The sequence below is a fragment of the Pezoporus occidentalis genome, unplaced genomic scaffold, assembly GCF_034315485.1.
Source record: "Pezoporus occidentalis ecotype Australia unplaced genomic scaffold, CSIRO_AGI_Poc_V1 ctg28, whole genome shotgun sequence".
NCBI classification, from domain to species: domain Eukaryota; kingdom Metazoa; phylum Chordata; class Aves; order Psittaciformes; family Psittacidae; genus Pezoporus; species Pezoporus occidentalis.
This window is the reverse complement of record NW_026914718.1, coordinates 6357977-6637929: the sequence shown is the minus strand read 5'-3', so window position 1 is coordinate 6637929 and position 279953 is coordinate 6357977. Positions and strand designations below refer to the sequence as shown.

Genomic DNA, 279953 nt, shown 5'->3' with positions numbered 1-279953 from the left:
GTATGAATTGCAAAACGAAACCAATCTTCTCACCATTCATCCTAGCTTTTGGAGAGTCTGGAATCCCCATTTTAGAGGGGAGAAAATGAATGTTAGTATAGCTCACAGAAAAAGGGACTATAAATGGCAGAACTGGAAGTTCAATGGATTTGTAGATCAGAATGTTTTTATAAGAAGTTTGAAATTGCGTGTTGCCAATAAAAAACAGTCTAAGCACTGAAATGGGAATAAAAAATCTGGCATTTTTAATCTAAATTAACACTGTTTAATCCTTAGGACATCAGAGGACACCTGATAAACATTAACGTTCATCTTTATAAATAGACACATTTTTTTCTATGCACATACGTATGGGTCTATCAGATGTATATCGCATGCAAGACTAGGGGCAAGGTCAACATAAGACAACCCAAGTACACTCTTACAGCAGCATCTTTTACCAGCCCAGTCTGAACGAGCTTGGGTGCCTCTAACCTTTGCTACAAAGGCAGCCAAAACTTTGATACAGCCTTTGGCTTTAGCTACGTGTGTCTAAACAAGGGCATTTTATAATCACAAGTATTTGTGGCCTGGAATATATTAGGTTATAGTCACACTGGCACTACTAGCAGTATTTCATAACACTCCAACCTAAAAACCCTACTTGAAGTGAAGCTCTCACTAACGTGTTTTCACTCTAACTCATTTCCTTTATTTAAACGCTAAAGCAATGCCTTATTTACATATTCTCTTAGAAAAATAAACCTAGAAGCAGTTAAAACTTCAGTCTGACAAAACTCTTGTGCTTAACACACTTCCCCATTATGTGATTGCTTACAGCTTATATAGAGAAGGAAAAAAAACAACCTACTTTCAAAATTGAAAGTTTGGGCACTGTTTGTCTGATTTTAGTTAAAAAAAGAAACCAAAGGATAAGTCTATAATCTCCTTTGTGTACTTTAATCAGGTTACTTAAGGGAAAAAATATTATTTATTCCATCCAATGTTGTATGAATATAATACAGACTGTTTCAGTTGGCTCCACTGCACTTCAGTCATGCTTGACAAAGTACAGTCCATAACAAGTGTCTATCATGGAAAGGGAAAAGAACAAACTCAGAAAACGTGAAAAACAGCCCTTTTGTGAGGACAAGAGAACTGAAAGTGATCATAGTGATACTCACTGTCAAAGTAACAGATCCCTGCATTTAATTTCCCGAAGCCCAAGACAACATATACCTTACATGGAAACCTGAAACTCAAAGCTATAATTTAGGTTGCTGTAATGATAGTGATAGCAAAATCCTACAAATCCTAAGCCAGCTATGAGAGGAACATATGTTTTTCAGGGCCAGAAGTATCCAAGTGGAGTCTGGTCCAAGCTGCTGCTGTGTCAGGCAGTGCACTGGAGGATGTTGCTCTGCTACCCAACAGAAGCATAGAGGAGATCTTCTAACTGAAAACACTACAAAGAATATTGGGGGTTTTAAACCCAGTTTAATACATTTGATGTCTGGTAAAAGGGAAAAGCTCACACCACTTCCCCTAAAAGACTGAGAACCTACAAATAATCAAAGCAGCATAAAAATTTCTAGCATTAAACAAAAAGTATTATGACTGAATTTATATCATAAAACTATTGAGCACCTCTGCTCTGGAGACAGGCTGAGAGAGCTGGGCTGGTTCAGCCTGGAGAAGAGAAGGCTCCCAAAACCAAACCAACAGAAACCCAAACCAAACAAAGCCCCAACTGTATCAAACCTCCTACATGTCATTGGCTTGTACTTATTTTCTGGAGTCATGTACAAATATTAGGCTTTTACTGTGCTCTGGCCTGAGGATAAGCCAACTAAATGGAACATGGAAAACCACTGGATATAGCAAGAGAAATCACAGAATCATAAAATAGTTAGGGTTGGAAAGGATCATCTAGTTCAACCCCCCTGCCATGGGCAGGGACAGCTCACACAAAATCATACTACCCAATGCTTCGTCCAACCTGGCCTTGAATGGCTGAACTTGACTGATAACATGGGGGAATTATGCAAGAAAAGGCTGAACTTCATCATCAGAGGCAAGTAGTAGGGATACAGCCTTGAAATGCCAACAATGCCAAAGTAATGGCAACCCAACTGCCACATGAAGCTGAGATTATCTAGATAATGTATGAGAAACTATGTATGGAACTAGATGATCTTAAGGTCCTTTCCAACCCTAACTATTCTATGAGTCTATAATTGAAATACAACATTTTGAGTAGTGCCGTTGACAGCTGGAACAGAACAACGAATTGCATCTGTCAGTTTGGACCACAGCACACCAGCCAAACCTGTTTCTGCTGTGAGGAGAATCCACTGTTATCCTTGGCTAACAGGAGAGCACCCAGGGGAACAGACAGACCATCCCCGTAGCAGGATACATGTTCCAGGCCTGACAGAACCAGCAAGTGACCATTGCTTCCTAGCAGTCTTTAGAAGTGTCTTTCAAATGGGTTGTGTATTTAGAAGGCCTGCTTATGTTCAGATTAGCTATTTAGAGGACTGCTTTTCCTATAAACACTTGTTAACAGCTGTATTCACAGAGAACCTTGAATCATCTTGACAAGCTAGCATACACAGTACAGATGACAGTTATTGATACAGAAAGTATCAAAGTAGCTGGAGAACAAGTTCAATTTATCCACACTTGCATATTTTGCTTCAGAAGATCAGAACCTACATGCCAAAATGACCAGAGAGGCATTATTTAAAAGAACAAAAATACATGATCTTAAACTTCTACAAAGTAAAATTCCCTGTTGTTTATATTCCTATGCCAGCTCTTCAGCTCAGCACGTCTGTTTCACAGGTTGTGAACCCTGAAAACCTGAAGGTCTCCATTGACCGCTCACGCCTCAAGGTACTCGAATAGCTCTTCTCACTTCAGCCTGGAATTCATCCTTTCAGCTAAGGATGGCTGAAGCAGGAATAAGAATTGGTGCATCCTTTCAAAAGAAAATCATACTAAAGAGGTTCCAAAATTATACAGTAAATAAATTTTATTCCATCTCAGCTCTTGTCAGATTAGTGCTGTCAACAGTCACAGATCAGCATATGATACAGTTATGTATTAACTATTTACAATTTACAGGAACATACTTTTTTTCTCCAGAAAATATAAGTACAAAAGCTAGGAGTAAACAAATGAGGTACTGCAAGTTGGATTTATTGTAGGCAAAAGCATATAGAAGTGATCCTTAGCTAACAATCATAAGATCAAATTGGGAGAGAGTAGTCATCAAGTGTGCCTAGTTCATCAGGAAAATCACCTCAACCACTACCTATCCAAAATGTATTGCACAGTTCATTCAAAAATTAAAAAAATAAATAGAAGAAACAAACCATTTATTTCAACTCTTAAAAAACACCCAGTAAAGCCTGTATAGAGATACAGTAGTGGGCAGCTCCTTCCTAGGATAAAGTCTTTTCTCTCCTTTAAAAAAATAACTTTTAACACAAAATAGAAGACAGTGTTTAATAGAAGAGAAAAAAAGAGTCATCACCAGATAACCCCTGATTAGCCTTTCTCTTCAAGGCAGTTTTAACCATATTCATGGTCCAAAGGTGGTGCTGAGTTTTGGTTCTTGCTATTCCACTTGTGACCTTGAATAACAGCTTTTCTTCTTGTCCCTTCTCAAGGGATGATAACAGAGATATGAACATATTTCTAAGCAGCAGTGTCATGAGAGAGTCTCATCACAACTTCTTCAATATGGTCGTCGCCATGACTAGAAGAACGGAAAGTTAAAACAAGTGTTACATTATTGAGAGCAACTTAGAAGCACTTAATACTAAAATAATAATGACATTGTTTATTGATAGGAATAGGAGATGGAAGTACTTCAGGTAAGTCAAACTGCCAGATTAACTGATTTCAAGTAATTCCATTCCAGTAGCTGCAAAACAGTTGAGAAACTGTGATGAAACCAAAACAACCCGCAGCAAAACACTCAAGAATCTCACTGGAAACAGTCTACCACATCGCTGCAACTTACTCCAATCCAAGCTGTCCTGTCTGCATAAGGGCTATCATCAAAATGATGAAATAAAATTCAGGGGCCAGCAAAAAGGCCTCTCTATTAGGAAAAGAATGATTGCTTTCATAATGAAGTCAGTATCACCTTAACCTCTAAGTTTTATACATGCAAGAATATCATCCCATTTGCTGGCCATCTACTGACATAAGACAAAAATACTTGAGATAAAGTAATAAACTACAATACAATTATGAGGTCTGCAGTTTCAATACACATCAGTATTAACAGATAACTGCTGACATTGAGGTCTGTGATATACTTCAAATATGGCTGAGAATGCCTCAACTTTTTATATACCAGTATTATGAACAGCACGATGAGAATTAAAGTTTCAAACATGCTTTCTGCAACAGTGCTGTAAATAGCTTCATCCTATCATTACCAACAATTCAATTATGTTCAGTAGAGGGCTAGAAAAAACACTTGATTTTGTCAAGAAGTTATCAAGTCCAGGAGGAGGCAGACAGTCAGAACTCTATAGCAATTAAAGTGCAATAAAGTGCATTTGCTATCAGATTGAAAGCTTTAAAAGAATGCAAACTGAAGTGGAAACCATGACTGTCTGCTAAGATGAATAGATTTTTCCCTTTCAAAAAGATATTTTGTACTGAAGGCTCTATTTGCATGACCGCAATGGAGGGATATAGCCTGTCAACTGCATTGTGGTAACTGGCATGGAAACAGGCAGAGTTAATCCACTTTGCTCCGCTGCAGTCCAAGCTCTGTGTTTCAGCTGACAGATAGTGATAGCTTTACATGCACTGAATCAATCCCTGGCAACTGTGCAAAGCTTTCCTGTTGCAAAGGAGGGAAAAGAAAGTTGGGCTGACTGTATGGAATCCATCTGAAAAGTTTATTATTAAATTATTATTAAATTATTATTTCTGCAGTGCAGAAAGTTTTACCTGTGTACTTCCATTTCCTCTCCACTCCTCTCTCAACTGCTAATGCTCTGTGATTTTTTGGCTTGGCTAGTTTGATACAACCTGCATTTTAGGCCTAAATCAGCTGTTGTTTTCCTGTAACATTACAATCAGCTTAATAAAACCTGAAGAAATGCACAATAAACTGAGAGCATAAAGCTCCCCAAATTGTGCTCCCTAATCTCTCTGCTCTAGCTTCTCTTGATACTAAGCCAAAGCTCCAATTCAGAAAGGTACTGATGTTTAAATGAAATCACACAGGAATTCCTCCAGAGAGCGTATTTCATCACTCTTTAAAATAAGTGATACATTGTCATGTCTGTAAGATATAATAATTCATTTCAAGCAGTACAGTGTATGTTTCCCATAAATCTGACTTACTTGCCTATCCAAAAAAGGAGTTCAGAAAGTGAATAAAGACAAAACAAAGCCAAGTGCAATAAAATTCAATATTACATATTAATTGATTTAAAATCTGATTTTTCTTCTACAACTGAGATTTCTGTAGCTCAATCAGCATTTGAAGTTACGCTTATAACTCAGATTAGTTTTGAATCAATATTTACCATTTTCAAACTTGGTTTCATAAAGCAAAACGTGATTAAGAGTGGAACAAAGTTTATCATACGCATACAGAACAGAGAGTTTGATTTTTTTAAACAAAAGCAGGCATGAAACAAAAGCAGAAGAATGAGTCATCTCATGCTACAGGTTTCATCTTTAACTAAAACAAGTATGTATTAATTAGGCTTCACTCACCCACATGCTAACTAAGCACAGACTGATGGGATTTTCAGAAGATACCACTGCGAGGTGAGGCAAACTACAAAGCCAGGAAGAAAACAGCTTATTGACTACTTTGTTAATAGTGTAGATAAGAAGTCTGTGGACATCTGCTGCTTAGGATGAGATTGCTGCAGTTAGATCACAATAACCACGCAGTAAAAGCTAGATCAGGTAAGGAGACACATTGAGCTAACGTATGTTTATTGACCTAGGAGTTTGTTAGTTTTCAGAAACCTGTTAATTATATGCCCACTAAGAGGGCAAATAATTACTCACAGATACTTAGTACTACACACACTTACTGTTTTCCAGTAATACATTTAACTAGCAATTAGATATTAAAATAGTTTATACACAAAACATCTGTAAGCAAAGATACAGAAACAACCAAGCTTTATGTAAGCACATGTAAGTTGTAGTTCAGAACACTTCTGCTCATGAGATATAAATACTGGATATTTGCAAATACCAATATTAAGTGTATTTGTTCTGTTGTACCCACAGCTATCAGAAACATAGTTTAACCAATTATGAGAAATACTAGTTAAGAAAAATACGCTTTTTCCTCACTTTTACTATAAACTCAAACCTACAGCTGTAATTTGACATCCACTGAGGAAGAGGGAAGGAGAGAGAAAAGGAGTTCTCCTGAATGAGGACACAGGGAAAAGGAGACTTAAAAGAAAGTTTCTAATTCCTTATTCTTGCCACTTAATCTCTTGCATAAACTTGGTTTCCGTCTATAACTTACCAATGGCCGAGCATCTTCTCGTTCTAGGATCTTCTGAGTCTGATCTGCTGGGAACTTCAGCACTGTTGTTATAACCTTGGCCATTGTCTAAAAACAAATAGGTCATCTATAAGCAATTTCACATGCATTACAATGCTTTGTGATATTTTAAAATGCATTTCATTTAAGAATACTGAATTCTATTTTGAGTAATGTCAGTGGAAAACATGGTGAAATGAGTAAGATATAACATATTCTGCATTTGTGTATGCATGACATGTTAACTATGTGAAAACAGTGAAAAGTCTTTCACTTGTCACAAACTCCAGCCACTGTAAGAGGTAAACTCTGGTATCTAAGCTCAAATAATATAGTGCATTAATAAGACAGTGTACTGATACAAATACTGCTCCTACCACATTTGTTCTTACTGTGGCCTTTCTGAAAAGCACATTTCAGGTGAGCGGCACCCAGGAGAGTCCTTATGGATTCAGCTACAATCACATCACCCAAATATTTTGTAAAGAAATGAAACCCTGAGAAAGCAGATTCAAATGTCACATGTGGATTGAACTCCAGTTGAGTGAATATTTTTTGAGTATACAGTGAGTATACAGTAGCCCCTTACTTAAATAGCAAACCATTTAGACATCCTCAGTCAGAAGATGCGAGAACAACAAAGCTCTGGTGCAAAGGAGACAACAATTATTTCCATTTTATAAACAGATGAGTGGAAAACTCCAAAAGGCACAAAACAAAGTCCAGGTGACTTCTTTCAATAAAGGTCAATAAGAGCGGGAGTGCAGCTCAAGCAGAAGGTGACTGATACAGAAACAGTAACTGCTGCTCTTGAGGAATGTGGATGAGATAAGATTGTTACTTTCAATGTCTACTGTTTATTACCAGTCTCACGTGTGGAATGAAAAAGGAGGCTGAAGCAACAAAGCAGTTGCAGGACAAGAATTACTGCAGCTAGAAGTGACAGGTAAAGCTCTAATTTGCAGCAACTGTTTTAGTATATAACTTAACTACTGATGTAAATCAAAGGAAAGCAAAACAAACAGGGCCCAGTTGAGCACTTTCAGCTAAAAAGGCTCAATATTAACACATTAATAGTTCCTGTAATTAAGAAGTAAGTGCTTCTACTGAAATTCCCAGATACACAAAGGAATGTGCTCAACATCACAAACTAACATCACACTTTTCTGATTTCTTTTGCCAAAATCCTCATCAGTTATTTAGGACTAAAAGCTAAGCAAGCACCGAGCTTGCAATCTATTCAAACTCATTGTAACAGTGCTATCAAGAAAGCCCTCTCAACAATATTCTACAGGACCAATGGCATGCAAATTTTAAAGAAAAATCTACAAACATTTCAAATACTCCATGAAAGCAGAGATATTTATGTGCCAACTTAAATGTGGGCTAAAACCTTCTTTTCTGAAAACATCCATTTTGTATTTTATCACTAGCAATGACTTGAAATTCTCCAGATTTCTGATGCCACAAGGGACATTTTGAAGCAGAATTATTCAACATTACTCACAGTTGCATAATTAGAAAACAAAGTTAGAAGGATTGCAGAACTTAGGATAGTATGTTAAATATAGGCTCACCTTATCGCTCTAACACCCTATTCTACTGTAAACCCCCTAATAACTCTTAGCATATGAGCACACACACACAAGTTCCTGAGTGCCTGTAATGACCTATAGAAAGACCATCAGCTTCCCCATCCACAACAGCTATTTCTGCTGTAAGAAATGAGTTTGCATTCCCATTTCTTTCTATGAGGCTGATAAATGTCATCTCTGAAAATAGTATTTTACAGTGATACCGATCAGTCCCTTCAATGATTCAAGAACTGCTGGTCAAAGGCAGAACCTTCATTATCAAAGTTTTACCCTTTGTTTTATACCCCTTGCTCTTCTGCAATGTGCTAGAGCATGTCGTGGTACCAGAAAAAGATCTGCATATAAAGATGCATTCCATTACATTCTTCCACTCTTGTAGTTGATATGAACATACACATCTGTTACAGGCAAACAAAACTCAGTTTGATTTTCTGGCTTCAGAACAGACTCCAAACAAGTAGAATGTAGGACTTCTGCAAGACTTAAGGCGTAGTGTGCACTACAGCTGGACTGGACAACTGTACACATGTCAGTAGACATTCAAATTTAAAAACTCCCATCATTCTCCCTTACCTTTCTACATCTAAATACCCAAAGGAAAAAAAAATGTAGTGCTTTGAAAACTATTTCTGTGGGCTGTTTCTTTAAATACTCTTCCCTTTTCAATATCAACATTCAAACAATGCCTTCTCAAGTTATTGTAGGAACCAGATGTCTATCTTTTCTGATTTTCATCTTTTATTTGGGAGCCAGCATGCAGGCAATGTTGTAATGGCATCTTCTGATTTAAATACAATATAATCTCCAGGAAATACATACACATAAATGCATACATACATGCATGAATGTATTACAGATACTTGTTCATATAGCTTTTAATCAAAACGAAAGAAAGGTAAGAGAGAGACAAAGTCAATTTACTTTAGCACTAATTGTTGCTGCTATTGAAGAAATCAAGTGTGAATTTTAGAACATCACCATTAAAAAGAAGGAAAAACCTCATGATTTGTCATCCAAAGTTTTGAGACATGTATAATAATGTTTTGAAGATCAGCAAGAAAGAGCCTTAATGAGTGCAAAAGAGGTTTCAAATCAGGTTTTCTGGAATGCAAATGTGCTACATGCACCAGCTATCAGCAACAGGCATCAGCAGCTGTCTCAAGGTTTGTTTGAAGCCGAAACATTGCTGCCATTTTTAGTATTTGTGCTTGTCTAAGTCCCTCACAATTCAGAATCATAAAATCCAGTAATAGACATTTTTTTCTTTCATGATTTCAGTTGTTTGTTATTAGAGAGCCATCCAATGAGCCACAGGCTTGTGAGCAGAAGGCAATGTGATTCTGGGGCATTTGGATCAGGGATTTGTATTTTTAATAAAAAAGGAATCCATATCAAAGTGAAAAATCGGATAAAAAGAGAAAGGAATCCCTCCCGTAAGGAGAAGATGTCCTGCACAGACCAAGTTTTATTCTGTGCAGAGCACAAAGAGAACAGAGCTACTTAACATAGAAAACCTACATAAAACCTTTCTGCTTAATAGCAGTCTCAGTTGAAAGCAGGGCAACAAAGAACGGAAGAACTCTAGGGAGTAGAGAAAAGAAAACAAACAACCCAACAACAACCCCCAACAAAACAAACAGAAAGCCAATCATCCGTATAGCATTTATCATCCAAGAAAAATGTTTGTGTTATGAAATACCTCTTTTGAACCTGGTCAATCTCTAAGCATCAGTATTGTTACAAGCTAGTAAAATTCCAACAATTTCACAAGATTGCAGCATATCACAAGAAGCCTACTGTGCAGTTTTTCAGTACTGTTAAGAGTAAATTAGTACTATCTAGAGAAGGTATAGAGATTTGGATAGCCTATAAAGCATCTTTAAGCAACAATTAAAGATGTATTTCACCATCTTCAGAGCTACTAACAAACTTACTTAATCCAACTGTTACTTACTATGTTTGTGTCCAGATGACACCAAAAGAGCACTTTTGCTAACACTGTGCATACCAGCTTTCACAATACGTTAAACTTGACTGACAACAGCCCTTTTGCTAATAAAACCATACATAAAGGGTTTTGTCTTCATAAGTACACTGGTGAGAGATGTGACAACCCTCCTATCAAATCCCGCATCGCTAATAAACAGCATGTAATGAACCACAAACACATGGTGCTTCAAACCTATACAAGGATGTTAAACTGTATTCTAACCTAAATCACATGTCACTATATACAACTTTGCATACCTTTGTCTCTCGACCCATCATATATTCGAAGAGCACTTTCCTCAAGTATTCAAACTCAGTAGGCTCCCCAAAGAGGGAAACATCAGTATGGTGAAGGCTTCCATCTGTATAAACAAAAATAAGAGAATATTTATAGCGAGTCATTCGTATGAATCTAAGTTTCACCAGTGGCATGAAACTGAACAAGAACAAATGCCAGATTCTGCAGCTGGGATGGAGTAACACTGGTTGCAATTCTGAACTGCGAGGAGTGGCTGGAAAGCAGCCCTGCAGAAAGGGGTCTGGGAGTGCTGGTTGGCTCAGCAGGAGGCTCAGCAGGAGTCAGCAGTGTGTGCTCTGGCAGTCAGAGCGCAAACCACATCCTGCGGTGCATCACAGACAGCATGACCAGCCAGTCAAAAGAGGTGATCATCCCACTGTATTTAGCACTAGTGCAGCCTCACCTCCAGTACTGCATGCAGTTCTAGTCCCCACAATTTAAAAAGGATGTGAAGGTCCTTGAATGCATCCCAAGGCAGGCACCAAAACTGGTGATGGGGCTGTCCTATGAGGAGTGGCTGAGGACACTGGATTTGTCTGGGGAGGAGGAGGCTGAGGGACAACCTCATTGCTCCCTACAGCTTCCTGAGGAGCAGAAGTGGAGAAGCTGTTGCTGAACTCTTTGCCCTGGTGCCAAGATGTGTGGGAAGGGGTCAAAGCTAAATCTGTCAGGGGAGGTTTGCACCTGACATGAGGAAACATTTAAAAGAAAGATGGTCTGACCCTAGAAGAGGATTCCTGGAGAGGTGCTTGACCAACCAGCTAAAGGGTTGCAAATCTTTTGAAGGTGATCCACTACCCATGGATATTTTTTTGCTCCTTGTACTCATTTTTAGAAATGCCTGAGCTGTCTCCCATGGAAAAACATGCTAAATCAGAACAGTCTAAGAACAACAGTACTCCATCAGAGAGAAAGTCAATCTGGCCCAAAGCTCTTGTCCCATAGAGGCCAAACATCAATGTCTAAAGGAGAGCATATGAGCAGTGCAAGTATACTTCTGCCAGTGTCCTGGGGTTGCGTATAGGCCTCAATGGTTGGGACTGGCCCCCTATGGGACCTCCAACCCCACCAAGTCCTGTCAAGGGACATGTGTATTTAATTAGCCAAGACAAATGGGTAATTCCTCCTCAGCCACTTTTGAGCACCACAGCCTATACCACTCACCCTGGGGATACAGAAAGCTTAAGAACTCTGATACAGAGCTCTTTTAACTGTATGTCATAAAACCAAATACCAAACAAAATGATGTGTGATTTGCTCATCTGAAATCACACACCAGCTGTATTATAACAGACAAGACAAAACAAGGCTGTCATAAAAATATCATAGGAGTATTTTAAGGAGACTGGCATTTTCACAAATTGTCATAGCAAAGCATATCTTTCAAACAAACAACTTACTTGTGATGAGAACTCTCTACTTACCTCTGTATGGTGTTCCAACTGACGTGACATACATATTCTTCTCATAATTTCTCAACCTGTCTTCTAGTACATTAATCTAAACAGAGAATGGTTAAAATGATAAAAGGCGTTCACAAGGAGCTAGAATAAGCATAACTGAAATAATTCGCAGCTAAACATCATCTCTTTTATGAAAGCAAAATACATTTGCTTTTTAAGGAAGGAAAACATTAAAAAACTGTTATTAAAAACTCCTAAACTATTTAAGGAAATGTGTGTACATGTATATATATACGTAAGAATATACAAAATGTTATGCATATATATGCATTTATATACATACACATAAAACATATATACATATATCCACACATATAAACATACACAAAGAAAACATGACAAAAAAAGGTACTTATCAAAAAGATTTAGTTTAGAAAAAGAGAAGATCCGTAATTCCTTACAATCATGGAACCCACTAGGTTGGAAAAGACCTTTAAAATCATCAAGTCTAACCGTTACCCAGCACTGTCAAGTCCAACACTAAACTGTGTCACTAATTTCATGAAGTGCAGTGCTCCATTCTTTACTGTGCATATGTTCTGCAAACTTGTATTATCACAAGCATGTAATGTTTTCATTCTCAGGGGACAAAGTACTTTGAAAAGTGCACAGATCTCCTGAGAGCAAGTACGAGTCAAAACCATTTTACGTGCATATTGCTTACATAGTACCTGCATGGAGATGTGCTACATGATCACCTGAACAAACCTTTTATTGCTGCAAACACAAAGCATCAAAGAAGAATATTTTTCACTTGTTCAAACAGCACCCTTACCTGCTCTTTGAACTCCTGCTCCTTCAGTTTTGAATCATTGACTAAGGTGGTTTTCTGTGCAAGCTGGGCCTGAAAGAACAGACATACGGAAATCAGCAAGAAACTGATGAAGATACATCTTGGGTACTTTTTCAATAAACGTTTTTCTCCTTTTAACACACACACACACACACACACACACACACACACACACATTTATAAGCAGTATTTCTGCTTTCAAACTGCTGTGACACAGAATTATCTAGGGAGCAAAGTCAATACAATTTAAGACATACCTGAAGCTCTGTTATTGTGACCTAGAAAACAACAAAAAAATTTAGATTAAAATGTATGAAAAATACTGAGTGCATCAAGCACTGGACATGAGTGAAATAAAAAGAAAGAAATATCAATCACCAGGTTCTGATACAATATGTCACTTGAGAATGATAAAAATTGAAGTGACCAAATCACACATATAAAGATAACTAGTCCCATAAATCAAGTTTAACTTATCGATATTGACAGTATATAAAGCTCATATTTAAATTCTCTCATTTGATTGTGTAAGACAATTATCATAAATATAACTTCAAGAACTTCGTATTTCCAAATCTTTACAAAAAACATACTGGAGATGAATGATAACTGAATGAGTGTGAAGCACATGCCACAAAACCCTACCTACTATCAACGCTATTCACAATATTGTATCTTTTTCCTTAGCTCTCCACGTTGCATTTGGAAATGTGAACATTTATCTGAAAACAGCTTCAGCTTAAGAGCTTCATGAACTCCGTATCTTGCAAAGACAGCAATGTTTATGAAGCACAGAAACAATTCTATGCTGAAACTTTAATCTTTCAATGTTGCAACTCTAACGAAAATAATGCTTCAGTAGTCATGGCTATAACCCAAAGCTGTAATTTTGCACTGTAAGTCTGTAGTGTCCAATAAGCATACTAATATTCCCATTGCTGCATGTTGTCAAAATGAAAAATTTTGAAGTAAGATTAATATGAATTCTTATCAATGACTCAACACCTCAGATACTTTCCCTCCTCTCAGTATAACAATAACTAGCATCATTTCCATCAAAGAATTCCTCAAACTAACATGTGGTTTCAGAAAGACAAAGGCATGCACTTGGCCTTCTTTCAATGAAGGCCCCTCTGTCCATAATTGATATATTAAAGGCACTATTTCAGAGTCTTGTTGAATTTGAATTTAAAAAAATTACTCTAAAAATGACCCAATGTGGTTTCCTTTCCTTCTAAGGATCTTCCAGTAAAATCATCATAAAACACACATGTAGAGGGCAACAAAACCCCACCTTAATAATCTCGACATAACTGGGCTTTTTAACATGCCATAACAACACTGCAAGTTCCTAAGAGATTCACTTTTGAAGTTAACATTAAACCAATATAAATATGTGGAAAAGTGAAGGCTAGATAGATAAATTAAATCCAATTAAGAGCAAACTACAGAATTTTATAAACATTTCACATCTAAAGATATAAAAATGAATAGTGCCAGCTCACTTTTTCATTGCTCCAATGTTCCTCTTCTGCCATCCTTTCTTTGTGTTCCTTTTGCAAGTCTTCTAGCTGTGCCTGCAACTCATGGACTTTTGCTGTCATCTCTTCTTCACGAGCCTTCAAAATACAGGAAAAGAAAATCGTTTACACAATGAATCATCTAACCACTCCAATCCTTAACTGCGGGGGACAGAAAGCACTCAAAAAAGGGGCTATGCTATACCCAGAAAGAATATGCTTGAAATTCTGGATATAGTCTAATTACACTACAGGACTACAGGAAAGATAAAGAAACAAACATAGGATCTTAACAGGATTTTACCTTTGACAATTAAGATTAAATAGTTAAGATTACACTTAGTTTTTTTGAATATTACAAAAAAAGAGCTATTTCTACCTGGCACTGAACCAGCATTTGAGTATCAGCCAGCAAGTGTATTACTAGAGAGACTGTGCTTGCTTGTATGACCTTCATGAAAGGAATACATGATGATGCAGAGTTACTTCCTATACTCTGAACATGACAAGGACTCACAAAGATGTTCCTAAAGCAGTTTCAAGCACGGTTTCGGAAACAACTTCCTATTCACAAGTGTGGAGGAGGAAAGAAGCAGTGGCAAGAACAGTAGGAAAGAAATTAACTTTTCCTATATGTTTTATGACAGTGTAAAGAGTACATTTATAGGAGAAAAATATGATGACATAAATCCTAGCAAGTCAATCCACCTATGTGGCACTTGGCAAAACCTAGTATATTTTAGGACAGTCTCCCCTCTAGCCTTTTCTGTGAGAAAACATGTTAGGATGCTTATAAAACAGCATTCTAATTCAAAGTGCATGTCTCCACTGCTGAACCAAACTCAAACTCTAGTTTCCTGCTCAAGGACATAAGGACGTAACCACATAATTTTTACTGAATTATCAGAACTGGGACTTATGTTCATAAACTTTCATGTTCATAAAACACAGAAGCAAACATCTGAATTGCAAGCTAGGTCACCACATGTATCACATGTAATTCAAGAGGTAAGCTCCTTACTAGAAAGGATTACAGTTTTTCTGTCTAATTGTGCAATGAAACAAAGGGAAGAGTTATTCTGAAGTAGATGCAGTCATATCATTTTTCAGATAGATACCTCAAGGATTTCTTCATATTTTTTCACAGTCCTTTTTAGATCATCATCTTTTTCAGCAATTTTTTTATGCAACTGTGTTGTCTCTATGTGATGATTTTCTATCAATTCATTTTCTACATCCTGGGCTTTGCCTATAGAATACAAAAGGCAATACAAAAAAAAAAAGTATATTAATTTGTTAAATCATGTCACAACAGTATTAAAGAAAACTTACAAGACAACCTATAAGGAAAACCTGCCAAGCAAATTTGTTTTTCCACATTCAGCCATAATTATGCCACTTGATCCTAGTATGAAATTTGTTGCCTGTAGTTTGGTACCCAGAGCAGTTCTTTCTCTCTGATGCTGGAACTTCTCTCTAAAAGTTAACAGGACAACCAATATTTAACAACTAATTCTATTTCCTGCTCTGTCTAGAGAAGTGATTGAACCATCTGCAAATCTTCAGAAATTCCTCACTTATAGGTGTACTTCAAGTAACTGTGGTGTCAAAAGATACTTCCTGCTCACCGCAACCTCTCAGTGTGATGGCAAAAGATGACAGAGAAGAGGACCTGAAATATGCTGCACTCTGGTTCTAGCAACATGGTATAGCAATCAGACCTCATATATAACATCAGTGTTTACAGTGAATGAAGTCTGCAAGACACAGCTAAGAAAATGCAATTCTGATTCTCAGGTGGATCCAAGCTTCTCTAAAAGGCACCTTTTGGTGTCATATGTTCCACAACGGAGTGTTGAAGGTTTGTACTTCTGAAACCAAAGTAATATTATAATGAAAATTTACCAACGTGCTTTCAACTCTAAAACCTTACTCTCCTTTTTTTTCCTTTGTACATATGATAAAAAGATAGGTACCTATGGCTTTCATGGGTAACCCTTTTGCCACGACAGATGCAAACAGAGGTAGTGCTAGATCAAAGATTCATCCTGCAGGGTAAGGAAGAACAGCTACATATTCATTTTCCTAAATGTGCTACAATTAACATTTATATGTTATTTCCTCAGCAAGAGAAGTTCCTTCTCTGAGCTCTTTAGGCAGCCATAAACCATGTGCTGTCTTTATCAGAGTCCCAGATAAAGCCCTTTCCCCAAAGCACCTGAAGATTTGGTTTTCTGGCTATTCTACTGATTACAGTTATATTAGTATTCCACTTACTGATAGTCTCTTTTACTGCTGTTTCCAATTCTCTCTCTTTCTGAGCCAGCTGAGTGTTGAACTCTCTCATTAACTGCTTTATGGTGGAGTTGTGCTTTAACTCTATGTCTTCTTGTTCACATCTGTAAAAAACGTCAAAGAAATACAGTGAGGAAATAAAATGTTCAAAGAGAGTATGAGACTCGTATATAAACTACAGTTTAAGCAAGGTAGGAGATCTGGGAATTTCTCCAAAGCAATTTTAGAAAGGGATGATTTTTAATGATCTCTCTGTGGGATTCACTGAGGCTTTTTGTTCCCCTCCAATTGAATTCACCCAGAGACACAGGTGTTTCACTTAAAAAACAACCCAGAACTGAACCCTTCCAAAAAATACGGAGTTTTTGCTGAGGAAGATGAACTGAAAGTAAAGACTGTGCCATGTAAAAGCAGCATTTTTAGGGAATTCCTTCCTTGAGAAACCATTAGTGCTGAGCAGTTTAGCAAATTTTTGTGCAGTACCTATGAACAATTCTTGACATCATTTGAACATGAAGCTCTCAGTACTGAGTTTTAATAAACTTTCTTTCTTGTTTGAGGAAAATAGAACTGACCATCACCAAAAAAAAATCAAAAGCAGTATTGCTTTGCCAAAAGACAAACAGCTTTTTAAACCGATGACTCAGTGTTTTGTGTGTTCATGAAGTGCTAATTTCAAGTAGCTCTTTTCTTGGTGTTTCTCCAAGTCTATTTAGAGAAATGACAGAAAAATACCGGTTGTTATTTCAGTGTTATAAATTGAGTTTTAAAAAAGTATTCTTCAGGTTTTAGTGGTTAAAGCAGAGAAATGATAACAAGACCAGGAACAAAGAATTTACCTGATTTTCTGCTCCATTTCTTCTAAGGACTCTTTCTTCACTATTTCAAGCTCCTGCTGATGTTCTTTCCGCAGAGCACGTAAGTCTTTTTGCAGATTATTCACTTCCTTGTGTAGTTTCTGTTTCTCCCTTTCAGTCTCTTCCAGTTTAGTCTGCAAGTCCTTCTGCTGGTTCTGCATATCATCTAATACCTTCTGCAGCTCCAAACCTGACTTTGCTTTCTCTGCATCATTTTCCTCAAAAGCTTTCAGACTATCATTTCTTTCATCCAACTGCTGCTGTAAACTTTTTAGCTTTTCTTCATATCTCAAACTCACATCTTCCACCTCAATCTTATGCACTTCGTTTTCCTTCACTAGGTTATGTTCCAGCTCTTTGATCTTCTGTTCCAAAGACTGACTGACCGCCTCCTTTTCCTGCATTTTTTTCTGGAAATCTCCAACTACTTTCTCCATATCAAGACATTTCTGTTCTTTAGCTTTTAACTCTTCTCTACTGCTTGCTAAATCGCCACCACAATGAGCATACTCATCTGCTAACAATGAGTATTTCTTGGTCTGCTCCTCAAGTTCTTTCTTGAGGCTTTCCGTCCTACTCTGCTCCTCCTGATGGCTCTTCTCAATGCATTCTAGTCTTTTAAGGAGTTCTTCCTGTTTGTTTTGCAGTTCTAGGTAAGAGTCAATACTCTTTTGTTGTTCCTTTTCATACTTCTCCAACAATCCATCTTTTTCAGTTAAGTCCTTGTGTAATATGTGAATTTTCTCTTCATATGTCTGTTTGACACTCTCAAGCATGTTGTTTTTATCTTGTTCTACAGCAGCTTTTACACTCTCTACTTTTTGCAGCATTTCTTTCTCTAACGCTGTGGGATCTCTCGTTGACTTAACTGTTAATTCTAAGGACTCAATTTTGGCATCTCTCTCCTGCACTTTTTGCTCCAATTCTCTTAATTGATTTTCTTTATCCTGATTGAATTGCTGTTCTTTTTCTTCCATCTGAGATATCAATTGCCTTTTAATAGAACCAATTTTTTGCTCTGCCTTCTTTTTCAGATCTGCCAGCTTAGTGCTGTTCTCTGCATTCAGTTTCTCTTCTAATTCTTTCAGTTCTTCCTCTTTGCTTTTAAGTATTGCTGACTTCATTTGATCAAACTCCCTCTCCTTTGATTCAAATTCAGCTTTCAGCAAACCTATTTGCTTCTCAAGATGAAGCACCTTTTCTTCAGCCTCCTTAAATCTATTGTCCTTTTCAAAAGCCACCTTCTCTGCCTGCTGGAGTTGCCAAGCTATCTCTTGTTGCTCCGTGTCTTTTTGTTCATTATACTTTTCAAGTTCCTCCCTCAAGGAATCATTTTCTGAAGTCTTCTGAGCAATGTGTTCTTCTAGCTCAGCAATTCTTGCTGCTTGGTGTTTTATCTCTGCAGTTAATTCACTTTCTTGCTTTCCCCTTCTGTTTTGCTTTTGTTCCAATTCACTTCTTAAACTATCGATATTCTTGCTTTGTTTAGCTAGCTGTTCCTTCAATTTATTGAGCTCTTCATCTTTTTTATTGGCTTCAATATTGCTTAATTCAAGTTTGCTCTGCAAATCTTTAATAGTGTCATGATTTTGTGTAAACTTGGTTTGTGCTTTCGTTTTCCACTCTGACAGCTTGGCTGTGCACTGATCTACCTGGTCAAGAGCCAAGGCTTTTTCTTGACCAAGCATCTCAACTCTGGATGATAACTCCTGTACCTGGTTTAACAACTGCAACTGATCCTCTTGATGTTGCTTGCTTAACAGAGACATGGCTGCTTCCTTCTCTGTTAAACTTATAGTGCTTTCCAGTCTAACATTAAGGTCATTAATTGTTTTGTTGAGAGCAGAGATCTCAGATTCTTTTTCCTGGAGTTCCTCCCTCATTGAGGTGACAGCATTGATATTTTCAGACAACTCTTTCTTCAGCTGTGTTATGCAAGTTTCTTTTTCTGATGCTGCTTGCTGCTGATGCCCTCCCTCTTTCTGCAATTGTTCCTTTTCTGTCAAAAGTCCCTCAATGTCAGTTCTCAGGGACATAATTAAACTGTCCTTCTCTTGCAGCTGTTGCATTGACTTCTGCAATGAAGTATTTGCAGCAGAATGATGCTCTGATACTTCTCTAAGTTGAGCTTCTAGTTGAGAAATCTTATTCATTTTAATTAACACTGCTTCTTTAACTTTTGCCACTCGGCGCTCACAATCTGCAAGTTTGCATTTTACCAGGCCAATTTTTTCACTACATTTATCAATTAATTCACTGCTTTTTGTTTGTAATAAAGCTTCAGCATTCTTCCAATAAGCATCTAACTGGGCTGCAAGTTCTCCTGTCTGCCTCTTAAGCTCAGTTTCTTTTAGGTGAATTGCCTCTATCTTTTTCTCATAATTTTCATGATCTTTATACAGAGAAGACTGCATTGTTTGGAGTTTCTCTTCAAGGGTTTTCAGGGTATCAGCCAGCTCGGTAATTCTGGCTTTATCCTGTTCTTCAACTGCTTTCTGTTTATTGAGCTGTTCCTCAAGTCCTGACCGCTCTTTCAAGGACTGATTAAGATCACTCTCCAGTTTTTTCAACTGTGTTTTCAGGTCACTTTCCTTATCTGACAAAGCACTCACCTTAGACACTGACTGCCTTAGTTGTTCTTGCAATTCCTTCAGGGACTCTTCCTTTTTCACCTGTTCTTCCTTCAGTTGGGTTATTTCTGTTCTGGAGCTCTCCTCCTCAGCACTGAAGGTTGCAAGCTTCTGTTTTAGGTCTCCAACTTCCTGCTCTTTCTCTTGCAGTTCCATATCATGTTTTTCCTGGAGCTCTTCAACCTGCTGATTGAGTTTTTTTTCCCAACTCTGGGCAATTTCTTCCAGCTCCCTCCTATGAGCCTCAGTGAGAGTCTCCAGTTGCTCTTTCTGATTAGATTCCAGTTTTGACACAGCATCATTGATTCCAGCTGAGCTGGCATGTGCCATTTCCAACATTTTAGCATTGAACTCACTCTCTTTCTGACTGAACTCCAACAGCTTGTTTTCAAGCTCCTTTTTTAGTTTAGCCTCTTGTTCAGCAAGTTTATTTTTGAAAGTTTCCTGCATATCTTTGGATTTCTGTTTAATTTTCTCCATTTTATTCTCCTGACGTTTCAGTTTACTTTCATATTCTCCTTTTAAAGCACCAATTCTATTCTCTGTGGCTAACAGTTTCTGTTTAAGCTCTTCCACTTGCTTGTCCTGTAACTTCTTCATGTGTTCAATTTCATTTTCCTTCTCAGTTAGACTTCTCTTCATCTCATCAGCCTCTCTTTGTAGATCCTTCAGTTGACATTCATACTGCTGTGTTAGAGAGGTTAACTTTTGTGTGTTTTCATTGCTTTGCTCTTGCAAATTCTGCTTCAGGTCATGTACCTGAGAGATGTATGCCTCTAACTCATTCTTGACTTCATTCGACTGAGATTGATTTTTTCCTAGCTGCTCACTAAGTTGCAATTTTTCACCTTCAAGATCTGCCAGCTTCTGCTGCAGCTTTGCTAATTCCTCTTCATAAGTCTTTGCTTGCTCATTAGAAGTCCTCTGATGAGACTCTGAAAGCTCCTTTAGCCTTGCAGACACTCGAACAAGTTCAGCTTCAGATCTTTCTGCAGATTCCTTTAGTTTCTGTTCATGTGCTTTTAGTTCCTCCAGATGTCTGTCTTTCTCCTCCAATGATTGCTTGAGTTTGTTGAGTTCCTCTTTGAGTACCTTCTCAACACCTTGAATAGACATTTCATGCTCTTTTAACATCACTTCCACCTCTTCATTGTGCCGTTTCCTCTCTTCTTCCAACTTCCCTTCCAATTCTTGCTTTGCTTCACACACTTTACTATTCAATTCTGAGAGCTCTTGTTCTAAATCATGACGTATTTTTAGTGCTTCTGACAGCTCAGAAGACAGTGCTTCTAGTTCTGTTTGTTTCACATCAAGTTTTTCCAATGTCTTCTCATTCATCTCTTCTATGTGTGCACAGAAAACAGTTTCTTTCTCTTTCAAAATTGTATCTATCTCTTGTTCTTGCTTCTCTCTCATTTTTTCTATTTCAGCTACTTGTTGTTGTTTTAAGATTTGAAGCTTTTCAGTCCAAATTTTTTCCTGCTGCTGTTTCATGTTCTCCATTTCTTTCTTGTGTTTTTCAACCATTTCATTAATTTCCTTACTGTGCTGCTCTTTTTCAGACTCCATCAGAGTACTTAATTCCTCTGATTGCTTTCTGTCATCTTGAGAATACTTTGCAAGTGAGCTTTCCAGTTCAAGAATCCTCTGTTAGAGAACACAGTTTTAAAATAATATGAATATTCAAAAAGTAACACGTTGATTACATTTTTAATAATAACTCACTAGGTTCACATAACTACAAGTCACTTATTTCATTATTTTTGGTGAATGTCAACTTTTAATATAAGGCTTTCATTCAATTTTGTTCTCAACTTTGCTTCATTATGGTGAGTTAGTTATTCAGTAAAAGGTTTTTCTATTTCACTGCAGTGAAAATACATAAAATAGAAAATTGGAAAGAATTTAACTCCTTCCAATAAATAATTCACATTATATTTATGACAGATGTGTTCATATTTTCATATTAAAATACCAATACATTGGATGAAAGACATTGGGAGACTACACAAGTATTATGGAGCTTTGCACATGGTACGTATCTTAATTCTACCTCTTATGGAAATGCTGCTGTAAAGTTAAAATACTTACACAGGCAAAACTTCCAAACTAATATTTGGAAGTGCTGGAACACAGTGCAAACTTGCATTAGCAGATAATACAATCTCACCCATTACAGAAAGCAAAGCACCCTTCAAAAATATAAGCAAATTTTTTACTTACTCAAGTACACTTATAAGTGTTTGTATGGTAGCAATATACAGAAGTTATGAAGTTTAACTGTCTTGTATAACATACATAAAGATTATGTACGGATACAAACTCATATCCCAAGGCAGGATACAAACTGAATATATTTCTATACTTTGCCATCTGATCTTGTAAAAGATTAGGGCCTGCAGCATACCATGGCAATACATTAAATTTCTGTCACTACCAGAAGCCCAGTGAAATTAAACCAACCCAATCACAATAAATCCACAGTATTTGTAAACCTGTCACAGTTAAATATATATTGAAGGGCATTTTTGTGAACATTTACCCTTTTGGAATGTTTACTCACAGTTCTACAAGTCTCTACTTCTTGATGCATCATCTGAACCTTCTTGTCACACTCTGACTGTATTGCTTTCTTCTGCAGCTCTAATTCTTCCAAGGCTAAGGATTCTTGCTGCTCTTGTTCTTGAAGGGTTTTCAAACACTCACTTTGATTTTTTTCCTGTATCAAAAATTATGATTAAATCAATAAACCCTCAAAACCAGTATAACGTGATATTTACAAACCAGTTAATAGTTTTACACTAATAGTTAATGGTCATACACTAATAACCTGTAATTTCTCTGCACACACAGAGTTTCTACTTCATCTGTGAGAACAAAATTGTTATAAATCATTTCCATTTCCTCTTCTTTGGAACCATTTTTTTCCCACTTTTTTTGTGTGAAAAATGTAATGCAATCCATCCTTTCACTTTGGTTTGACACGACTGAGATTAACACCTCAGAGAAAAAAGGCCTGTCCTCACTTGATTCCACTGTTAATATATTTTTAAGCTTCTATTTCTCATAATTAAAAAAATAACCTGAGAAACACGAAGAAAAATATAGTCAGAAAGGGACTGTCAAAGTCCCTCAGTCCCAGTCACACACCATTGTGGAGGAGCACAAAAGAGAATCCACTATTTCTCAGGTAAAATTACATGATGCTCCAAAGTGGATTACAGCTTATGAAAAAGAGCAAAGAATGCAAACAATTTCTCCCAGCCTGACCTAGAAGAAAATTCTTTTCCAAGGTCAAACACTGTAAATAGTCAATTCTGTTCATGTAACACAACACAACCTGACACAGTGATACTGACAGTTTTCAAAGAACAGCCTCATTCTTTGTACCTCTTACTCTAGCTGCTGTGGCTAATTGCCAGTGATCCAGAGGAAGAAATGAAAAAAACCAAAGTAACAAAAAGAGTTTTCAAAATAAGAAGTCTTTCCCACAAGATACAGCTGTTAGTGAGAAGTGACAGTGATTCATTATCATTATTCAGTCTGGATCACTGCAGCTGCTTCCCTTTCATTGGATGTCTCTGAGCTCTTTGACCTCTGGAGAACACTTGTATCTTTGAGTGCAGAAGAACTCTTACTGCTGAACAAGGTCAGATTAAGACTTCTAGTCCCACCTCACACTTGCAGAGATGTCTTTCTATGTATTTTAGGAATACTTACAAGAGCTGCCTTCATCCTCTCCTGGAATGCCTTTTCTTGGGCCTGTAATCTCTCATTTAGCTCCTGATCTTTGGTAGCCAGCTCTTTTTTATGGAAGTTTTCTAGTTCAGCAACACGCTCCTCTGAAGACTTCTGTGAATCAAAGTCGGAAATAATTTTTTCAAAATTTATTTTGAAAATACATAAATTTCTTTGTATTTATTCTTGATTTGAACCACTTTGTATTATTACTTAATTAAAAAAAGCAGTGCAATAGAGAGAGGAAACCAGAACCACCTCTTTGCTCCCTTTAAATAAGTAACAATCATCTAAAGTGCTTAATATTAAGCCCCAACAGTTGTTATTTTCAAGCTTGAAATTATCCCTCTTCCTTCTCAAGTCCTTCACAGTTCTGTAAGAAACACATTTTCTAAAGACTCTCCTACCAAGATGAACTTAGTGGTTTTGATTTCAGCTCAAATATGATAATAAATTGGAAAAAGAACTTCAATCCATAGCTTTTCCTCTATTCTTGTTATTTCATGAGCCAGAACAGTAAGTGGTGACAGCTATCTACAACCTACATAACACGCTTTAAGGATTATGCGATGCATTCCCCTAAAGCATCAGTGCATTCTCTCAGAGAAACTAATAACACAAATGTCAAGACAAGAACTGCAATTTAAAGGTGTTCAAATTTACAGGTTGGCAAGGCATGCACACTACTCCTGTGATTCCTACCTGAATACTCCAGATGACGCAAATATAAGCAACTCTGAACTAGCAAACAGTTTAGCAACACATTCTTAAACATTTAAGCATATGGGGTTAGGATAATAATGGTGAGTTTTCTATTTTGCTTAAAGTAAATCTTTAATCCCACAAATTATTTTTATAGAATTTATTAAATATAAATATACATTAAATATATATTAATAATAATATAACTTATAACTAAGTATATACTAATATATTTTATGATAGTTTAATTGTAATTGAATTATTAGATTAAGAACCAATAATTCAAGGTGAGTTTCAGATTTTACCTTCATAATCTCAACCACCTCTTGTTTCACTCTGGTTAACTCCCGTTGAAGATTTACCCTCTCTTCCTCACTTGCCTTTTCTACAGCTTTGATTTTTTCATCCATTTCTGCCTGCAATTTTTTCCGGGCTTCCTCTGTCTTTTGGGCAATACTCAGAGCCCTCTCAAGTTCTTCAAAAGCTGCAAAGAAAATGAAAAAAGCATATGATAGCTGAGAGATACATGTCCCTTGACAGAAGAACAGAGTACTCCATAACTGTAAATTATACAAGTAACAGAGGAACGAACTTAAGAATCCATCAAGAATTTGCATGGGTTTATTATCTAGAAAGGAAAGTGAACTGACAAATGGCTGTCAATGTCTTCCAATACATTCTGTAGCTTCTATTTCTTCCCTAAAATCACTGTAAAATACATAAACCACATAAATAAACTATAGCTCCTCTTCCATCTATATGTGCTGAATAACTTGGAAGAAGAAGAAATAAGCTGCATGAAGAAAAGGCAATTCACAATTTGCTCTTACACTAAAACAGCAGACATAAGCACAAACCAAGAATGACTGCTATGCAAGTCAGTTTTTATTGAATCATGAAAGAGTTCTTCCTGAGCAGAAGACTGAAGTATAATACCAGGCACTTTATTTACCTCAGAGCTGTTCATTTCAAACTGTACAACCCAGATAATCGCCTCTAAACTACGGGTTTGGTGAAGTCCCTACAGATGGCTTTGCTAATGTCATTATTTCACGATTTACTTTTAATGTAAACTACTATCAAAGCAATTCAGAGACACTGGAAAAATGCCTGTGCATTATGAGTGCTTCTAAACTTTGCAGATAAAATTGAAAAATAAAAATACTAAGATTTCCTCTCAGAAGACTCGAATACCTAGAAGATGTTTCAAAAGAACTCTCAGGGTGCAGTGATGGAATTCATTTACATCTGCATAAGGTGCACAAATCTGCTGAAACATTTTAATATACAAATTGGAAGCAATAATTCCACAGCTTCTTCCCATGCTAAGGAGTATTCTAACATACTTATACTCTTCATAGATGATCATTTAGATATGAAAGGGAAGCAATCAATTCTGGTGCTCTGAACTGTATTATTATTATTCAATACCAGTATCTGAGTTTCTCACTCAAATGCTGCCAGAATCAGTACAGAATTACACAAGACCAGAATTTGATCACTCTTATGGAAAACTCTTCTCCTGAATAGGGAAGTGGAAAAACCCTGCTGCGTATCAAAGGAAAATTCAGACTTGGAGCAGTCTACCATAGGGTTAATTTTCTTGCATAAAAGAACTTTGGCAAAACACCTCTGTAAAATACACAATCGTGGTGCCAATATCAAGACTGTAATTTATCAGAGGACCAAAAACCTACAAGTATATTCTTCTATTATGCCCTGGACTACTTGAATACTGTTCTGGGAGCAGACAGAACAAAACAATCTTTGAAGTGTAATTTAGTATGCTAAGCTTTCTTCCACTTAATTCTACCCCCAGAAGAAAATCATAGACATACATAATTAGTTTCCTTGATTCACCACCACTTAGCAGTAACTATCTATAATAACATTCAGGCATGAATCTGGGAAGTGAAGAATAATTTCCATTCCACATTTTCTGATAACATTTAAAACTGAAGCTTTTAACCACAATCTGTATTTTTGAGGCAATGCTGCAAATATGTTTTCAAGTTTTTCAATTTACAGAATTGCATCCACCCAAATTCCGACCTCATCCACACTTTTCTTCTGCTTTCCGAGGAAGCCTTTCTCTGACTACTCACAGCAACAATCATAGTTTCGGACAAAACAGGGTTGTTATTGACTCTGGCAATAGGAAAGCACATCACAGTATCCACTTTTTCACTCCTGGTTGTACATAAATACTAAATATGAAGAGCACTAGAGATTATTTCAAGCAGGAAAACAGTCTAAAACAATGCAAGCATGCACAAGGCTTATAGCTCCTTACTTTCCAAGCACAGTTCTTCACAGCCCCCATCAAGGCACTTGCCACCTGGGACTCACACGACTTGAGTCCTCCCCTCCTGCCAACAGGGACAACTCTGTTATGAACACAGCCTGTGCAACTGCATTTGGAGAGTGGCACTGACTTCCCTGATGCTCCTCTCAGCCCTAATAAAAGCCCACTCAGCCAGCAAAACTGGCTAAGTCCTTCAGTACTACAGCACCATAAATGGATTAAAAACCCAAACAACCCTACAGACAAGGTACAGCTTGGAAAGAAAGCCTGTGAGTAAAAGATTAAGTTACTTCACTTTTCCATGTTTTCCAATTCTTGTTCTGAGCAACATATACTTAGTTTTTATTCAAGAATCCCGTTACTTCTGCAAAAGGAAACAGAATGCATTTGGCATAGCCCAGGAATCCACCAAAGAAAGATCCAGGTTCACACTAGGATTGACTACTGATATGTAATAGCTGAGCAACATGCAGTACGAGAGCTGCACCACTATAATCGCAAGCAGGATGCCAATACAAAAGCTACACAAAAGCTGATGGATAAAACGCCAAGGGGGTATGAAAGCACAGAGAAGCAACACTTCACAGAAACACACTTAGCTCTCTAAAAGTTAAATTATATGCATCTCAGGCACTTCTAGCACTTAAGCAAAACAGAACTTTTTTTTCAAAGTAGTTCATTCTAGTGTAGCATGACACAACTGAGTTTCAAAGCAGCAGAAGGTCAATATCATTATGTAGGCACAACATGGTCTAAATTATCATGATTCTTCTTATTATTTTTAATCTATGGGAGATTTTAATCCTACTGTGGATAAAAACCTGGAATAAAAGTCCATGGCTTTACCCAAATGCATCTATTTTGAATGAAAAGAGTAAAGGCACTGCCTGTGTTCCTCCCAACCAGCAAAGCTACTGTTGAAGGAAAATATTTAACCAAGGTACTGGTTCAGTGAAGTCCCACAACGGCAAATCGGAACCAGTAACAAGCACACCAACAGAGAGTCTCAGGAGAGTCTTGCAAAGTCCCATTCATGTGACCAAACTAGAAACCTTCCTGTGTAGGATATAAATTACACAAAAAGAGCCTGAGCAGAGTTTAAGAATCACAGAACCACAGAATCAGTGAGACTGGAGAAGACCTTTAAGATCACCAAGTCCAACCATTCCCCAGCACTGCCAAGGCCACCACTAACCCATGAACATCTACACAGTGTGTGAACACTTCCAGGGACGGTGACTCCACCACTGCCCTGGGAAGCTTGTTCCAATGACAAAGCACCCTTTGGGGAAGGAACTGTTGCTCATCTCCATTCAAATCTCTCCTGGTGCAGTTTGAGCCTGTTTCCTCTTGTCCCATCCCTTGTTCCTTGGGAGCAGAGACCAGCCCCCTCCTGGCTCCATCCTCCTGTCAGGCAGTTGTAGAGAGCAGGAAGGTCCCCCTGAGCCTTCTCTTCTCCAGACTAACCTCCCCCACCCCGGCCCCCCAGGTCCCTCAGCCCTTCCCCATCACACCTGTGCTCCAGGCCCCGCACCAACTCTGTTGCCCTTCTCTGGCCCTGCTCCAGCACCTCAAAGTCTCTTTGGTAGTGAGGGACCCAAAACTGAACACAGGACTCAAGGTGTGGCCTCACCAGCACCCAGTACAGGGGGATTAGACTGCCCCAGTAAGGTTGCAGAACTGATATTTGTAAAACATGTGCTGCTTTACATGCACTACTCTGAAGTGCCGGTCTCAGTTCCCTTCATCTTGCCTCTCCTACTCAGTGTAACACCAGTCGTCATTGCAAAGACTTCTTGCTTACTCTCTGGAGCAGCAAAACGTTATCTTCAACTATGGTGCCATCTACTGCTAAAAATTGTGAGGAAAGCACTAAACAGGATGGCAAAGGAGGGATTTGTACATTGCACTACTGAAAGCTGGGAGCAGGCATCTTGTCAGTAGTTTGAGAAAGAAAGGTTGAAATTCATTCCCTATAGTTGATTTGTGCATCTAGGCAGGCTTTTAAATGCACAGTCCATGCTTTTTGTTTCTCTGTAGAAAGGTGCCCAGCATATGTTAATTAGCTTGCAAAAGAAACATTGCCTACAAACAGGAAAGTAAAGCAAGATGAATTTGCTTTCTAAGGACTTTTTTGTTTCCTCTATAGAATACACGTCAATAATCTGCATTCTGAGAAGTTAGAAAGCACTTATGCCAAATAGCCTTAGGAGAAACCAACTTCAGTTTATCAGTAAATTTACAAATACTATAAATAGCTTTGTTAAAGTCAAATGTAAATAATCTATGTACACTGCACAGCATTAAAAATCAGTTGCAGTTACTTCAACTGAAAGTGCCTGAGAAGCAAACAATTTACTTTTTAGAGCCCAGTTCAAGCACCCAATGTGTGATGTAAAAAAAGAGAGCCCTTACCCCAGTCCTGTTCATACAAGGCTTGGGAAAGGCACCATGATTCACTTATTGGCATGTGTGGATGCACAAAAACAAGATGCTCTGTGAGATTTCAACATAATGTACCTCTAACTACAAAGAAAATGAATTTCAACTGGGGAGACCAAGTTACAGTTTACACAACACACACAAAATAAGCGTAAGTATCTTTCCACTATTTCAGTGCACATAGATGCAGTAACATTGAATCAAACACTGCAACATTTCACTAAAGTCACTCAGTTACAAAGAAAAAAAGCCACACATGTAACTATAGGCAAGTTAAAAACATGAAACGGAAAAAAATACACCACTTTTTAGCCTACAATATAGCACTATGAAAATAAATGAAGCAGACTATTTTTCCATAACTTAAATGAAAATAACATCTCTACAAATACAATATTCCATGAAGCCAATTCCTCACTAAATCATGACAGAAAAAGAGAAGTCTAGAATTTAAAGGCAACTCACATTAACTGCCCAAGAAACAGAACTTTAAACACACTGACCTCAAATAGATTAAACTGAATTCTTAAAACTGGTACAACTCAAAGGTTGTGACCTAGAGGAAATTCCAGGCTCTCCCAGTATTGACAGCGGTCTTCTCAAATGCCTGAACAATTTACTTCAAGTGTATTGAACTACACTTCCATTACACATCACAACATTTTTGGCACATGTAAAGCCAAGGAAGTAATAGGAAAATCTAACAAAGGCCACCTCAAAATTCTGCTTATCTTTGAGGTAGTATTAGCTAATTTTCCAAGGATTCTAACATTTATAAATGCATGCTTAATAGAGTACACAAATACACCTGAAAGTAAAGTGGATGCTTATGCACCATAAAAATTAACAGAATTACTTTAAATTTTTACTTATGAGAGAGCATATTTAACACACAAATCTCTCTCTAGGAAAGTGCAGTGTACTCAACACATTAGTTGTAAGTGAAATTACTTCTCACTACCACAGTTAAGTTTTCCAGGTATTCAGAGCACCATCTGTTACCTATTTTCAGCTTCTGGGTATGCAAACCTGAAGAAATTACTGTATTAACCAGAGCATGTAGATATTAGTTCACAATTAAGAGGTTTCCACTGCATAAAAAAATGCAGTGTTTCAAACAACTATAACAATAACTTTGTATCTACAAATTTATTAAAATATTCTTCAGCTTTTTTTCTTTTATTATGAATAGAAGCTTCCTAGTCTCCAAGAATTGAACAAAATCCAACTCTTTCAGGACCGACTTACTGTTGAAATATGAATTTCCAGAGTTAAAAGATACATGTACCCTGAAAAAGGTAGAAGAGGACACCTAATCAAAATGTTTGTTACTTTCACAAGATGGATGTTCAAGCTGCTTTTCTGTATTACAGCAGAATGATCTACCCAATCTTTAAAACTGGAAGGCTTGATCTAAATCCTGTGAAGTGTATTGTTTGACTTTCTCATCACTTTTTAGAGAAAGAAAATATGCATAATGTTTTATATCAACTAACTGCATCTGAGCTTCTGCCAAAAGAGTGAACGCCTTGATACACCTATGAGAGGAAACCGAATTTTCTTTATTAATTTTGAAACAGTGCAAAATGATTTCACTGTTTAAAAAACAAAGGTGGAGTGGATTGATCTTTCAACTTCATTTCAAGCAAAAGGAGAACTCCAAGCCCACATAATTAATGTTACCTAATTTCCATCGAAAGCAAACTACAGCATGTAATAGTTACAAAGCCACTGGGTTCTAAGCCTGAAGAGAAAGGAACCATCACTGCTGTTTCACTAAAGAGAAATCAGAAATGCTTCTGCTACAATTATTGAAAGAAAATGCTTATTATGGCCATAGCACATCCTCTTCTTTCTACGCCTTCCCAAGCTCTTACACACTCACTGCTGTTTTCTATGTAAAATTGTAATGCTACCACTATGATAACTTGGAGATAGTTGCAAATTTCCCTCCTGAAGTCATACCAGCAAAAATTCTCTCAATCTTTTCTCCTACAAACAGGAAGGTACAGCTGCCCTTCAGGAGATTCCTTCCTAACTCCATGTGAATAAGAGACAAACCAGCCAAAAACACCCCTAAACTCTGCTGACCAAAAGTGAAGTTAGTAATGATGCTAGCAGAGGTGCAATGTGGAACATGAGGAAGAAAATCATCTCTTAATATCCATGCCAAACAACTGTCCAAAGAGTGCAGAAAGACCACACTGAAGCTTTTTCATGTTTAAATGTGAAAGCTAATAATTCCCAGAATTTCTTACCAGCTTTTTCAGATTTTTCTTTCTGTTCTTTTAATTCCTCGCCTTTTGTAGTCATTTGTTTGATCCGAGCACGCAGTTGGGCTATCTCCTCCTCCTTCAATTCCAGTGTTTCATGCATTTGTCGCTTTGTCTCTGCAATTACCATGCCCTAAGGAAAAGGTCCTTGTGATAAAAAGCTAGCAAACAAATAAAACATATAGCTGAAACAATTTCAAGCCAGGACACAATCCTTGACAGGAATAGACTTTAGTCTATTACTATAAGACCAGAGATCACGACATTTTTCCATGTCAGGAAACAGAAAACGCTAACGAAGAAAAAAAGGTGAGAATACAGGATGATTTTGAAGAGTAGCCAAATTTTATCTAGTGGTGAAAAAAACTCATCCAGCCACTAAAGACCATGAGAAAACTTCCTAGTTCTGGTCCAGATACTTTTATTGGAAATATGCATAATGTTAACAAACCAAAACTAAAAGCACTGTAGAGTGCACGCTTCTCCTTAGATAACATGCACACACAAAATGAGCGTCAGTCTCGTTACTTATTACACCACCAAAAGTTACTTCAAGTACCAAGACTGTGATAAAAAAAAAATTAAGGAACAAAAAAACCCAAACCACTTCATATCCCTGAGAAACTACAGTTACTTTTCCTTCATTGGCAGCTTTTAAGTTAATTTATATTGTATCTCATCTTAGTCAGTGTTTGGGAGTGGTGGTGGAGTTCAACTAATTTTGTTGTTTGTTAAAGCTGGTATTAAGGAGTGTATTCACTGTAACTGCTCCATCCTGAATAACATAATCTTATAATATTTATACCCTAATAGACAAATACCCTATAGCATCTATACAATAAAATTCTCAGGTAGCTTATATTATTTGCTGGCTAAAACATAAACCAAGCCACATCAGATGACTAAGAAAAGCTTCTAAGACCAAGAAGACAAGAGTTTTACAAAATCTTCTTCAAAAACTACAGAGTTTAAGAAGCTTTTTTACCTTGTCTTGTTCTAGCTGCTCAATCAAATTCTTTGCATCACGCAGCTGAGTAATCAGTTTAGTCTTCTCAGCCATCTGAAGGTCCTAAAACACAAACCCCAGGCACAAATTTAAAGCACTGCCACAGGTAAGAAAACACCTTCTTCTGGCAATCAGGTTAGGTTTGGCTCTTAAACTTGCATTATGCATTGGAGGAAGAACACAGAACAGAACCCACGGAAAGTAGGTAGCTTTAACTTACTTTTAAGGCTGCCTCATGGTCTCCATAATAAATCAAGTATCTGAAGGCTTTGTTACAGCCTCCACAGTTCTCTCATGGATGTCAGAACAGCTACAGTAAAACTGGCAAGAAACACGGCTTAGGCACCTGCTCTATTACCTGCATCTCAGTAGGGTCTCAGCAATACAACATAATTGGTCATTACTGGTTCTGGAAAAGATCCTTAAAATACTCGAGTCTTTCAGAGCAATTTCAAACAGGGCTGGTGCTCAGAGACTGAGAAGGGAATCTGATCTCTAGAACTGAGGTTGAGCACAGCTATACTTACCACATTTTCACATCCCATTACTATCAGCAATTTAATTTTACTCCACACTTGGCATTAGTGGTCTTAAAAGGAAAAATAAGCAAAATACTAATTTAGCTTTGTGACTCCACTTATGCTATCTTCACTATATTGTGCTCTCCATTGTCCTGCCTTTCTGTGTTTTCTGTTCATTTACATAACTTACACCTCTTCAACTATGTCTTAAAGGTTTAGCTCTGCTCTACTGTTCTCACTTTACCTCTTGTCTTTTGTGCTTGCAGTCTTTTCCTCACCCCATTTTCCCACAGTTACTTTATTTCTGATACCTTTTTGAAGGATATTCAAAGAGTAAGGTTCCTTACCTTTCTCCAAGCAATTTAAGGGTCTTCTTTATTAACAGATTCTGGAAATACCGGAGTTCTTGCTCTGTTTTACTAGCTACCCATACAGTTCAGAGCATTTTCCATACCTTCATTTTCTCCAGTTCCTGAAGCCTCTCTTCTAACTGTTCCTGAAGTGCCTCTTTCTCATTGGTTAACTGGGCGCAGCGCTCCTTATGAGACCGAATCATCTCCTTACAACGCTGCAGCAAGTTCTCTTGGCGCTTCACCCTCTGATGAAGAGTTTCCAGTGTTTTAACAGAATCTCCACTACCCCCTATTAGACAACATACAAACATTATCACATGCACGTACTGTTTCCAAAATGTAGATCTGCATTCGTCATTCACATTGCAGGCAACCCACAGGGCTCTGAAGAAAGTTGCGCAAAGTCTGCAAAACTTCCTAGTGACTACTGTAACTACCAGAAACATGCTACACATACACAGAATAGTAAATACAGTCTTTCACCCAATATTAATTCACAAAGGTCAGATATCATACAAGCTTCGAAACCAAACTATTATTCAACAAAGTTTTCTACACAATTGAAAAACCATGATTTATAAATCTGTCTGCTGCTACTAACAGAAAATTCACTGGCAGGAAAAACATAAATCAAATCAAATCACACATCTCTCAAGTGCCCAGTACACTGATTCCTGCTTTCCCAGGGCTGGGTATGATGTTAACTCTAAAATATCCAGATTGACAATACTACGTTCTGCAGGTTAATGGTCATGTTTAGTGAGCTGTACTCCTCTCTGTATACCTAGCACACTGGATAATATTTTACTGTGTGTTCTGGAGGCTGTAAGAGTACTTGGCATGAAAATAGGGTCAAACAAATTTAAAGGTTTAATTCACAGCCATAAGTCTTACACATTATAGTCCTGAAGCAGACTCCAGTATAGGAAACATCTTGAATCTTGATTCTTAGGGACTGGTTACTTACTTTTTTCCTAAACACTACAAAAGGCATGATGCTAGATAAGAAAATCTCTGATCTTACCATTCATATCATCCTCATACACACAAAAATCTGGCAGATGCTGAAAAAAGATCATTTGGAGATGCATGTTCACCTCTGTCTGAACCCTACCTTTTATGAAAAATACCAACACATAACCCTTTCATTATATGTCACCATTAGAATATTGCTTACTCAGTAATCAAACAATATTGGAAGCATCTTAGAATCTCAGAAGAGTTATCCTGTCCTCTAGCTGCCATACTGCTATCAAAACAACTTTCTGCTAGAAAGTGCATCCTTCCTATGATATATTCAACCCTAAGTACTGTTACTCCACCCTAAGTAACAGCAGGCTTATTCCCCAAAATTGAAGATCTCTTAAAAAAGCTGCAACACCTACCGTTGCTTCCAGGATCCACAAAATTGTCTACACTGATTTCTCTTGTTGGACTTTCCCCTTGTGGTTCAGACTGAATATTTGGATCAGGCAATTCAGTACTTATCTGACCATTCTGTAACCTCTGCTTCAACAATGATACCTAAAAAGTAAAAATTAATGTTCTTTTTATTAAGACGTCTAAGCAGATCATGTTTTCACCTCCAAAACTAGAATTAAAGTGATATCAGTAAGCAAAGAAAGGAAAAAAATCTGTTTGATTTTTTTTAGCAATTTTTTTAGCAGAATCATATTTCTAATTAACAAAAATAGTACCATCAGAAGTGGGGAAAAAAAAAAAAAAAGACCAATTAAGCAAAATACACAGGTTTTGCCAAAGCAATTTTAGCTCAAGTATGTGCTAATATTATGTTCTTGGTAACAAAGACATAACAAAGACATCAAATGTAAATCAAACAATCATACTGAACATGAATGAGATTTTACAAAGGTATCCCCTTACCACAAAGATGAACATAATTTCTAGATAATCCTAAATTCTCAAGAAGCTTTACAATGTCAGAGCAATTATAATAAACTGTGGACATGCACTATAGGAAATACATTATTAAAAAAGTAGCAAGAGCAGTTTTAAAGAATATCTGTTGGGTAAGGTACCTTACCTGAGTTTGCAGGACACTAATAAGTTGGTCCTTTTCTTCTAAGGAAGCATCAAATTCCTCTTGGAGATGTTTCTTAGCTTGTTGATCCATCTGGAGCTCCTGAGAATCGTAAACACAGGCATCTCAAATGAAAACTTCAATGTGAATTTAAAAGGCTTCTCAAAATATTATGAAACAGCATTAAAAATATCTCTTCGCAGTTGTGACCCCAGAATGCAACCATGAAGTGGATGTTTCTTTTACTAAACAATATTCCACACAACATAATACCATTCTAATACTAACATTAAACTAGATTTGATGCAAAATTATCAAGGGTTTTTTCTTCCTAGAAGTAAGTTTCTGTAGTGATCACTTCAAGACTGCTCTTGAAAACTGTTTTCCATGCACACATTTCTCCTGGAAGTTGGAAGAATCTGAACCAGATTCTTCATTTAAGCACCAAATGAAGTCAACATAAACAAGCAGAAACTTAAATTTCTCTTATGCTCATTCAATATGCTAGCAGTCTAATATAATAAATGCCATTTATAACAGCAGAAAGTTGGCTTTTTTATTCCTGAAACATGTCTCAAATGAGAAAGCAAGAGAACACCCAAGAACTATGTGCCTTATTTGATACTTAATTGCAGTCATTTAGCTGAACACCTTTAGAAGCTTGTTGCTGTTCCCTAAATCCATTAGTAGGATCTACATGATCTTACAAAATACTGTCTAAGGGAGATTTATATACTTCCTAAGCTTTTAAAGTTGAAATATTTAAATTTCTTTAAATAATTACTGTTCTAATAGAAATCCATGTACTTAAAGTTAAATTAATTCGCAACTGCTTATTGTAAGAATCAGAACCATGCACATTTCATGCATGCAGTGCAAATAATTTCCCAAACTTGTATGTTAATTTTTATGTATTCACTTCATCTATACATATCTTCCTGGTGTTTTTCCCCAGGGAACTAATGCTTCTATGACCATTGTTCTGCAAAGATACGTGTATAAAAGCAAGCACCACCCATAAACATGGCAGAACCGTGCTGGAAGGTGTCACTGGGAAAACTATGCCTCTCTCTTTCATATATCCACTTTTTAACCCTGCACTGCCTCAGGTTGTCAACAACTCTGATCACACTTCTGCCTTGTGCTTCTGAGCTTTAGAAGCAACTCCTTCCAAGCAAACCAAAGCAGCTCAGTGCAAGAATAAGTGTCAAAGATTTACTGAAACCAACACAGGAATAGTCCTCTTTGGATTCCAAAGTCCCTTTTGATCCTTGTCTAAGAACACTGAAGACTGCTTGAAGACTGCTGTTGAGTAATTACTCTTAACAGAAGAAAACTAGCAAAAGACACATTGATTTCCACAGACTATGGCACACTGTCACCTTGGCTTCAAAGGAGATAGCTTGTATTTACATGACCATCTTAAAAGAAATTTGTCCAACTCAACATATTTATTGGGAAAAAGGGCCATATGATGAAGAAAAGGATTCTTTTACTTAATTTCTTATTACAAATTACATCAGTAAATGATCTACTTCGTAACATTTTAGCTTCTGCAATGCAGATGTACCGTTTTACTTGTAATTTCTCTTTTAAGTATGTTTTACCTAATGCCGTATAACACGTGGGCTTCTGAAAGACCAAAATAACCTGCATTTTGAAGTTTTTCAGTTAATAAAAAAAAAATTGAGTGTAAGATTTGAAGGAATCTTTAAATTTACAAGATCTGTAACAATGACATTAAATTTTACACCAAAGATAAATATATATAGATATAAATCGGAAATATGTGAATCACAAAGACTATGACGTTATGCATGCATCCAACTCTTTCATAATTGAAAGCTTTAAGTCTGGTGTATATATATATATATATGCCTTACAAACTTTACCAATAGGCACCAGTAAGCTGGAAAAATAAACATACTGGAACATGTGGATATAGACTTAACACAGAATGAGCTTCTTCCATTTGATCTTGTGGTGAACTGGGAAAATAAACCACATTGACAAGCCACTCCCACCAGTAATGCTGTTTGCTTTACCCTCCCATAGGCTGTTAGGTCAGCTTAGGAATACAGGCTGGGTGCAGGCTCTGGCTCAGATGAGCCTGGCACACCCAGCACTCTGCCCCACTGTTCTCAGCTACTGCAAAAGAAGCAGACCTCGCCATGGTCTGATGGTTCTTGCAACCTCCACACCAGCACTGCTGCTCAGCAGGGCACATGCCAAAACCAGAAGTGCAGCCACAAAGAAAGCCTGTGGCTTTGAGCAAGTTGGCACCCAGCTCCCAAGCGAGTCAAGAGCATGGACAGAGAAGCTCTCCCATGCCCATCTCCGAACCTGATGCTGCACTGCAAAATGGCTTCAGCTTCATAATCTGCTTTACCAGGGCTTGACAATACAGCTTTGGTGAAATTGCCTTATTAATTTTCTCTGCCCAATAATCTGTACATATCTTTAATTAAGACCAATGTGTTTATTATCAATACTTCTTTTATTTTCACTATAACCTAAGGAGACAATAATCATAACTATACTACATATCCATAAACCCAATGTCAACAGAGATCAAGATGAGTATCTTTTAATTTTATCCTAATTTTTTCATCCATACTCATTAAAATCTTTATTAAAAAGTGCCTATTACTTGGGATTGCCTAACATTAGTACTTCTCAATACTATAAAGAACAGCAAATTGCACAGGTACATCTATTGCTGGACCCAACAATACTTCAAGAACCACACACATTTCTACCTATTTCACAAGGAACAGAAAGCAGTTCAGTGCGTACAATGAACTGCTCTGTCTTAGAGCAAATAATAAGCTGCTGAATGGGAAACAAGCCAGAGAAATAACCCTATATAAACAAATGATGAAAGCAAGCAGTAAAAAACCCCTGCTGTGTGAAAGAAAATATTTTGTAAAGTGAACATAAACACCAAAAGCTAGACAGAGAAAGATCCTATGTATGGGTAGTATGAAGTAAATAATCAGTAAAGGAAATTACCTCTCTCAGTTCTCCAATTCTGCGAAGTGCTTTGTCCTGAGTTTGACTCAGGACACCCTTAAAAAAAGGAAGAACAAACATCAGGTGTATTAAATGTAACTTTCTATAAAGTATGTATAAATTCACAGAATCGTATTTCAGCAGAAGAATTAATAACTGTATTTCTCTTTCAAGTCAAGCTTGATGTGTAAGTATTATCCTAAACTGCCAACTGTGGGCTGGCAATCTATCACTTGAATGCAGCTGATGCAATAAGAAAGGCTGGGTACAATAGCTTCACAGTTGTTTACACAAATCAATATTAACTTTGCTTCCTTAGAAATCCCAACAAGAAAGTCTTGTTACACACAAACATATATACACAACCTATTGTGTAAACACACACAATGCACTGAAAATTAATTCTCTATTTGCACTACACATTTTAAGAGTCAGAAAAGCATTCAGGTAAGAGGATGAAAAGTAATGCTTACCTGTAGCTTCTTCTTCTCCCGCTGGATAACTTGATAAGCAGATACTAGCTAAAATATAGAAATCAGGTATAATGATGAATGCATCTGCTTAAGCTATCAAAATAATCGGCTATAGCCATCTGCATTTTCAAACTCTTGACCTGAGACAGCTCTTTTGACAGAAACCTATTTAGATGTTCTCAATGTTTTTTTTTTCCATTTATAAAATATCTCCTACATACAAACCCCTGAGGTTACTCACCATCCACGTACAGTTTTCCCTTCACTGAAAAGACCTGCAAGACCAACCATGCTTCAATACAGGCAGTTGAAACCCAACTGAATCACAAAGTTACATCCCAACCAGCCACCCCCCGGGGATGTACATTTGTAAGGGTACATGTCCCAGAGAGCTTAAGTAAAACTAATTTTACAATGAGTATGCATTAAAAAAATACACTTACAAATCTAGCAAAACAAGGTCCATGTAATACTGAATAGTCTCATCCCATGTGCTTTGCATAGACCCAGCAGACAAAAAAAGACTGGAAGCGGGCACCATTTCTCATTGTAAGCCGACAAAAGAGCTTCGTGAGTAACTGCACAATTTAGTTTAATTAAAAATTTGAACACAATTGCCTAAGCTGTCCAAAGCTGAAGTAGCAAACTGGCACTTGGAACTGGAATATTCCATTTTCTAATTGCTGAAAAATTAAAGGAAAACTAATCCAAAACAGCAAAACCAGAACTCTTTTAAGGCAAAAGATACCTTCGAATTCTTACTTAAATAGGCTTTTTCAAGAATTCAAAATTAGTTTTAATTTCAAAGTTGTACTTATTTTGCACTTAAAAGAAAACTATAACTACTCTGGATGATTTTCCTCACCAATTTTTTGAGACGCTAACTTTGTATCCTATTTCAAGAAAGGGAAAAAAATAATTGTGTCTTATCATTATATATTTAAGCTACTTTCTTCCAAGCTCCAGCAAAGCAATTCTTTCCGACTGAAGAAACTAACAAAAATAGAATGAAAACCCCAAGCCTTTTTGATGGAGAAAATTAAGAGTTGCTGGAGAGACTGCACAGAAAAAAAAAACCAAACACAATCAAAAACCCACCCCAAACCAAACCTATAAATTGATAAGTTTTCATTTTAGCAATGCTTTTTATGTAACCTTTTTAAAACTATATCTTATTATACTATCTGGAAACGAATGACAAATTAATGACAACAAGTACGGAATGACAAGTATGGAAGACAACTGCTTTTTTCAGGCACATGCTGAACACCGTACTTGCTGTATACATGGTTTAGGTTACAGGGATTTTGACACTAATAGCCAAATGTCTGTACAGGAATTACTGTATTTGAGGGCAGCAAACATTTGAAGAACTGTAAAAAACAGGGCAAAAGTCCAGTTTTAATTACAACACACATTTAAAACCAAAACAAAAATCCAGCACCACCACTTGGAAAACTTTTCCCAACAAGTTGTAAAATCAGTAGCAAAGCTACTTATATCATTGGTTTTCACTAAAATGGCAAAAGAAATAGTCCTTGAATTAATTCCTTCCAGGGAATACCTGGAAATTATAGTGAACAGAATGTATTCATTGTAAACAAAATGCTTGCCAATCGCATGTGCATGGAATATGTATTGTTCAAGTTTCAGCAGAAAAGTGCATTTGCTGTCATGCAAGTACAAGCCATGCTCACCTCTGCACTGAACTCTACCCCTTGCTATGGGCTTTCAGCAGAAACCTTCACAGGCCTACTTTGTGTGAGTAACCACTAACCAATCTCTATTGCTGACAACGTGACATTATTTACAAACAGAAAAGGATTTCCATCTTTTATTACCAGAAAAACATTTTGACCAATATAGACCAAAAATAACCAGACTTAGAATAATAATTTGATTTTTATGTTAGTTGTAAGTTGATCCATTTGCTCCACATAAGAAAACAGAAAGATTATCCACTACTGCAACATGTTAGTCTCATTTTTCCCCCTCTCTGCCCAGGTAAGCCAGTCATTGCCTACCTCTGAGTACTTTCCCCTGTAGTTGCCCAAGCTGCGTTCCATCCTGCGCAGTCGCTGAAGCAGCTGCTCTTTGCTGAGGCTGTCCATTTTTCCCAGAGGCTCCTCCGGCTCACTTTCAATGTCAGAAGGTGGATCAAAGGTGGGACCAGCTGCGTCCAAGTCCAGTCGATTCAAGAAGTCTCTTGAGGAAGTTCGTACCAGGGACTCCTTAGAAGAAGAGCGGAACAGGGACTCTTTTATTGGGCTTTGAAACAAAGACTCCATGGAGGGAACTCGGAGCTGAAGCCTCCGGGTGAAAGACTGAGTGTCACTTAGCTGCAAAAAATCAAAGCAAGTAATTCTGCACTGCTTTTAGGCAGACAAACACAGTAAAGTCCAGGAAACAGAGACCTGACCTGGGCAAAGGAACACATGCATGACACCAAATAACTACCACTCCCTTGGAAGAAGCATCAACTTCTGTAGAAAAATCAATCATGCAACTACCAGATATGGGCAATTTCAGAGAGCAACTAAAGCCAATAATTTACAGATCTGATTTAAATATGCATCTGCGTAACTCCTTTAAAAAGAAATGTAAACTCAAACAAATAGTTCCGTTTATTGTTGTCCCAAATTTATAAAAAATAGTTGTGACTCATTTATTGCCATGTTAAACAGAAGACTGTGTTTATCTCAAAGACACAAAAATATCTTCCTATGATTAAAAGAACAGATTTATTGTAAAAGTCCTTGTGTAACAGCTCTAGCATGCACTCTTACACCCTCCTTTTCTTATTTTATTTTAAATGGCTTTACAGTTTCTACATAAAATACAATTATTGATTCATGCAGCTACAGTACTTAATGCTGTTCTAAATCAAAAGGTTCTGTGCTATGGTACTGTATACTGCTAGTGCTACAGAAGTGATTTGAAAGCATTACTGCACAATGTCGCTTCCACAACCAAGTGTTGGGACACACGTGGTAGAAGCCACTGCTAATCCCACTCCAGCAAGCTGAATATTTACAAGAGATACTGAAGAATGACTTCTACCTTGATCACTAGTAATGATTCTTTCTTAAGCCTACCATTTATTTTCTTTCCCTTCAGCTAGAAATTAACTTTCTACTGATGCAATATGCCCCCCAGTTTGGAAAGTGAGATTAACACTCTGTATCCTGTGCTGGCTGGATTCATGAGCAGAGACACACTGTCAGATACCGCTAACCCTTCCCTGCAAGAAAAAAGCTCCGCACATCAACAACACTTAATACCAACTAACGGGATTACACACAAAAAAAAAACCCTTAGTATCCCTTTGTATATTATAATACTTGCCCTTAGTACCCTGACAGGCAAGTATTTATCATCCCTGCTCCAGCATGAACATATATACTGGGCACTTAAAGCAACATACCACAAAGACAACACGGCAGTGAAGAAGATAACCACCCCCCTATATCCTCCCCATACCTGCGGAGAGGCTGATCCACTTCCATTGTTTTCTTTGTACCCAAGAAGTGGATCTCTACTGGAGTTCTACAGGAGGAAAAACAACTGTTAAAAGGAAGAGACTACAAGGACTGTAATTCACGAATTCCTACAAACAGCATCTGCGCTTTTTCCTTGCCTGTGTTTTTAGTACTTTCTTTTGAACATTTATTAAAATGTCTTCATGCAAACAAGCTAGTTTGTTAAATTCAAAACAGATTGCTGCAATATACAGAACTACAAAGCAGCTATGTGTGCATGGATTAGTACGAGACATCTGCCAAGGCTGACATCTCCAATTAAATTATTCATAATGATTATTTATGTAACATTTAAGCACAAATCAAAGAAATACCCAAAAGACAAAATGATAGCAGGAAAAAAATCTAATTGATGACTAGTGTTGTTTATAGCCAACATGATTAACAGTGGAATCACATGTTTAAGTCCACTGGGGAGGATGGAGGGTACAAACTACCGGGAAAAAGGTGCTGGTAACAGGCTGTTTAAGACTTTAAATAAGCACAGGCAGAAAATTCAGACTTAAAGAAAAGAAATATCCTGTGCAACACTTCACATGTACATTCCTCTGCACTCCCAAAGAAGGAAAAAACAAAAAAATCCCACTCAAACCAACAAAACCAACACAATAGAAAACAATAGCTTTGGTTGGATTTTTTTAAAACAAAGTTCAGAGATTTCTGTTCCTAATCTGTCTCTCCTGCTTTTCCTATGTCCTGTGTTCAGGTGTTTTCTAACCTGTACAAATCCACATGGTCTTCTGGTGTTTAAACCAGGTTGACCTGAAATAGCAAAACATGCCAGAAAACATCTTGGATATGATTTTCTTCCAAGAGAAGCAAAGCACTGAGATATATCGAACAAAGCAGAGGAGGAATTCAGCTAAAAACAATGTAACTTATTTTTCAATCAATATGGAACCTGACAGTTATATGCAAAGGTGTATACACAAAATATGAATCGTAATTGTCCATGTATGTATCTGCTACACAATTACACCCACAGCTTCTGCTCTCCGTGGACACACAGGTAAGCATCCATAAGCATAAATGTGGAAGAGGAATGATTCAGTGTAAAAGGGCTTCAGAAAGGTGTGACATGGAGCACACTTCATGAAATCGCAGTAGAAAGAGAAATCCAGACAGTGAAGGCAGGCAGGGAAATAAGCAGTCACCCAGGCAAAAAGTAATAACCAGCCATACAAGAACTCTGTTTGGATTTGAAATCGTGCTTCAGCTGGCTTGAACAAAATCTGCATTCTGCTTCAGAGCACCATCCTGCCGAGTGGATTTATTCCTCCTGGATTAAGAGCTCTTACTAGGTTTTAGACTAAAGCCCTCCTACATTTTATTCTCAGTTCCAATACCTGTTCATTTCTCATTTCCTAACTGGAAGGTTAATAATAAGGATAATCCAAATAAAAATTTATCTTCTGCTTTATAGTTTACATAGCATCTACCATGCTAGTGCTGGACTGACAACAGAGGAAGAAAAATACCAAGACTTACAAACTAACTACACACACTTCTTTCAAAAATCATATATTCCGATACCCACAGAAAGTACTAAAGGAAACTATTGAAGGTTTATACCTCTAATTCAGAAGAATAATTTAATAATACTTAAGATATATTTTAAAATACAAGATTAAGTGGGTTTATTAAACCTAATAAGGTGTTTATGAAAACCATGGATGCTGTTCTTTTCTGTTAAGATCCTTATAAAGCTGCCATTTCAGGATCTATGAAGAACCCTAAAAAAAATACCATTTAAAAACTAAAACTAAAATCACCACTTTTAAAATTTTCCTATTCTTTGCATTCAATCTCTGTGAATAAAAATAGAGCCTATGTTGGGGATTAGACTTTCTATTGTCATAAATCATAAAAGGGATACACTGGTAATCTTTCATATAAAAACTGGACTAGTACAAGTATCTAGCTGCTACAATTCTAAATCACTGTGCTGCGACTTAGGGCCTTAAGGCAAAGGATCATATTCTGGTGTCCAAACTGTGAAGGGTAAGCACAAATGGAAGTTGCTACATGTAAGCATGGATTCAAGAGGCTTTGAAGAGCTTAAAACCTTTCATAAACCTTAAGAGCTGTTTCAGCAAAACTAGAATCTCAGAGCACAGGCTAGTGCTTTGAAAGTCTTAAACTCAGCAGAGTTACATCAGGGTTTCTGTAAACCAACAGAAGTCTGTTTTCCACAAACCCACAAAACATCCACCACTAATATCTTCATAGATGATCTGGAAGATGAGATCAAGTAAACTCTGATGGAGTTTGCCACCGGACTTCAAGAATGACACTAAACTGAGTGGGGAAGTGGACATTTTGGAAGGGAAAGCCACCGTGCAGGAAGACCTGGACAGGCTGGAAGAGTGGGCTAATAAGAACATTATAAAGCTCAACAAAGACAAGTGTAAGGTCTTGCACCTGGGTAAACACAGCCGAAGACTGCAGCGCATGTCAGAATATACTTAGCATCTCTGTGGAAAGGGACCTGGGGGTCCTGCTGGACAACAAGCTCAATGTAAGTGAACAGCATGCAGCTGTGGTAAAGCCAATAGGATGCCAGGTTACATCAACAAGGGCATGGCCAGCAGAGATAAAGTCATTATCCCACTCTTGCTTGGGCTTGTCAGGCCACGCCTGGAATACTGTGCTCAGTTTTGGACCCTGCTATGCAAAAAGATGAGGACAGGCTGGAGACAGTCCAGAGAAGGGCCACAAAGATGATCCAGGGAGTGAGAAGCTGTGTGAGGAAAGGCTGAGAGAAATGGTTTTGCTTGGCCTCGAGAAAAGAAGGCTCAGGGGAGACTTGATCACCATGTTCTCCTGAGAAGATTCCAACTGGATGCAAGAAGAAAACTCTTCACAATGAGAACACTCAGTCAGTGAAATAATCTCCCCAAGGAAGCAGTGGATTCTCCAATACTGGATACTTCTAATATTCAAATGGACAGGATGCTGGGACATCTTGTCTAGACTGTACTTTTGCCAAGAAAGGTTGGACCAGATGACCCTTCAGGTCCCTTCCAACCTGGCACTCCATGATTCTATGATCCTCACATTGCCAACATTTTATGTACATTTTAAGTACAAAAGTCCAAAACCACTTTTCAGCCCTCAGAACTGAACGTCCTTTGCTAAGATCACAAGATGGTACAGAAGATCAAGTATTATAATCCCATTTTTTCCCCAATCTTTCAGTCTGCATATTCTCTAAAAGCCCTTTAAGTAGGTTCGCTCAACTTGTGCTTCCTTAATTCCCTATTTCTGAAATGCAAGCTAATTCAACTTATTTATTTCTCAAAGGTATAAATAGATTCGTAAGTCTAAAGAGTGAAAGCTTAAAAGTCTGCATTTAAAAACAAAATGTTTAAAACTGCTCTCCTTCCTTCCTGGGTATTCCAAAACTGAGTAAATTACAAAGGAAGGATGAATAGCTTAGTACTTATTTTCTTTCCTCACTTTCCTTTCAAAAACCCTTCTGACCAAGACTATTCAAACTGTTTATTCATGCAACAAACCCCATGCAGCTTAGTTAGTGAAGAGGTTATACTAAATTCATCTATGCCAAAACCTCCACAATTACAGCCACTTCTCTATGCTGCTCATTCTTTTGGACTACACAGCATTTGCAGTGATGTGTGATCACTCACATACAGTTAAATTATTTGCTATGTATGGAGCCTTGTATCATAAATGTACAAGTCAGTAATTCCTGCCACTAAAGTATATACTAGAAGATAGCACATAGACAACACTTGAGCATTCACAGAAATATATTTTTCAGAATGTAAATGTACTAGCCATATTACGTAGTGAAAAACAACCCAAAAGTGCTTACTGCTCTAAGTGTAGAAAAGCTTAGCTGAATTAGCAGTGGAACTTTTAAGTAGTGATCACTACACCTGGAACATGGCCAAAATATCCAGAACTGAAGAAAGATAAAATAAAAAGATCTGGATACTATTTCAGAACTACAGGTTTTGGCACAGTCTGAAAGTCCACTTTGCTCCCCATCAAAAAGCTCAATCTTGAGAACACCACAACTGAGCTACTAATGACTTTGTGCTTAAGGACATGCTCTAAACAAGCACAACCCTTTACAATAAATGAAGACTTTCCACAGATCACCTTTTTAATCACTGTTTTAAGCCAATCTTGCTTAGCTTGAGAAGTCCAACACAGCATGGTGTGTTGTTCTGTGTCCATCTGCTTATCAAATTTCTCTCCTGTTACAGCTTCCAGTGACTTGTCATTTTCAGCCTCTGCACCAGCAGCAAAAAAAAAGCACTTAATAAACTGGAAAAGCAAAGTAATCATGAAGCATAAGGATGAGCTGGGACTGTAAAAAACACTGTGTTCCGAATGACTACAGACTCAGGAAGGGAAGGCCATGCCTCTGAAGTATGTGAAAGATGCCATCCCAGTCCTGTGACAATAAGGAGAATACAGCTCTGTATGTGTGTATGTTAGAAAGAAGGCTGCTTTCCTCTCCATGCTGGCTTTTTCTCCACTTGTTCTCACGGAGTTTCTTCACTTGTATACTATGAAAAGCAACCTGGTCTAGTGAAAGGCATCCCCGCTCGTGGCAGGGGGGTTGGAACTGGATGAGCTGTAAGGTCCTGTCAAACCCAAACCATTCTAGGAAAACAACATTACTAGGCAAAGAAATACATACTTAAAATCTAATTATTAAAAAAAGAGAATATTTATCCTCACAATAATAGATGCCACATCATGAACTAGGAGTAAATGAATTTCAGAGTCTATGTGAGATAATTATTTCCTGCTACCATTCGTAGTAAATGACATTGTGAGGCTTTCACAGAACACAGCAAAAAAAGACAGGTAATTTTCAAAGACAAATCAAAGAAAAGACAAATCAATCTCAGTATTTTTCATATCCATTTTCTTGAAATACATACAGACATATATAAAAACAAAAAGGAAGACTTTTTGTGGCATTAATGAATTCTATGCAACAAATGTACAAACTTGTGCAACAATTAAATTGTGTTGGTTACCTGTGTAACAGAAAACGTGTTAATTTTTTGATATTACAATAAATTCACATCATACAGCACACCAGCCAGGAGCTAATCAGGTACTACCTCTGTGAAATTTAGTGCAGGGTTAGCAACAGAGTAGTTAAGATGCCTTTGTGAGAACAAGCCACAAGCAATACTAGGTTTGCCATCTAGTACAGTATTCTCCTCCCCCTGCTAAAGGCATCACTAAGAGGGGTGGGAGGACTCACCACACTGTCACTCTGTGGCTTAGGCTGTTTGGTGGGATCCAAAGCAAAGATAGTATACTCAGAGAGAAAAGCAGGTTCTGCTATCATCCCGGCTAGCAGCTGTCATTCAATGCAAAAAGTAGGAAAACGAAAATAAATCAAGTAATAAGGTCATGAACGTTGCACGATTTCACTTGGTTTTTCCACACTGTTCAAAATATCACAATACAGCCATTTACAAGACAAGAGATATCGATAAAGGCAGAACATAACCAGAAAATATGCATTAGATCATTTCAGAACAGCCAAAATACACTGTATTAAAATGAAATTGCAAGATATTTCCTCCCCAGTAGCCAAGAAGTTTCATGCTTCAAATAGGTACCAACAGCAGAATCTACCCAGTCATGGTGCAAGAGCAGTATGGCTGCATCTTCTCATTAGTGAGTTCATCCTCATTCGCAGATGCTGGGTACCCAATGATTAAAATATTTAAGTACTTGCTCACAGTATTTTTGTTACACCAGCAGATCACTACCTGCTCCACCTTTACAGCTAGATTATAGGCACAGCTGTTTAATGAGTCCTATAATTACACTACCTAATGCTTTTCAAGACATACATGTGTTTTTATCTGCACTTTTTAATTTCTGTAATCACTTATTAAGTAAGGCTTTAAAACTAGCTAATCTAGTGAACTTGGGGGTGGGGAAAAGGGTATTAAACATCACTAAAAATTATTCACATATCCCTGGAAAAAAAGGCAAGGAACAATCTGTTAGTCTGCCAAAATAAAGCAGACTTAAATATTTCCACAATGGATTCTTGCACTTCAGGATGTGGCCTAAAACCACTTGGAATTACCTCAGTGGCTTCAGAAACATTAAACATATCTGGTGCTATGCTGTCTAACGTATCACTTGCACATTAGTGTTATGCCAGTGATGGGATCAATAAAACTAGACAAGCAGGGAATCCAACTGGACTGGAACATACTGGAAACAGCCACAATGTCTGAAGACATAAATAATCCTTTAAGTAACCTTCTCTAATCCTCAGAGTGCCATCAAAGCACACTTGATGCTTGCTATAGAAATCCTACTAAGATCTTCAAACATTCTGCTCCAAACATACTCCAGGGTAAAGGAACACCCTACAAACCTTCAGGTTAAGGCTATGGTATTACTGGTCACAGCATTTATCCAAAATTTACTAACCAGTTTTAAATAAAATCCAGGCTTTAGATACAAACTAGGTTATACGGTCTCCAAAATTTAGTTTTAAATTTGCACGTCAGAGAAAAAAAAACATATAGACATACCTGAACCACTACCAACTTTGTATGGCAATGCCTGTTTAGAAGTACTTTAAATTAAATATATGAATACAGGAAAGATGCAACATTAACAAAGGTACTGAAGGAATATTATTTAAATTAATTTAAAAACAGAGTCATTACATAGTACTAGAGTGAGACTGAAAAGTACCTTAGCTAGTTTATCTTTAGCTCTAAGGAGAGCTATATATATTGTGCTCTGCTGTCAATTCCATAACACTCATGAGGATGTGAGTGATATTTGATCTTCATGACTGGGAAGTCACCCACAGCAAGCTATCAGCTGCTTGCTCTCAGCTGATGGCTCCAAACTAGTTTTGTTATCTTCTGCAGATGGGTCTAACTTGTAAGTAAATATATATAATATAGAACAGAAACTTATTTGAACTCTAGGAACTATACTGAATATGATTGATATATTTCACCTCAAATTTTGTTTGAGAGTCAACGCAGTAACAGTTTGAAAACCAAACTTCTATTCTTCCTTAGAAAAGACCAGAAGCACTAAGTAAGCATGTTTTAATCATCCAGGGCTGTTTCAAACGACACCAAGACTAACTTAGAAAGTATCTGATATGCAAATTGTCTGAAGAGGTTCCACGCAACTACCAGTATATGCTTTTGCCTAACACTCTACTCATATTTTATGACCTACTTGCAAGAACAGAACACAGAACTAGACAGATTTCTGCTTCTTCCTTATACATGGTAAGATTATGAGTTTCTCTAACACTGCCTCTGGAGATCCACAGTTCCACTAAAATAGAAGGTAAGAAAAAAGTGGGCATGAAAAAGAAGCTTACCTAGTATTCCATGAATGGAGCACACAGGTTTGATGGTTATTTTTAAACACTGAGAATGTTTTGCAATCTTGAAAACTAAGAAAACCTTAGCATTGCAGAATGCAAAGCAAGAATGTTCACCTGCACTGTTTAGTCCGTTCTTTGAGTAGACTAATTCTGTCATTTACAACTGCAATTCACTCTGAAATTGATTTCGCTCTAAAAATATTGAGTTTAAGTTCAAGCTTTCACATGCAATACTTGCAACTTTGATATTACAGCACTAAAAAAAAATGAGAACATGATCTGTTAAAGACATACTAAGAGATAATATCCCAGAGGGAGGACAGAGGACATACAAGACAACTATGGAACACTGTAATTTTGCTTAGCTTTCAGTATCAAAAGGGTTAGCAATTATTTGTGTACTACAAGAGCATTTTAGCGTATGATACTCTTCAAACAAACATTTTCAATGTATTAAATGCTGTCCAACTTCAGACCATTGTAATGCCACTGCCCTCTGTACATGAAACATCTGCCTGGCCAAAAGAGAACACTGTAGAAAAACATGCCCCCCAAATGACGTAATGCATCCATATAATCAGGGTATATATTTTTAGAGATAGTATGCAGTACCTGCATCTTCTTAAAGCACAGTAACACTGCCCCTGAACTGAATTTTATGAAAATCTAATCCAACAAAGAGATTTCCAAGACAATTTGCTTTTAATCATTATCAGTATTTATAAGAAACAGTTGGAGAAAAGAGATTTCATGTCTTGATCATTTAAATTTGTCATTTTAGAAAAGTTTTCCGTTTGTTGTAAAACCAGTTCTTATTAAAAAAAAAAACAACAAAACAACCAGATTTTCCATCCCCTCAGCAGCTCCTCCACCTTCTGAATTCCTAATTACAGGATATGTTTCACAAATAAAATTCTCATAACAGCTCCCCAGGCCCAAGGATAACTGTAAACCTGAAGTCACTTTAGTACTCTGTTTCCATATTTCTCATTCTGCCTCTCTGATCAGCTCAGTGTAACCACTGTATTTAGAGCATATAGTTCTTCCAACATAACTCAGCAGGTACTGCGGGGAATCCTTTGCTTCTGCTGTTTGTCTGGAAAAGTAGTCTGAAAAAAGCAGTCTGCTGGGGGCAACATCTCTCTAATGAAGCACTACAAGACAACATGTAGCTCTACAGAAAGCACTGACATCAGTAGCACCCACCAATATCTGAACACATGAAATAATACTGATGGCAGATTATATCCTCTGTTAATGCTAGGATGCTAGTCAGGGTTACCTATCACCCTGATAGTGATTTTAATGATGTTTTATGGTGGATAATGTAACTTTTGTTGTTGTTTGTGGGTTTTTGCAGGGAGAGGTGTGGGTGGTGTTTAATTTTGGTAATTATTACTGGTACGACTACGAACACTCGCAAGGGCCCAGTTTAAGCCTTTAAGCTCACCTGCCTTAAGTTACTTGAGCACTTAACTGGATTCCCCCAACTTTTCAACCAAAGTTAGTCTCTCTGCATGTAACTTTTGTCTCACTACCCCAATGGGTTCAGTTCATGGGTAAGACTTTTAAAACCTGAGGATTTAAAAGGTTTCCTAATCTGGGGGTTAACTACTACAGCTTAAAGGTCTGGTTTACTTATCTGAAACACTTCAGTATTTAACCTAGACTATTTGTACCTACATTTAACCTAAAAATTAGACAATTTGTATCTATAAATGCACTGCAAATAGTGATACTGAAGAATCAAAGAAAAAATAAAAAAAGCCTGATCAAGGACACAAGTTAGATTGTTTTTTTTTAAGTTAAAAAAACAGAAAAACAATTCTCAACTGACCTCTTTGTCTGGTGGTAAAGAGTCTTCATCAGTCTGATCCGTAAACGAAGATGTGCTGCTGCTTCTACCAAGTGGTGGAGAGGATTTGGAAGGGACCTACATATATCAACAAGTAATAATATTAAAGTCCAGAACTAGTTATTCCGTATTATAATTTACTTCAACAATTACTAACTGTAGCATCTCTAATTTACTTCAACAACTACTAACTGTAGCATCTTAGTAAAGCCTCATCTAGATCTTCTTTTTAAAGAAAACAACCAGTTCCACATACTGTCTGTGATGAGTTCTACCTTACTACAAAGGCTCTAGAGCAGAAAATGTCATGAATCAGCTACAAGAGCATGAAACAAAATTGGTTATTTTGATTATTTGACCATGCTCCTCCTAGACCAGATTCGAAACTCAATCCTCCTAATACTTCAGCAACATAGTACAGCTGCTTGAGGTTTAAAAGTTTTACAAACTGAAAGGGATTCAAGCACTTACATATGGAATACCATCTGATTCCTTTAAGAGATTAACAACAACAACCAACAAAAGAAGGAAAAAAAATGACAACCTGCTTATAAAAATGAATCTAAACAAAGAGCAGAAGAAAATGACACATTTTATGGTATTTATATGAACCTGTTCTTCCTGAAATTTCACAACTTCACACTGAGTGAGACTGTAGCAAGCCACACCAGCCCATCCCAGATGTAGCTTGCCAGCCTCATACTTCAAAATTCAAGTATAAAACTTCAGTATAAATGCACTGAATATTAAAATATCAATAAGCTTCCATGTACAAAGAAACTAATTTGCAACATCTCTCATTAGGTATATACTACAGTATCATCAGAATGAACAAAGTGCTTAAAAAGAACCCCAACAAACCAAAAACAACCACCAAAAAGAATAGTAACTACCACAAATCCTTTAACACTTTGTTGCAGTGCCATCACTGAGGGTGCATACATAAATTCTGCCTTGCAAAATACGCTTGTCTCACATGACAGTTGGATGTAATAAAACATGATTGCCAGAGCAGCAGACCACTGAAAAGATATTGCCAAAAAAGACATTTTTTTTCAGAAAATTACACTGAATTTATAGCCTAAATCAGTAAGCACATTTTGTAGAGTTTGGATACTAATGAATTAACATCAACATCATACAAAACACAAGACTATTCCAAAATAAGTCACAGTTACAGGTCTGACCCAAGTGGGCACAGTGCTCCCACATGAAAATGCAACTCAAAAGTCAAACACCTCGCCTAGCACCAAATAAACCATTCACCATGAAAGCTCTATGTCCTGGTGCAAAATTTAAGACGAAAAATATTCACAGGGATTGAGGAACAACAATGATCTATTCATACCAACAACTCTCCTTCTCTTGTTCTTGCTCCCTAACCCAGTACCAGTGTGCCCTGGTTTCAACTGTGATAGTTTTCTTCCTAGGAGCTGCTGCAGTACTATCTTTTGGATTTAGTCTGAGAATCACGCTGATAACACACCAGTGTTTTAGTTGTTGCTCAGCAGCCTTTATCACGATCAAGAACTTTTCAGTCTCTCATGCTCTGCCAGTGAGGAGAGGCACAAAAAGCTGAGAGGGAGCAGAGACAGGACATCTGACCCAAACTAGCCAAAGGGGTATTCCATCCCATAGCACATCAGGCCCAGTGTATAAACTGTGGGGAATCTCCTGGAAGAAACTGATCGCTGCTCAGGTCAGGCTGGGTATTGGGTGGGTGGTGAGCAATTGTATTGTGCATCAATTGTGTTTGTTTTTTTCCTCTTCCCTTTCCCCTTTTAATTTTGTATCTTCTCCCCTTATTTCCCTTATCATTACTAGTAGTGGTAGTATTACACTATCCTTTAGTTACTAAACTGTTATCTCAACCTGTGGGTTTTACATTCTTTTGATCCTCCTCCCCATCCCACCCAGGGAGGGGAGAAGGAGGGAGGTGAGCGACCAGCTGCATAGTACTGAGTTGCTGGTTGGGCTTAAACCAAGACACAGTGATTTAAAGATCACTTCTGGCCCTCACCAAGCAGCAGAAAAACAGTTTCCATAAGTTCACCATCGCCACTTTGGTGCTGTTGAGAAGGACGAACACATTTCTTCGTCTCTTCACTCTGCCCTTAACGGTTCTACAGATTTCACTGCTCTAGAACAGAGATTATAATAGTTCAGTTGAAAGGGACCTACAACAATCTCCCAGTCCACCTACCTGACCACTTCAGGGCTGACCAAAAGTTCAAGCGTGGTATTACAGAATGTGGTAAAACGGGGGGAGGGAGAGTTGCAGAATTAGAGAAAACTGGAGCCTAGAAGCTGTAGTATTAAGGAACTGGTTAAGGGTGAAATACAGTTTGTACTTCCAGGACATTTGCTATGCATGGAATCTACTCCACCACGGCTCCCTATCCAACACAACCTGCCATCATACCACATGCTACTTTGTCCAGAAGGATGCTGGGAGGAGAGCATCAAACCCCTTACTAAACCCCAGAAGAACCACATTCACCACCTCCCCTTCACCCAGTAGGTAGGTGACCTTATCATAGAAGGACAGAAAATTAATTAAACAGGACTTTTCCTTTGAACCCATGCTGACTGTACCTGATGCTTGCATTGTTCTCTGAATGCCTTTCAACAGCACCAGTATGACCTTCTCTGTAATTTTTACAGGAACTGAGGTTGCACTAACAGGTCTGTTGCTTCCTGGGTCTTCCCTCACACCCCTCTTGTAATCTGGAATAACACTGCATAGCTTGCAGTCAGTAGGGACCTCCCCAGACTCCCAAAAGGACTGAGAGGGGTCCTGCTGTAACATCTGCTAGTTCCTTCAGTACTCTGATGAATCCCATCAGGTCCCATGGAGTTGTGAACATTCAGCCAATACAGCTGGTACCTTACAATTCCAGTGTCCACAAATGGGAAGTCACTGTTCCCACAGTTGTGGTCCTCCAACTCAGGGGACCTTGGGGTCTGTCAGTATTATTAAAGACTGATGCAAAACCGCACTGAATGTCTCTGCCTTTTCTTCATCCCTATTTGCCAGGTGACCATCTTCAGCAAGTATCAGTTCAGGAGACATGTGGAATTGCAACAGCATTTTTCCTTGCCAGAAGTTAGATACTGATGTGTTCTTCAGCCTGTGAGGGGCAGAGCACAGGTACTCTAAATCTGACAGACAACACCAGTCAGCTAAGCATTCAGATGAAAGAGGGAAGGATACAAGGGCCTCCTCAGAAAAAGTGTTACACTTGAGAAGTTCTACCTCTGGATTTAAGCAGTCTTAGGTCAAGCAAAGTTAATCTCAGGCACAAGAAACCAGAGTACAAATGACAAGTTCTAGTCTCAAAGCAGAAGGTAAGAATAGAGCAGAGAGGCCATGGTGAGTGAAGGCTCCCTACAACAGAGTATAGAAAAGTTCAAAAATGAAGACAAACAAAAGCCTCATGCAACTAAGAAATGTGATGTATTTGCAAAATTTGGGTTGTAAATGTCTTGACAGAAAGTAGATGGTAATCTACATGATGAGTACCCAATGAGTGTAATGCATTTTAAGGATCCAAATTACTAAAAGCAAGGTAACAAAAGTAAATTCCACACTCTTTTCAAGACTCCAGCACATTTTACACGCCTCAAAACCTTCTTGCTCCTTCCTAATTTACAGAACCTGTTTTCAAATCAGACATGAGGGGTGAGCAGAGCTGCCTATTTTCCTTTTAAAATTCAAATTTAACTCCAATTTCCCGCTGGTGTTCCTTGAGAGCAACCGAAGAATAAGCAATGCTGCAAGACAACTATTTGACACATTGAAAAGCTGTTCTCATTTTCTGCTTCATGTCAACCCTTGAGTGACATGATCCACTCTGTCCACAGTACAGCAGACTAGGTGAAAGCATTGTTTACTGTAAGCTCTTGTATTAGGTCTCACAGAACTTGTCCATGTTCATCTTCACAATCAAATCAACATTGCAGTATATTACACTTTTGGGTGCACATGTTCACTCAGGCCTAAATTTATTCACAAGGCTGATTTTCAGCAAGTACCAATCCGTTAACACATGCACTGAATATCCTGAACTAAGTGGGTCACAATATTGCATGCTGCTCATTGAATTTAGCTGCTGCTCACTGAAAATAGTAAGCTCTACAGCTCAATCTCTTCACACTGTACTCAAAGTTCATCACATATGCCACTGGCAAAAATGTACCTAACTCCACTAACTAAAGACTCAGGGTTAATAACTATGAAAAAGCTTAAAATAAAACTCAACAAAGCTTTACAGTAGATCCATTTCCAAAAATACTGTCCCCGTTTGACAAACGAGTCATTTAAATAAATACTACATAGCTCCATGTCAGCAGTTTCAAAACCATGGTCTAATACTGAGACTATGCAGTGTCAGATCTGCCCATGGTTCAAATTACATCCAGATCAAGCCAAGGCAACTGATGGCCTACTTGCAGAATTAACCAAATTATCTGCCTTAGCTTAACACTCCCATGATACAGAGCTTGTACCAGTTTTATTCTTTTAGACTCCAAGATGAGAAGGATACTTAACCCAGCAAAAAGCCAAAGAAGCACAAGCAGGTATCACCTTTTTCAGCACAGAGTTTAACAGTACAAAGTTAACTTGTGAAAGTCCTTCTACACAAATCTGAACTGATAGCATTTATTCTGCTTCAACACATGGATGAAATCATCACAACAGTTTTTTCATAGATACTCTGCACCCATGTCCCATGTCATATCTGATATGCATTATTATCATTTAAAACCAGTAGTTTCTAGAATTCAAGACTAATCATAACTTTGTGAAAATACATAAGAGAAAAATGACCAGTTAAATTATGACTAAAAACCCAAAAAGCCTCGCTCTCAGCTTTATCCTACATAGTCAGGTTTTCCACAGTTAAAAGAGTAAGAATAAGGTACACAGATTAGCCCCTTAAATGATGGAAACAGAAGGGACTTACAGGAACTGAAAGAACAAACATACAGATGAGATAAAAAGATAATTAGTCATCACAATACTGGATCATTATCCAGTGCACAGGAAAGCATCATACAGGCTGATAGAATTGGGCTTGTTTAGCCTGAAAAAGGGAGAGCTCTAGGGAGACCTTGTGACAGTTTTCCAATACGTAAAGGGGCCCTGAAAGAAATCTGAAGGACTTTTACAAGGGCCTGCAGGGACAGGACAAGGGGGAATGGCTTTAACCTGACAGAGGGCAGGTTGAGATTAGACATTAGGAAGAAACTCCTGGCACAGGCTGCCCAGAGAAGCTGTGGCTGCCCCATCCCTGGCAGTGTTCAAGGCTAGGTTGGACAGGGCTTGGAGCAACCTGCTCTAGTGGAAGGTGTCCCTGCCCGTGGCAGGGGGTTGGGACTGGATGATCTTTAAGGTCCCTTCCAATCCGAACCATTCTGTAACTCTTCAAATGCTGACGAAGAGTTCCACGTCTATTTCGCTCCGTTTGACGTTCAAGCAAGAAGTGGTTTTCACATTCCTCCAGAAGCCAGCCTTTACCTTAGCAGAGCGCCTAAAAAGAACACCCTGAGCAGTGCCTGGAGAGGCTCTCCCCTAACGACGCAGCTACTCTTCCAAGTTACAGCGAAGCCGCCCGGCACTGACAGCGCCGGCCCCACAGCCCTCGGCCGGCCGCCACACACGGGAGCCAATGCCTACGCTCCACCACCCTCCTGCCGCCAGCACCGGGACGCCGAGGCCTTCCCGGGCAAACCGCGGCCCTGCCCGGCCGGGCACTACGAGCCGCCCGGAGCTCCGTCCCATCCGCCCCCCCCCCGCCGCAGCGACCCTACGGTCAGTCCCGCAGCACCGCGGCCCCTCTGCGGTACCTGCGACGGCAGCGGGGCGGCTCGTCCTCTCGCCCCGCGCGGCGACTCCTGCTCCTCGCTGATCTTCTGCTTCAGCTTCTTGAACATGGTGGCGGGAGGGAAAGAAGGAGGGAGGGGGCCGGCGGCGAGGGCAGCGCGGTGCGCCCCGCCAGCGGTCAGGCAGGCAGCGCCTCCCGCGGCGCGGGTGAGGGGCGCGGCGGTGGGACTGAGCACGGCTCGCCCCGGCCCCCGGAGCCGCCGCCGCCCCTCCCTCTCCTTCCTGGGTTTCCCCCCTCCCACCCCAACGGCGGAGCAGGTGAACTCCGCGGTGCTGCGCCTGCGCGGCCAACGTGGAGCCGAGCTCCGCGGGCGGTACGGGGTGCGTCGAGGCACAAACTTCCCGGCGGGATGCCCGGCGCTATTCCTCCTCCTCCTCCCGCCCCGGGGAGGCGCGCCCGTGCGGGAGCAGCTCCGGCTGAGGGGAGGCACTGTCCGCCCGCGGCCCTGTCACCGCTGCTCAGTCAGCAGTGAGGGAGAAGGGAGCTGAGGCAGGATCTGAGCACTCCGCCGCCGCGAGGGTTTGTAAGCCCTTCCTTGTTACCACTGAGGTGATCGGTTCTTGGGCTTCTGAAAACTCCAGATTAAGAAGATAAGTAAAAGTTGCTTTTTGAAACTGCCTGAAAAGCTGTCCGCTAGTAACAGAACGATTAGGGTTGGAAAGGACCTTTAAAGATCACCTAGTTCCAGCCCCCTTGCCATGGCAGTGACACCTTCCACTAGGAGAAAGTCGCATTGATTTCATTTAGTACACCCCAAAACCTTATGAGTACTCCTCCATTTGTAAACATGAGGTATATTGCTTACAAATACAGTACCACTGCCTCAGAGTGTTTATCAGTATGGTGATAGGCACTTTATATATATAAATTTATATATCCACTCTATTTGTGGAAAGGTGGCATTTGCCACCATTGTTATTATCTCTTTGAAATTATGGGGGGGAATGTTCTTGGCAGCTTTAGGTTAAAGCCGATGGCTCTAGAGCCCTTGTTGACTGAGATCTGTGCGTATGTTCAGTGCTGTCCATGGAGATGCAGAGAGTTGTCAGCAGGAGCTGCCATTCATTCTCCAACAGTGGGACTGTTTTGAAATTTACTGTGTTGACAGTGATGTTGTATTAGGGTTAGAAATACATTATGCAATTTGCAAGAAATCATAGAATCCCAGGCTGGTTTGGGTTGGAAGGGACCTTAAAGCTCATCCAGTTCCAACCCCTGCCATAGGCAGGGACACCTTCCACTAGAGCAGGTTGCTCCAAGCCCTGTCCAACCTGGCCTTGAACACTGCCAGGGATGGGGCAGCCACAGCTTCTCTGGGCACCCTGTGCCAGCACTTCAGCACCCTCACAGGGAAGAACTTCTGCCTAATGTCTAATCTAAGTCTACCTTGCACCATGTGGTCTTCTATACAATGCCATACTAAGGAGACTGTACATGGTAATTTTTCTATGCTAAAGTCTTAGTTACTACATGTTAAGGTGATTAATTAATTGAATAATTGGAACTCTTGTTCATGGGTTGCAATAGTACTAACTCAATGTGGTAAACAGACTGCAGGTTGATATTTTTTACTGCAGCAAGGTCTTTTGTTGTGTAAATTCCAATGTACATAATCATTTCCTCTTTTCCAGGGGAGGTGCCTAACCTGGGTTTTAGGAAAAAGTGAAGTAATATTTGTATTACTTTACTTAATCATATAGATTGGTGGCATTTAAGAAACTCGGAGACAATGAGTGTGTTTTTGAAGTGGTACAAAACAGCAATATTATGTGCTATATGTCTAGTGGTGCTAAGACAATACAAAGTAGTATCCCACATTAAACAGTAGTATAAGAATTCTAAAGATATATGTGGTAACTCCATAAAATACTATCATTAACCTAAAAGGGTTTTAAATGTTTTAGCACCTGGGCAAGTTTGATGAAAACATTTTGTAATATACAAAGCATTTAATCTAATCCCCACAGAGGTCTTGGCAGAAATGTCTGGAACTATATTCCTGTACACACACACACGGTGTCAAAGTCCTCTACTTAACTGAATAGTACCTTATTTCTAGATGGTCAGTCTGATCTTAGTTGATTTCTTTGCGAAGTTAAAAGTAGTAGCTGAAGGTGAACATTTGCTCATTCTTTTTTGTCTTCCTTAAGTACACCAGTTATCGTAGGCTAGACAAGAGAAATATGACATTTTGGTACTGTCTGTGAAAGATAAATATATCTGCAAACAGCCCTTGTTATGGCAGGTAATTAAGAATAAAAGCCTGTTACAAATGAAATCTATAGCAGTCATTAAAGTATTTCCGTGGGAAAGGGAATAGAGCATAAATGTAAAAGACACTGTTTTCATAGCAGTCTAGACTTCTCTAATCATCAGCAACAGTGGCTCACACATCCCTGCAGTCCCATTCCTTGCCTTGTGCTAGCTCCAGTGCTTGTCAGACCTTCCCTTAGTCATTTTGGCATGTTGAGTCTGCAGAAAACTAGCCTGACAAAAGAGCAAATGATTTTCTGCTGACTTGCTGTGCTGAGTCCCCTGAGTACAGGAGCTGCTGCAAGAGAGACAGAGGCAGGCAGGAGCTGGATAGCTTTATGTTGCCAGAGCTGTTTCAGACTGCTCAGGATCTGAATTAATCCCACCTAGTCCTGCTTCAAGTTCATTTTACAAGCACTCTGTTACTTAAAGAATTGATAGTATCTCAATCAGTAACTATCTTAGTTGCTAATGATGCTTGAACTGTTCATGCATATAGCCTCCAGCCAATCTAATGTGATTTTAAAAATGCTGTCTTTAAATTCCTGCAGCTTTCTGAAGTCACAAAAAAAGCCATGGACATAAATTATGAAAATGGCTTTCAGTGCTCTTTTCCACACCTACAACTCCAATTACTCTGTGAGGAACGTATGAATTTGCTAGCAGTTAGTTCTTTCAATCCCATCATCCATCACAAGTATGAAAAGACTTAAAGGAAAGTGACACAATATATAGTGTTTCTGATAACCTTTTAATGTTGGTTCATTGGTTCATATTTTGTTTGGAAAGGAGGTTTGCCATGTTTGAATTCTTCCTTACATCATCATCCTGTTAAATGTCTACTACAAAATATTCCTATTATTCCTACTGGATAATATTTGACATTGAGGGAGTTAATTTAAAATTAAATGAACATGAACTGGTAATAGAGTAAATAAGCCTAAGCAGAAAGGAGCACTAATCATGTAACAGGAGTTACTGTCCAGAGCTTATGTGTACACACTACTGTTCTTTACAGTTTATGGAATGCTTCATTTCTTAGTAAATTCAGTTTTACTCCTGCTCAGCAAATTCAGAATACTAATGTTGATGTTAAAGCAGTCAGGGAGTGTACCATACATAAATGCACAGGTGATTAGTTTCAGTTAGGAAGTATTTTGATCTTTACTATGGCACAAAGGTTAGAAACAACAGCACGTTATCTGATAGTACAATGAAAACTGTGACACCTCGTTGTACCTACAAAACGAGGAGAAATAGTTGTGTAAAGTAAATCCTTTATAGTGCTGTGATCAGAACCCTGAAAGCTTTAATATTAATAAAATGGATAATCAGAGCATTTGTCTAGCCCAATTTGCCATTTTTGCTTTTGTATTTAAATGTTGTGACTTACAACGACCACCAGATGACAGTGTTCCAGAAGATTATAACTGCCTCTACAGAGTCATTGTCAGTATTATAAATTCAAAACTATACCAACAGTGAGATGGGCCTTTAAAAACATTCAGGTCAGGGAACTGAGGAAAAAAAAACAAAACAAGTATGGGCTGCTCTAAGTAACTTGCTGGGTATCAGTTAAAATCCCTTACCTGTGACTGACTTAATGGTTGCTTTGCAAACAGACTATTTGCTGTTCATTTGTATATTCATACACAAATATGAATATACCTCATAATATCTGTGGTGGCCAGATACTGGCCTAATCTCAGTGAAGGTATAACTGAGCAAAAAGGTTCATTAATAGCCATCTGAATAAACACAGTGAGTAATTTGAGGGAAAAGCCAGATTTGTGTTTTCAAAATGCTATGTATTCAAAAGGCTATGACGACAGCAAGGGCACTGTCTGAGGAAGCTGAAAGGTAGCTTAAAGGCTGCAGTTGCTCAAACTGACAAGACAAAAGGAACTGACTCACTTCAGAGTAAAGAAAAGCTGACAGGCATTGCTGCTCTGCACCTCTCTGCTCTACAGGGAAAGTTGTTCAGAGATCACATTTAATGTCATAACACCTCTCTTGACAGAAGTACAAAGTGCAAGCTCAAGAACTGAAGACCACTAAGAACTGCTCACTAGTTAGGACTGCAGGAGCAGGAAAATTACATGGATTTATTCAGCTGCAAGACCATGAGCCATCTTTGTATGAATGGAAATATAGGACATGGAGAGATTAAAAAAATTAGTGACAGGATTCAATCCTGCAAGAGTATTACTTTCCTAAAAAAAAAAAATAAAATCTTCATTTTTTCACTACCTTGTTAAGTTGCATTGCCTTTCTGCTCTATCTAGGGCATCAAAACCTTTCTTCTAACTTGCATTGCACTTGAATTGTACCTGAAAAGGTCTGGACACAGAAAGGGAGCCAATGATGCTATAAAACAGCAGATCCTTTATATCAACAGTGATGCTAGTTATGAGTTTGATTTTAAACTAGCTGGCAGGAGGCTCTGAGTGCTTTCGTTCTTATTTCTGTAATCAATATATACGTATATATATATATAAGAACCACCTAAAAAAATCCCAAACCAACCACCAAAACCAAACAAAACAAAACAAAAAAAATTAAACCAACCCAAATTCATATGGGCAGTGACGTTGTATCTAAAAAGAGACGGTAACTTGTTCCTGAAGACAAAGCTTCATCTTGCCAGAGGAGTGGTCTGGTTTCAAGGAGACCTGTGTTCTATTCCCAGATCTCTCAGTGCACTGGTCACCCACACTGGGCAAGTTACTTTGCATCTCAGTTCTTCTGTTGGTATTTTAAAATCAAGAATAGTGATGCTACCCTGTTTCCTGCAAACACATAGTTAGTTTTCCTCTTTGCTTGATAAAAAGGTCAAGGGAATGGCTGCTCCTTTAAGTACTTTTTAAGAATACTGAGATACACATTCATAAGTACCTCCCTGCTGGCATTTTTTTTTTCCTGATTCTATGGTAACATTTTCCCCTTAAGCACTTTTGTTAAGAAACATCAATTATTTTGCTTAGTTTCTAGTCATCAGGGCTAAGAGTACATGCAAAGACTTTGAGACTGAGGTTTTTCAGTTGGGAAGAGCTAAAAAACCTACTTTAATTTGTGTGATCCCTTTAGCTAAATGTAGAACATCTAAACCCACATCACAGGAGATGCTATATGCAGCAGAATTCACTGCTGAAGAAAGTCACTGATTCATAGCATGACAGATTCTTAAAGAAGTGTACTGAATAACACTTGCAATTATCAAGGTAAGCAACTATTTCATGGAGAATCAGGAAGTATTTTTTCCCCTGATTACAATACTGTATAATTTGACAGGTCATTAAGGAGAACATTCACTTTCTTCCTGTGGCTTTATGGAACCGATGGATGCAGAATACAGAAAGCAGTGCTTTAGGAGGAATTATACTACTTCACTGCATCACAGTTTCTAGAATCTACAAAACAGAACAAATGCACATTTTTGTTCTGTGATAACACAAGGCCATTACATAGAAAAGAACAAAGGTAATAGCTTTATATAGCTAGATCAATCAGTAGTGCTTGAATTCAGGACATTGAATGTAACAGATCTCTAAGAACACTAAATCAATTTCAAATTAGGAATTTGTCAGCATTTAGGATAATATCCTGATACTGCTATATCGTTCCTTGAGTATTGTAGTACTCCAAATTCCGACACTTTTACATTTCAAATGTTTAAGGGAAGTATTCCTCATCCTCCTCAACTTCTTTTTTCTAGCTCCCAGGATGTACAAGCTTTGCCACTGTGTAGGGTGGAATATCTGGTTGAAGAGACCCAGGGCTCCAAGCCTGAAATTCCTTTCATGTGTGACCGACTTCTCAATGACAAGCCCAGAGGGCATTTCTACATAAAGAAAAGTAACTTTCCTTTCAGCTGAAAATAGTGACTACATCATCACCTCTGCTGAACTACTACATAAGCAGAGTTATTATTCAGTATTGATCTGCATACATGATATCTGGCTTTCTTGAAGTGCTTTAGAAACAGAGGCATGGTTAATCTGGTGGTAAGCCCATAAAATAAATACAAGTCATTTTACAGGCTAGTCAAGTGAGTTCTGTAAAACTCCAGATACCGCAAAGCAACTTAGTGGTGGATTGAAACATGACCATTTGATAACTATTGCCAGATTTATAAAAGAAAATATTTTTAACCCTGTGGTCTAGAAGACAGCCTTACCTAACCACGTAAACACATAATGAAAAGAGATGCCCCCCTCCCTTGTATTCTCATGCTGTTTCATTGTCTGTAGGAGCTCACCTGTATGTAAGGATGACATGCTTCCTTTTTATTACTGCCCTTCTCTGCAAAGAAATATTGCCAATGCAGAATTTAGAGATGTGAAGCGCTTGTTTGACTTCAGAAACTGTAATTTAAAAGGAAGCAATTACCAAATTGCTTAGAATGCTCCAGCTATGTGATTTGCATCTTCATCTGTTAATACAACCTATTTCAAATTAAATTCTCATCATCAAATTGTTCTCAGACTTTGCTCATATAGTTTTATCACTTTGACTCCACACTCTTCTCTCACACACATGAAGTTTTCCCCTGCTTATTTTGAAAATGACAGAGACATTGGGTTTGGCTTAACAAATACCAGGTATGGCTCACAGCATAGTTATGCTTAATTATTAATATAAAATACACCTTCTTGATTTACTAATATAAAATATTTCTTATTGAATTTGTAATATAAAACCTCATCTATCAAAATGGATCACTTATCTCCCAGATGGCAAAACACCAGGTTTCCAACCACCCAAATTAAACTCCAGTGCCTGTAATTGAAGTATTACAATATTATGTTTACAGATTGGGGGGGGGGGGGGAATAAGCTTCAGGAAAACCCTATCACCACAAACCAATGTCAAGTCTTCACACAAGGACTTCCTCTGACAATCTGCTGCAAACCACCTGGACTTCCCTGTGGCTCTGAAAGGGGAGGTGGTGTTAACCTAAGGGTTGCAATTATACAGTTCAATTATTTAAAATGCAACATGAACTCAAGCCATTATATCAGGAAAAACTAAGCTGACCTCAAATTGTCCTCCAGCACCTGAAACTTCATTTAGAATAACACCTGTGGGAGATAAGACAAAAAAAATAATGCTGTATTGATGGGGACAACCTCAATATTAAACTGCATTTGGTGTCTTTGGGTCAGATGGAGGACAACCTGAACATTCAGCTCCAGAAAGATACTAGCAATTTTACAAGTTTGGTATTACAACATAAAGCAAACTAGCTTGGCATAAAAAGAGGAAGACAACCATGCCATTTATTACTCTGTCTAAATTAAAGGATTTCAGGCAATTTTATTATTTCCAACACTGCCAGGTCCTTCATATGAAACCAGGAGCCTTATTGTGAGCTTATTCTGATTTAACAGCAATTAGCATGCAACCAAAGAAGCTCAGTTATGATGCAAGACACTGTTTACTGAAGAATTTACAGTACAGTTTTTCCTCTGCGGCTCTTTTCTATTAAACACATTTGATACTACTTATTCACAGAAGTGTTACACCAAATTATTTACTGGAGATGAAGATCAGACCTTGTGCGTAAGCAAGGGGGGATGCTGTGGATACTTGGGTCAGAATAACCAGAAATCATGGAAACACTGAGATGTAGTTCTGTTTCCTGCCAGTAATGACTAGAACAGAGACATGTGATTTAGTCTTTTGATTTCCAAGTGTGAAGTGTCATGTATTGTTCTTCTAATATCCTACCTTACTCAGTTTGTCCCCAAAACTATCCAAAATAGCAAGAAACATTATTTCTCCATCATATAACTCCCTAGACCTAATTCAACTCATTCTTCAATATAAACTCCCACAATCCAAAGCACTAAGTTAATCTTGCAGTTAAGACAAGGAAGGAAGAGAAAAAGCCCATTATGGTCAGAGTGTTGTAAAGAGTTAATATTTCATAATTATACTATAAATATGCACACAAATACTTAAACGGAAGGCATAACTTCCTTTTGGCTTTGTCCAGATACTGTAAGAAACATACCTCTTCACTTGCTGTCATAATGCATTAACCACCATCATGCTATTATGTAATTCTTGTTCCAAGTGTACTCTAAATTTAATAGTTTGCACTGAAAATGTTTCATGCCGCATTTTCTCCTCTTCCTCCATGTACTAAAGACTGCTTGAAGTTAATTAAGCACAATTTGAAGGTTCATACATTCAATAAGTTAATTGTTCACAATATTTTTTTAGATCTTTAATTCTTTGTAGTCTAGTGGTGCAAACTTTTGCTAGTCCATTAGGGACAATGCTAAGCCAGTAACATACCACATGTAAGATTTAATTTAGCTCTTGCCAAACTCTTACAACCTTTTAACTTCTTATAGCTATAAGCAATGTCAGAAGGTCTCATTGGGCAATATACTGCCCACAAGCTGCATGGGTTTGGGGTCTTCTGGTGTAGCCCATTTAGTATGTGCTTAAGCAGGAGACACAGGAAGTTTAGATATAGGGAGGTAACTGTGGACTACTATGAAATAACAAACCACCATGACTGGGGTTGCTTTAGCGTCTATGGTGTTAGTATCTATAGAGCACACAGTGCATACTTACATAATCTTGTTGCCACCACCTTAGAGCCTGCAAACCAGCCACGCAGCTGTCGAGCAGTTCTGTAAGTGACTTTTCTTACCTAAGCAGCCTGAAATACTTCAGAATCAAAGTGGTACTTCTCTGGAGTTCAAAGGAGAAATTGCTGCTTCAGGAGGTTAAGTCTTCAAAACCAAAACTGGAAAAGCAGACATCATACACACAAACACAGTAGTTGCTCAACCACAAGCCTCAGAGCAAAGAGAACAGATGGGTGGTAGACTGCAAACACAGAACAGAGCAGAGAGGCAGGTACATGAACAGTCTTCAAATTACTCTTTATCCATAAGTGCATGAAATTTCTGAATTCTAAGTTCAAAGATTTGCACTTTTGGAATGCAGTTTTGTCTTTTTAGCATTGATTTACAAACAAGTCCAGTTGCATCATTCATGCAGAGGTGCCCTAAGAAGACAGAAGCAGAAAGGATCAAGTCTAAAGCTTTGTTATATGGTGCAAAAGAAATAATGATGGGGAGAGAGTTCCCTCATATTTATTTGAGAAGATTACCACTGCAGACAGGATATTTAACTCTTATGAAATAAACCCCATTAATGACAACTAGTAATTCTACTTCTAGTTGGTGAAACTAATTTTATTTCTGCTGTAATGGGATAATTTTGTTGTTTTGTTAATTTAGTCTAACATTAAGACTGCTCAAAGGCAAAGGTTGCTCAATGATAGAAATACTGAAAGCATAGAAATTTGAGACTTGTCTCCAGAAAATATGATTTTTAGGAGGGAAAGGGAGAAGAATGTAAATACTGAATATGCTTAGTAAGGCTTGCTGACTGAAATGAAACACTTCCTTTAAGAATGAGAAACCTAGTAAGTAAATCATTTAACAAAGAAAACATTTCTAACTTTAAATAAAAAATAAGATTTGCTTTTTAACATCTTCTGACTGTTGCATTGTAAGTACTTAAGAATATTTTTGCGTGTTGACATTTTTGAAATAGGGAAAAGTATCAACATTGAAAATACAAACTATTAACAGAATTTGAAACATAATTCAAAATCAGACTTTGCAGTGCAAACAGAGAAGAGGCAAAGGAACAGAAAATGGAATCACTGTAAAGATAACAGCACAGTACTGAGAAATGAGAGCAATGGTACTGCCTCACATTAGGGACACGAGTATCAGGTCTTTCAGTACACCAGCGTAAAAACCTTCACCTCACTGTGGTCCTGACCTGCCAAGCACTTTTATTATAGCAACCTGCAACAAGAGCCTGATCCCTACCAGCAAGAGGCTGCGAACAGCAGCAGCTTTCATCAGCTTCAGGGGTACCTAAAGCTGACCTTGTACATACTTAGCACTGTGCCAGACATGGGCTGGCCCCAGAGCAATTGAGTGAGCCACTGAGGTTAGTTTCCATGCTCTATGCTGGGCTTTAAACTTTTGCTATTATCAAGGGAATGATTTCATATTAAAAGGCTCTGGATTTTTTACAAGACCTCCAAGTGGAACTCACACTTCTCAACCTAACATGCTCAAAGGCAGATATAAAATAGGGCAGTTCAGTTTTGCCCTTTCATCTTATATTATGTTGCCCAAAAATAGAGCCAGTGAGTAAAATAACTGCATCCAAGAAAAGTTTAGATAAGCTTCAGTTCAATGTCTTCAACATTTTTCATGATCTCAATAATTTCTGGGGTAACATTTTACAAAACATCTTAATAGCCTTTCTGGGATGCTACTCTTTTAAATCTGACAAATATGAACAAGCACAAACCTCAAATAGCTAGTTTAAAACAAGCATATTTACCGTTTCTCCTCATCCAGCATGAAAGTTTTTTCCTTTGACAAAAAAGGTGTGACTATTTTAACAATAACAACATATAGATAGGAAGCTACTTACTTCTTGTTCTAGGTTATACTCCAGACACTTATTAATACTTTTACACTTATTTATGACAAATTATAAGGAATGCAACAACTATTACATAGTTTCAAGCAACTAAATTGTATTTGTATTAACCCATGTTTTTATGTTTAAATACCAGTTATTATCCTCCTGGTTCTGTTTGGTACCATCTTTTACAAGCAACCCAGCCAAATGTCTTCTCTATAACATACAAAAGTAGATAAATGCAGATGCAGAACTGGTTGCTCTAAAAAATGAATGTGGCTGTCTTGCTTACCTGGAATTGAGAACTGTGGTATTCACTCAGGAAACAGGCAAAGCTTGAAAAGTCAGCACGCATCTTACTTATGCTGGTCTGGTGACTATTTAAATTTCTTCTCAAAGGTTTTGAAGTGAAGCAGGCATGGAGAGTTAGCAGAATACTGTGGCATCTTTGGTAAAAGAGTAACCTAACAGCACAAAATGGTTATTTAAATAATTGCTTGTCTTTAGACACCACAACCTGTTTGAGATTCCATTTAGCCTAGGTTTAATACTTAATTCATTCATACATGATGTTCTGGTTTATACATATTGCATGTATGTGTATTTTATATATCTGCACAAAAATTACAGTTTCTGTTTGTGACTTGAAGGATTCTTAAATTGGTAGATTAACCTGTTCTATTTTCATTATATCCTAAAAGTATGTTTTCAGCCTTAAGTAATTAAAGAATCTGATGTCTGTAATAAAGTCGCAAAACTAAGTTTTTGCATAAAAGCTTAAGGTGTGGTTCAAAGTACAGGTTTGCTCTGAAAAATTACTGTAAAAGCTATGCAAAAAAAAAGAAAAAAACATGTTTGTTGCATCTTGGTTCTGACACACCAGATACACTTTTTGTAGTTGTTTTTAGTTTGGGTACCCCCTCCCAGGCCCACAACACAACCTTGGCTCCTGCTGTCACCCAGCATTATTTCTTGCTCACTGTCTCACTTCCTGTAACTAAAGTTCTCCCTGTGAAACTGTCCTCATTACAGTTGTGTAATCCCAGTTTTTAAAAGTGATGCCCTCAGTGACACCTGTGCAAGCTGAGCTGAGGTTGTGTAAGTAACCAACTGGCTCTCTTAAATGGGTGCTAATAAACAAGTCTGCACAAGAAGCTATAATCCAGTTTGCGTGTGCTCGTTCTCTTTTTTAGCTGAGCTGGTCAGAATAATTAATAAGTGTACAAAATATCCAGGCATGAATCATCACAAAAGTTACTGGATCTCCTCTTGAATGCTACAGAAATGTTGAGCAAGACTGTCACTCTTCAGAATTAAATCACGCCTGGAAGCAGAATTGGCCAGTGTATATTTGGAGTGACATCTTCTTGCTTTTATGCCACTTGTACCTTTACTCAGCCTAGACAAAGTAGAAGAGAGACTCTTTCCTTGCATTAACTATAGATTTGTTTACTCTATTTGAAACAGTTTGACTTTTGCTAATACAATTCAAGAAGTCTCATAGAGTTGCATAGGTATCACACATAGGTGTAATTTAGGACATCCTTTAACAATTATGATTATATATGCATGATCATCTTAAAACCCCCTAAAAAGGCAACCCAAAACCCTACAAATTGCAAATAATCTTTTCTTGTTCATACATCAAATCCAGAATTCTACAATATTAAAGGATTTTTTAGATCAGAACTGTGTATTACATACATAAATACTTGTTTTTTATTCCTTCTAGGTCTCAAAGCTTGAGGTGCCACAACCCTTGGAAGACACAGTATGAAGTCCACATAGAGACAAATTTGCTACGAAATCTAAGTAATTCTATGTTCAAGCTATAAAATGCAATGTACATTTAAAGCAATATTATAAATTTCACTTAGCTTAATTTGTTTAAATATTTTCAAATTATATATCCACTTTTCAGTTTGGCTGGTTCTAGTGCTACATCTGGACATACGGAGTCTTACAGTAGCTTACTCTCTAGCTCAATAAAAGTCTGAAGAGTGATATGCTCTACCAAAATCCTGTATACAGCAAGTTAAGGACAAACATCAACATTAGATTTGAAGACACATAAGACATGGTTTCAACTGTATTTTATTTAAATGAATTAAATATTACAAACATTTATGTAAAATTTTCACATTTTTCATCTTCCTCATTGTTTTCTAGTAGTTGAATTCCAGTAACGTAGTATTTCTGTAAAATATCACAAATAGAAACTCGCCTTATAAAACAACCAACTGCATTCGTAGAGTATAACAGTCCTACAATTTCAAGTGTTGGAGCTGTTACCTGCTCTAGTCACAACATGGCGAAGCTGGTTTTGCCCTAGATCTTTAGGTATATGTACCTTATAGAAAAACATTACTGGATTCCCAGGCTTCTGATTTTCCATTCAGTTAATAGAATTAAACCAAATCTGCTTAATTTGAACAGTTTGTTTCTCTCGCAGTGCTGAGCATCCATAGCTGCCATTGACTGAAGTGGCAGTGTCTGCTCATGAGCTGTAAAAATAAATTGACCAAAAGCAATGGTGATGAAGTCTACAAATAAGATACCATTGATTAGCTTCTCTGAGCAATATGCAGATTTGACACTCTCTTAAAGTAAAGCTCAGCCTGACATTTAAATTCCTGTGTCATTTGTTTCTCCCATTTAACTGCACTTGTATGAAGGAAAGTACGACCCTCATGAAACTGCATGGCCCTCAGCTTCAAATACTGATGCAAATTAACATCAGACATACACTAACAGGGAAGGAGCACACTTGAAGCAGCGAGCAGCACCAAGCAGCACCAAGCAGCATAGAGGCTTGATACTGCTGGAAAAGAAGCCTCTCTCTGACTTTCAGTTATCCCATTTGGTCCTTTTTCACAGAGGGTTAACTTTGTTGCTAGAGAAAATTAGAAAGTAGCTCAGAGAAAGCCATTTGTCTTACATGGAGAATGTGCACTTGAGAATTGTAAAGTAGTGGTTCCTTCAGTAGGAAGCAAAAATAAAAGAGTATTTTAATTATACTTTATAAAGAAGACAAAAAGATCAGAGTGAATGTCTTATTTATATGAATGTATGAATATGTTCAACTCTGTATACTGGTGGGAACACTGTAGTAGGTTAAGATAATTTGGGTGTGGGGATAGCAGGGATAAGAGAGTTCTGATAAACATCCATCAGATTTTAGTGTGTTAAAAAATCTATATCGAAAAGGCATATTTAAACTTTATATTCTATGACATTTCTACATAAAAAAAATGGACATCAGAAAACTAAGAAAACATGAGTACAAACTAAAAGATTCACATTTGCGCACTTGTGTTTAATATAGACACTGCTCCTTAGTTTTGCAAATTCAACACAAGTGCATAAAAGTGTGAAGTGATTTCCTCTACATGGCTTGTGTGTCATCAGTAAAATCCATCAGCATTTACACAATCCCTTTTGGGGGACATATAACACAGAAAAAATAGATCATGACATCAGGCTGAGTTATTCATGAATGATATTTAGCACAGGAAATTATCAGTATTTCCATATATATCAAATGGAACGTAAAGACATGTAGAAGTACATTTATCAGGTCTATAAGGTCTATAAGGACGATACTTGGATCTTGTTTCTACAAGAGAGTAACAATGAAAAGCTCTGTGAAAATTAAATACAGAATCATAGACAATAATGATAAATAATGACTGCTATGTTAAACCAATCAAGTCTCCATCACTAAACAAATCTACCAGTTAAACTAATATCTGGAAGTTATTCTTTGGAGGAGGGATGGAGGGTTGGGGGTATAGGGTTAAGAGAGATGGAGGGAGAAAACAGGGAGGACACAGAAGGGAAAACACATTGGATTAAGTTAGACTATAATCCCACATGTATGCCATTACTATTATGTTCTTAACCAGAGGCATCATGAAACAATCATGAAACAAAAGCTCCATGGGAAGATTTGAAATCCTAAGGAGAGGGACAAAGAAAGAGAAGGTATTCAAAACTGTACAAATAGCAAATATTACATGGGAAAACATTTTTCTCCCATCAAAATTGTTTCAGTGGCAAAATCTCTAAAACTATATACAAATCATTGCAGAAAGTTGACAATGTTGTGTTTCATACAGCTGACTTACCGATTCATCCTAGATATACTTACTTAAGTGACCATCACTGTAGAAAGAGCTAAGATTTCACCAATGGAATGCCCCAACTAAGCAAAAGAGTTTGAGACACACCTTTTCAGAGAAAAGGGAAAGGAGTGAGTAAATCAACAGGTTCTATTAGGTATGTCAAAGAATCTGTATTAACCTACTGTACACAAAAACAACAATGTACAGAAAAAATATTTAAAGGAAGATTCAATGATCATTCATTTATTTATTTTCAGCAGAAACTATTAAGGCAAGATTTAGAGTAGCTTCAGTAAGAATTTGTTCAAGGCAGACTCATTTAATCGCATATTTTGCGACTGCACCCATTTCACAGCAGAAGTTCAAACATAACCTTCATTTTCTGGCTTCTGATTAAAGGTTTATAATGGAATTGTATCTAACTTGACTGTTTAACTACTCAATGATGCTGAACTTGGAATTTCACTGTGACATCCAGTACCACTGTCTGTAGTAACTGCTAAGCACTGCTTTTCAGTCAAGTGAACAATTGTTCTTTCAAGGGGAAAAAAAAATGCCTGTCTGCTCTAAAGGAGATTGTGTCTTAAAGAAAATCGTGCAGCCTATGGTATCAAAAGACTGAACTTATGCAAATACCAACACTTCATCAGAGAATAACATACAAATGATTGAAAACATTTCCCCTTTATGTAACAGATAATCAATCATCCGACACAGACCTGTGTCATCCCAGATTTCAGAAGGTACCAAACAAACCATCCACTCAAGAGGGAACAAATGACCTCTCCTTCCAGCTAGACCAAACCAAAATGGCTCACGATGCTTTTAATGAAGACTTCTCATAAAGTCCAAAAAATCAGCAGATGGTTGCTTCTGTAAGAAAATACTTCAAATAAAGATGTAGGTTGTAGTACTTTTAGTTTTTTGGTCTTTCCTAATAATATTCTATGAGAAATTTCCTATTTCATCTCCCAGCAGTGAGAACATTATTTACAACACAGAAATTAACATGATGTTAAAAATAAGCATGGTGAGGCTATGCTGTATGATCAACTGAGGAAAGAGATTGAGACAGTACAGGATTTCTTAGACACAAAGTTATAAAATACTAACAAAACTAAGCAAAGTTGTTTTATAACAGAATTAATTCACTTGCATGTCCCTTTTTCTTTATGCACATCCACTTGAGCTTATTTTAGTAAAACATTTGACCTCTGCCAAGGGCTCTGGTGAATGCCCGTGAGTCCTACCACTGGGCTTGTAAATTTAACAGTGCTTTTTTTGTTCCAGTGTGAGTTCTACCATACAAAATGCAGTCTCTGGACCTCTTATCATCTTTATGTTCTTACAGTTCTTACTCAGTGACTGGGGTATCGAAAAGCAAATGACTACAGATCTGATCTGAAGCCTGCTTCACAGCAGTCTCACCAATACTTTCATGCCCATTAGAATCATAGAATCAACGAGGTTGGAAAAGACCTTTAAGATCATCAAGTCCAACCGTTCCCAAGCACTGCAAAGGCCACTGCTAAACAGTATCACTAAGTGCCTCATCTACAGTTCATGAACACTTGCAGGGACGGTGACCCCACCATTGCCCTGGAAAGCCTGTTTGAATGCCTGAGCACTCTCTCTGTGAAGAAATTTTTCCTAATAGCCAATCTAAACCTCCCCTGGCACAGTTTGAGGCTGTTTCCCATTGTCCCATCACTTGCTGCTTAACTTTTTACTTGTTGGCTCTTACATATAACTGGAATAAACTTACTGGTAATTTCTTCAGGTATGTTATCCTGAGGAATTAGGATACTAGGTTGCATTTGTATTTTAATAGTTCTTAAGTCGGGTCGCATTTGTACCAGATAAGGCGTTAATACTTGCGCGATATTTTCACATACACATCCAGCCTGGCACCCGTCCACGTAAGCTTCCAGTGCCAGGTGAACACGGCACTGGGGCCCTGCAGCGCGAAGTGCAGCCTGGCGGGGCTCGCAGGGTGCGCGGCGGTTTCCACTCCGGTTCTGTGAAGGCGGCTGCAGCCTCCGGCGGCTCTCGCTGCGCAACGCCACTCGATAAAATCAACCCCCACTTAAAACCAAGCAGCAAACGCAAAGGAGAAGGTCGCGGACCTACCTCGCCCCACCACAGCGGTGAGTCAGCCGGCCTACCCAGTGATAAGGCGGGCCGAGACGGAGATCTGGCCGCCGGCGGGCGCCATCACTCTTCTCCTCACCAAAAAGCACGACCCCCTCCCTGCACTGCCTACTGAGGAATACAGAACAGGGAAAACGAAGCACGTCTGTCCTCCGGCACCGCATTTAACGGGGTCCGCCGCGGCCGCACCTCTCCTCAGCAGTAAAGCCCTCTCAAGACACAACGCCCCCTTCCCCATACCACAGCCCGCCACCGCCCCGCGGCCGCACCCGCCCGCCCCGCGCATGCGCGCCCACCGCCCGCTCGCCCCTTCCTCCCTGGCGGCGAGCCCCGCGCCTGCGCAATGCGGCTCCCTGGCCTGCTTGAGGGCCGGTGCCGGTGTCCGTGCGCCTTTTCTCGCCGCCCGCTCTCCCTTTTCTCGGTGCCGACTCCGTTCTCCTCGGCTCCGAATTAACCACTGCTTCCAACCGCGTTTTCGGTGCAGCGGTAACCGCCCAGCGTTGAAGGGGAGGAGGCAAAAGCGCGGGGCGGGGGAGGAGGAGGGCGGCCTGGAGCGGTGCGGCTCATCTTTGCCAAAGCTCCGGTCCCTGCGGCCCCTGTCGGGGAAGGGGCGGGAGGGTGAAGAAAGGCAGCAGCTGCCTTGCTGCGGCCTCTGGATGGTCCGTGCCCGGCGGGCACCGCGCTCACCCTGGGGCGGCTTCTACCTCCTTTCCTTGGACTCTGGGCGTGGGGAGTGAGGGAAGGAAGGAGCCTGCGGCGGTTCCTGGACCCGCGAGTCCTTCGCACCCGTGTAAGGTGGGGAGGGGAGAAGGAAACGGTTCCCTTCTCTCTATAAAGGCGTTCTGGTGCTGCATCAGGCTGGCCCGCAGGTAAGGCTCCCCGGGGCCCGGAAAAGAAGAGGGCGAGAGCCGGGCAGGGGGGAGGGTGTCATGTACATCTAAACCCGGACGGGGTGGGGAAGCAGGGTGGGAACCCGGTTCTTCGGGTTTAGAGGAGCAGGGAGGGCACGGCGGCTCGGCGGGGACTCCCTCGCCAGGTAGGAGAACAGAAAGCGAAACGGTAACGGCGGCAGCAGCGATGTGCGGCCGCCTTCCCTGCGGCCGCTGTCAGGACCGGAGAGGCGAAGCCGGGACTGGCCGAGCCCTTCCGGCAAGGTTGTTCCCTCCCGCCTGCCGAGCTCGATTCATCGCCCCCGGCCCGCAGGCCTGTGGGAAGGTGCCATTCACCCTCCGGGACTAAGTGGAAAGGGCGGAATGAGGGGGAGAAAGAGAGGGAAGGAGAGAAAAGCAGATGACCTGAAATCACACCTGTGTGTATTTCGGTGTCTTTCGCACTTCCTTGAAGCGTGTTACCACAGCCTCACGGTTCCCCAGAGCAGCAAGCAGGGCGTGCCCATTCGGTGGAGTTTTGGTATGGTTCAGGCAGGCTTTCTGATGCTTAGTTGGGCTTTTCTGTTTCATTTTAGGCCATAGTTTCTTTTATTTTGTTTTCTTTGTATGCCCTGCTGCTATGATTGTAAAGAGTGTTAATGATGATAGAGAGATGGATACATTCATGAAAGAGCCTGGAAAGAGCACTGTGCTGTGATCTGCTCCACGTGTTTTAAGTGATTTCCAGTTTGAATCCTGGCATGATGCTTTGAAGTGTTATGTATTTCACCGATAATAAAAACGTTTTGTAGGTGAAGCAGTACTACATTGAATTTGATCTACTCGGTGACTCCCTCATTTTAGAGACACTTGCAGACATTTTTGGCTTGAAATGAGAAAAGTCCAGGATCAGTTTTGCCTCTTTAAAGTATCAGTGTTAGCATCAGACATGTTTGGAGGTGTATAGGGGTTTGGTCACAAATTACCTCTAAAATTAAATCAACGCTTCTGTTGTGAGTTCTTTGAGCATTTATTGTCTTGGCTGTAAAGTGCTGTAACTAAATGTATTGGGGCCCAGAAACAGTTATCCGAATATACGTCTGCTTCCACGCTTAATGTAATTGTTTAGTGATGATATAGGAACAGATGAAAAGCACTCTCACATTGCATAATATTTTGATGTATGTGACATGCTTTTTCCATTGTTTTGTGTTCCTTGGGTTTGGAGAAGTTTACCTTGGAGTGTCAATCCACTCACCTGAACTGAATTACTGGCTGTAGCTGAGAACTTGTGAATAGAAAAAGTGTGAGAAGGGCCATGAAAATGATCAGAGAGCTGGAACTCCTCTGCTATGGAGACAGGCTGAGAGAGCTGGGTTTATTCAGCCTGGAGAAGAGAAAGCTCTGGAGAGACCTTAATGCAGCTTCCAATGCCCAAAGGGAGCATACAAGAAATCTGGAGAGGGGCTTTTTACAAGGGCAGGACAAGGGAAAATGGCTTTTTAACCTGACAGAGGGGAGACTGAGATGTAAGGCAAAAAATTTTCCCTGTGAGGGTGCTGAGGCGCTGGCACAGGGTGCCCAGAGAAGCTGTGGCTGCCCCATCCCTGACAGTGTTCAAGGCCAGGTTGGACAGGGCTTGGTGCAACCTGCTCTAGTGGAAGGTGTCCCTGCCCGTGGCAGGGGGTTGGAACTGGATGAGCGTTAAGGTCCCTTCCAACCAAACTATTCTGTGTTTCTATGAAATTTGTCATGTGTAAGCTTGTTGCCCTAAATATCAGTACTTTGTGTGAATTGACTCCAAATGAGCTTTCTGTTTTTTCTTTAATGACTCTCATTGTCTCAGAAGATGGCATAATACTTCAACACATGTAAGCGGTAAGGAAGTGCTGTTGACATTGAGCTGCAAGTAGTGAGGATCTGTAGAACATGTTGACGTCTAGACTTACACATAGCGTTGAAGTCTGCATGTTCATGTAGCCAAAAAAGGAGAGTGGTGTATACAGTTGAATACTTCTGGTATATAATGGCAGCAGAGGGTTAGAAACCAGTAACGGATTTGATACTAAGTGATAGTTTGTAAGAACCTGATTTGAAGGTGCGTGGTGATGGTTATAGATCAGTACAGTCCAGTAGTGATTAAAAAAATTGTTAGAGATGCTTTCTGAGAAAGTAATGAAATTATTCTATGAACTTTCTGAGAAAGTAATCAAAATCTGTTATCTTGAACATCTGAAAAGTGAGTAACACGTTAAGTGTAATGGACACTGTGTTTACGCATTACATGTCATTGAAAAATAGTTTCTGTAAATAGTACTGCCTGCTTGTGAAGATGATAAAGTTACTATTTTTTTCTTGGGCATGTAGTTAAGAGGTGCTTCCAGGGAAGAGGTGGAGGGGCATCTCCCAAAGGGTCAGTGGGGCCAAGTGTTTCTATGTCTACCAGCCTGCTACTACACCAGAGAATAGTCAGCAGAAGTGGTGCCTGCTGATGGAAGAAACAGCAAGTGGAGAAAGCTCTAAGGGAGTACCCAGGAGAATTTGTCCTGCTCTCTTCAGTAGCTTTTCTTTGTTGTACTGTAGCTGTAGCAGTAGTAGAACAGGGTGTAGGAGTGTATTAAATTGGTAATGGAAAAATACCTTAAATAGTTGCAGCTTGTTACTGAACGTGGGTTGTTACCATGGGGTTCTCTGTTTGTTTCATTAAAAAATAAAAATGGAGCCTCAATATAGTAGCAGTGTTTTGTTGTGGTTTTTTTTTTTTAATAAGTACTGAATCATTCTTTTGCTAAATGATGGAAAGGATACTCATTTTGAAAAAAGTCAACAGTGCAAAAATGATGGTTCTTCCATTTCAGAATAAACACTTATTGAAGGTTCTTGTGGCTTTGCTTTTTATCCTGCATTCCATGGTGCTTGTTCTAGTACTGTTATTTCCTTGTATTTTTAAAATCACGTTTGATTTCTTGTTTTTTTTTGTGGGCCTTCAGCATTTGTGATTGATTCTAGAAAAGTCCCAACTGTTGCACTGCTTCTCTGAAACATACATATGCTTTACATTGTGCCCTGAGAGATCCTCTGTTGAGTGACCATTGTAAGAGCTCTGCAGATGCATCTTGCCACTGATGCTAATCTCCTGTATGTAATGTTTTATTTTGTGAGGTAATGGTATCTGCAAGTGCAGCTGTTAGCAACTGACTGGCAGAGAACTCATACTTCATAAAATAAGTACCACTGCTTGAAGCTGCATCACTGCATGATGTTGTCTTGGAACTTCAGTAGTTTGCAAAGACTGAGGTAGGTCACCAAAGATAGCTTGGTGTCTCTGGAGGCTACATTGATACAGTTACTGTTTTCCATTACTGTAAGTTTACCAGCCCTAACCAGGCACAGTTATACTTTACAAGCTCCATCAGGCAACACTTTTGTAGACTCCGTAATGGCTTTTTGGTTGTCTTAACTGGTGACTTTCTGTTAATCGCTAGCTTCGTAACACAAACTGAGGATTTCCACCTTCACTAGGGAACTGTCATTCTATAGTTAAATACCAGGAACTCATGAGAAGTTCTATTTCTCAGATTTTAAAATGGCAAACAAACTGCAAATATACTGCATTAAAGGGGAGATTGCGCACTTGTGAGCTGTCAGCTATCCAAAGAATAACTTTTTTCCTGAAGAAGCTGACACCAGCTTGTCTGTTCAGAGCAGAAACCTTGTGCCAACAGTTTCTGAAGTGGGCTGTGATTAGAGATGAACAGGTTTTTTAAAATGGAAACACTATTCATGAACTGGAATAACTTTGCCTCCATCATAGTGGTAAGCACTGTAATCTTTTGGCAGACAGTAATTACATGCTTTTCTCAGTCTTTGCTTTTTCCCTTTAATGTTAGGCACTGTTCCTCATATTAGCAGCTGTTTTTTGCAACAGCTCTGGTTTCAGTTAATCTTTTTCGGAACAAGGTTATTCTAAATGAAAATTCTAAGTGAGTCCTTAAAACTATTGCATTAAAACCCTGTTTATTTCCCTTTCCTGCTCCCCGCATGCTCCTTTGTTGGGTCATGATCGCACTGTGATCGTGCAACTCCTTTTCGTTCTCAGGTACTTTTGGGCACATGGACAGACACAGTAATTCCAAAGGGCATACCCTTCTTGTGGGGAAGACTCTTGTGTTAGTCTTGCTTAATTTTAACTGAATTAATGTATTCTTATTCTATGTCCATTTATTTCTGTTGTCTTTAGCATTTGCTTTGACAAATCACTGAAGGTTAAGCAAACAAGATTCTGATTTCCAATGTGAGTCTTTCTGCTCTTTCTCAAATATGAATGCTCCTTCTGCTGTTTCACAGTAATAATACCTCTGGGTTGTTTGTAGTTTTGTGTTGCTATAGCTGTAGTTTCATGAGACAGTTCTTTAAAATTGCTGGGTTGGGTTTTCCACTGTTCTTCCAAGCACATAAACTTTTAGAACTTTGCTTTAATTGTAGGTATGGTACTTTTCATACCTTCATTCAGCAGCTGCATTCATGTGAAGTAAAGAGCAAGTGTTCAGTTATGAAGTATATTTAGTTTCTTTAATTTAAACTCCAACATTGTGGCATAGCACTCCTGCTTCTTAGATATTTCTTTTTAGTTAGCTGTTTGAAAAAGCTTTTGCTCTTTTTACTGTACTTCAAGCATATTTTGAACTATATTTAACATTTGTGGAACTGCCAAAAATCAAAATGAATGACCACTGTTTGTGCTTTATTAGCAAGCTGTGGTTGGTTTGCTGGTGATAAATGTTTTATTTTTTACTCCTGCTTCTTACATTCATCTTCCTTATCTGTTAATGTTTTTCTGAACTTGTTTGTTCAAGTAACTTTCACTGAGCTTTCTGTTTCAAGTTTTTAGACTCTGATTTCAAGAAATTCCTGTCTTCCTCTGCTTTACTGTTCCTCTCTCCTGCTGGCTTCACTGCCTTTCTGTACTTATGAAATAAAAAGTATTTAGCCACTAATTTAAATTGAATCAATTTGAAACTGAAATCGATCACACAGATTATTACTATATGTTCTGTAATATCTTTAAGGTTTGTTCAGAAAATGTTTACTGCTATGTCGTGTTTCTTAAGAGACACATAAAACTCTAACAAACGTAGGTGTTTATGTACTCATACTGTAGAATTAATCAGATTATATTTCATAATGAACAACTTCCCAGTAGTGTTTCTCTGTTTTATCATGTGTCAAAGATAATTACCAGCAGTAGGGTCAGTTACCCCCATTGCAGTATTCTGTAGAACTTCTTTTGTGGTCCACTCAATTCAGATATTTAAAGGTCTGTAGCAGATAAAAACTAACTTTGCAAGCGGACAACTGGGAATGCAATAAACTTTGGATGGATATTATGGATAGAAGGTGCAATTCCTTCTCAGGATTGAAAGAATTTTATTTCCTTAAAGATTAAACTGCTGTTTGTGGCTATGGACTTGAAATGCAGGGCTGCTGGCTTTTATTCCAATATTAATTAGTAAACTGAGGCTGAGTGGTTCTAGGGCAGGGCTCTTTTCTATGTTGGGTCAAATATACAGAGATTGCTTGTTCGTAGGTAAATTTCAATTACCTCTTAGTTTTATTTGAAACAGAAAAGGGAACTTTCAGTCTGTCTATTTATAGCCTGCTCACACTGTAGTATCTGAATGCCTTGCATGTATGTGATGCCAAATACACTGGCATAGACCCAGGCATCAGAACAGGTGGTGCCATTGAAGGTGGTGAGTGATAGGACCTGAAATTGTAGTGTAGCTTCTGTTTTGTGTAAGATGGGTCACACTTTTTTCCTAGAGAGAAAGAAACAAAGAGAACATTTAGTTAGAAGGTAATAGGAAGAAGAGTAGACAGCAGAGAGTTGTGGGAGAGATAAAACATACGTATGCCTGAAGTAAAGACAAATGAGAGGGAATTTAAGGGATTTCCTCCCTGGTCTTCTTGTTTATTTGGTGACTTCATATACTTGTTTGGAATGAAATACAACAGGATGTCACTTTATCAGTCATGTAATACAATATGTGACCCAGCCTGCAGTAAGAAATAAACATGTCATAGGTGTGACTCAGGAATTCTGAACTGTAAATTCTGAAGATTGTAACATACTTTGCTTTTATCATCTTTTATAGTTTAGAAAGGTGTAATGAAATGAGTAGTTACTCAAAGAATAACCCTCAAAGGTATTAGCAAGAGCTATTTCAATATGATTTATAAAGGCACAACTTAGCAGGATTTGATGGCAGGGTTCACCCTATTGCATATTACATGGATGAAGCATGCAAATCAAAATCGAGGTAAAATTCAGCTAAAGACAACTGAACAGAGACCAAAGGCACAAAGGGTAAGGGAGACACGTGTTGACTCATGAGGTTCAGATTGGACCCCCTTGCTTTCTAAATTCCTGATGGAGCTTAGATTCAGCTGGTGTCAAGGATGGGATGGATTGTGGTGGTCCATCCTCCCCCATCCTCTGGGCTGCTTCAGGATCTCAGGAATTTCTGACAGGCCTTTGCCTTTGTGTAATGTATTGGGTGTTGAAGTGTCCCTTAACCGTACCAGGAGCTTTTGTGAGGCTAAGGAGGGAAGCACTGATTGTACCAGGGGCTCCTGTTGTCTGGCTAAGGTGGAAAGAAAGAGCAGGGGTAATCAGTCATCCCCTGACAGCCCTGGAACACTCCTTCCCTTGATCATAGCCTGAGTGGAATGGTGCCATTGTTACTGGAGTTTTGAAAAATTCCTAGCAATTACTGACTTGGGTCTTGAGTTTGCCTTAGAGGTCTCCAAACTGCTTTCTGCATATTTTTATATACACATTTATATATATATATATATATATATATATATATATATATATATATATATATATATATATATATATATATATATATATATATATATATATATATGTATGTATGTATAAGTCAGTCTGAGTACAAAAGATAAGTTTGCTTGCTTGTTTTTGAGACTAAACAGAGAGACTTTTACCAAATGGATTAACAGTGGGAATACTTGTCTTGGGCCTTATCTCAGAGTCTCTCTTCACCCTGGTTTTCAGCTCTGCTGTCCTACTTCCAAGACCCATCCCAACCACTGATAAGAGTGGGGCTGGAATCTTGTGTTTCTTCCTGAAAGTATGCTGCTAACACCAGAATAAAGGAAAAACAACAGTAGCAAAAAAACCTCATGTTGTGGGGGAGTAACAAATAAATTGAACCATTAGCTGCAGGCAGATGGCAGAAACACTCCCTGGCTGGTGAGTCCTGTGTGTTGGTCCAAATGCCTCTATTTTATCCAAACACTCTGCACTGCAAAATGAACGAGCAGCCTGTGGAGGAATGGATGGAATCCAGCAGGGGTACTTACGTCCACTCTTCCCCATCAGGAGTGTGTTCATTAATGGATGATAGAAGTGCATCTGTGTTGCTTTCAGATACTGCAGTTTTATTCTGCTACTGATCTACAAACACTGTAAGGTCATCTTTATGGTATTTACACAATGAAGGAGTTGTGCACCTGCAATACTGAGTATGTTCAGCTTTGGTCTCAGAATAGCAACTTGGAAATGAATAAGATTATTGCATAATTGTATCTTTGCTATGCAGGAGCTTTTAAGAAGGAGGGGGACGCATCTAGTTTCACATGTTTGTTGTCATTTGTCTCATCAGCAAATACCTGTTTCTTCTTGTCTGAGCACATTAAGAACAGTAAAATACCTGCAGAATTTGAAGCAGGATAAAAGGTGTCCTGCCTGCAAGGAGAAGAGAGGACTAGTGACATAAAGTTATAAAGGGGGAAGAAGTATGGAAGCTAAAATACAAAAAAAGCCATGGTGCTACTTGGTATCTTTGTGTGCCAGAAAGTACCCCAATATATTTTGGCTTTGTGATTGCTGTGTAAAAAAAAAAAATAAACTTAAAGCTTTGCTTGCACAAAAATACCCAATCATGTTTCTCCCCCACACACACTTCCTCTCCCCGATTAAACCGTAAGGAATTTGTGAACATTTGATGATTAGACCTAGTATGAAAGATAGTTCTTGCACTAGTTAGTTTTAAAGGGTAGCAGTTCCCTTTTAGACCTCTTATTTTTGTGAAGAAAATCTTGTTCAAAATAAGGTGTATACCTAAGCCTTATGTGGGATACTTATCTTGTTTATATCAAATAGCTGGACTATCACCAAATTCTGATCTGACTTTTGGAAGGAACTGGATGTCTGGAAGTAGGGCTTCTTTAGGGTATTTGAAAACACTAATTTAGATTATTTGAGTAATATGCTGTTGTCTGTGGCTGTATGCACAATATTTTGCTTTGGTGGTGAATTTTATATCTTTGCCATTAGTAACAGAGGTTTCTGGAAGAAGAGTAAGAGGGCCTTTTATGTATTATAGTGGGTATATGATACTAGCATGTTTCTCTTATTTCCCAGATTATGAATCTTGTTGGGCAAAAGAATGTTTGTCTAGAAACATCTTTACTTCTACTATAGTAAATCTTCTATGTTAGTAGAAGACTGCATATCTCATTCAGTTGCAGGTGAATTAGAACAGCTTCATTACAATGTCAATAAACCACAGCTACCTGCTTGGATGCTTTGAAGTTTGTCTACTGAATCTCTCTTTTTTTGGTTTTGAGAGCTATAGTGACTGATTTTGTAAGTTTAGTTCTTGAACCTGTTGTTACCTTTAGGTTTTCTTCACAGCCATAAATTTAAATGGATACTTATTTTTTTTTTTAGGAGTTGTGAAAAGCAACAGCATATATAGGTATTATCACTGAGCAAGGAGCAGTTGACAGCTGTGCATAACTTTGAACCTGTAGGTAAACTGATGAGTTCTGTCTAGCAGAAAAATGTTGAGTATGTACCTTGTGGGATGCAGTGGTGTTCTGTAAAGCTGCCACAAGGCTTTGTGATAAAGTTTTCCTAGAAATACAGCAGCTGGATAACTTTATGCCAATGTCATGTAGGTTTTTGAGGTATTACATAGCTAAAGAATGGGAAAGCTTATTACAGTTTGTGGTGTGAATTGTTTGTTTTTAATTCTGTATCTGAAAACTGATCTTTTTCCTGTCTGTTTTTGCAAATACAGAACCAGAGAATAAAAATGGGAACTCCTGGGTCAGGACGGAAGAGAACTCCTGTGAAAGACAGGTTTTCTGCAGAAGATGAAGCTCTGAGTAACATTGCCAGAGAGGTTGGTTCATTTCCAATTTCTTAAATTCAGATGAAAGCAGTCTCATTATCCAGAAAAAGTACTTTTTAACATGAGCGTTAAGAAGTGTAATTAGCAAAAAATATGCCAACTAATATAAACTAAGAGTATTTTTAATAAGATGTTTACTGAAATATTTATATAATGAGATTAATTTTATGGTAAGTGCAAATTACCAAGATCACTTTTAAACTTAGCAGATATTTCTACGTATAGTTATATATTTTAGCTAAAGATAAATGAATAATCCAGTTGCTATCTCAGGTCTAAAACTAAAAAAGAAAGAAAAAAATCCAAATTTATCCCATTGCAGTGTGCAGTATGTGGTGAATATAGTGTATTAGTGTTGGATGAGCAGTTGTCATTATTAAAAGATATCTGTAATGCATTTCTATTTCAAATGTGAAAAGTCACGTTTCTGTCAAAATAAGCCTAGTATGTATACCATACCAGAACTTTCTTAACAGCTTCACCACCTGAAAACAGAGCTGGAGGTAACCAGTCAAAAATGCAATTATCAAGAAATTCATACAAAGGGGAATTTTGTCCCACCGGATATAGGAAGGAGGCAGACGGAATTTAGGGTCTTACAGATATCTATTTGGAGTTGAGGTTTTCTGGAAGTGCTGCCACTTGGAAACAGAAGCCTTAGCACTGTTTGTATACAAGTGGATACAGGAGCTTTAAGCTAGACATCTACAAAGCTGCTTATCATACTTGGCATAAATGAGTGCAAAATGCAGATTCTAATTGGCCTTGTAATGTAAACTGTTGTCTATATATATGTGTGTGTATAGTACATATACTTGTGTTTGTAAAGCGTGTATGTGATAGATCTTTGAAAAATGTTTTCAGATGCAGCCATTGTAGGCTGTAGGCATAGGAAATGGTCTGTCAGCAAAGATAAAATATTTTTATTTAGTTGGTAACTTTCCAGAAAGCTGTTTTCTCACCAAGCCTGGTGGAAGTTCTTGCCCTGTCAGATATGTTCTGTGTGGGGCTTAGGGTCATGTGTTGTCTCACTCTCAAGTTCTATCTCATATTTTTGGGGGAGAATAGTTAACAAAGGAGAAGGAATTTGGCTTTTAATTTCTTATGAGTATTCTCCACATGGTACCAGTATAATAACATCAGCTTGCAACTTAGCCTAGAAAGAAAGATCTCAATATCAAGGTGTCATAAGTATTATCTTACCTAAAACTACTTTGGGGCTTTGTTCTCTTACATCTCTAACCCCATCAATTAGAATTTGAGCATAAGTGTAAATTAAACAAAAGTGAACAAATCTGTGCCAGGGGAGGTTTAGATTGGATATTAGGAAAAATTTCTTCATAGAAGAGTGCTGAGGCATTGAAACAGGCTTCCCAGGGCAGTGGTAGAATCACTGTCCCTGAAAGTGTTCACACACTGTGTGGATGAGGCCCTCAGTGACATGGATTAGTGGTGGCCTTGGCAGTGCTGGGGAATGGTTGGACTTGATGATCTTAACGGTCTTTTCCAACCTCATTGATTCTGTGATTCTGTGAAGGTTCCCCCCCCACCCCTTAATGCTAAGTTAAACTAATAAGAGGTCTCACAGCTAGAGGTGTTATTTTGCAGAGGTAAGAGTTGAATATGCCTGTTCCAGGGATTAAGGTATATTAAGTCTTCCCTCTTTTTCTGTCAAAAATGAGCTGGTAGACAGCTTGTTGAAAAGTTCATGAAACTCATTCAGTATTCTGATATTAATCTAAATCTGATTAAAATAACTAAAAATTGTACAGTAATCAGCATACCATTTAAGGGTTAGGCATTTCATATTGTCTTTAACTGCTTTATGTCTATTAATAATTATTAAAACCTATCTGGATTGTTCTAAATATTCCTTCTGATTTTCTTATTGGAGTTATTTTTTCCCTTTCTAATATTCTGGCACTTTTGTGGGTTTTGAGGGTCACCTTTCATGGCTTGTTAGGGAGAAGAGAACTCAACCAGAATTAAATGGTTTGTTGCCTTTGTATACACGTTTTTGAGGCTTTGCATAGCACCATTGCTTCTTTTCTGCTGCCATACCCAGGCTGCACTTTAAGTCTTAAAATTGTTCCCCAATTTTAAAATAGAATGTGTAGTTGTATTTCATTATGAATATGGTATTATTACAATATGTACTGCTGTCAGGTTGCTAATCCCTCAGTCTGTGTAGGAGAAGCTGGCCCTCAGATCTGTTGTCAGACAGCAGCTGTTGTCATTGAATTAGTAGCTGTAATTCATCATATTAGCTAACTTACTCTAAAGATGACTTTTAGTTTAAAGGAACAGAATGCATTTCTTGGGCTCTAACAGTAGAGGCTAGCTAAGAAAACTAAGCTCTGTCTTTAAATAACATCTGATTTTACTCTGCTGTGCATATACCTTATCATTTGAGGCTGGGGAAATTTTGAGTTACCCTGCTGACGTAAGGCATGCCATTTGTCAGTGCCTGAATATATAGAGTAGATGTACTTTGCTGTTCTGGGGCCATTATCTCTGCAACATGGTTTGCTTATCTTTTTATTGTCAAAACGTGTTTTGTTCTTCAGCTTCCTGTTCTGAAATTACCTTTTTAGCAGATGTTGCTTACAACAGTTGAATTGAGTCCCATAATCCAGAAGTTAGATGTCTTCTGAGGAAAACATTCCTAAAAGGTGTTCTAGGTATTAAGAGAAGCTGAACAGAATATGCTGAACATGTAAGACTGGCACTCGGGATCATCTACGTGGGAGAACTGCGTAGAAGTGCTCTGGTATTCAGAGCAGTCACAAAATGGCACTAGGAATTGTAGGAGTTTGTAATACTAGCAAAAAATCCTAGTGTAATGTATGAATCTTCAGGGTTTTTTCCTCCAAATGTTCAGATTTCAGAAAGCACTAATCTGATTCTTTCTCACTGCTCTAATTTGATAAAATTGTGATTTCCTTGTTCTATGGGACATGTGAAAAAAAAATCTGATCTCTTCCTTTTGGTACCAACAAATACCTGTGTTCTAGAAAACTGTGTAAAAAATTCTTTGGTACTGACCCAATAAATTTGTTTCTGTGTACTGATTTTTTTGCACTGATTGATATGTCTTGAAAATGGAAGGTAAGGGCTCTGTTGTAAGATGTGAAGGGTTTGGTTAAAGTACTTCCTCTTTGTGAGATTTCTTTCATTTTCTCCATCTTTCCCCTCTTCACTTCTTATAGGACTGGCACTGTTCATGGAGAGTTATAAGTTTTTCTTGCTGTGGGAGTTTGCATTGAGACAAGCTGTCCTGCAGTGCCTCTGCGCTAAACAAAGCACATCCACATCAGAGCGAATTACTGCCTTATTCCAAGAGCTTCTGAGTTACCAGACCTCTTTCTTTAGGACACACTTTGTATTCTGTTGTGTGTTATCCTTCCTGGCATTGAATTCCCTGTGCTTTCTGAAACCAAGGAATAGTAAAGGTGATGTACTTATCCAGGGACAGGGATCTGTCCGTCCTTTTTCTGGAAGCAGTGCACTTTCCATATTATTCAGTGTCTCAAGTGAGGTATTCTGAAGCTGTTAGCTTTCTTAGATTGACAAAGAGTATAAGCCAGCTGGTATAGAAGATGGTTTCTCCTGTCCTGTGGAAAGTTCTGCCTTTCCAAATAACAAATAGAGATTGTCTTGTGAAACTGAAATCAAGACCGTAGTAGTCCGTTGGTAGTTTTCTAGAACTGAAATTTGTTTAATGAAAGTTAAACATTGGAAAGCAATCCTAACTGACTCCCAAACTCCTCATAGCAAGGAATAAGGGTTGTATTTGGAATGTTTTTCAATTCAAAGGCTAATGGAATTAGAATGCCATAGTTACCAAGATTTTTGAGTGTTCTATAAATAACAAGGTCTGCTTTCTTAACAGTTCTGCTGAGAATAAAGAGTTATTGGGTATGAGGGCCTATCAAATGGTAATACAGTTTGTCTCTTGCTCTAGGGTTTGGTGAACTAAGCCCAAGAGATGTGCTTTCAGTTAATTTGCTGGCTTCTTTATCTTTTTGAAATTGTGTACTTTTTTGAGAAATATGGTTGCTCAGATTAATAATTAACACCAAACCATTTTTTACTAAAAAATTTCTCTGAAAAGATGAGATGGTTTGATTTTGATGGTGATTTTTTTTTTTTTTTTTTTTTTTAGAATTCCCCTGTATTTTATCAAGGGTTTAGTAAATTGGAAAAAATGAAATTTCTGCTTCTACTATAGGAATGTAAAAGTTAGGTCTCTGGCTGTAGGAGTGAGGGAGAGTGGTGAAATGTGAATTGTTTTTTTAGTATGGATCAGTAAACAAATGAGCTTTCTGTCTTGATTAAATACAAGTGTTCATAGATGTTAAAGCCTTGCCAAAGTCTAAAGGCTAGATGTGCATATCTGCTGAGCTACAGACAGAACTAAACCTAGACATGTCAGCTGTTTGAGTTCTTTCTCTCTCTGTGCCACATAAATGCCTATGTGGAAGTTTATGTGCCACAGAACTGTCAATTTACAGAGTAGGGCTGCAAGTGAGAAAGGACTTCCTGTTGCATGGGAATTCCCTTACTCTTCTTGTGTGCTGTCATCAGGTAGGAAGAAGAGTAGCTTTATGCTGCTTGGAAAAAGGATTGCATTGTGGCATTCGAGAGTGCTGACACAGACTTGGAATAATTCCATCTATGTGTGCACAATATAGAAAAAGTCTTAATGAGAGTCATTTGAAGTTAAAGCAAACTGTTTTAAGTAATCAAGATGCAATGTGTTTGCATTCTTTCTTGTCATTATTTGATATTTTTGTACCTGTAGTTTAGTCACCATGTAAAGTAGAACTGTGTTAAATATCCCCTCCTTTTTCCTGAAGCACAGTAGAAGACAGTTACTTGCAATTGTCACAAATTTCATAGGTTTCTTATGTTTTACATAAATTATGCTGTGATAGTGACAAAATCAGGAAAGATGTATCCTTAACCAAAAGCAAAAAAACTATTTGAAACTAAGTGAAGTTTACAGTTTTAAGAAGTTGTGTAAAATTAAATGTTTTGGGTGTTAGGAGTTCTGAAGGGGTTTTTTCTGAATTTCATTGAGAACCGATTTCTTTCTAACATCACAATATATATAAATAGTAATCCTAATGTGGTTTTATGAAGAGATTATTAAGTACTCAAACCATTATGCAAAAAAAACCTGTCTGTAACTTTCAGTATTTCCAATTTACTTGTAGGCAGAAGCCAGGCTTGCAGCCAAACGGGCAGCTCGAGCAGAAGCAAGAGATATACGTATGAGAGAGCTGGAGCGGCAGCAAAAAGAGGTAATGTAAATCATCAGAAATTGTTGCAAACCTTTAGCACAACTCTAAATGCAACTTGCATCAGGTTTTGTCTTTTAGTGCAATTCAGCTGCATACTGAGTATTTTCAGCATCAGGCAACTGCTAGCTGCGCTCTCCTGCCCCATCCCTTCCTCTTCCCTCTTGGGTTATATATTTGAAAGGATGATTTGCTTTTTATTTACCTATGGATAGCACTTCACAAAACCTTCATGTGACCATTGTTTTTCAACTTTCTTACTAGTTTCACTCATGTTGTAGAAAAAACATGCTATATGAAATAGGCTTTTGCTGCTCTTCTTTCATATGAAAAATGAAACATTTTTCATGTGATTTTTAAATTCTAACTTTAGAGGCACAATCAAATGTTTGGATGTTTTACCTTTAACAAATATAGTAAGTTCAATGCTAGCAATCAAAACTGGACAAAGATTAATCTAAATGTTTATCTTTAGATATTTAAAGGGCTGAGGCTTTCCTATTACTGCTTATTTGATTGAAATAAGCAGAAGAGAGAACCTGGTAACAGTGTCGGAACTCAGGCTTCCATAAGTAATTCTGCATAGAGAGGAACAGTTTTCAAGTTCTAATGTGAAGTTTAATATTGTCTGGATTTGAATGACAATATTTGTGGCTGAGTTAGCTGGTGACTCCTGTGCTTTTATAAGAGCAGTTACTTAAGGCAGTTTCTTTGCTGCTTGTTGCTGTGCAAAAGGTCCATGTAAATATGGATAACTGGCAGCACAGGATAGATAGTAAATGTGACCTTTTCACATGTGACCACTGCTTAATGTGTAGGATAAACTACTGTGAAAAAAAGAGAGAATTTTTAATGCGTTTATAATATACTTAGTAAAGCTACTTTGGATATGCAGTTTTCAGTCAATTTCTTCCCATATGGATTATACCAAAAGTATTTACAACAAATAGCTATTGCCAGGATCTTTATTACGAAAAAAAAACAAAACAAAAAAAACAACCAAAAACAAAGAGCTACTATTTACACTTGTAGTTCTGTATTTCTCCTAAAAAGAAGAAGTTTGATTTTCTTGAGCAAAAAACCCCTAGGAACTAGGTTTTCAGCAGTCTGATTATTTCATGGTTCAGGTTTTGACATAGATGCAAAAAATTGAGAATTTATTATTTATCATGATTATATTCAAATCCATGTAAATACTGATTTTATTATATTTTTCCTGTGATAATAACAAGTGCCGTTCACTAACCATGATTTTGCCTCAATTTTTGACATGGTTGTCATTATTCTGTACTGTCACTCTTCGAACTGCTGTAGGTATCTGATACTGACTATTCCTTAGCAATTAACTTGGGTGTTTTTCAACTTTTTGATTTAAGAATCTAGTCTCATGTCCAATCTATATTGTAAATGGTTTGTTTGTTTTTTGTTTTTATATTCTGTAGCTTTCTCAGCATTTATATGATAGAAAATGGGCTCATATCCAGAAATGGATGGTAGGCTAAAACCACCTGTTGTGCATGGGTTTGTTGCTCAGAGAGCTAACACGAGAGTTGGAGGAAGTAATTTACTAATGTTTTGTGGTGTCTTTTCCAAATGCTTTATTACTGGAAAAAGTTACATCTAAACTATATGTGAATGGGGAGATGCAATGTACCTTATGGCAGCAAAAGGCAAACTATGTAAGGAGATGCTTTTCTTAAAAATCAAGTGGGCTTTTTGTTTCCACCATGTGCTGGCTTGAAGTCATGAATATTGAAAATCAAATCACCTTAGTTTCAATCTAGCTAAACATCTTTTCAACAGTGAAATGTTTTTATTGTACTTAACTTGTGAGGCTTGGGGTTTTTACTTGTTTTTCTTAGTGGACTTGCATTTATTTGTTTCCTCTTTGGGTAACATGGCAATGCTGGTCTTTTCACTTATGATTGAGTATCTTCTGTGATTTACAAAAATAATTCTAAAAGATTTAAAAAGAAGGGGGGGTGGGGGGATGACAGTAACCCTGCCACCCCATGCATCACTTCCATCCTTTTACTCTTAACCGTCTTATTCAGTGAATAGTGAAAAAGTATTTGACTGTTCATTTACTTAGATTAAATCCACAAAGTAGGAAGGAGTGGAGATAGTTGAGTTAGAGTATGAGAAAGCTGCTGTTCAGTTTGTACTAATTTAGTGCAACGTTTCCTTAGAGAGTTCTTTTCTAGGCACATGGGAGATGAGCCTCTTTTTATGTTTACAAGGAAGCGTTTGTGCTGTGGATATTTTGAATCAAGAAGATTTAAATAATACAAGCAGAGACTAACCATAATTTCAAGTAGTTAAAACTACCATGACAGCTAATCAGCACTTCTGTTGGGAGATCCTAGAACTGTCATTAGAATTTCATATATACAACAAAAGTTATACTGACTTTATATTGTTTCTTTGTCTAGCTGACATCTGTGTATATATTAGTTCTCATGTCACTTATAAAGAGTGACATAGGTTCCTGTTATCCCTTGGTGGAATGCACATTTGAATGCTTTTTTGCTGGAGAGTGAGGGTTCCCAAACTATGGAAGACAGATTACATCTGTGAGCAATCTCACTTCAAAATTAATGCCACCTTCTTTTTGCATTCTCAAGAGGCAGCTGCACAACTGCAGGAGGTTTCTGAGCACTCCTTTCCTGGATCAGGAGACCTAAGCTCTGTTTTATGTGAAGTGCATTTTTTAAACTTTGAATTCTTTGAAATCAAGCTTGATTGCTAGCAGCAGCAGCTGTGTTTGCAATATGTGCTATACTACTTCCTTTATCCTTTAGCCTGAATATGCTGAACACTGGCTTTCTATTTTCTAATTGTATTTCAGGAAGAGATTTTTTACCTTATGTAAATTACCTACAGAAAATTGTATCAGAAGCTAAAGTTCTGCATTATTAGGACCATATTATTACCTGGGGTGTTACACCATCACTTAAGAGGAACCTTATATAAATAGCAAACTGCTTGAAAGCTGCAGATGTTATTAACAGGTATTTGTCCATTCAGACCACAGGCACAAACTGTGTTTAAAACTGGCAGTGATTTGCTTATGATGCGTTGAAAGGTTATAGAGCATAAATGTTCATTTTAAACCTCAAAATAGACACCGTAGAGAGGAAGACTAAAATGTCTTGAAATGAACCTTTCTTCCCCCCACTGCTTTGGGGAAATTATCTGCTTGTCGAGTATTAAATAGGCCTCTTGAATAGTTACAAAATAATATTAAACGTGTGTCCAGTGATATTGTAGAAAATAACCAAGGGACCATAAGCAGTATGAAAGCCAGACTTTAGGTATCCAGCTATCATCTGGAGATTGAGCTTTGAACCCTAGACATAATTGGATTACAGTCTTTAGAATAGTTTGCATGTTGAAAACTGTAGGAAGTGAGTCATTTAAAGAAGGGTTTTTCGTTCTAGAGCCCAAGTGGAATAGTTTAAAATTAAGGTTATTCATAACATGCTTACATATTGTAACTAAAAATTTGAGAAGCTTATGGCACGTGAAACGTTTTGATGTTTAAATTACTTGTATTTTTGTCCTGCTTTATTATGTTCCTTTTGTGAACCAAAATTAGCATTCTCTGATCTTTCAACAGAACAAAAGGTATTGAGGTGCCTTAGCTAGTTGTCCTCCCCCAAATTTCATAAGTTGGGTTTGTTATTTTCACTGTCATTGTAGAGCAGAACTACCTATAGAACTTAATTGATCTATTTGCTTAAGAAGCTTTGTTCCTAGAATAGAGGAGAAAATCTGAAATATGTATGAGGGAACTGGGAAAGATAATCTCTTAGGGCTTAAACGTCTTTGTAAAATGTTCACAATCTGACTCTAGTAATAGTATAGTAGATTTCTTACTAATGTAATTTTGTAATGCTTTTAAATTCTTTAATTTTTACTTTGGTGTCATAATTTTAAAAATCTTGTACTTTTTCCTGCATTAATATAGTAATCAGAAGAAAGATTGACTACTGGACACTAATTATTAACTATATTAACCCCCCTTATTTACATCACCTGAGGTAGTATGTTGGCATACCTATCCTCATAAGGTGAAATCACAATTCTTCTGACTTGAATAGGTTCACTTGCCACAGTGTTTTATTCAAAATAATACACAGCATTACAGGTGCTAACAGCATGTTGCCCTTGCTTGTTTTTACTTTGTCATCTTCTTTTTTATTAAATGAAATAATTCTGCATTTCTTCTTTCTCAGGAAGATTCAGAGAGGGCCAGGTATTCTCAGCGGTCCAGTCGACATTCATATTTGGTTTGTGTTCAAACTGTATGCTTTCCCATCATGGCCTTTAAAAAAGTTTTTTGTTTTGGTTTCATTTTCTTAAGGATGGGTGATGCTTTTTTACTCTTCCAAGTTTTAGCAGTTTTAGAGTTAACGTTTTGTCACACGTAATGTTAAAGTTCATCTGGTGTTTATTTCTATCAGTGTTAAGGTAGTTTATTTTTATATATGAGCATCTTTACATTTCAAAAGAATCTGGTGTCACGTTTTAATTGACTGTTTTTACTGTGAGTACCTTGTGCTTCTTTTTCCTTTACTACACATATTTATTTACAGTATAGTTTTGTTGCTGAAAATAATTGAATAAGTTTTTGGAAATATATGTAGTTCAACAATCAGTTATTTGGTATAACGTATATTTAATGTTGAGGTTTAAGTGTCATCTTTCAGTGTTGTTCCAGTCTAATGTGTTTCATTTCTTTCTTTAAAAACTGGGTAATAGTAATGACTTAGGCTTCGGATATTGCCAACTAGTAAGAATTAATTGACTTGTCTTGGAAGGGTAGGAGATTAAGATTTCTATCTAAGTTTTTAACTGTCTTATGATTGCTGCTACACGTTAAATCTCACTGTCAGATGTGAAGGTGCTATTAATGGTCAAACACTGGTTTTGATAGATAAGTCTAATGAGAAAAAAAAAATCTCTTTTTCCATTTTTCCTTATGTCAGAAATTCCATGAACAGAAAATGGTATTTGATAAAGTAAATACTTCTACTGACTTGGGGATCCTGAATCAGTGCCACCTACTAAAGATAAGGAATACTAATCTGTAACATGGGCTTTCATTCTAAACTGATGCTGATGCTCATCTGCTCATTATTGTGTCCTTTCTTGCTCTTTAAGTATTGCTGGGTTTCTGTAATATTTCTGGAAGAAAAAAGTACACAATTTGAAAAAGAGTTTGGTAGGATGCCATTTTTTACTTCTTTGAGAATGTGGGAATACATTATTTATTGGTGACAAAGACTTAACTGAATGATGCCAGGTATTCTGAAAGCTGCTAACAGAAATATTTATTGGCTCGGCTCTCTTATAATCTCTCTAGGTCATATTTGATGCTAAAGAATGGTTTTACTGAGAATTTGTAATCAATTACCTGTTTTTAGAAGCTGCCTAAAAATCAGCTTGTCTTTGATCTGGATATGTAGGCCAGGAGGGGGACAAACCACTAAAATAAAAGGCTTGGGTTTATTTTAGAAGGTGGAACAAGCTGTTTCTTTATGTGACTTCAGAAAACCCCAGGTGATTGTCACTTACTGAGAAGTTTTGGCAATCAGGTGTCATCTTTGATTAACTGAATTGCACATCTTGCAAGTGTTAAGGATTGCTATCACTTATCACACAAATATGTTCACCAAATCATTTAAATCCAGTAGTGTTGACTGCTTTGCAAACAGTAAATGGTTTATAGAAAAAGCATATAAAATATGCTATGTGATATCACTTACAAATTTCTTAGCTGATGCTCAGCTGCTCTTGCCTTGGTTAACATAAAAAATTTGCTAAGGTGGAGATTAAGTAATTCACCCTTGACTGAGCTCATTTTTGGGGGATTTACCTGGAATATCTTTGACTGCCTTGGTTATTTTGTGCCTTTCAGTGAAGATTTAGAGCTTTTTAAAATTACATATTTATGTATTTTTATAATTTCATTCTTAAGAGTCCTTTGGATGTCAGTGGCTCTCACAGGAGCAGAGCAAGTACCTCCAGGAGGAGAGATCTTGTGGTGTGTAGCCTGGAATGAGCGTGCTTTGATGTGTTCATATAACATTTTCTGTGTCTACTTACCAAAGCAGTGTTTTGGTGAAAGCATGCTTCTTAATAGAAGATGTAATTAATTGGTAATTAACTGCTGCAGTGGTGTGTAGAATCATAGAATGGTTTGGGTTGCAGAGGACCTTGAGATCATCCAGTTCCAACCTCCTGCCATGGGTAGGGATGCCTCACCCTAGACCCTGTCACCTGATGCTCTGTCCAGCCTGGCCTTGAACACTGCCAGGGATGGAGCATTTACTGCTTCTTTGGGCAACCCATTCCAGTGCCTCACCACCATCACAGTAAAGAACTTCCTTCTATCTAACCTGAACCTCCCATGTTTAAGTTTGAACCCATTGCCTCTTGTCCTGTTGCTACAATCCCTGATGAAGTGTCCCTCTCCAGCATCCTTGTAGGCCCCTTTCAGATACTGGAAGGCTGCTATGAAGCCTCCATGCAGCCTTTTCTTCTCCAGGCTGATTAACCACAACTTTCTCAGCCTGTCTTTATACGGGAGGTGTTCCAGCCACCTTACTGTTCTTGCTGCCCTCCTCTGGACATGCTCCAACAGCTCCATGTCCTTCTTATGTTGAGGACACGAGAACTGCACATAGTACTCCAAATAGGGTCTCACAAGAGCAGCCTGGAGGGGCAGGATCATCTCTTTTGATCTGCTGGTCATGCTTCCTTTGATGCAGCCCAGGATACAGTTGGTTTCTGGGCTGCGAGCTCACACTGAAGCTGGCTCATGTTCATTTTCTCATCGACCGACACCCCCAAGTCCTGCTCCGCAAGGCTGCTCTGAATCTCTTCTCTGCCCAACCTGTAGCTGTGCCTGGGATTGCTCCGACCCAGGTGCAGGATCTTTCCCTTGGCATGGTTAAACTTCATGAGGTTGGCATCAGCCCACCTCACAAGCGTGTCGAGGTCCCTCTGGATGGCATTCCTTCCCTCCAGGGTATCAGCTGAACTGCATGGCTCGGTGTCATCGGCAAACTTGCTGAGGTCATGTCACCAACAAAGTTGTTGAACAGGATCGGTCCCAACACTGATCCCTGAGGGACACTACTCGTTAGTTTCCAGCTGGACATTGAGCCATTGACCGCAACTCTTTGTGTGCGGCCATCCAGGCAGTTCTTTATCCACCGTGTGGTCCATCCATCAAATGGATGTCTCTTCAGTTCAGAGACAAGGATGTCGTATGGGACAGTGTCGAATGCTTTGCACAAGTCCAGGTAGATGACGTCAGTTTTACCCCTGTCCATCAGTTCTGTAGCCCCATCGTAGAAGGCCACCAAATTGGTCAGGCAGGATTTCCCCTTAGTGAAGCCGTGCTGGCTGTCATCAGTCACCTTGTTTTTTTTTCATGTGCCTTAGCCTGGATTCCAGGAAAATCTGCTCCATGATCCTGCCAGGCACAGAGGTGAGAGTGACTGGTCTGTAGTTCCCTGGATCTTCCATTTTCCCCCTCTTAAAAATGGGTGTTATTTTCCTTTTTCTGGTCATCAGGAACTTCATCTGAAGTCATTTTTCATGTAGTCCAACAGTGATTGCAAGTTTGAGGGCTCAGAAAAAATTTTAAGTGATAAGTGTTCTGTCTTGAAGGTAACTTAAAGTTTGAAGGGAATTAGTTTCTCCAGTCTCTTCTAATGGCCCCAAAAGAGAAGTAAAAAGTGAAATGGCACAGATTTTGCATCAGCCTTGCTAGATACAAAGAAGTTGCTGAAAGTTATGGCAGGAGACCTTTTTTCTCAGTTATGTTGCAATTGTAATACTGCAGTTAAGGCAGGAATACAAACAGAAATTTTACTTTTTCAGAAATGGGTATTTCTGTGTATTTTGTGGTATTCCTAGTTTAGGCAACCTAAATATTTGTTAGTAAACTGTTAAACCGTTACTAGTGAAGTAAAGGTATTACAGCTACAAGTCAAGCATTGTGATGATGATAATCATCTGAGTGATGCGTATTCTATTTCCATTCTCCAGTATGAAGGTTGCTTATTGGTAGGTAAAAAGTGAAGAGTAAAACTCTTTAAAGAAAAGAAGAAATTGTTAAGTTGGTTAAAGCTGCTACACTGACCTATGGGTTCCATGTGGTAACACCTTTAAGTAACACAAAAAGGTGTAATAGTCTATAAATTACATTCATAATACTAAATTAATATAGTATGAATATTGGATATATTTGAACTATTAAGATAATATAAACCCAATGTGAAATCATAAGAACTAAACCTGGTCTATATTAATGTAAAAACAAATTAAGAAATCTAAAATCAGGGAATTTTTGGTGTTAATTTGATCTCTAGAGGAATTTTCAGATGTATCAATAGACAAGAAGAGATTACCTTTCTTGTGATCCACTCAGTGGTTCTCATGTTGCAAATTACACTGGGTAATGCTCTAACATGCTGTTAGGACATCGTGTAATTTTCTCAAGCTACCTTCAATTTGTTTTGTTTTGTGCGTTTATTAAAGTATTCCAGCCTCAGAATGCCCTTTAGATTGAATAAATGACAATCATTAATGTACAAGTTTTTGTCATTAGTAGAATATGTATTCTTATAATTTCCTCTGAGGTCTTTTTTATACTTATTTGGGAAAACAAAAAATCTGTGGGTTTGGGGGTTTTTGGTTGGTTGGTTCCTTTCAAAGCTTGAATTTTGGTATCGTTTTCTTTCACTTCAGTGTGACAGTGCTAAGGATAGATCTGCAAGATACTCGGCCCCTGTATGTTGACTCTTTGCATGTCTTTGAGTGAAGACTGCTTTTGTGCTTTGTTTTGAAGGTGTAATGACACTAACTAGCTTCTTGGAATTATTGGCTTGAAGAAGGATATACATTTATACTATAATACTTTCAGACCTAGAATACAGTATGTTTCTAACACTTTCCATAGAATGCATGTATAAACTACTGGGAGAAAATCTAATGAAGTGATATGTTACAGACAGCTGTCTCACAGTAAGCACTCTAGTGTTTACCTGTTACTTCTAAACTTTGTAGTGAAGTGACTTGTACAGATTAGACTGGAGAATACACTGAAAGTGTATGCATGTATTTGTATTCTTCATTTCCATATAGAAACTTTAACAGAAAATTATTTCAGTCTTGAGAAAAAGCAGGTGGTTTGTATACCTTTACTTTAAAAAACAATCTGTATAGTTATGAAGTGATAGTAGAGTGCATCACATTCTTATTGGCATGCCCAATAAGATCTGTGTGTTGCCTTAAGCAAAGACAAGCACCACTGAAAGGGACATGGTAAGCAACTTAAAAAGCTGAATTTAAACAGCAGTGTTATCTGAATTCGCCACAGATAAGCAGACACAATATAGTGCTTAAAATAATCCATCATGTTAAGCTTTTTGGGTTTGTTTATTGGTTTTACATTTTCTGTGAAATGTGACCACTGCCTTAAGCCAAGTCTCTGTTAATCAGAGATAAGGTTGGCTATAGCTGCACTTACCAGTTCCTTTTTACACAGCGATAGAAATATGGCTTATTAGTCTAATCCTGTAGTTAGAATTTTCTGTTTGTTTTTTTTTTCCATTGTAGGCAACAAAAATCTTAAATCCTCATGTTTAACTTGTTTGTATTTTAATATTGATCATGTTATGTAGTGGTATTAATTTTCTAAACTTTATTCTTAGAGTTATGCTTACAGTGAATCTCACAGTTCAAAGAAGAAAGTTGGTCACTCGCATAGAGATTTATTGGTTAGTTTTCTACTATATTTATTGGTTTTCTATAATGTTTATTATAAATACATTGGAGTTATATGCTGATACAGTTATGGATAAATTTATTAGCTAGCTGGCATATGCATAAATGAGTTCAGGAAAAACAAACCTCTAGTATTGACCAAATTCTGCCCTGAAGTTGAGTGTTTGAAACTCTTCATGGCGGTAGAATACCATGAATGGAATTAGCTGGATAGAAGTCATGTTTTCCTGGAGGCCTGGGGAAGGCTTTTGGAACTACCTAAAAGTGCGCTTCTCTGGATTAAATTTTGTTCTGTCAGCATAGAGACACGTATTCTATTATTTACACTTTGTCCCCTATCAAGTAGAGATAATTTAAATGTAGGCACAAAATGGATTGAATTTACCATAAACCTTGATGTTAACCCAGTAAACTCCTGAGAGAGGCATATGGATGATTGTGATCTTCCAAAAACTATTCTAGAAAGTTCAGTGTATAACGTAATTAATACATATTTTGAATGCAGTTTTTCAGAGGGTTTTGGCACTGATGGATTAGCAGTTGTGTCAGGTTGAGGGAATTGGAGCAGCAGTAGGTGTCTGTGTTGAGACAAGGCTGAAATGATTTTTGTTTACCTGTTATTTGTATTACATTTCTCAGTGCACTTTTGAGGTGCTATTTTCCTGTTCCCTTAGCTCTTTAAATGAGTAATAGGCATCTTTCTGCCTCCTGTGGCCTCCTGCGATACAAAGCACTGCATTCTGAAAGTGCTACTTTTTGCCATATCTTCAACTCTTATTTTTTTCCTCCTGCTTTATATGTGTATACATATATTTTTATTTTTTTTTCCTCACATACGCATATGCTTATATGCAGGTTGTGTAGAAAATGTCAAAACCCAACAGAAATCAGCCAAAGTATAAATGCTAGGCTTTCATGCATGCTTGGTGTAAGGAGCAGTGCTAGGGTACAGATTAATGCTGATAATACAAACATCCTTCTTTTGTTAAACTACATTAAATTAGGGATTTGACCTTCTCTCTCCAAAAATGCTCTGATTTACTATGCAGCCTAATGGGAAAAGAAAAAGATCAAATTATTAGCAGGTTTTGGCACATGTCTTTGAAGTATTTCATGCTGCACTTGTCAGGGTTAGGTAAATGTTTTGGGGCTTTCATACTGGGGAGAAAAAAACACAAAGATGTTTACTGTTTTTGGTTGGGCATGGTATTAAACCACAGGTAATACTGATATGCAGAGTACACAAGTGGTTTGGGGAAATTTTTACACTTTATTTGCTTCAGAAAGTTATATGGTTCTGGGGTCAACCACAGGGAACATTTTTACAGCGTTCTGTACCAGTTCTAAGCTTGGGAACATTGAGCAATGTTAAGTTAGAAATTTTATTTACAAGATCTACAAATGCAATCTTTGTTTTCTCTTTCTTTTCCTCCCCTCACAGAGTGGAATTTACTACGATCAAAGAAATTATAGCAGCCTTAGATATAGTAAACCAGTTTCTTCCTACCATACTCGGGTCTGTCTCCTCTTCCTACATTAATTTCTTAATGCATATAAAATACATATACTTAGGTTTGTTTATACTATATGAAGCAAACTTTTCTCTCCTTCTATAACATTGCAAATGATTACAGCTAGTAGTTACAATTATTTTTCTTGTTTCTAGGGTTGCCTTTTACAAAATGAATGGATAACATGCAAGTTTCAGATTCCAAATTAATTCTGTTTCCTGATTGCATGATATAAAGAAAAAACATAGCTGTGACACTTGCTTTTTCTAAGTCCTATTTTTAAAACAGCAACAGAAAGTGTTAAAAGTTTAGCATCAATGTACTGGTTTGTTTTGTAGTAATATACATAAGCCCATGGTCTGTTCTGAGATGGGTGCTATCTTCCAGTTCCTGCGCCTCCTGTTGTGGTCAGGTTTAAATAAGCAACTAGAGGAAATTGATGTGTCTTTTGAAAACTACTTAATTTTCTGTCATTCTCTTCTATAAATCTGATAAAAATACCAGATTTCTTTAATGTTTGAAAATATGATCTCAAAGATAATGGTTTTTCTTGGAGTGTTTGTCCAAGCATGTCTCTAATAGATGTAAAATTAAGTATTTTCTTTAGAACTTTCGTGGAATATAGAGCAATATATGTTAATGTACACAGAAAAGGTTTCTGACTTTTTCTTTCACACTACAGTCCTCTTCTCTATGCAGTGATCCAGTGGCAACAACTAGGAGTTACAGGGTTAGTACGATGCAAAATAATCTTTCTTATCTTTAGATGTTTGAATGGCCAACAGAATTAAAATACACTTCTCTTCATAGGTGTCTCCTTCTGTAAACACTGGTTTGATAAGAAGTATCAGTTTGGTTCGTAAGCACCATTTGCATGGTTGCCTTAAATTTGTATTATATAGCCATGAGGCTTGACAGTATTACATATGCTTTTTTTCCTTGTTAAAGCTGCAGCTTGTGTGTCATTTTGTGGAGTCATTTGGTTTAGTGTCTTTAACATTGCTAAAGTGCCTCTTCAAAGCATTTTAGTAGTTGCTGGTTTACTGACCTTACAGACAGGCATAAAATTTATGAATACAACAATGATGTTGAAGAATACTGGATTAGAACAAGTTAATCCAAGCATACTAATTAACAGCTGCATGTACTAAAAAGCTATTTAAAGAAGTAAAGCATTTGCACAGGAAAAAATATTGTCAGGAGATTACAGAAATTTGTGGTAAAATACACTTTATACTTTCAAATAAAATGCCTTATTTAAATGTAATAGGATGAAAACATAATTTGCATCTTTGCAAAACAAAAAGTAGATGAAAGTGCTATAAGAATGGCTAAGGTTGCCATACAGAAAGTTGTCTTTAAAAAGTGACATGCATGCCTGAAACCTCATGGCTCTTGCTGCCCCAGCAGTTCAAATTCAACTTACACTGCCATCTAGTGACATGCTAAACCTCTGTAGAAAATCATAAGGTACTCTTATGTAGGTTTGTTGTTTTTTTTATGCAGCTACTGGGGTCTTGTACTGTGCTTGAATTGCAAGTAGATAATTTACTCTTTCGACTTTGTGCATGTTCTTGAGAAAACATTAGAAGATACCCCGAAAGAACAAGACCATAATGACTGCTGTTATGTACAATTCTGATATGCATGTAATCCTGCATACAGTTTCTATTAGACCTCTCTTCACTGGTAGGAGGAAAGCAGCCTGGGACTGTATTTTATTATTATTATATTTCGCAGAGCTGCTTTTATTATTCAATGCATAAATAGATTTCAGCCTTTTACCTTGAAACATTGTCATTCAGGAAAAGCTGCATGGCTGAGCTCAAAGCAAAACTGATAAGTGTACAATATAACTTCAGTTTCCAGGATGGATTAAAACTTATGAAGACTTCAGAACAGTGAAAAACAAATTGAAATTTAAGCGATTGATGTAATTTTATTCTGAAAATAAAGTTTTGGGGTTTATATTTTTCTTTTTTCAAGGAAATTCTTAGATTTGTATCCGGAAATAGATATCCCTGACAGTAGGAGGAAATACTGTTGGAAATGTAAAAAAAATTTGTCCTTTCATAAAGGAGTGTATTACAGCGTATGAGTGTGGTGTAATGATTTCTGAGACTGAATGTAAAGAGCATTTTATTTCCTTTTTCTCAGGCATCATTGAGTGGTGATGGATTATATAGCTCATATAGTTCTCGCACTGTAAGTGTAGTAGGCTTTTGGTTGTTTCTTTCATTATCTTTGTTTTCTGGAGACAAAAATCTATGAGAATGAAAAATGTATTCATCGTTTCTCTTCAGCCATCTGAATACAGTTATTCCTCAAGAGCAAGCTCTGTTCAAAGTAGTCCTGTGGTGAGCATTCCTCTTGCATGGTTTCCTGAATGCTTTACTAATGAGCAATGATTATGAGTATTTATACCAGGGTTTGTTTTACTAACAAAATCATAGATGTGATTGTTCAATTCTGCATCAAAAAAAAAAAGTAATTTGTTAGACATGCCATTTTTAGCAAGATGTAAAATTTTAGCAGCAGGACAATAAAGTGTAGAAGCAACAAGGATTTTTTTTTTTTTTTTCCTAAACATCTCTTAAATATCTCAAATGTATATAATTGGAAGCAGTTGGAAACCGGAGTACAGGACATTCTTGGGGTTGCCACCTTATGTCATAGCTCTAGCAGGCACATGAATCTGTTACTACAACACGTCTTTGGGGAAGAGGGCTACTGCAGACTTTGTTATATGATCCAGTAAGAAATAACTGGCCCATTTTTATGGGGACTAGTATTCAAAACCAAGAGAAATTTGTTCCTTTATTTTTGTGTTAAAAATGTCATTCTAAAGATGGCTTTTCTTGCTGCAAAGTGATTTTTAAATAGTTCTGCTCTGTTTCTGCTGCAGAACAGCTGTCCTAGTTTCATTGGTACAGCTGCCCATTTGTCATGTTACACAAAAAAGTGTTCTGGTATGGGTTTAATTGAAGTGTTGGGTCCTTTTTTCACTTTTCACATATTCCTAACAATGGTGTAGAGACTAAACAAATCAGAACAGATTTGTCAGAAACTGGGTGCTTTTAGCTATAACAGATGTCAGAATGAATTTCTGAGGGTGTAGGAAAGGGAACTTTGCTGTTGTTTCATGAAGTTCTAAAACATAAGAGGTATTAATGTCTATCTCTGAGGTCTCTTGAACAGTGAAAATAGCATTAAGAGAAACTAAGGAGAAAAGTACTAAGATTCATTTCTTTGTACTTTAACCTTATATAGATATATCAGATCTCAGTACGTATATGTAAGTTTGATATATTTTTGCCTTTTTCTAGTGTAGTATTAGCATTTTTTCCTTTCCTTTTTAGGTGCTTGTCTGACATATAGCTTTGGGGCATAAGCATGTCTTCTATTGTAAGGCCTCCTAAAATTGTGAATGAGAGGAAGCCCAGATCATACCCATAATTAGTAGTAGTGGGATTGTGTTAATTTGAAGAAAAGACATTTGTAGAGAAAAATACTTTTATTTCTCAGCTTCTGATTATCTAATCTGTTTTTACAACTTAAACTTTTTTTTTTTTACAGTTAATTTTCGTAGCTTGTGTTTGGCACTAAACACTTTGGTGTCTGTATTTTTTTATTTATATTGCTCCAAATGAAGACATGAATTGGCAATAGATGTTAGTTGCTTTTAGTCTTAGATACTATATAAGAGTAATAAGCATGTGAAGGGAGTGTATAAAAACAATGCATATGCTGACTAAAGAAGTCACATCAGTGTAGTACATGTTTTATTCATGTAGACACATTTAAAGGTAATCTAGGAAAGTAAGATTTTTACAACTGTTAAACTGTTAGAAAAGCAAGACTAAATTGCACTAATGGAGACTTAAGTTTGGATTTCCTGTTTGGGTTTTGTTTGTTTTGGTTTTCTTTTTTAAATATTTGTTCATTTTGTGATACCATCTTCAGTTCTTTCACCCTTCTTATCTTTTGAAGTCCTCTGATTTTTCTGATCAAAGTGAAACTGCTGCTGACTATTTCAGTCGTTCCAACCGCAGGGGAAGTATTGTTTCCGATGCAGATGATGTCCAAGGTTTGAATAGTGTGAGTGTAACGCTTGTTGTTATACTGTGATGAATACTATGGATTTTATTTTAATACTCTGAAAGAGTAAATACTGCAAAAGCATTCAGAGTTATTTAATGGCAGATAGGTTTGTTGAGGGGATGGGGCAGGTTTTGTCATATAGAAGTGTCTGGAATCTGAATTTTTAAAAAGCATGCTGCTTTATTTGAAAAGGGATTTTGCCTGTTGCTGGAAGCATGTGAAACACATTAACACTTCATGGGTTTTGTGTGTGCTAAGTTTAATCAGCTCTTCAATGTAAAATATTGGGGGTTTCCTATGGAAATTAACAATGTCTAGTGTTTTGTATATTTTTGGAGTACTACTACTTGGTTTAGTGACAAAAATAAGTACTTACAACTGTTCCCTCTTCATTTTAGTGTTCATTCATCCAAGATGAGATTTTGTCAGGGTCGTTAATGGAGCACTCATTGCTGGCTATGCTCTTGTTCCAAATCTCAAGTCAACAGAGCATGTTACATATAATGATGGTTTTCTTGTAAATCCCCTTAATACAGACTTCAGGCTTTACACCAGACCTAGCTGCCTTCCCAGTTGCTGCTATATGTTCTAGAATCTCTTGTTACTTGCTGTGTTTTAATAGTGGAAAAAAACAGGGAAATTTCTGTTCTTAGGCATATGTCTTTGAAGTAACAGTGTTAGGATATGCAGTAGGAGGAGGGGTTGAGAACAGGGCTTATCTAGATGGGCAAAGAGGGATGCTGATGCCACATGATGATCCAGCAGTCTGCAATTGCTTCATTGGGTAAGAGCCTAAGAGACTGCTAGAGTACCCCTACAATCATTGTTTCTGTGAATCTGCACTTATAACAAACCTGTTTTCCTGAAATTAATGCTTTGTTGAAAGAAAATGTGGAGGCTGAGGCTACCCTCTCAGTTGCTTCTATTATCATCATCACCGTTACGTATTATTAGATTTAAAATTTATATCCATAAATTATTCTAAGCTGATACTTCAGATCAGTTGTGTTCTTCACATCATTTTATCATTACAGTGGTGACAAATATTTGCAATTTATGGCCTCAGTACATCATTGGAGATGGTGAATTTGCCATGGAAATTCAATGTTACTTCTACAGAAATCACAATAGAAAGAAAAGGAAAGATCTCCTGAAGTAACACTTGTTTCTACTGTAACTGTAGCAGACTTCCAAATCTCCTTCTCTGGGCTGGGAAAAAAACAAGTGTTCTTAAACAAAATGTTTGAGATACCATGCCCAGTATGTATTGTTTCTTAAAAATATGGCTACATGTTCAGGTCTTCATTTAATTCCACATAGCTTGATTTATGGAAATGTAGAAAATATGGAAATCTACAATATGATATTCCACTGTTGGTGTTTTCTAAAGAAGGAGGGGATGTGGTAGTTATTCTGCTTAGGTTTCAGTGCGTAGAATATGAATTTACCTTATTTTGTAGGTTGCTATTCATGAGTACACTTCATTTATGGGCTTTTACCTGAATTAGTTTTGTTCTGATGTAATTGCAGGTTTCACCAAAGAGATTGAAGGGACAAGTATGTTTTCTAATAACTCGGATGTTCACACTGAAGTGCACTTGCATGAAGCTTTGTGTCTGTTATGCCACCAAGTGTTGTGGTCACTACCTGATGGAAAATTAAAATAGTGAAACATGTTTTGTTGTTCAGTATTTCAGTATTGGTAATGAATGTCTTAAGTTTAAAAAAAAATCTAGCTTTTTCTTTACAAGCATTAATTTATTTTTCAGACTGATTTTTTTTTTTTTTTTTCCTATCTTGATCTGTGCTCACTCAGCATCTTTGAAAAGAAGAGGGTGAATCAGTAGTCCCTAATTACGAAATATGTTTAGTGATCACTTTCCCTTTTCTCTTTCAGCTGGAAGAAAAGAATGAAAAGGCCCATTCAGAAATCTTTTCAAGGGTAAGAGGTTTCAATAATTAAAAAATTACTGAAAGTCAGTGTTGATCTACAAATTTACAAGTATTGTAATAGTTCCAAAAGTATAAATGCTGTTTGGTTTTAAGAGCTTGCAAAGAGGTGGTTTTGGACATAGTTTTTGCCTTCAAAATTAATGCTTTGTATCTTTTGTTTCCCAAAGAAATAATTTTATTCTTTAGTTGATTTTTTTTGTACTTTATCCTTTTAGCAAGGATGAGTTTCTTACAGAATTCATTTTCTGTGTGTGAGAAACACTTAGCAAGAAAGGTTGAATTTTAAGAGGCTAGGGCTATAAAAATTCATGTGCTAGTTTCCACTGGAGACTGCCATCTGAATCCAGGGTGGCAGATATCAGAGTTTTTAGAAATATTTTCAACTCCTACGGTTTTCTAGCACTATCATCCTCCTTATGAAATCCTTCTGTACAGATGACTTAAAACTGTAATGTTACGATAACTGATCAAAGAGAAACCAACAGTTCACCAATAAGTGCTGGGAAATAACCAGTGGAAAAATATTGTCTGTAAGCTAATTCTAGGAAATGGTAAAAAGAAGAGAGAAAAGTATTCTATGACTGTGAAGGAATTATTAAGGTCACAAATACCAAAATGATGGAATGATTCCTGACAGATTTTTTCTTTTTTTCCTTTTTTAAGCCATCATCTCGCAATTCAGTAAGTGCAACTCCTCTGAGTGGCAACTCATCTAGGAGAGGAAGTGGAGACACGAGCAGTTGGGTGGATCCTGATGCATCTCTCAGTGAATTACGGGTAAACTACATTTGCAGAGAATTTGGAGATAGTTTAAAATTGTATTTATGGTTAGGAGGAATTTTTCTTTGTTACAGAACTTCTGGTTTCTTAATAGTAACAAAAAGTTACAAGGATGTGATTTTCAATCACAGAAAATTTATCTTGGTAATTTGTTGTGTTCATAAATATTTCTGGTGCTAACACTTTAGCTTACCTTACAGTTAAACTTCACGTCAAATTTTGAAACAGTTCTGTCTTGTTTGAGATGGCTTGGATTCAGGATATAAACCAAATCTTTCCATCACATTGTTTTGAATTCATTATAATTTCTGTGAATTATTGCAGGCTTTGCCAATTGACAGAAATGCACGTACACCTTTTAATGCTTTTTTTCAACTATAAATTATTTCCCCATACTTCTCATGCAATGGTTCATTCCTATGTCCTGCAGGATATCTATGATCTTAAGGACCAGATACACGATGTAGAAGGGAGATACATGCAGGGACTTAAAGAACTAAAGGTATCAGGGCTCTTCCCAAGCATGCATTCTGTATGGGTATTTTTGGGTAATGGAGGTATCACTGGTTCCACTAACTACATAAGGCTTTACTAACAAGTTTTTGAATTTCTTCTTCAAAGCATGTAACTAACTTTTAGTGCATAGAGAGCATCAGCTTAAATTTGTCATGCAAGACAATTAAGGCATGATTTAAATGTATATGAGAGAGTATATGTTCGTTACTTGGTTTGTTAAAATACTGTTAAACTTCTGTATTTTTACCATGTGTTTTCTGGGGACATAATGAGCAGTTCAGTTTATATCTTTTAGAGTTTTATTAGCAAATAAATGGGTATTCAAAATAATTGCCATGTATTGAATGGGAAGGAAAGAAATGGGCTATAGTTACGTCAAAGAACTTAAGCATTAGTCTTCCAAGCTTCAGCAAATACTACAGCTTAAAAAGCAAAGCTGAAGTAATAATTGTGAAAGATGTGCTGAAATGAATTTGGACAGGCATACTGCTTGCAGAAGAAGGTGATTGGGCTTAATCCTTTTCCATTAAGAAAGATATATGTTTTTTTTTTATACTTTTGGTTTATATTCCCATTATCTGTGAAGGTTGGTGTTTTCAGCATTAGGTGAATGAGATTTGTCTGTATTTTGACTTGTTTAAATTAGTATGTATGCTTTTCTTTTGTAAGTTTTCAGGCAAATAACAGTTTGCAGTTAAAGTATGATTATTTTCCCCTCTTCTGTGTTGAAGGGAAACTGAATACAGCAAATAATGTAGCTTTCAATTTTTTTCAAGATTTGTTCTCTTAACAAATTGTCAATGGCTCCATGTAAAAGTAGGGAACTTCCCATATGTTTTGTATCCACATAGAGACTGAACTTAATGAATGCTGCTTGTATTAGAGCATTGTGACAGTGATGAGTATAACAGCTTCCTTGAATTTAATTGATTAAACAACATACTAGATTGCATAGTAAAGAGAACATGTGTAATTTGAGCTGTTCATTGTAGCAAAAATTATTTCCTCTTTCAAGAATATATAACTTGAATCTGATAGCCATAGGCTCAGATGAAATACATCTTGTTCTAATCACACTGTCAAATGAATATTAAAAGGACTTGAAAGAGCAGTAGATTACAAGATTATTAGACATAGCTCTGATTGTACTAAGTTTGAATAAAACATGAGATTGCTTCACATTTTCAGAATAGATCTCTTAAACTTTTGCATGTTTGACAGCATCTTATGACGATTGCTCTGAATCATTAGTAATGCTCTGTTACTGATTATAATCCATTACACTTACTGAAGATCACAGGTGTGCAGTAGTGAGATCTTGATCTGGCCTTGGCTTACAAAATTGAATTGCATTTTTTATGCTATTGTAAATACTGCATAATATGATTCCAAGTTAATTTGCCTTCCATAGACATTCTTTTGGGAATCTTTCTTCCTAATTAGGAAGATAATGCCTTTTTTTTCAACCTCTGCTTTAGCAGATTTGTCTTGTGTACATTTCGAAGAGTTAGTAGGGCATCTGTTTTTACATTACTTTTAAGTGGAGTTTTTTTCAGTGGCTGGGTAACAGTTATTTGTAATCACACTATCTTCCTATCTCCGTGGTTGACCAAGAGCTGTGGTCTTAATTAGACTAAAAATCTAATGTCAATAGAATAACTTTAATGTGGATAGTTCTGATTTAACTAGGCCTTCAAATCTTTTCATGTCTCAGTTTGATTCAGTTTTGTTGATTGCTTCTATGTTTCTTGCATCAACTAGAAAGGGATCCTTTTTCTTTTCTCAAAATTTCGCTTATGCAGTTAACAGAACGTTCTCTTGATGTCTGCGGTGTTTAATCGTCTTGTTCTAGCCAAGCAGGCTAATTTGCATAGCCCTTTGCCATTACTGAAGAACTGTGGGTGGCATTTCTTCATAGCTTTCAGTTGTGTGCATTTTCATTCCAGCATGTTCCCACTGCTTCATCTTTAGGCATCCCACAGCCTCTTTCCAGTGCATCATAAATTCTTCCAGATCTGTATTATTTCCCACCAAACTAGAAGATAACTGAAAGTACATGGAATTCTTGAACCATAGGGGACATGTGGAATACTTTACTGGAAACAAGGAACAGTTCCAAAGAACTCTTAGCAATGTTCCAGTTTTCTTAACCAGTTGGAGACTTATAGGCATAGTTTGGTTTCTTTCTTGGAAGCAATTCTCACTCTTCCATCCCAGATCAATTTATTCCACTTCAATGACTGCATATTTCTCGCCTGTTAACTTGTTGATTAATGACATTCTAATTCAATCTTTTAAACCTCAGTCTGGTCTCCTCTTTAAGGCTACAGTCCTGGAGGACATGGTATAAAATAAGGGGTTGAGACAACTGGATTTGATAAGTCTTAGGGGGGTGGGCAGCAACAGCATTGCTGTTCCCAACTGCCTGATAGGAGGCTATAGAAAATACAGGGCAGACTCCTTTCAAAGGTGCACAGTGACAGGGCAGGATGCAACAGACATAAGTTGCATTGTAAGGGCAGAAATTCCAGTTAGACCTCAAGAAAAAGACTTTTTCACAGGGAAGGCAGTCAAACACTGGTGCAGGTTCTGCAGTCTGCATCCCTGGAGATGAGCTGTGAGGAGCTTGATCTTGTTTGCCCCTGTTTAATTAGGAGATTGGACAGATGGCATCCAGAGATCTTTACCAACCTGAATTACTGCATGACCCTACTCACCACGCTCATAGAATTGATAAAATTGGAATTTTTTCCTAGTTGTACTTTCTGTTACATTTTGTATCTCTTCATAAAAGGACTCATTTTAATCCTAGTATTTTCATGTTTTCCTCTAAATTGAATTATTCTTCGAAAGCCTTCAGAAGTTTTGCCGTCTCTGGTGTTTTGTTCTACCAGTCTTTACAAGATTTGTCATGTTTACACCATCACAAAAAGATCTTTTCTGTGGTGTTAATTTGAGAGTTACTTGAATGCACTTTATTTTTCATTGTTGTTCCCGCTATCTTCAGTCTGCTATTTACTGCTTCCCAGATGATAATGGCACCTTTTATTTTCACTAATTATACTGTCTTGTCTTTTCTGATCTGTAGTCTATCAGGCTATATCTTAAGTTATTTTTTCTGGGGTTTCTAAAATACTGTATTTCTCCAACACAAAACTCCAGAATTCAGTGAATGGAACAGAGAGGTATAAATACATATGATTAAGATAAAAATTATAAAGGGTAAAATATGTACTTGAAGGACAGCTTTCTCAAAATGGAGATTTGGAACATGGAATAGTGTTTGAGGGTTGGGCTTTTCTGGATTTCTTATAATGTGACTTGATATCTATAAAGAGCAGAAACAAGGTCATGTGATTTTTACTGTATCACAGATGGCACTCTTCAGCTTTTTCTAAGGAAACTGAGATAGTTGCCACCTTCTCCCCTGATATTTTAGCCCTTAGTCCTATTGTTCTGTTTTCTGGAAAACCCAAACCTGGGGCCCTTCCTGTTCTAGTACTTCTACTGTCATAATATAAATGATGAAAAATTGAGGTTAAGCTACTTAGGCTTTCAAAGAACAGATTACTTGAAATACTAGGGGATTTGTAGGAGAGCACAAATGTACTTTGGAGGGGGAATGGCATAATAGTTTTTTCAATTCTAAAATTAGGACTCTGTGCAACTCATTTTTTGTAACAATGCAGATTGAAATCGCTGCATGTTTAAAAGTGCCTGGAGTGATAGTTTTTCCAGTATATGAATAGTCCACATTTGTTACAGTACTGAAAAGAATAATAGGATAAATCATTTTGGTAACTGTCAGAATTGTGCAAGACAGTATAAAGCAAGGCATATGTGCACCTTCAGGTAGAGAATCAAGCACGTGAGTCTTTACATGCCTTATAATAAAAAAAGTTTAGTAAGAAATAGCAAGACAAAATGTCTGCTTAAGCAGGGAATCATTATTACTGAAAAAGTGTGACTACCTTAAAACTTTGAGGTAATACAACACTACTTTAATGAGTATTAAGTTAAAGCTACTCTTAGAGTTATTTCTGTGATCTTTTTTAGTCATTTCATTGTCTGACTTCCCTGCTAAACTTGTTGCCTCATTCTGGAGTGTTTCCTCATGCATGTGTTGAAAATACGATAAGGCTGTGATATTGCTACTTTACCCCTGTGAGTTAAGTTGTGAAGGTGGCAGAGTAACAAAATGCAAGTGGAATATTATCTTGTAGTTTTCATACTTGTGGAATGATGGTTTTTCATTGCTGTGTATGACCTAACCTGAATAATGGAAACTGAGCTGTGACTTGGTGTCGCTAAAGGGAAGACACAAATACAGTTCAGAAAGAAAAATGGTGTCGGAATTTTACTGTATAACAGCACCCTTCAGTGTTGTGGTGATATTTTAACAATATAACAATGCATAAAAAAATGTGATTAATGTAAGCCTTTCTACTGTGTGTAGGATTCGCTAGCTGAAGTTGAAGAGAAGTACAAAAAAGCTATGGTTTCCAATGCTCAACTAGACAATGAGAAAAACAACTTGGTTTACCAAGTGGATACCCTAAAAGATGTCATTGAGGAGAAAGAAGAACAGATAGCAGAGTTCTATAGGGAGAATGAAGAGAAGTCAAAGGTACTGATTTTTAAGACTTTTTCTAATTGTAAATGTAACCCATAGAAACCTTGGACTACTTAGAATGAACAGCTGAAAACTTCTGGATTAGTAGAAAAGTCTATCTCAGTGGCCTGAGATGTTTTGAGTATTGTGCTGGTTTATAAGAAAAACTAAATCACCACTAACACCCCCACTGCCAGGGAAAAAAAAGCACATTAATGTAATACACTGACTGAAGATAAAATATGAATTTAAATTGAATAGGGCATGTTCAGCCCCACTTTCTTAAAAAGCAAAGATCTATGACATTAGATCAGGGAAGTTCTATGACAGTATTACTCTTCCAGCAATATTCAGATAAATTCAGTATCTGAGTTTTCTTGTTAATATTGTGCTTAAGCCTTTATGGCATCTTTCTGCTTAACATTTTATTAAATAAAATCTTCTATATAGTTATTATCTGGAGAACTTAACCTAAAAATCTGATTCTATGATTTTTTTTTTTTTTTAGCTACTCTGTAGAATTTCCCCAATGGTTGCAGTAATTTCTTAGATACTGTTAAGTGTTATTACTAATTTTTCTAAAACTTAAACTATATTGATACAGGAATTGGAAAGACAGAAACACACATGCAGTGTTTTGCAGCATAAGCTGGATGAACTTAAAGAGGGCCTTCGACAGAGGGATGAATTGATAGAGGTATGTACGTATGAAAGTGTACGACAGAACATGTGTAAGCAATATGGTGTAAGATTTGTGTGGCAACAGCCATCATACACAAAACAAATATCATCTTGCATTTTTTAGGAAAGAGCTTATCTTGTTCTTGTGGGTGGATCTCTCTAAATTTACAAAGTTCAAAATGTCTCTTCACAATTTTCAGATGAATTGCATCATTTGAAATGCTTAATTCCTGTGAGAATTGTGATGTTCCCATGAATGTTCTTTATATCTTTTCTTCCCTTTGAAGGCAGAACTAATGTTTGCATGGCCAAAATCTTTTTGCATAGCCAGAAGTTCTGATGCATGGATAATACTAAATGTTATCCTTGACTTTCCCAAAAGTTTTCATTTCAGTTGTTCCAGATTTTTGTGAGCATCAGCCACTGAAGTTTGTGTTAGTGAGTGTTTGTTTGCTTACTAGTCAAGTATAAATATAGCAACACTGGTCAGCATGTTACTGTATCATAACCATTTTGCTGGGTGTGCAGTGTGTGTTCCTTTCCACTCACCCTGTTCTTTTTCCCTTTCTTCTAGAAACAAACCTGATTTTCAAAAACTATATAACGCTGCACTTCATTGATCAATTTCTTTCCCCATTAAGTTCTTATGCTCTCCAGGTAGTAGTACAGTAACTCCAAAAGGCTTCTGAAAAGTCCCAGATCTGTTATGATTACTGAGAAAATAATACGATCCCTGAACTGGAGTTGGTATGACTTACTAGCAGAAGAAAAGGAATAAGATTAGCCAAAGTAGCGGCATTTTGCAGCAGATTAATGCTGGCAAACAGAAAAAGTTAGCAAATTCTGGTCGTAGCTCCGTTGCTTGCTCTGGATTCTCTTTGAATTCACTGTAAATTAAAAAAAAACCACACCTATATACTTTGGTTTTGGGGGTATTTTGGGAGGTTCTGTTTTTTTGTTCTTTGCCTTTTAAAGTATGTGAATCATGAATATGAAATAGATTTGTCTGGAGTGTTTGGTAGAATGTAGCTTGTGTTGAATTTTCATCAAATGTGTGGATTCCCTTGGTCATTTATTTGAGTAACTTCTTCATCTGTTAAATAGAAGATCTTTCTGCAGAAAGCTAAATGGCTTCAGCTAGACATTGTCTTCATTCCCAGAAGTAAAATCAAGTTCACTCATTAGGAGGGCAAAAAAATTGTCCCTAGCCCTAAAAATTCATGTCATCTTCATGCATAATTTTATGAGCCTAGAAGAGAATTCTAATTAAGTGTGCAGCACATAGCAAAATGCAGTGTTAGATTAAAAAAAATGGGACTACACTTGATATGTATTAATGTAGTATCAGAAAGCAGTCAGAAGCTGTATTTCAGTTCCTGGGTGCTTGATTCAAGCTTCTTTCTTTATATTTTAAAGAAGATTTTCTATTTTATCAAATATTAATAAAAATACTTATTACATTAGTGTTCACTTTCAAACAGGACTTTAAGGTATCGGACATGACAACAGTGTAGTTATTTTCCTATGAGAAAGGACGTTATCCCCAGTCTGCAGTGGGAACTGTTACTAAAAAAAGAATGCAGCTCTATCTGTGCTAAATTTCCCATCAACATTGAATAAAACTAATTTCTCTTGCATGAATTCATACGGAATATATTAAGTTGCACCCTTTTTCTTTAATTTCATGCTCATAAACTCTTTGGTTGACTTTTATTACTTAATTTCCTTTATCTTTATTTAAATGTGGTTTGTTGTTTTTGTTTTCATGTTTTCTTACTTCTCTTTCCTCTTTTATTCTTTCCTCCATCCTATTTACTACAGGAGAATCAACGCATGCAGCAGAATATAGACTCCATAACCAAAGAGGTGTTTGATCTCCAGGAGACAATTAAATGGAAAGATAAAAAAATAGGGGTATGAATCAAATAGAGGGGGGAGGCATTTTTTCATTTTAGAGGTAGATGGATGCCCCCTCGCCCCAAGGAATGCTGTGTACTCCAAAGAAATGAAGGCTGCTCCTGATTTAAATACTTTAAATGGTTTGCAGTCTTTAGAAAATGAGCTCCACTTCATTTTTACTTGCATTATAATGAATACTAATAAAATCTATAATATAATAAACTGCTAGGCAGTCAAATGTATAATATTTATGCAAAATATTCTTTGCCTGTATTCAGGGCTTGAAAAGTTATATTTTCCTTATGACTTGGGTCTGTATATTGATCCTTGTGACACAGCAATAATATACTTTTAAACAAATTTGAAATTGGTTTTAAAGCTTTTAATCTGCTTAAAGGTAAACACAATTTTCAAAGCCTTCTGCCCTCTCTTGTCAGCTTAACAATTTGCATAAGAAGTAGTGGGTTTTAAAAGGGCTTGTTTTGCAATACCTGGGATAAGAGAGACAAAATACCCCAAATACTAGAAAATCTAGAGAGCTGCAAGAGCAAAGTGTCAAAATGTAGAGAAACCTCAGTGAGTATTTGTACATTTTGATTGCATTTGGCAGTGTTCAAGGCCAAGTTGGACAGGGCCTTGAGAAACCTGGTCTAGTGGAAGTTGTCCCTGCCCATGGCAGGGGTTGGAACTGGATGAGCTTTAAGGTCCCTTCCAACCCAAACCATTCTGTGATTGTATACCTAGTGCTAAAAAATACAATCTTGAATTGACTTCTGCAGCCAACTTGCAGGTTCCCGTGTTGCACTTCTGAACCTCCCAGGGCTGGTTAGCTTGAATGCAACACTGAACCAAGCTGTTTTGTTGATAACACACACAAAATACCAAGGTTACCATCTATTGTAATTGAGAGCTGGAATCAGTGGTTGTGTGGGACCTTTCGAAGAGTATCTGTAGGGTTCCTGGTTAGGAAGGGAGGTGGTACAGGAAGAATTGTGTTAATATTCACTATGCAGCTAATATAAGTCAGATAGGGTTTGTCACCTTTGCTTCTGGGCAGTAGGAAGTGGTAAAACTAAGTCAGCCTGAGTCTTGGGGATAACTGCTTGGCTGAGAACTTGGTGGCTGTTCTGTGCCACAGGTAAATTGCCTGGTGGTGAGGAGTTAACTGGAAAGTCTTTAGAAAGGAATTCTCTGCCTCCCACTAACAGTAGGGTCATTTATCTTCAACTGAATTTTACACTGGATTTTGACATATGCAGATTGCTTTGAAGATTGCTGCATTTGCTGGAGTTCAAGTCACTGTGAAAAGCTACCTTTTAACCGATGGTGCCCAGTTAAAAAAGCACTGTTAACGCTGTCTTTTTTCAGTCTATACTTTAGTGTTTCAGTCCTTCAGTCCAGTTCTCCTCACCACAAAGTAACATTTTAACATGTTTAAGTTTATGAACATTCTTCTGAAAAGTTTTTTTTATCTTTAACCATATTCTTTCCATACTTATTCTTCACCATTGTGCGCTTTGTGCAAGCACTTTTTGCTTTCAGAGATGTTGCCACAGTTAGTACAGAGCATATCATTTATCTAATGTTCAAACAAAAATAGCTACCAGCCAGATGGACAAAACAGGTTTTTTTTCCTTCAGCCATAATTTTCTTGCCAGTTTGTGTTCTTTAAACAGCGTAACTGGATTTTTTCTTAGTTTTTGTTTTCACCATCCTGAGATTGAAACCTCTTAGTTGTTACAGTGTTAACATGCTGCTGTCTTTTCTGTGTGATTTCTGTTATCTAGAGACACATTTCTGAGCTCAGTTTGAGCTTCTCAGTGCTGAGAAGCTTTGCTTATTGTTACTCTATTCCAGCTTCAGAAATCTCTGAGAAGGTCCACAAAAGAGTAGTTTATAACTAGAGTTGTAATGTAGTTTTACAATGTGTGCTTTAGAGTGAGGCAAGCAGGATAGAGATAGCATGAGTTTGGTTTACACCTGCCTTCTTAAATTGCCATGTTTCTACAAAGCAGTTGAAATTTACAGTTGTAGTTGGTCTTTAATTAGACCAATTTGGGGACAGAACCACGGAACTATAACTCCCAGGTTATACTGCTGGAATACACAGCTGTTTCGCTGTTTGGTGGCTCCAAATGGTACATGCACTGCCAGTTTGGAATTACCAGTGGAGTATGTGCGCTTGGTACAGATTTTATACAGGTTTCTTGGAATATTTAGAAAATAAGACCATAGACAAATCTGCTTTCTGCCAGATGATCATGTTTTAATTATACTGGTCTGTTAAAACATGCCTGCAGAGCTTGTGCTGATTTCTGCCCCCCCCCCCAAGAACTGCAAAAGTAGCTTTACTACAAAATTCACGTCATGTATTTTAATTCCTGAGCATATGAACAGTAGCAGCTTTGCTAAAGTTTCTCAACATCTCTCCAAAGGCAGAGATACATGGCTATATCGGTTTCACTTCCCATCAAATTTTCCTGATCTCTATGCACGTAACACTTGTGCATAGCGTTGCAGATAGGAAGCATGTTTTGGGAAGGTTAGCAGCATCACAGGGCACTGCCAAGCACATGGTGTCTGTGTCTGCAGTGTAATTCTGGGCCTCTGTGTCCATTCTCTTTGGTGCGTGAGTTTACTTCCCTTTCTGTTTCTGCTGCTGTTCTTCAAATATGGGAAAGGTGTATCTTTAAGTGGAACACTGAATGATGCAATGATTAAGGAGCTCTGCAGTGTTTATAATGTAGTTAGAAAATGTGTGTTAGGAAATAAAAGGATATCTTATGAGTTCTTTTTGATGCGACAGCTAATGTTTTCACACATGTTGAATTATTTGTATTTTAAATGTCACATTTACATATTAGTAAATCAGTTTTCTGTTGAAAGTAAGAGTAATCCATTAAAACATTGCTCTGGATTCCAGATGATGATTAAAATTCTGCAATTGTTATGTGGGGCAATTACAGTACAAAGGTATACACCTTCATTTCTTTCTTGGTATCAGTCCATTCCTAAACATTTACACATGACATAAGATTTAGTGGATAATTTTCTTGGCAAAATGTACACTTTTGCAGTTGCTGTACGGTTAGGATTATTTGTAATGCTTGCAGTATTGAATTTGAATGAATAATGGAATGGGATGCTGCAAGTGAAAGTATCTGATTAACTGCCAGGTAACACAGCTCCAGCATAGGTAGGCAAATCCATCTGCATCCATATTGCTTCAGTCCTTGTTTGTGCTAGTAGTGCTGCTTTTTTCTCCCCCTCTCAAACTGACTGCTTTGGGTTTAGTAAAGGGTGGTTGTAGTAATTAAGCAGCTAGTAAATAAACTAGTATTTCTAAGTGGACAAGCTTATATATCCAAGGTCTTCTATGAAGTATGTTTGCTACTTCTGTACCCTGTAAGAGATAAATTAGTTCAATGGATGTAATGCTTTAGGATCTTTGTCAGTTGAGTTCCAACAAATTTTGTTTCTGGCCACGGAATGCTTGTAATAAGACAAATCACTCTTTTGGTATTTGATTTAGTTTTTCAAAATCTACCAAAAATAGAATCAACTAAATAAAAATCTATAATAGAAACTACTGAGACTTTCCTGGGAAAAAACTGGCATGACAAACATGCGGCAATGAGGCTAGATATGACTTGTAGAAAGTAGTTATCGGAGATGTACATTAATATACATTAAATACCCCTTTTAATTTCTTTACTTTTGTTGAGCTCTTTGTATTTACTTGTAGAAAATCTCTCTGCTATCTGTCATATGCTTTTTTCTCTGTGCCATTCTTTTTCTTGCCATCTGCCTGAACCCAGGCCCTAGAAAGACAGAAAAATTACTTTGACTGCATTAAGAATGAGCGAGATGAGCTCAGAGAGGAGTTGGCTGACCTGAAGGAAACAATGAAGAGAGGAGAGGTATGTTTGTAGTAGTTACTTTGCAGTAACAGAAATCCAGGAGTGGGGCATGAAATCAAGGTCAATGAAAAAGAGGAACAATGGTTACTACTCTTGTGCAGTCTCAAAACCTGACCTTAGGGTAGGATAAATGGCGCAATAGTTGTAACTTTCTCAATCAACTTGAAAAGCTTTTTATGAACTCTTCTGTCTGATTATATTTTAGCACTGCTCTTGTATGAGTAGGTTGGTTTTTTTTTTTTTCTTTTGTGATTTTAGAAACATGGATTGGTTATAATCCCAGATGGCACACCAAACGGTGATGTAAACCATGAATCAGTGGTTGGTGCTATAACAGTTGTATCACAGGAAGCTGCTCAAGTCTTGGAATCTGCAGGAGAAGGACCACTAGGTAAAAATACCCTACTGTACTTTGTTATAGAGTGTTTGAAGTCTTTGTTTCCCTCCTGTTCACAGTGATTTACAACCACAGAAAGATACCTGTGATGTTTCTGGAATACACAGCTTTCAAGGTTGTTATTTATTTTTTATGCTGAATGAGAAAACAAATTTATCTGAGTAAAAAAATAGTATATGCTTGGATCTTTGTAATTGATTAGATCTTAGTCCCAATTTTGTTACTGTCAGAAAATATCTTGCCTGAAAGTGTAGTCTTTCAGATTAGTCTGTTCTCTATTGTTTCATGGAAAAAAATTCTTTATATATAATCAGTGAAAGAACTTCTGTTGAAGAAAGCAAAGCCCTGTATATTCTTTCCCCTTCCTTGAAATATTTCTGCCATTTAGTGTAAAGCAAATGCAGTATTTCATCACAATCATTAGAAAGCCGAGTTTTAATAACATTCAAAAGGCATGGACAGCAGAAAGAAGTTTTGGGGGCCTTTATTTTAACTTGCTTTTATCCTTAGGCTGAACAAGTTACTGCATGCATAGTCTACTGTAAAACTCAGTCAACATGCAAAGATATATCACTATAGGCTTGGATTATATTTGTAAATAATATATAAGTTACATGTATTTGATTTGGCAGAGATTAGACTTTATACATGTTCTGCTGTGGCTCCATCATTGTGAACTACAGATCTTTATTGTGTTGTTTCTGTCTAGAGTTAGCATTTCCAAGGAAACTGCTTTACTTAGCAGTGTGTTGCTTGACAGAATGCTTTGTGGCCACTACCAGTCTCCTGACCTTCAGACATTGCAACATTCTTGTGGGTCCTCTCCCAAGTACTTTTTTTGGTGATTTAAGAGCACTTTCTACAAACTTTCTTGGTGCCTTCCCTGAATAGATAACAGTCCTTAAGAATGAGACAGGGAAAAGCATATACAGTCAGAAGAAAGTTTTGTTGGAAATGGCTGTTCTAGATACTGGAACAAAACTGTGTTTTTATTATGAAAAAAAATCATGAGTTGTTAATTTACTCTGAAGAATTACTGAACTCTGAGGTCTTGCTTTAAAATTATTCTAAGAAACAGTGTGAATTAAATATTTACCCCTTTTTTCTGCTATTAACTGAAGGCTGATACGTTATTAGATACCAAAGTTTTATGGTCCCAGTGCTATTTGCCTTAAGTTTAAAGAGCATTTCATTTGAAAACAAACAAAAAGTTATGAAAAATGTTTTTAGTTACAGATTTCTCTGTTTTTTTAATTGGGTTCTTTGGTTTTAGATATCCGGCTAAGAAAACTGGCTGGAGAAAAAGAGGAATTACTGTCACAGGTAACACAAGCTATTAATTTTTAAAAATAGACCTTTGTATATCCTTTTGCAAACTATTAATATATTGGCAATAATCAAATATAAAGTACCAAAGGTGCTTAATCAAGTACTTAAGCACTAAAGCAAAATAAAATACTCCTTTCCTGGCTGGCTACCAGGAATTATCATCTCCTCTCGCTAGTTTCCTTATCCATGTGACTTTGATCTTGGTGCGTTAAGAACCCTCATTTCACTAACTGGTTAGTTGAAATCTAAGTTGTTGCTGATCTACTATCAGTGCATATATTTATAATTGTTATTCCTTTCATTTTTGTTTTGTGTAGAAATACTAAAGTCAGTAAAATTACTTACTCATAAATTCAAGTAGCCCTTCTTTTGAATTGCTGAGCGGTACTGTTTCTGTGATCATTTCAGTTACTCAACTAGAAAATGAGTATTATCAAAGTAGTTGTATTTTAACACAGTTCAATATTGAGAAGAGAGTACTGAAGAAAACATAGAGCCATTAAACGATTGTTAGGAATACCATAGTTTGTTTTCCTATTCGAACACATTCCAAATTTAAAGTGGTGTTGTCAACATTTGCATTTGCTGGGAATGTACCCTAATTTTAGTATTGATACTTGGTTTAGAATGCAAATAAATTCTAGTATTAAATACAAGCATATAAAAATGTATATGCATATTTATCACCACATAGTTGTAAAAAACAGCATTAAAATATTTGACATGAATGAAAGTTTTGCAAGTACACAACATACAGCTAATGGTATTTTGAGAGTCAAAAGAAGTAGTTCCCACTTCTTGTAAATTCCAGTCACAGAGGACATAGCTGAGGAATCTGTGTTGACATGCACTCACCCAGCAATGGGGAGGGGGAGTTTTAGCCACAGGTCTCAGGGACTGGTTTTCCTGCCTCGTCTTCATCGAGACACTTACAGAGCCACCTCAGCCAGTGGCATCTCGGGACTGCTTTGCCTTTTTCCCATTGAACATTTAGATACACAACTACTGAACTTGCGGGAGTCTTTTTCACAGAAGAACACTTCTTTTTCAGGTTAGAAAACTGAAGATGCAGTTGGAAGAAGAGCGACAGAAATATTCTAAAAGTGATGGCATGAATCCAGACATTATAGGCTTAGAGAATGGTTCTGACTTGCAACTAATTGAAATGCAGAGTAGGTATATGGTTACTGTTCAAAAGTATTCTTACTGGGGAGAGGAAACAGACTTTTCTGGCTCCTTTTCCTATATTGTGGTGTGGTAGCAGTATTGTGAATGAATATATTATTGTGCACCTAGTTTTTCATAGACATTTCTCACTGCAAAGTAGCTTAAAAGTCTGCCTCTTCCAGTGTTGAATAACAGTATTCTGGGAAGTTATTTTCCAGTTGATGACCTTGACTAGAAGGGGGGCTGCTACTCAAATAAGTTCTGTTTTTAGGTGATGGAATTTCAGCTGGAATATTCTGTTAATGTAGTCTACCTGATTTTTTTTTTATTTATTTATTTTGTTGAATCTTTGATAATCTAGAAGACTTATTCTCTGAAGTAAAACATGAAAAATTGTTTGAGTTTAACACAATATTATTCAGTGTTGCTTCATAGAAGCACGAAGTGACTTTCCACTTCAAGCAAGCTATTCCTCCAGCTAAGAACTTTACTGGTTTGACAAACATTCATCTAATATGGTTGTGGCAGTGAACGTGAACAGAGTACTGGCAATATCAGGGCTAAAATACAGCACCAAAATAATGCACCATGTTCCTTGGAGTATGTCAGACAGGTTCAAGCCTTGTGCTGCACAGCATTCAAATGTTACTACAGATGTCTATGCTAAATGATGCTGGTATATTTCTGTTGTGCTTTGACCCATCTTAGTGTGTACTGGTTATTGTGTTTTTTTTGAGAGAGGAGTTTGCTGATCTAAATGTGTTTTAAAAGGTGTGTATCTCAGACAGCTGAGAGATAATGAGTATTGTTACAGAGACAGTAATTGTGTTGTCTAAATAACAGGGAAATTATTTCCTTCTCATACTCGGAAACTAAGATCTCTGAAAGCACATTTACCTCTTCCATCCTATATATGGCTTACTCAATAAAATGGTCTTTTTAGTGGTTTCTAGAGAAAAAGGGAAACAGCCAGTTTATCGAGTTGCTTTAAGTGATATATTCCTGTCAATTTTTATCTAGGAGATGCCAACAGACAAATTAGTGAATACAAATTTAAGCTTTCAAAAGCTGAACAAGATATTACTACCTTGGAACAAAATGTAAGTGCGTCTTAATATTTATTGTTATCATTACGTTTGCTCTGTACAGTTGCACAATACTTTTTTCAACAAAACTATGAAAACGTATTTCCTTACTTGATTTACTGCTTGTTCTTTACTTTGCACATAATGCCGCTATATTTGTATTTCTATCCATAATTCCTTCGATACGTGTGCATAGTCTAACCATAAGAGAAAATCTGGAGTGAATTTACTCAGATGTCAGTGTACGGCAGAATATAAAGAGGAAGCTACTAGTTCAAGGAAATCAGTTTATGTAGCTTAATTACTTGCAAAAAATTTGTATAGACTTTGGAAGGTATATAATTTACTCTCTGAAATTCAGAAGTCTTTTTATAGGTATACATACTCTCACTGATTTACGCTTCGTGATTGTAACTCAGAACATGGTATTAAAAGTCCAGCATCTCTATAGGTCATCTCAAAATCTTATAAATGATTGCAGTTTGAATCAGAGATGCACAGTTGTTCTGTCCTGCACAGCAGCAGGCTAGTAGCCTGTCCTATGGGTTTGAGGGTAGCAGGGAGCTAAAAGCACAATCCAGGAAGTGGGCTTTAACACTGGCAGATTGCAGCAGGACTTGTCTCAAGCCCTCTCTTCACTGCTGAACTCTGTGCTTGATTTTAAGACCTCTTGCATCATCCCCTGATAAGTCTCCAACTTCTCATATGGGCTCTGCTTTCCAACTTTCCAGCTTTTGTTTTTAAGCCCCTGTATTCCCCAACTCTTAGTTTTTCTTTTCTTTTTCCAACTCTTCACTCTGTGTAGTTCCTCAGCCTTCTTTATCTTCCCAGCTGTGTCTTATGCTATGTTGTGTTCTCTGCTGTTTCTTGTGACCCTCACCCGGGAGGGACAGGCAGTGAATGGTATTCCAAATTTCTGCCCACAAATTGTTTTACTGTTTTATTAGTTCTTTTAAACGTTCTTTGCAATTACGGCTGATGCGAACACAAACATCCTTTTCCCAGAGGGTGACTGTATGGATAATTCACAGGTTGCCTTGTGTTATGGTGGCTTTTCAGAAAATTAAAAACAGCTGGTGGCAGGTGAGCTTGGGGTGGAACACCTCAGTAATTGTTCCTTTTACCTTGTTTGGGTCTGCAGATTGCACGACTTGAAGGGCAGGTTACAAGGTATAAAAATGCAGCAGAAAATGCAGAAAAAGTAGAAGATGAACTCAAAGCTGAAAAGAGGAAGCTTCAGCGAGAGGTAACTGACTTGATTTCCTTTTCAGCTGTATACTCCATGCTCCTTTCAGTCTTGAACTGCTCTGTCTTTTGCTTCCAAGCTCTGTGTTGTTTGTAGTCTTTGGTTACAGCTTTTAAGTGTTTTTTGAGGAGACAGTCAAGTCTGTCAGTGTTGCATTCAAAAGACAATGCATATAAAAGTAATACTAATTACAATTCAGTGCAGTACTATCTTGAAGGTTCTAAATTTGTATTTTCTTCTAAATATGATAACTTTTACTGTTTTATATTAATCCTTACATAAAAATTACTGGAAAGCTGAATGTTCCCTGTGTCAAGTGCCAGACTGGGAAGTTTCCATTGTGCACCTCACAGGGAGCTGGGAAGAAGTTGTATTTGAGCTGTTCATCACGCCTGCTTAAGAGCTGCTGTGTGACTATCATGATACTTGCTACCCATGGGAATATATATCCATGAGCAAGTGAGAATGGAGGAGAGGATTTCACCTTTAAATAGCATGTGATAGGAAGTTGCAGGCATCTAGTTCTTTTGGAATTAGTACATGTTTTATGTTTCAATTGCTTCCTGATTTTGTATTTTAGCAGTTGAATTCCAGTTCATCTGACTGCAGTAATGAGTATTGTGTCTTAGCTTATATGGTACTCTTACAAAGCATGTAATACTTGTATTCCTGTTTGTTTCCTCTGTCAAAGCTCAAGAACAGCAAAAAGTCGAAGTGAACTTCAAGGGATAATAACTTTTGCTTTCATTTTATAGTTAAGAACAGCACTGGATAAGATAGAAGAGATGGAGATGACCAATAGCCACTTAATGAAAAGGCTGGAGAAGATGAAGGCGAATAGGACTGCGCTTTTATCTCAACAGTGAAGTGGAAATTGAAAATATGATGCACTGCTCCTTGAATAACTAGCCCCTAGCTTGTTTTTAAATACAGACTTTCATTGGCACAAATTATTTGAACACTGAGCTGTTCACTGGTGTTTTAGTTTCATAATTAAATGGCATACTTCTTTTTGTAACTTATGAGAGAATGAAATGTAGTTTGAATTCCCATGTGAATGACAGCAATTTTTCTGTAGCGTTTGATTCCAGAGTCAGAGCTGGAGCACAATGCTGTTATGTGCAACTTTGCAATAGAAAATGGTTTTACAGCTGTGGAATCCAGTTTACTCACTATCTCTTTTGGCTGCTTTAATGATGCTTGATGCTCGGAGACAACTGCATGAATTCAACAAAACACTGTATTATAAACTAACATATATTTGCTCAAGACATCACACAGCACAAGTGCCTTTTATCTGGTGCAATTTAGACTTCATTGTTGAAATAACCTTTGAAATCAGATAACATTTTATTTTAAAATACATCTGGGGTATTCACTAAACTTTATACATTTTGAAAATGCATTTTTGTAAAATATTTAAATTTATAAGAAAATAATAGGGAGTGTATATAAAAATCTGCTTTTTTTTTTTGCATGGGCACATCTGAGTTCTAGGTAATTTTGTCAAATACTAGGCCCTGATACTCTTAGTATTAAGAGTACAGATTTTGAAACTTTTGTTGTACACCATCAAATTATGTCATCTGCTTAAGTGTGAATTGAAATTTGAGGGTGGGAGGAAGGGGTGGGAAATGTGGCTAAGGAGTTTATTAAATGGACACTTTACTGACCAAAACCAGACATTCTGTGTTTTCTTTAAAAACAGAGATAAATCTGTGCAGAATAGGAAATTCTGATCTTTCTCTTCTTTTTCAGAAGTATCCTTTTGGGTTTGAAATAGACTGTCATTGGGGATTTTTCTTTCTTTTTCTGATTTCTTATCCTGGCCTGTTACTCTTTGACAATGCTGTCATGAAGAAGGGCAGGCAGTACAAGGAAGAAGGCGCTTTCTGCAATGGTGTGGGTTTGTCTGTGGTAGTATGGTTTTTGTCCTATGCTCTGTGGACAGTGAATTGGTGTTAAGAACTTGCACTCTTCATGCTGGCACATCACAAGTGGGAAATGAACAGCACCTGCGGTGGCAGTTGTGGAGCATTTGAAGTGGCACTGCCCCCATGTTGGACTTCCCTTGAGGCCAGCAGGAGCCCACCATTTGATCTAAGAGAAATCATTCTTTCAGATTTGTATCAGATGCTTTCCTATTGCAAATTCCTGTTTCCCTGTTTCTCAAAGCAAGGCATATTCTAGAGCCATTGCGATGCAGAGGGTTTGTACTCCTGCTTGTAACAGAGCTACCTTCCAGAAACAGCGTGGTCTTAAACAGTGTGGCACCAAAGCTTTCTGTCTCTTTCGGTTTAGGATACCTCTTTGATTTGGAAAATAAAATGCTTTCCTTATTGAGAAACCTCTGTGTAAGTAGCAAATATCCCTATAGGCTTACTTATGAAATGGGAGACAGTTGTAGTTTGGTGATGACGTAGATCATTGTGCTGTTAAGTTTCTGATTCCTGGTGTGTACTTGCTCAGAAGAAACTGTCAGGGTAGTGATTAATTGTTGTGTATCCTGAAGATAAAGGGATACTTCGGGAGTTTGGAAAGTTTTCTCATGTGCAAAACTCAGCTAAAGCCTCATTTGGCAAATAGCGGGGAGCGCCTCTCCTTCTAGTTCACTTTGCTTACACCATCCTGTTGAAGTGGGATGTTCTATGGCACAGGGAAAACTGATTTCAATACTAAACCATGGCAATCAGATAAGGGGTTCCTAACTCAGTTACCAGCCTACTGCAAAACTTTGTCTGGACCACCAGTGCATCCTTTCTAAAGATTAAGATTTGTAGTAACCAGAAGGTAAAGATTGCCAACATGTAGACTAACTGGATACTACTGGATTCTGTGATCCAGTATGACTTGTAAGGCAATTGAAAGAACTAAGAGGGAACAGCCCTAGGAAGAATTAATTGCAAACCTTTCATCTTTTTCTGCAACAACTCTTACCACAGGGAAATGTAATTATATTAATCAGATAATTTTAGAGATGCTTGCAAGGGGACAGAGATGGTTTTAGTACCTCTTGTGTGCAGCATTATGCCCAATTACTGCCCACAGAAAGGTGCAGAATTAGTGGGTGTAAGGGTGGTTGTAACATGGCATAATACCAGGTTTTGGTTTTTTTATTGAGGACAGTTTTTAACACCCAGCACTGTTTGGTCCCTCGAGCTTGTGGTGGCTTGGTTTGTTGTATGGGCAGTTGTTGGGGCAGCACTGAAAGAGTTGGTGTTTGTTCAGGGAAAAGGCAGCAGCACCAGAAAGGTAATGAGAAACTGTGGTTTCCCCGTTTGTCTTTTGCGGGCTCCTAAATCACAGCATCTTTCTCTGCCGCACTCCACCAAGACCATGAGTCCCGTGTGTCGGAAAAGAGCTGCTCACTGAAAACCAGGAGTCCCTAGCTGCATGCTCTTGATTTGCGTGCACACACACACACACACACACACACACACACACACAGAGTAAAAAGCGATACAGGGGAGTTAAGTCAGGTCGAGCATAACTAACACCTCCCGCTCCCCGTGGCAGCCCCTCAGGCCCTGCCGCGCGGGCCCAGCGGTGGTTACGGCGGTTGGAGCCGCCTGGCGGGGCTGTGGGCTAGGCCGTGCGGCGGGCCGGGGATCCTGGGCCTACCCCGCCCCCGTGCGGCTCCGGCAGCGTTCGCAGCCTGCCTGCCGCTCTCTGCTGCGCCCGGTGCGGGCGGTCTCTTCGCCTCTGTTGTTTGTGTAGGTAGGAGCTGGCCATGTCCGAGCGGAAGATGCATAGAAGGAGTCAGGCCAGCTTGAAAGAGCGAGTAAGAAAGAGAAACATGAAAAGGACAGGGCTGGGGAAAGCCTATGAGCCGTTGTCTGCAGGTGCTAATGGCACAAGTAAGATGCTTCTGTTGCCTATGTAGCAGTTTGGTGCTGGTTGCTGTCGATTTCCAATGTGTGACAATGGATGGTTCTCTTCCAGGCAGCCACAGTGTGCAACTGAAGAGCATCCTAGCCAACAACAGAGCTCTAGCTCGGGCTTTGCAGGAGGAGAAGCTCAGAGTGAGACGAGCCAAAGATGCCTTTCTGTGTTTGAAGGGGGAGAATCAATGCCTGAAGTTTGAGATCTTTTATTTAGAGATGCTGCTTCAGTCATGGCAAATGTGGGCATCCGCTGAGGTATTTTGAATGCTGTCTTTGTTTTGCAGTGATGGGGAGTGTCGGAATTGTCTCCAGATAAACCTGAGGTCTCTTTCTGAACTTCCATGGCTCCTGACAAGTCAGCTACACAGGAGATATCTTGTTGGGTTTCCCATGGTTCTAGTCATTAGTAGCTTTCATTTTTTTTGCTTCTCTTGCTTCTGCAAGGAGAGTTCTTTTAATGGACAGTCACAGAATCATGGAGTCATAGAATAGTTAGGGCTGGAAAGGATGTTAAGATCAGGTCATGAAGAACAGTCTGTGACACCTGATTTACATAAAGTTTGATTTTCTCATAACACGATTGCAAAACAGGTATGTGTGGAGCTGAGAATAACTGCAACAACATGGTTTGCACTGTGCCTCCATTAGAGAAGTGTGTCAGCCTTATTTGGGCTTCCATTTTCAGAAGCTGCTTGAAAACTAATATAGTCAGTTGCTGGGCCAGAAAGGTCAGGAGGGTTGTGATGTGGGGGCATCCTACCTTCCCTTCTTTGTCTGGAACTTTACTGCTCTCTGCCAGGGAGGCTTCTGCTTTCTTCATTTTCCCCTCCATTGCTTTCTTCTTGCAGACATCCACACAGTTCACCCGTGTAGGGAAAGAGAAGGGCTGGCTTTAAATGTGGCGGAATTTGGGTTTCTTTTCTGTCCTGCTTCCAGTAATCTGGAGCCTTGCTCTCTGGGGGACCACCAGTCTTGTTCCAGCTGCTTACTCCGAAACCTTTCTTGTTGGCAGAATGCGAGAATTTTTCCTCCAGTGCCTCTAATGATTCCTGTTGTCACTGGACAGGACCATTGTGTGTAAGTAGCTCTGATTAATTTGTCTTGTCACTTCTCTTACAGTTTTCTTACAGTGAAGGCAGGGGAGGCAGATGTAATACAGCAGAAATAATTCCTTGTCCTAAAAGCGATGTGTTTTTCCCCTCCCTAGGGGAGTTCCACAGCATATTGTGGAATATGAAGAATTCCCCGAGAGTGAGATGAAAGCCACAGCAGACGACAATAAGCCAGCTGGCTGCTTTTCAGAGGACTTCTGTGAATCTGCCAGTGCTGATGCTGTAAAGGAAACAGACCCGGAGAGGGGTAAGGAAATCTGTTGGGCATTGCTGCCTCCCGAAGTAAGGAGGACTGTGTGCCTCTACCTGCATCATGAATACTGCTTTGCAGTAATGGTGAGATAATACACAAGAATGGAGTTTTTTTTGTATTGTGGTAGCTGTGGTTGTACTAACTGTAGTGAAGAGTAAGCTTGAATATCGGCAAAGACTGAAAAGTTTTGAGTGAAGATGCCTGGCAGAATGGGAAATGAAGTTGAAAGGTCTGACTTTTGTATCCCTGCCTCCCAGTGACCTGATCTACTGAACAGCTGACTAGAGAAATCTCCTTTTCTGTGGTCTGCTAGTGTTTATGATGAGCTACTTTTTCAAAGCCCAATATTTGAAAAGTCTTAATTGGACAATGAGTGTAAGCTGCTGCTCAAGATTCTTGGAGTTCTGCTGTTAGGACTCATGTTTTCCTGTGAGGTGAATACCTAAACTGTAGCCTATTTCAAGATGCTTTCTAGAAACTATATTCACCCGAGCTTACCTTGGTGACCACACATTGGATCTTGCAAATCTTTTTAGAAAGTTAGTCTGGCTGATGGATTTAGAAAGTAAGCAAATCTCTTGGTTGTTAATCTGCTTTTCAGTAGGACTCATTGTTCTGATTTGGTTGTTGATTTCCCTTCCCACACTCCCTTGTTAACATAGTGCCAGAGCTGGAAACTGTTTTTTCAAATGAAGAGTGTGGACTATCTGGCGATGTGTTCCACAAAAGTATGTCCATCGGGCAGTGCTATTCAGAGATAAGGGTTCATGCTTTGTGTTCTCAGGGCTTTGCCCTTCCAGAGATATCTCATTCATAAAGAGCCTTTTCCAAACAGGAGGAAGTTAGACTTGGGGACAGCCTAGAAGAGCAATGTTGAAAACCCAAATCCTAGTATTTCTCAATAAAATGAGAGCAGAGAACCGAAGCTAGTGTTGAGCAGATGCTCAAGTGAATTCAATTGGCTGACTTAAGAGAAGCTGTAAGTTAAAGGTTCTGGAGTAAGGAGACTGCAGTATCAGGAGAGAAAGCTGGGAGATGCTGAAGAAGCCTCCAGACCAAGCCTAGCAAAGGGGAAGATTTTACAGGGAAAGCCACAGATGCTGCCTGAGTTGTCATGGTGAGGGTGTATCTGAAACCTGACCACAGGTTGGGCAGTGTTGGTGAGGATTCAGATGGTGGCCTTCAGGTGCCTCATCACCATAAACTGTCCAGCAAGAGCAGCTCGGTGGCCAGAACGGGAGCATGGGGAGAGTATATAAGATCTGTGCTTGAGATGCGTCTGGCAGCTCCCAAGCAGGCATTCCAGAATGAAAGAGAGGTGGAGCATCCTACAGCAAAGGCAAAGCTGGTTGGTAACGGGAGTTTGGAAAGGGTTGTGTCCTGATCGATTTCTGTTCCCTTTTGACTGTTTCAAGCTAGGTTCTCTTTAGAAATGCACATGAAATGGTGCTGGAAACCTGATAGTGCAGTGCCCATTTCTGTAACCGCTTGTTTTGTCAGCAAAAGAAGTAACCGAAGCTGGATACTGTGTGAAAAACTGCTTTAAAACCAAACTATACTGTGGTGGTGTCTCTGAACAGGGGAATCTTTCATGCCTTCTTGTCAATGTCTTCAGAGTGTTAACTTCATGGCATGCTTCTGCCTGAGCATTGGGATGCAGTTGTTCACTCAGCACATGAAAGGCCACCTCTGAAATGCAGGCAGTTTGATCCCAGGAACTGTGCGTGTGTCTCCTGCTTCTCAGCTTAATGCAGTGAAGTGCTATGGTCTTAAAAAGCAGTAGGTATTTGGGGCAGAAAGTTCCAGGATGGCCTTTGAAGAAGGGTCTGGTATTAGTAGTACAAAACAGTTCAGAGCAGGATCAAATGTGGTAGTTGGGAGTTGAACTGTTGTTGTAAATAGAGGAGGGAGTGGAAGATGAAATAGAATCCAAATTTAGTTTTGCTGCATTATTTTTGCAGGAGTCGTAGAGGAGATGCGTTTGCAGATGAGTATTATCTGATAGCTCCAGTTTTCCAGGAGAAAAAAGACTCTCTTGAAATAAAGGAGAAATGTTTTCATTATCAGTGATGTTTCCTGTCATTCTTAACACCGAGGCGGTTCATGATGGGTGAAAATGTCTCCTACAAATACTGTCACATCTGTGCATCTGATACTAGGGACACAGGCAAAAGGTTCTCTTTTTTTCCTTAGTCCAAGGAGTGACTTGCTTTTAAGGAGATGGCTTTTGTGTGTAAGGCATAAGGGGACTTTGTAGCAGAGGTTTGAACTCTTCTGGGACAAATAATGTTCATTATTTCTCATCTTTGTAAAATCCTAGACAGGTTGCAAGAAAGGCAGCCTCACTTGTCAATCAAACTTGTATAAGTTACATATAGAAAACATTCTCCAGTACACTGTCACATTTGTAGAATTTATTCTCAGTGTAGCTTGTGAAAAGTCACTGAAAAAAATGCTGTGAATAATCTGAGACACGTAATAGCTACAGGTGCTTAAAAATGCACTAACGCTGTGTTGAAGATATGTTTCAGGATGTGGTGCAGATAAAGGAAAGGAGGGAGATGCTGGACTGAATATGGTCTGAGCAACCTTAACTTGGCTGCCCTGTGTGCATGCACCTCATTAAGAGCTTGTTAATGGTATAGTTGCATTTTTTTGTCAGGAGATCCCTGGTGGTTTGGGAGTGGGAACCCTGCAGAAGATGCTATTTGAGGAGTTAATGATCTTGAGCATACCATGTCTGTTCTGTTGCACCTTGTACTTAAGGCTTGAGAAGCCCCTATGTTCTTAATGCAATCTCTAATATCTTGGGGAATGGTAAATTGCATGTGGATCAAGGATTTGAAGTAATTATGCCACCTGTGTGGCTTCCTCTATCTAAAAATATAGGAAGAAGTTTTTCTCTGAACATCCTTTATGAATAGGTGTTTTCTTGTAAGAAAATCCTAGCTCAAATAACCAAAATGGAAGAATCTCTATTAACAGGGTCTGTCCAGCATGTTGCATGTGGATGGGAGGCCTGTTCAAAGCTGTCGCACCCAGAGTTCCCACCATCATTTATAATATTCTCTACTCATAGTGTTGCTCTAGTGAATAACATCTGAAAATATAGCTTACCGAGCCTGATTGCCTCTCTTACTGGCTTGTAATGGACTTGCACTACTTGGTGCAAAACAGAGGTTGTTTACCCTGTTGGCAAGTGAGCTAGCATTCATTTTCCAAACTTAAATGAAGGTGAGCAGGTATGCTCTATACCTACAAGGAACTGCAGCATATTTAAGAGAGATGTTATAAGCTTTCTCAGGAGGAGTTAAAACTCAACAATAAGAAGCCTTGCACTATCTCCGCATAAGAAGTGACTTAGAGCTCCGTCTAGGGGTAATGAAGCATCAGAACAATAGAGTATAATGCTGCACTGTGCCAGTGCACTCACTGCAGATTAAAGTCTGGGTTTGACACAGTAGACACTAAGGAGGGGAAAAAACTTGGGTTTCAGGAATGCAGGTCATGAATGACAGCAGCGAGCTGCTGCTTGAGCCTCAGTAACAACTTGTGCTCTTTCTTTCTGCTCATCTGCCCCAGCTGTCAAGCAAACAGTGTTGATTAAACCACCCTTTATGAGTATGGGAAATAAAATTACATTAGATTGTGTGAAAATGGTTAGAAACTTCATATTAAAGGTAAAGGAACTAGGCATGAAGTCTCAGTTGCTGAGTAATCATTCTGCTAGTGGCATGTACAAACTAGCCTGGAGACGGTTTATTCCTATTGTTATTTTACCATTTGAGTCTCAGAATGATTGGCAGTTAGGCTATCCCAGGAAAGGAAAGGTAAGGGAAAGGAAAAGTATCCCTGAAATGACTGATCCTGCAATGCAGTGGCTCCCACAGGAGCTCTCTCTGGGCATGTTGCCCTGTCACCACCTAACACTTCTTTTGAGAGCCTTTGAGCACTCTGTCACAGTAGAGACCTGTATCTTTTTGTAGTGTGTTTTGGTTGAATATGAGAGATGATTTCCTCATATTTTGGGAATGACTTCATTTAATGACTTAATTTAATGAAGTCATTCCCAAAAAATGGAATGACTTTTGGGAATGACTTCATTAATCCTTCAGAGGATTATCTTGCCCAGTGCATTCACTTTCCCACACATGGCAAAGCTCCAGCTGGGGGAGGAATGAAATCGTCTTGAGAAGCTGTAGCTTCTGATTTGAAATCTTCTAGTGCTCATTGTGAACAGTAGGTGGCCTTTTCTTCTGAGCCTCCCCATTTTCAATGTTGACTTAACCTGTGGTAGAACTATATTTAAAGATTGTTTGGACTCACTGGGCAAAACCTGTCAATTACTTGCTGCCATGTGGTCTCTTTCCATAGATATGTCAATATCTAGGTTTAGAGGAACTCATTTTCCAGTTATTGGTCTGGGATTATTTTATTTCTTCAGCACTTTCCAAGTATTGCTGGTGCCGCAGCAGCTTCAAAATCTCAAGCTGAGTAGTTCCCTATTTGCATCTCTTTCAAATTTTTTAGTGTGGCTACCTAGTATCAACAGAGGTTAGCTGTTGGCAAGCTGCTATAATTCCTATGCAAATCTTACTCATTTACAACTATATGTGAGAGGAAGCCCCAGGTAGTTTTCCATATCACCTGTGGTTATTTTGATAGCTGAGAAGTCAATATTCTCAAGCATGTCAGCTGTTGTACAGTATAGGACACAAAATTATTCTAGCAAGATAAAGAGTTCATTGCAAATCCCTTTCCACATATAAATTAATTTGTGCTGATTACTCCTTTTTGCTTTTGTGGCAAAAGTTGACCCCATTCTGTCTTCTTTTTATTGGAAGCACCAGATTGCCTGTTACTATTTTCGTAGTATTTGCATGAATTCTGCAGCTCTGTAATAGGAGTAGAGCAGCTGTAATACCCTGTCTGGTAGAAGCTTAAAATCACTGAAAATCAGTTGTGGTAAGACGTAATTCAGAAGACATGTCTTTCAAGTGTTAAAGTCCTGACAAAAGAAGTTTACACTTGATACATAACATCCAACTCTTGGGGTGCACTAATGGTGTCAAGACCTGCAGACATCTTGCAAAACCCATGCTTTTATGGCAGCGATAGTCCCTACATATACATATCACAAGCATGCAGTTAAACCAAAATGTGTAGCAAACAGTGAGTTTTCCTGTGTTATTGACATGTAACTTAAGCATGTGGTTTTTGTCACTTTGTATTTGCATTAGAAGGAAATGGTTTAGAAGCATACTGTGGTAAAAGGCAGGACGGCTGTGGTCTAACTGTCCTCAGCTTATCACCCACTCTCATCGCAGCCCACCTCCTCTGAACCAGTTGCGACTGGTTCAGCTTACAGGGTTTTTCCACTAAATAATCAAACCTTCCTGCAAACAAATGCCCCAGCATCCAGAAGCCTTAAACACCCGCTTGTTCTCTTATTCAGCCTAAATAAAAATTAAAAACTTAGTATGAACAGTATGTATCTGTATAAATAAACTTCAGGGACATGGAAGATGATGCAGATGTAAAACCTGCAACCTGTACTTGGGAATCTGTGAGGTGATAGCTGTGCTCAGCATGGTTGCATGTAGGCAGGGGGTTTTGTGCAAAAAGCTGTTTTCTCTCTCTTTTTCTGCGCTGTATGGACAGCATCTTTCAGTTTCGTGTACGAGACACAAGTTTATTTGGGGATCGTTTTAAGTGAAAGAGATCTTGGTTCATTAATGCAATCAAGTGTTTCTCTGGCAGGGATGAAGATAGGAAAGATAAGGACAGTGATATCAATGATGCTACTGAAATCTACAGTAACTGCATTCCAAAAATACCTTTGTACCTATATTATTTCACTTTGGTTGGGACAGAGCCTTAAGAAATAATAGCATGGGGTATTCGTTGTTTTTCAGAGAGTCTGACTGAAGAGTAAACATCACATCTTTTTTTGCATTGAAGAGTAATGTGACACTGAAGGTAGTAATTAGTTGTATGGCTTCAATATGCCGATTGTAAAATAACTTGTAAGATACACTGTTAGTAAAATAGCTGTGGTTGTTATAACTGCACCTGACTTACATTCTTCCCTTGCAATGGTGTGTGTGCTAGAATTCCTGTTGTAACAGCACTGCAGTTCCCCCTGGCATAGCTTAGCCCTTCAACAGAAAAGATGTTACGAGCTAGCTTTTATTGTTCTGTGTAGGAGCATTCCTGTTTAATACCTTGAAAAGCAGAAAACGGATGGGTTTAAGGCTCTTTCTTTGATTTCCTGAGGAATTTATACAAACAGAGAAACGAATCAAGTTTTCTAGCCATATTGGTACCTGTTGTGGAAACGCTGGAGAAGGAACACAAGCCTCACAAATACATCCAGAGGAAAGCTTTTATTGCCCTCTACATCCTTACGGTGAGTGTAAATGCTGCAGCCGCTTATCTCCAAACTTACGGCAGTGTTTTGCCCCAGACTGAGCAAATGCTTTACTCCAATGTGTCTACTTCTATTTTTTTCCACAGAAATTTGAAAAGAGCTGATTTGAGGAACTTGGAGCTGAAGAGTTCAAATTCCAACATCTGAGAATCTTTCTGCTATTGTGAAAATACATTATCTATCAAAGCTGGAGATTTAAGGGTTTGCTCAACTTACAAAGGTATCTTAAAACAAGATGATGTTCATGATCATTACAGTTGTTTTCTTTCTTTAAAAATAACAGTGTTCAGGTTTTCAGTCTGTGCCACAGACTGGTGTATGGCCTGGTGGATTTCTCCCATTTCTGCATGTGTGCACCTCAGAATTGCTTTATGCTCATCTAACTTCTTCAGTCAAAATTACTGTGTTCACTTTTTGCAATGGTGTTTAATTGAGTCTGAAAGCACACATTGCATCAGAATGTTTAAGTCCTGATTTGGTGGATACATGAGAGTTGCAGTAGGTCATTGAAAGTAAAAATGAACAACATCTGTGAATTTAGAGACAGGAATGCTCCTTAATTAAGCCTTAAGCTCAGTAACAAAATGCATCTCTGCTTTGTATACCAAAAGCCTGGTTACACCTCTAAACTTGTGTATTCATAACTACTTTTAACATGAGTTACCTGCCTATTGCATTATGGATTACCATCCATTTTGCAATATGGACTTTGGATTGAAATACTATGTATGTAACCTTAGTCCTATTGCTCACCTCAGTTCAAGACTCAAAGATTAGGAAAGCCAGACTGATATAAAACCAGAAGCAGGAAAGCAAAACAAGCCTTGTGCACTAATGCCATAAGATTATGTGGGGATTTTTGTTGTTGTTAAATCTTACACTGAGAGCAGGGGAGTCTATATGGATAAATATATAGCAAAGCAAATTGAAAATGATTTTGTTAGCCTTTCCAAAACAAGCATTTATGCTTTCTTTCCTTGGTGCTTGGTGACAGCCCACATTCTGTAGATGAAGAAGAGTACGATGAGATAGTACATGGAGCTCTTCAGAAGAAGGACGATGTACACTAAATACGCTGTCCTGTGTATAATGTGATCTGTAACAAACATAAGACAGGAAAGTCTTCTTTAATGTCAATATTGTACAACATCCTAAAAGATGGGTAGACCTGGGACTGTGGTCTGTTTACTGCTGCAATTATATTGATTCCAGTGGACAGTGTGAGAACACATAAAATTGTCTGACTGTCCTTTGAGCAGATTTGCACTAATAAGCTCTAGACTGAGCGGGTTTCTTATCACTAGACTTCCTCTCAATGCTGCTGGGTTATTATTCCCTGCAAATACAAGAACATAATTCTAGTGCTTCCAGCACTGATTACTGGTAGCACTGTGTTTGCCTGAATCCTGCTGTCTTGGATTTTTTGAACACAAGGACTAACAATTCTTTCTGAATCCCTGTTTAAGCTAAAGTCCAAAGTGTTGGGCAGTTGCTGGGCTGATGAAGCATCAGCTGAAGCATTGAACTTTTAACTGCTTCAGATAGATATTTAAAAAAGTGACACATAATGTGGGCTAATAATCTAGTAGCCGAACAGCATCTTTGCATCCTAATAAAGCTACCTAATAAAAGTAGGAGAGCCCATTCTTGTAGTCCACAACAGAAGTTACTTCAGAGTAGCACTGAAGTGTTTTTATGTATGTTGCAAGCCCCAGACTTAAAAGATTTCCTGTATGCTATTTAGAAAGATCCTTTTTGTGAGGTTCTGAGCAAATACAGCACTGTCTGACTTCTGTGCCATGGGTCACTTTCCCATGTTTTAACACATTTTAGTTACCTCTATTAAAAACTGTGCTGTTTCCAGATGTGTCGCAGTCCTCTTCCTGAGGAGCAGTCTTTGAAGAGAAGTCTATATCTTTCTCTGTGGAAAGAGATTTTAAATGCCACAATTAGGCTTTTCTTTACTTTTGACAAACATGAATTTGAGAAATAGGGAAAAAAAAGAGGCAGTAACATATTAACAGTGAAATTGGAAGTTTTAAACAGCAAAAGAGATGGTTAATATCTGTCTGCAGAGCAGATGTTCCTGAGTAGGATTCACATGCACTGAGAATCTGAAGGGAAGGTAATATGCGTAGAGAAGTGACTTGGGTATTTGTTACCATATGTGGAAAGTTTGCCCTTTCAGGAATGTGTCCCTTAAGCTGTTCCTTTGCAGAGTCTCTTTAGAACTGAATCCACCTGATCTTGTCACTGAAGTGGCTAGAGTCTGCCTTCACAATGTACTGTTATTAGTGAAGAATAATTTACATTGGAAGGGACCTCAATTAGTCTGTTACTTAATGGCTGCTCTACAGTAAGGAATAATCTTGAGGAGAGCGTGATCTGAGGTTCCCTTATTGGGAATTTGCTATTTTGGTGGTGCTTGTTCTTGAAAATAAACCCTTTCTGTGCTGGAAGCAGCAAATCTGTGTTTGTTCTTGGTTATGGTGTTCGTATGCATTTATATATGGTCTTAAAGGCATCTGTATTACATCTGTAAATACATCCTCCATCTAAATAAAGCATTTTTTTGTCAGAATATGTTTTGACCATTATTATAGCCATGTTCTCACTTACTGGAGTTACATTAATTTATAGGAAATTGAACAAAGGTAGGTACTGAGAAAAGATTAATTTAAACCAATATAGGCAGCTTTTAAAAAGATATTCCCATGATTTATACAATTTGCATTGATTACAGGTTACTTTTTTCTTTAAACTAGCATTGTCTTTCAGATTCTGCTTTGCATAATCTTTTCTCAGTTAAATGAGACATCTTATTTTCGGACATGGCTATAACATCGCCATTGCTGGACATTGAATAAGTAAAACATTTAAACTTCGTTCTACATCCCCAGCAACCTTGGTTTTAACTCTTATGTTTTTTATAGCTGTGGCTAATGTCACGGGGTGTCAGAGGGACTTACATCTCAGTCATGGGTTGAACAGAGAGGTAATACTGTTTTCAAAGACTTCTGTAGACAGGGAAGTAACTGACACAGCTCAGTGCAGAGCTTTTGGAGCTAATCTAGTTTTCACTTGATGAGGTTCAAGAACTGCTCTTTTCCTATTGCAGGGGGACATTCCATTGGGAAGCATAGCACAGGCTGGGTTGCTTTCCCTGGGAAAACGTGTATTTTAATGATTGCTGTGCAAATGAGCACAGATGCTTTCAGGAACAGTAATAGAAAGCATTATTTCTATAATTTTATTGCAAAGAAAAAGTGATCTCTATAATAATATATACAATGAAACTTTTGACATAACATTTTAGTATCTAGCTTTAACATATAACATTTAGTATATAACTTTCGACATTTTAGCATATACCTTGTGTCGGCAGTGAAAGCTCTTGGCTTTCGTGCTCGTATTTGCAGTAATATTTTTTGTCTTTGTTCTCCAGTGGTACAGTTAGCCAGCTGCCAATTGAGTATTCCTCATTTTTTGTGGCCTTCCAAGTGTCTCCTTTTACTACATTGTCTGTTACCTCCTCATTTTTTTCATTGGTCCATGTCACCCGAATAACTTCTGGGTAGAATTTCTCAACAAGGCAAACATATGTTATCTGATTTTCATGTTCCTTCTTCAGGATTTCAGAGTTTGCTGGTGGAGAATTTCCTTTGCCTGGGTTGGTTAGTGGAGGAACAGAGAGTTAGAAGATCAGTAGAGTACAGTAAACAAATATGCCACCGCAAAATACAGTTTTTAAAGAGCAGCAACCTAAAAGTCTTCTTGACAAATGTTCTGGCTCCCTAATTTGTTATTAAATACTTAGGATGGGAATAGAAAAGTCTTATATATGAAAGGAGTTTTAGGTAATAAGATGGATGAATTACAGCTCCTTCCGTCCTTGAAGTAAAAAAGTGTTTGGTGAGCTGAAGGAACCTGGCATTTGAACACAGTTTATAGTATATATTATTTCAGTAGACCCAAATGGTAAGTTTTAATTTTCAGTCAAAGCCAGTTACAGTACTATTTAGAATAATTGGAAATAGAAAGTATGACTTTTAGCCTTATTTTTAAATGAGTTATTTTATAGAGAATTAAAATGGAAAGCAGCTTTCATGAATATGGTACAGAAAATTAAACTCCAAATCAAAACCAAGACTCAGTCTAAGCTCATATTTATTTAGATAATCTAGAGTCTTATAGAGTCTGAGGGGTATTTGATCTGGAGAGTTTTGATATGTGCCATGTACATTTAAGTCCTAAATTATTTAGTGAACACCAATGTCTAGACTGCTTTGTTCATGCTTCTTGTCAAGCAGCACATCTGGTAGAGGAAGGCTGCAATAGACTAGATCTACTCTTTAATACTAGAGTAGATTAAAAAGTATGGTAAAAAGGTGCCTAGCTTAAATGAAACATTTCAATCATATCACAGTCCTGAGGAAGCATATGTCTTGAATAACTGCAACTGTGTGTATGCATGGAAGAGTCCCATGTACACACACAGGCAAATAGAAGACAGCGGAGAACTGGATAAATTAAGTTTTGCATATATACATGTATATATGTGTGTGTATGTGGAAAGAAAATCTCCATAAACTTTAGGTATGTTTATGGGAAAAAAAGAATGAAACCTTGTAGAATTGGCTGTAGACTTTGATGTATTTTCAGGTTGATCTATAAAATTGCGAAGTCCACAAGACAGTTTACACTATTGTAGTTTTATTCTGGGCAAATAGTCTGACTCTTTCTGAAGAATTTTAAAGTCATGAATTTCTGCTCCACCATTTTTCATTGCTTTAGTTAAACTTCCAAGAAATTTGCAGTTTAGTTTTTAAACAGTTTTCTAAGGCAGGTGTTAAGAGGTATATAGCCCTTTTATTATTTTAAAATAATATATACACACACATAGATATTTCTTAAGCTAAAATCTGTTTATTCTCTATTGTAAGAATGCCGTAAGTCTGCAAAACATAGTGCAAAGAAAATTCTGCAGTTAGGTTTGTAATCAATGAGCTATTAGTGAATTTGGGTTCAAAACATATGCTTTTTGTAGCTCAGTTATGAAGTTTTCTCAATAAAACTCCTCTACAGTTTCTCCATAAGCACATATGAATAAGATTTATAAATAAGGTCAGTGTGTTCTTAAGCTGAACTTTTCAGTACTTGAATAATCCACAAAACTGACTGATTTTTGACTGATACTTAAAGCTCCGCTGTTCCCCTTCAAGCCAGTGGGAGCCGAGAGCACGCAGCACACTCAGATTACAAACAGCGTTCTTGTCTTGCTTGCCAGCAACTTCAGGTATTATCGTTGATAATAACATAATGAGTCCTGACCTAATGGGACCTTCCCCAGATACTTTAAAGAGCTGTCAACCTTCTCTCCTAAGCTTTCCCAAGACAAAACTTAAAAAATAAGTCCTTGAAAATACTTACTGGAGATGATGAGTTTTGTTCCAGAGCCAAATGATTTGATTATGCCACACTGGTACACCCTCTTACAAAAACTGCCTGGGACATTTAGGTTGGACAAGGACCAGATTTAAGAACCATAATATGAATATTAAGAATTTATTCATTTGGCTACATTACTGTAGAAAAATAGAATTCAGTCTCAGCTAATGCTGCTATTCCCAAAGAGCCTTTAGTGATATGTACTTTAAATTCAGTTTCAAGCAAGTCTGTGCCATCATTTGTTTAAAAAAACATCAAAACAAGCCGAGTGTTGTTGCCTGGGGCAATGGCTGAGAAAGCATGTTTCCTTCAGGTTTAAGTGGATGCAGGATTGGGACTATTCAGCCTCAAATCCTGCTGTACTTGCCTACACAGTACTATTGCAGTTAGTGCCAAAAGGAAACATTACAGGTGCATCTATGTATACTGTAGAGAAGCATCAACTTCCATCATTCCTGTGCATGTCTTTCCCCAGAGCTTTCTGCCTTCTCCCCAGTGAAACTATGTGCACCTTACATGAAATCCTACCAATGCTGAAACTAATGGCAACATTTCCAAAGGTCCAGGTTTTCCCCTGAAATTTTCCACTGAAACCTGATTGTGCACACTGCCTTATAAGAATCAGCTACTGAATTCATCTTCGTGCCCATGAAATCCTTGGTATTTCAAAGCCATTAGAAAATGTTCTTATTAATATTAATCATGGTAAGAAGCTTTCGCTCTGCAGATTTCTTTTGAGTGGCCGCATCTTCCCTTTTATGTCTTAAACCTCCATCCTTCTGCCCTAACACTTGTTTGGACTTTCAAGTCTATTAGGTTTTAATTCAGGGCTTCATGTTTTTTTCCAGTTGAAAAAAAACACTAATGCAAACTAATGCGTTGATTAAACTTCATCATTTTGATTTAAAACAATAGGAAGTCAGTTTAATCCAACTTCAGGTAATGCATAAATAAATTTAAATGAAATCTATTTTAGGGAACGTATTTTTATAATAATATAATTACAAAAAGATAATTATAGCCTCTTGAATTCTGAACTTCAATACATTTGATGAAATTAAGGTAGATACTTCAGTAATGCTTAGGAGATGAACTGGGTTTGGAGAGCCTGATTCAGTTGTCAGTTCAGGCTCAGCTTGCCTGTTGCAACCTGGTGGGTGCCTAAATTGGGCAGAGAAGAGATTCAGAGCAGCCCTGCAGAGAAGGACTTGGGGGTGTTGGTTGATGAGAAAATGAACATGAGCCAGCTGCAGTGTGCGCTCACAGCCCAGAAAGCCAACCGTATCCTGGGCTGCATCAAAGGCAGCGTGACCAGCAGGTCAAAGGAGGTGATCCTGCCCCTCTGCTCTGCTCTTGTGAGACCTCACTTGGAGTATTGTGTGCAGTTCTGGTGTCCTCAACATAAAAAGGACATGGAACTGTTGGAACAAGTCCAGAGAAGGGCCACGAGGATGATCAGGGGACTGGAGCACCTCCTGTATGAAGACAGGCTGAGGAAGTTGGGGCTGTTCAGCCTGGAGAAGAAGCCTGTTCAGCATGGAGACCTCATAGCAGCCTTCCAGTATCTGAAGGGAGCCTGTAGGGATGCTGGGGAGGGACTCTTCATTAGGGACTGTAGTGATAGGACAAGGGGTAACAGGTTAAAACTTAAACAGGGGAAGTTTAGATTGGGTATAAGGAAGAAATTCTTTCCTGTTAGGGTGGTGAGGCACTGGAATGGGTTGCCCAGGGAAGTTGTGAATGCTCCATCACTGGCGGTGTTCAAGGTCAGGTTGGACAAAGCTTTACATTTGCATTTGTATTACTCTTGTGGTGAAGCTATGCAATCATCAGGATAAATGCTGTTTTCAGTATAAAGCACAGTATGATAGCACAGTAAAGCACTGGACAAAGCGGTGACATGGTTTAGTGTGAGGTGTCCCTGCGCATGGCAGGGGGCTTAGAACTGTATGATCTTAAGGTCCTTTCCAACCCTAACTATTCTATGATTCTGTGAAATTCCCTAGGAAGATACTTACAGAAGAATCCTGTATTTTGCCAGTCTGTGTTCTTAATTGATATTTCTGTTCTGCTATAAGCTTCAAAACCCTCATCTATTCCACCAAATGCAAATGCTAAACCTGTCTCTCAAATCCTAGCCCTTCTGTTAACTGCATTATCTCGTCTGGAGCAACTTTGTTTTGATCAGAACTAATTAAAGGAGACCAACAAGAACAAAATCAAGTTCACTACAAGTTGATGGGAGCTTAGCTCTTTCCGTATAGATACGTTAAAGATTCTGCTCAAGCTTAAAATCTGGTGGTTCAACTGAATTAAGGTCACTTATCCTAAATCCTCATTTTCTCAATTTCTTACCTTTAGGAGTAACTTAATGTTGGATGGTCACCCCGAAAAGCCAAGCTGTGATGAAATGCCTGATCTTAAGTGTGTAACTACAGCCCTTTTACTCTATTAATTGGCCAGAAGTTTCGGCCATATAAAGACAAAATCTGATAGAACTGGAGTGAAAATTACTTTAAACTGTAGATACTAAAAGCATGGCAACTACCTGGTTAACAAGGTGAGGATTTTCACTAAAAACGCTTATCCTGATACAGGTATTTCTGTTGAATTATAGTTATGATTTACTTAGTCTTTCTGACATAAATCATTAAAACCAATCTTTTCTTGACATGCTAATATAAATTTATATATGTATCTAACCAGGCTTGAAACATTTGGTAGCAATAGTTTTTCTGCTTTGTGGTTGTGCAGTTGTTTATTCCAGGATTATGGCATTTAAAGCACATTTAATGGGAAAAAGATTCTTGTCCTCCACTTCCCATTAAAATAAAAGTCTACTGGAAGAGCATAAAAAAGGACCACCTCTTCATGTGCACGTTTTTAAGGAATAAGAAGAGCCAAAGTGCTGTGGACCTGACAAAAATCATTACAAACAAGTTGTTTCACTTTTACTAGCCTAAAGGAATGAAGATTTTGGCAATAGCCATTGTGTATTGCTCTTTGTATCTGTATTGGGAAGGGGTTTTCTTCTTTTCTGCTTAATTCAGAGCTGCTTAATTCCCTGCTTAATCCTTCAGTAAAGCTGGGGGGAAGAGAGACATAGTCCTAAAGGAAAATGTTTTGCTTTTCAAAGAATTTGAGTAACCCAAAGGTTTGGCACTTTTCTGTCAGAATGAATTAGAAATCTCACAAAGTTTGAATGTGCATGTTTAAACACAAAACCATCTTTCAGTTCTCTGAATGCTGTCTTTGCCATATTTAAGCTTTAAAAGAAAATAATGATGGGGTTAATTACATATCTGTGCTGCAAGAGCTATTGTGTTTCACCCGTTCTATATATGAATAGAAAACCATTATGTTGTGTTTTGCATGTGGAAATGCTGTTCAAGAGGAAAATCCTGCAAAGCATTCAGTAGGGTTAAAACTAGCAGGAGCTGAAAAAGCAAAGCACTTCATGCAGTCAGTGTCTAACTGTACTGAAAAGCGTTTCAGAAGCAGTTAATTTTCACTTTTTGTACTTACTTGAAACAATAAGTTTAGTTCCACTTCCAAATATTTTGATATCGGCATCCCACAGTCTTACAGTGCTTAGCAATATCTCCTGCTCTGCATTTCCCTTGCACTGGCTACAGAAAATGTCTCTCTGATTTAGAGGTTGGTGATAGATTTGGCCCAGTGCGATGATAGCTTAATTTTCAACATCGACTAGAGTGCCAGTTTTAGAAATCCTTTGATTTTTTTTGTAGTGGGTGCTTATTTTATAACCATGTTCTAATCCTTTTGGGCTCCGGGGCTGCTCTAAGAAAGAGCTCTTGTCTCCGGCCTGCTAGGTTTTCTGTGAAGAAACCTCTTTTTGCTGTTTTAAGAAGAAATGTGGCCACATTGTGACTCCCAAAGGAAATTAAGGAAGTGTACTACTTGTTGATTTAAATATACAGGTAAGCATTTTTTTTTTTACTAAGTGTTCTATTTTTTGAATTACATATTGTGTGAAAGTACCTTAACTAAATTTTCATCAAACGCCTATTTTGAAGCCCATATCTTAAATGCAGATTCCATATTCTAAACAAAGCTTACTGATGCTCATACCTAAGTTCATGCTTTTTCTATGTGGTTACTCTGTTGTCTTAGCAAAAGCAGCTGCCTCTCCATGGGGACAGTTTAGTTGGAAATTGCAGCAGAGAACATTTTTGGTCAGAGGCATGGATAACATTTTAAACTTCTCTGTAACTCTCTCCTGCTTTTTATGACATGGCTTAGTTATAGTCATGTTGATAATATCAGCTACTTTCTGAGCAGCATACTGTAGGCACTGCTATATGCTTTATACTGAAAACAGCATTTATCCTATTGATTGCATAGCTTCACCACAAGAGTAATACAAATGCAAAAGTAAAGCAGTTGCGTTCAGTAGGGCCAGGAATTAGGTATTTCTGACATTCCAGGTGTTTTTCCTTCCCAGTCAACTTTTAGACTGAATGACTTCTATCAATAAGAAACATTTTGCATTTCTCACTTGCTGTTCCAAGAGTAAAGCAGTTCACTTTTTTTTTCCCAGAAAAGGAATGAATGCATGCATCCCAATATTTACATTTTTCCTTACTGTTTTTCCATTCCCCATCCTTAACCAAGTATTCAGTAACTGTTCTAGAGGTGATCTCTCTATTCAAGAGGTCAAAGTATTTATTGCCCATTAACCCACCCAACTGGGGCACCATGCACAGTTCACAAATGAAACCTGATTTATCAGGCAGAAATTAGTTTTTCTACTGTCTTTCATGCTTAATTATCTGAGAACCTGAATGCATCTGTGAAAATCAGATCAATAGTAATGGTACTTACTAGAGACGATTAGTGTGGTTCCCATACCAAAGTATTTCGTCCAGGTGCTCCACACTGTGTTTTGGCTTTGCAATAATCTAAGGTGCTCTCTCGCTGTGCCATTGCTGAAGAAAATCCCATTTATTTCCCAATAAGTTCCAGGAGATTGTGTGAAGCCTTGGCCCTTGTCTGCTGGGAGGATATCAGGAATTTCAGACTTACACCTGGTGATCAGGCTGGTGTCTAATTCCCTTTGGAGCAAATCTCTTTCCTAAACTGTTGCAGATCTGTCAGATAACCCTTCGCCTTAACACCTAAGCATTAGGTGAAGATTCCTCTTCAATTTTAGACGCACAAATCGGTGCACAGGGTTCTGCATGTTAAAACACATACCTCCAGGTGATGATCCTGCTCTTTCCCAAAGGGATACACATCTTTTCACCTGCAAGTAAGTGACATCAAGTACTAGTAGCGTGGAGTTCATTTTCAGTTGTCTTAATACAATTCAGCAGAGGGAAAGGAGGGAGATCCAGCACCATAAGATTCACCAAGGTGTCCATGTGCTGCAGGTTGCTCACTGGTAACTTTTATATTAGCCAGTGGCAGAAGGAGGCTTTTCCTTTGTGCACAGGTTTCTTTATAAAAGAGCCCAAGATAACATCAGAGGAGTCACCACTACTGGTGATCGAAGAGCCTGCGTGCTTAGTTTGTGAGTTTGAATTCTTCTGGGATCCCATGTGGCGTACTGACTGCAAAACAACGTTAAGAAGTGTGGTTAGAGGGAGGAGCAAGGCTGAGGGTGTATGTATAGCAAAAGCACTCACCTACTCTGAAAGCTCCTGGGCAGCAGCAACATATTCTGCAACCACGAAAGAATGGCAGGAGTGATGTAGACAGAGAATGGTGACAACCAGCGCTTTTCCTTCCTTTCCATGGTGTTTTGCAATGTCCTTAGACCATCTCACCTGCAGCTGGTGGGACTGTTGGGTTATATTCATGACAGTGAGTATTAGGGAGGTCTCATTAGAAGAAAAATAGCAAAACACTACATATTGCAGACAGCTTTTCTAAGTCGCCTATATGACCTGGGCTTGCATGTATGAGGAGGACAACGCTAACCTTATAGCCATTTGGAAATCTAATACATGTTTGAAATTGTGGCATTTTTTCATCCTATCAGACTAATATTCTTTAATGAGTTACACTTCAATGAACCAAGTGAGGAGAGTATCAGGGTACCACAGTAAAGGAAAATATTAAGGAGAGGCTTGATGGTAGAGGAAAACCTTTGTGGATTAATTTCTCAGGCATTAGGGTCAGTATGGACCTTGAGGCAGTTGCTAGGAGGAATGCATTGCATATGAGCCGTAAGTATGAAAAGTTGTTCTTAACTATGGAAAGTTCTTTAGTACTACTTTTGGTAACTGTCTTCAACTTGTTGGGTGATTCAGATGCAGTGCTAGTGAAATATGAACAGTGATAAGCAAGAAGATTGGAAAAGGGGATGATTCAGCTCAAAACAAAACAAGAACAAAAATGCTCACCTCCAGATCTCAGGAGGAAAAAACAGAAAATCTTCCTCTGACAACTACTAAGCTTTAAGTGAAAATAACACTCCTTTTCCTTTACTTAAAATCTTACGAACCTTCAGGCCAAAGCTATTTCAATTTTCTTTGCCAGGGTAAAGACTTTGAAGACCTCCTGTACCACATACTGACCTATTTCCAGGAACGACAACATGGAAACATGCTCCCTTTCCACTAAATAGGTCCTTACAACCTTGCAAATGAACTTGATGACATACTTGAGCAGAAAGGAGCACCTGGAATGGAGAGGAAGGGTAAGGTGTGGGACCTTCACTGTTCCCTTTGCACTACTCACTTGCTCAGTCAAAACCTCTGGCTTTTGGCAGCTGATGATTCCAAGGCAGCAGTGGGCACTGAGCATACCCTGCTTCACCAGTGCCCGTGCTTGAGGCCAGACGGCTTATCCACGCCAATAGAAGTGAGTGCTTGGCAGTGCTAGGTGGTAGCAAGCATATAATTCCCAAAACCAAGGTACAATTCTTAGGCATGTTACCTTTCTTTTAATGACTTCTATTTCCTAGGGGAGAGCAGCGGCTGCACTAGAAAATCAGTGCAATGTTTGCTCTCCTCAAGAGCCACCAGGCTTCTGCCATGGCTGTGCAAACAGCACCAGAGAAGCAGGTTAGTTTCTAGTATTTATGTACTAAGTCTTAAGGCACTGAACACTTCCTTTGCCCTTAAGGTAGCAGATGTGTGTTTGAAGACCAGGGTGCATGTGACAACCCAGACTTTGGAAAGGACAGCTGTGGGGGCTTAGCTGCTCCTTTTGGATAGCAGAAAAAGATGTGGCCTTTCAGCAGCTCATATCAGATGGAGTGAGAAGACCAGGTGTAGCGCCTCATCCTCTGGGCTGCTCCATGATCTCAGGAATGCCTGTCAGGCCTTGGTCTTTGTGTAATGAGTCAGGTAGTGAAGCATCCCTTGTCCATACCAGGAACACTGCATGACTAAGGAGGGAGGTGCTGATTGTAGCAGGGAGTCCTGTTGTCTGGCGAAGGTGAGAAGCAAGGGCAGGGGTAGTCAGCCATTCCCTGACAGCCCTGGAACGCTCCTTCCCTTGACCAGAGCCTGAGTGGAGCAGTACAACTGGAGTTTTGAAAACTTCCTAGTTATTACTTACTGGTAACGATGGATATTTGCTAATGACTAATTCAGATCCTTCCACCCTATAAACAGTGGTCCCAAGTGAGTTCCTTTGAGTTCTCCTGGACTGCAGCAGCGAATGGAACACCCCTTGGGGCTCACAAATTCAGTTTGTGATACCTGAAGGACCACCACTGAAAGCTGTTGGTGGGATCTGGGCCTCCTCGAGGCTCAGCCCTCACCTGCTGAGAAATGCCAAGACATCTGACAGGAACATTTCCCTGAGCCCCAGGGGACTTGTTAACAGGCACCTTTATATATCCATGTGTGCGCGTGTGAGTATAAATTGATATAGGAAATGCTGTCAGTCCTATTGTCTCCCTTACCCTTTTGTGCCTTTGGTCTCGTCTTAATCCTTTCAGCTTGCTTTTACCTCAATCTTCCTTTGCACGTTTCAGCCATGAGGCAAGTAATAGAGTGAACCTTGCCATCAGACTGTGAAGTCACACTTTATAAATGCACAGTAGAACTGCTTTTGCTGATACCTTTGATGGTGATTCTTTGAGCAACCATAAACCCCTCATTTCGTGACACCTGTAGTTCAGCTGTTGAGGGCTTTTTGCTGTGATGATCTTTGAGTTTCTGTCATGGTGAGCGTCCCAGTAAGCGCAGTAGTAAATAGCGGCGTCATCTGGAATCACATCTTTAATTGTAAGAATATATCGTTTCTGCCTAGAAACTTTTTCGACCATGTACCTTTTTGCTAGAAAGCCAGTTTCAACTACAAGTTTTCCTTCTGAGAAGTGCAGGACCCTCTCTGGAGCTCTACCCTCTTTCTGTTGATACCAGTGTATGGATAGGCTTTCAAACATTTCCTGCAAAATTTTGATTTCACATGTCATTCTTGCACTTCTTTGGGACTTGGTAATGGATATAGGGCTCTGCACAGGATATATTTGTGCAAATCCATCTAGGAAAGAGAGGAGAAATGATGCCATTAGCTGGAATTCAGAGGTGTGGGGAAGATGCCTGTTAGCACAGCCATGGATACCTATGAGGAAAGATAAGGGAATGAAGAAGGACTTACAAGACCAGGAGGCTGTGGCCACAAGTGCTGCCAGCAGCAGCATGTTTGCTTGTCAGGCTCTGCTGTTGTTGAGAGTCAGAGGAGGACGAAAGGGAGCCCAGATGGGGACCGTCTTCTGTGGGAGGAGGAGGTGACTCTTGAGCGCTCTTCAGCAACAGGTCTTCTGCGTGCGAGTGGATGGGGCACGTTTACCAATAACCCTCCCCAGGCTGGTGAATGGTAACATTGGTTTGAAGGCTGTCGTCCTGTCTGCTTTTCAGGTAAATCTGAGAAACGCTGGTCAATCTGATGACTGTGGCCCTGTAAGACTTGAGCCACCTTAGCCATCCAGCCTTGGGATGGCAAAGCGCCAGGGAGCCCCCATGTTGGTGCTGCCCTCCACCGAAGCAGCCAGAGGCTGTCAGCCTGCAGGGACCAGGGCAGCTGCTCCTGGGGCCAGGACTTTGGTTGTGGGTGCAGGAGGAAACGCGCAGCCGCAGGATGCCAGTTTCAAAGCTCAGCTGGGATGAAAACATTTCTGAGAAAGGAAGGCTGGAAAACAAAAGCAGGGCTGCTGGCAACAGCCATTGCGCAGGGCATCTCGGGGAGCAGGGGTGGTGCCACACTGAGCTCCCCCGTGATCGCTGTGAGGGAGAGGAGCTGCTTCAGCCTCCCTCCTGCTGGCAGCTGGCCACATGCAGGAAGCCAGCAATAAGCATGTATTGCTAACTGGCTTGGAAAGGTGCTCTTGAGCACAGGGCTCTAGGGAGAGACAGCTCCCTGTGTGTGGTGGCAATGGACAGGGTCCCTCTCTTCCCAGTAAATAACCATGAGAAAGTCTGTTTCATTTTCTGTCAGGCTACCCTGAGGGCAACGAGGAGAAATGAGTTGAGGACTGGCAGGCACAACAAAGTGGAGAGGAAGAGACAACAATGATACAGACTTTAAGGTGAGGGAAGGGAGGTACAGGGAAAGTTCACTCATCCCAGCAGCATCCCATGTCAGTCTGCTGTGAGGGCAACTGTAGTTAATCAGAGTGAAAACTGCGTTGGCAATTGTATGTTGAGGACATGAAATCAAACCCTGTTGCCAAAATCTACCAGGACCTGTATAAAAACTGTGCACTATGTAGCTCTTCTTCTGATCACACAGCAGAAATCTGTCTAGCACCTGATACCAGATCAAGAGTAAAGGAATATGGTGGTGAGTGGGTCTCACAAAATTAAAGGTCTAAATTACAGACACTTTGTAGGTTTTGTACTGTAGCTTTCTACCACCGCAGGTCTCCTAGTAGGAATAATTGCAGATCAGACTTGATGGTGTCTATGCCAAGAGGACACATGTCCACATGTGCAGTGGCCAGAGTATTTTGGACAAAACACCTTTCCAGGTTCAAATTTTCACCAAACGGACTTCTCATGTATTAAATGGCCAACATCCCCTTTCAGAGAGCTTCATTACCTAAAGTTATCTAAATAGCTTCTCCTTCTTAAATCCCTGCTGACTGCTCCTGATCACCTTCTTTACTCTTGTGTCTGTACATGGCTTCTAGAACTGGGAGGCGGAACTCTTCTTGAGCTTGGATGAGATTCTTGAATGTCAGTCTTTGTAGGGCTTTGTAGTGGCCGCAATGCAGAGCAAGACAAAAAACAAAGTAGGATGTGCAAGATCACCCAGTCTCATTTCTATTCCTATCCTTTTATGAAGAGAAAGCAATGAGGGGATGGAGATTTGTTTCTCTGCTTGCTCCAAGGATTCTAATAGAGAAGAGAAAATTACAGCCGACAGTTGTTCACACACACAGACAGTCCATGTGCATAGTCAGGTGAGTGCTTTCAGTACAATCAAGCCTTCATTTTAAGAGCAATGTTTCCTGTATTTACCCTAAAGTGATGGAACTCTCCAGTTTCTGGATGTTACAAATAGGTGTGAGTACTGAAATGATTTACTTACTGATTGCTAACATCACATATTTAACAGTTGCCACAAGCTATTGTTGCTTTGCATATCCTGCTGCAGAAAATCAGGAGAGAGGGCTGGAATAGGCAAGTATTTTTTGCAGAGTTCAGAGCTTGCAGTTCAAACCACAAAGCACCTTTTTTGTACAGCTTATCTTTGCCCAGCTAGTGCTGTGATGTATCGTAATACCAATATGCACAGTAGTAAGTACCAGAATCCCTTGGAGTCAAATCATTTATCGTGAGATTATAATGATACTTAGGATGCACCTGAACTTGAAATCTCCTCCTGTTGCCACTGTCATCAAAAGTAGCTGTCTGTCCCCACACATACAGTATCCTCGTTGGTGGCTGTCCAGGAAGATGCTTGTACCAATGCATGATGACTTCAGCTTGCAATTGGCACAAAATGCTGGTGGATGTGCCCTGCATCTGCGTTTGGAGCTTTGGGGTTTGCACTGGCACTGTCCATGTGTCTCCACCTGGAAGGAGAAACAGAGAAATGGTGTGAGGGGAAGAAACTTCTGGAGTTTGGAGCCAGGAGAGTGTTCTCCATGCATGGGAAGGATGGGGGAGAGGAATAAAGGGCTTACGGGACCAAAATGAAGCTGCAAGAAAGAGTGGAAGCAGCAACATGCTGCCTTAGCAGGTTAAACTTGGGAGTGAAATAAAGACAGAAGGTTCTAAAGCCCTTCAAGTGGAGAAAGCATCGAACAGCTGGGAGGAGGAAATGACTCATTCAGCACATCCAATGTTTGTTCTTCAACTCGCTGCTATAGAGGCGGTTGAATTTACTGGCAAATTAAACCGCAGCAGTAACAGTGTAGAAAGGACCTTAAAAAAATTCATCAAAAATAAGCTTTCTTCATGAAAAATTCATGTATAATTTTCTTTCTACATGATTCTATCCAGTACATTCCTCTCAGACTTACCTGCTGAGCACACACATAAAAACTCAAATTGTTCAGCCCAGCTCTTCCCAAGGATGTTCTTCTCCCCTTGAATACTCTAAAGCTGTCCCAGAAGCCTTTCCTAGAATACTCTGCCTGCTTTGGTAACATTTTTGGTACCTCAGGGAAGTATCTGTATTATGCAAAGTTGATTTGTGTTACTGTACAATTCAGCTGTAGTACCATCACCCTAAGGAGAGCTCCTTTTCCCCAGCACAGAACATGATGCCAGCTGAGCTGTAGCACGCTGCATTTCTTTGCTTTTCTCTTTGTCCTTTACTTGTACTTACACACTCAGCATAAACCTGTTGGGATGCTTTAGAGGCAGGAAGGTGCAGGTGTGGCTCTCTGCACTTGACAGCCTGCCACTTGGGGTACAGCTTTGTGTACAGGCTACCTGAGGTTTGCTAGTTCTGTGGTCCTGCCAGTAGGCACAGTAGTAGGTGCCTTCATCGTTGGGGTTGATGTAATTGATGGTGAAAGTGCAGATGTTTGGGCTTTTTTTCGAAGAGGAATACTTGTTCTTATAGGAATCATTCTCATAATGAATTTGACCTGTTTGGATAAGCAGAATCCATTCGGGAGGTCTGGAGGGTAGATGCCGGTACCAATGTACATAGAGAGTCTGGAAGTCAGCCCCTGACATGCCCTCAAATACACACTCAATCTGTGCAGTTTTAGTTGGCTCTCTGGTAATGGATGCTTGTCTCTGCCTCAGAAACACTTGTGCTTGCCCATCTAGAAAGGAGGAGAGAAAAGAGAACAAACACTCTTAGCCTGCTGTTTGCTCACAGGCATCAATACGGGTGCCTCTCACCACTGCCATGTGCCGTGGCGACAAGGGGAACCTACGAGACCAGGCTGCAGCCAGGGCCAGGAGTGGGAGCAGCAGCATCCTGAGGGCTCTCATCAGCGTCTGCCTCCCAGAGGAAGAGGAAGCTGACAGCTCTCCCAGCAGGGACAAGGGGCTGCACCGAGGAGAGGAAATGACTCATCTGGGCATCATCCGCAGAGGCAGCGCTGGCAGTGGGCGGGTGATGTGGAGGTAAAGCCGCTTGACTGAACCCTGCTGAATTTTAACAGCCTAATGAGTGCTTGTGGCCAGGTGGCACAAACTCACCTCCTCCCTCTCATGCACACAGACACAGTTACTGTAACTGGTTTACAAAGTAATTTTGTAATCTAAAGTAATTTTGTAATCTGAAGTAATTTTACCGCTGCTTTTGCACTATTTGAAGCTGCTAAACAATGCCTGGGGTCAGACACTTTTTTCTCAGGTCCCCTACCAGTAAAAAGGGAGAAAAAATAGGAAAACGGAGCTTGATGAATTTGAAAGGACTCAAATTGCTGCTCATCACACAGCCTGAGTGCCAAAGGCCAGGAAGAATACCCAGCAGCCACTTGGGAGCTCAGTGGTAGTACTGCTGTACTAGCAACTGCATCTTGTCACAGGGAAGGTGAGATGCCGCACCCCAGGGTGGCCTCTCCAAACGCTGGGTGCTATGCAAAGGTTAAACACAATTTTCTGTTGGCAGAATGGAAGTGTAAATATCTGTGCTCTTTGCTTTGCAGGTTTGCTGCCGTGTAAGACAAGAAGCCCCACACAAGTGAATTCAGAGACTTGGTTTAACTTAAGTGAAGGTTTGATCAACTCCAAACAGCAACCAAGGAGAAAATAAAACAAGAATCTCTACCAGCAGAGAAGTGCAAAGTGAGTCTGTTACACCTGCAGTCTTGAACCATGCTTCAAGCTTTTCTTCACTTCTCTCCTACTATTCTGCTGTGCAAGTGATGTAAGTGGATCTTTATTCTAAAGATGTAGCTTGAAGGGTAGTGTGAAGATTTTTTTCTTTTGGATAACCTCACCTGCCATCCTGTAAACCTACACAGTGGCAATTCAGCCAGACCTATGACCATGCCCTTTTTGCTGTTAAAGTGCTATAACAGCTTGGCTGGTGCTGGCTGTAGCGCGTGTCTGCAAAGCGTGCGCTGGCTAGGAAGCAACTTTGGTATTTGGCTGCGTGCACAGGGTGTCGGATCCAAAGCTGATGGGGAAAGTAGGTGGGGATATTCCTGTGTGTTGTCAAACACTCAGGATCCAGTTCAGAAAGCAGAGTGTGTCTTTGTGCAGGCCCCTATAGCTTTCTACAGCAATGTATCCCCACTAGTACAGCAGGAGGTCACAGCATCTTGCGGAGTCACTTTGCTCACTGTTAGCATGCAAATGGCTTTGGTGGGGTCTTTCTCAATGCTGAACTTGCCCTCTTCGGCCTGGTTTTTGAGGAAGAACCTGGAGGACATGTAAGCAAGGTGCTGGGAAGCTGTGTGGGGCCTCTCTCAGTACCAGTGAATGAGCACAGAGTGGGGGATGTGACAGTTGATGAGCACCATTCTGTGTTCTGCCTTAGTGATGGGTATGGGGCTTTGCTGCACGACTCCTGCTGAGCTGCCTGTGTGAGAGGAAGAGAAAAGTCAGAGGTGTGGAGCTGAGCTAAGAGCGTGTCCCCTTGGCCACAGGCAGACACACAGACCCAGGAGTACAACTCAAACAAGCAGCCAGGATGAAAGTGCTCAACAGCCACATTGTCACTGCCCTTCTAAGGGCTTCCTTACCGGACAGGGTCAGACTCAAATTGGGGGCCAAGGAGTTCTGAGGAGCAGAAAATCCATTCCATGAGGCTGTGCCAGCTGTGGGTATGTTAAATAATGCTGCATTATTTCCCATTTCCTTTGGTTAACACTTACAGAAATCGCAAAAAAAAAAAATAAATCCAAAACTGGAACCCACCCTCTCGAGCACAGAGCTCACTACTGAGGCAAACCTTTTTCTTTCTTGATTTACCCCAAGGGATTTCCTTAGGTGATGTCACTCGTAGTGAAGAGTCATCAAAACTAAAAGATGTTCTGTTTTTTATAATAGGAACAACCCCCCAACCATGAGACTCAGTTCTGATGCATTTAACTGACTTTTCTCTACAGAACAGCATGAAGATCTTTCTGTTTTCTGGAAGACAATTTGAGAGGAGACAACAATCAAGCTGAAGTTATTGCAGAAGAGAACCCCCTACAGCTCTCATGGTGCAACTGACAGCTCGTATGTAAGGATCTACATTAGAGAACTTGTGATGAAGTCTAGCACTAGGTCTGGAAGGAAAGGTTGGTACATTGAACTATTGATTTCTTTTGCCACACACTTTCTCTCCTTCCTCTGCTGCCCTTGTGTCCTTCCTCTGCCATTCTCTCCATCTTCTGCCCTTCTCTCCATTTTCTACCCACATCTCTTTCTTCCACTCTTCTCATTTTTCTTTCCTTCTGCTGATTTTCTCCTCTTTTTGCCCTTTTCCTTTTGTCCTACACCGCTTTCTTGCCATCTTCAGTCCTTCTTGTGCATTCTGCCCTACTTGTATTTTTCTTCTCTTTAACAACTTCTCCTGCCTTTCTCTTCCTTCTGCCCCCATCTCATCCTTCTGCCCCTGTCTCCTTAGTCTGCAGCCTGGCAAAGGTAAGTCACAGGTACACAAAGCAGCAACAGGAAGACAGGCCAAGCTGTCCGTGTCTCCTGAAGAGGGGGAATGTGAGGGATCAGACTCTGAGCTTGCACTGGGTAATGAAGCCAGGGAGAGCCAGGGCATGAATGGTACCTTGGAGGTGCAGTGAGCAAGAGACTAGCCCAAAGGGCCCTGAGGAGCCCTAAACAAGGGGTTACAGAGGACAAGTAGCAACCCCTGTGGTCTGCTGTTGGGAGTCTAGAAAACTTCCTCCCCCTTGCCCTGTCATGCTGCTCAGTGGAAAAAAGCCTTCCTCCTGCCAGGCCTCTATTGGAGGAAGGACTTTCAGGACTTTTGCATTTGTTGACCCTCTTCACCAGATGCAGGTCTCACTGGCTCCTGAAGAGTGTATCTATCTGGTGGTTTACATGCTACTTTGTTCTCAGCACTGCATTTACAGTGCCTGTGGTGGGACAGAAGGCTTGCATACTCAGAGGGGGACTTTTACTACTGGCTGGGCATTTTCTTTTCACTCAGATTTTCCTTAACTGCTATTAAGCACCTGCATATGCAACACAATTCTCTTTGGAATGATTTCAGCTTTGCCAAATCAATCTTAGTTATAAGGTCCTGTCTGTTACAGGAGACACCATTTGGAAAGCACTACAGTTTTCCCTATGTGAAGCTTCTGTGGTGATTAAACAGGTCAGAGTGAAGACACCCACGCAAGAGAAACACAGATGCTGCCAGAGATATGCTACACACAAGGGGAGCATCAGAGCTGAAATCACATGGATGAAGACTAAGAGAGGAGTCTTCAGAAGGTAATTATCTTATACATAATATTATGCATTTAGCAAGGTGTATGAATGTATGCATCCATGTAGTCCACTTCATAGTCTCACCTGATTGCTTGCATCACATCCACTGCAGTCCCCTTGTCTGCAGTGAACATCTCACCACCAGAGAGCACATCAGAGCTGACAGTGGCACTGATAATTACAGCACTTCACACTCTGCTGTGCTGATTTCAGAGATATGGCTTCATTAGCTGAACTAACTTCTTTCTGTAGCTGGGAACTGGCTTATCAGGTGGTGCTTCATCAACTGTCACCTTAGTGCTTTAAACACAAAAAGAGAGATCTTTTAAATTACATCTGTTTTAAAAGTACCAGTAAAATCTGATTTCATCCTTCAAGCAGCATGGTTCTTCCATCTTCTACTGCTCTAATACTCACTCATGCTCTGCTTGCACATGGGTATGCAAGAGGGGACAGTCTTGTAAACTGTTTCCCACCCTATCCACCTAACCTACCCATCATGGTGACTTCCTTTTGATGCCTTTTCCCCTGTGTCAGAAAGACACTAAGGAATTTTCATTAAGCATGAGCTTAAAGAGACTATGATTTATTTCATGTCTAGGGCACCAGTAATCAGAGCATCCTGGAAGCAAATGCTACACAATCTGAGCAGGACCATACCCAGCCAGCCTTGCCTCCCTCTTCTTGCAGCAGGTCCAGCTGTGAGGTCTGGAAAAGGTAGAGCAAGGTGTGGAGAGGAGCAGGAAGAGGAGAAAAGGGACAGAAATGTCATTCAGCTTATACATTTCTCATTATTCATACCACCACCAGATAGATGAGCTGCAAAGACACAGTATATTCACTCACTCACATGAGATGTTCGTCCATCTTCAGTTATTTTGTTGTACTTCCAAGGCCAGACTGTGCATGATCAGCAGACTGGGTCGCTAAATCTTTGAAGGTTAGTGGTGTCTTAGGCATAAGTAAGTCTTTACAGCCACCAAGATACAGTGTGTTATTGTTTTACAAGCACTCTGAAAACATTAAATTCAATAATTTGCCAAATCCATTAGGTGTGTTAATGAGAAGAATCCAAGAAAAGGGAGAAATGATTCTGAGCTAATGGAACTTGATGGGTGAGGGTCCCACCAGTATGTAACAGCAGTACGTATTGGAAAGGATTTTCTTTTCTTGCCCTAGAATAGGCGTTATAGATCACAGAGAAATACAATTATTTTATACTATTAATCTCAGGAGCTGCAGGTGGTAAAAGTGGCTGAGACAGGTCTGATTGTCTAACAAATAAAACTAGCATTAAAGCAAAGATGAGATACAGTTGTTAACCCAAAATGAGAAATACATTTCTATTCATGAACTCCTTCTGTTAGAAGGGAAAACTGAACAGCAAATCAAAGTGCTTTCCTGCAACCTCTTTGGACTCTGATTGCTCACTGTGACGTTTCAGAGCCAAAACCCCAGCTATCACAGTTTCATCATTCAGCTTCTCCACAAAACACAGCTATTGTCAGACTTGCTTTTTAAAGCTACTGTATTCCGAAAAAAACAGAGAAACCAACTTTCCTCCTCTTCCACGGCAACAAAAAAATCTGTTTCTTCAACTGAAATCTGAAAAATTAATTAGAAATAGAGCAGAAACAGATACCATTTGCACCAAAACACGCTCCCAACCAAAAATATCATGAAAAAGAACTGAATTGCTAGTAAAATACAGATGTTCCTAAAGCTTTGCTTCTTCCATGCGTCAGCAAGCACAACAGAGCAGATTCCTAGAGAACCTTCTTTCCACACAAAATCAATGGATTAAAAAGAAATTACTAAGAGGTAGCAATCTGTGGTCAAGCAGAGACGATCCCTTGGTGCTTGTGGACGGATATTAGCTGGTGGTCAGAGTCTGGAACAGGAGGAGCAGCTAGGAGATGTGCTGAGCTGGGGTTCAGACCTTTTGGATCTCTGGCCCATGACTAGAGTTGAGAGCAAGAGTTTAAATGATGCATCTGTTATGCCATGCTTCTTTGGAAAAAGAGGTATTAAATTCAGGTTAGGCTCTCTAATACAACATATAGACTATAGAACTTCCGTGTTACAAAACTTCAAAAGCACGACAGATTCTTTGGATCAAAGGTTTATTTTTAATGACACAGCACTGGAAAACATAAGTTACAGATGACTTTTTGATACAGGATACATTATATATATTAAAAGGATCTGTGAAGGTATGCTGCATAAATACATATAGTGAAAATATATTGTGTTTATTTCTTCTTAGAGATTAGATCTGTTTCTTTGTTTTCAATCGATTCAGCCAATTAAATAAAAAAGTATAGATTAGCGTCATAACAGCTCCCCTCCACATTATCTCCTTGTAGCTACTGCAGCTGGAGGAGGAGACCGAGCCATGCCTTCTCAAAGGTTTAGCAGCTTTGAACATGATGTTATTCATCATCTCAGAATGAAAATTTCACATTACAAACACAGATACTGTATCATGTTTTGGCAATGGAGCAGCTAGTTTTGTTCTGGAACAAAACCATTTCCTGTAATGCCAGACAGTGAAAGAGCAATGCATGTACTGGTGATACTACACAGCCAAAGAACTACGATGAAGTTGTGAAAATGCATATATATCTATATGCACTTATATATACACATATAAGTTCTTGTGTGTATATATATTATGCATGTCCAAAAATAACATTGAAAAACGTTGCAGCGGTTGATTATTCTTGTCAACACATGAAACTTATAATAGTTTGACCTCATTACTACAGGATAACTAATTAAATCTTCTGCAGTGCAACTCAATACAATACACTTAGTGCAGAGAAGTTAAGGTTTTGGTATTGAGGAAGCTAATTTCAGATTTCATGGGAAAGGACCAAATACAGGATCACCATAGCTCTGACAACGCACAAACAAACCTGTTGCCACGTACGTGTGAACAAACGACATCGGTTTTTTTATTTGAGTTTTCTGGTTTTCGGGTACTGCTTCACTGAACTGTTTGCATTCATGCTCATTTCGATATGTTTCAACAAGCTTTGTCTGGCACCAGTCTGTAAACCGTTCACAGCTCAAACTACAAAAGGTGGGCTCCTGTGTTTCAAAGAGGTTAAAAACCTACTGACTGAGCTTCATACCACGTTCGGCTGCCGGCACGGAGAACTATTCCAGATGGCGTGTGAAGTTCTCTGGGAAAAGTCCTTTATAGCTATTTGCATCCCTGTACTGAAGCCACTCGGATTCCTTAATGCCTGTCAACCAGCCAGCCTCCTGCAAGGAAAAAGACAGTCTCTTAAACTTCATATCTCCCTGATTCCCTGCTATGAGCTTCAGACCTGAGGATGCTTCAGTCACATGGCTAAAAGATTTGGTACTCTGGTTAAAAAGCAGCCTCTGATGTTTCACAGACTGTTTTCTCTGTTCTGCCAGACCACAGTTCCATGAGACCGAGTGACTGCAAGTATATTGTATGGCCTTTACCCCATGTAACTGAACTCAAAATTGGATAATCAGACTTCCAGGCCATCCAGTATTACACCAGATCTGCATCTGTGCCAATCTGTTTCAAAGTTGCCACAATAATATTGCCACAGTTGTGCAGTAAGAGCACAGCAGCAGGCCAGAGACATTGCACAATACCATAGATGGGGAAAAAGGTAGTTTTCAATTGGTTTCTTTTTTCCCCTGAGAGTTATTTTCTTTTGTTCATGTATTGGCAGTCAGAAGAAATAACAGTTCTTGCAATCGCCAGAATTACTCTCTCTAGAAACTCAAACTTAGTTAATATGCAGTTACTTTTCCTGTAATTCCTGGAAACTTAAACCAGAACTTGACATGTAAAATTGCAAACAAATCACCAGCAGTGCAAGCAATCGAAAGGGAGATTTCTTATTGGAAAGGGTTGTGATCAATTCTGCCTGGAATAAAATCAACTCAGTAGTTTTAACAATGCTCGACCTATCCTCATCTCACTAACTCAGTCACTCCATGCCTTGTCTAAGAACAGGAGCCGGAGCAAAGCCGTGACAAGCAGGATTTCTAATACTGCCGTATGTATTATTGCAGAAAGAGGACACAAGGAGATAGCGTAGCTTGGACACACCTTCACATACACCATCGAGTCACGATTGCTCAGCAGCTGCATGGGGGGGTGAAGTGGCTCTCTGCCCAAAAATAAGCACCATTAGAGCAGATACAGTACGGCACTGGCTGGGTACATGCAACCAGGGACATGTTTTTGAAGCATGTGGAATAGCTGAGAGAGAAGACAGCGGAACTGCAGCTTTCTGCCACAGGCAGCCTGGGTTGTATGGGGGAATAGTTTTACTGGATAAAATCTTCAACTCAGGGCTAATGGAAAAGCCACTGGGTGGGACTGGTTTGCTTTGAATAGAGGACACAAGCTGTTGTTACCAGCTATATTAAAAATATGGCTTTAGACAGGTCAGTTTTGAAGGAGAAGAATAACAAAGATAAGAAGACTGTATAAATCAGCAAGGTACCTAGCAAAAGACAAAAAGATTAAGCTATATAGTGATGTTAAACATGAAGGGCAAATATGTACTGAGTAATAAAGATATGACCAGCATAGTTTCAGAAACGTGAATACATAAAGGTTTATTTTCTCCATCACTGCACACAATTTACTCCAATTAATGCTAACGGCATTTTGATGCACACAAGAATGTACCTCATGGATTCACCAAGTGAAGATTAAGCATATTTAATACATAACATCCTAAGTAAAACAGACTGAAAACAGAGAGCACATTTTGCTATCCTTACAGCAGTCTTCTATTCTGCAAATATTGCTATTGAAATCACTTGACCTGCCCATGAGGTAAGATGCAGCATAATTTGAGTAAGGATAAAAGAATCTATTCCTATAAAAAGAGCAAAGTGCCCTGCTGAAAGAAGCATCTTTTGTTCTGAAACAGAAAAAAACAACAGACACAAAACCTCATTACTTGTCTCTTGTATTCAAAGAGAGCTCAGCTGAGATGATGAACACTGGTTATTACCTCCCTTTAGGCAGCATCCACCACTACAACAATTTCAAGCACAGCCCCCAGCACTCATATGCGCTTAGGGCATTAATATTTAGACCTATTTTAAGAAGTATTCTTCACTGAGAGCAGTGCTCTTAGGCTACCTGAATAGGCAGGATCCAGATCCCCACTTCTCAACCCCCAAATAAATGGGACACTTTCACCAATGCTGCTGGCACTAATAGATGCCCACGTAAGTGGCAGGTACTAACTGTGCAGCACAGTCTTCTCTTTTAAAGCAGTGGCCAAAAATCAATTCACTTCAGTGCAATTCAATTTCACATATGGAATAAAACTGTTTAAAACTCAAATGAAACACACTGTTAAAACAAAATTAGATCTCTTAAATGAAATTAAACTGTAGTTGAATTCAGGTTCCAGCTTCCAGAGGGCAGAGTTAGCTTTAGACTCATGCAGCTCTGTGCACTTTGGCTGTAGGACAACACAATTTGTGTGCAGTCTCAGTGTTCTCTGTGGGAGAATTTGTATCATTTCTCCAAATCTATACATAAAAGCTCTGAACATCTAGGGACCATGGAATCGATTTTACTGCAGCGATAAGACAAGTTGATATATAGCAACATTATGCACAATTTGTAAGTCATTTTCTGTATTAAGTCTTTGTGTGCCTGTATTAAATCCACTACAAAGTAGCATAAAAAAGCCCTAATAAAAAAGCTGAGGTTGGAGCCTGCTAGTGGAGCTCATCTGGGACTTAAGCTTGTAGCCAACTGTGCCATTTAGTCGCAAAACCCAGTCCAAAGACAAAAATCTTTGTGATTTCTGACAGTAGTGACATGTTGAATACACATTCCCATTAACTATACTCTGTAAGAAAACCAGTAAGACAAAGATAAATGTTAACAAAAGAAAGATACTTGTTTTTACCTGATCAGCTGTGGTCTCAGAAGGAATTACTAGTACAATATCTCCCCGTTTTAAATTAAGCTCATCACTGTTAGCTGCCTCAAAATCATGTAGGACTTCAACCTGAAGAAAATAACATCAAACATGTGATGTGATCAAAATGGAGACATTTTCTTAAAAAGATTATGTTAAATCTTTAAAAAAAACAAAGAACCCCAAAAGAATATCGTGCTGCCTTTGTGCAAGCATATGGGTATAGACAGGAACATTCGAATCAACAAAGTTGAGACTGATTTGTATCACAGTTTTCTATTCATTTCCTTGAAAGCAGGAACAGCTTAAGTAAGTCTTCTTGAGGCTACTTAAGGAAACCCAAGATCCCGCCCCAGTATCTCAAGGACAGATGATATTATAACACCCCATGAGTCCTGCCTCTTAGACAAGTTGTGCCACCCTTACTCCTGTGTGAGGAACTTGCTTTCATTCCCAATGAGAGATGGGTAGCAGGATTTGGAAATGAATGTGGGAAAGACTTCCAGGAACTGCTATTTCAGATTCCCATTCTCTTGCTGTGGCCACTGGATGTTATTCTTGCTGCAAACGTCCATGGAAATTTATGTGGGATGTACAGCACCCATTTCAACATGTGATCAAAGAGGCGAGTAATGGGAATCCTATTTAATGCTTGCCCTGGAGAGAGCTCCCATTTACTGGCAGACGGGCTTGCCAAAAATACCTGTCTTTCAAAGGCGTGATTATTAAAACATTGGCAGGATCAGCATGTCATTGTGAACAGACCATTTTAACTAAATGGCTCTACCTCCTTAAGAGATGTGCTATTCTAGTTTTCTCCAAAGCACAGCCAGTGCCATGGTAGCTCTGAAATAATGAAAGAAAATGGCATCAAGAGCCAGATGGTTGGCATCCATTCTGCTTCTCTTTACTTATGTCTGACCCAAGAGAGTGATGAAAAGCAAGAGATGAACTATGTCAGCATGTCCGAGTCAGAGCTGCACAATACTGCTCACCCTCACCTTAATGTTAATCTCTAAATTTGCTGAAAATACTGAGCAATGAGAATAGACCAAGAGGAATGAAATACTTATGGAGTGCTATGGGACTAATTAGTCTGAACTATGCAAATTAGAATAGGAAACATGTAAAGTTCATCCATCCTCAAGGAGCTGCTCAGTGATTCTGAAGTGAAAAGCATTATCAAAGAACCTTGTGAACCAGGAAACCCTAGGGATCTTGCCAGCCAAGGAGAGAACTTCTTATGCCTCATTAAACTTTACTGTTTGATTTCCCTAACAGTTATAACTATAATATTACTGAAGTCAGGGAATGACATTTTGGCTTTATAACCATCAACTGTAGAAGTCCCATGGGTTCAAACATAACCAGAACTTCCACTATTGATTTTCAGGCCAGAAAAATGCCAATATTTAATATTCATAGAATCACAGGATGGTTTGGGTGGGAAGGGACCTTAAAGATCAAGTATATTGTTAGCATATTAGATATATCATTGGCATCTATCATACAATATTGCTGGCTAACTCTGGCGGTCCAGTTTTACTCAGTGTATGAATTTTCAGTAGCAATTTGGTGAGATGAAGGAGTTCTTGTACTTCAGTGAGTCTTACAGCTACGTAAGGATATGCACCACAACAACAGTGTGCAGAAAACGTGTCGTCTCAGAATTCACATACAAAGCAACAATACACTATTAAAGTTGTGCCTGTGTGTATTTGTGTGTGCATGTGTCTGGCTGTTAAACTAAGCATCCTTCAGCCTCAAGAAGTCATCACACTACCTGCAGAGACAGACACGTCCACAGAAGCTAGATCTGAGTGGATGTCTACAAGAAGAATGAAGAAGCAGACCTTAAAGAGAAAGCCGGGTGGCATTGCAGAAGCTGCGTCTTCTGCTGGAACAGGCTGATCCTGAGAAGGTGCAGCCTGGATTTCTTCTGCAGGTTTCTCCTCAGTTCCAGCCTGGGAAGTTTCACTGGAAGAGATGTCAGTGCCCTGAGTGCCCATCTCCGCTGCAGCATCTTTGGAATCGTTCATGACGGCTTCGTGTTCTTCTCCCTCCCCCTCATTGTTTGATGCTGGCTCTATTACTACTGAAGGGATGCTGCTGACCTTTTCCTGGGAAAAACAAAACCAAACCAAGCGTATTCAGTACTTTATCTCAAACAGCAAACCACAATTGTTTGTTTACTGCAAAGGGCATATATGAGAATGGAGATTTCCTTCTCTTCCTTTTCTTTCTACATTAAGACATTTCTACATTAAGAAAACAACAGTACTTGTGCAAGAATATAAATGAGTAACCCCTTCCCTGTTTTTACTGTTCCATTTCATCCTCCTGGGTCTACTTTCTATGTTACCGCAAATCAATGCAGTAAATAATAAAAATGCTCTGCAGATAGTTTGGGATGTCATTTTCAATGTGCATTGAAATTAACAGCCCTTTCTCCTCCAGTCTGGTATTTCTTAACTGTGGGTGGATTTGGGTAAAGCCACGAGTTCCAAGAGTCACCATCCTACAGTTCTTTGGGAATTCAAGTCAGCAGGGTGATAGTGAGACAAAAGTGATGAAAGAAGGAAACATGACCTTTTTCTTTGGCTGAATGAGATTTATCCTGGTTTACAGCAATGTAACTGAGAGCAGAGAAAGCAAAAAAGGCTAAGTAGTTAGCATCTGGCCAATAATGAAGTTTGGGGCAAAAAGCAGTTAATGAAACTTGCTGGAGCATCCAACCTGAAAAGAATGTGTTCACCAATCCTCTGCCAGACCATCCTACTACGAGCAGAAATACAACATGCAGTAACAGAGGTGGCAACTGGCTGCCCAGCTGCAGAGTTTGCTCTAGGAGCTGCTCCCCAGCTCCTCAGAGATTGGAGAAGAAAAGGCAGCAGGCCAGATGCAGATACATGGCTTGACCACCACAATTTACGTAAAACAAAGTAATGCTATTGATAGCACATGGTGCCAGGAGGCAGGAAAAAAATCATTACTTTCTCTGCCTATTTCACCAGACAGCCCTGTTAGGTTATGTGGTAAAGCTTGCCTCCACAGAGGAGCACAGAGAGACTACAGCAGGAACAATATCCTGCCCATGCTGCTTCTAGGCCCCTCACAGGAGCCATCAAGCCCCATTTCCATAAGCCCAGGGGAGCATAGGGGCAGAAAGGTGGGCACAACCCAAACTAAGGACTCACAAGAAGGGGTACACTGTGTGGGCCTCTCCCAAGGCTAACCCAGTAGAGCCTCAGCCCTGCTACTTGTTGGACTTGGGGGCTCAGAGCTCCAACAGCCTCAGCTCCTTTGGGCAGCTGAATCTGTCCTGATCCCCATAACAAACTTCCCCGTGCGCTGACACGAGTTACCTGAGACGCATCAGCCTCCCTTTCCTCTCCCTGAGGTCTGTCACCTTCAGCAACACCCTCCTGCTCAGTGGCAGCAACACCATCACCAGCTCCTGCTGCCACAGCCACACCGCCTTCTGCTTCCACAGCCCCCTCGGCAGCAGGTACCACCTACAACCAACAGAAGAGAGGGACCCTTCAGGGTGTGAGTTCTGGATATCTGCTGGAGACACCATGGACCAGCCTCCGCTCTGTGACTTCCCGGGGTGGTGCCAACCCATGGCCTTGGTTTCACTGGGGTTCCTCCCAGGCTGTGGGAGAGAGCAAGCGCCAGGGTCAAGCTTGTGCGAGGAAGCCGATAACAGCTGGGGAAGGCACATCTATGAAACCCCACTAGAAAGCTCTTGGCACAGTCCTGCGGTGTTACTGCAGTAACAGTTTGCCAAGGCTCTAGTGTTCTTTCCTTCTCTTGCCTTCAAGCTGTATGGTAGAAGAAATTCACCACAGGCTTCTGCTGAGAAGGAGGAGCTTGCAAGCAGCCCAGGGGTCCACAAGACCCTGATAGTGGAGTCTGTTCTCAAGAAGAGGCTCCAATTGTTCTCCAGCTACTGCTACCTACCTCTAGACCTGGGATGGCTTCAAAAATACTGCCTTACTTCTTTTCTAATAGAAAGAGTGGCAAACTGGGCTATAGCAGCAGAAGCAAATATATTCTACAGCTGGATAAAGGTCAGAAATCTTCAGATTCCATCAGATATTAGAAAAAAAATGCAACTGTAAAGATCCATAGCTAGGTCAGGATAAACAACAGAAACATACATAAAAGCCCATTCAGTCTGGATGAGACTGAACTGTTTGTGATTGGTCTCTATTGAAAAGTGAATGCAGTTAGTTGTTCCAGTTCTTGAAATGTGGATAGAAATGTACCTGCCTATAGACCAGTGTTGAATCCTTCATCCAGCAGAGACTATTGGTGTAATTTAGGTATCACGCTAACACTGATCTTGGTACATACCCGTATATTCTTGCAGTAGTGTATTGGATATACAGAGTGGGTTAACCTTAAGGGATGGAAGGTGGAAGGTAAATGATAAAACTCATTCTGTTAATCCAACTAATTTCAACAGGGTATCTTTAATGTATGACAGCACCAGGATAAAGTAAAAACGCTAAAGTAAAACAGTTTGCTAGGTACCCATGTGAAGCTAGTTAGCAGAAATAGCTTTGATCTCCAGTTAACAGCCTCATACTCTTTGTTTCCTCAGTTTGATCTTTCTTCCACAGATGAGGCTAATTCAGCTACCTGAACTCAACTTGATGTACTTGTAATTAACTGTCCACAGGCACTCTTCAGGCATTGTTTTTCAGCAGTATCTAACATTCTGCACTATTCCTATTCATTACTATTAATTGACACGATAAAGAAATTCTTCTGGGGTCCTGGAGGCAGAAAATACTGAAGGGCTTTGTAGAAATCACTGGAGAAGCTTTAGCTTAAATTGAAAATGCTGCTGACAAAGAATGCCCTATTATAAAAAGAAGTAAGATCAAAACGACATAGGCAGACGTTGAAATCCTCACTGATGACTTGCAAGGCGAGCAAGCTTGCCACTGCTAGTATTGCCAATTCTAGCAGCCTTGACCAAGAAGATATCCAAATAAAAGATGAGTGCAAAAGCCCTGGAAGCAGCTAGTAGGAAAGAGGGGAAACAGTGTGCGTATCAGATTGATTTTATACCGTGCACTTCTAATAGCATCCTGCAGAAACTGATCCCACTGTCTGTTGTGATTAGGATCAGCACTACTTTTCTATTTATTGGACTTGTACAGCCCATTTTATTTCACTGAGGAGGAGAACACTAATTTACATGAAGCAGCTCTCAAATGCCCTGCAGCGAAAGGGTGATGCTGTCACAGCCTGTAGCCATGAGCCGCTGAATGTATACCCCAGCTCACAACTGCCTAATCATTTGTTCTTGTGGCTTAGAGTACAAACGCAATGCAAGCTAGATGATTAAAAAAAGCTTTCACAAGAACACATGTGGGGTAACACAGAATGAACCTCACTATCAGCCTCAAACATATTTGAATAGTAGGGAAAAGAAAGAGGGAGGTTCATGCCACTGAATTCACGCCTTACCATGGCAAACCACATACCTGCAGATAGTTCCCTGTATTACCTTACTTCATGTAAAGCCCATCCTACAAATCTCTTTTCCATAGGTCATCAATGATACCAGACAGTCTAATAGTGTTCCAAATTAACTATCTCTAGCAGCATTACTGACATTTGGACAGTTGTCCCATTATACCAACCACAAAGAAAGGGTCATCCAGTATAATGAGGGCTGTGAAAGAAGAGCCACTTGACTGCTTTAATTGCAGCAGAAGTGGATGTTGCTTTACCCAGGGTGCAGCCGATTCAGGTGGTTGCACTCTCCTCTCGTTAACAGTGCTGGCAGCTCAACATAATGCCATGGATTTGGAAGCAAGAATGAACCCAGGCAGAGAAGAAGGAAAGGTCTGCCAGAGGAGCTCCCTCAGCTATGCTGCTTTTCCAGAACTGAGGATCTCACCCCAGAAAGAACCTGGGTAGTTTTTGTGGCAGTTGGTTACAATCAAAACTAAGCTAGTTAATATAATATCAAGAGGAACTGATCATCATGCTTTAAGGAATACATCAATTGCTTGCAAAGTCTTGGAAGACTTTTGGGGTGCTACTTAAGAATTGATTGTGCAAGTTACAGTATCAAAGGGATCATCCTCCACTGGAGACCAGATATCAGCTTAGCAAATAGCCTAATCTCTTATGGCAGCTCTCCGACATACAGTGATTTTGTGATTTTAAATTGAACACAGGGTCAAACTTACCAGGTAAGAGACCTTAGCTATATAAGGACAAGATACATTAGAAAAAAGAAGAAATATTTCAAAGACTTGGCCTTAGTGCTCACAGGAGCACAGATTTCTTGCATGTTGCTCTTGGACCAGACTATCTTGGGAGCGACAAGCTACACTGAGGAGCAACGTAACACACACTTGCACTGTGTTGAAACTGAGCTGGGCTTGATCTACCATTCCCATCCTGTACTTTCTTGCTATTCCACTGATTTCTGGGCTGTGTGGCAGTACTGGTAAGGTGTAAGACACCAGTGAGTCCGAAAATCACTTCCCAGTGAGCCACAGACATATCCTCGACTCTGGCAGAGCTACTGCTGTTTTATAGCAGGGTAACAAACCTAAGCTTGGGCAGCTGGACTTAACTATGTTCTGAAGCTTAAGCAAATGGTGACCAGCACACAATCCTTTTCTATACACTGTGACACCAAAATGAGTGACAACAAAAAAAGGAGGTTGTCAGCACCTCCAGACAGGAATCCTAAGGGATTAAGGAGTAAGTAAGGATTGTAACTAGGAGTTCCAACGTTTCCCAGTCCCTGCTTCTATCCCTGCATTTAATATGAAGCCGTTCCTCTTGTGCTGTGCCCTCTGCATGTTTGAAAGCATTATTATTTCACTTTAGTATAGAAGGATTCACAGGAAGTAGTTTTATCACCTCTGGAAAATTATAAACAAAATATAATCAATCAAGTCTACACATGCACAGCTTAATGTATGTCACTGAGCTTTTCAGTTGCTTTGTAATTTGATTTTAACTATATCTAATTCGATGCTGGCTTTGTGCTTTAGCAAACAAGCTTTTAACTTGATTATTTTCAAATATCTGTTTTAGTTTAGGGTACATTGTGCTAGTAAAAGCTACTGGGATTCTATGCAATATATTTCCAAATGTCAATGGAAACAGATTTATACCTCCTTCAACCATGAAGCTGCTTTGTTTGCTGCCCTGAATATACTTATCACTCTGTATTGCTGCAACAGACAGTTTCTAAGGCAGGTGCTACGTTGAATGAGGGATGCTCTGGTGTTAGAATATATACCACAGATAAAGATGTATCTGTGCAGTGTTACAACAGATACCACAGCTGCATCATGTTGGCCTGCATACTGATGATGTGCAAATGACAACTGTATTCTTTGCCATGATTCTCTTGAAGATATTAAAGCACAACCACAGCCTCAAGGCTGTTCACATGTACCTCGCTTTCTTTCTCAGCAACTCCAGTTGTCTCCTTATCCCCTGCCTCGACACTGTCCTGTATAAAGAGGAAATATGGTCATCACCTTACTCATGCTGAGGCAATAGCTGCAGAGAAATTGGTTATTAAGCAAGCTTAATAGAAGCACAGAATGTATGGGATGCAATGAAATGAATGGCTGGAACTAAAAGGGATAGTATATGGCAAGCAGAAAGATTCTTGGTGCCACATATAAGCTGAAATAAAAGTACTTACAGGCTAAAAGCCAACAAATAAAACCTTTTACATATGTTATTAGCAGCGGCAGCATCAACTTCAAAGAGCTGTTTAGTAACACCCCACAACCCACTGCTGACCCTGTGGTTTCCAGCACCCTCAAACTTCTCCCACCCAAGACTCCAAATGTTCCCATGATAACCTGTTGCTGCCCCTGCAACTCACCAGAGCTTCAAGGTAAACTTTCTAAAGCACTTACTTCTTCCACTCATGTTGGACTGCAACTCATTTAAAGGGGCTGTTCAAAAGAGGTGGGTCACAAAATTCATCATTTTTTTGCAGAATCACCCTTCTCTAGGTCCATATGCAGTGGTACGTGCAGCAGGTGCCTGACATTTAAGAAATTAGACATGTGTCAGTGGTGTTCCAAATCTGACACCCACTGAGGTGTTCAAGGGATTAAGTACACTGAATAATAACAGGCGCTCCCCAAACAGTACTGTTTACAGCACAGATGCCATCTAACACTAGGTCCTTTCCTACAGCTCTGTAGTTGCTAAATTGCTAAATTTCTATGTGGGTGAATTCAGGCCTGGTTTGGAACAGTTGGAGATGCTTCTTTCTGTTCAGGTTGAACTGAGGACACAGGCTATTTCTACAGACAGTCTGCTGAGGGAAAACAAATCCAAGCCCTGTGAAGGAAATCCACTTTGCTATTAAATTTTGAGGCTGTTTGCATACACAGCTAGATCAAACTTTCCCAAAGAGCTGTAAGGGTGAAGACAAATGGTGCAAATGTATGTGAGGGCATGGTAGATTGGACCATCTGCTCTGGCAATCAGAAATTAGGAGACCTCAAGTACTAACGGCCTTCACACACCCAAGCCTGTCACACCAAATTTTCTGTTGTAAGTTTTCAGTTTCAGGTGAAATGGCTGCCTGTTTCTTCTGTGATGGAAGGATGCTGAGTTATATCCAAACTTCATGCCACTCACGTCTTTCCTAATCTAATCTTCTAGTATTGCCGCAGTCACCTCATAAGCCCCAAACATGTCCAGATGCTGGGGCAAGGCAGATGCTGACAGCGGTGTTACCATAGAAACCTCTCACAGCCTTATCCCATTAAAATTACAGTGTTATATAACCTTCTCTTTTAATGATCAATTCTTCTTGACCCTGCCATGCCTCTGCCATGGAGTCTTCCATTTTATATTAAGTCTGAGGGGACTATAGAGAGTCTTAAATAGGAAAAACCCAAATATCAACAGCAAAATACACCTACTTCTGACCCTTGTGATGCACACAGCCACACACACAGAAGCCTCACTGTTTTCCTTGTTTCTTCTACAGAAGAGGTATACACAAATGTTTCTATTGCCTGTAAAAGCTTTATGTCCAACTGCAAGTCAGTAGATAGATGCTTTCCCTACTTCTACTATTAAAAAGTGCTGAACTTCTGCTATCAGCTGCATTTACAAGTCAGTTTGCCTTCAGAAATGAGCATCATCCTGCACCTTATAGCCTGGAACATGACAGCCTCTGCCCTTCTCTTAATATTACCCTGGCAATATTCTGAATCCCAACAGCCCAACTTTGGAACTCTTTGCAGAAGAATCTAGTATATACATGTACATATTTTTAAATGAGGCCTGTTTTCCTCACACCGGAAACACAGTTTTGGTGGGAAAGAGGAAAGTAACAAGAGCTATCCTTGCTTCCCAAAGCTCGGGACTTCCCAATTTGTCTAGTCAGATTAGTAGCATTTTGCTTTTGCATTTTTGATTAGCTGGAAGCTGGGATTTTGTGAATGGTGGGGTGCAGAAGAGAGGCACGGAAGCACGAACTGTACCAATTTTAGGGCATGAAGGGCTAGTAAAAAGGATGGCTGCACTAACACCTCAGTAAAGTAACACCCTTGTTCCATCAAGTGAGAAAAATATGCTTCTGCAGACTTCAACAGAATGACACCATCCTACACCAGTTCCCTTCTGTTCACTAAAGCCATATATTTTTAATGGCCTCATCCTCCAACTTCACACCTGCACTTAGCTGCACACTCAGAATTAGGATGCAGTCGGTGGCTCCTCTGTATTTGACCACTGTATTGCTCTGCCAAACAATACATTCCACCATTTGGACATTCCACTATATGGACACCGCGATTTGCACATACAATGGGATTCAACCCCAAACGTGCAGGGTGTTTCCTGGCTTCTGCTGTACTTGTTCAGTGTCTACAAAGAGTTTGTCAGGACGTAGTTTTGTATCTGCTTATATACAGCTTTGAAAACCACAATATTCAGCCGAGTGTCTGCTTTAATGGAAGAACATCAGAGGCCAAGCATGCATCAGATCCAAAGCACTGAAAGGCTCTTTCCAAACTAATGAGCATAATGGAAGCCAAAAAGCTGATCTCTGAGCAGTGCTCTCAACTCTCTCTGTCTTACATGTAGGAGAAGAAGAAAGGGAAATACCAAGATTTCATAAGCTTTCACTTCATTATAATGCCCTCATGTTGCCTTTGTTTGAATGTGAGAAACTGATGTAGTGAGAGGTGTAGCATTATGTTGTGGTTTAAAACCAGTCAGGCAGTTTGTTCACTCACTCCCCCTCTTCTTGCCCTCCCCCTTCTCCCAGAGGGATGGAGAGGAGAATCGAAAGAATGCAACTCCCCCAGGTTGAGATAAGAACAGTTCAGTAACTAAGGTATGACACAAATCACTACTGCTACCACCAATGATAATAATGATGATAAAGGAAATAACAAGGGAAGAGAATACAACACCTCACCACCAACTGACTGATAACTCGCCCCCCCAGCCTGACCAAGCACCGACCCATACCTCACCCAACCCTGCAGTCTCCCAGCCCTTCCGGCTAACTCCCAGTTACCTCCCGGGCATGATGTGCTGTGGTATGGAATACCTCTTTGGCTAGCTTGGGTCAGGTGTCCTGTCTCTGCTTCCTCCCAGCTTCCCCTCCTCCCTGGCGGAGCATGAGGCTCACAAAGTCCTTGGTCAGGGTAAACATCACTTAACAACAACTGAAAACATCGGTATTATCAGCACTGTTCCCAGGCTGAAAGTCAAAACACAGCACTGCATCGGCTACCATGAAGGAGAAAAATTGACTGCTACTGCTAAACATAGGACACATTATTTGAAAAAGAATTAATGCATTTATAGAAATAAGTTAATGCATTATATCCTTCAGACTGTGCCCTTGGGGTTTTACAGCTGCTATGGAAATCGGGAAACGACTGTTTCAGTGTGCAGAAGTCCAGGCAAGGACTTTTTGCCGTGGTTGACTTCTGTTGGTACACATGGTCATTCTGTCCTAATTGCCAAACACTTTATCCCCTCCCCAGATAGGATCAGCTGTTGACAGCTATTAATAAAAGCTTTGTTTGTTCTATGGCATTTGAGACCTGAAGGATCAAGACAAAAATACATAATGAGATCCCAGGCAGCAATTCTGATGAGCTCTCATAATGAAGTTGGCAATCTTGCTCAGGCAGAGTAGGAAACAGCAAGTAACTGAACACAGAACTCTCTGTCCTGCAAGTGGTACCCGACCCCCTGGACCATTCCCTCCCTAATTTAAATGAAAACCCTACCACAACATTTACTGTGAAGCTCCCCCAGTGAAGACTGCATACCATAAACTTCCTGGATTAATGGGATGTGACAGGAAACCTACCACAGAAAAATTAAACTGCTTAGGGGCTGTCACTCCAATCTGGAAGTTACCAAACTTGCATAAAGATTCCCAGAAAGAAGCTATCAATATTTTACAAGTCCACTTTTAAAGTAAACTGTCACTTTTGAAGCAAACGAATGCAGAACTGTCGAGAAATGACATGCTCTCATCCTTTGCAACTCTGTACTTTCCTTAGCTTTGATCTTATTTGTCATTAATCCTAATCTTCCAAAATTCTTCTCTGCAAGTCCTGGAAAGCCCTTCCTGAAATAACAGCCCCCCAGAGCCAAATGCAGAATGACTCCATTTCAGACAGTTTAAAGTCAACACTTTTAGCTTATTTTCCCAAATTAGCAAGGACAACTTCTTATTTCAAAAGAAATTAAGAAAACCCCAGCAAAACTAGCAGACAAAAAAACCAAACCCCAACTTTTTTTCTTCCTTAAATCCTTACAGATGAGTAGAATAAAGCCATCTAGAAATAATCTTTTCAGCTTCATTAATATTTGTTGTTCCACATTATTCCCTGCCATTCACTCAGGGGAAGAGGAGCGCTCCAACCCAATGACTGATTTCCCCTCCCTTGTCTCTCCACCTTCCCTCCCTCCTCCTTTATTCCAAACTATCAGATTTACTCTGACTAGACACAAGGCATTCTGGACAAGAGTTTGACAAAACAATGTGCCTCAGACAGGCAGTTTCATTCTTTGCCTTACTATGGAGTTGACAAGTTATTGCTGTGATTTATATCAACTGAAAAGAAACCACACAGGAAAGGGGAGAGCCTGGTCTCCATAGGCCACAGGGCTTTCTCCTGAATGCTGACATGTAAAAATCTCCAAACTGATAATGGAGTTCCCTCTTCAGATCATGGCTGGCTTCTAAAACCATGAACCTTGTAGATAACTTACATTACAATTGCTTTTTTCTGGTATTTTCATGCTTTAGCAAGGACCATACAATATGTACACTGGCTTAGTGCTCAGCTTGAAATGAGAAAACTGCTAATAAAGTCATCTAAACATGGCATCAATTCTTTCTCCTTTTGAAGTTCATCTGGAATCAAACAATCTGTGAAACCACAACCACTCAGCCAAACTTCAGTCTAAAATGCCAAACACAAGAGGATTACACTTTAGGGCGGATAGGAAGATGCGTGCTGGAGAGGCATGCTGTGAGACAGCCTGGTGCTGGGGAAACCAGCCATGGATGCATGGTGATGATGGAAAGGGTGGCTGAAATGCAGCAGACACATCCACCATGATGGAAGGTGGCTCAGATGAGGCTCAGGAGGTGGCACGGGGGACAGGTCACTCACCACAGCCTGCTCTGCTGGCTCAGCAGGCTCAGCAGGGACAGCCTCCTTCTCCACACCAGCAGCAGCAGCAGCAGGGGTTTCCTCAACCTTGGGTTCCCCAGGTGGAGCTTCTTCAGCCTCAGTCTTTTGTTTTATGGATTTTTATGTAAACAGTGGAAAAATTGTTGAGAAGTACATTATAATGGAGAGGGAGGAGGGGAATGGGAACTGTGCCTGGCACAATGCTGCTTCAGGCTCAATCTCACTGGGCTTTGCCAGGGAGAAGACAACCATGTTTGGCCTGACAGCATCTAAAGGGCATTTTCATCCTCGGTGTTCGATGTGTAAACTGAGCCAGTCCTACACACCTCCCTCACACAGAAAGAACGCATCAGCTTCCTGTGTTACAGAAAGGAGTGAGGGAACTGGGGGGAAGGCACTCAAATTCTCTAGAAACTGATGGTAAGGCCAGAAGCTGAAAATGGCACTCATGTGCACCAACTGTGGGCTTCAAATGTAAGTTCTTTACATTGCCCCCTATTCCCTAGGTCTGCCTGTTCTCAGACAATATAGCCCCTCCTCCAGTGAAGATAAGAAGCAATTAACAGAGACTCAAACAGTTTTTATATGAACAAGGGCAACCACTGACTGCTGGAATTCTAGCAGTGAAAATCATCCCTGGTTTCTGATTAAAATGCATTCCCTCTTGAGCTCTCAATCAGCTACAAAGCATCCATTTATCAACCCTGTATTGGGAATTCCACCCTTTTAAATTGTGGCCCAGGCTTTCTTTTAAAGCAAGAAGATCTAACAGATATCACCAGCCCTGCAACACGTTCAGTCCTGTGGCAAAGTAGTTCACAGCAAAAGTGAGATCTCCAGTGGAGACATCAGTTTGCAAATACACATGCATACAAGGGGAGAGCTGCAAGCTGTGCTCAGCATTTTCCATTTATAAAGATGGCTGACTCAAACAGATAAAATAACCCCAGTAGATTAATTTGCCATGAACAAATTGCTCAGCACAATATGAAGCTCAAAAGCTATTTAACTGCTTTGCAGCTGATAAACAGGCAGCTGGCTAGAAGGTCTCCTGTGATGAAGAGGGAGCTTCCACAAAACTCTCAAAGACACTAAAATCTTCTCCACAATGGTATTTTTCAGGAAGAATCCCATAGCCTCTCACTTTTTTTCCTCACATATTCCTTAAGCAGCCTGAGTTTTAATGAGGTACAGGGAAGTCTGCCTAAGCAAGACCTTCAGGATTTGCCACAGCATAAAGAAACATTCGTTATATTATACCATGCTGTCCAGAAATCAATCTGTGTAGTGTATTCATGCTAGCTCTAGGGAATTTCACAAAGAAGAAATAGGACTGAAATGAGAAACACAAAGTATATTTATCCCAGGTAAGATGATTAATGAGTTTCCTGAGGTTTAATGCTGGAAGAAACTTTTAGGCTCAAAATCACAGGTAACACTATAATGCAGATTGTACTGATGTTCTTAAAGTCACTTGTTGACAAGCAGTCTTCAGACTAGTTACCGCAATTCAGCTACCGGTAGTACCACCAGAGGCATTATACAAAAGCCACATTAAATAATATTGAGCATCACTCTGCTGCTATTAAGTAGCTATAGCACTCGCCCAGCAATGCTGCTATTCTACATCCTTACTCCAGGCTAACCAAAGACTGTAAGAGAAACTAAGAAACTGCCCAAGTATGATCACTTCCAGAAAGGTTCTCCACTCCTTAGAAGGGGACCATGCCTACTGTTCATATCTGGAGAATGGATAAAACTATAACAATACTGCAGACATTTAAACAGCCACCAGGTACTATCACCTGCTTGCTGTACACTGGACCATAGTACTTGTTCTTGTAATTTCTTACGTGCAATAAATAAACAAACTGTTTGACTGCCCCTTTGAAAAGCTAATATAGCTTAGAATATCCTGGTTTTCTTTTCTTTTTCTCTGTGCTATCCTTGTGCAAGACTGTTTCAGTGAGTAATGGTTTACAACAACAACATCACCCACCAACTCATCCAGCTTAAGGTTTTGTGACTTAGAGGATGGAAAACTCAAAAAGGAGAAAATACCTTTGCACAAAGGAGAAATGGTGCCAGTTTTTATAAGGTACTTAAAAAGGAAGCAAAAGCCACCACTTACCAAAGGCTCCGTCACATTCTCATTTGATTGCACTGTAAATGCAGAGGTATCCTAGATATAGAAACGAAAAACAGTGATGCAAAAATATTTGAGTCAGGATGTTTGCAGGTGTCTATCAAAGATCTGATTTTTTAATGGTTCATTCAGGTAAATGCATAAGTAAATTCACACAGAGTAAGATGACAGATAATCTAAATAGATATTAATAATTATTATTAGTTAAGCACTATTAATATTAAAGACATTCCTTTTTCAGTTATACATTGGATGTTTCTAAACCGCGCAATGTTATTAAAGGTAGTGAAACCCCCTTCAGTTAATATATGTGAATAGCAAGGGCTTTGCTTCAGACACAATGGATTTCTAAGCAGTAAAACTCTGAATCCTTTTTGCAGACTACACGTGCCCATGCCTGGGGAGTACACTAACTCTAAGATCCTTTCACATCCTCTTGATGCTGGGCTTTTATTTCTTCAGTTAGTAAAGTAATTATAGATGCAAAATTTTACCTGCATTCAGAAGATACAAGAATGGAGATGTTTTCCAACTTCTTACTCACTCAGAACCAGTTAATCTGCAAAATATCCCTGGCCAAATCCTTTTCCTACTGCAGTGGGGGCATCAGATTTTGATTCCCTCAGGGCAAACATTTTGCCTTGATTATTAGCAGTGGCTCTTTGCCTGGCTTTTTGCCCCTTTGATCCATTAATTTAAATGCTCTGGAGCAGAATGATTAAGCACTGGAAAACTCATTTCCATCCTTGTATAAGCTCAGCCTCTTTGGGTGCTTTTAAAACTGGAGTACAGGGTGTGCTGTGGATGAGCCAGTCTCTAAAAGGATGCTGGAAATTAATGAGGCCTCAGGTTATCCACCTGAAATTTGGGATCTTGGCATAGCCCTAGAATAAGGAATATGGAAGCATAAACATGGTATCTTCATGCACTGTATCTCTGTTATGTCTAACTGAGTCTTACCACCAGCATGGCAACAAACGAATAATTAAGGTTTAACTTTCAGATTCAAATATATCTTCAATGAAAATTAAGATGCAGAAACAAAACTCATATATACACAGAGTTGCTGAAAGTACGTGAAACTGAGGAACCCACACTTTACAGGAGTTTGGAACTGTGAGACAAAGCCACAAAAGAGCGCAATCAGGAAAAGCTAAAGCAGTCCTCTAGGGAGGTAAATAATCAGTCCCACTGAGGTAGTCAGATTTTTGCTACTAAATTCAGCCAGGCCCAGTGTATCAAGAGTATTAGCATCATTCCAGTAATATCCAGGAATAATTTCTGAGGACAGGGTTTGGACTGGCGTCAGTACGACCCTGTTGTGCAGCTTGTCTGTAGAACACATTTCCTGAATATGTACAGCCAGTGCTAATCCCTTCCTACCAGCACAGGAAAAATACATCTCAAAGCATGTTTATTTCTTACCTGTGCAAATCCATTAAACGCTGTGCTGGATGCCTATGTAGAAGTGAAGATCAGAACAAATTATCATGTGTTTACTGAAGCAGAACAGGAGTCAAAACATTTTTATCTGCACAATAAAAATGTAGGCCAGACATTAAAAAAAAAGGGAAAAAAGAATAAAATGAGGGGTAAGGCAGCAAGAAACTTGATGACAGTGCTAGTTGATAAGAGGCGTCACAGGCTTAAAGAGAACAACGAAACCAAAAAGCAGAGTAACTTAAGCGACTCTACAAAACAAGAAAACAAACAGGACTAGGTGCTTTTAAAGTTCTACAGGTAAGACACAAACCCTGCGAGACACGATGTGCCATCACAGCTCAAAGCTTCATTCCCCGTTTAGAAATGCAGTTTTGTCAGCCTGCTTCACTGCATGGCTGAAGGGCACCACAGGATGAACAGTTGCATGGCAGTTTCCAAAGAAAAGAATAGCACGGGCTTAGGAGGGGCAGTGGGGAAAACACACATGGATAGTTTTTATATGACAAGGTTATGCATGACCTAAGGAACAATTTGTCTAGACTAGGCTACACACTGGGGTAGGTACCTCTTCTTTATCAGCCTCAATTTCCTGGTACAACAATCCATATCTCCGGTTAGCAATTTCATCTTCAGATAAATCTGAGTTGTTGGTCTCATTGTCTTTAGGACTAGTTGAACTCTCGGTGCTAGCATTTCTGGAATTTCCCATTTGAAACAGAGCCAAGGGTCTAGCTATATCCTTGCTTGGTCCAGGATGGCTAATGCCTGCCTGCTCTCCAGGCAAGCCTTGTTTTACTGGTGTCTCCTGAATTCTATTGGTTGTGCTTGCACCTACTTCTCCCCAGCTGGTACCAGTACCTCCTAGGTCTTGTGTAGACCATTTATCACTAATGCCTAAGCAAACATTTTCCAAGTTACCTTCTTCTGAGTCTTGCTCCTTGGGGAAAAAGGGCCAATTATCCAGTCCATTGGCTTGGACATCTGACACATTAGAAAAACCCCAGGAATCATGAGTAACTGTTGGATCCCAGTTCGCCAGCCAGGGGTCCATTTCCAAGGCTTCAGGAACACCACTGCTACTAGGATGCTCTTCAGCTACTGCTGCTGCCCTATCTGTCACTTGGTCTTCTGCATTACCTAGGCAAGGATTACCACAGCTTTTGCTAGCAGCATCAGCTGCCTCAGGCAGCAATGGCCACTCTTTTTCAGCAGCACCTTGACCTGCAGCAGCAGCACTACCATTTGTGAGGAGGCTGATGCTATTGTCTTCAGTTCCTTTACCAGATTCTTCTGCACTGAGGAATTCTGCATCACACAGAATGTTTCCAGTATCTGTAAGGTCCTTTTCTGTGTGGTCAGTTACCTCTAGGTCAACACGTACCCTCATTTTTATACACTCCATGGATGTACTCTCTCTAGTACCACTGTTAGTTTGGTCTAAACCATCTGCAAATGTCCTTTGGTGGTCCTGATCCCAGATACCAAAGACTCTCTCAGGTTCAGCACCAGTGCTTTCTATAGTTTTATAGTTATCCACTACTATTTTGTCCCCATCTTCCAGCCCTGTGCTTAACAATGGTATTTCTCCATCTTTCTCCTTAATGACATTGACCCATTTGAATTCTTCTTCCCTGGGGTTTTCTAGGTTAGCACCACCAGCTCTCTCAGCATCCCCATCGTTACCTTCTAACTCTAGATCTGATTTTGGTAAAACCTCATGAAGTTCTCCCTCATTGTTTCCCTTGGTTTTGCAACTTTGCTCTTCCAGTTCCTCTGTACCTTCTACCTCCTCGTAGTTAACAGCTCTGGTCTCTACCTTTTCACTTGGCTTGACACCTGCCCACTCGTCTTCCTCCCGCTCTTCCTCTGCCTTTGGCACATCACATGGGAGGGGTTCATCCAACAAGCTATCAGTTCCCAGGATGGGTGTCTCAAAACTGGTTATGTTCTCTAAAGGCTGATTGGTCACCACATCTTCCCATGGGACATTTCTGGCATCCAACTGGTCCTCCAGTGAAGTCCTCTGGTTTTCGTTTACAGACGCTGACCCTGGAGCAGCATCCTCCTGCTTCTCTACAGCAGGCCAAACACTAGCAGGCAGAGTACCCGTGGATTCGCTTGAGGTTTGCTCTGCCCCAGGGAAAAGCAAAGAACTGCCTGCAGTAATTTCCTGGCTGACAATGGGTGTGCTAACATCTAGGCCCCAGTTGAGTGAACCTAGATCAGTTTGAGTTCTGTTAATATCTTCTGATGACCCACTGTTTGGGGCTTCCTCCATGACCAGGTTACACAGGGAAAGACTTTTTGAAGAATCAGGCTTTAAGCAGACAGAAAAGCAAAGAAAAAACACAAGATGAAAAAGATAAAGGCGGACTTGATGAGAAAACACAAAATTCATATTTTACTAAAGCAATTTTAATTTAAAGAATGCAAGTGACTAAATTAAGCCATTTTAGGAAAACCTATGTGGTTTGCAACATCTGGAGGCAATAGATTGCAATGTAAAAGAGCAGCACTGATAGACAAAACCAGAAAACTATGTATCACACCACACTGATTAAAGCATGTCTGTAGAGCGGTTGCAATTTTGAGGGGAGGTTTGCTTACCGGCTGCACCAATTCGCTGCTTGTCTGTAGAGAAGAAAATCACACGTATAAAACACAGAAAGAACAACTGATGTACTTTGTTACAGCAGCAGTTCACTAATTAGCACTTCTCTAACCAGCAGCAGGTCCCAAAGTGGTGTGGGGAAAGAGCGGCGGGTCCTTTCTTGCTGCTCCACAGGAGACTAATGCCAGGCCCCTGAATTTAAGCCATGCTTCCAGCTTCCATATCACATTATAAAAGATCTACATGCGTAATGAATATTTATCACTCCTTGCTCTCCCCTGTGAGCCACTGACATTTTGACCACAAAAACCCTATTACACCTCAAATGAAAAAAGGAGTTGCTCTGGGAGACAGTGATCAAGGAAGGAAACAACACAAGTGGCGGTGGGGTTTACTTGTATTTACACCAAGGCATTGCTGCAAGCAGTGCAGAGGGCCCTGCACATGCAGCTCCTTCAATTGTCCATCACCCTGTGCCACACAGAGGCATTTACAGTGCTGTGTACACTGCCACTTTGAGCAGATACAAATGCTGCAAGCAAGATCAACAACTGTTCTGTATTCAGCCTATTAAGAGAAACTCAGTAAATGGTTGAGTATCCTTGATTTCAAACATTCAGCTGTGAAGCTCACTACGTACTGTTTTTAGACTAGAGCAAAGAGAAAAATAATTGCAATACAGAATACATACATAATATTAAATTAATATTTATTAATAAAACTGTGTGAAAGGAAGACACTGATAAAGCTATCTAACAAGTTTAGAGCAATATAGTTGAAACATTTATGGGTTATTTTAGCTGGTCTAGATATTGGCAGCCCTGAAACTTTGGCTAGCCTACAAGCGTGACTTGTTTTTCAGGCTCTATTTAACCTTTCCCAATAGAAAAAGATGAGAATTTAATACACATCACACATGCTGTGTGCTCACAAACCAGTGCTACAAATGTGAATGCATGAGAAGCATCCATAGATTTCTGTGCTGGCTGAAGCTGCAAAAGGTCAAAAATGAATGTACCAGGTACATGTCAAGTCAACCCCGCTACCTCCATGACATAGTCATAAGAAAGCTCACAAAAATGAGTTGTTTTCTTCCTGCAGATGATTGCATCTGATTTGGCATCGAGAGAAAAAAGGAAGGATTCATGCAGTTTCCTAAAGTTGCAGCTTCATTTGTGAATAACTCCAGTTCACTGCATGCCCAGAAAGACAAGTTAAATTCTCTTTTCATTCCCGAATCTTGAGCAAAAGGTTGTCCACTGGGGTGAAGTCCTGAGGAACTACACCTTCAGATAACTGAACCAGGTGAGTCGCATACATTCCTACCCTGTAGTAGCTGTAATTTAAGCATGAAAATAAAAGCAGCACACACTTTGCTATATTGATTGTGAATCTTATTAGCCTAGATTTCTGACATCATTTAGGGGTTTTGTAGGCCAAGCAACAGAGATTATTTTTAATGTTGCTGGTTTTAAAAGATCCCCTGTGGCTCCATAAACTTGAAAGTGCTTGTCACAGTCTATAAATTCTTCATCTTATATATATATTCTTTATCTTTTCTGGTAAAAGCACTGCAAATCTGAGTTTAGGGGTTTACAGAATCAGAGGCACAGAAATATCCCAGTTCACAATGATGAAAGTCAGGCTTACCGTCCATAAATCCCATGGCAATGTCTGAAAAAAGGAGGGGAAAAAAAAGGCTTTGAGAAAAACACTTTTCATATACTGTATGTTCAACACGCTACATAACTGTGTGCATTAACTAACAAGAGAGAGTTTATTTATATCAGAGAAGCCCAGAATGGTTTCATCTGGATGGGACCTTAAAGCTCATCCAGTTCCAACCCCTTGCCACGGGCAGCGACACCTTCCACTAGAGCAGGTTGCTCCAAGCCCCATCCAACCTGGCCTTGAACACTGCCAGGGGCAGCCACAACTTCTCTGGGCACCCTGTGTCAGCACCTCAGCACCCTCACAGGGAAGAGTTTCATCCTAATGTCTAATCTCAATCTCCACTCTTTCAGTTTAAAGCCATTACCCCTTCTTCTATGTCTACATGCCCTTGTAAACTTATTTATATGCATATATACATATACATTTTATATATTACCGTGTGTGTGAGCACATGTGTGGGCACATAACTGCATAATACACTTCTTAGTTCAACAGGATGGTCAGTATGTGATGGATTGTGGTATTTCCCACTTCAAAACAGTTGCTGCTTTCCAGCAAACTCACAACATCAGGTGCTTAAGTAACAGCTGGATTCTGAGCCGGTGACTGCCTTTCAACAGGTACAGGAGTCTCTGCAATGAGCAAGCTTAAAAAGCTTGCATAGGACAGGTTTTTTAGCCAGTTAAAAAAATGATACAGCTACCCACTGAGAACAAGTGGATTTTCTCATAACTGACACCAGGAAGGGGAATAGCATGCTTTTTGGGAAACAAAACAAGAAAGATGACCATTGCTGTCATTTTCTTGTCCAGTCTGTTAAGTAATAAATGCTAGTGACCTCTTAGCCAAAGAGCTGAATGGACAGGTGAAAGGAATGCAGCAGACTTCATGCCAAATATTAATAGCCCACCACATGAGATGAAGCTCTGCTGATCGGTCCCAAAAGCTGTCTGAGATGCTTCAAAACGTATCTCCTATATTTGCACCTAGGTTAAAGCCCATGAAAAACAAAAACTAAAGATGTTCATAAATTCAGGAACAATGTAAAATTGTTCCTGAAATATTTGCACGTGTTAAATGTGACATCTAACATCTGCCCGAGAGAAAGGATTTCTGCATCTAGCTTCTTTTCTTGCCTCCTTCTTATAATGGAAAAATGGCTCTAAGAACAACTTCTGCTTTTGCAAAAGACAAAGTAATAACTCAATACTCAGATTCACAGCAAATTAAACTGATTGAGAAATGGCTGTTGATGTTAACTTGGTTTAAGTCCAGGTATGTGCTTCTTCTGTGTATGTAATTCACAAGTGTACCTGCTTACTCTGCTGTAACATTACTAGTTGAATATTCAAGCTTTAAGGAAAAGTGATAAGTCTGTTCTTATAGGGCTAGCTGGTACAAACCCTGGATATCCTATTGAATTCCATGGAAGTGGATAGATTGCTTTATTTTCATTTTTTCCTTTTCCTTTCATTGCTCGTGAGACTTTGAGTACAAGAGGGACAGAACAAACTAAGGGAAAGGTGAGACAGACTGCAGCTAGCAAACAGAGGTCAGAGGCAGGCACTTTTAGAAAGGACATTTCTGAAGCGGCCATAAAACCAGAAAAGTAAATGAGGAAGGGCAGACCAGGGCTCACTTACTGTGGTCTGATCACCCTGGCTGAGCAGTGGAGGAGGTGATTAATTAAATGATCGATAGGGAAGTCATGCCAGGCCTCCTGAAACATCGTGGCATGAACGACTACCGAAGTCTAGACATCACTACTTCAGCACTAGTGACTGTGGCAAAAACTATACACACCTAGGAATATCTCTTAAGGCTCTCTTAAGCTCCCTGCAAGGTAGCACAGGGCTCTCCAAAGATTGCAACTGGGCTGCCATAGCAATGACGCTGTTACATCCAGTGAGTCCAAGACCCAGACTACAGGAGGAAAGATGAAAGGAGAGGAGAGACTGAAGGTGCCCACTGAATGCTTCTTATGCACTTAGATGAAAAACAAAAATGTATTTTTTGACACAGAATTACATTCTGTATTTCATGGTACAGCTGAATCTAAACCAACTCTAGCTAAACTAACAAACTCTTTATTTGATATGAAGACAAACATGCTGGGTCACAAAAGTTAAATGTCTTTGGTTTCATGATCCCGTTGTTCTAATCAGCATCAATATGAGACAAGCTGAAAGGCCAGAGTTAGCAAAGTTAGAGCTAGAGTTTTCTTTCCTGTTCTCCTTCCCTTTTTAGAAGGAGCAAGAAACATAGCAAGTAAGGTGCAAAAAAGCCTCTGCTATAATTGAACAGCTCTCTTAGCAAACCACAATGAGAAATTTCAGCTAATGTTCAGAGTGCTGACAATACACTTTCTCTGACAGTGCATAACCCATCAGAGATCACTACAGATCTCACTGCATAACCAGGACTGCACACCAAGCAAGACACTAATTAACTGAGGAAGAGATCAGCAGAGAACCAGGACTATCTCAGCCTTAAGGCTTCTCATCTTCTCGCTCCTTTCCCACTGCTGCATTCCTGAACAGCTGATTAGTCCTCTCATGTCTCACAGGACAAGCCAGATTACTGATAGCCACAGGGATAAGAGGTTTTGCTAACAATGTGTTATATTGTTCCTTTCTTTGTGTACAACACAGGCTACAGCTCTGCTGGCCGGGAGAACTTCCTTACTGTACTATTAGCCCTGTGGGGAGTGAGGGTGAGTTCTGGGTCTTAAAATAGCAGTTCCCTGAGGATAAGTCAATGAAAATCAGCAACTTGACACATCAGCCTTTTTTTTTTTTCCCTTTTATACTACTTTTTTTTTTCATATTGATGCAAGAAACTACCCTGGCAAATATTATCATAGAATGCAGATTTTTCTTTAACACGACATCCTACAAGGAAACACCCTATGCCATGATCTCATTTTCTTTGACGTTAGGTCTAAACCAGATTTATAAAAGCAAAACCACTCAGCTCATATCCGCTACTTGGTACAGAAACTCCACCACAGCAAAGCAATCACATGCTGAGTCCATGAGACCAAGGTCCCCTGAGGCATCTTTCCAAACATGAAGAGTCAAAGCCAGGTCAGAAAAATTGTCAGAAAAAAAACAGGCACTGGAGAATTATAATGCTGGCACTGAGAGTTATTCTAAAGATGGAAAATAACAGTGTGCTCAAGCCAAGGCCAAGGTACCATCAAACCATACTCACTGGCAGACATCTTCATTCACCACCTGACAATTTCCTTACCTCCCAGTACATCATGTGCACGGTTACAGAAGGGGAAAGATAAATGGCTGACTAGAGCTGTTCAGAAAGACAGTTTTTCATTCACTACAGACAGGCCTGCTCCTTAGAACACAAGGCAGATCTTTGCTACCAAGCACAGCATGCTTCATCCATGTGCTTCACCTGCCTCAAGGCAAAGAGATACCTGAGACATGGGTGAATGAGTAACTCCTGTTGATACAACTTCTGGCTTGAAAGGGTCGAAGTCCAAATCTAGCAAAGATTCTTCTTTCTTAGCTTCCGGAACTTCATTCTGTTAGAAGAGAAACATAACTCTTGAAAAACTCCTCTTTCAAAATCAGAATACTAGGGTATCCCAATTAGATTTCAATTCTGAACATGAGTACCAATTCACATTTAACGCTGCCCTTAGCTCTAAACTTTAGGAAACATCTTACGTAACACTACCTAAATCTTGCTACATTGATCTGTTCTTACAAAACTGGATTACATGGTAGAGCCTTTTTCTTGTTTGCAATTAATGAATTAGCCAAGGCCTCTGAGGTCACTATAAATACATTTCTTGGTTCAATGGGTTACAGGTCTTTCCTGCTGTAAAGCAACAAGAGAAATAATTAGCATGCTTCAACAGAAAATTTTAATTAGCATGAAAATGCAGCTGAGATTTAATTTGCACTAATGACAAATGTTGTAGGCAAGCATCTTGGGTTTGGTAACAAGGGTCGTACTGCCTACTGTTAGTTGTTCAGTGGTTATGAAGTAGTGGGCAAAGCTTGTCTTTCAGTGTACAAAATCTGCAGGTAGTATTCATTGGAATGTGGTTTTGAAAAGTGTTCAGATTGGAAACGGCACCATGGGAAATTATCTGCACACATACATTCACTTATAATCTTATGAAAGAATGGTAGCACAGGGGCAGACCACATAGTCCTATGTCCTGTTCCTGACTGTGACCCAAGTGCACATCAGAGGAAGTCTACAACAACAAGGCAGTCGTAAGAACAGCAAAACTAGGAGACAATTATGATGATGGCAATGGTAAAATAAGCAAACATTTAAGAGTGTAAATTACTTGTAAAGAGATATTCAAATATAGGTAATTAATGGCTTCCAAATGCCACAGGACATCTGAGCAATTTGTGTCACCTGAAAACATGGTCAAATAGTGCCTCAGCTGCCATGCTAGGAGTGACAGAATGACCTGGAACTCCAGTCTGGAAGAAGAGTGCTAGGGGTGGGGTCTACACCAGTGCGAAAGACACAGGGGTTTGGCTGCTCCATGACTCCTTCAAGGCAGATAGCAGTGAAGTTGGTGGTGGCAGATGTGCAATAAAGAAGAGGTCGTGGTCCTTCATGTGGCATAGAGCTCAGCTGGGGACTTCCTTGCCATGGGTAGTGTTTCAGCACATGTAAATCTGGGGCAAAGTAGTCTGTTACGGATTACTAAATAGAAATCATGTTGATCAAGCCCCTGAGCTGCAAATGGCTGAAGGCTAGGATACTGTAGGAGAAAGTGGTGCAAGGAGTATTAAATTTGCTTGCCTTGTTTTACATTCTTCCCTTGGCCTCTGCTTTTGGCCACTGGTGATGACAGATAACTGGTCTGACACATTGAAGCCAGTGTTATGGTCTCACAGTTTAAGAAGCTAAAACCAAACTAGCCCTTCCCACCAGTAACCAGCATGACATTCATTCTGTCATGATTTTCATCTGATATATTTAGATTTCATCACATATGCCCTTGAGGCACTAGTACCCATATGGTCATACAGCTTCAGGAAACAACACAGCATTAGCTAGCACATAATCAGAAATGAATAGAGGTGGAAAAGTTAATTGTCTTTCAGTGAAGTTCAAAAATGAAGGTACTTATGAGGACTGAAGCAGATGTCGTAAGCACCAAGAGGAGTTAAGTCCACATTTCCTGTGGATTTCATGCAATGTATTTTCGATAGCTGGTTCTCTCACAGAAGGATATAAAACCTATACAACACACTATCTGTGTATGCCTGTACACACTCAGAGATCTCAATATAGTAAGGTGCTTTAGTGAAGGGGGTGGGTTTTGTGGAGGAAAAAGTGCACATGATTCATGAGAAGGTGTCCAGGGAACAGCTCAGGTCATTCCCAGGTCATTGACTACAGAGGAGAGAGGGATATAAATAACACTGAAGGGAGATCAATTTTTCCTTGAGAGACAAGGGAAAGATTTCAGTTCCTAGGAGCATGTCCCACCTTTATTATGCCATTCCAATTTTATACCATTCTCTCATAGAAAGGTTGTAAAGATTCTGGAAATGTGACTTACATTCACTTAAAGCTCTGTTCTAGAGTCAGCTCTTAATAGAAAAGCAAACCAGATCCATTTCTGCTTCCCTGGCTGGCCTGACATGTGAAGGTTAGGTGGATACACCATTTAATGCAGCATGGGAACACCAACTCTTACCACCGATGCCAAGGCTAACACTGCCAGAATAATAACTCCCATGAAGTCAGACTACAGTGATGCAACAGACCTCCAATCACCCTTCAGCAGGAGGGCCCAGCAGTGGCTGCACACTGGGAGCTGCCATTAATTCTTTAATTGCATGGGGACTTAACTATAAATAACTCTTCTCTCTTCCAAATAGATCCCTATGGATGGCAAAGCCTTTTTCTCCCCTCCATAAGAAAACAAAACATCACATGTTCAAACTCTTTAGAATAATTGTTTTTCATTGCTGTGCCTACATTCCTCTGTGTTGTCAATTGAAGTGGTACGAAAACAACAATTCACATGAAAACAAAAATTCATAAACATTCTGCATGAGCTTCAGATCTGCATATTTCTCCCCAGTCTATTAGACACAGGCACACATATCAGAGATGTAATTACCATAATAGAAAGGGTTCATTATTGAACAACCAGCAGTTACCACAACTGCATAAAAGCTGAACAACTGACTACAAATTATAGACTTATTTTACACAACTCTTGCTTTTCTGTTTCTTATATGCAATTAAAAAAAATTAAATCATTTAATAATAGAATCATAGAATAGTTAGGGTTGGAAAGCACCTTAAGACCATGTCCTTTTTATGTTGAGGACACCAGAACTGCACACAATACTCCAGGTGAGGTCTCACAAGAGCAGAGTAGAGGGGCAGGATCACCTCCTTTGACCTGCTGGTCATGCTCCTTTTGATGCAGCCCAGGATACGGTTGCCTTTCTGGGCTGCGAGCACACACTGCAGCTGCCTCATGTTCATTTTCTCATCAACCAACACCCCCAAGTCCTTCTCCACAGGGCTGCTCTGAATCTCTTCTCTGCCCAACCTGTAGCTGTGCCTGGGATTGCTCCGACCCAGGTGTAGGACCTTGCACTTGGCATGGTTAAACTTCATGAGGTTGGCATCAGCCCACCTCACAAGTGTGTCGAGGTCCCTCTCTATGGCATTCCTTCCCTCCAGGGTATCAACTGAACCACACAGCTTGGTGTCATCGGCAAACTTGCTGAGGGTGCACTCAATCCCACTGTCCATGTCAGCGACGAAGATGTTAAACAAGACCGGTCCCAACACCGATCCCTGAGGGACACCACTCGTTACTGGTCTCCAGCCGGACATTGAGCCATTGACCACAGCTCTTTGTGTGCGGCCATCCAGGCAGTTCTTTATCCACTAAGTGGTCCACCTATTAAATTGATGTCTCTCCAATTTAGAGACAAGGATGTCGTGTGGGACAGTGTCGAATGCTTTGCACAAGTCCAGGTAGATGATATCAACTGCTCTACCCCTGTCCATCAGTTCTGTAGCCCCATCATAGAAGGCCACCAAGTTGGTCAGGCAGGATTTCCCCTTAGTGAAGCCATGCTGGCTGTCACCAAGCACCTTGTTGATTTTCACGTGCCTTAGCATGCCTTCCAGGAGCATCTGCTCCAAGATTTTGCCAGGCACAGAGGTGAGACTGACTGGTCTGTAATTCCCCTGGTCATCCATTTTCCCCTTCTTGAAAATGGGGGTTATATTTCCCTTTTTCCAGTCATCAGGAACTTCACCTGACTGCCATGATATTTCAAATATGATGGACAGTGGTTTAGCAACTTCATTCCCCAGCTCCTTCAGGACCCACAGATGGATTTCATCAGGTCCCATGGACTTGTGCACGTTCAGATTTTTAAGATGGTCTCGAACCAGACCCTCTCTTACAGTGGGCCCAAGGTCTTCATTCTCACAGTCCCTGCATCTGCCTTCCAAGACTTGGGTGGTGTGGTCAGAGCATTTGCCAGTGAAGACTGAGGCAATGAAGTCATTTAGAACCTCAGCCTTCTCCAAATCCAGGGTAGCCAGTTCTCCCAATAGCTTCCAGAGAGGGCCCACGTTGTCCCTAGTCTTTTATTTGCAATGTAATTACAGAATCTAGAATCCCTTCCTGTTATTCTTAACATCCCTAGCCAAGTTTAGTTCTAACTGGGCCTTAGCTTTCCTAACCTGGGCCTTAGCTTCCCGGACAACATCCCTTTATACTTCCCAGGCTGCTTGTCCTTGCTTCCACCTTTTATAAGACTCTTTTTTCCCCTCGCAGTTTCCTCAGCAACTCCTTATCCATCCAAGGAGGTCTCCTGGCCCTCCTGCCCCACTTCCTTCTAGCTGGGACGCAACGCTCCTGAGCTTCTAATAATGAGCTAAAAGTAAACTTGATCACTTCTCTGCTGTGTAACTAATATTTCTGCGAGTCAAAGCCAAGGGAATAAACTACCTAACTGGTACAGCCTTTTATACCTGCAAAAAGTTGATTAAAACAGCCAAGTACCTTTCTTTTTTGTCAATCACCCAAAAGCAAAAAGGAATACTTTTAATGATTTTTATGGAAGGAAGGGAAATAATGAGGATAACTAAAATGCTGCTTGAGATGCTTAGGATTAGGAAAAAAAAACAATGCCAAGGCCATTATCTTGGAGAACTAAGGGTGATTGCAAGGTGGGACCCACACATTATCTGAAGCTTACCTGTGATGGGGTCGTCACATTGATTTCTGGGACAAAGTTGTCATCAAAGAAGTTAATGATGTTCTCCTGTTTCAGCTCCTTTGTGGGTGTGAGCTTAGGCAGCGGTGGGACTGGCGGACCTTTCCTCAGCTAAAAAGACAGCAAAAATATCACAGACTACTTCAGGGATAAAAGAAAGAGCTATAAACTTGGCCTAAACAATTTGGGCTAGGTTTTTATCTCTGCTGCTTCATAGGCTGAAAAGAGCTGTTTGGCTCTTCACCACCAAGTACCTTGAAACAAACACTGTGGACAAAGCAAAACAACTGTATGTTTCAAACTTACTGCAACTCAAGGTTGAAGATATAAAAGCATTTCTTGGGTGATTTTTTTCTGCTGTGAAGGGCACACAGTGCAAGACACTTCCTCTCCTATGCAGCTCATAGTTGGAAGGGCAATACTGCAAAGAACCAGGACTCTGCAGCTTTTTGGCATCTTATACTCATACTTGTTTAGCCTTGAGATGTTGTCCCTGCCCACCTGTTTCTACCTTTAAAGCCTACTTAACACTAAGGTCATACCATCTCTGAGAACCACAGCACCTCAAAGGTACTTAGATTACTAATTGCTCCTGCTTTCCAGGGATTCACATAACTATGACAAACTATTTGCTTGGAATAATACCAAATACCAATAATATCCAATACCAGTTGGATAATTTTAAGATTTGCCAAAATACCAAGAAAAAAAGTCACAAAAAATTCTTGGGTGGTATCGTGACATAACGCCATTGGCACCAGTAAGACTAAACAAAGTCCTAGCAGATGAATATTCAGGCAGTGAGGTATCACATTTTGGGAGACCACAGAAAACAAGTGTGCTCACATGTGACTAGATGCAAAACTAAACTTCCTCACCATAGAAAGAGTGATCAGCACAGAAGCTATCCCAATTCTGAAAATATTAGTAACATCAACACAAGCCTTTGATATGTTCACAAACTATCACATACAACTCTTATGCTACAGATGTACTGATTAACTGATGCATGAAATTGATTCTTACCTCACCAACTGTTGTGAGAACAGAAATGACTCCAGTGACTCCAGTGTAAAACTTCTCAATTCAGTGTTAATAACAATCACCAAGCCTGTCACTATCACAGCATTATCTAAGCTAGCTCTATTTTCTGCTGCAGAGCTTGACTAGACCTGTGATACTCACAGGCGAAATTTGAAGATGAATGAAGAGCAGAAATACATAATGTATAATGTATATATAGAAATACATAACATACATAAACATATGCATATAGAGAAATACATAAGGTATATATAATATAAATACATAATGTATAATTGAAATTCACAAGAAGTTTTAGAAATAGGTTTTTCAAACTCTCACTGCTGGGATATGGGTCCTTAGAGACTATGCAACTTCTTAAAGAGTGTTTTCCTTTGCCACCACAAGTCTCAACAGTTCACTGGGCACCTTAATTTTTCTTGATTCCTCCTTATATGAAAAACACTTTCCACTTTTCCCTGCTTGTGACACAAGGATGAACAACCAATTAGCGGAACAGAGTACAACAGAGCCAGCGGCCTCCTAATCATCTCTCAGTCATAGTCTAGATAGAAAAACCCATTGTATACATAATCTCAGCTATCTTTTACTGCACAACGAGTCAGTTTCTCCTGCTAGGTTTCTGCTTACCTGTGTGGGTGACTTTGGTCGGGCTGGTACCGGAGATGCTGGTGCCAGCATATGGTTGGGACTAGCAGTAGGGCTTGGCAGGGGAGAGACCTCCTCTGGTGGTGATGGTGTTTTTGCAATGCGGAGTGGACCCGAGTCACTAGACAGAAGCAAACATGTTGAATACATACACATCATGCTGACTTGTACCTTGACCATTTTGATGCAATAGTTGAACTGCATCCCTGATGTAATGCTGGTGACCTCAAAAGGCAGTATACACAGGAGATGAACTGAGCCATTATATAATGATTAAAACTAAAGCTGCAATTAAATTCAATTAAAATTCAGTGATCGACAATGTCAAAGGAAGTTTTACTTTTGAGTGATCTTGATTTCTGGATCTGTTTACCTGATCATTATAACTTCAGGGAAACAGAGTACCTGCACTTTTTCAGATTCTGTATTTGAAATAATGTATTATCTATAAGTTTGTAACTGTCATAAAATGAGAGATGGAATTATTGTCAAAATTTATTATCCATTCAAGAGTATTTCATACCCTTCTCAGAATAAAAGGCTTTAAAGATAAAATCCCCAGGGGAAAGCATACCAACGAGTAATGCAAATAATTTTAAAAGCCCAGCAACTTTGCAAAGGTTTCAATAAAATAAAACACAACCAAGATTATTATAAGGATATCACTATTTAGAGGGGCAAATCACCACAACTATAAACAAGCACTAGTCAAGTGATTTCAACAGAGCTCTGGTGGTAGTAAGAAAAGATCTGATGAAGCCCCGAGAAAGGATCTGCCCTTCACATGAAAGGACCTGGTGCAAACACTGACACATACTGAGCTACCTAGAGCTGCTGAAAGCTTACAACTCAGGGAGGCTATAAACTACAGCACTCAACAACCACAGTACTCAGTAAGAGAAGAGCAACTCCTATGCATCTTCACAGAGAACAGAAGCACTACCTGATTGAAGAGACCACAACATAAACATATTCCTAATGCTAACACAAGAAAAAAATAATTCTTTGGAATGGACAGATTTAGCTCACACTCACCACCTCTTTCTGTGGAAATAGTGAAAAAAGAAAAAATAAGCAGTTATTAAGAAATTTCTTTTCCAGGTACAGTATTTCCTTTCAGCGCTCAGTAGCATACAAGTTTTTGAGCTGTTTCTTTTTATACAGTTCTTTAAAGATTAGATGTTGCACTTGTCTAGAATCTACTTCTCATGCATCTAAAAGGGAGAGCTATTTTATCTTACAAAGTCCCACTCCTAAGCAGTCTTTTAGAGCATCACAGCTAATAAGGGAAGTCAAAGTCTATCCAGATTTTCACACAAGGCTCTGTGAACAGTACAGCAAAAGGGTGTAACATGGCAAGTAAAAAAACAGCGTATTTTTAAAAAGAATTTTTAAAGTTCAGAAGATCGCACCACATTAACCTATGTTTACTCATTTGCAGCAATAATTATGTTTTCCCTCATTGATGGAGCAAGTAATTCAGTGGGAACAAGCATATGCATGCTGGACATAGCCTAGGAGACAGAGGTGGAAAAAATACCTGTTTATTACAAAATGTGCTTGAAACTTTCCAGCACTACATTATTTTTCATCCATAGAAGTATTTTAGAAATCCTTTATGGAAACATAGTCCAGCTTGTAAGTCCATCCTGGGCTGGAAGTGATGATCCATAAACTAGCAACTCCGGAGGCAATGTGTATGTATATATCTTAAGAAGCATGGATTAACACTGAGCTAGTCCAAACAAAAAGTCTGGACACATACTTAACAAATTAGTTCTGAATTTTGCATTAGATCAGAAGGTTCAACATGTCATTCTTTGCTCTTCCCAAGTGAGATCAAAACAAATGCAGACTATCAGCCATATGTTTGAGGCAGATGCTATGTTGTTTGGTCAGTCTTAATTGCTGCTACTCTGAGTCCATCTTGAGGGCAAATTAGTGTTGTTCTCATTGCTCCTGAAGAGCTGGGATTGGCTGGAAATTCAGGATTTATGTATTCACTCTATTCACTATGTGTTATAATTTATCATTTCAACATCCGCCTATCACTATTACAGTACTGAGAGATCAAATTATGGCAGAAAGGCTGTATTTGTGGCAAGCAAAAATATCAGAAGTACTGGACTGATGTTCTCTGACCTTAAGAAAGCACAAGTTAATATTTTTTTCTTTTATTTTTATTTTAAGACAAAATTTCTCTTGAAAGTCATTTAAAATATGACATTTTGTGACATTCTTCTTACTTCAGCTTTTCAGGTGCACTCTCAGATCACATTTCTTGACTTTTCCCCATGAGCAATAGGGATAAAAGATGACTTACAAAGGTTGGGTTTCTCACCTAATCCTATGCCTTTAGGAGCTAAAAACAGATCTAACCACTTGAAGGCATTAAAAAAAAAACAAGCTATGAGAGTTAGCAATGTGGCTGTAAGCTAAGCACCTAAGAATAAATGAGCTATAGAGTTAGCTGGTGCAAACTGGTGTAATAGTCTACAGTGAGCTAGGCTAACTTGCAACAGCAGAGATCTGGCCTGTATTATTTTTTCTGAAAGGAAAAATAAACGGGTGATGAAGGGAGTTTTGCACCTTTACTCATGTTGAGAAGAACTTCATTCAAGGTACCTTCATCTGCCATCCTGAAGGGACAGACCCACTGACCGTATTGTCCTGCAATCGCTACACGTGGTGTAGGTGATTACTACATATGCTGAAACCCACAAAGCCTACTGCAATGGAATTAATTTGAAAAAAGCAGTAAATTCACCTTGGTGCCCCTTGAATGGTGAAGGCCTTGTCTGCGTGCTGATCTCCCAGCTTCGTCATCACTTCATAGAGTTTGTGACACAGCTGAGAAAACAAAACACTTCCTTGAGTTTGTCTGAAGCACTACAGGCATGATTAAAAACACTGGTGATAGATCTGGTCAGATAACTGATAACCTGATAATAAACAATCTGATTACTTTAAAATGGTAAATAGGTACTTCCAAAAATACTCTATGCCACGTATATCAAAAGCCTAAGTGGAAACCTACCAAAATTCATAGAATCAAAGATAACAGCAGTTCTTCAAACACAGAAGCTGGTTTTCAGAGAACAAGTTTATAAGTGACTGTCTGTTGCCTGATCTCTGGTGAAGGAGGTCCCCTGAAGTTTAACGCAACATGCATAGCCAAGAAGATTCATGTGTTCCCCTCAAAAACTTAATCCCAATTTACGTGGGACTTCAGCCAAGCAACTTTTCCAAACAATTCTGGTTCCTATTAACAGGTTACTATAGATAATACACTACAATTTAGGAAAGCACACTCAAAAGATTCTCTCTGAAAGTGCTCAATTTGCCCAGGAGTCACATATAATATGGCATTGCTGACAATGTATGTAGGGCTTTTAAAGGGAATGCTTGACATGGGAGCTTCTTTGTGCTGATTAAAGCAATGAAATGCTTAGCAATTGGACATAGAAAAAATACTGAAGGCAACAGCATGATAAAAGGAATGGAGAAATTATCAGAATATAAACTTAATTTAATGCTACAACTCATAGTGCATTATAACCCAAAATTGTACAGGCTTCCCTTTCCTTAAGGACAGTACAAAAATGGAAAGTTGAAGCAAATACCAAGGTTATAGTACAAATCTGGATCTAGGGCAAATTGTCATGTGTGCCCCCTGCTAGATTTTTACTGCTTCATTACTCGCAGCATTTGCTTGCTGTCATGCATATCACATAATCCATTATACATGAGATACTCATTTTTACTCACTACAGCTATTTCCTTGTGAAACTTGGCTTCGAGGCTGGATACATTTTTGAAGGTGTTCACATAGAAGCCAACTCGTCTATGGAGGATGGCACAAAGAAAGGAAAAAAGAGAATAAAAGATAGGGGTGGGAGAGCCACAAATAGAAATTATTCTTGCCCCAGACTACAAGCAGCATTCTTGACTATTACTCTCAACAAAGCAAATCGTATCAAATGTTAAAATTTCAGGCTAGCTCATTCACAATTATTTCTGTTTCTGTTAAGAATCACCATATTTCACACCGCAGAGAGTGAGGAGGTTGAGACGATTCCATAGTGGGGAGCTTCAGCTCATTTCAGGCAAGGGGAAGGCTGGATTGGAGTAAGTGTGGCTCAAGCACATGGAAAGCATGGTGCTCTGAATAGTCTATCTCCCACTAGACAGCAGGCAAGCACTGACTAACAGGAGAGAGGTACCAGCCCAGTACTGCAAGAGCCTGCACCCTAAAATCCTATTGCAGCATCTAGGTGATTGGGGTGATTCTAGAGGCAGCTTTAAGGTACACAGCTCAGTACAGCCTGGGGGTGGGTGTCCCATGCTCAGCCTTCCTTAAAGAAATCAGCCCTAAAATACACGAATATGTATGCAAGAGAAAAAAAAATCCCAATGTAGACATTTTTGCACATGCAATCAAAAAACTGCTTGCTTGGGGTGAGCGATCACATACCGCTTGTACACTTCAACAGTAGAAAGTGCTTTTTTAGGTTTTAAATTATTCTTTTGCCTATTTAAAACTTTCATGTGTAATTTCTCAACGATTTTTCAACAAAAATCATCTTTGCCATTGAATAAGCCTGCAAAGTGTCAACTCAATGGATTATTTTCTCTCTGAAGAACTGTAATAACTAAAAAATAAAGGACTCTGAAAGCAACTGCTTTCTAAATTATGTCTATTGCTCAAATTAAATTCTACCTCTCTCTGAGACTAGTTAATGGGTAATACACATACTGAAATAAAAGGGCCCTTACTCTAAATCATTCATACACAGTTTTACTTTTAGTAAGCCCACAAAATATACTGAAGTTATAAGAATCTTTTCAACTGAAATAGGAAGAAGTGCAGCAGGAAACCCCTCTATTGATCTGAAACTTAACACGAATCAATTTAGAAGGCAGAGAAGACAAAGGATACTTCAGTGACTCACAACACATTTTCACTCCAGCATTTGTTAAAGACCATAGAACACCAATGAGCTCCTTGGTTTTCTACTGCTTTTGTTCTCCCATTCATTTTGTCTGCACTGTCTGTATGAACACAATTCATGCTTCAACAGCTGGAATGAATTACCTATGCCATTAAATGCTTTCACATCATAGACACAGCACAAAGCTATGAAATGTGTATTCTGATGTAGTTATAACATTGTTTTCCCCTTCTTCTACTGCCTCAGTAGTACCTTACAGGAACTTGGAAACAATTGCCATAAAATCTTTATACATTTGTAAGGTTCTTTGTTTCAAGATCTTTTATAGAAAAATTACTTTAAGTAGACACATTGCAAATCTAGAAAAGCACATGGCTGCTCTGTGAAGTTACTTTTGACAGCAGAAGCATTTGATCCTTTTTATTAATAACTGACCACCACCAAGGTGTCTGAGAAAGGTTATGGAAGCAGTGGGCCATAGTCACAACCTGTCATTCTGTGCTCTGACACAGTTCTTTAACCATAAAATGGAAACCTTTTCTTATCTCAGAATGAAGATATATATGATAAGGAATCTTAAGTGCCAAGATACACTGAAAGAAATAACCATACACATAATAAGTATAATTTTGGATCATTTGCAGGCATTTCCCATTTATTAGTTCAAAAAAGACAACACTCATTAAAATCCCCTGGTTTCTTTTTCTTACTCCCCCCTTTAGGCCTTTCAGACACTATTTGCCTAGGCTTACCGTGACCACAGAGATGGCAGCTCTTCTTGTAAATCAGTGTTAAACTCTTCAAACACTTTCTGTGCTTTCTGAAATTCTTCTTCTGCCTAAACCAAAATGAAACAGGGTGACTTCTGCAATCACTATGACACAGCACAACCTGCCAAAATTGGATTTGTGCATTTATTTTGTGGGTTTTTTACAATGTTAATAATAAAGAATGTAACTGAGTCCCACATATGAAGGCCGACACAGGACTTGCTGTCCCTTCAATCTCATCAAGAGAGAAAGTTAGGGCTCAAATAGGATTCATTCCTTAAAGAGGTTGAGTGTGCCCTCCAAGTGCACCAAAATACATAATACACATTCATGATTAAGGATGTCATTATTTCCCTTACAGAGAAGGGAAAAAGAAGAGAAACTTTGTGCTCTGGCTCTGCACAGAAACAAATGCCTCTCCAAGCTCCCCGGTTATTCTGCCAGCATCCATCCAATCGTGGTACCTTGGTAATCCTGCCTTCATCTTTTCTTTTTGAGCTCTGCAGGGCTTCCAGATGATGCCTTGCACTGTCATAGTCCACTAGCTTTCTGCTTCGTTTTGCAATGCGAGTCTGTACAGGGGCAGAAATGAAAGTCAACATAAACAGCACTGCTTTAAAAGCTATTTTACTCATATTGTCATGTAAGTTTTTTACATATTTTTAGTCTCCCTTACCTGCTGTTAGTATCTGAGCTACAAAATCATTCAGGGACATGGGAATGGTAAAAGAGACAAACTAATCACTTTATTTTAAGTAAGTAATCTGTTTACAGATGGTTTGGAAGGGTTTTTTGTGGGTGTAGGGCTTCCAGGCCTTAGAAGTGAAATATCAATGTTATGCAAGACTTGTATCATTCTTTAGAATAAGTGAACCTGTTAAACTCATGGTAACAGTATCTTCTTCCCTTATACAGTGTGCAAACTTAATAAAGAATGTATTCTTTTCTAGAGTTGGAAAAATGCTTAAAATATACTCCTCAGTATATTCTCTGACACACAACTAAGACAACTGGAGTTCAACATATAACAGAAATTCTAATTTCATAGAATTATAGAATAGTTAGGGTTGGAAAGCACCTTAAGATCATCTAGTTCCAAACCCCCTGCCATGGGCAGGGACACCTCACTCTAAACCATGTCACCCAAGGCTCTGACCAACCTGCCCTTGAACACTGCCAGGGATGGAGCACTGACAACTTCCTTGGGCAACCCATTCCAGTACCTCACAAGCTTTACAGTAAAGAACTACTTCCTTATATCCAATCTAAACTTCCCCCGTTTAAGTTTTAACCCGTTACCCCTTGTCCTATCACTACAGCCCCAAATGAATAGTCCTTCCCCAGCATCCTTACAGGCCCCCTTCAGATACTGGAAGGCTGCTATGAGGTCTCCACGCAGCCTTCTCTTCTCCAGGCTGAACAGCCCCAACTTCCTCAGCCTGTCTTCATATGGAAGGTGCTCCAGTCCCCTGATCATCCTTGTGGCCCTTCTCTGGACTTGTTCCAACAGTTCCATGTCCTTTTTTATGTTGAGGACACCAGAACTGCACACAATAGTCCAGGTGAGGTCTCACAAGAGCAGAGTAGAGGGGCAGGATCACCTCCTTTGACCTGCTGGTCACGCTCCTTTTGAAACGGTTGGCTTTCTGGGCTGCGAGCGCACACTGCAGCCGGCTCACGTTCATTTTCTCATCAACCAACACCCTCAAGTCCTTCTCCGCAGGGCTGCTCTGAACATTTACCTGCTATAATTCTTTAAAACTAAAGAAAAGCCTTTTGATAAATACCAACTTTACAAAGCTATGTATTATATGCAAATTCCACATGCTGACAGGGCATAGGGCCAGTTTGGTTTACAAGCAAGTTTGAGATTGAAGTAACGATAGGATTTTTGCATTACTTTTTAGTTTGGTCCCTGCTGTAAGTGACAAAGGGGATGACTGTGTGATATCTACTCAATTATAAATAACCCCAAAGAATTTCCAGCTATATCCATCCTGTCACATTCAAATATAAAGGTATCTACCTTTCAACCTGTAATGATATCCACGCATTTCATTTAGCAACCATCTCCCTGGACTGTATGTACAGCAGACAGACATATGGGAGAGGTCAGACTCTGCATAACAGACTCTCCTGATGTGTATTACAAAATATTTTCATAAATAATTAAAAGACAGGAATCATGGCTTACTTAAGAGAAAGATATTTAGATACCCAGAGGTGCATCTAGGCAATACAAAAGTCCTGCTTTTCATGCAATTTGTCTGGCATTTTAACAGCTGAAGAGCTTAACGTGTCCCTGTTGAAGTTGGTGACAACTCTCTCATAACAAATAAGCTGGAGCGGGAAGAAACATCTAAGTTTTATCTATAAAGGCTGATTTACTTTCAAGTACTACTGCATGAAAAATATCTTCATTCACTTGGAAAATCAGTGCAATCTAATGTTAGGGATTTACTTACAGAACATCTTTTATACTGCAGAAGGAATGACTTACACTTCCCTCCCTGGCTTTTTGTTTCTCTTTGCTTGTAATATCATTTGCTATTTATTTTATGACTCAACAGTAATTTTACAAATTGTCTTTTATAGGAAATCATTACTGTACCTTGATATCAGGAAATTGTCCTAGATATGTATCCAAGGTCAACAATGACCCATCCACCAGTTTTTGATGGAAGTCTTCCCAAAGTTCATCACATTTCTGTACAGGTAAAGAGAAAAATGTGCTTAGAAGTTTCATTGCACTCCCAAACTAGGAGAAATGCAAATGTAGTTGATAAAGGTTATCCTTTCTATGGTTTTACAATGTACTTTATGGCAATAAATCATAGTGCAATTATAAGGTAAATGAAAAGGAATACCTTGACATTGCAAGTTTTAATTTACAACAAAATCAGATGAAGCTTAATAATTAGTTTGTGTTTTCATTCTTTCAATGAGTAACTGCTATAAGAAAATAAGGACATCATGGATTCACATTCTTCCTCATGGTTTCAGGTCCCTGACAGTCAACAACACAGAATCTGAAGCTGCCACAGTTCTTATGTCTAAGTGTGTTCACTGATGATGAACATTCTTTACAGAGAAAAGGAGTACAACTCAAAGTAGAAGAGTAAACAGAATAAAGTAAAAAACAAAGCAAGTTTCCCATCAGTGACAAGGATTTATAAGCTTAGCTTTATTAGGTCATTTTTAAAATAAAAGCTGTACAGACCTACCCTAAGAACCGTCTTTCTATCCCACACATTTTGTGCCATTAAGGGACATGTGATGAAATGGCCGAATCACAGACAAGAACTCAGCCTCATACTGCTAGAGAGCTGGGATGCCAGCATCCTTTGGTGGGAGAAAAGCTAAAGGTGGGGAGCACTGCTCTGCAGGGCTGTTATCCTTACAAGTCCAGAAAGCTATTCCTTAGTATTTGTTTAATCATGAGCTACTATAGGGCATATTATAAATGCTGTGTAATGCTAGCATTGAGTTCATTCATATTCTACCCTAACAGAATCCCTAATGAATTATTACAAGCTATTAATCATGCTTAAAAGAAATACCTCATTTATTAACACAATATTTAATCACAGTGGTCTCCAGAGCAGCACAGCATTAGATCATAGCAAGTGACTGCCACTCTTGTGCATTTGCCTTTGTATCTTGCTGATACATATTTTGGACAAATTAATACCATGGAGATTTTCTGAAGGGTAACAGACTCAAATAACATTGCTTCAAGCCATCATCTTTGCTACCGTACAGAATAAGGTCATCTGTACGGGTCCCTTTTGGAATGGTCATTTATATCCTGGACTGCACAAATGGATCATCCTTTTTTACTCTAGGATGAGTGATGCATTTGCAGTTATACAGGGGGAAAAATCAGAAGCAGAGAGTTTGTCATATTGCCCACAGGAGTCCCTTACTGAGAAGATATATCTCACATTTATCCCTATATTTGTCCTTATATATTTGTCCCAGTGATTAAAAGCCAAATTCTGGTCGTTTCACAGCGAATTACAAATTTATGAGTGTAAAACCTAATGGTCTACAAATACAAGATGAGGTGCTACAGCAAGATGCAGCAGGAGATCTTCCAGCTGTTTTAACTAAAACAATATAAATGGTGTGGTATCTTAACTTACACAGTTTGGAAGTTGAGTGCTTTTAGAATCAAAACCATGACATGCCTTCAGCAGCAGGGAAGGTTAGAGGAAGGCAGTCAGAGAGAAGAAAAGCAATCATTATGCAGATTTGGGAAGACTGCTGTCTTCCACTCTCTTGTTAATTATATTATGCAGGAGGCCTTGCAAACTGAATGCCAGGTGGTTGAAAGCTGCATTGACAACAGTTTGCGCTTCCTTGTCACCACCAGCACATCTGCTGACAGATTTCCCCCAGAATTAAGGCTGTTTAAGCCGGCAATTCAGAGCACCTCAAGTCAAATTCCTGCAGTGTCCTTTAGAAAAGACAGTTCTTCTCTAATCACTGAAAGAAGCAAAAAAGGCTAAAATGAATCGTGCCCTGCAGCCTTATTTGCCCTTAAATTCCAAATTCCTGCCAAAGCGTGTCCTGTCAGATAGCCTGTTTAGTGCCACTGGCTCAACAGTTGCTATATAGCACACGAGGATAAAGCAGACTTGATAATCTTTAACATTCAGTTGAATTGAGAGTCCTGACTGTAAAACTGCATGTGAGGTACCTTGTACAACCTTGTCAATCAGTTGCTATTACTACCAATTCTGCCCACACTGGTGCTGACCTCAGTGGGAGCTTATGTCAGCTAGTTCATAAAATAGACATTGCAAATGCAGCATCTGGTCAGCAGGAGGTGCATTTCACAAGACCAGTAACTATGGTCAGAAAGCAGGATTTAACAGGCAAGGAAGAATTAAGGGTGATTTCGGATGTACAGTTCTCCTACACAGCTTATATTAACCGATTTGCAGCCAAAATACATTTCTTCCCACACATCTTACCTCTCCAATCATTTTCACATCTTCTCGTCCATACCAATCTGGCTCATACACTTCGTGAAGAGACTCTGTGAGCTTCTTTGAAGCATCTTGCATCCCTGTAATTAAACAGAAGGAGGAACATGTAACTGCAAGCTACAAGAAACAGTTGCTAAATATCTATATTTTGACCCACACGTACCCATTATACTGGCATATTTAGAATACTTTTTTCATGAGCTGAAACGAAGCCTTTATTTTCACACAAGTCAACAAGACTTTTATTTCCAGTCAACAAGAAATGTCCCTCACAGAAGGATAAACCCATACTTATATGTGGGGAAAAAAGTTTCTATTAGATTAGGGATTTCTTTTTCTATTCTGAACTAAATATATCTGAAGATGAATAACAAACTAGAGGGTAGTCCTGCCCACTAGAGACTATACCAGTGTAATACCCAACTAAAAGACTGTCACTGAAAAGACAATCAACTAGCAACCTGCCTTTGGTTATTCTCAGCTCTTCCACCCTACAAAACAGTTTCCCACCTTGTTCATAATGAGTATCATGGCAACCTCTGTGGAAGAGGTGGCATTTCCAGGGTGGCATGTTTAAAATGGCAGAGATTCATGGGAATTGCTGGCTATAAAAACAGACTTAGGAGAAAAGCTAGAAGATGTCTGCACTAAACAAAAGGGTCCTCCATAATGGGGGAGGTCACACACACATAGAACAGAACTCAGGGTTTCTCTCCTTGTTTTCAAAGATATTTCAGTCTCAGGACCTTTCATGTGTAAAGCAACAAAGATTGATCTTGTTATTCTTGCACCCATGATAACAATGCTGACCTAAGGGTATATTCATAATGAAGCAAAGAACTTGCAAGAGCTGAGACAGTGTCTAGGGAAAATTTATGCCTGAACATGGGGAAAGTGCTGTAACGGACCTGGTTTCACAAAGAATTATTATCTTGTACCATCAGCCAGTAGGTTTATAAGTATGTGAAGCCCAGCACCTATTTATGCTTGCAAAGGGTTGGTGTCTACAGAGAAGTGTGCTAAGCCAAACTGCATCAGTCACATTCAGAGCACTCGTTGCCACAGGTGAAACAAGAATGGAGACTACTGATGGGTTAGCATTCTGTAATACAGAGGAACAGGCTTAAATGTAAAGCAGCTTCAATGATATTAAGAGAAAGAGCCTACATTTATCTTCAGTGAGAACAGTTTGACCCCAGTGAATAAATTACTGCCCTCAGTGAAGCCACTGGGTTTGCCTTTCCATTTTGATGGAGCACCAATGCATTAGATGTTGAGACCAAACTGGTCTCAGCTAGCATGACAAGAGTCAGTTCAGAATTGATAGTTTTAAAATCACAACTTGATTTCAAATTCTTTCCAAAATCTCAACAACGCTGCTGGAGTTTTTGTACTTAGCATTAACTTTCAAAAAGAAAACCCCACATTTTGTCTCCAGCCAAAGTCTGTTTGCTGCAGCACATCTGTGCTGTCTTGAAATTACCTCTAGCATGATCTTCAGATTTCACTGCTCAGTGGCTGAATTTAGAAATAACAATGATATTTCTGTTTTCTGCACATAGAAAAGTTTGGGAAGAGAACTCATGTGAAACTTGGATGTCTAGAAAGGCAGACTTTACCTAGTCAGTAGCTATTCCACCATGGACTCCAAAACATATATTTGAGATATGACAGGAAAAATAACTGCAGTAATGCACACTTCCTAATATAAAAATAGTGGTCTATAGAATGGGTAGGAGAGGAAGAAAGATACTGAAGGAGCTGAAAATAGATGGCTGTTCTCAGACCTTGCATACAAATAAGAGAACGGCATGGGAAAGGGACAGAACAAGTACAAAGGAAATGCTGGTGTTCACAGGGTACAAGCTTTCACCCTTAAATCTAAAGGTGCTGGGCCAAAACAAAATGTGTGAACTCCTCAGGGATTATCTTGGTGCTTTTTAACAACAGAGCTCAGCTCAAAGAATTGGTACAGCACAAGAACTCAAGATGCATTTCTTCCTTTTTTCCTTTGTGTTTAATGCTTAGAATGACGTACCACCAGCTAAGGAAAGGTTCCTGAATAAAGGGACTTTATTTTTTTTTTTTTTTTGCCTAGAATATGAAAGATTACCTTAAAATACAGATGATCTTCATGTATTTCTCCAGGCAGGACTCATTTAAGATCTTCAGTGCCAATGCAAATTGATCAGCTCAGGAGGTAAGGCAAAACCAGCACAGTACACCAGGAGGCTGTTTCTGTCCAGTCAGGGTGAATGCAGAGAGCAAGAAGGTTTGTGTATCCCTGATTAAGCTTGATCCTTGCTGATACCTGAACTTGTGCTCTTAAGCACGCTGCGTGCTAAACCTGCCACGTCTGCTCCTGCTAGCACAGCTGCTCTCTAATCCCTCCTGCGGCTTGTACGCAGCTTGGTCACAGACCAGGCTTGGGTAGAGCACCTTTTCCTATGCAGACTTTCCTTTATAAGTACTACAGGTCTCAGGCATCTATCTACTTCAGAGAATAAGTAAAAGACACTTAATATCCCACACCTGAGTCATACCAAAGTCACACAAACTTTTGCACTTGTTTTCAGTTCTGAGAATCTGGTAATCCTCCATTCTACAACATTCCTGTCAAAAACATCAATCAAATCCAACTGCAGCATGAGGCAAGTGGGCATTAAGAGTACTTGGCTTCTTTAGTCAGAGGCTCCAGTCTGAAATTTCCACAGGCCAGCATCATCCCTCCTACTCCTACTGCATTTATCCCCGGTTTACTGCAATAGCCCAAATGAGTGCACAAGTAAATACCAATCCAGTGGTTTCCCATTCTTTTTCATGCCTGTGGACATAAATTTAAAATGTTCAATGATTTATTTTACTTGCCTGGTTTTCACATAGAATTATTTCTTATGTGCTGATACCTTTCATGCATTATTCAGCACTAAAGAGGATTAGTGTCTCAGCCACAGACTGTGGGCTGTCTCCCTCTGCTTTTTTTAACTGCTATCACTGAGAAAGATTAATTGTCTAAAGCAAGTCATTAAAGTACTAAGAAATGTGGAAAGAATTTTTACTGCTGATGAACAGTTAGAAATTTGTATTTAATATCAATTGTTTCATTTAACACTGCTGCTTCTTGGTAATTGGGTCACTTATTTAAGAACTCCAAATGCCAAAATAATTGAAACGCTTAGGAAAAATGATACTAAATAATCCAGTTACTGGAGTCTGAAGCTCACAGATTAAATCATCCCTCTTCCCATGGGAAAGAGCCCCTGTACCTGAAGCCCCAAAGGACTCCTAGAGGCTCACTTTTGGTAGGGATCCTGGGGGGTAGCAGTGCAGACACATTCCCATTAAGCACCCCAGAGATGGCAGAGGGTAGGTGACTCTTTGCCATCAAAATTCCAATGTACTCAAGCTCCTTTGGAGATTGACACTGGTCTGGGACTCCATGTTGTCATAGGAATCTTATGCTGTGGGGCTTCCTCACTCCCCATCAGGGAAATCTAGGCTGAAACATAGAGAAAATTCCATTTCCCTGATGGAGGGAGCCACCTCGGTCTGTGTCTTAATATTTATTCATTTGAGGGGGGAAGAGAGCTTCATATGCAGTTCTGCAGGGAAATGACCTATCCTACTGTAATGGTTGTATGTGTTATTGCTAGTTACACATTAGATTTTCCACAGGAACAATTCAATCATTTAATCATTTATTACTACATTTTACATAAATATGATGAACAGTGTTACTGCTTGTAAGAAATCACAACTGATTTTATGATTTGTGTGCCTGGAGCATATGTGCAGTTCTGCCAACTGTAGGCTAACAACCAGGCAGCAAAACTGCTTATAGACCTCCAGAATCTCCTCTTCCTTTCCTGTAGACTGGTTATTATTTCTCACATTAAGCCACCTGAAAAGTATGGTGCTTCTTTTTCATGATGCAGAATCCCTTTTTACATCTACCACCTTGCCACCTGCATGCAGATTCAGGTTTATACCTCCCCATCTGCACTGATGCCTGCAAAGAGCTCAGAAGGTAGAGAATGGGAAGCTGATTTAAGGTTTTTCTTTAACAACTGCCTATAAAACTGTTCAAGTCACCTACAGCTCTCAAAAGCTTAAAAAATAAATCATGAAGTAGAGAACCCAGATACACGTTGCCAAGGAGACTGGAGGAGACAGAAGACTGAGCACGAGATGACTAAAGCTATGGGGGATAGTACACAGTCTTGTCAGTACAAACACCATTGCTACTCGGCAGACTTTATCATGCAGGTGAAATAAAACAGCACATGAAAGCCATTCACAGGTTCAACAGCTTCATAACGTAGTTCCTCAGAGTCCTTGAGTAACCAGCTGTAAAGATCAAGACACAGCTAAGATGAAGAATCACCTCTGAGTGACAGAAGGAGTCTGAATACTGCAAAAATTCTTTTAAGAATGTGTGATACTGGATGTCAAATTGTCAAGCATATTAAAGTGAAGGGACACACAGTCACCAAAAGGCTCAATTGACCATTCCTTGCTTAAATCATGCCTGGATCTTGTACTCCCAACTTCCAACATCCAGTTACCCAAAAGTCATGCAGCAATATTAAACTTCTCACTGGAGTTCACAACATACCAGCTTCATAAAATGCTTTTAAAGAAGTCATCTATCTTGCCAGTTCCTGAAACCCTTCATAATGAACTGCTTTTCTCACACCTCTGAGAATACAAGGATGTGAATTACTTTCCAATGATACAACCAACCCTTTTCCCTGCAAAATGAGCCAATGATGATAACGTGTCCCCACGGCTGAGATGTCCTAGGTACAGAAATCCCGCTCCAGTGGCTAAAGATGGGGGTTCCCATGCTTTTGCGAACAGCCACAGCCACCCCAAAATCTTCAAAGAATAGTAACAAAGAGACTGCAGCAGTTGCTGCATTTGCTTCTCCCACCCAAAATCTGGAAAGGTCTTTGCCACTGGTCAGCTAGTCAACCTTGGGGAAGCCCCAGCCAGAGCTGCATATTGTGGACTGCTGTCTTGGGCTGTCCTCTCACTCCACAGCATTATGGTGTGCCAACATGTGTGCCAAGAATGCCCACTGGTGGCTTGTGGCTTTGAAGAATTAATACTTTTAAGGCTTGTGAGCTTCATGACTGTCTTTTTTAAGATAAAAATGTGTTGTAAGGAAGTCCTAATTATTTTGAAATACGGACTTATAGGCTGCAACAAGAGAAAGATGCTGAGCAGAAAAGCATGGCTAAAACCGCAAAACTCACACAATGAAAAAGTGAAAAAATGAAAACATCAAGTTAAAACCAAAATGGTGCAAAGACTGGCACACTAAGCAGTAAACCAGCAAAAGGAACACAAATGCACAGAGTACCAGGAAAAGGAGAGAAGGAGAGAGAAAGAACACGAAACACGGAGAGGAAGATTGTTGTCACCAACACGGAAATCAAAGCAGCATGTAAACAGTCAGCCTACATGAGAGAAAAGCCATCTGGCCAACAAACAAGCCTCATCACACTGTTTCTGAGTATCCACCTGATAACTGGTGTGGGGAAGGGATGACTAAAAACCTGAAAGTAGAATCAGCATCCCATGGGTCCCCAAAAATGACTGATGCTGAAATTTCCTTTAAGAAGACAAAGTGCAAATCCCTACAAGGCAAAACATCCTTTGTGTGGTACAGGATTTTCCTTGCCCACCCTATCCAGTAAATAACAGTCGAAGACATTAAGTTACTGCTTTGCTCCCCATTGTACAATTGCCATCAACAAGAGCTTTCTTCCCTGCCTATCAACAGCTGCTGAAGCTTTGTTATGACTTCCACAAATGTTACTACTCATTTGTAATGTTCTCTCTACTGGACTGCAGCTACATTAAAAATATACACACATATAGATATTTAGCACCAATATATATATTTACCTCAAGAAGCCATTACTGTCTGCCAGTCAGCTCATTCCCTTCCCTTTATCACATGGCCTACAACTCCTACAAAGAGGGGCAGCATAAGAAAGAGAACGCTCTGCCTGTGGTGCTAAGTTGAACGTGCTGGATTTGTAACTACACATGTCCAATAGGATTTAAACAGCTATTTATTTAATCTCTGCTATTTAAATGCTGACCAGTGAGCTTCTGATACTTGGATTTTCAGTGCAATATTGAAAGAGGTCACATTTGATTTTTAAATTTTAAAAGAGGAAAAAAATGGGTTTAACAGTCAGAAATACAAGAGAAATCACAGGGAGTGGGGTTTTGCATGGGGATCATCATCTAACTAGTAATAGCTGGAAATGGTACAGCTCTAGAGATCAAGCAATCCCTTGCCTTGCATGGGGTATTTCATATTCTAGCATTTGCAAAGATGAGTAACAGGATGCAAACGTTTTGTGGGTGCTCAAAATGCATGCAATGTGAGAATCCAGGCAGCCATCCTGCACACAAAGGTCAGCCAAGGATGAGCCGTGCACGCAAGACTGTATGCACGAGTTGTCACTGAAGGTACAGAACCCCTAGCAAGAGGCTGAAGAGCAGAAACGCGACCTACTAATAACAAAACCATTACTTGTCTTTGTATACCTTAAAAAACCCTACTAGTCTCAACCAGTTTGCTTTACGAAAACATGTAGTAAAATTGAAAAGTCACCTTTGATGGCTGCTAAATATGCTCTCAGTTCTCTCTGGAGTCTGGAACCCTCTGCCTGGAAAAGAAAAAAGAGCAAAAAATCAAAGGGGTGAAAACAGATTTTGGTTATATTTTACTCCTTAACACATGCATACAGTATGTCAAACTTGACAACAAAAAGCAATTTCAGGAGCTATCTGATTAACAGTGTCACGTGTTGCAAGCATGCACAGGTTCATACAGAAGAGGTGACCCGGCCAAGATGCTATGCAGAGTGCTCTCTCGAGGCTAAAATTTCTGGGCTTTTTTAATCAGCATCTGCACAGGGAAGAATTCCAGGTACATCTTATGGCCAATATCCTAACCAGAAATGCACTAAGTATAATCAAGAATGGTGCACCTCTACTGAGAACAACTCAATAACTACTAAAACCCGATAGCATTAATTATTTCGTTTAGCTTGGCTAGTACATCTTGAGGTCTGCAGTGAAATCTCTTTGTCAAATACATTTAAATGATCTTTCTTTATCTTATAACAACAGCCTTTGAAAAACTCAGGATAGACAAAACAAATTGGGTTGCTTTATCTCTGACTGTATCACAAGTTGGATTTGACAGCTCCTAGGATCTGCAATAAAATCTTGCTACACTATAGCATTTCATTGATAAAAAACTGTTGTCCAAGACACCTTCAATTGCCTAAAGATTTTAGAAACCCTCTATGTTTATCAGTTCAAAATATCCTTCAAATTATTTATTAAAGCAGCTGGAAACTATAGGAATATCAGCTTGCAGTCACATTTTCCCACATACAGCTACACCATATGAAAAATCAGCCAGAAAATACGACTAACGACTTCGGAGTTTCTCTCATGTTATTTGTGTGAAAGCCAGAACCCAAAAGGGTGCATGTGTGAATACTTTAGAAGGCAGAGTCTCAACTGGTCTAAGCTGTTATAACTTCACTTAAGTCAAAGGGCTTCTGATGTCAGCAGAGGATTTGCCATCAGCAACAGCAATGCTCAGAACATTCATACACATTGGGTCACAAGAAATGCAGGCTGAAAAGGACTCTCTGGGGCTTAGAAACCATCTACCTGCAGCCACATTAAATGCAAATGGCAGGTCCCAAGAAACACTCACTTGGCTTACCAGTACAAACACTGCATTGGGTATTACATCCACCAAACTCACTTGCCTCTCCCAGATACCTACAGGGAATCAAAGGCCTTTAGGACCGGATTAACCCCCCCAAATTGCAATGCACTGTGAGAAGAGAGCAACTGTTTTGAGGTCACAGTATCACAGTATCACAGTATGCTAGAGATTGGAAGGGACCTCGAAAGGTCATCTAGTCCAATCCCCCTGCCGGAGCAGGAACACCTAGATAATGTTACACAGGAATGTGTCCAGGCGGGTTTTGAATGTCTCCAGGGAAGGAGACTCCACAACCTCCCTGGGCAGCCTGTTCCAGTCCAGGTCCTGGAAATATTAAAGAATTTAGAAGGCAAAAATGCCTGACTGGGCTTAGAAAGCAGACTGAATTCAGTTCATGGATTCAACGAACAGCAGGTTGCTTTTACACTAATTTGATTAGAAGCAAAACTGTTTTGAGCTTAAATCCATTAAGCAACTAAATTCTGAGCACAGGAATAGACCCACCAGGGTGATGTCTGAGGACCTGCTAAGTAACAACAAGAACACAAGAGCATCCAGCCCACAAAGCTGTCTCTGGTTTGGGACCATATTTTATGCTCCAAGGAGAAAGAAACCCTTTCCTTGCTCTGAGATCAAAGCTGCTTATCAAAGACTGGCACAGGTTGAGCAGTCAGTGCGTTAAATCTCAGGCTTAATTACTTACAATACATTACAAAGTTCTGAAAGTAGTGGTAGCTTGATGATATGTCCCTTAAAAAATATATATAAATGCACATCTTAAAGCTTGTTTAGTAAAAAGTACTACCTCAAGTCATTATAACACATTTTATCGTACTACATAACACAGTAGCATACTAACGCATTTCAGAAGCTGACTTCTTTCCATGCTAGAGTAGGAGTGGGCACATGACAGAAGATGTCTGTTTTCCACAGAGCAAAGCACTACATGAAAACAAAGGTGAGAGGAGACTTAACCCAGGGAAAGAATTTCTCGCTCTCAGATCTGAAGAGGAATACACGTAAACATGTGGCAGAAAGAGCAGGGAAGTTCCCCTCTTATGCATGTCATGTGGAGGATTCCTGGTACTCTGAGAAGTCACATGAAGGTATAGAAATCATCTTTCTAATTTGTATCATCTTCAGCCTGAACGCTTGTGGTGAAATGGGAAGTAGATACAGCAACTTGATTCTTCATCATGGGCCAGCAGAACGGGTGCCCATAAAATAACAATTTCTAATTATCATAAAAAATATGTTTCAGGAGCAATAACTGCATCTGGAAGGCTCAGAACCCCATTAGCTGTCCTCATGTCCAGCCTATATTTACTCAAACACGCACCATTTTGTCATTAGGACTAACTCATACTCCACAAATGGCATGTCAGGATACACATTGTTCAAACACTATGTTTATAACTGTACTGCTGTGTAGTTTTACACCCGGTACCCTAAACCACTATGAGATCTATTGTTGGTCAGCATTGTGTGTTATCAGCTACCACTGCTCAGGAAAACACATAAGTCAAAGCAATAAAATATGATGCAAACATTTTGCCATATGTGCTGTTACAAATCCTGACAATGCATTCCAAAGAATAATTTCCATGTGCATCTCCTTCAGGCAGGTTATTAACAGGTCACAAACCACTGAAATATCTAAGCAGCATAGAGCCATGTGGATTTTCCCTCAGTAGCAAATGTTGTTTAACATGTGATATTAAAGCATCCATGGGCAAGGGCCAGCTTGCACTGAATTTGAAAGAGAATCTCTCAAATCCAACGGTAACAGAGTTAGACCTTTCTCTAAAATACCAGAAATAAGAACTTGCATCAAAAGTCCTCAGCCCCATGAACTCTGCAAAACGTGCCTCTGGTCTTACACATTTTGTTACAGGAAACTCACTATTAGTGAAGAGAGATATGCATTTACCAACTAACAGACTAATCAATATTCACAGATGAAAATACTGCATTGCTGGCTCCGCATATCCTGCAAACTGTGACATACAGGTTTTAAAAAAATCCCGTTCTAAAGACTGATGCATATTTAACATTGCCCCTTCTCGATGCTGATACACTCCTATTTTCTGGTCTACCAGATGGAAGCATCTCGTGGCTCTGAAACTACTGCTACAAGTATCTCCATTAAGACCATCAATTTTGTTAATTGAGATACAGCTTTTTGAAGGAGAATGAAAAATAGTTGTCATTTTGCAGATGTCCTCCTCTGAAATGAGATTTCCCAAGAGAACGTTGATGATTCCTTTACCATTTCATAATTTCTTTTATTAATTCTACATGAGGCAGCAAAATGAGTCAGAGTTTCATAATATGCAAGAAAATCCCAGAGATAAATCTCAATAGTACTCTCAAGAGCAAACTTTTCACAGTCAGGTTGTTTGATAACAGCAGGCATGTTCTCACCAGACTCCAGCACCAGAAACGGGTGCTCTTAGCTCACCTGGTCAAACTCAACATAAGATCAAGGGAGGCAGGCTAACAACCCAAACTAATATTCCTCATTAGGAAAATCAACACAGTTCTCCACAGAGATGTCCCAGACAACTTGTTGCTCTGAACACCATGGTACAGAGGCAGTGTCAGATCCCCTTTTCTACTCTGTGGTCTCATTACAAGGTCAGTTTTATGTAGGCAGTAAAGAAACACGCATCCAGTTCATGAGGAGGCTCAGTGTTATAGGATCGTGTCATCTAGAGCCACAGGTCTTACACAGCCTTACAGCAGCATTAAGCCTTTTCAGTACTACTGATTCTTGTGTTTGTGTAGTTTCAGTTTTCTTTTCAAAGAGCAGTATTTAAGCATATCTTAGCACTAGATTTAAGACAAACAGAGCCAAAGCAGCGTAGGCTATAAGATGGACAAGACCTACAAAACCCTGATGACTAAAATAATAAAAAGCATGGTTCACATCTTACCAGCTTTTAGTCCCTGATGCACTAGAAAAATCACTGCCTCCACCAGAAATTAAAGGCCACCTTGCCTCCACAAAAGCCGGAACTGGATGACCTATTTGCCAGGCATCATTTATTCACAGCTTTCCAGGCAAAACAGAAGAGTTTGATTTTTCTATCATGTCACATACAGGATGTAAACACAATACATCTTTACAGGAAAGGTCAGCACAGCATGTGCTTGATACCAAAACCAAATCAATCACTCCACTGCAGTGAGTCAAGAGCACTGTCAATGCTGAACCTGGAGCACAGGTTAATTAATAACCTGCCCTACAGAAATGCAAGCCAGATAATAATTCATGCAGCTCTAAGTTTAATAGTGGAAGGGGGGGGGGGGGCTCACCTCCTTCCTGGGTATCCTGCCTGACTGGATGTTAATGAGGTTGAGATGAGATTTAATGGTACACTTTGTTCCTTCTTGTCTTGGAAAAAAAGACCCCTGAGATGTAAGATCATTCTGAAATGTGTGTTTAGGAATTAACAGGTAATCAGCAGATAAAACCTTCCCATAGACCCCAAAATACTTTGCACAGTATTGCTTGTATTTGGAGGCCTGTCAGATGCAGTCTCCCCAAACGCAAACACTTCTTGGGTCACAATAAAAAAGCTCCATCCCACTAGTCTAAATTGTGTTTTCCTATGTCAAATTTACTTCAGAGTTGTCTATCAGGAAGAGCATTTGGCATCACCTTTGTTTAGCAAAGGAGTCTCCTATGAACAAAGCAGTACTGAACCAACAATGTGTTGCAGATGAGCAAGTATCAAGAATCTCCTGCAGTTCAGTATAACACTGTGCCCTTTGCAGTGAGAGATGCCATGGGGTGTTTGAAAGGACCACAAAGCCAGGAGGCGTGACACAGAACCATGGCCAAAGCCATGGACTTGTCTGGAGCAACATCTGGGGGCCAGGTGGGACAACATAAGGCACATTTGGTGCTTGCGTGAAGTTGGTGAATCCCATCTTGGGAATCTTAACTCATGAATACATTTGAAGAAATCAGTGGCACACCTGATGCAAAACCAGCACTTCAATAAATGTGAATTTTCTCACAGAACAATTTTAAGACCATGTTGTGCCACAGCTGTAAGGCAGCTAAGCATGCTTGTGTGAAATGAAGATCTGGCCAGGATAAACCTTTTCAGAAGCCCTAACATTAGACCCAAGGAGCAACTTTTACTGGGAAACATACATTAAATAAAGCAGTCCACAGAATCAAGTTCTGCTCACTTAACAACAGCAAAAAAAGGGCTCTTCATTTTCATCTAGTTCTATGAACCAGCAACAACAGCACTTAACATCTTGCTTTATTCTGACAACATGCCATAGGCAGCTGATTGTGTAGTAGCAGCTGCTATATCTCTGTGTGTACACAGAGGTTTAATGGTTTTAAACTTTATGATATATTTTAACTATAGTCTGTAAAAGAAGTCTCATAACTACATATGGAAAAATACTGAGGTAAATATGCATAGACATGAAACAGAATATAGAACCCTTACAAAAATGAAGAAAGCACTGTGAGTCACTTGGGGATAAGGGAATTGCTTCTTCTGTCTGAAAAATAAAGTATAAGATGCAGTTGCTTGAACAACAGAATAGAGATGAAGTTTCAGGTAAATCCCCGATGGACTTGGTATTTTCACAGTTGAGAGAACTATGCAGGAATTGTCGGGTTTTTCACTCCCTTTCTGAACTTCAGGGTTGATTCAGAAGCTGAGCACGTCCACAATTAGCTGTGCAGAGAGAAATGTTTTAGCCTCATGAAATTTCTGCCAATACACTGAAAATCTGTTATACGGTGTCATATATGGCTTCATATGTCTTGTGTGTTCCCTGAGTTTTGATTTGGAGTGGCAATACTCAATTTACCAATTAAGCAGAAGGTGCGTAACAGCTGTATTCACTGTTAAAAATGGCAATGTTTTTACTCATGGTTTCAGCTGCAGCAGCTTACTGCTTTTGACAGGGCTCTGCAAAACCACTGTGCTCTGTTCTCTCCAGGCATGGGATGACTCAGTTTCTCCATGGTGATTAATCTGGGTAATTCAGCTCTGGGTAGTCAAGTCCAGAAGGGGCTTTTATCCAGCTGTATTCAGAAAGAGATGGGAATGGATCACTGGGGAGTCTAAATGAGCTTTTCCTACAGATATCTGCTGTAAGTACCCTCACACACAGCCTTCTGCCGAGCTTGATAGGTACCTGACCATGAAATCTGCTACTTAGGCAAGAATAGCATAGGAAGATTTCAGTTTTCCACTTACCTGTTTCCCAGGTAATAAGCACTATGCTCTTTCTCAAGCCTTTCACTAGAGTCCTCATTCCTTATCTTTCAAGAGTATTAATAAAAAGAATGTTGTATACTTCAGACCAGTTGACCTCCCGAGTGTTGCAGGCTCAATAAGGTAGGAAACCAAGAAAAACAAATCAGTCTGTCTCATTTGGTGTGCCAGCGGGCTTAGCCTCATCCATATGTGTCTCTCAAGAGAGCTGTGGTAGTTCCCTACCAAATTCCTCCCCTGGCCCCAAGTCACATCTGCATCCAGAGTTAGCATCATGCAGCTCCTGAAGGGTCCTTGGCTGTTTATTACTGCCTCTCTGTACATCAAAGGAGGAGGAAATAAAAAAGGAGCGATGCTAAGATACAACTTAGCCCTTAGCAAGACTTTCAGCTGAAAATCACCATTACAGAAAATTCTTGGTAAAGGACAGAAAGTACAAACACTTGACACAGAATTTTGCTTGAAAAGAATTTCATCTTTATTTTTTTTAAAATTTCACTCAATTTTCAGAAAAAAAAAAAAAATCCCATAAAACACTTTCTTCATGTGGATATCCCAGCTGCTCCTTCTGCACCAAATAAGAGCCTTACAGATGCACCTTCTTTCTAGAAACACAATTACTAGCTGTGAAAACAGTTGGGATATTGACAGCAATGATAAGCAGCAACATAAGGACAACCAATAAGAAATGCTCCACTGATATCCCAGCATACTTGGAAAAGAAGGGGAACACAAGGGAAAATTTTAAATCTCTGAATGGTTTCAAAGCTTGTGAGTGCTTCTTCAGGCCTATTACATCCCACCATTTTCAGGAACTCAAGAACTTTGAGGGAGTAACCATCCTCCTCAGAAAAACAGATTCTTCTACCTCCCATCATTTTCATCTTTGAGGAAGAATGAGGATCTACACGACAGCCCAGTGGCTCCTGAAACATCCCTCCCTTCTGCACTGAGAGAGGAAAATAAATGCTAAGTGACCAGAAAATGCAAGAGTTAACAAGCATTCCAGCAGTCAGGATTCAGGGTTTGTGTTTACGTGGAAAGGGCAGAAGTACATGTGGTAGATAGGACTGATTCAGGACAAAAATTGCAAACTCTGACATAAGCCAATTTCTACACTGTGCAAAATGTGTGGGAGTAGTTCTCTCACCCTCCAGTGCATTTCTGTGAGCTCTACATGATAGCTCATGAAGATGATAGATACCTCAGTTCATACTTACATAACAAGCTATTTTCTTGGTGGCACTGAAGCACCTCCTGGTAGGCATTAATTTTTGCTAGAAAGCTACTATATAATTATTGTAATTAATCATCTTGGAGCCAAAAAGTCTGTTCAATGAAGCAAGGAATAATTGAGGTTAGAATTTAGGATTGCATTGGGAGTATGTTATAAACTTGTCTGGGCACCTCTGTTTTCATATGCTGTTTTTACAACATAAAGAGTAATTGAGCTCTGCTCCCCAGTAGTGCTTCATCAGCACTGACACCACAGTCCCCTGCACCGACAGGAGCCAACACACAACAGTCTGAAACTATTCATCTATTCACTTTGTTATAAACCCTGCGTACTATATACCACTGCTAAGGGAGTGGGGCTTGTTCAGCCTGGATGCACCAGGGAGACCTGAGAACAGCCTTCCAACACCTAAAGGGGCCAACGAGAAATCTGGAAAGGTGCTTATGACAAGGGCCTGTAGGGACAGGACAAGGGGGAATGGCTTTAACCTGACAGAAGGGAGACTGAGATTAGACATTAGGCAAAAGTTCTTCCCTGTGAGGGTGCTGAGGTGCCCAGAGAAGCTGTGGCTGCTCCATCCATGGCAGCGTTCAAGGCCAGGGTGGATGGGGCTTGAAGCAACCTGCTGTAGTGGAAGGTGTCCCTGCCCGTGGAAGGGGGTTGGAACTGGATGAGCTTTAAAGGTCCCTTCCAAACCAAAGCATTCTATGCTTCTTTGTAAGAAAGCAACTGTAAAGGTACATTTAGTTGGAGTTGGGTTCTATTCTCAATTACGCTGTTGAAAATGTGCTGTCACTCAGCTGATCCCAAGTGGTTCAAGCATGATGGTGTTGGACATGAGTACAATAGGTCCTTTTATTATGAGCACATTTCTTAGCCCTCTGCGTGCACAAATCCAACTGTCCTTTCTGTTTGAAAATAGCAGAACAAAATGTTATATCCCCTGAGAAATCTTACCTGTCACTCTGTAACACCTTCTTCAAAATCAGAAAGTTCAAATAATCTGAATTCTCCTTAAGACGCAATGAAAGAAACTGAAAAAGTAACTGACCTCTTGTCGTTTGAAATTCTGAACGTATTCTTCAAACTGTTCATCTTTTGTTTCATCTGCTTTTCCTAGTTTTTGAAGTACCTGCATTGAAAACAAAAAGGAATAATTAAATGTATGTGTCACGAAACAAAACCACTGCTGCTTTCAATGCTTCCGTTCCTGCAGCTAAGGCTTAAAAATAGCATGTTATTTTTGGGGGTGTTGCATGCACTACTGTTTCTGAAGTTCACGCAGGAACCATTTTGTCAAAATAAAAAGGGATAAAAACAGAGGTATGTGTGCGTGGAAACACACTTCAAAGGATGGAGTCCTTGGGGATATGTGGTTTTTTAATGAAGCAACTTTTCTTTTAGCAGAGAATCCCAGATTTTCAATGGAAGAGTCAGTATTTCGGTGCAATAATCACAGAAATTTGCTGGCACTGCAAGTTGTCCTACTGTTCAGATAGAGAAATAAAAATGAAAATCAAATTTCATTAGGTTTTTCTTCTGTTTATGGTTCATTACATGAAATGGCATTAACATTATCCTTATCCCCATTATTTTCAACATAAAGCCATAGAGAATAAAGAACTGTGAGGTTGCATGAGAAACTGTTACAGCCGATGCTTATTTAAAACTTCCACTGGTGTTCATGTTATTCCCCTCATTAATTCAGAAGTGGGTTTTCATCCACGAGATAATAAATATACTCCAATATATCAGCAGTATGGGCTATTCCTGTGCTAGCAATCTCAAAAGTCATTTGACACAGATACACTTTACACTGGTTTTAACTACCATAAATGCATTTTATTATATCTAGGTACTATCCATTCATTTTAATACTTATCCATACATTTTAAGACTTATACGTAGTTGCAAATAGGCTTCACCCTGCTTGTCAGGCAACTCCTAAATCTTATAGAGTACTTGCATGTGGGATGAACCACCTCACAGATTGCTTTCCCATGACAAACTGTCCAAACTTTCCATTTTCACAGAAAAAAAAAAAAAACCAAACAAATGAAAAAACTCCACAAAATAGAAACAGTAGCAAGTAATTGCTACTACTCCTATGATGAAGAAGTAAAGATCCCCACCTATTCTTCTCAAAACAAAGACGGCACAGCTCCCGTCGTGACATATTCTCTGTCCGACTACCTGCCTCTCCCAACCCCAGCCAGCCCCTACCACAAACCCAGGCCACAAGATATCAAGATAATCATGAAGGTGACACAATGCTACCTGTGGGCCTGGCATGTAACACTTCAAGGACATTTTGACATATTTGCGGGAGAAAGACAGAAAGAATGACATCACAGAGGAAAAAAAGACAAAGACCAAGCTTTTGCTGCTGATAGCTGTGTCCTAGCTTTTCATTTTCTCATCTCATTTGTGCATTTTGAGTTGTTTTTAGGCCTGCTGACTAGTCCCAAAGACCTCACATACTCTCATCACCAACCTCTTCATTAAATATTTAAAAGTATCACAGATGGTTTTACAGAGGAATCATTTAACTTAACATCTCAAATCATCACAGGCCTTCACAGTGCTCTTTGTCACCAGTGAGCCAAACAGCCTGCCCCCGACTGTGGCATGATTTTGATCCACACCAGGCAGCATGTGGATTCTCTGAAAATCCAACATTTCCCTTTCAAACAGATGGCTGCCAGGTAAGCCTCCTGCCCACACAATACAATCAGATCACATTCACAGGAACAAGTAGAAAGCACATTAACTGTAATCTGAATGATTCATAATGTATGTAACAAACCATGGTGAGAAATGTCATGATAAACTCTTTTTCCCAAAACACCAGTGGCACACATCCATGTCTCCAGCTGTGTACTCAGGCCCAATAGCACAAGGCTCAGAAGGGAACAACCTACCTCTTACAGCATCTACCTTCTACAGTTTGGGGTTTTATTTTATCCTATCTCTGATTTCCAATTTCTCTACAAATATTTACCTGAGTCTAAAATACAGTGTTAGAATTTGGCCTCTGCAAATACCAATCCTAATCTTAATGCAGAATTACATTAAATAGCCATTAATAACATAGCTTCCCAATTTTCCTAATCCTAACCCAATGTCCCACGGTTGGAAGCAGAAGTTCGTGCAGCTCATGCCATACGCACAGATAACTGGGGCTCACACACTCCTTTCCTAAATACAACCCTAATACAATCCTAAACACCATTCCATATAGAAAGAGCAGGATAGACTGGGCTAGAATGAACTATTCCTCATGGTCCCTTTAGATCTCATCCGTATAGCCCCATGGACCTATGGGGCCACTGAACGTATAGCTCAGCCTTTCACATGCAACCTTTTTGTAACCACAACTTTACCACTGGCAGTCTAAACAGAGAGGTGACCAGAGGGCAGGTAAGTCTTAAAAACTGATCTACCTTTCAGCGCTTCTGTCTCAAAGTGGACATCTCTGATCAACAGATGTCTAGTTTGTAGTTTATTGTTGCTCAGTTCGGTCACCACCTATAGGGTGTCTGCGGTAGGGTTAAGGCCAGATAAAGGCTTGTGTACACTACACACAGGTTTCTTTAACTCCAACCCCTCCTGGGGACAGGCTGAAGTAAATTCTAGATCTAGACATCCAGTTCATCTTATATAGAGTACTTTGGTCAAGATTAGAGTCAGGGTCTGGTTTAGGCCCAGGTTTAGGAGAGGGCAAGCAGACACCCTGCTAGCATTAGGTTTAGATACTGGTCAAGAGAAAAATGGACTTGAAATGCCTAGGTTACTCAAAAGCATCTGACACCTCTTAGAAGTAAAACGAAAGCTGTGCTCAGGAGCAGGAAGCACCTAACCTCCCTCTTAAGCCTCAGTTCAACCACCCTTCTAAAATGAGGATTAGATTTTGTAACAGGAATAGCTCAGTTTATTGGTGGCTCCTGAGGACAGGAGAAGGGTAGATGGACAATGTTTTACAAAAGCCTTTTGCGTGCCAAAGACAGGTAAAGACATGCGGACAGCTAAGCAGCTAATACTTTATTTCTGGTCCATGTGGTAGGTAACACATACTGTGGATTTGCATTCGGACATTAGAAAAGGAAAGAACAGAGGAACCAGACCTGCTGCTGAACACTCAATGGTCTGCAGGGCTCAAACCAGGACCTGATTCAGAAAGCAGGTGGCTAACGTTTTTTCTTCTTAGTGTACCAATACAGAGAAGTAACGTTTGCAGTTAGGGCTAAGAACATATACATCTATTAATGTGTATTAACTGCCTGTTCAATTTGAAATTAAATAATGAAATAAACAATAAAAAAAAGTAAAATCAACAGACATAAACTAAATCTCAAACATTCTAAGGCCAAGTATTCTGCAGTCTCCTGAAGACCGTATAAAATAGCTGGTGAACATGATTAGCCTATCCAAAAAAGAAACAGGTAAAGCACTACCCCATTTCTTATAGTTAGACTAAATCAGCTCCTAGTAACTTCTCTTAAAATGCCCTAAAAAAAAAAACAAACAAACAAGCAAAACACAACCCCTTTCCTCCCCCCCCCAAAAAACAACCCAGCTGCTTTATTTTTTCTCAAATACTGTGGTCTCCAAATGTACTGGTTTGTAATGTGCTTAATGCACTGAATTATGTTAAGGATCTGAAATGAATAGCAGCCTTGACCCAGCATGCTGCTAAGAACTAAATTATATGAACTAAATAATTAAGATCAATTAGCATTGAGAATGATGTAAACACTAAATTTGATCTGACGGTAAACCTAGATGCTTGTCGAGTGAATACCTGCAGAGAGGAATTGTCTGGCAATGTTGTCCTGGGATAAATAAATGACAAATTCTACACAAACACATAAAAGTGTAAGGACATTAAGCATGTCTGGTATCATTCATAAGTGTCATCAGGAGTACATGTCTAGATATAAAATGCAAGAGCATTTCTATTAGGAAAAGCTGCATCTGCAGTAAACCTTTTTGGAAGACAGATGACTAAAGGGGAACAGTTTAGTCTTCCAAGTGCCTTCAATTACCAGAGAATACCTTTCTGTTCTATGAGGATCTGAAGTATTAGGAAAAAAAAAAAGTCAGTAAACTTGCTGATCTTGAATTGAAATGATCAATTTCACGATGACTGTGATGTGAATGTTAACAAGTGTCTGCAATGTGCCAAAAAAAAGGAAATAGAAAAGAATTACAGATGAGCTTGGGTAAGCTTGATTATATTGAAAACTCCTGTGGCAAGGATGACAGTGTTACAATAGCAGTTAAGACTACCAGCATGACAGGCCCATCTATCTTCCCCTAAAGAAGTTTCTGACGACGTGGCAATTCAAGGAGAGAAAAGAAAAAGAAAAAAAAAGCAAAATAATAAAAATAAGATGTGAACTGTGGCCACCCAGGAGCTGCCTCAAGAGCAGCTCATCTCCCTGCACAGGAGCGTGACAGTAACCTCGTCAGACATCCCAACATGCATCAACCTCAGTCATGCATCAGTATTCTTAAAGAACAACTAACACATTCAAAACCACTTGGGGCAGAAAGACATGACTGTTCAGACAGGACTACCCAGGACAAGACTTTATCAGTGACTGCCAGGACTGTTCAAACACTGAAAAAGCTAAGATAATCCAACTCACCTCAAGTAGCACTATTTAAGGATATTACAGAATAACCCCAATATGAAAAGATGAACATTTCTGAGAGTCCAAAATCTGTTGAGAATAGCACAGTGCTCTGGAACTCAACAGATGTAAACTACATCTACAACACTGTTTTACAACACTTTTTTTCTAATACCATACTCCTCTACAACCTATAAAAGAAACACTAGGGCTGCTAGAATAATACGCACAGCTTTTCAAACAAGTTTCAAGTGGAACTTTTGGGCAGAAACTGGTTAAAATAAAAGCAGACCATTCAAGAGAAATCATTTTAAAGTTACCTATGAGCAAAACATCATATCGATTTCAACAAATACTCTTATCATTCTATTCTATGATTCTATGATATAAAACAGAAGCTTCTGATGATGCTTATCTGAGGTGGAAAACAACCACCATGGGTTAAGTTTGAGGTAAACATGACTATTTCAAATACAGCAAATATATAACCCCAAAAGCTTACCACAAGCTAACAGTAACTCCAGGCAGACAAAAAAAAACTCCACCACCCAAATCCCTCCACCCCAAACCAACCCTCTCCCCCCAAAAAACAACCCTAAAACCACACAGGCACTTGTAAGTTTAAAAAGACAAAATTGTTCATGTGATGGGATGCTATAACAAAGCATCCAACACCACAAATCCATAGAAAAGTGTCAAGTTAGAAAAGTTAAGCATGATCCATGATACCCAGCTGGTACTTGAGAGGTGTACGAACAAATTTTAAGAGACCCTATTTGTTACAGAAACAAAAGCTCACTTGGAAGACAACATATCAAAGCATGAAGCCTGGATGAGAGCTATGTCCAAAATGTACCTACTGACACTCACTCAAGTGAGAGAGCAGGGTGCTAAACACAAGAAAAGGAACAAATAGTCAAGAATCACTAGAGCCACATGAGATTCCTGCCTCCTCACCATTAGCACACGGGTAGGTGAAGTGAAACCAGAGGGAGAACCATCACAAGGATGCTAATTGGTTGCTCCCCTGCAAAGAGGAGCAGGAAAAGACAGTAATTAGAATTAGAGATATGCAAGTGTAAAGTTTATGGAACTACATGTTCAGTCCAACCAAGAAAAAGTCTCCTCTCCAAAGAGGTAACATTCGTATCTAACTACTTGAGTCATTTAAAAATAAAACAAAACTTCTTACCATTATGCCAAAGTCCATGGTCTTATTTATCCTGTCTCCACTTCACTCCAGCAATTTAATCGCAAAATATGGTCAGAAAAAGAAGATGGGCAAAGAGATAGTTTTCACCATTGTTACATGGTAGGATTAAAGTATGCACAATGCATTTCAGCAAAAATTAGATGGAATTTACCAATTGGAAAAATAATGAATAAAATATTCTTTTTTTTCCCTAGTGCAGTTCTTTGTTTTCTGTTTGGTTTTGGGTTGGTGGCTTTTTGAGCAAAGTTTTAATTGCATATAAGCAATAGGTATTTTAAATATATAAAGTCTGAGAATCTTTTGGTATTGTATTAATTGCTGCAGAAATTAATTTCCATAGAATATGACTTAGTCTCAGGTTACAACTGCAAAACAATTGTTATTATCACAGGTGAGCAAAGAGTCATGAGGTAAATAAGGTTGGTTTTGTCTGGGGTTTTGGGTGGTTTTTTCCCCCGCTAAGAATTTCCATTTGAGAGTGCTGGATTAAGTGTCTGACTAAACCAAGCAAAAGACCAACATTCTTTGGCTTTCATGCCAGTAAATTAGGCAGATGAGCACTCAGAGGGAAAAAAAAAAAAAAAGAGACAAACCAAACAACAATATTTAACACTTTCTTTTTAAGGCTGAAGCCTTGGCTTTCCAAACAAGCTCAGTTTATTGGCTTAGCCAGAAACAACACCATATTTAATATTACAGTTTTGTAAAGTAAGTAGATAAGCAGCCAGAACATACCCAGTAAGTATAAATTACCATTTTATCGCAGATTTAAGATACACATGCCTGAAACAGCACAGTGTATTGCTCAGTTTCAGTTCGGCTATGATCATTTTGTTCCCAATATAGCTCCAGTGCAAGAAGCTCAATCACATCTCTCTTTGAAGAGGTTGTCTGAATTTCATACTTTCCATGTAACACAGCCATAGACTTTCCAAGAACTCAGGCTTGCCTTTCTACTTCTGCTATTCCACCATTGCATTCCTGCACAAACAACAGTGACAAATGTTTGCTCAAGCATCCATTCTCATTAATACCTGCTGGAGGGTTGTAGAAAAAAAATCCCTCTGTCATTGACAGCCTCAAAAGCCTGAAAACCTGTTTAAAACAGAACACTAAGCATTTTACTAAGAGGGCTATAGAAAATGTAGGAAGATGCTACAATAAAGCTCTTCACTGATAAGCAATTGCTTTGTGCAGTACTGATTTATAGCAGAAACACTCCAGGCATTCCAGGGACTGCAGCTGGCCACCAGGCAGACAGGGAAGCTGAGTCAAGAAGGGTGATGCTCTGGCCTGTTTCTGAAGTCTTCAGGAAGACCCACTGCTGTATAAAGCAGGTGATAATTTACAAAAGAAACATGTTTTAAATAATTAAGAAGGAAACAGTGACCCTCCAACCCAGAACACACAACACTATTTTAAAGAAAGAACTGCCCTGGATATGGCAAATGAATTTACAAGAGCTCAATCAGATACAGAAGCAGAAGACCTGCAAGAAATACCTATGCTCTCACTCTCCTCTGACCACTCTCTCTTCTTCCTCATCTTCAGCAGCGTCAGAGTCTGATTGTTTCCATTAGTGGTCTTAAGAAATGACTAAACTTAGTTCATGTTTTCAGATCAACATCAAGTGGCCTATAATTACCATTCCTTTTTTCTGCACATACTTGCGCTATTACTGACAGAACAACTGATCGTTCAGCAGATCACAGCCAATCTTCATTGTCACTTGATCTATCTTATATGTCTGTTACTGCACTGGCATTTGTTCCCCAGCCACGCAGTTAGATCTTCTCTTACACCAGGCACAATAATCCCCAAATGCCCACCATTTACAGTTGAATTGTATTGCTATAGTTTGACATAGTGGCTCATATGCTAGGAGAAAAGACATAATAAATTCCAGTTTGGGAATACACCATTTAATGGAGGACTGCAACTCCACAATTGCCATCCTAATATATGATGACAGAGGCAGTTTCAGCTGTACAGTGTCACAAAGCAAAAGTCACATCCTGGACAGCATTAATGCATGAAATGTGGCCCAAGCAATGGTAGAGGGCAGCTGCTGAGTACCAGGCACTCTCTGGAATGGAAAAGCATAAAAACAACTGTACAGGTCAGACCACTTGTCCATACAAGATACCAATCTCTCTCCAACCCCTCCACCCCCCCCAACACAAGATGCCTAGGGAAGACACACAAGTGTGCAGTGATAATCCTCCAGAACCCTCGCCCAATGCCTAATAAACTGCATTTCAATGAATTCCAGATGTGGTCTTTTTATAGTTTTATAGCTCTGATAAATTTTCTTGTTAATGGATTGTCCTACTGCTTGTGAAGCTCCGATAGGGTATTTGCTGTTTCAAGAAGTATGAAGGTTCACTTCTCTCGTGGCTGCTTTTCTTTTGTTCATTTTTTTGGCAGTTGTGATTGCTGGTGCTTTGAGTATTGTAAAATACCATGATGCATGGGAGTAGTTTGCTAACAAATGAGAAGAGTAGTGAATAATATCCACACAAGCATAAAACACCATGATATGTTCTCTTAATCAAAATTGAAAGAAGAGAAATGTGGTCTTTCTACACAGCCTAAATGACAAACGTGAACATTAAGCTATGAGAGATAATTATATTAGCCTCTCTGCAAATTACAGAATCTAATTGCACATCATTGCCCTGATAATGTAAAGATGCTCTAGAGAGATCCACAAAATAAACAAAATTATGATTCCTCTCACTATGAAGCCACAGACTTCTGTACTAGTCCTTGGTCATCTGGGTAAAACCAGAAAGCACTTTACAAAGAGCACCGACTTGAACACTGCAGAGCACCACAGCGTGTAGACCATTACTCTCCCTACTCTGCAACACCCAGCAAATTTGGTCTCCCGGAAACAGGCAACCTTGCAAAATTAAACACAATAGTAGGTGCTATCATTCTGCTTCTGTGTGATTCTCTGATCATGCAGTAAAACTTGGCTGGACAGTAGGAATAAGGAGACTAAAGGATGAGCTTTGAAATTTGCAAGGCCTCATTTTGCTGATGAAAAGGGAAGGGATACTGACAGCTATGACCATGTACTGCTAGGGACTCCTCCTGCTTGTCCCGTAGGACTTTCGCGGGTCTCCCATACAGTGAGGTGGCTCATCAGACACTCTCTGAATGTGTTCTGAAAGGTGCTTATCCCCAGTGGACATGAAAGCCTAGCACAGCTTAGAAGAACTGCCATGTACTTCAAAAAAATAACAAGCTGATAGACCAGTCTTCCTCAGACTGTATGACTAGTCTGTCTAATAAAGATGGGCATCCATGTAGAGATGCTGAAATGGTGCATGGCAGGTGATTTTCATGGGATGTAGCTTAAAGGGGAAAACAAAATGGAAAGAAACACGAAATTACCAGAAATAGACCAAAATGTGAAGAGGAAAAAAAACAGTGATAAAACAAATGAAGAATTAAGAGGGAGAAAAATCATTATGAGAAAATAGGGACCAGACCAAAAGCAAACTATCAATTTTGAGAAACTGTGGGTTTCATTTGCCTTCTTGCAGGCATCTCAGGTAGCACAGGATGTCTCAAACATCACTGCGCAGGGGGCAAACATGACACAGGACCTATGGAAGTGTCTTCTGGAATGGCAGAGGAAGGAAGGATTCAACTCAAGCAGCCTATGTGTGGGCAGATGAATTGAGCTATTAATATCACAACAACCTTAATCCTCAAACTTTTGACTACTGTTTTTTCCTTACAAAATCTCTTGATGCAATAGTAATTAATTCTTTGCTCACTTTACCACTGGGGAAACAAGGTAGAGGAAAGGCAAGTAACTTTTACACCAGGTTCAGAAGTTAATCACAAGCAGGGTACCAAATCTTGATTATTCTAGACTAGCAGCTTAATGCGTGGGCCATCCTCCTGTGAAAAGGAGTTTCATAGGACAGAAATCTGCTATGTTCAGATTATCTGCACTAGAGCTATACAGAAGAGGAGATGCAGACAAAAAAGCACGTTAAAGAACTGGAAAGACAATCTGTTTGCCCTTCTCTGGCTATGGTTGCTTTCACACATCTTGAGAAGATTGATCACTTCTTGCGGTTGGCCAAGAGCTAAATTTAACTGCCCGCACAATTAGCAATATCTTTGGCTGAATTTGTGTCCTTTGCTGGATCCCAAATAAACCAAAGCACTACTCTGCAGATTAAAAAAAAAGAAAAATCATCTCAGTTGCTGCTGTTTCTCGCTCAACTAGCTTAGAAATACCTGGATAGCTTTCTAGTAGTAACCAGAGTGTATCAGCCTTGTAGCAACTAGCAGTGAATCCTGGCTAACATATGCTCTCACCATCAGTTTTTATTTTCCTCCCTTTTACCACCTCATCCACTTCCCCACTCCCCTTTGGTTTGCCCTCTATACTTACTATGGAGCAGATACTTGCCTTAATACTGCTCTCTTCAAAAAAAAGATAAATCTGTTGTTTATACTGCCCTGATAACATTTCATTCTGTTCATGTGACAACTTCATTTACCTTATCTTCTATTCACTTTCAGCCCTATTTGGGCTGCAAGCATTTCAAAGCAAGTGACTATGTGATCCTTTACCCTTTTATAGCACTGAAGGCAAAGGGATCATCATCTTGATTTGTTTGATTCTACCAAAAAAAACATGACTGATACTTTCTCCTCTGATGTTTACATTCAACTGGTGACCAGCCAGCTCTTCTGCTGTTTACTTGATATTTGTAGTCTTTAGGAAAAAAAGGCTAAAGCAGCCACTTAAAAACCTTTTCGCCACACTTGCAAAACATAAAAAGTAGCATAGAATCAAATATAAAAGAATTCACAGAATTCACAGAATCATTAGCGTTGGAAAGGACCTTAAGATCATCTAGTTCCAACCCCCCTGCCATGGGCAGGGACACCTCACACTAAATCATGTCACCCAAGGCTTCATCCAACCTGGCTTTGAACACCGCCAAGGACGGAGCATTCGCAACCCCCCTGGGCAACCCATTCCAGTGCCTCACCACCCTAACAAGAAAGAATTTCCTCCTTATATCCAATCTAAACTTCCCCTGTTTAAGTTTTAACCCGTTACCCCTTGTCCTGTCACTACAGTCCCTAATGAAGAGTCCCTCCCCAGCATCCCTATAGGCCCCCTTCAGATACTGCAAGACTGCTCTGAGGTCTCCATGCAGCCTTCTCTTCTCCAGGCTGAAGAGCCCCAACTTTCTCAGCCTGTCTTCATAGGGGAGGTGCTCCAGTCCCCTGATCATCCTTGTGGCCCTTCTCTGGACTTGTTCCAACGGTTCCATGTGCTTTTTATGTGGAGGACATCAGAACTGCTCACAATACTCCAGGTGAAGTCTCACTTCAATTCTACTGATGAAACTTTAATTATTAAAATTAGATTGCGATAATTATTTTAAAATGGACTAGGCTGCTTATATAGAACTTTCCTAAAATTAACTTCCGAGATCTTATCAATAGAACATTAAAATCTACAAAGACATTTGTCTCCATCTCTATAAAGACATTTAGCACTAAAGCCTTTTCAGCTGGAAGCAGCCACAAAGCAATAAACAATTCTGCCTCCTGTACAGAAAGGCCACTAAAGTTCATCCGTGCACAAGGAGCCTAATATCATCTATCCTACTAAAGTCCTCAGCAGTGATACCTGACAAGCAATCTGTTATCTCTAAATTAGTCAAGTTTCTTCCAGCCCAAGAAGAGAGATATCAAACATGAAATTGTAATTTATCTGTGGTTACCACAGTTTCGCTTTTTTAATTAAACATTTAAATTCTACCTGGAAAAAGACAACTTTGTCCTTTACAGACTGTCCCTCTGGATTTATCACAGCAAACTGTGATGTTCTTCCTGTCTGCTGGGAGTCAAATACAAAATAATCAAACAAAAAGCTTTTCAGTCACAAGGTCAAAATAAAGATCATATTCAATATAATAGACTTGGAATTTAAGAGTGCACATGCATTCTCCCACTGTCTACTTCCATCAGATATATACAGCAGACGCTTGCTTATTTAGCTCCGATAATACGCTTTTAGTGGATTTTAGAACTTCAGGAATCCAGGCTTTCACTGTAAGTAGTAATGCTTTTCAGGCTATTTCCTTTTATATTCTCGTTGTGGTACCTGATTTTCTGTACCCAGTTTCAAAATCTGGCAAAAATATTTCATATAGGCCTTAATTAAAATCAAACCGAACCAATTTATAATAAAATAAATTGATTTTGAGACTAAGTAGATAACGAGTGTTGAAGATAAAATGTAATGTCACCAACTTCATATTCTACTGAGTGCAGTCTCACTTCATAGCATTATAAGTATTTTGGGGGGAGAAGGGAAATAAAACTGATTTAAGAGAGTTATTTTCATTTCATACAATACTTCTTTTTTCCTAATAGTTGTCAGTGAGATAACCCACATCCTTAGACTCAAAATTAGTTACATTAGTGTCGCGGTTTAAACCCTAGGCAGACAGCTTGTTCACTCACACCCAGTGAGTGGTGCTGGGCTGAGAGCACACACCACCCCCACCCCACCCCCCCCCAAGAACAGTCCAGCAACCAATGTACAACACAAATCACCACTGCTACCACCAACGACAACAATGATAAGAGAAAATAACAAGGGAAGAGAATACAATACCACCGGCCAAGAAACCAGTCCCACCCAGAGGCCCATGTCCTCCCAGATAACTCCCAGTTACCCGCCACCCCGGGCATGACGTGCTGTGGTATGGAATACCTCCCCGGCTAGCCTGGGTCAGGTGCCCCGTCTCTGCTTCCTCATGGCTTGCCCTCCTCCCTGGCAGAGCATGAGCCTCACAAAGTCCTCGGTCAGGGTAAACATCACTTAGCAACAACCGAAGACATCGGTATCACCAGCACTGTTCCCAGGCTGGAAGTCAAAACACAGCACTGCACCAGCTACCACAAAAGAGAAACATGACTGCTACTGCTGAACCCAGGACAATTAGTAACCACGCACAGATGATGACAGAGACAAGAGTTCAGCCATTCCTGACATGGGTAACTAGCAGTGCTCACACATTTCTCATTGCACAGCCTCAAAGAGTTAATTTACTTTAGTTTCACTCCACCATTACATCTACAAGACAGGCTACCAGTGTTTTTGTGTCTTATCAGTTTGGCTTCTAAATTAATCCATATGCTCAAAGTAGCAATACAGATGCCTAATCCTGACTGCCTACTCCAGTCTGGGCTGTGACATTTCCACAGATACTCTTACTTCTTGAGAAAGGTATTGGCTGAGGCTAGAAAGAGACACCCACATGTGGTCCAGCACTCATTAAGGTACATATGCTGCCCATCCTGATGCTCCTTCATGTCCAGCAAGGATGGGATTTCTATCTCCAGGCTCTCTGTAATCTTCATTACAGAGCTGATATAGTGGAGCTCTGGGGAAACAAAACCAAAAGCTTCCAGCGTCGTTTGGTGGCTTGCCAACAGAATATTTCACCACCTGTTAAGACAGTCTCATGTCATGCCACACACAGAAATGCGTAATACTAAAATAACTTTTTCTAGTACTTTGAAAAACATTTTCCATATTGATGTTCATCTGTGGAAGAATTCACTGTTTCTCCATAGATAGTGAATATATCACACACTAATATATCAATGATGTGCCTGATAAGGCAACACTTGCTGATTAAGTACTCTTCACCTTTAGGATGCTCTAAAACTCTCCTCCTCAGCCAGAGAAAGACAGTGGCAATGGCACAACACTCCCAGGTCAATTCACTTTTTTAGACAGAATGATAAAAAAAGCTTGTTTCAAAAAATTGAGGAAATCATCTCCCAGCAGCGCTAAGAGTTAGACAGATCATATACACTTGGTTCAACTAATGTAACAACTCATGGAATCTCTGAAGCCACACAGACCTGTCTTTTTTAAGAATAGCTTTGTAGGAACTTTATTGATCCACAACAGATTTATTTCAGACTTGCTGGAATAATTTGTGAAGACGTAACATTATGTGCTAGTCAGGTTTCTGAACAAAGTTACCCTTTTCTCCTTCTTATTGCCTTTTAGAATTATTCAGCATTTTTGCATTACTGAAGGTCAAACAGTACCTCAACAACGTTACTGTATTCTAAAGCTGCTCAGCTAACAGTATATTTTTACTTTTTTCATTAATTTCTGCTAAGGATAAGCAGCAGGAGTACGTGCATCACTTCTTCATGGTCACCCCAGGTGGTGGCCTTTTAGCTATTGAAAAGGCAAAAGCCTCTGAACTGAAGCTGAGGTCAGCAAGAACTACCAAGGACTACCAGCAGTGATGGTGCCAGTGCTCCAGCTTTGACACCTAGACTTTGGGTGAGACACCATAGGCAAGCAGGGCTTCATCCTTTCCCATGGGGCTTGGAAATAAGGCTCCAGAATTAGCCCTCAGAGCTACTGAACATGGAAACTGAAGTGCTGTTGTTCAGATCAACAGCATGCAGAGCACAGGTAGGGCCCACTTCCTGGAGAGGTCTTTTTCTTGCTGAGTAAACAGCCGTTCTGTTCTACTCAATGTGCTTCTGTAAAAATAAACATTTAAGAGCTCTCTAATGGTCACATTTTCCAGGCAAAAAGATGTCCAGAAAAAAAGCCTATCTGCTGATGCTGGGAAAGCAACCGTATGCAAGAACCTTTGCTGCAAAAGAAGCCCTGGTCTCCTGGGGTTACTGCTCATCAGGGTTCATGTTCTGAGGCCTTTTAATGCTCCTTACTCAAATAAACACCAAGTGAGAGGAATGTACCACATGGAGAGCAACATTAACAAGGAGAAAGAACTCAGGATCTGGACAAAAGACATTTTCAATAGAGAGAGAAGGTTAAAATACCCCAAAGTGTAGCTGTAAGAACAAACAGAAAATATCACTTCCACTGCTGAGACAAAACTAACAGTGGGATGCTGTGGCCATTTAGCCTGTCATCATAGTCACAAGGCATGCTGGAGCAACAGCAAAGCCAGCTGGAGTGACCTTCATCAGCAAGTCCTGAGCTGTGGGGCCTCTCAGAGTCTTCAGAAGCAAACTTTGCACGGAGGCTTCTGAAGCCATGCCTCAGTGAACAGCTCAATAAAAATTTTCATCAATACACAGAAGATGCAAGGAACTTCTTCCACAGGAAAGGGAGGCAGCCTAGCTACTATTGAAAATCACCTGGAATATGGTACACAGCTGGAGGGAAGAGGACACTAAGTTAATAGTCTTTCACACCCTAAGTCTCACAAAGGAGTGTGGGAAGGTGGCAAAAAACTTCAGTCTTTCTTCTGAAGACCAGTAGTGCTGTTATCCTGCAACCAGTGGCAAAGATAGAAACAGTGATCATCATTCTCCTTAAAATAACTTTAAATTGAAATAAATTGGAAGACTTGTAATTCCTGACTTCAATCTACTCTATCCTAAACTGAGCAAATGTCATGACTGCAACTGTCCCCTGCGGTCAAGTTTTCTAATGTTCAGCTATCCTCTTGGCTTTCTCTAAAACTCTTTCCAGCTGGAAGGAAACTTTCTTCTCTAATAATAGTATGTCTAAATTAGAGTTTCCTTAAATTATCCCAGGTCCATGAAATCCTTTTGATTTTCCCACCTGTTTAGAAGCTTTGAAAATCAGTCATATGTAGGACAATTAGAAAAACACTTGACGTATTTTAAAATCAGCAGTAGAAAGAAATGTGTTAAACACTGAAAAGCAGCTTACTTGTGAAAACAGATCTGAAAATAGCATCAGTCAGGGAAAAAAAAACAGGAAAGGAGATTATAATGATTTGATATACTACCTCACAAAGAGATACCCATTCCTCAGTGTCACACTACACTTGGAGCTCAAATGTACAGTCAGCCCAAATGCTCCTATCCACCATGATCACCACAGTAGGTGACTATCTCCCATGCACTTCTTACAGTCACTCCAGGACTCCATTTCTAGGGGGAGAAAACAGAGGCACAGGAATTAAGTGGCTGTGCTTACTTAGTGACACAATGAGAGCTTTAAACCAAATGTGTAGATGTTGTTCATCAGCACCACACCTATACATTCCTTTCTCAACATACTGAGCAACACAAAAATCTAAGTATAGCAGAGTACAGGTATATAAAAAGGTACAAATCTTGTTTATTTCACTCAGGTAATTAGATTTGTGAGAGACAGGGAGCATTAGTTTCTCTGTCACCCCAAACAAAGTGATACATATGGTAACCATTACTTGATATTGTCTGTCATACCTACTCAAGCCATCATATTGTTCGTAATGGAAAGGTAAAAGATAATGGTGCAAAAATAAGTAAATAAAAGTTTACTGGGAATTGTTCTGTAAGTGTAAAAACTGTCTTGACTTTTTATACACAATGGAGTCCCTGAAATTCTCCGCTGTGTAAAATTGTTTCTGCAGCAAGTAATTTCTTAATAAACACGTTTCAAGTGATTTTGATTATATGCTTTCATAAAGGATGCTTTTCATATAATGAACCATAATGGCTTTAAAAAGGCAAGCAGAACTGTAGGCAGTTGTAAATGTAAATTTAACCTCTTGACAGATTACAGATGAACCACATTCATAACATTTTGTTCATCTACAGGAATATAAAAGCAGTTTTCTAGGAATACAGAAGTATTTGTCACCCACAGGTACTGAAAGATGCTACACAGGAGTGCTTTAGGAAACTTGTGATGCTCTTAGGTGTCTTTAAATAAAATACTGGTTCTGTCATTTACATATCTAGAGACATTGTTTCCAACTACCAAAGATCACTCCATGCACTATAATGAACAAAAACTTGTTTAATGGAATAACTGAAGTTAAAGGAATACACTGTCCAGGGATGTCTATCTTACATAGCTTCAGGATTCCCTTGACTGAGCAAGATCATAGTTTTAACAGCGTAAATCCCTTCAAAGCCAGTGGGATTAATCATGCATTTGGATGTATACTGTGGTGTGGCCTTGGCCCTTGTGTAGCAGAATCAAAGCCTGCCAGTCTCATTGGTGGGTTTCTGGAAAATCCAGCCTGGCACCAAAAAACTCCTAGCATTTATGCTCAGGGTGAATATTCTGATTACCAAATGCCTTATGCTGTTGCAAGATAATGGGAAAATGCCTAAGACTTTGAGTAGTGCAGTAAAAAATAATTCAAGCAACAGCTCTTGACTAAAGGAACTTTCCTTTTAAAACCTGCAAAATACAGACTTAAAACCAGATCAGGGATGTTTGCATAGCTCTACAGTAACATGAAAGTGATTCTCATGCATGACTGCCTCTGTTTTGCCTGTCTGTATGGTGCAGAAAGCACCAAAGTTTGCACCCCAAAATGTTCTTGGGCTCCCTACTCTCTAGAGATCCTCTTTAGCTTGGAGGATCACCCTTTATAACCTTCATCAACCTTTATAACCCAATGTAACTGCTGTCTTTACCCCATATTGTACTCTGTTAACCAGATGCTATCAAACAGAGTACCAAGAGGATTTATGAGAAGTTTGATGAAATGTTTGAATGTCATATTGGAGACTGTTATTAAGTCAGTCTTAATTTATCTAACATAACTGTACGATACCCAACTTGGGGCAGCACAGTATATACTACTGTTGATCAGATCTGTCCCTAGAAAGCCAGCTTTTCATTCAGCCGTAGGCAGTACTGATGGCAGTACTGATGGCAGTACTGATGGCAGTACTGATGGCAGTACTGATGGCAGTACTGATGGCAGTACTGATGGCAGTCTGAGGCACGATTACAAAAAGCTGAGAAGGAATGAGATGTGTCCTGCTCTGTGATGTGCAAACCCATGTGCATGTGACGCCACGTTATTATAATACAGGAAAGGAGTATTACAGATTCCCTCTTGGTCCAACACACCAATGAAGTACTTCAGTCTGAGCCTCAGCATCTCCTATTACTGATTTTCACCTCCCTGCTCCTTTCACACAGGACAGGATGGTATTTGAAGGCAGAAGCTCCAAGAAGGACTATGGTTTCCAGGGAAGTAGATGATTATTTTCAGAATCCTCTTATCTACTATAACAGTAAAAAATAATAGAAAGTTTTAATGCATCCCCCAGCAAAAAGTCCCATAATAGCTGACATCTAGAAGTTGTGCAAGCTGGTCAATAATTTGCTTCTTTTCTAATGTATCTCTGAGTATTAGATTACACACTATAAAATGCAATCTATTAACTTCCACCCAATGCTCATCTCTGCAGACAGCAAGCATCTCTGCTGACAGAGCTAAAATGACTCCAGTTCCCCATGGGGACTAAGGGAGGTAAAAAAAAAAGAATGGCACCTACCTCTATGAATTTTTAGAAACAGAAATATTTTAAAGGCCTCCCCAATCCATCAGTCAACAGGATCGCGGCATACCCTGTTTATGGGGAAAAAGACAGCCCTCCAGGTATTCACAGTGCTCCAGCTGCTTACTCTGCAGGCAGTTTACACCCTTAGACTATTCTCAAGTTAACTAACCCCGCCTTAGTCACAAAATGCAACTACTGAGGGCACAGGAGGGGCAGCCATGAGGGGAAATCATGAGGGGAGAGATGGGGTGGCTATGGGGGGAAATCATGAGGGGACAGGGGAGGCGGTCAGGAGGGAAGATAATGAGGGGCTGCCATGAGGGGTGAGGAGAGATCTTGAGGGGAGAAGTGAGGCAGCCATGAGGGAAGATCATAAGGGGAGTGGTGGGGCAGTTGTGAGAGGAGATCATGAGGTAAGAGCAGGGGCAGCCATGGGTCTTGAGGTTTAAGGGCAGCAGCTGTATAGTGTAGGCCACTATGACAGGGCAGAGGAAGGCTGGCTGTGACTGGAGACCATGAAAAGCAGCCATGAGAGAGATCAGTTTGCCCCTAGTGACATGGTTTAGTGGTAGGCTTGACAGTCCTGGGGTAACTACTGGGCTTGATGATCTTAAAGGTCTTTTCCAAGCTAGTTGATTCTATGATTGCAGCAGTACTCTAGCACCCAGCTTCCTTCTAAACAAGCTTCACTGCCTTTCAGCAAAGGCTGTCTTTACTCCTCAGCAAAACATTTAGCTATTTAGATAGCTAAATGTTTCCAAACTTTGGAGGGGGACATTACATTTATTTCCTGGCACTGGAGCAGTTTAACATTAAACAGTCAACGTTGATACTTTACTGAAAGTCTTTACTCTAGAGCATTATAAACATAAATTTGGCAGCTGCCAACCAATTAGAAATGCACCACAGTCAACATTTTGCTCATTTATAGGAATGCAAAAACAGTTTTCTAGGAATATAGAAGTATTCCAGAGCAGCTACTAGCTTTGCCACTGCTCTCATCTTGCATGTGGGATGCCCACCATGATCACAAGACTATATAAACCTATACGGACTGCAGGGTATGAGATACCCAGGGATATGTCTACCCAAGTATATACGGCACATGCACTCATACACACACACACACATATATATGTGTGTGCATATATATATATATATGTGTGTGTGTGTTGATTTACAAAAAGTTCAATGTGATCCAACACTATGTACTTGCAGCCCAGAAACCAACCCTGTGCTTCCTGCATCAACAGGAGTGTGAATACAAAACCACCTGGACTGTGTGCCATCTTATCCTGGATGCAAGAGTCTTGGGACCAGTCTCTCCTTCAAGAGAGCACATCTGGGTGGCATGGCATAACTTAACCCCAACTTACATAGCAATGTATGTCACTTACTATCTCTGCTACAAGTAGATGGCACAGCCTATTCTTGTCACAGGTACTCCAGGAATGCCCAGTCTTGGAGTGGTGGTAGGTTCTTTTTACGCATTAAGAAATCACAAATGAGAGTGGATCATAGAAATCACAATTCTGCTGTTCACATTTTTTTAATCATCCTTTATGTTATGATCAGTATGAGATATTTTAAATAAAAATATATATTAAAATCCCATAACTAAAATAATCAAAATCTTAAACTTACTCTTTCAAGTCTCCTTGAAAGAGCTATTTCTAAAAAAAAAAACCAACTAATATATACATAAGGTGCAAGTCAATATATTAAACTGAGCCAAACATTGGGTTTTGGTGTTTGGTTGTTGGCTTTTGGGGGTTGTTTTCGGTTGGTTGGTTGTTTTTTTGGTCTACATCTCTCATGCTTATCTGACTTCCTTTTACAATGCAAATGACTCAATTTGTACTGCAATCTGAACCATGACATTAAGGAAATGCAACATCATCAAGTGCCACACACAAACCTCTTCTGACTCCATTAATGAATTAGAATGCTAAGGGAAAAGAAAGCATGAAAAGCTTTATTTAATACACATTATAAACACAAAGAATCAGCTATTACCGAGTCTAATTTTACAGGTGTAGTTTCCTAACTTAATAACGATCCCAGAGCTAGGAGTCAGAATTAAATTGACATCTGACCTATCCTATTGCCATCTTAACTACAAACACATTAAAATCTGATGCCTCTTTCAGACTTTACATCCTGAAGATTTATCACTCAGCACAAGACTTGCGTATCATCACTCCCAGTTTATGCCCCCTTCACTGTAATTTCAATGTGACTCATGCTATATTAATCCATGCAATGCTCTTGACTGCAGCTAAATTGATGAAAACAAGGGCAGGCCAACTGTGACAATGTTAAGGCAACAAAAGCTGACAAGATGCATCCTAAAGCAAAGGCTGCCCAAATAATGACTCTAGCTACCTCCTAGGGTAGTTCTTGCCAAGTTACTCACATGTTCCTCTTTAGAAAGACCCAGGGCTCTACATCAAAAGCTCATAATATGCAAAGTAATAACAGGGCAGAGTTATTATTCTTAGCTTTGTGCCTTTTATTACTTTTATCCTGTAGGTTTGTTTTGTTTGTTCTTAATTTAGGAGATTAAGTTTATTCCCTAGATATTTACTAAGATTGATAAACACACTGAAAATCCTGGATGCTACAAGAAATTATGTCAGTTATTCAGTAGATGCCATTGCTACCTCCAATTTAATCACAACACTTCAGCAGGTTGATAGGAGGCCAGAGATGCTCTATTTTCATAAAAGTAGCAAAGCGCAATGTTGTTTGTCCCAGGTATTGAACCCAGCCTATTTTTCACAGCAGTAAGAATAAACCTGTTCAAGTTATATTCTACCTCTCTTAACATTCTCCTTTCTCCTCTTTTCTTTGTGTCCTCAGCCTTGTTCAGCACTGCTATGGGATGTGAGACGTGGCATATCCTTCAAAAGGAAGCTGCGTTACAGTAATACCTGAAACAGTTTCTGCATACAACACTGCAATAAAACATTATAAATGCAAAGCTGTGTGATTAATGTAGGACTGGGTGATTAAATGCAAGTCAGTGTGATTAACAGGGCTACAATGTACGAGTCCTCTGCTTTCTCTTTCCATGATTAACTTAAGTGATTCTAAATATGCTCTGAAATTAGGATGACACTATTTAAAGCAAGGTTTTCAGATTCAAAGTACCATGCTACAGCATTTCTCACTCTAACCTTCAGCTGTTTACTATTTTGTTTCAGAATAAATAGGCATCTGTGCATGCCTGAAGATCCCTCTCGGTGTCACGGTGGCAGATTCCTGGGGAAATCACTGCATGGATTAAAAAGCTGTTCTAAATATAAATGTTTCAGAGATAGCGGGGTCATGTTTGGGTAAGAAAAAAAAAAAACTAGACAGTTTTACCATATCAATACAAGACTCCTTATGAATATGGACAATGAAGGCTTCCTTTCCTTATCAGGTATAAAAGTAGTATTTGAAAGTATATGAAACCTATTAAAATCACAGATGAGAAGAATAATTTTCAACCCCTAGAGAAAGAAAGGAAGAATCCAGTTGGATTGTTCAGAAATCAAGTAAATAGAAAGATACTGCTCAAAGCAGTAATCTTCCAAAAAAATGTTATCCTTAACAGAAGTCACATTTTGTCACCCCAAAAGCTATTTTTTAACTTACAACCAGCTTTCCATGACCACCAGGCTGTCCACACAGTGGAAAACTACTGATGAAATACTGATAGGTTTTTTGAAAGGTTACATTGCTACTTTTGTAAGTTTTATCTTTTTCCTTTTTTGATCTTTTTTCCTTTTATTCCCCCCCCCCCCGGCTTTTCCTTCCATGCAAAACTTAGATGAAGAACTCACAACTCTTCAACTGCATACAAACCACTTCAAGTACATCACGCCCATCAAGAAACAGTGCAAGAAATGAAGCGTGGTGATGAGAATTATTTACTGCACAATGCAGGACTCTACACCCTAGATAGCATTAAGCAACCTCAGCATATGAGGTGTCACAGTAAGATTTTGCAGTACCACAAGGATTTGTTATCAATGCAAAGATTTTAATAAATTAAGATAGGTCATGGCACCTTGTTACTGTATTTGGATTGTGAAATCAAGTGCTCAGCATCCAAAGCACTGAGACTAAATTACATGTCTCAGGCTCAGCCCTGAAACATGGCTGGCTTTCTGGAGAAACAGCTCTTGTGCTGTCCTACCTCCCAGCCTGTGCTGCTCAGAAGCAGTTGGGAAAGTGCTAGGCATATTCAAGGACATGCTGAATAACCCCTAGGAAATCTGCTAGTCTCTGACCAAAGCAGATTTTCCCATCACTCCCACACCTCCTCTTGCTAGCATGTAGTGTACTTTCAACATGTTTATGCCTACCAGTTCTTCTCTTCTCGATATACATTTTCTGATGAAAAAAATAAAAGAAACTAAGACTATTTGGGTTTGTTGTTTTTTTTTTAATAGTTCTCAGTCTGTCCATTCTGACCATAAAACAAAACATAAGAGAAACAAAAAAATCTCAAAGGGACATTGTTTAAACTGAAAAGAAAGCACAAAATTCCAGCAAACCTAATTTTCGCAAAACTTCAACTCCGAGACAAGACAACTTGGAAAGCCATCACTATTAAATTGAAGGGATAACAGAAGAGAATCAATAGAGTAATCAAAGAGATTAAGAATGTAACATCTAACTCGGCTTCCAGGATCATTTAGAAATTAATTTGAAGCAGCCACAGGGGTATTCCCCCTGTTACCTTGTACCGGATAGAAAATCCAGGAAGTACTGGAAGGATTACTACACAAGTGAAAGGAATGCAATGTGTTTTGGCTTGGATAAACCTAATTTTCTTCATAGTAGCTGGTATGGACTTGTGGTTTGGGTTTAGGCTGAAAACAGTTGGTAACAGGGATGTTTTCCTCACTGCTGAGCAGTGCTTACAGAGAGTCAAGACCTTTTCTGCTTCTCAGTCCACCAGTGAGCAGGCTGGGGGTGCACAAGTCACTGGGAGAGGACACAGCTGGGACAGCTGACCCAAACAAACTAAAGGGGTATCCCACACCATATGGCATCTCACTCAGCATATAAAACTGGGGGAAGGAAGGAAATGGGACACATTTGGTGTGATGGCATTTGTCTCCCCACATAACCGTTATGCTGGACAGAGCCCTGTTCTCCTGGAGATGGCTGAGCACCTGCCTGATCATGGGAAGTGGTGAATCAATTTCTTCAGCTTTGTTTGTGCATGTTTTTTGCTTTACTTATTGAAAGGTCTTCATCTCAACCCCCAAGTTCTCTCACTTTTACCCTTCTGATTCTCTTCCCTACCCCACTAGGGGAAAGTGAGCAAGCAGCTGTGTGGTGCTTAGCTGCCAGCTGGAGTTAAACCACAGCACATGCCATAAAATGTAAGGCTTTAACTTTACAGCCTTGTAAGAAGTCTAATTTCTGCCCAAACTACCATGCAACCACTGCCAGTTAATTCCAGTGCAATTATTTCTCCTCTGAGAAGATTCTACATTTCAAAAAGATGCCAACAGAAAGGGATGAGGACTGAAAGATACTTAGACACTGTTTAATGACTCTGGAGTTGAGTTGCATTAATATTTAGAAATTAACAATGTCTAGTCATGGATAGAAAAATCATCTTTGGATAAACTGGAACCCTTTAGCTTGTACAAAAGCTATGGCATCTTTTGCCAGTTTCCTATGTCATGAGGTAAATTATACTCAAAAGTATTTTTCTATCAGCTTCGATTCAGAACATACTGCAGTAAGACCCACTAGATAACCAGGCATGAAGAAAACTAATAGTCTATCAGCAGAGATTTTTAACAAGTTAACCCAAACCCAGCAGGGCCATTCTACACACTTTGATTGAAAAAGCTACTATTTGCAATAGTTTCTGCACTGCATCATTCTAAATCACAAATCTAGAAACTCATTTTTAGTCTTCAAAGAGCTGAAGAACCTTAGCAGTAGCCATGATACAAAAGGTAACAAGTATTCAACTCTGAAGAGTTGTCACTTTGTGTCTTGTCTAATTTAAAGGAAATATATATTCCTCAAGATAGTATATAGGCTCTACGTTGGGAGAAAGCACTGTGTACTACATATAGCAAGGGAAAGGGCAGCAAAGTTCTAGCTTGTCCTTCGTACACTGACAGCGCTGATATTTCTCCTGAGCCTGCAGGTCCTAGGTCTTCTTTTGCAGCCAGAGTTCCTCATTTCTCTTTTTGTGAAGTACTGTGGTGTACCGTAGGTTAAATTTAAATATGCTGCCACAGGTGAAGTACATGACAGGCCAAAAAGAAGCCTCCTCTGTTTCTGAAACACAAGGATAGAAGAATTTTCAGTAAGTGAAAGAGACATGACAGACATGGTGCTGCCTGCAGTCCCAGCCTACACTGCTTCATTGTTGTGGATTTTATCTTTCTGTGGGATCCAGATCTGCTCTCTGTATGCTGTGCAAAGAGGCCATTATATTGATACCACCAAGCTTTAACAGGAATTTGAGGTGAGAGCTGAGCAATTCACAGATGAAGTTCTTTTAAGAACTGATCTGCTCCATCAGGTGCTTTCAAACAGTTCAATAATCTATGCAAGAAGCTGAGCAAGAGCCCATAACTAAGGAGAATTACAACTCCCCTATTCAAAGATAGAAATTTCTCATCTATCTACATTTGCACTTTTGAAGTCCACTTCTGCTTAAATTGACCTTTTACTCAGAACTGCAACTACCGTGTTATTAAAAGCCATCAAACAAAAATACCCCCCTGCTTAGCAGAACAATTTCCAATGCATTTCAAGAAGCATGTCTAATGTTGGCCTTTAAAATGCAATTATTATACCTCATTTTGTTAGAATTGCTGTGCCAAGAGGACTGGATTGTATTTTACATTAAATCCACTCATAGACTATTGAGAAAATAATTGTGGTTCAAGAGTCTATGAGTATGACAGCAAGAACATCATTTAATTCCTAGATTTCGGTTTGTGAATGTCAAGATATCAGACCAGGAAAGTATCTGTGAATTGTCTGGGATTTCTTAAATTGTAAATTGAAACACTTCACCCTTGAGATGTATGATGAACAACTACGCTGCTTCTAGAAATTTTCTTCTCCAGGCTATCCCAAGTTTGAGGTTTTTTACGTGTAGAGGGGAAAAAATAAGATAGGGGAGAATACTACTGAAAACCTGAAAGCATGCCTGGGTGTACAATGAAACCTCTTACGTGCTCTCAACTTTTATTGGGTAATTTCCATGGCCTTGTTTGCATTCATTAGATTACAAGGATCCTCTGACATTTCTGCAGTGGTTGAGTAGGTATCAGAACAGTGTATCTTCATTTCCTTAATCTCTTCCTTTAGAGATCAGATAAGTGCTTCCCAGACAATACTGCTGTCTCTGATAGGAAGAGGTTATCGCTCCTGTAAGAAAAATATACTCTCAAAAGAGAGATTTTGTGGGACTGGAGCATCTGTTCAGTTGTTTTTCCTTCTTGAAGATGGGCTTCTTTTAAACGAACATTGGTCACAACTCGGGCTCAGCCGGGGTCTACTGCTCTGGCTCCGCTCCTCTGCACTGAGCTGTTCTGCTGACTCACCATGTCCCTGGGCAAGGTGAGTCCCATCCCTGCCAGCTCAGGAAAAGGCTGAAGATGGGAATGGAAATACACACTCACTATTACTGCTTGAGGAAGCTGTGGGAAGGAGGATGCTGCCAGAAAGAAAACTGAACAGCTGACCTTAGCTGAAAGCCATCGCTGAAGGTTACCCGCTTCTTAGCTTTATTTAATATAGCACAGGGGAGCACCAAGACAGACATGTATTCAGAGTCTCCTGCACACAGGCATACCGGCGACCCACAGGGTAGAATAATTTGCACTGACTTTTGGCAGGAACACAGTATTTTCTTCCTGAAAAAATGTACTAGCTGTACTGTTAGCAATATGCAGTAGTCATTTATACTCGTCCATCAACTGAGTCCTTGGTTTTCTTATTAAAAAAAAAAAATTCTGCTATTGAGAAGACCAGATTGCCACAGAAATAACAATCCAAAAAATACCTTTTTTTTTAAATTTCTTAGAATTTGATATTTTAATTATCCTGCTGTCAAATGTCTAAAGTTGTTGTTTGACTTGATGGATTTGGAAGCTGTTGCAGCAAAGGAAAGAGGTAGATACGACAGCTAAATGAATACCAGATGGCTGATTGAAAAGCTTAAGTGTAGGGGTGTACAGAGACACCAGGCTCGGGTGAGTCTGCATGGCTTCACAAATGCAGCAGCTCCATCCTGGATCATGAACCCCTTCATCTCTCTTGAGCACACTAACACAGCCCTTCAAGACATAACCTTGATATCATTGCACTGTATTTTATTCTACCAAACAGGCACACTTAGTAACAAGTTTGGCTGAATGTTTGCAACAGAAGCACTTAAAGGAAGGACTATCAACTGTAAAAAGATAGGCAACATCACTCAGGTACAAAAAGCCTTTGGAAACATACTGAGGCTGTGTTATAACAGGTTTTAGCTAAGTAACCTTTGTATTTCTGAGAGAAAACAACTATTACTCCCCCAGATTAAACACATATACAGACATTAATCAGTGATGTGAAAGTGATACGCAACCTCTGCTCTGCTTCCTTATCTCTACCTACAGCTCCACTATCACCACTGGCTTCCTTTCTGTCGTGGTTTAAACCCAGTCAGGTAACTCGTTCGCTCACTTCCCCCCCTTTCTTGCCCTCCCCCTGCTCCCGGAGGGACAGAGAGGAGAATCGAAAAGAATGCAACTCCCACGGGTTGAGATAAGAACAGTTTAGTAACTAAGGTATAACACAGATCACTACTGCTACCACCAATGATAACAATGATAAAGGAAATAACAAGGGAAGAGAATACAACACCTCAGCACCAGCCGACCGATAACTTGCCCCCTCAGCCCGACCAAGCACCGACCGATACCTCCTCCAACCCTGCAGTCTCCCAGCCCTTCCGGCTCACTCCCAGTTGCATCCTGGGCATGACGTGCTGTGGTATGGAATACCTCTGTGGTCAGTTTGGGTCAGGTGTCCTGTCTCTGCTTCCTCCTGGCTTCCCCTCCTCCCTGGCAGAGCATGAGGCTCACAAAGTCCTTGGCCAAACCAAAACATCGCTTGTTATCAGCTCTGTTCCCGAGCTGAAAGTTAAAACACTGCACTGCACCAGCTACCAAGAAGGGGAAAAATGACTGCTACTGCTGAACCCAGGACATTATCCACCCCTTATTCCATACCATTCACGTCATGCTCAGATCCCACATTTTCAATATACCATCACTCTTATCTCGGTGCACTCTTAACTTAGTGCATGGACCAGTCCCTATAAAGCGGCTGTGTCCATCTGGTCCATGATGTCAGGCTCCATCTCTTGTAACAGCCTTCCAGAGCAGGAGAGACTGTGTGCAGTGTTCACACTCGTGAATAACCTGGGCAATAGTGTCCATTGCTAAGTCCACCCCTCGATCATGAGTCCATCTCTGTGTTGCATCTCTGCTCTGATGGCCTGAAGTGCCATGGGCCCACCAGGCTCAAAATAATTCACTGTCCCCTTCAGCAGTTTCTGCAGCTTGTTGCTGGGGACTCCATACAGCTGCCTTCCATCTCCAATGCTTCCAAAGCACTGGAGGGGCCCAGTGGACTAGATACTTGCCCATACTGTCACGCACATCCTGCCACTCATGACTGTCCAGCTTTGGGGAAAATCTCTTGGTCACCCTGCATCGTTGTCTAACCCCAGACAAGACCCAAACCTGACTCTGCTTAACTTCTGAGATCAGACAAAATGGTTGTGGGTAGCACACAGCCTGTGTGTGTGCCAACATGCTGATCCCCATCACAATCAGCAGGCAGGTCCCAAGGATGCCCAAAGGCCATTCAAAACCTTCAGAACTCTCAGTTGATGCTGCTGTACATGTCACTGGGGCTGGTGTAGCTGCTGTACTTGTCACTGGGGCTGGTGTAGCCGCTGTGCTTGTCACTGGGGCTGGTGTAGCCGCTGTACTTGTCACTGGGGCTGGTGTAGCCGCTGTGCTTGCCGGCTCTCCCACCGCCAGCTTCTCTTTTCCTGAGTCCAGCTCTTCCTCCTCTGCCTTGCTGGGAAATGCTGCGTGGTCTCCTGCATCCTCCTGGGGCTCGGCGGGCGGCTGCCGGGGAATGCTCTCGGCCGTCGCGGGGCTCGGCTCCTCCGCGGGGCTGGGCTCGGCCGCGGGGCTCGGCTCCTCCGCCGCGTTCTCCCGCTGCTCTGCAGCCGCCTCCTTCCGCTCCTCGACCGCCCCGACCTCCTCCACCGGCAGCCGTCCCCTCGCGGCCTCCGGCCCCGCTCCCGCCGCCGCTTGGTCCCCGGGGCCGCTCTCCCGGGCCGCTTCGGCTGCCTCCGGCTCCCGGGGCCGCTCCCCCTCGGCTCCCCGCAGCCTCACGAAGATGAAGAGTAGGGTGAGGGCCAGGCCGGTGAAGAGCAGCCGGACGGCCAGGTGCAAGTCCACGGCCACGTCCGTCCCGCCCTGCTGCTGGAGCCCGCCCGTATTACAAGCCATTGCCATAAAGCACAGTGAGACAAGAACCTTAGCCCAGGCCCCATACTTGATAAACACTAACACAGCAAATACCGGCTCTATGTAAGTTACAACATTCTGAAGCTGTGAGATCAAGAGAAACAACTCTGAGAGCCAATAAATCAGCATTGTGATGAGTGACTATTAATCTGGTCAGATCTGTTGTTATCTCAACCCTTCGAGCCCCACGTTGGGCGCCAAAAAGAACTGTCGTGGTTTAAACCCAGTCAGGTAACTCGTTCGCTCACTTCCCCCCCTTTCTTGCCCTCCCCCTGCTCCCGGAGGGACAGAGAGGAGAATCGAAAAGAATGCAACTCCCACGGGTTGAGATAAGAACAGTTTAGTAACTAAGGTATAACACAGATCACTACTGCTACCACCAATGATAACAATGATAAAGGAAATAACAAGGGAAGAGAATACAACACCTCAGCACCAGCCGACCGATAACTTGCCCCCTCAGCCCGACCAAGCACCGACCGATACCTCCTCCAACCCTGCAGTCTCCCAGCCCTTCCGGCTCACTCCCAGTTGCATCCTGGGCATGACGTGCTGTGGTATGGAATACCTCTGTGGTCAGTTTGGGTCAGGTGTCCTGTCTCTGCTTCCTCCTGGCTTCCCCTCCTCCCTGGCAGAGCATGAGGCTCACAAAGTCCTTGGCCAAACCAAAACATCGCTTGTTATCAGCTCTGTTCCCGAGCTGAAAGTCAAAACACTGCACTGCACCAGCTACCAAGAAGGGGAAAAATGACTGCTACTGCTGAACCCAGGACACTTTCAAACATTTTTTCTTGGGTTCTCTTATTCTTTGGTGTTCCCTTTTATTCCATACCAGCATTTCCCAAGATTTCTGGTTTCTTGCTCTGTTCTTAGTCCAGCTCTCATTCCTTTCTCTCTTGTCTCCTCAATTCATTTTCCCCTCACCATTTTATGATGACACCCTTCTTTTAGGATAGGTACCCTTGATCTCCAGCTAAAGGCCTTACCATTGGCATTACCCCTAAGATCCATTGCCTCAATTAAACAGAAGCATCACTCATGACCCGACTTTTCTGAGGAGTGCCTATACAGCTCCTTGGCAGGCTTTCTTCCTTTATGTAAGCTCAAATGCAACCGAAAAACATTCAACAGCAGCACAGCAAGGCAAGAGGAGTGTCTCACAGGCAATGCACATCAGAGTCCAAAGCTTTGCAGTAGCATGGAAGAGAGGGTAGGGAAGAGAAATAGACCCATTAATCAAATCTCTACATTCATAGATAACTGTATCTTCTATAATTCTCTGGGAATTTAGAGAGGATGTGAACCATAAGCCCCTTCTCAGCTGTGAAAGATGATACCCACCAGCATCCATGTAACTCCACTCTGATGTGTTCAACTGTGAATTGTAAGAATTGCTCAAAATATGAACTTCAGTTTGAGTTCTCTTCTTTGCCTAACAGTGTGTTTCCTCTGCATACAGACGGGGCATTTACCAAGCATGATGCAGAACCACATGGAATAGCTTCAGCAAACTTGGAGAACCGGAAGGACAGGGTCCCATCTCCACAGTGACGCAGGTGCCCAGACACTTGCCCAGTGATGCTGCACAGCACAGAGCAGATACATCAAATGGCATAGTTCACCTGCTCTCTCAGTACAGATGCTTCCTCAAAATAAACCTTGAGCTAAAAACACTGTTTTAGATTAAAACTCGCTGAACAATGTGTTAAAGGCCTTAAGAAAAACAAACAAATGCAAGTGCAAGTAGGAATTAGGAAGGTATTCCTGAAATTCCACGCTTGGGCTCCAGTGTTTGGCACACACATCACCAAGGGCCACCTTGGACCACCTGTTCTTTTGGAAACCAGGAAGTGTGAGGATATTGAACAAAGACTGCCATGAAATCATCTGATTATAGTTTCAAAAACTGTATTTCCAGCCATAAACCTACCAGAGATGCTTTCACACATGCAGAACCTTGGATGTTTTTAAGCTCCTGGAAAAATACTGGTGGAAAGTTGCCAGATACTCCAACTTTGTGATAATCAGGTAGAGAAAGCACATGACACAAGGACAGCGTAGAAGGTGACACTTTTCTATGTATCTCCACCAGCTATAGTCTTCAAATTTTAAGCAACTGATTTCAGGCACAAGGGAGCCACTATATCCCAGGCAAGCCAGGCAGCCCAGTCAGTACTCACTTGGAGGCTCAGCAGTAGTACAAGAGTATGCACTTAAAAGGCATCCCACCAATAACTCATTTTCTGTTGAAACCAGAAGGGGTTTGGGTTAAAAACAGAAAGAAAACAAGAGGTAATGGGTTTAAACTTAAACAGGAGAAGTTCAGGTTAGATATAAGGAATAATTTCTTTAGTGTGAGGGTGGTGAGGCACTGAAATGGGTTGCCCAAGTAAGTGGTAAATGCTCCGTCCCTGGCAATGTTCAAGGCCAGGATGGATAGAGCCTTGGGTGACATGGTTTAGTGTGAGGTGTCCCTGCCTGTGGGAATCTTAAGGTCTTTTCCAAACCTAATCATCCTATGACTCTATGAATAAAGACCTGGGCATTAGAAGCAAGGTGTACAATATTTTCTGAATTACAGGCAAACAAGTCTTCATTTGCAAGCATTCATACAGACAGTTGTTTCAACATCACAAGACTCAAGGTTTTATTCGGATGAGCTCTTTCAGTCTGAATCACTTCCCTTTGATGTTAAAAAGAAAGGGGAGGGGAAATGACAACTACTGTAATTTACAGTGTAAATTAACACTTCCGATTCACCCCACAGTAACATAAGACTTTTACAGTGTCTCTACGTAAGCCATTGCTCAACACATAATTGTTCCAGTTATATTTATTATATTTCCACCCTACTTCTATCATGGTATTTTTAGTCAATCTCTTCTCCCATTCAGTAGGGGATCAGCAGGATTACATGAATACTAGAAGTATCTTATGAGTAACAGGGATCTGGGAAATGAATCTCACTTTCAAGGGGCCTAAGCTAGCAAGAATACTGGAGCATAGCATTGCTTCAGGAAGCTGGTACTGGCACATCATCTTTCTTAGTGTCTGGAGCACTTTTGCTAGTGAACATCACAGCCATCTAGCTACTTTCCCATGGGATCATCACCTGGCTAGGCTGGCCCCCCAACCATGTCACTCCACTGTAGCTGGATGAGGTAGCATAGGTATGTCAGAGCAATGCAAGACTCATTATGGCATGTATTTAGTAACTCATCACAGTTTTCCTCAGCTTGTTTCATAGTCTTTACAACAAGAAAACTATGTGCTCAATATACTCCTCACTCAGCTCAGTGTGTCTATAAGCTTATGCATTTAGGTGCATCCTGTTCCTGATGCCTACACACTGCTCTCCACAAGTTACACGTTTGTCATAATTCAAATGTTTTCCCTGGATTCAGATATCACAGTCAAGGCTTGACAGCAAAACTGTGAGCAATCAACATGTTAAATCATTCCAGCCTTGGCAGAAGACAATAGTGATCAAGTCAAGCAATAATTCATGCTCAAAATAAATAATTAAGGGCTGTTTGTGCCTTTGAGGTAGAGTCTTATCCTGGGAGCAGCTCACAGACATGCCATCAAGCCTGGTGCCTTCTGCATCCTCCAAAAGCCTGTCAGAGCAGGGCAAGACTACACCAGGCTTGAAGAACTCCTTTTCTCCTGGTAATTGAGCTGTAAGCTAGAATCTCATTCACAGTCCACATACTGCAAACAGTGGGCCATCAGCAGTGCCACACTCTGCTCTATGAAAAGGAAACCAAGCGCATGCAACCTGCAAACTGCTCAGGCTAGTTTGTAACTGAAGACAGTACTTCTGGCAGATGACATCTTCAGGTTGGAAATATCCATTCAGATCCTCCAAGTGTCCCCCTCAAGAGGTCCCAAAAGTCAAATCTTGACATCATTATTATGCCACAACAGATCAGCCTCTCTGACATGTTCTTGCTACTTGTTGCCATGCAAAGCGAGAGACATTAATATTGCTAACAGAAAAAAAAAAAAAGTAGGGAGAAACAAGTTACTACAGCCTGTCTCTAAATGACAGGGTATTTTATTTTATTGTTTCTTCCTCTCCCAACGACAGGAGCAAGGGATGTGACAGTCTCCCTGAGGATGCTCACAAATCTGGCATCGGAGGAAATAGCATCGCAGCCAAAGAAGGAAAGACTGTCAGTTCAGCAAAAGTAACAGAACTTAAAAGATGTTTAATACAGTTTTGCTGCAGGCATTAGTGATTCCAATGGCTCATTTTACCTAAAAGCCACAAAAAATTAATCTTGATTAATTCAAATGTTCATGCCAGCATTCACAATCAAGACTGCTTAAGATAAATATTTATAGCCTGGCTTTTTTAACTTGTCATGTTCTAGCACAGACCCTCATTACATGGCAAATCATGACAGCACTTCAGGGAAAGAAAAGCTAAAAGCTTCTGAAGTCACAGCAATTCCCCTTCCATTAATAATGAAGTTGCCTGATTTTGTACTTTAAATGCATCACATACATACAACTGTTCACAGTACTGTATACAACTCTCGGGCCACCTATATAAGAAGGCTGTGGACCTGCTAGAGCAAGTCCAGAGGAGGCTACAAAGTCAATCAGTGGGCTGGAGCACCTCTGCACTTCACACAGGCTGAGAGACCTGGGCTTGTTACCTTCCTCCCTGTAAACCCACTTGATGCCTTCTCTACCAGTTCAGTAACCATCACACTTTCATCTACCCTTTTAGGACTCCTTGTCATAGGTTTGGGTTGGAAACATTTGTTTCTCTCATTGAGCTGTTACGTTTACATATCACAAAGTGCTGAACATGAAGTGTTTATTTTCAATACTTCCATACTTCAGTGGATTTCTCAGAGATACTGGAGTGACTATTCAAGCTCTGTTCACCACCACCCTACCGATCCCTTGTAACTCGAAGTAATTCAACATCATCTTCTTAACATTCATGTCAAAAGTGCTCTGGAAGAATTGGGTATTTGCCCAAGATACCTTATCTAAGCTGTGACATCCAGCCCAGAATACAGACATTAGTTTGATTCACAAAGTTCTAGCTCAGTATTTAGTTGATGATTTTTTTCCTGCTTGAATCTCCCTTACTGAGATGTCCCGACTTCATGCTGGAGTTTTTAAATAAGCAGCATTTTGACTGCTTTTTAAATAAGCAGTTGAGAAGCAAAACTAGTTTTGTTGATTTTGGTGTGAATTAAAAGTATAATGAAAATAATTTCAGGACAGGATGAAAGTAATTAACAAAGTATACTCCATACCTTATACACTAAGGGGCACTTCTCGGTCAAAACTTCATTTTGGTCTCAACTTGTATGTGATTTTCAGTGGGAAAATTTCTACCACCCATAATTGCACTCGTGTTCCTCACAATTTATACCAAAGGAATCACTTGTAGAATTTTCAAATTACTTTGTCACTGTGCTGTGATTTGTAAATGCAATTAAAAACAACACTAAAGTTTCTCACATCCCAAAACACTACAAAAATAAAGCTCAGAGCTAGAAAAATTAGAGAAGAGATAAAGATGAAAGTCCTTTTAAAATATGCAAGATCTGAAGATTGCCTGGTGTTCTTCCACTCTAAGGGCAGGGTTGCTGACACCAACTTTTTATCATCTGGGCTGTGTAAGATTAAGCTCTCTGTTGCCTCTTCTGCCCATGAAGAGGAACAATGGACCCTAATGAAAAATGCATGCAAGCACACAATATCATACATATTGTTCGGCTATCACTGGACTCAACCCGAGCTTTTCATATGAAACTTCAGAGAAGGGTTGATGGTATTACTCAATACAATAAAATTGTCTTCTGAGCTGCCCTTAGCCTTAAGGGTCTTGTGCCCACTCCTTCCCAATCCCCATGTACTTTTGGGGGTGAAACAGAAACAGAAGATAAATACAACCTACCCAGGATAAAGAAAATAAATGCTATGTGATGTTTTATCCTTTGATCAAAGGAACAATATATATTGCATGCACTTAATGTATGAACAGCAATTCACACATGTTTGGAACAGTTTCAGATATGACATGTAGACATCTTTATTTGTAAATATCCTATGAGTAAAGGATGGTACAGCCTAGTAATGCAGATATCTCATTAGATCCCTTGCCTGCAGCAGAACAGAGCTTTACCAGTGGCTTTACAGTTACTCTGCATTTTAGCATTTATTGAGTTAGCTGCATATTAAACACAGACCAAAACCTGCAAAATGCATGCAGCCTGCAAAAAAAAAAAAAATAGTAAAAATTTATCATGTAGGGTACGTATGGGGGTCTATATCCTGTGCTTCAGAATAGCCATTTTCTCAGGAAATAAATTAATAGAATTGAGAGCAAATTATGCTTCAAGAGCATGATTATGAAAAAACTTTATATATACATAGCCTATCAGGGTCTAGTAAATACAAAGTCATATTTTCTGGCAAAGGGGAATAGTGGAAAGGTAAGTACAGGCCTCCTACTGCTCTCAGCATACATTTGCTCAGGCAGGGAGGTCCTCAAAGACACATATGTTGTGAGCCATGAAGTCCTGGTTCAGCCAAACCCTTCAGTTTGTGCTTAGCTTTAAACTAAACAGATATGAACACAGACTAACTGTTGGTTTTTTTTCTTTTAGTACTTTGGTTTATTGTTCATATGCGGTGATAAAGCAAAGCACCTTTTAGTAAGGCTGTGCTGAGGATCCATTTAAGAAACAAGAGAAATACATGTTTCTGGTGCCTCAGGTTCACCCTTGACAATGATCTGGAGCCCCTTCTAGGATCAGCACCTTCCAGAGAAGAATTCTCTATGAGAGACTACAGATGTATCTCAATATGAGCCACAATCCTCTGTACAGCCCATGACAATTTCAGGTAATGCTTCCTTCCTTAGATGGCTAAAGTTGCATGCAATCCACTGCTGTACTGTATAGTTACTACAACCAGCCAAGTAAAAGTACCAAGGGGGCTGTGTTTTGGTTTTTTTTGGGGGGTAGTGTTGTTTCTTTTGAGCAATTTGCATTTATTCTGCAAAAAAAAAAAATCAAATGAGGGGAAGAAGGACTGTCTTTTAGCCTGATAATTCTTAGGGTCTAGCCTACACATTGCACTCTTTTGGTCCGGCCACAAGTGAAGCAAACAGATAAAAGTAAGGTGCTGATGTGCATGAAAAAGAAAAGGGAACACTCAAACTGCATGCACGTTCCAAGTACTATCAACTGAGGGGTACAAACAGGCAAGGAAAAATTAGCAAGATTAAAAGCAGTGACAGACTGTCCCAGACTGATGTATTAATCCCTCTGTACTGTGTGTAGGCGTTTGCTGCACAGGGAGCAAGGAAGAGGCTTGAGCAAGTGACCTGCATGCACCCTTGCAAGACATCAGCACAGGTTAGTGCCCGGCATTTCCCCCCCAGGCTGGATGTAGTAGCTGTGGAGGTTTACTCAAATTTGCTGGACCAGTTAATGAATTAGCCACAAAACTTGCAGTATCATCAAATTAGAGGTATTGATTTATGCGGGCCATTGGTAGGTCAACCAGGGAAGAACAGAGAGGAATTTTACAGTTCCAGGACAGATTTGCTGCTGGCATAACCAGAAAAATTCCCTCAGAGAAAGGAGAGACCTCAGCTTATAACTGCTTGAGATTTCACAACATGGCTTCTGACATCCCCAAAGTAAAAATTCCTCAGAATCACAGGCTGGTTTGGGTTGGAAGGAACCTTAAAGTTCATCCTGTTCCAACTCCCTGCCACGGGCAGGGACACCTTCCACTACAGCAGGTTGCTCCAAGCCCTGTCCAACCTGACCTTGAGCACTGTCAGGGATGGGGCAGCCACAGCTTCTCTGGGCACCCTGTGCCAGCGCCTCAGCACCCTCACAGGGAAGATTTGCTTTCTAATATCTGATCTAAATCTCCCTTGTCATTTTAAAGCCATACCCCCTTGTCCTGTCACTACAGGCCCTTGGAAAAAGTCCCTCTTCAGATTGCTTGTAAGCCCCCTTTAGGTACTGAAAGACACAATATATGCATACACACTACTACACCTATAAAAGCACAGGTCTGATTTGCAGAAAGCTACACGACCAGCTACAACTTAAATCCAGTCCCATGCAGAGCCAGTACAGGGAGTGCATGTAGTATTAAATCTTGTGCTAGCACAGCGAACTGGATTATAGTTAACCCTCAGAGCCTCATCCTGCTGTGAATAAAATCAACACGAGTAGAATCAAATCTTTAAAAGACAGCTACTACACGATTTGATATCAAGTTCATCATCATTTGTAACAGGCATAAATCCTAAATACTATGACGGATATAATCAGTGCTTCTTAGTGCATGGCTCTGATCTGAATTCTTTTATTCTGACTAAACTCCCACACAGTTCAATTCAAGATCAGGTTATGTATTAGAACAACTCACAACAGTAAAAAAAGCAAAGGGAATAAATGAAGTATAGGTGGAAAGCTGGTTGACACTAAGGTTTTGCACATTTCTTCCTGCTAAATGCACATAGGAATAATCTGCATAGTCCAGTGTATTTGCATAAGATTACTGATAGAGCAAAATACCTCTTGCTATGAGTATGAATCACAGAAACCATGTCAGTGAAGGACTGTTCCTCCGGTTTATCCCATACAAATCAACCACAGCCTTTTCTTTTGAAGGGGGTGGGGAAGGAAGAGCTCTGTCACTCCTCTGCTTGTCAGAGACCGAAGCATCAGTCAGATGGCAGATGGGAAGATAGGCAGTTTCTCACATTCCTGGTAAAATTAGCTACTGCAAATTTTATGGACCAAGCAACAATAGACACCCACACATCCAGGATTATAAAGTGACCCATTTTTTTTAAATTATTATGCTCTTTACTGTATCTCAGGTTTGCATAACACAGTAACTAGATTTGATCATAGACTCATGAATCACAGACTGGTTTGTGTTGGAAGGGACCTTAAAGCCCATTCAGTTCCAACCTCCACCATAGGCAGGAACAATTTTCACAAGTCCAGTTTGCCCCAAGCCCCATCCATCCTGGCCTTGAACAATGCTAGGGATGGGGCAGATCACAGCTTCTCTGTGCAACCTACAATAGAGAGACTTTTCTGGAAAGTATTATATATTGATTGTAAACTTCAACAATTTGTCATTTTTCCTACTACAGCTATAAAAACATTTTATGCCAGCTTCATGACTCTCACTTCTAAGATGCAAGTGTCAGAAAGCCCCTCGTACAGGATATGTAGAAAGAGATTCTACATCTCCTTTGGTGCAGAAATAACAGAAAGAAAGAGAGAAAATGAGAGAGAAGGTGGGGTGAGAATCAACCAAGGACTATCTAGAGGAAATCTTCTCTGCCTTCTGCAAGAAACAGAGGAACCCAGATAGGTCTTCTGAAAGGTAAGTACATTAGCCTTCCACATGACCTCCACTGACTATTTCATAGGTCAGAGACATTTCAAGCACTGTTCACTATTAGCACATAGCAATTCTTTTCACAATCAGATCTGTGTGACTGGTTTCAGGCCCAACTCACAGGTTAGTGCTGTGCAGAAACTCTACCATAAAAATGTCAGTTGATTTCTGTATCAACACTATCTTGTGGGAATCAGACATAGCTTCTCTACTGTTCACTAAATTATAAGTACTCCAAGGCTGAGTTCTTTAATTCTGATAGCATCATACATTATATAAAGTTATCCAACCATCTGTTTGGGTTCAATTTATATTAACACATGGGTGTGCTTGCTCTCCATTTTGACATAAAGTTATGACAAAATTCTCTTAAGACTGCAAATGTGAAAGACTTTTTTAATCTTAGTTCCTAAATAATATGGAAAAGGATATTGTAGAGAAGATATAATGTCTTCCTAAAACTTTAGATAGGAACTGCATTTTCTGATGGAACAAGATCCACAAAGAAAATCTACTTGTATCCCACTCAGGACAGACAGACCTGTACAGTAGATGCAGAAAGCAGGGGAACTTAATCTTGACCAAATATTGTTTGTTTACCAGCTTCCCGTTGCAACAAACACCCCATGGCAGGCTGGTGCTCAGTTTTTTCCCAATCATTATTCGCATTCACTTCCATGGACGCCCAGCTTGACCATGTAATAAGGGGCAAGTGTACACCCTCTACATGTCTCTTTTGTAACTTTGTTGTTGTTCATCAAACTAGTCTGGCCCTGAAGTCTTTGTGTTAAAGGTTAAAGGTAAGAGAATGATATGCTCTTAAAACTGAGGAGGTCAAGGGAGAAACTCTCCATACCACACTTCAGCAGGTGCTGGCAGCACAGAAAGGCATATTTATAAATAAGGAATTGAATTATCAACAACCCTAAATTAAAAGAGGAGTGTGAGGGGGAAGTAAGGCCTTCAAAAGTCCCAAAGCTAAAAACCTTGGATGAAATATGCTCCTTAACACTTTTTGGTAGCACAGCAGGTAATTTTGGCCTGATAGGAAATCATCTGCTCACTACTGGTATAGCTAAAGCTAGTTTAGATGGAGACATAACCTGTTGATGTCCACGTCTTCTAGCGGAAATGAGTTTGCACCTCTTTCTAGAGAGCTTTTTCCCCACTTTCCTGCTACTTCCAGTTCTTTTATGAAGTCTTACCAATAAAAAAAGACAGAAAACCCATCACAACCTGCCAGAGGCGATTTTTTTTGTCAACAGCATGACAACACCTTCCCTGAAGCAGAAACAAAAATACCCTGAGCTACATAGAAAGAGTAGAGGAACAACAAGTGTATGTGAGACTGACTTTTCACTGCCTGTTTCTTTTCATATCCATTAAACATGCAAATATTCGAAGATGCATTAATGTGCAATAAAATATGATTGGTGACTGCTTTCATGTCTTGAATGAATCTTTCTGTATAATGTAGTGTGAAAAATACCCTTCTTTGAGCCAGAGAAGGGAAGAAAATGGCCAGGTTTATATTGCTACTTAAATCCCACAAACACTTCGCATAAGAGATACTACTGGGCAAATCCAACACCACTATTAAACAGGGTACTTCATGGTAAGCCTTTGGTAGGATAGGCTACTGATGAGCATTAGCAAACAGACATTGGCATAAGTGCTTTGAGTCAAACTGGAAATTAGATACTAGCAGTCGAAAATTATGATTTATTGCTCACAAGAAGAGATCCTTCAGAAAAGTGACACAGCAACCTCAGTACTGCACAGTGCCACCTAAAATATCCTTTTTAATGGGGACCAGGTTTTAATTATTTTCCACATAAAGACTGCCTATAAAAACCAGCTCTCACTATAGAAACCAGAGCTCAACAGCAAAATCCAGCTTGAAACATTGAGCAAAACACACCATACCCCAACTTGCATTCATCCTGCAGTCTGCAAACACATGTTCTTGATTCAAAATATCTGTCAGTCCATATTTGAACCATATTGGACAGAGCTTTTTCCTCCCTGTCCTGACACAGTGCTACTTCATGACTCTCAGAGATGCAACTCATTAAAGTGTTAAGATGCTATTCAGATGGCACATGTGTTTATCAGCTAACGGTTGACAAATTCTTCCCAATTTGCTTCTGAGCTCGGCTGTCACATCAACTCAGATGAATTGCCATTTATTTTTACCCCAATACAAAACTTTGCACAAAAGATGCTAGCAATGTGCTTGCAACAACTATGTTCTTGGATTGGCACTACAAGAAAACACAATGCCAGGATGGTGATAAGAGTTTTGCCTTCTCTGAAACATGCTTTTCAGACCCTGGAAATAGGAATTTCATAGGAGGTAGGGTTTTTTAGTATGAGAACAGAAGGCAGAAGTAAGTTCAAAAGTGTTTGGGTACACATAGCACCTTTGACTTCCCTGGATCTGGAGTGACAACCCTGCTGGGACAAAGTCTAAGGCTACCAGTTGGGTGAAGTTCCTGTGGACTCAGCTGGAGCTCCCAATATAAACAAAGCCCATAAATGTATCCCACTGCAGACTCCTTCAGCTTCATACTCCATGCAGTGCTGTCTCAACTACTAGGCAGTTTTACTCTCCATTTCACCTTCCCTGTCTTTCCATGTTTCCTAGGTACTCTGCACTGCCCAGGGGGGGTGCTGTCACTCTATTCCTAGCCTCCCACTGCATGAGGAGGACCTTGATCAGCCCTGCAAAACCTGAAGGAATAGCCCTCTTCCAGAACAATGTCCCTCCTCTCACACACATCAGGAGGCAAATAAACCAAATGAACATTCAGGACTCTTTGAAAGCCTTTAACATTTGGAGGCTCAGCACTGATTTCTAAGCACGCAATCATCTCCAAAGTGTGCAGCTGTGCTCATCTACCAAGTAACCCCATGGTGCAACAGAAGTCAATTTTCTAAATGGCTTTGGTGGTGAAGTCTGCAACAACTTGTTTTCTTGGGCATATGAGACGAGAGGAAGGGAAAGCAAAAGCAGCAAGGAAAGGGTGACATGAGACAGAAGGACAAAGAAGGAAGAGGGGAGGTGAACATATGTTAAGATACAACTGTCCTAATACTAACTGCCTGCAAGACTGTCACATCATAAGGAATATATTAACTTCTTCACTAATTAATCCAGAAATCGTTTGAGAATATAGAGGGAGAACTGTACTGGTTTTTAAAATCAAAGGCATTTCCCTGCACTGTTATACTTCCAGATGTCTTGAAATCCAAATTCCGTATTTCAAATTCCTATCTTGCCTCCAAACATCCAGCTGTTTTTGGAGCTCAGCCAGCCATCTTCTCACTTTGACATATCAACCTCATTCTGTTGTGGCTGTTTTCCACTTGCTGCTTCACGCACACTGAATTTGCTCCTTTCTTGCTTCCTGAACATGGTCCCGCAGTGACCAGGCTGTGGTTGCTGCAGCCAGCCAGTCCCTGCCTGCATGGTGTTCCTTCAGTTAGCAAGGTCAGCCATGGGGACATCTGCCCTAAGCCTGCACCAGACCAACCTGCCTCTGGACCAAGCTGTGCTCCTGCCTCTTTGCAGGCCTGAGTAGACCCATGAGTTTTCCTTTCCTTTTTTCTGCTTTTGATCCTAGCTCTTCTGTTCCCCCTGTGATAGGAATGTGGTTAGTACAGATGTGAAAACCAGGAGGCAATCAATTAACTTCTTTCCTCTCTGATCAGCCTCATTAACCATTCCTCATGATTTTTACAGGACTAAAACTTGTCCTATACTTAATATTACTGACAATTTTATTTTGAAGACATGATTTCATGCTCACAGCAGACCCATTGCAGCAGCACGCCTTACATATTTTTAAAGTTCATCCAAACTGCACAGAGTGGCTACACCAGTGTGAAAAAATAACACCCACATAAACCAAGAGGGATTTAGGCAATAATGCCAAGCAGAACAACTGGAAGCCTAGTTTAAATATAAGCAACAGCATCCATACACAGATCTGCACAGGTTTAATGACAGTATCACATTTTTATTTACTCTCCTACACACCCGGCACGCAAATAAGTCTTGAAACAACTTCCTGAATCTCAACCTAATAACATGCATTTCATGTGAAAAATCAATGTCATTTCTTAGATCTCCAAGACCGATTATTCTCCATGGAAAATGGATCATCTTTACTCTATCAGGCTGTTTCTGTGTACACAGTGTTTCATCTGCTTCTACTTTAAGTGTATTAACCCTTGTGCATGTGGGTCACTTAATTAGGCTTTGCTGAGACATAAAGCATGAATCATCAGTAGAAACAATTGCATTCCCCTGGCACTATAGGCTGTCACCTACCCCAACTACACATCACTAACCTCTTATAATTCTGCAAGGACACAAGAAAATGCACGCCAGTCCTCTGTGTTCTTTAGGCAACTTTTATTTTCTCAAACCCCTGTTTTGTTGAAAAAAAAACATCAATCTATTCTTACAGTGTTTTTCAGACTGAAGCCTGGGAAGAGCAAGATTGACAGTTCCCTGCAAGCATGTTTAGGCACATGTGTACACACTGGAAAGATGGCATTTTGTGAAGTCTTTCTGGAAAAAATAATAGAGGTTTGTTTGCTAATCTTGACTAGAAATGGCTTTTTTAGTAATGGCCCAAGACTTCAGCAGGCCTTCCGCTCCTCTTTTGTATCACGGATAAAGAAGATTGATTGCAGTTCACAGACTGTAGCACTGGCCTCTGTATCACTACAAAGCACAGATCTAGCAATCTCGTGGTTACAAAAAGGCAGAGTGAAAGCGACTCTAAGCTGAAAAGAAATTAATCTACTACAGAGACGAGAACAAAGCAGAGGATGTTACCTAGGAGTAAGCAGGAGTCCGGGGGGGGGGGGGGGGGGGGGGAGAGAAAAAGAAGGCACAACAGAAAACCGAGAAGTAGTAGCAGACCAATATGAGTCAGAGACCAGTCTTGAAGTGTGGTCCAGCCCCTCCTTTCTCTGTGCCCCCACCCATAGAAAGGCTGCTGAACTCCTCTCCCATTGCCCCATCAACCTTCCTAGAAATACCTAAACAGAATTTTACCACTTCGGCTCTTGTCCACACCTGTCTGTGCTCTGCACTTGCTCTACAGATAATAAGAGCAAAGAAAGAAGGGTAGCTTTAGCTTTCTCATAATACATTTCTGAAGTGTCTATTTGTGCTATACGTGTCTTTACCATAGGCCTATATTTTACCTTATCCTCTTAAATAGATATATAAACTCCAATCAGCAGAGAGTCAACATGACAAAGTGACACAATTGCTTTTCCAGGTTGGCCATCAGTTTATGATTTCAGCAACTATTGATTAACTAGCTTAGCTACTCATTAGGTCAGGAACCAACTGTCTTGTACTTGAGAACAGTAAAGACTCAACGATGCACAGCACTGATGCTGAAGAATATTTAGGGAAGAGCAACCCAGCACTTGAGACACTTTGGACTGGAGGCTCCAAACAGCTGAGTTTGCAGCAGAGCTCAATGAACTATACCAAACAGCAGTTCCCTAGGGAAAATGCTCTGCATGTTGAAGCGGCAGAGCCATCTGCTACCCCTTCTCCCCCTGCTCTGCAGTCCCTGAGGTGAGCAGGAGGACTGGCATAACAGGCAGTGAGTGCTGCCTGATCAGAGAACTTGGTGGGGATGAATCCCCCGTGCATATTTTGGGCAGGTGAAGAAATCCCCCTGCCATATCCCAGCAAGTTGAGGGAGCTGTGGCCCTCTTCATGTAGGCAACTGCAGGAGTGTTAAAAGGCATCTTCCCCTTTTTAATTTCATTTTCTCCCAAGCTCAGTAGTCTGTCATCCCATTCTTGCTTTTGTTAGCTGTCAAGCCAGTGAAAGGGCTCTCCATGACCTGGCCAGCCATGCTGCTCTCTCCTCCATGCCCTCCTCTCCTCCCCATGTTTGCCTGCTTTTCTCTACCTTTTATCCCCACTGTGATATCCTGCTATGACAAGGTGCTGAGCAGCTTCCTTCACAGTTTCTCCCAGCCAGTGTAGAAAACTTAGGCTACTGAGGCGAAAAGCAAAGTGGATTCCCCTGGTAGCACATCCTGCTCTAGGAGGCAGGTGGTAGTGATCAGTCTGGACCAAGAATTCCTGTATTTTCCAAGTACACTGGTTATCACCACCCCAGCATCTCTCCACTATGTGCCTGTAAGTCACACGCTTAATCATGCCACAACAGGAAGGTGGCAGTGCACTGAGGAGGGGATGGGGGCCACTGATGACAGCCTCACTGAAGGCCTGCAAGACCTTGGGTCAGAAACATTGGGTCTTAGACAATACAACCACGCAAGAGAAAGGATTTACTAGAGGAGCAAGATATAGCGAAGAGTCCAGACCCGAGTCCAACAAATTAGCAGCAGATTTTTAAAAACAAAATAAAAGAGAGGGTCTAAGTGAAGTGTAAAGAGAACATTTGAAAGAGGAAGAATCAAAGTGAAAAGGTGAAACTGCCAAGCAAGAACAGAAGAAGAGCTCGCCTTGATATTAATAATGCTTCAGTCAGCAAACAAGAAGATATGTTGCCCATAAAACAGAAGAAACAGTACTTTCTTGATTTGATGGAAGCTCAGTGGCAGCAAGGAAGTATGTATTAAATGGTAACTCATGGCTAACACTGCATATGGGGAGATAACTGAACACAAGAAACATTACCTTCCCTCATATGACTCAAGAGCCTAACAGGGGTTTTCTCTCTCCTTTTTTCTGTGCTTGGCAACCAGAATCTAACTCTACCTTTTAATCTGCACATTAGAAACTAAGAGTTGAAAGCAATCACTATGTTAATAATAGCTACTATTTGGCCTGATTGGGAAGGTTATATGATAACTCCAGTGAGATCATATGGAATGCTGACAAGAGAGGAATATCACTTGTAAATTTTGAGAAAAGAAGAAAGGACACACTCCTCTACAACAAGGAAGGCTAGAATGGGGAACAAAGGGCTTGAATTGCAAAAAAAGACCTTTCTGTTCAGTGAGGTCTTTCTGAATGAGTGGCACAGATAATTTCAGGAAAGCTGCAAAATCTCCACCATTACATACTTAAAAGAGCTGTCAAGAAAATCACTCCTAAGGAATAATTTTAAGTACAGCTGGTTCTGCTTTGGTTTAGAATGGGCCAAATGACTGCTTGTGTTCCCTCTCTTCTACAATTTCTATGAAAAATAAAAGAAACTAAAAAAGGGAAATTCATTTTTTTATTATACTGGAGCCTGAAGCTAGAAGAATTTGAGCTGTATAGTTGAGAACATATCATCATATGAGAAATTATTGGCTTCTATTCTGGGTTTTTAAACCCAGAATTAACAATTAGATCTTCAGAGATGAAGTTGCCTCATCATTGCATGTGCTTGTTGCCAGCAGGGCCCTAGATGTTGTAGTCTGTCATAATACTATAATGACTCCAGTTTACCAGATTTTATAACATCTGTGGGGCCAATGTCTTAAATCATTAGACAGCAATTTGTTTTTATGAGCCCAAAGATTGCCAGAACTATATCATCACACTGCAGGCAAGTCAGCACAGGTACAATACACATAACATGCCTATCACAAATATATTCTTGCATCCATCTCCTGCATGTGTATCCTTTATGGAATCTCCTCCTTTACAATTCTTTAAACACTAGTTAAGCCTCCAAAGTTCTCAAACTGGAATATTTAATTTTTGATGAAACCAGATATACTAATGACTAGAAGCTCAACATCAAAAAATGCATTAGGTGGATTTTCAAGAGCCACACAAAAAACTCCCACAAACAAGTCTTCCTGAACCTGAATTTTGGAAGTGCTGTGACAGCACCAACCCTGTTTATGATGCAAGGGTGGTCAAACCCTGGCAAAGGCTTCCTGGAGAGGGGATCGGCGCCCCACACCCATCAGTGGTGAAGTGGCATTTAGACAATGTCCTTAATACCATGCTTGAACTTTTGGTCAGCTCTGAAGTGGCCAGGCAGTTGGACTGATGATCACTGTAGGGCCCCTTCCAGCTGAGGTATGCTGTGCTATGCTATTCTACTCTATTCTGGTCATCTTCCTACTTCCTCCCTTCCCTACCACAAAATGGTAAGGAAACCTCTGATGACATTTCTTCCCAGCCTTGCACTAGCAGAAGACAGTGGAATATCCACAACCATGCAGCAGAGCCAATGCCTCAGCTGGCACGTTGTGGGAAGGAGTTACACACCTTCCAATGGGGACAAGAACTGCAGATCACTTAGAGATAATTTGACCATCTGCACAGATTTTCAAGCAGCAAGCATGAAGTGTAGTGTTTGAAAGTCTTCTGGGTTCATCCACTCTTCTCTCAGGCCATGGCAGAAACCAACCCTGTTGACCACTTATAATAGCCATTCACTCTCTGCACTATAGTAAATGTGCATGGCACTACCTTTGGCAGCTCAATCCTCTGAAATGGAGGACCACACCTGCAGGAACAGTACCTTTCCATTTGTGGACACTGAAATTGTAAGGGACCAGTTGTACCTGTTGAGTATTCATGAAGTCCACAGCACCAGAGGGGATTCATTCCAGAGTACTAAAGGAGATAGCAGATGTTACAGCAGGACCCCTTTTAACAATCTACAACAAATCCTGGGAGGTCTCTGCTGTTTGCAAGCTAGCCGATGTTAGTCCATTTTACAAGCCTTTTCTTCCAAGTAGTCTTGTCCTCAGAACTGACTCAGCCAGCCTTGGCTACCAATACATCTATTCAGGTTTCAGTATAAACAGACCTTTAAACACATCAGTGTTTCATTTGTATCTGACTTCTAGGCTCCTAAATATCACCAATACTTTTAAAACATTAATCCAGATCCTCCTGCTGACTGTTGGCAGCTTTCAACAGACGCTGCCAGCTCAGCACATCCTGAACTTGGGGGGGGGGGAAGTCAGTGAAGAAATGCAGTGAAAACTGGTGTAATTCAGTAAATGGGACACTTATTGAGTCAAAATCAGGTGCCAGGGCACACGTGTTACTATTTTATGCATGATGTGAAAAATGAAGTGATCATTTACTATTTCTAGATGTTCAAATTCACGTTTTGATTTGAGTACTAGCTCGGTCCAGCCCATTTTGGACAACTGCCTTCCTCCCCTCATTACCACTTCAGACAGTTTAATTTACCCAATATGAGATGGTTTTATGTCAGTCATTTAGCTTTTGTAACATAGGGATCAGACACACGTGTATATGGGCACATTCACTACCTACAACCTACAACTATTTCTTCTAGACTGCAAAGAATTGCAGATAATGATAGCATCATTAGAAGAAGTTTCCATAAATGAAGGCTTATGGTTTATGTATGTATTTATGTCTTTAATACTTACGTTCCATCAATAAAGAATAATTGGAAAACATGTATAAATTCTTTAGAAACACAACTGACTATAACAACAGATTAAACTGAAGGTGCCCATAACAGCAACAAGATGAAACAACTTAATGCATTCAAACACTCTTTAAGTCAGTCTGGTATTACACATCTGTCACAATGCCATCCTATTCAGACCATCAGAAGTCAGGTAAATCATATACTTTTAACTCCTAAATACAATTAACTTCTTGGCATCAAGCCCCCAGAGCAATCAAACAAAAATCAGTCATTTCCTATCACTCCCACTTGGGGACCTTCGGGGTTTGTTTTTTGGTTTTATGTTTTTGTTTGTTTGGGGGTTTTTAAGGTTAAGTTTAAGCAAAAATAAAGCAGGATCTCTTGTTTAATAACCATAATGGAACTCAAAGCTAACCAGAACTGTAGGCACAAGAGAACTGATGATATCACACAATCACTGCATATGCATGCCATGAAAAGGGAAGCAAGGATACAGAGCTACATGGTACTGTGTGACCTGCTAACAGCTTTCATTGTCTGTAAATATGAAACATTTAGACCACTTCTATAAGAAATAACTGCCACAGACACCACAGTGAGGCCAAAATCACCAGACACTTGACTGCAATACACGCAGATCAAAATAGACAAACTCCCCCTTGTTAGCATGGCTGATATAAAGCAGCCCATCTGGCACACAGCAGCATCCCCAGGTTGCACCCAAGGCACCTGCTGGGCTTGAGGTGTCTACCCTGGGGCTGATGCACAAGTAGCCTTTGTCAGGACACCAGCACCTCAAGGACTTGGATTAAGGAGCGCCCTCTGGTATGCTCACACATTTCAGTAAACAAGAACAGACACACCTGAGAAGAGTACACGGGATTGTAAAGACTTATAATTAACCATCTGGTAAAGCACTGGTGTAACAACACTGACAAAGACAGGATTGTTAGGCTTCTATTCCAGCTACAGACCCACCTCAACTCACACCATAGTCATCTGATCCCTTCAAACTACTAAAGAGAATATTAGGTGTTTTACTCAGTAACAGTTGGAGCCTTCAGGAATGGCCTGACGAACACTATCATGACTTTGGTACTGAAGAGTCTTGTACTTTTATGACCTTGGGAGCTAGACAGGAGTATTTGAAAGGGAAAGATCCACCACTTGCCTATGACAGCCTCAACCATTAGATTCTTAAATAATGACATGATTACATATGAGACTTTTCTACATATTAATTGCTCCACTTCTTATTCCCTTTGAGCTCCACAGAGCTCAATTTGTGGCCAAAAGGAAGTGGGGATTTACAGGCAGTGAAGTCTGAGAAATACTGGTCATAAAATAATCTCTATTAATTCTCCAGAGCCCTATTACATAGGGCATGGAGCAGCACAGGATACATGCTAGAGGGATATAAAGGTTTTATGTGCCCTCAACAGAGATGTCTTGCAATGTTCGCTGACAACTGTGCCTCCCAAATTCATGCTGAGAACAGCTTTATAACCAACCGTACTAATAGCTGATAGGGATGCTATATATAGTCATCCACAAAAGCTTTTCTGCATGGTTTAATGTCTGTATCTGGTCCTGTTCTGCAACAGCAAACAGCTGAACAGGAGTTACTGTGTGGAACGTTTATACCGATCGGCTTTTATTACTGAAAAGGAGCAAAATAAACAGCAGCCAGCATTTCCGACCAGGAACTCATGCAAATTCTCCCCGACTCTGACGGTTGTTCATTTCCAGGCAACAGAAACGCCAGAATCGGCGCCGAGCTTTCCAAGCAACCATCGCTATTAACCGCACAACCCTGACCAGCCCCCCAAAACCGGAGCGCTGCCAACGAAGCCGCGGGCTCCTGCCACACGAAGGGGGTTCCTGTCACACCGCTCGGAGAGGAGCGCTCCAGCCGGGGATGAGCCGGCGTGGATATTAAAGGAAATGCAATCCTCTTAGGAGAGCGGGCGGTGAGGCGAGGCGAACCCCGCTTGTCCGACGCGGGCCGGCACCGCAACCCAGTCGCCCCACGGCGGTGCGATCCCGGCCTATCCCCACGGGCGAGGAAGCGGCGGCGCTTGCGGGCCTGCGGCAGGCGAACACCGGCACCACCGCATCCCTTGAGGGCAGCGACCCTCAGGGCGCCCGGAGGTGAGGAAGGGACGGACACCGGCACGGCCGAGGGGCGGCGGGTACCGTTATGTGGGGCAGTTACATAACAACACCCCCACCTCCCGCCTCAGCCGGCGGCTCCGCAGACCCCGAGAGGAAGCGCTGAGCGGAAAGCGGGGTCGCCCTCCCCTCACGAACCGCAGGCATCGCCACCGCCTTCCCCCTCCTGCCCAGCGGGGCGAGGCCGCCCCTCCCCGGCCCCACAGCCGCTCCCCGCTTTGCCCCGCAGCGCACCTTCTCCTGGGCGCGGTTGAGGCGTTTCTGGACGTTTTTGGCGAAGATGCCGGTCTTCATGTCGGCCATGGCTGGCGGCGGGGATGGGGAAGGTGGGGGGGAAAGGCGGGCGAGGCAGAGCCCGGCGACAGAGAGCAGCGGCGAGGCAGGGATGGCTGGCTGGATGGATGGATGTAGTGAGGGCCAGCGGGGAGGAGCAGGGTGAGGAAGGGGAGGAGGGCCTTAAAGACACAGAGGGGGGAGGCGGGGCCGCCGCTGCCTCAGGTGCGCTGCGGGCCTCTTCGCCTCAGCCCTCCGCAGGCTCTTTGGGATAGGCAGCGGTTGTTGGGCCTCTGCTGGCGATGGGGCCGGTCCTCTAGGTAATAAAATCATTAAGGGAGATAACGGGGATGAAGATTTCCAGACACTTCCAGCGCTGCGGCAGTCGGAGGCTATGTCTGCTGCTGGTACAAGCGGCCCTCGTACAGCCAGAGAGCGTGAGGCATCCACTTACCCCCTAGGAATTCCCAGCAGGTCAGAGCCGCTCCAAGTTTCCAAGCCCCTTTTGAAGTCTTTCACCCTTGTTTGGGGGCTGCAGCAACGTGGGCATGCAGAATAGTTGGGTGCTGCAGCTGGGGGACCTGCACCCTGGCTGCGCCCAAGCTGGGGTCACTGGTGCAGGCACTGAATGTGAGTGGTGTGCCTTGGCTTGCCATTGCACCTCTCTCTGCGTCCTCCTCCTATCCATTGCTCACTCTTGATGTAGCATCCAACAGCAATAAACTGGCTTCAGACCGGCTTCAGGCTTTTGATCTCATTCCTGAAGTTGCAGCTCGCAGTCAAAACTAGAGAGAAGCTGCAATAAAACTCTGTCCTCCCTTGACAATTAAGCAACCCAAAATCTTCCAAATACAGAGTGGCTCAGCACCAGTTGCTCAAGGATAGCAAAGTTGGATTGCTTAGATACCACAGCCCCTAATTCTCTTCTGGCTGAGGAAAAAATAAAAGCAATGCAAAGCAAAACCCTGGAACTCCAGGCTCTGAGCCTGTGCCTGTGTTCCTCTATAGGAAGTTGTTCTGTTTGTAATGCTTTTCATTTATTTTTCAGACTGGAACAAAACATAAGACAGAAGGTCTCGTAGCTGCCAAAAGAAGATTGTCTCGTATGCCTTGTAAGTCCAGCTACGTTTCCTGAGGCTTTGTATTTGTGACATCTGCCTGGTCCCAGACCTGCACAACACATTTTCCTGCAGCATTAGGAATCAGATTTAACATTCCGACTGCAGCAGTAACAACCTTTACTAAGAAATCGTGACCTACATAAAAGGATATGCTTATTTAATTCTCACATAAGCATCTTTTAAAATCATAATTTAAAAAAACCCCAACCAAGCAAAAGCAGGAAACAAAGAAAACACATCATAGCAACCAAGGAATGATTTTATGCAAAAGATTGCGGGCAGTCTGTTATAATGCTGTTAAGCTGGTGAAAGATCAAAACAAACTCCCAGTGTGCACAGGGCTCCCAAATCCTTTGAAGTAATTTTTCACATCTTCTTCAGAGTTTTTCTTTCTGGACAGTTTGGCATCTAAATCCAGAAGGACCCCACCACTTAAATAACAAACAAATCATGGAATGAGGTGGTCTTAACTTTGATTACTCATGCATTTTCTTCACCAAAGGATAACCAAGATAACACATGTCAGCAGCACAGAATGCATTTGATTGCATTTGGGCTATTCAGGAGGACACTCTGTCATGCCTTTTTGTCCCGTTATCTGATATAATGATAGGAGATCCACCACCACCAAGCCCAAAAATGCATTTTCATGGTGGTGGATGAGGAGCATGAAGATGTATGGGCTGTACTCCATCATACAGCCTCTCTCTTCGTCTCCAGTCAGATAACCTGAGCTGGCTTTGCCCCATTGAACAGCCTGGGACAACAGACAGAACTGGCTTTTTCAGTGACAGGTTTACTAATGTGTGTGTTGCTCTCCATCAGCCTTATTTAAGAAAGTAATTATCAGCAAGAAATCAGGCTAATTTCTCCATACTCCCTATCCATCACATAACATCTATTGTAAATCTCTTAAGAGAAAATTTCTCCACTAACGTGTTCCAAAGCAAATTTCTCTGTGTGTTTCTGATGCTTTAGTCTGAAATAGACAATGTTAAAAAACACAGAATCACTTACAGTTTACCTGCTTGATTTCCCTATATATTTGTTGGGTTATTGTTTATTTGTTGGTATTTTAAAATGAGATCTCACTTCAGTTTCAGTTTTTAATAGCAGGGATGATCAGTCATTCATAGAAGCATGCTCTTAAATCAGTGGTGATTTTTGAATGTAAAATCTCTAAGGGGAAGGGAGAAGGTAAGGATTACTATTACTGCTACATTACCACTTTTGCCAGCTGGTGGTCCCTGTTCACTCAAAGTGTTAGTCAGAAAAAGAAGAAATCTACATCTCTTTTGACACACGGTTTCCTCATCACGCATTTCTGCTTTTCTGTGCACTCTTCATTCCTGTAAAGCAATAAAATTAGAAGACACTGGTCCATAGGAGCCAATTCTACAAGAGAGTTGAGAGAGCAGAAACTGTTGGGTGTATTGAAGCCATCTCCATTGCAGTGATAATTACAATACAGCTATCACCTGCTTTGGAGCAACACAGCAACTTTCACCTCACAGAGCTCTACAAACAGCAGTACACAGAGACACAGCTCACACACCGGACATGGCAGACGAAAGACATGCCCATCACAAGCATACCACATTAATACTCTCTGCAGTGGCAAAATGGAGTGGGAAATGAAGATTGTTCAAATGAAGCTGCAGGACAGCCCAGAGTTGAAATCATACTGTAACTGAGGGTTTGAAGAGGCAGAATGTATGGATCCAAATTGTCACTTGTCAGTTGAGACAGATCAGCAATCATGGGAAAGCAACATGAGAAGTTAAATGACTTAAGATGTACAGGATCTGAATTGATCTTGAATGATCAAACTGTTGTTTAAATCTCCTTTTATAAACAACAGCTTGGCACTCTACTGGTGGTTTAGGTAAGCATGTAATGGACAGTAAATGACTAGCTTAGTTATCAGGGCAGTTTCTGCAGGTCTTGCTGCTTTTTGAATGTGGGTCACAGAGAGGAGAGCTGCCTGGCAGAATCACAAGACATTGAAAGCAAGGAAGACAGTGGAAAATAAATGTCAGAAGGAAAAGTACTTGCATAAAATAAATGTGTGCCAAAGCCTGTAAAACTCTAATCCAGAGGAAATTTTCAATAGCCATACATGTTCTGTAAGTAAAGACTTAGGCATTTATTTTTAATTAAAATTCTTCTTATCATAGCAAAATACAGATTATTCTTTTTCAACATTTTCCTTCACTAACCTAACTTCAAATTAACATCTGAGTCATTACTATGCTAACACACGTTGAACCTGAAAATACCTGGAATTACTGCTGCCTTTGGGTGAATCTTTGGGTTTGAGGCTGCGCAAGTAGGTAAGAAGACATAACAAGAGAACCAAATCCTTTAGGGTTGCAGGTGGGGGTAGGAGCGAGGAATTAAGTACCAGTTAATACCAGAGATTTCTACTTGTTACACAGTTGCAGTGTCAATAAAATAGGAACTTGAGGAAAAGACTGCAGTGGTGAGGAGGAAAAGCTTTTCTTGAGATCCAAGAATGAACTTCTGCAAGGCCAGAGCTGCAGGGACATGCAGTTCCATCCCTTGGTGAGGATAACTGGCAGCCTACACCCATCGCAAAGGAGGCTGCACAAAGAAATTTGCTCTATGTTTTATAATTTTAATGGAAACAGTATCTTGATAGGCTGTGTACCCAGTACCATTTCTGGCATTAGAAATGAATGCTGAATAGGATACTCGTGCTACGGTTGGCCTCATCCCCTAATGTGTCAAGTTTTAAATTAAAACCACAGTGAGTGGTACAGAAGATGAATTTTGGAGAATTGTGCTGACAGCATATGAGCTTTCCCACTTATGTGGAAAAAAATCCAGAACATAATTTACACTGAAAGAAAAAAAAAGAAGTAGAATTAAAAAAAAAAAAAAAAAGACTCTCCCAAACTAAATCTTTAGATGCATGATATAACTTTTCTGCTAAGTACCAACCACTCTTAGCTAAAATTCAGGCTCCTTTATTCTATCTGAGGTCAGCATTCAGAAGTGATTGAAAATTGCTTTTGAGAAATCTGGGGCTTGATGTGCTTGACACATTTCTTCTTAGTTGGAAGACTAAGAAGACAACATTTCAACTTCAAGAGACACATTCCATCTTCCTTGGCCAGAATCAGAAATACCTGCCCTTTTAACTGTCAGGTTAAAAAGACAGAAAGCTTTTATGTAAGACACCTTTTTGATCTCTCCTGGAATAACAGGCAACCTCTTTGCTTGAATGTGTATTCCTCCACACACAATTTTCCATAGGCTCTTTCCTATCGAATGTATTTGTGATATTCCCCGTTTTTGCAGTGAGAATCTGGAAAATCACATCTCCCATTTGCATAACAATAAAAATAAATATTGTGACACTTAATCTCTCTCTCTCTTTTCTTTAAGCCATTCCACCACAATCTTGCCTTCATTGGGGCACCCACCTCACCAGTGGTGAGTTCATCTCACAAGTTGGGCACCTGTAAAGGGACCAGCTGCATGGCATCAATTTTATTCCATAAATGACTCTTTGCTCATGAATTAGCTGATAATGATATTATGAGCACATCAAAGCATCATCCAGCCTCTCTTTTTATTCCTGGTGCTAATGCACATTTACACAGTGCCATTGCTTCCACAGTTCACATGGGCTTGGAGGAGGAGGGGCATTGTGAAAGATGAGTAATCCTAATCCTGGAGTGTTTAAAACTGGAGAAAGATGACTAGCATAACTGTTGTGATTGTGTGTGCCCCTGATTTCAAAAGGCCGTGAAATGCAAGATAATATAAACATGCAAAATAATAAATATAATTGTTTTTTTTACAAAAGTCATAGGATTTGGGTTTCTTCAAGAAGACAGAATCTCGTAAACCATTGTGGACTAATTGTGCTGGCTTAATATCTGACACAGCATTTTCAAAGTATCAGTACATTTTTCTTTCTTATCACCTGGAGCTCGGCTATGGAAGCCGGAAGCCTCTTCTCCTGCAGCAGATTTTCCCGTCTTGACACTCACTGCCTCCAAGGAAGTAATGTTTAGAGCTACCATGGATCTGCTTACGGGTATGCAGAAGGTCGCCTGTGAGAGCAGCACTAGGGAGTTACGAGACCTAGACCCATCAGGCATGTCCTAAAAAGCCAGGCTCTGTAGGGAATGATGTGATCTCTGGCCACAGGAGAAGCACTTTAATTATGAAGACCATAAACCACAGGAAAATATTGAACCAAACTTCAGAAAGGCACCTCTTGAGACTCTAGCAAATTGTAGCATCTGCTACTTTAAGTTGTGAAGTCAAAAGTCAGGTTTTATGTCTATGGAATCTCTGAAGATATCCCCAGCTTTTGATTGTCAGGGATCCTTATTCAAATCTCTCCACTCTTCTTTCTTGATACATGGTTTGTTCTTAACTGAGATAGATTGGACCTGCCTTCTCTCACCATACTCCCTAAATTGTTCCAAGGAATCACGAATTGAATTTCATGCCTGTGCTCTGTAGCAGAGCTTTGGGAATGCCAGCACTTCTCTCATCAAAATGAATAAGAGCAGCACCCTGAAAAGTTCCAACATACATTTCTTTTTACTGGGAAAAAATCTTTAATTCATATTATCATTCATCCCAAAGGTGATGGAAGGGGAAGCAGTCCCTGGAGACAGTTAAAACAGTCCTACTTGTAAATGGCCTGCCTGGTTTAGGAGATTGTTATTTACCTGTGGCTAGTGTATTATTCAGTTTGCTTGAAAAGTAGTGTTCCAGGTTTGGTTATTTTTTTCCCAGAAACATCTCTCTGCAGCATTTAAAACAGTATAGGCAAACGGCAGGATTTGGAGGCCAGGTAACCTTTACATCCAGATCCCAGCAAAACTTGCTTTGCCACAGACTCCATTTCTGATCTGTATCACCTTAGTATAGATGTAGGAATGACAATAAACACTCATCCAGCAACTGTCTCTGAAAGGAGGTTTTTCTGAACTATTTCAATCATTAGATGAAAAGACATTCTGGATGCTAACAGTTGCTCTAACAGTCACTATAGGAACCAAACTCTCCAACTGTTGCACGCTTCCTAGTCCTTGGCATGCGAGACAGTGATTTTTTCTCACGCTGTGGGGGGAAAAAAGAAGTCTTTAGCTAATAATGTTATGCTGGTCTTATTTTAGAAGCATCTTTTTGCTGCTTTTTGCATCTTTTATCAGAGGCAGCCTCGGTAAAAGTTAAAGTTATACATAATCCAAATTAAAATTTAACACCTTCTCCCTTCCCTTTCACCTCTTCAAAAAGGGATTGAGAAATGTTCACACATTGCTACTGTTCTCCCTGTTGTGTCTCAGAAACAGCATGCAGCAAGACAAGAGAAATAACTACACAGTAATGTTATCTTCTAATTGTTTGGCTCTTGAAAACAGTGCTTTTAGAAGGAAAACCTTTAGCAAATCTCAATCACCAATTAATTCATTACTGTTGCATATCAATTAAATTTAAAAAACCTGCAAATGCCCTTAGATGAATAGAATTCATCTTGTATAATCAATAATGAATACATTGCTCTGTAGAGAGAGGTCATGGGCTTCATATATTTCCTGTATTCCCTGAGCACCTGTAAAACTGTCATACTAAGGAAAAATGAGGAGCAAGGTCAGAGAGCAGACTGAAGGCTCAAAATAAGGATAAAGATTTGCAATGGATGGGGCAAGGATTTGCAGAAAACACATGAGTAGAACCTGGAGCTGAATATAGGCACTGATCTCTCTTCATCTCAGCATAGCATCATTCAAAACCAGTATTTTCAGGTACCCTCATACTTTAGTTTTGAAGCAAAAGACCTGGTCATGTCCCCTTCAAAGTCAAGGGAAGAATTTCTAATCAAGGTTAATGGAATAGCAGATGAGCATGGAATAAATTTAAGAGTGTTAGTAGAATAAGTGCAGGTGTCAACAGCTTCACTGTGCCAGGGCTGACATGCACCACTTGACATGAAGTTTAACAAGGAGCTCAGAGGGGCTGCTGAGAGGCACGGGTCAGAGCAATGATACACACACCACTAATTATTTCAGTATAAAGGATACCTACCCATGAACAAATCTTTGAAGCCTCTGCTTTATGTATGTCAAGCATGACACAAGTTTCTTCTGATCCTTCTCTTCACATCTGCCAAAACCCCTTTTTCCTGTTAGCCAGTTTTTGCTAAAAAGCTTCTAAAATCCAAAAGCAAGATCAAAAGGTATGGGCATTTGGGGGAAGGAGAATAGGATTCTTCTTAGAAAGTCTTTTTTTCTTATTACAACACCTCAGACTTGGAGTGAGGTTGGCTTTGTCTCACTCCACCTTGCTGGCAGCAGGGAGAGCTGAGGTGAGATATATGGCACTCCACATCACAAGCAGAAGTCCAGCTCTGCACCTGAACCTGCTGCAACACCCGTATTGGAGATTATGCATGAGAGAGCCCTGCTCTCCTGGAGATGGCTGAGCACCTGCCTGACCATGGGAAGTAGTGACTGAATTCCTTATTTAGCTCGCTTGGGCATAGCTTTTGCTTTACCTTTAAACTGTCTTTATCTTAACCCACGAGTTCTCTCACTTTTATTCTTCCGATCCTCTCCCCCACCCCACTGAGGGGGAAGTGAGCGAGCGGCTGCGTGATGTTTAGTTGCTGGCTGGGGTTAAACTATGACAGCAGAGTAGATGCTCCAAATGCTAGATTATTACTAGACTAGTGGGTGGTAACTATCTCATCTCCTACCCTTCCCACCCAGAGGAGAAATATCATGATTTAAGGTGTCAGGCACTGAGCCTTGGATTCCTAAAGATACCTAGCTCCACGGTAGCTTCATGTGAGAAACAGATCCCTGTCTTCAGCATTTCATAGCAGCTGGCAGAGGTGTGCCCTCAGCTGGGGTCACTCCAAGGAGCCTATTTGCAATCCCCAGGTTGTGGCCACAAGTGAGCAAAGGGCTGGTTTTGATTCAGCGCATTTGCACAACCAGGGCTCAGGCTCCTGAGATTGCAGCTGAGACGTGAGGGGATGCTGTGAGAAAGCATGTTGGCTAGAGATGTGCAAAGCGTGGAAAACAAAACAGCAGGCAGAGACAAGTTTGTTGAGACTGGAATAGACAGAAAATTGAGGAAATTTTGCAGGAAAAACTGTGACCTGAAAAGGTATTAAAATCTAAGGGGAAAACAAGAAAAGCAACATGAAGGTTCAACCCCATTGCAATCTAGTGCTTTGCTGGGGCGGTGGCATATTAGCTCAGTAACTCACCAGTCTTAGCTATTAGACAATAGTGAACTGCTCTGCAATTCCACGTTCTGTGTACGTGGGATACACTGTGTAAACCCTGCCATTAGTTTCCATCTGCTCATGGTAAGAATTGCCTGAATAAAGGGGATGAGGGACTATGGTTTGCACAGTTAACGAATGTTTTCTCCCTCTCCCACTCTTCAGAGCTCAGGAAACTTCGGAACCTGTCTCTCAGCCCCTCTAGACCTAACTCTGCAATGCAGTGTAGGCTTTGCAGGACTGAGCTGCCGAGCTTTTCATTTGCATCTGGGCCTAACGACCTAGGTAGGAGCTGAAAGGAGAGGGTGACATACAGAGATGCAGGGGTGAGCAGAGAGCAATGGGGTGTGATAAAGAGGAGCAGAAGCAGCAGATTGAAACAGATTGGTGTAGTATAGATGTGAAAAGATATTTTAAGTCATGCTTTATATTACATGACTCATCAAAATATTGCTTAATATGTAGAGTTTACATGACACATTTCCACATGCTTTGAGATATAGCTCAAAATCTTGATCCAAAAGAGCAGTGCTGCAATTCCTGAGCTCCAAAATTAGCATGCGGGTGTCAGAAGGGCAGTCAGATGGGATCATTCAACAGCATGAACCAACAAAACCCCTCATCATCTTTTGCAACATTCATTACTTTGAAAAACTCCCTATATAAAGAATTTGGTAAACAGCACTCATCAAGAGAGAGGGAGAAGCTGTGCTCATATTGAAGCATAGCACGATGCAAATGAAGACTCTGATTTCTATATTGATTATCATCTTTATAAATAAGATAGAGCACATTTAACTTAGGTACACTATGAAAATAGCTTTAGAAGGAAGCAAAAAAAAGAGAGGAAAATAACTTGCACAAAAGTTCTCAGTGTTTTACGTCAAATGAGAATTAAAGGACCACATGAATGAGTGTTAACAGTGTCAAACATATTGCCTGGTTCCCACAAATAGATCAATGCCCAGTTAATATTGGTCTCCCCTGTAATCTGACATGATTAAGAAACAGCCCTTGGTAGAGGATCAGGTGGAATTGCTTACATTTTTCATGCCTTTTTTTAAGTACAGTCACAGAGAACTACAAAGCTCCTTTGAAGTTCTGGGGCTTCAAGGCCTGTCCCAGCTACTATCAAAGCCAATAAAAACTTCTGTTTGACTTGAATAAATTTTGGCTTAGGATTTAATACTCTGAGGCAGAGGATGCATCTATCCACGTCCTTCGGCTCTGTGCAACACAAACCAACTTTAATGGCAATGTAGGGTTTTGTACTACCCAACCTTAATGTGCAATTGCCTGTGCAATGACAATGAACAGT

At 39.8% G+C, this 279953-nt stretch overlaps 5 protein-coding genes, 1 long non-coding RNA gene and 1 gene segment (V, D, J or C); 3 read left to right on the top strand and 4 right to left on the bottom strand.

The window, feature by feature from the left end:
- Positions 1–2998: 2998 nt before the first annotated feature.
- On the bottom strand, positions 2999–57578 carry GOLGA4 (golgin A4). 3 transcript variants are annotated; one of them, XM_062625451.1, is made up of 25 exons: positions 57461–57578; positions 51593–51688; positions 47632–47730; positions 42319–42384; positions 40863–41177; positions 38839–38886; positions 38366–38422; positions 35357–35455; positions 34698–34836; positions 33414–33601; positions 32418–32501; positions 31418–31565; positions 24718–24896; positions 23693–23824; positions 22536–22691; positions 17325–21619; positions 16468–16589; positions 15309–15439; positions 14176–14289; positions 12928–12948; positions 12653–12721; positions 11839–11914; positions 10375–10478; positions 6515–6601; positions 2999–3745 (listed from the first exon to the last, which is right to left on the bottom strand). In XM_062625451.1, the coding sequence occupies exons 1-25, from the start codon at positions 57545–57547 to the stop codon at positions 3725–3727; spliced, it is 6933 nt and encodes a 2310-aa protein (XP_062481435.1). In that variant the 5' UTR covers positions 57548–57578; the 3' UTR covers positions 2999–3724. The 3 variants fall into 3 exon arrangements, with proteins under 3 accessions (XP_062481435.1, XP_062481436.1, XP_062481437.1); XM_062625452.1 differs by lacking the exon at positions 2999–3745 and adding an exon at positions 5761–5873 and having other exon boundaries at positions 40863–41069; XM_062625453.1 differs by lacking the exons at positions 2999–3745; positions 47632–47730 and adding an exon at positions 5761–5873 and having other exon boundaries at positions 40863–41069.
- A 17658-nt stretch (positions 57579–75236) lies between these two features.
- On the top strand, positions 75237–125860 carry LRRFIP2 (LRR binding FLII interacting protein 2). 21 transcript variants are annotated; one of them, XM_062625455.1, is made up of 28 exons: positions 75237–75370; positions 84484–84588; positions 89817–89903; positions 91343–91393; positions 94139–94192; positions 95884–95949; positions 98667–98708; positions 99632–99697; positions 101146–101220; positions 101898–101945; positions 102026–102070; positions 103373–103420; positions 103519–103572; positions 105206–105313; positions 106847–106873; positions 107214–107258; positions 107933–108046; positions 108480–108551; positions 113022–113192; positions 113782–113874; positions 115680–115772; positions 119576–119677; positions 119936–120068; positions 121348–121397; positions 122455–122575; positions 123591–123670; positions 124797–124901; positions 125657–125860. In XM_062625455.1, exons 2-28 carry the CDS (start codon positions 84499–84501, stop codon positions 125765–125767), a joined length of 2151 nt encoding a protein of 716 aa, XP_062481439.1. In that variant the 5' UTR covers positions 75237–75370; positions 84484–84498; the 3' UTR covers positions 125768–125860. The 21 variants fall into 21 exon arrangements, with proteins under 21 accessions (XP_062481439.1, XP_062481445.1, XP_062481443.1 ...); XM_062625456.1 differs by lacking the exon at positions 75237–75370 and adding an exon at positions 75499–75537; XM_062625457.1 differs by lacking the exon at positions 75237–75370 and adding an exon at positions 75601–75911.
- Positions 125861–128588: 2728 nt separating this feature from the next.
- On the top strand, positions 128589–136779 carry LOC134167142 (shugoshin 1-like). Of its 2 annotated transcripts, none has more exons than XM_062625450.1 (5): positions 128589–128758; positions 128844–129040; positions 129798–129862; positions 129993–130144; positions 136667–136779. In XM_062625450.1, exons 1-5 carry the CDS (start codon positions 128632–128634, stop codon positions 136672–136674), a joined length of 549 nt encoding a protein of 182 aa, XP_062481434.1. In that variant the 5' UTR covers positions 128589–128631; the 3' UTR covers positions 136675–136779. The 2 variants fall into 2 exon arrangements, with proteins under 2 accessions (XP_062481434.1, XP_062481432.1); XM_062625448.1 differs by lacking the exon at positions 136667–136779 and adding an exon at positions 132112–132374.
- Positions 136780–137420: 641 nt separating this feature from the next.
- On the bottom strand, positions 137421–150745 carry LOC134167151 (immunoglobulin kappa light chain-like). Its single transcript, XM_062625479.1, has 6 exons — positions 150609–150745; positions 150185–150491; positions 145554–145615; positions 139953–140246; positions 138418–138495; positions 137421–137676 (listed from the first exon to the last, which is right to left on the bottom strand). Exons 1-6 carry the CDS (start codon positions 150649–150651, stop codon positions 137543–137545), a joined length of 918 nt encoding a protein of 305 aa, XP_062481463.1. The 5' UTR covers positions 150652–150745; the 3' UTR covers positions 137421–137542.
- A 2-nt stretch (positions 150746–150747) lies between these two features.
- Positions 150748–165610, top strand: LOC134167152 (uncharacterized). 2 transcript variants are annotated; one of them, XR_009966106.1, is made up of 5 exons: positions 150748–150868; positions 155068–155288; positions 156475–156651; positions 157627–157807; positions 158615–160534. It is a non-coding gene; the product is annotated as an uncharacterized LOC134167152 (long non-coding RNA). The 2 variants fall into 2 exon arrangements; XR_009966108.1 differs by lacking the exons at positions 150748–150868; positions 158615–160534 and adding exons at positions 154686–154952; positions 164274–165610.
- On the bottom strand, positions 153473–154438 carry LOC134167150 (T-cell receptor gamma chain V region V108B-like). The segment is given in 2 exon segments: positions 153473–154233; positions 154348–154438. Coding segments are annotated over 2 exon segments (510 nt in total).
- On the bottom strand, positions 159911–270384 carry AMPH (amphiphysin). Of its 3 annotated transcripts, XM_062625476.1 has the most exons (22): positions 270194–270384; positions 220305–220385; positions 211625–211679; positions 204976–205070; positions 202608–202703; positions 200461–200568; positions 199979–200064; positions 198043–198118; positions 197042–197124; positions 194257–194395; positions 192565–192693; positions 187761–187868; positions 184301–184324; positions 182647–182670; positions 180022–180054; positions 178582–178632; positions 176430–176552; positions 171197–171253; positions 167118–167267; positions 165606–165872; positions 163741–163842; positions 159911–161074 (listed from the first exon to the last, which is right to left on the bottom strand). In XM_062625476.1, the coding sequence occupies exons 1-22, from the start codon at positions 270260–270262 to the stop codon at positions 160967–160969; spliced, it is 2064 nt and encodes a 687-aa protein (XP_062481460.1). In that variant the 5' UTR covers positions 270263–270384; the 3' UTR covers positions 159911–160966. The 3 variants fall into 3 exon arrangements, with proteins under 3 accessions (XP_062481460.1, XP_062481461.1, XP_062481462.1); XM_062625477.1 differs by lacking the exon at positions 171197–171253; XM_062625478.1 differs by lacking the exons at positions 171197–171253; positions 176430–176552.
- Positions 270385–279953: the final 9569 nt, after the last annotated feature.

Excerpts from the sequence above, each read along its gene's own strand:
- GOLGA4 (XM_062625451.1), bottom strand. The coding sequence starts at position 57,547 with ATGTTCAAGAAGCTGAAGCAGAAGATCAGCGAGGAGCAGGAGTCGCCG. Across the intron at positions 51,689-57,460 it reads CCGCCCCGCTGCCGTCGCAG|GTCCCTTCCAAATCCTCTCC; the intron begins GTACCGCAGAGG and ends TGATATATGTAG. Across the intron at positions 41,178-42,318 it reads GTGGATCAGCCTCTCCGCAG|CTAAGTGACACTCAGTCTTT; the intron begins GTATGGGGAGGA and ends GATTTTTTGCAG.
- AMPH (XM_062625476.1), bottom strand. The coding sequence starts at position 270,262 with ATGGCCGACATGAAGACCGGCATCTTCGCCAAAAACGTCCAGAAACGC. Across the intron at positions 202,704-204,975 it reads ATGTGAAAATGATTGGAGAG|AAATGTGATGAACTTTGGGA; the intron begins GTAAGATGTGTG and ends TTACCTGTACAG. Across the intron at positions 184,325-187,760 it reads CTCATTCACCCATGTCTCAG|ACATTGCCATGGGATTTATG; the intron begins GTATCTCTTTGC and ends TCCTTTTTTCAG.
- LOC134167151 (XM_062625479.1), bottom strand. The coding sequence starts at position 150,651 with ATGCTGCTGCTGGCAGCACTTGTGGCCACAGCCTCCTGGTCTT. Across the intron at positions 150,492-150,608 it reads GGCCACAGCCTCCTGGTCTT|ATGGATTTGCACAAATATAT; the intron begins GTAAGTCCTTCT and ends TCTCTTTCCTAG. Across the intron at positions 140,247-145,553 it reads AACTAAACTTATTGTTTCAA|GCAAAGGAAATTCTCCACCA; the intron begins GTAAGTACAAAA and ends TAACCAACCCAG.
- LOC134167142 (XM_062625448.1), top strand. The coding sequence starts at position 128,632 with ATGTCCGAGCGGAAGATGCATAGAAGGAGTCAGGCCAGCTTGAAAGAG. Across the intron at positions 129,041-129,797 it reads AAATGTGGGCATCCGCTGAG|AATGCGAGAATTTTTCCTCC; the intron begins GTATTTTGAATG and ends TCTTGTTGGCAG. Across the intron at positions 129,863-129,992 it reads ACTGGACAGGACCATTGTGT|GGGAGTTCCACAGCATATTG; the intron begins GTAAGTAGCTCT and ends TCCCCTCCCTAG.
- LRRFIP2 (XM_062625455.1), top strand. The coding sequence starts at position 84,499 with ATGGGAACTCCTGGGTCAGGACGGAAGAGAACTCCTGTGAAAGACAGG. Across the intron at positions 89,904-91,342 it reads TGGAGCGGCAGCAAAAAGAG|CTTTCTCAGCATTTATATGA; the intron begins GTAATGTAAATC and ends TATATTCTGTAG. Across the intron at positions 115,773-119,575 it reads GGAAAGATAAAAAAATAGGG|GCCCTAGAAAGACAGAAAAA; the intron begins GTATGAATCAAA and ends GCCTGAACCCAG.